General features: G+C 40.6%; 1 protein-coding gene across 10 annotated transcripts; it reads right to left on the bottom strand.

Annotated features, from left to right (window-relative positions):
- Nucleotides 1-159,753: 159,753 nt before the first annotated feature.
- Nucleotides 159,754-283,081, bottom strand: FGFR2 (fibroblast growth factor receptor 2). Of its 10 annotated transcripts, none has more exons than XM_075131047.1 (18): nucleotides 283,054-283,081; nucleotides 251,637-251,894; nucleotides 232,310-232,570; nucleotides 231,508-231,582; nucleotides 224,132-224,301; nucleotides 214,913-215,036; nucleotides 195,260-195,450; nucleotides 194,262-194,400; nucleotides 190,024-190,226; nucleotides 176,395-176,546; nucleotides 172,507-172,628; nucleotides 171,748-171,858; nucleotides 170,510-170,700; nucleotides 170,168-170,290; nucleotides 168,503-168,573; nucleotides 166,086-166,223; nucleotides 164,166-164,271; nucleotides 159,754-161,533 (listed from the first exon to the last, which is right to left on the bottom strand). In XM_075131047.1, exons 1-18 carry the CDS (start codon nucleotides 283,064-283,066, stop codon nucleotides 161,369-161,371), a joined length of 2,613 nt encoding a protein of 870 aa, XP_074987148.1. In that variant the 5' UTR covers nucleotides 283,067-283,081; the 3' UTR covers nucleotides 159,754-161,368. The 10 variants fall into 10 exon arrangements, with proteins under 10 accessions (XP_074987148.1, XP_074987149.1, XP_074987146.1 ...); XM_075131048.1 differs by having other exon boundaries at nucleotides 190,030-190,226; XM_075131045.1 differs by lacking the exon at nucleotides 194,262-194,400 and adding an exon at nucleotides 192,551-192,695.
- Nucleotides 283,082-288,358: the final 5,277 nt, after the last annotated feature.

Below are 288,358 nucleotides of genomic sequence, written 5' to 3'. Positions count from 1 at the left end.
CTTTCTCAGATTTCCACTAGGAAACCTCAGTAATCATATATTTTTGTAAAGGGTTTTTTGGGGGGGGCAAAGGGGGAATCTATTTGTTCGTGGAATAATGAGACCAAAATTTGGCATAGACCACTGTTGGGGGAAAGCATGCCTATGACTAACAAGAGATGTGCTCCATTGTACAGCAAAGCACTAGTGAATATAAAATGTACTCTTTATGTGGTAACATGAAATCTTTCCCTGGTATGTAGCGCACTGATTAGCTGAAATACAGATAGCCTCAATATGAGTCATCAAATCTGAATAAACTACTTCTGCTTTATTTGTATATTGGCCCCAATTTTCATGTAGTTGGGTCAGGAATGGAAGGTGCAGCAGAAGTGACTTTGACCTACCTTTTCTCCCCATTTTCTGGGACAGCTGAAGGCCTCCCTAGGAAGGTTAGAGCAGCCTCAGGGCTACACAGACATAAGGCTTTGGTTCCCACTTTCCTGAGGGCCTTGGGAAGCATAGAATAGCTCTAGAGTAGTAAACATCAGATTTGCTCCCTTATTCCTACACTCTGCCCTAGCGTTCTCCTTACATCAAGAGCTGGGAGCAGGACAGGTGTTAGAGGTCTTACATCAGTTCTAAGCCCAGCCAAGATAGGCCTTGTCCAATGAATATTCTTAGGGCATTTTACACTTCCCAAACAATTTAAAGGGTCCTTTGTGTAACAGAGAATCAGGCCCGTTGTGTAGGACTACTAAAAGTAGTCAGTGTTTCCCTTTTACCATCTTCTTAATATTCAATGCAGTTATCTACTACTTGCTTAAACATCAACTGGGCAGGCCTGTGGGAGTTTTTCCTTGGCTCTGGCAGACTTTTCCTTTCACACTCTGATCAACAGTGTTTAAGAGGACAGTGGAACAGATCTGGGGAGAGTGTTTCTGGGTCCTTTGGCTCAAAAGACCCTTTTCCTCAGATGAATGGACTCCCAGTTCAGGGCTGCAGCTGAGGTCAGCTGCTGCATGCCTCAGCAGCAGCCTAGAACTGGTGCTTGGCCAGCCTTAAATGGAATGTTACCCTCAGAAGTTCTGAGCCCCTATTTTATGTCAAGCAAATGTTCCTAATTTTCTTTCGATGTTCAAATTTAGGCAAAATCCCTTTTGACCATCTGTAAGTATTGCCACAAGAGAAGCCATGTGGCAAACTGTAGGTGTAGAAAGGAAGTGGAGTTTTGTAGGCACGTTTCCCCTTCAGCACCTTTTAATGTGGGAGAGGGAACGCCAGGGTCACAGCAATTATTGGGTGGTGTCTTTAGGAATCTCCATTGTTCACAAAGAGGAATAAAAAGCAGTTTTATGTGCATAAATTGATGTGGGATATTGTTCTTTGTATTAACCATCCGGCAGAATGATTGCTTTAGGAGAGTTTACAGGACATATCCCAGTTCGTGTTGACAGTTTGTACAATATACATGACAAGAGACCAGAGCAGAACAAAAGATAATAAATGAAACAATCTACACTTTGTCCATAACAAATGATGCTTTCATTACAAAGAATGCACAGGTTTTTCTATTTGGATTAACATTATTATGACTTATTATGAATTACTTCCTATAGTTCTGTGCTGAAAATCCGGTTCCATAATGTTAAAAAGTTACACATTTCACCTATTATTCTTTCCTGTCTGTGTATTTTTAAGAGTTTCCCATAATTCAATCTAAAATCTCCAATTGTTTGAAATATATCAAGACAGTATATGTAAAGATTTTCTTGACTATTTGGGAGACTTATGGTGTAAAAAGAATGAATTACACAGGATCAGAATCAAATTACTGTGATAAATAATATTAACTGCTTACTCTTATCTGGCATGATCATTTACTCCCAGTATTGGAACATCCTATTATGGACTCGGCGATGATATTTCATAACTAGTCTAATGCTCCTTTGAACTGTAGGTTGTCTAACAAATGTGATTTAGCAATTCCTGTTTCTGGAACTTTACATTATTACTTAGAAGCTGACTTGACAGCAGGAGAATATTTCCAGTGCATTTGCAAGAGCAGAAAACAAACAGAGAAATTGAAGGACTATTTTTACAGGCGGGTCTCGCTGAAGTTGATTTGGTGACCAGATTAAGAATTAGTCTATAATTACAGTAGTACTGAAAGAAGAATTTCTTTTGAGAAATCCTTAACGGATTCTAATACAAATTATAGAAAAATGTGCTCTTTTATATAGGCCCCTGATTATTACTGTGATGGGTATATTATAATTGCATTTGATTAAATTATATTTGATTAGATAAATAGTGCATTCCTATTTAAGATTTTGTCCTAGAATTAGATTGTTTTCTTCCCTTGTGTAAAACAATTACAGAACGGTCCCTTGTTCCCACAGTATGGGTGCAATTCTCACAAGCATTACTGGTGCTCGCACCTGGATAACAAAGGAAAATAGCCAAATAGTGGCAGTCATTAAAGGGTTAATTGTTTTATTGCGATATACACTGCTTCTATTGATAGGGTTAATAAAAGTTATGCACAAATATTTATGGTTGAACAGACCTTTTAGTTAATAATCCAGACTCGTACATGTTGTCATGTTGTCATGTTGAAGAAAGCAAAAGGAGTCCATTTAAAAATCTTTAAGATACAAGTGTATTACAAGTTTCTAAGGTGACTATGAAAGGAACTACTGTAGATTTCCACATTTCAGTGAACTGAAAGCTCTGCTTCACTGATCTCACTTTAAGAACAATTTAAGTTCAGGGTTTCCCCAAGAACTGACTTCAGAGTCAATTTGAGCTCACTTGAAGAACCAGGTATCACATCACGTTTTTCCACAGAGCGAGAAAACTTTCAGATAAGATTAATAGTCCACCATAGTTTTCAATTTCCTGCTTCCTCTGAACCTATGTCTTAAAGTTTCATTGAGATTCTTTGGAACTAATTAGATTTCAGTATAACACCACCAAACACACAGACTCCAACTAACACAAGTTCTCAGCAGAGTAGCTATATTATACTGTAGCAAGCTTGCTGAGCAACCATATCATATTGAGCTCATTTTAGCTTCAGTTAAAGTTAATTCAATGGATCACTTTTGAGAAAAACAAAAAGCCCCTCACTAAAATATGATGAATCATTAAAAGTTTTTAAGACACATTAAGGCAATGTCTAACTTAAACCCACACATTCTAGGATTCCCTGTGTGTCTGCTCTACGATAATAAAGTCATCATCAGAAGCTACTGGATTTATGTCACCCCATTACCTTTGCTCAAGAAAAAATTAAATCTTAACCGTCCGTTTCCTTCTATCTCCTTACTTAATTCAGGTCCTTCATGATTCAGTACCATATACAATAATGGCCTCCAGTTCAGCAAAGTACCCAAGCACATGCCTAAGGTGAGCAACTGAGTAGTCCCATCATGTCACATGCTTAAAGTTAGCCTCATGCTTAAGTACCTTGTTAAATGGGAGACATGCTTGGAAAAGGAGAGAAACAGAGGGACAGAATATAAGGCGGTGCCCCTGTAAGATACTATGGTATCCTGTGACCCCAGCACTGCTACTTTGTTAATAAAACAATACGAAACCTGTAGGTGCAGGCCCACCGATAGGGGGTGGGGGGGGGAGGGGACAATTGCCATGGGGCCCGGGAGATTGAAAACGGACCGGGGGCCCCCAGCTTCCGCTGCCTCAGAGCCCCAGGCCCTGGTGGGCCGCAGGGTTCCTATGGGCGTGTGCGACCACTGGGGGTAGTAACGGCATCCGGTCAGTCCCGGAAGTGACAGCATTCGGAAGTGACGAATCGTCATTTCCTCCCCAGACCCCGCCCACTCAGGATGGCCCTGGGTTTCAGAATTACTCTCGGTGGGCCTGTGTAGGTGTGTGTGGGGGTATGCACGCCTGGAATTGTCTTTTACAAGACAACACAGAGAGAAAGAGAAGACTGTAAAATGACTGAAGAGATGGTTCAGAAGAATGATAGTATTCAGCCTTGATTTCTTAAAGAGGCTTCATTGAACATTAGCTATTCCAGATAATGTGATTTTATCATCATATGGTCAATGTTAGAATATTCCACTCAAATTCTCTCTCAGAGACTGGACAGAAGCCAGTAGATTACTGTTTAGAGAGAGATAGAGAGATACAGGGCCAGCCTTAGGAAAAATGGCACCCTGGGCGAACATGTATTTTGGCCCCCCGCCCCATCACTCTGGCTCCCACGGGCTCCTTGGGCTTCCCCCCATCACCACTAGGCCCCACTGCCTCCCCCAGTGTTTAATTTGTATTGAAAGAGATGCCAGATGCTAGAGCTCAGCACTGGCAGGGTGGTCTGATACCGGCGGGTGCCAGCCAGGCACCCAGCTCTGAAGGCAATGCCACCGCCAACAGCAGAGCAGAAGTAAGGGTGGTATGGTATATGGTGTATTGCCACCTTTCTGCACGGCTGCTGTGGTTTGTGGTGCATGATGCTCAGCATGTGGCTCAAGGCTTCACACTGTCACATGGGGGCTGCATCTTGCCAGAGCCCATGGCCCTCTTGCAGCCCTCTGGCCACTACCTGGCTCACCCAGGGCGCCATTTCAGATTTAGCGGGAGGGAGAAACTTTAACCATGATTCCAGGGATTACTTAGCACCCGAAAATTCTAAGGGTTTTGCAAATAATAACTTAGGAATTAGCTGACAGGAGCACTGTATCTAATTGTTATATAAAGAAAGAAAAAATATATACAAACTCCAGTTAAAGCCACATTTAAAGTTCATATATACATTTAGAATAATTAGGACATAATACAGCAAGATATTCCTAATCCCAAGCCTTGAGGTATCAGTTCTGTAGCTTTAACACAGATATCAGAAACACACATTTGATATGTTGTACACTATCTTTAGTGGAGATAAATAAAAACAAACAAAATCTGCTTAAAATCTGCTTACTTTCTCTAACAGACACAGTGTGTTAATTCCATTATCTACTCTATTTTAGTCAATGGTTTTTCACTAAAAACAGAATTTTAACATATGTGATTAAGGTTTTTTTCTCTTTTATTAAGTAAGGGAATTTATTTTTCTAATTATTTTGGCATTTATGTTTACCGATCACAATCATGTACGTTTCAGAGTAGCAGCCGTGTTAGTTTGTATTCGCAAAAAGAAAAGGAGTACTTGTGGCACCTTAGAGACTAACACATTTATTTGAGCATAAGCTTTCGTGAGCTACAGCTCACTTCATCGGATGAAGTGAGCTGTAGCTCACGAAAGCTTATGCTCAAATAAATTTGTGAATCATGTACGTGACTCACTAACATTTGACCCCATCATTGCTATTGGTATCATAGTTGGAACTGCATCTATATTCATGCAAATTTTAAGTTATTTTACAGATATAACTGAAAATACAATTTGAAAATAAGTGACCTGCATCTGCCCAGTGTCTAAACTTACATGTTAGCTTATGTTTTTAAACTGGCACTGCTAAGGTTAGTACAAGCTAATGTTACAGTCTAGAAGGATACTATTATTTGATTGTACCATAATAATGAATGACAAAGCACCATATGATAATAAAAATAATAATGATAATTAATCCAGCCAGGACAGGTTAGGTATTTTAGAACTCACTACTCAAAGAATTAAATGTAAGCATAAGAGAGAAATAAAATCATGAAATGCATAGACGAGTCAAAAAATTAAAATAACAGCATTTTAAAAGAATAAAATTACAGAGAATATATGTGCATTGCAGGAAATACCAACAAGTAACAAACAACAACCACAATATAAGCATATGTTGGGGGGCTGAGTGCGAAAGAGACAGTGTGTGAGCTCAGGGAGTTTTGAGTTGCGGGAGTGGGTGAGAGACCGGCACTGCCCCTTGGCACTCACCACCAATCTGAAGGAAAGCTCCTTCAAACAGAGCAGCAGCTGCCAGCAGCTCCGTTCCCCTCTTGGTCATCCCTGTCCCCCCCCCCCCCCCACACACACACACACCCCGCTCTGTGGAGATGGGGTACATGAGCGGGGAGGGGCACAGGGGACATCCTGACATCAGCAGCACCCCTCCTCCCATTCCTTCCCTTCCCCCCCCCCCCCCCACAGCAGTCTGGAAGCTCCCCAGAGCAGCTGCAGAGGTGGATCCAAGGCAGCGGGCAGGAGCCACGGGGCTGCAGACCCCAGCAGAACAGGAAGGGAGCGGGGCACCCCTGCTCTGGAGGCGCCCCATTTATAACGGCGCACCCAGCCTTCGCCTAGTTTGCCCCTATGTAAGGCCAGACCTGGATGGATGGATAGATTAGATAGATTCCATCTCAGACTATCCACGACCCTTCTTCTCCCCAGTTTTGTTGTGAAGTTGGGGGCGGCTCAGAAAAATAGTAAAATATAAGCTTTTGTCCAGTCTCTGGAAGGTCATTTGACCAGTATGTTCAATAATAGTAACGAGATCTTATAGTAATCCAGGCACACACACACACACAAAGCTAATGCAGAGCATACCTATGTATGGTGTACCTATTCTAGCCTTTTGTGTTCATAAACGGAGATTTTGTTTTGAATAAACTGCAAGCATGTTTTCATTTTTTTGCTCTGAAAAGTTCGAATAAAAAATGTTCTAAAAATGTGCTGGCACACCCAGGCTCCTATGGCCTCTCCCAGTGCTTGTTCGGTCTTATGCCACTTCATTCCTATGCCTGCTCTGCAGCTTTTTATGGAAGGTGAAAAAGCAAGACGTACAAACTTGACATACCACTGCTATTTCATGAGAGGAGGTATGTGTGAAATTCCCAGGCTCTGTGCAGGGTCAACTGTGTTGACAACTATTCCACTTCTGGACAATTGTAGCTTGAAGCAGCTGCCGAATGGGGTTTACACATGGTTACAGAAGTCAGATAGAAAGACTGTTTTCCTTCACTCTGCTTAAACAGTGGCACAGTGTTCAAGCCTATAAATGGAGTCAGAAGAGAATATTTTTGTCTAATTATCTGTTTTAGAATGCCTGCCTCATCAATGTGCTTGTACCGAGGTTTTAAGGAAAAGCTGGAATATGACACAATCAATTACTTTTTAAACAAACCACACGTTATGGAAAAGATATTAGCAAACCCTGAAGCACATGCTTTCCTTTTCAAGCCTAAGAATAGGCATGCTTAGGAAAGTATATTCAGGATCTTATTTTGCCTGAATCTGATAAAGCTATAAATTGAGCTGATGTTTAGGATAGCCAGCTGGGTTTATGTAATCCAAATGTGTCTCACTTCAAGCTCTAAGGGATGCCATAAACATATTAAGTAGATAATTATTAAGGAGGCTAATTAAGTTTTGCTGAAGAACACTTCTGAAAGTATACCTGCATTGGCGGCTTCTAAATCATAATTTGGTAGTACTGCAAGAAGTAGAAAGGGACAGTTGCAGGGGAAATCATGTAGCTACTTCAAGAAGAAAATATTTATGTATTATTAAAGGCCTGATTTTTCATGGGCATGACATTAATTTAATTGAAGATGGAAATCACAGAGTTTTGCTGTATTCACCCTTCATTGTGATGGAGATCTCGCTGAATATTTTAGTAAGGAGAGAAGGGTCTTCAAATACATTGAGTTACCCAAATGAAAGCAGACACTGCAGAAGATGATAGTAACATACTTACCCAAAAAAAAAAAAAAAAAGTGCCACTTTTGCCATAAATTCAAATCACTTGAAAAACAATAAAATGCAGGTTAGCTGCTGCAGGACCCAGACTAAGGTGGTTTGATTTAGTGGTTTGGGGCTTTGTTCACAGTCTCATTTCTGCCACTGAACTTCTGGATGACCTTGAGCAAGTTACTTCACCTTTGTGTCTAAAGTTACCCATCAATAATTTGGGTTGGGGGGCGGGAATAAACGTCTGTCACAATGGTTAATTCACAGAGGCATTGTAAAAGCATATATATTAAAAGTGTTGTGAGATTCTCGGCTCGCAGCCCTGTGCAGGGTGTTATTTCCATAGTCATCTTTTCTATGGGGATAACGTCTCATGAATCCTACATCCTTCTTATGTAACTACAACCCTGCCTCCGTGAAGGCCCACATTGTTCATCCTGCAGTGTAGCAGGCGCATGTTGCACCTTTCAAACAGCGCCATAGCCACCCACTATGTTCCTGGGGCTAGTGTATCTCCCAAAGCGTAGTCTGGGGTGATGGTGGTCTGCACCCCTCCGAACAAGAGAGCCTACCTTTCACTTAAGGGTGATCACTGCTAGAATTAACTTGCATTCTTCCATATAGGACATTGTGCTAAAGGATACAGTCAAGATTTGAAAAATCATTCAAGGACTATGTAAAAAGGGAATTAACTGCATTTGGCTGGTTAGAAAGTACCACTTACTGGAAAGCCTCCATGAAATACACACACACACACACATTTACAAACTAAAATATTTTTAAAGTAAATTTTAATCAATGTAAAGAAAAGATACATTTGGTATTAAAACAGCAATATTCAGGCTAAAATACTCCCTCTGTCATTTTCTACAGAGAAGCATTACCAAATCCAAGCACTATATATTGTAGCTTGCATAGCAGAGTATGCAACTTAGTAGGAAGTTACACCACGGCAAGATGAGAATTGGTTTCTCCTTGATTCTCCTCCTCTCCTTTCTTCCATCAGGCCAGTAATGGAGTGGGGAGAAAGTGGTTCACATTAGATTATGAGAGTGACACTCCATCGTGAGAGTTAGCGTCAAGATTTTGAAAAATAGGAGCTTAAATGGAAGCTCCTAAATCCTGACTTAGCCTTCAACGTAAGTGCGTTGATTTTTAAAAGTGTAGAATGTTGATGTCAATGGAAGTTACTTAGGCGCTTTGCACTTTTGAAAATCAGCCAAGCTCGTTAGGACCCTAAGGATAGGATTTTCAAAAGAGCTTAAGTGATTTAGGAGCACAAGTCCCATTGAAAACCACGGGACTCATGCCCTTAACACACTTAGGCCCTTTTGAAAATCCCACTGAAAATCAAGATCCCAACTTTAGACTTCTTGGCCTACATCAGCCTAGTGGCAAGTTGCCATCGAATGAGCAATTACTAATGACTGTGACTGACCCAAGTGTCTCTAATACTTCTTCTCCAGGGCTGACAGTTTCAAACATAGCAATAACTTTACCTGATGTGACAAAAAGCAGAAATTGTTGCTGCTATAGGTATAAATCCAGAAAACTCTTTAAATATTTTAAAAGCAAGTAAAATGAATCAGATTGTTTATTTTAACCATTCTCATTTTACACATGCAGTGCTGAATAGATCTGAAACATGCAGGCTGAAAATAAACCATGCCAGACTTTGGCAGTGCTCAGCCTAGTATTTTACAGACTTCTAAAGTTAAGCACACTGCATTAAATGTGCTAACTGAAGAGAAGAAATTGCAGTTTTTAGTTGTTGTTGAGTTGGTTTGGTTTGTTTTCAATTTTCAGATGTCAAGGGGTAGAAAAAATAACAAGACCCGCTTACATTACAACTCACCTTGCAACTCAGAGGGTTTTAAAGACTGCACTTAAGGGGATGACCTCACTCACTACTGCTACTCATTAATCCATGGGGTGCTTGCACAGTAGTTACTAACTGAAGCAACCACACCACAGTGTTTTTAGAGAGGAAATACGGAATAACTCATCCAGCTGAAAAAAGAAAAGGAGTACTTGTGGCACCTTAGAGACTAACCAATTTATTTGAGCATAAGCTTTCGTGAGCTACAGCTCACTTGATCGGATGAATTCAGTGGAAAATACAGTGAGGAGATTTATATACACACAGAACATGAAACAATAGGTGTTATCATACACACATATCATATTCACTCTCCTTACAGTGTGTATGATAACACCCATTTTTTCATGTTCTGTGTGTATATAAATCTCCTCACTGTATTTTCCACTGAATGCATCCGATCAAGTGAGCTGTAGTTCACGAAAGCTTATGCTCAAATAAATTGGTTAGTCTCTAAGCTGCCACAAGTCCTCCTTTTCTTTTTGCGTATACAGACTAACACGGCTACTACTCTGAAACTGTCATCCAGTTGAAAATGTAATGGGAATGTAAGTAGATGCACTAGGGGATGTAGCCTGAACATTCAATCTAACACTCTTACTCTTGAAAAATGTGTCTGTGGGACCTTTTAATGAACACAAGCAGTTAGCAGAACTGGGTTTTAGGTTTCCGCACACCCAGAAACACAGTGCCCTCCAGCTATTACTTGAGTACTGGCATATTCACTGAGTACTGACTCAGAGAGAACACTGAGTTACAAGAGAGAACTGTGCGGCCAACACCATTGCACCTGGACCTTTAGTAGTATGGGAACATTTTGAGCAGTTCGGTCTCCATGATTTCTTTGTTGAGACTGCCAACAAAACTGAAAAATTAGTACCAATTAAAATGGCCAGGTACAATTAATCAAACAAAAGGGACAGGGTTGGAGGAGATCTTCCAGACTTGATGGTGGTTGAAGTGAAAGCAGTGGTATGTCTAGGTGAGTAACATACCTAACACACATAGATGACCTAGTTTTGGTTAATTCCATTTCTTTCTTCCACTCTTGCTCATTTTTGTTCCAAACTTGTGGCTCAGACAGAGAGCACCTACTAAAACCTAGCCCTTTTCAAGTCAGGTTTGTTTGCAGGAAAGGGACCCTGCCAGCTGGCATAATTTGCAACAAGACTTTAAACTCAGCACATTTTTGCAAAACAGTTTTCCAAAATGAAACACTAAGAAATATGAAAAATGTAGTTGGGCTTGGCAGCAGCTGGCACTACTTTGCAGTGCCACAGAGATAGGTCTTTCCCGTTCCAGCCAGCACAGTCAGTCCTTTGTGCCAAATCTCTCCTCATCTGAGCCTGAAACAACCACCCCACCCCACGAGCCAAGGGGCAAGGAGCATCCAGGTATAAGCACCCAACTCAGGGCCAGCAGCCTAGCCAGAACAGACCCAGCTGTGTAACCTGATTCTTTAGTGCTTAATAATTGTTTTGGTTGCCAATTATTACTCTAAACTGGCTCTATAGGACACAGTTGATAGCAGGAGTCAGTCTGATCCACCAGCTCAGGGCAAGCAGCAGCCAGCACCAGGAGCAAGCAACTTGACCCCAGCCCTCAACCCAGTCCAAGACAAGGAGTAAGCAAGGGCAGAGCCTCGGAGAGCTGAAAGTTACTTGGGCACCAGCCCACTCATATATCAGAGCCAGCCAGGAGCACAGCAATTCCTATGCTCTCAATATTCATGCCATGCTACAGCCTGATCAGTCTTAAGTTTTAGTAATCAGGATATTTGCTGTCATATATGTAAATAAGGCAAGGCATATTCATAAAATACACAGACTGGGTCATTATATAGTTTGCATACAATGTCCAGGTTCCCGATGCTTTAGTCTTAATGGGGGAGGGAGGAGGTAGTCTAAGAGGACACACACTATTTGCCAGAACCTGAAGAAAGGTTAGTATAGGCTGACACTAAATTACATTTTCTACAACTCCCCACCTATGCTGTAAAACCCCTTAATGGATACATGGAAGGAACAGGAAAGGAATGAGATCCAAGAACTGGTGTAGACACAAAGGGACTGTGTGCAGGTGGCCTTGGCCTCCTGCAGATCCCTTGTGATCAGCCCAGATATCAGCAAAGGGCCAGCCCTAGGTGTTTTGTCACCCAGGGCGGAAAATGTTTTTGGCATCCTCCCTCCTGCTACCAGGTCAAAAGTCAAAAGGAAAAAAACAGCAAACATGGATTTGGTACCTCCAAATGGTGGCATCCAGGATGTCCGCCCTGATTTCCCACCCTTAAGGCCAGCCAGAACATGTGGATTCTAGGTTCACAACTTCTTGTTCATTCCATGGTGGGTGCCCTCTTCCCCTCTTGGATAACAAATCTGCAGATGGCATCTCCTCCAACTCCTTCCTGTGGGTTTTACCTTTTACATGGGAAGAAACAATTGGGCTCCAGGTAAATTGCACACTAAAGACCAGTTTGTCCTTTGACTTGTATCCTATGCAGCTCCATGGACTCAATGGAATTGCATAGGACAACAGCCAGAACAGAACTTGGAGCTAGAAACATTGAGACAGGCAAATTGCTCATAGTTAGATGGAAGTTGAGGCAGCCAATTCTGGATTCAGCTTTAGGTCTTAATCACTGTAAAACTCTGATTATTGCATCTGTGACTCCCCCTGTTCCTACAGCCCTTATGGAATTGATAACTGTAATTGCATAACTCTAGAGGCCATTATAGTCTGCCAAAATTTTAAATGAAAATAACTAATAAATATTCTAGATATGGACATTCCTATTTCTCCGACCCTGGTACTGTGTTCCTGACATCAAGTAGGCTAGGTTGCCTATTAACACTACATTAGCAGTGAAAAAGAGTTGAAAATCCCCTTCTCTCCCCCTGGATTTTAGTCCTCATTTTAACGGTGTTATTTTAGCATGAAATATGGTTGCATTTAAAGTGGATGATCCTGCAAGGTGCTAAGGACATCAACTCCCTCTGAAAAATCAGTGAGAGTTGAGAGTGTTTGGAACCTTGCAGAAAGTGTTTAGCATTTTATAGATCAGGACCATAGAAAGAAATAGGATTGCATGTGACCATAGCTGCAAACAGCTGTTAGATTATAGTAGTATCAAGTAAACCTAACACAGTGAGCCAGTACTATTTATGCTTTCAGGAAGCTTGCTTTGTCTCTTTTAATTTTTGCCCGCTCTTTTCTCCTGCCCACTATATGATCTTTAGCTTCACTGCTTCTCAGTCTGAATGAGCATTTTGAGCTGAAACACTTGGTGTCAGCTCTTGGTGAACATTGCTGGAAAGTTTGAGAAAATGCCATTCAACCATTTTTGTGTTATAAGGTTCTTGACCTTTAAATGTGACACTTCGCAGGCAGGTTTCAGAGTAGCAGCCATGTTAGTCTATATCCACAAAAGGAAAAGGAGTACTTGTGGCACTTTAGAGACTAACAAATTAATTTTGTTAGTCTCTAAGGTGCCAAAAGTACTCCTTTTCTTTTCTCAGGCAGGAAATTCCCACTGGAGAGATGTCTTTTAAAAGATTTATTTGTAGCTTTTGAAATCTAATTTCTGCACATGCCAAGTAGAACTTTTTAATGAGATCCAAAACTATGGTAATATGCCCTATTAAGATGACATCATAACTCATGTCTATATTGCGAGACTTTATTCGCTCAATAAGAGTGAAATTCACCTCTGTGCACCAGACCAGAAGCAGACCTATGCATCACTTAAGTGCCACTCAGACTCTGACTCTTACAGCTAACACACTCTTCTGGTATGCAGGATGCAGTCAATCTCTTTGTAGTGCAGCAGATGAAATGCAAGCCATAATCCATCCCCAGCATGTGGTCAACAGAGAATCATTAGGAGATTCCAATCCACTGATGAGATGCAACCACATGAAAGAGACTGAAGGTTGTCTTTGTCCCATATTAGTACAAGAATAATGTCAGGAGTGTAAAAAGCTTGTTGGCAAAGAGTGGCCACCCAGCACTTTCTAAAGACCAGGGAGAGATCAATGGCTACCAGGCACAAGAAGGGGTGGAGAGTAGATATAAAAAAATGTAAGGTGGGGAAAGGGTTTGTTGAGGGAAAGAAAGTAGCTTTGATGGATGTGTGAGGAAGGAGAAGGGTGGAAGCAGGGAGATGGACTGGAGGGGTAGGAAGAACACAACCTTCATGAACTTTTGCCAGACTAGGCTGAAGTCTAGTGAATATTGCAGTGAACATTGAACCCAAGCTAAGTTTCAGTGGGTTCAGAGTTCACTGTGAACGTTTCACACAGTTCTACAAATGACTGATACAGGCATAATCTTGGATCCAGTTTAAAAAGTCCAGGTATTCCAAGAAAAACAACCTACACGTCACCAAGAGTATCCTAAATAGAACGAACGTTGCTGAAGTTTGAAATTATTTTCTTCCCCCAATCATATAATTATGCAACACAAGAGTTTCAAATACACTGATGGCAGAGAGGTTAAGAACAACAACAGTTACAAAACCCACTGAGGGAATCTGAATCACCAGCTAACAATACTGGGTTTGTGACCCTTTGCCTTTTAATAAAAGCTGAATATTCAGTAGTGTTCCAGGGTTTTAAAATAAGTTTGGGATACACTTCATTATCCTCTTACAAGTGTCCCAAGTTGTCAGAAATAGATGACTGTTTACTTCTGACTGTTTTTGTTTTTTTGTCAAACTGTCAAAACAATGACCTAATTGGAAGCCACTTCTTGGCATAGACACGATGGAATCAAGAGTGCTTCTACTTTGTGGGCTACAAAACAATCCATTCAAGCTGGCTACTCTTGGGGAGCAGCTTGCGCCAAGACAACGTGGGAGATGAATGATTGCACCACCTCTTTCTCATGTTACAAAACACTAGTGCTTGTGTAGGCTCCAGCAGCATCTCTGTGCCAAAGCGACAGAAGGAAGCTTGTAACCTCTGCAAGCTGTCAGTGACCCAAGACATGTATATTTCTTCTGAGGATCAGATTTCCGCCCACTATCACAATGGTGGCCTTGAAATAGAGGAAAATGAATATTAACATGCATGACAGAAGGTACATGATCTTATCTGAGGAACGTGTTATCTTTGGAGGCACTAGGTGTGAGTATAAGTTCACTTCTGCTAGCAACAGTGTGAACAAGGTATCAGCAACTGCCTTATCCGATGAAAAGAGCCCTCAGCCATGTGCCTTCCTTTCACATTACTGCGGATTTTTTTTTACACTGAGTGAAAGCCCTGCACAAGAGAGTCAGTGATGGATTAACCCTTTCTGCTGGCCCCACCGTCCTTCCCAATCTACTTACAGTAAGAAATAAAAAGATTAGTCTCCATCCTGCATTCCCCCCTCTGCCACCTACTCATTCACTGCAAAATTGGCAAACAGGTAAAACTTCAAGCTCATGTAAGAATAATATTGGCCCAATCCCGCAGTGCTGACTCAGGCAAAACTTCCATGACTTTTGCCTGAGTTAGGAGTGCAGCGGGCCATAGCTAAACACCCAAGCTATATCAAAATGGAAACATTGACGAAAACTTCCACTGAAATGGACCTCTGTGTTCCCACTGAGGAAAGCAGCTGTACAGCATGTTTATTCAAGGCCAAATTCTGTCCCTGCCCACTTTCGCCCTTGACACGAGAGGCACCACGTTACTGCTGTGGGAGAACCCAGGCTATGGGGAGGAGAGCTTGGACAGGGCAACTCAGCAACATGAAGGGAGGCACGGCATGAAAGGAGCAGATTACAAATTATTATTTGTGGCCTGGAAATGATTTAAAAGCGGCATTAGGTCAAACAATTTGTATATGGATTTTTAAATGATTGCATGGTAAGAGAGTCATCCGGAGCCCACTGAAGTCAACAGGAACCTTTGTATTCACCTCAATGGGTGTGGATCAGGCACTAGGTGCACCTGGACACTAAGCTGAGTACGTATTAGAAAAACAAAAATTCATGCCCACAGTTTTCAGCTTGGGAGCTACAGTTATTCGTAATCCATAATGAGGGACCTACTATAAATGTGTCCTGATCTTCAGAGGTGCTGAGCCCCCAAAATTCCCAGTGAGGCCAGTGTGAGCTCCAGCGTTTAAAAATATTGACCTCAATAATTTACATCGATCACATTTCCCAGCATGAGTGTCTGCTCAAACCATTCACTTGCAATATAATTAGCCAGTCTTCATAAAGAGACCATGGAATAGAAAAGTGAATGGTCATTTTCTCCAGTGATTAAAATGCCTCATTTCTATCTGTCCTCAGCAAATCCATCTTTTCCATTCCTTTTAACAACTGCCCAGAGAAAGTGACATTAATGGTGTTTTGTATCATTTGAGCTGTAAAGCTGTCTTTTAATTGGATGACATAACCATGGATTTTGCTTCAGAAAACTGCATCGTTAGTACTGTTTACCACTACATTTTATTTCAGTGGCACCCTGAGAAAAGGTTGAATGCCAGACAGGAATGCCTGTCACTTGTAATGTTTGTCTTGGATTTGTCCTGTTTAAGGCCAAATACCATTCTGGGGCATGTGGGGGAGATGGAAGTCAATAGCAACTGCATGTATACACCTAAGAACAGAGTTTGGCCCTCATTATGTCTGCTTTGTGACTCTCTGATTACAGAAAAAAGACTAACTGGCTAGTGGAGTGTTCCTCTGGCATAGGTGAATTCCCCAGTGGCATAGGGCTGTATACACTGGCAAAAGGTGGCAGCAGGGCCATGTTCAGGGAACGAGGGTATGGGCAGAAAATTGCTGTGTTCTGACAATCCCCAGTTGCCAAAACAGTTCCTCGCGGCTGCTATTAGTCAGGTGTAACTTAGAGAAGACCCAGGATAGGAGAGGGCACACAACCGAGGGAGAGCTCAGCCAGGCTCAAGGATTGGGCACCTAGCGAATCATTCCACTGATTTCTGGCTCTGCCATGGAAATACTGTGAAACTTTGGTCAAGTCACTCCACTTCTGTTTCTAACTTCACCCCTTGTCCGTTTTGTCTATTGAGACTGTAAGCTCTTCAGGGTAGGGATTATCTTTCAGTATGTGTTTGCACAAGGGGGCCTGTTCTTAGTTTAGACCTCTAGCTAATAAAAATAAAAATAATAATGATGGAGTGGAGGTGAGAATGAGAATTTATTTCAAAAATGGGAAGTTACACTCTCCTTCCCTCATCTTTCCAAATGGCCTGAACAACAGGTAAATCTGTTTGGAATCATTTAAGTAAAATAAAACCTCTTTTCAAAGGAAGCCTGTTTTAAATGATCGAGTTATTAGTCTTTATCTACAAAAGTTTATATTTATCCTTTAGGTTTTACATTACTGTATTTCCATAAGTTAGTAAGATACTCTATTATAGCAGTTCATAGTTACTATCTCATTTCAAATACCAATTGTTTACTCATAAATATGCCGTTTTAAATGTGTATGGTTATATATAATAAATCAGCTCTGATAGATGTGTGAAATGACAGTCAGCAGTGCCAGGATTCAGGGTGACCTTAATATTCTACAACTGGAGCAGACACAGGATACCAATTGATCATTTTTAACCCTGTGCACAGGGCTGATCAATTCAGGGCACCCTTTAAATTAAGCACCAGTAATTATTCTGAATGCTATAGAATATCGATCCCTCCAGATAGACGCACAACCACTGTATTTTAATTGGAAAAATGAAAGGCCTTGCGGTGCAAGCCATCTTGATTAAATGTAGCATCTGGAAAACAAGATATTCACATAGACGTCATTTCACAATAAAATATTCCTCCTCATTTATATCACATTTACTATAATTCTTTGTGCCCCGCTTCAAATGTAAAAAGACCCTTCTTTGTCACACCACATACCATCAGCCTTTGCGTCTGGCCTCCAATACCGTACCAGGTTATTCTTTGCCATGGAATTTCAACGTTCATTGTAAGGAGAGGATTTGATCATTTTGCTTGACTTTTTTCTTTTCTGTAGAGATAGACTCTAATTAGATTCAACCCATCCCTCCTAGAACCTTAGAGAAGTTTGGCTGCGGGTCCAGACTTTGTATCTTGGGCACATCTTCATTTGAATGCCTAATATTCAATTCCAAAGAGTTTTAATAGACAGAAAAATACAGAAGAATATGTAAATTACCATTTTGCATTAGGCCCAGAGCATCAGAGAGATGCAGATCCCGCTAACCCTTTTCATAAAGACAGCTCAAAGACTAGATAAGCAGTTGCACAACCTCAGGCTATGATCTCAGCAGCTCTCACAGGCTTAGCAGGGTTCAGTACTTGGATGATCAGTGCTGGTCAGTAAATGGCTGACAGACCTGGAACATCTAGATGCTGAAGGAAGTTGTATCAGTAACTCAGTAGGTGGCACTCTTAACTCAAACAGTTTTGTACCAGTGACCCAGCAGTACATTGTATTGTAGTGTACTGTTGGAAATGCCATCCTTTGGCTGAGATGGAAAACCTTATGACCACTTGTGGTCATTAATGGAAAAGGAATGGAAAAATTTAAGATCTTATTCCACTTTTCACAAGAGTAGGGTTGTTAATCTTAGTTTTGTGGCCAAATTCCAGTATGGGTAACTATATTCAGCCTGCCTAAATATTCCTAAAAGTTATAACTGTATATATTGTATTCTCTCTTACTTCCTGCCCTAAACTGTTATTTAGCATTTCTGTGTGCTGCTATACAGCTGCCTCATTGTACCTTAGACATTCTGTAACTACACTGTATTGGTAGGTGAGTGATTTCAGTGTATTTAAAAAAAGAAAAGGAGTACTTGTGACACCTTAGAGACTAACCTATTTATTTATTTATTTAAATTGGTTAGTCTCTAAGGTGCCACAAGTACTCCTTTTCTTTTTGCGAATACAGACTAACACAGCTGTTACTCTGAAACCAGTGTATTTAAAGTGCTTTGAGATCCCTGAAGATGAAAGGCTGTGTATAGAAGAAGCAAGCTATTATTAAACACTAAATAAGATGGGTAAGAGTGGACCACACCTATGGAGAATTAAATACATAGAAAGTATTAATTGTATGATAGCCATAGCTAAACACAACAGAAAAATATCCTCAACACTTTCTTCTTATGATTTTTTTGTTAAACAATAGCAAAAAGGTTTTAAATAGAAATTGCTCTGAATTAACAAATGCTTGTAAATAAAAGTGCAATATCCATCCGAGGGAAATGTATCTGTACTGGAACGTATGTTTTAATTTTAATATGTTTCAAACTATGCACTGCTATTTCCTGGCAAATGCTATATGGAGCTGATTCAACATCCATGAAATCATTTTGGAGCCCATGAAAAGAGTCCCACTGACTTCCTTGGGGATTTGGATTGTACCCTGAATCACTGGTGCACTGAAGAATGCTTGTTCTGTGATGCATTTGGTAGTTCTAGAAGATCAAGTGAGGATATGAAGGTGTGGTCTTTAAATTAGATTTGGGGCCTGAGCTACCAAGTTCAGATCCAGATTTTGAATCAGTTCGGTCTTCCCCAAAGTTCAGGTGTGTTTGGATGTGGTGATTCAGTTTGGGACAGGCTTGAGCCATGAATTTTGCATCCATACGCATTTTCCAAAGTTCAGGATAGGCTCGGGAGTGTCATGATTTGGGCCAATCTCCATTTCAAAACTACACATAATGTAAAAGGTGATGTTATAAAAGGATAGGATGAAATGTTTGCATAATCTGTGAGGACATAAGATTCAATCAGTTAAATAAGAAGCAGAAACTGTATGGGCTCAGTGTGAAGGAAAACTATGGGCAAATGGCCTAAGCTACCCAAACCAAACTCTGGCACAGAAGAATCCCTAGGTGGTATGAAGCTGGGCATAGTCATCCTTACACCTGCCTTCCTGGCCCTTCTGCACAGAGTGCATGCCAGAGGCCTGACTGCTGCTACTGACTGGCAAGCCTCAGCTCATGTAATAGCCCCTTAGGAGCCATTATCATTGGGCTGAATCCCTGAGACTGCTCTAACTGAACTGGCCCCAGCAGCCCCTTGGACTGGGGAACTTCAAAGATGACACACAGCCATTTTTGTTTGGGCTCAAGATCAAACCCTTTGTATCTCTAAAAACAGAGAAGAAATAGATCTAACTGCCAAGGCTAGTAGTTGAGTCACTGGAAGTATTCAAGACTGAGAGTGGAAACCCATCTATTAGGGATCGTTTGGGACTAATTAAATCTATCCTGACAAGATGCAGAGGGGTGAACTAGATGACCCACTAGAAATCCCCACCATTCCAAATGATGCTATGAACCTAAAATATGTATTTTAATTGAACATCTGTGTAAATTACATTGAGCCCATGTAAACTCAGGTTTCAGAGTAACAGCCGTGTTAGTCTGTATTCGCAAAAAGAAAAGGAGTACTTGTGGCACCTTAGAGACTAACCAATTTATTTGAGCATAAGCTTTCATGAGCTACAGTTCACTTCATCGGATGCATACTGTGGAAAGTGTTCTACACTTTATTGGTTAGTCTCTAAGGTGCCACAAGTACTCCTTTTCTTCATGTAAACTCATAAACTCATGCTGCCTCTGGTATTGGAAAGGCATAGAAATAAGCTGGATGATTTATATTATTCATTGTGCTCTTGGGCTGCCTCCCTACCATTCAGAACATCAACATAAGAGCTCTTCAGAAGAATTATAGCTTTGTACTCACTCACTGACTATGTATTATGTATTTGCTAATATGCCTGTGAAAAGGCAGGAGGCCTAAGTTTTGAGACTCCCTTCTTGCTGTTAGCACTGTACGGTGAGCTTCCAGCAATGATTTTTAATTGCTTTCTTACCAGATCACAGTAAGGAGTAAAGTCATCTACCTGTATGGAACTGGCTCTGTGAGACGTGCAAATTGCAAATAACTGAATTTGATTTCTCTACAACAAAATCCAATATTAGTGGGGGGACGGGAGAGTTAGCATAGGTCAAGCCAAAAACAAACATGAAACACATGTACATCAAATTAGCCAGAATAAATAAATATATAGAAAGCTATATTTATCTGGCAGGTCTTCAGTGAGGGCAGGTTGAATTAAACAAAATATTGAGGCATCCAGCCTGCTCTGAACACTCTTATTTTAGGCACCTACTTTAGAAACACTGATGTGTTCAAAGCAGGACCGATTCCCATGAATAATTCACTTCACTCTTCTGTATGTAACACTACTCAGGAAAGCTGCCAAACCAAAAGCATTTTTTTGTCTGTTTCCCATTTCGGAGTGATTCAGTACATGGGTCTGTTGCTTCCATATAAGAGATACGCCTGTTTATTTGCTTTTACCTGGGAGGTAACACTAAAGGTCTGTCAAAACTAGAGATGAGACCAAGCAAACATTTAATCCAAGTCACTCCTCCCCCATCACCACACACTGTATCACATGAACTTGGGTGATATGGAGAAAATGGCACCTAGATTCAAAACACCTGTTTTTAGATTTGCAAAACCTGACCTACGAGGTACTGCAGAAACTAAAACCAAAATCAAATTACAACCGTGTTGGTCAAAAATGCCATTGTTGTTCTTTCTTCCTGTCATTAGAACTCTTCTCGGGAAAATTTTCTCTCCTCTCCTCCCTCTTTACTGCTCCTTCATCTCAGACCCTCTCCCCCAATATCTACAGATACTTCATCCCTTACCTTACTAAAATGCAGGATAAAAACCACCATACTAAAATGGACTTCTGGCCACTGCATTTTGAGAAAAAGCCTTCTTCAAGGGCCATATCCCAAGAGCGAGGTCATCCTGATGGATTTGGGACATCAGCATCTTCCCTAACCTAAGACCTCTCCATGTCATTCTCTGGAACAATCACCATCAGAATATTTGAATCACGTTATTTCCTGTCTCTTTGTAGGACAGGAATATTGAATAATAATCTCCAAACACTGATGGCTCCTGCCACACTTGTTATGGCATTCTTTAGATTATCTGTTTTATTGCTATTTTCATCTCCCCACTGTTAATTTCTTTCAAGAGATACAGGGGAAGGTCTTTTTAATTCTTCTGTCCCGAGCTCAAATGGCTATGTATAAATTCCTAAGGTCTTCACTCATTTTTAACTACTATTTTTTAAATCCATACTTGGTCAAATGAGCAGAGTTGCTAGGCTATACTAATGCTTCTTTTAAAATGGCATAAATATTTGCATTTTAGAAAAAGACAATGTTTGGCTTTAAACACAGCTATTGCCACTTCCGTTTATTGTTTGCAGTCCCTAAAGCAGAATGTTCTATTAAATGGTGATTTTTTTTTCCCCTGTTCTGAATTTGCCACACTTAACCGTCATGGGTGCGACATCTTTTTCCATTAGAGACAAGCAGAACAGAGAGGAATCAAATAACAATGATTAGAAGGTGACAGGAGGTGAGGGTGCTTCATTGCTTCAGTCTGGCTGATTCTTTATCTGCCTGCTTCTCTGTGTAAGTATTTGTAAAATGTCTTTTCTCCTGGGTATCTTCATGGTGAGGCGACATCACAGAGACTCAGCATGGCTTTCTCTGCTGAGATATGCTCTCCATTCATATGCGGCAACTGAGAATGTTTTTAACTACTCCAAAATGGGAACACCTGTCCACACTGGGGTCCATTATCAAGAACACAAGGATGCCAAGAGAGACTGTTGCGCCTCTTCTGAAATATAGCTGGGCGCTACGTAGCACTTGTACAGAAATATGGATGATGTTGACTGAAAAGACAGAGGTCAAACCCTTCCGTCATTCTTTAAACTGCCCTTGCTGTGAGCCACAATATCTAGTGAAGCCAAAAACACTATCTGACAAAGACTTATGAATACAAGCAAGGTTTTTTGCCAGTCAAATTCAACAATCTTCATATATTTACCTGCTTCCTGAATATGTATTTACTGACCATTGTATTTAATCTCCTGTTCGTGGTTGCTTTCACAAGAATTAAAAACACACAAGATACACTGTCGACATATTAATAGATTCAGACTGTTTGGGTAAAAATTATTTGTACATACTAATTACATCCATAACTTATACTGCACCATGTGGCAGTAGCCCAATCCAGTTTTAAACAGCGGAAATCTGAAACCCTAACTCTCGTTATATTTCAGTGAAATATCTGGCACAACCTTTACTGTGGCTCTGTTCTTGGAGTTGCTTACTACATTTGCTGATATCAGTACCACCAAGCATGGCAGCTAAGGAAACAGTGAGTATTCACTATAGCTAACTGTCCAAAAGATATCAAGTTCATTCCCACTGTACAATATTCTTTTCATTTACTTAATGATTTCATTGTGTTTTAATTTGCAGTATTTATATATATATATATTCTGTCTACCATACTCTTGTTTTGTTTTTCCATAATGTTTTTATCATAAACTCCTGGAAACTGAAAGGATATAGTCACTCTGAAACTGGGTAATGAAATTAAACTTTTTTCGTGATGCTTCGCTCATTCCACACTAGAGAGAGATTTATACCTTTCATGAAAATAATGAAACCCCCTCAACTAGCTAGGTTCAAAATGCCCGTGCTCCCGAGGTTTCCATGTTATGACATTTTGCAATCGAACTATTCACCTTTTAATTAAACTGTGTTCAGTCTGATAGAGAGAAATGAAAGGACTCCTATTTGTCACAGGAAATTTTACAAAGCTAACAAAAGGATTCCTGGTGGCAGGCAGCCAACAAGGAAACTTGATCTTGGTCAGTTTTATTAAAGTAACTTTACACTGTTGACATTTGGCTTTTCCCTATAAAACGCCTTGAATGCTTGCAAGGATAAGGAATTTAATATTGCTGAGCACAGAGGCGGATGGGCAGAAGCTTTGCTTTTGAGTTAAATATCAGCCTTGAGTCAAAATATACCAAATCCTGCATAAGTTGTTCCAGGCTAGTAATAAATTATAACTAACTTGAAGTTCACAGCCAGAGAAGCCTGGACTTGAGACCCTAACTTCCAATGACATAGCCTGACAAATCAAGTCTCATGTTACAATATGAAAACCTGACCTTCAACATAATATTGTGATTGCTCTAATAGCTAAGCATGTTCGGAGACTACCTCCTAGAGTTTTATGACTTATTTAGATGTACAAAAAGCTGACAGATAGGACATAAAATTTCACTCACTAAACCTTTTTCCTTAGCAGAAACAAGAAGAATTTTCAGTATAATGATTGTAGCCCAAATTTGCTCCGGTCTTTTCAGAGTTTCCTAGAAAACATATGCATGATATTGCATGCTGTGTTTTTCCATTTCTTAAAACATATGTCATGCAGTGGAACTAATTCTGGAATCTTGTATAACTTTAACATAATTCTGTTTAGCTTAGCAGTAGAATAATTCACTCTCAGCATAAAAATACAGAATCAATGAAACCCAATGAAGCAACATAGTTCAGATGTTCAGAATATGACTTCATGCAACATTTGGAGTCACGTTAATAAAAACCTGAGACCTTTAGTATTCAATTAAAAAGTACTAAGTGGCTTTCAATTTAAAGCTAGATTCCCACAGTTTGTGATGAAAAACAAGTGTTAAAATGCCAGGTAATTTCCAATACAGTTACCTTTCACAAATGTTTAGGACTTTCATTGACTTTGTTTATCTTTGGAACATTATGGAGTGGTCAATGCTGATTGTGTTTTTCTTGAATAATATATTTTATTTTTCTTCACATGATGATATTGAAAGAATAGGGCTCTGGTTCATGACTGGAGTTCCTAGACACTATTATGATACAAAAATAAAATAAAATAAAATGCATTGGGTGGAATGTGTATATAACAGTAAATTCTGCTTCACATTATAAAAAACAAAGTAACCCAAATAGATTGGAAAGGAGGATTTCTTTTTCTGAGTTTTCAGAATTGTTTTGTTGTTTATTTCATGAAGATATTTGAAGCCCTGATATTAAAAATGAAAGACAGCAGTAAAGAGACTCTTTTTTTATACCAAGAAATATGGAGACTACTTATAGAGAGACTATGGAACTACATACAGGAGCTGTCAAATCAAAGGCTGGATTCTAAACTAAGTTCTTCCACCCTGATTATTTGTGGATATCCACTGATATTTTCAAGTTATACACATGGATCTTCAAACGGCCAGACTGGCTCTGTATCAGTTAATGGGATTAATGTTTTCCTTCCATCAGTTTTCACTTATCTCGCTCTCTATTAGGATCATCATAATTCAAAAAAAGGTCAGCCTTGCTAATCTTCATTCATCTTATAAATCCAGCTGATGCTCTGTTCAGGGAGTTCAAGGTATTTATCTATCTTCTATCCAGAGATTTTTTTGTGCGTGCCTTTTTTTCTTTAAGAAGACTGTCTGCCAGCAAGCAGGTGAAACTTGGGCTACTGTAACTTAATTAAGGCCTGATGAGGCAGAAGAAATGGCTGATCATTTCATATTTCAACTCAGAGGTCAGCTCTTCCATGCTAATGCAGTCCAACTTTTTGGCCTATGACAGAAATACCAGGTTTCAGAGTAGCAGCCATGTTAGTCTGTATCCACAAAAAGAACAGGAGTACTTGTGGCACCTTAGAGACTAGCAAATTTATTTGAGCATAAGCTTCCGTGGGCTACAGCTACTGGTTTTTGAATGTTATGATTTTTGATGTCAGATTTGTGTCCATTTATTCTTTTGCATAGAGACTGTCCGGTTTGGCCAATATACATGGCAGAGGGGCATTGCTGGCACATGATGGCATATATCACATTGGTAGATGTGCAGGTGAATGAGCCCCTGATGGCGTGGCTAATGTGATTAGGTCCTATGATGGTGTCACTTGAATAAATATGTAGACAGAGTTGGCATCGGGCTTTGTTGCAAGGATAGATTCCTGGGTTAGTGTTTTTGTTGTGTGGATGCTGGAGACTATTTGCTTCAGGTTGCGGGGCTGTCTGTAAGCAAGGACTGGTCTGTCTCCCAAGATCTATGAGAGTGAGGGATCATTTTTCAGGATAAGTTGTAGATCTTTGATGATGTTCTGGAGAGGTTTTAGTTGGGGGCTGAAGGTGACAGCTAGTGGATTTCTGTTATTTTCGTTGTTGGGCCTGTCCTGTAGTAGGTGACTTCTGGGTACTCTTCTGGCTCTGTCAATCTGTTTTTTCACTTCAGCAGGTGGGTACTGTAGTTTTAAGAATGCTTGATAGAGATCTTGTAGGTGTTTGTCTCTGTCTGAGGGGTTGGAGCAAATGTGGTTGTATCGTAGAGCTTGGCTGTAGACAATGGATTGTGTGGTGTGTCCTGGATGGAAGCTGGAGGCATGTAGGTAAGTAAGCAGTCAGTAGGTTTCTGGTATAGGGTGGTGTTTATGTGACCATCGCTTATGAGCACAGTAGTGTCCAGGAAATGGACCGCTTGTGTGGATTGTTCTAGGCTGAGGTTGATGGTGGGATGGAAATTGTTGACATCATGATGGAATTCCTCAAGGGCTTCTTTTCCATGGGTCCAGATGATGATGATGTCATCAATGTAGCGCAAGTAGAGTAGGAGCGTTAGGGGATGAGAGCTGAGGAAGCGTTGTTCTAAGTCAGCCATAAAAATGTTGGCATACTGTGGGGCCATGTGGGTACCCATAGCAGTGCCGCTGACTTGAAGGTATATATTGTCCCCAAATGTGAAATAGTTGTGGGTGAGGACAGAAATACCGTCTCCACGTCTTGCAGCTTAAGGATACGATAGGGAGGAAAATGAAGCCTGTTGGCAAGTCAGTAGCATTCTGGCTATTATCAAGCACCTCAATAGCTTTTAGGTAGGAAAAGAAGACAAAGTAACTCAAGATTTTTAATTGATCTTACACTTGCTCTAAGCAGTAAAACGTTTGCTTTGCCTGGTTTCTAAACATCTCCCCTTACTGGCATTATCCACACCATCACAAGAGAAAAAAGGTGAGCACAAAAAATCCCTTGAAGAGAGGCCAGTGCAATCTGCCAATTCTAGATCATTCTTTCAGGAAAAGAACATGTTGCTAAGGCTTGAATGTCATCATATCTTAACACCAAGAAAAAGAAAGGAAATCATAGCTGCTACCTTATAGGGATGAATTTTAAAAATGGAAAATAGTTTGGTGAACCATTTTTGAAGTTATTTTCATTGCACAGGGCTTTAAAAGGACCAATGGGTGGGCAGAAATTGTGATGTTTTAAATATATATATTTCATTTCTCATTTTTTGTTTTTTCCTCTTTCCTTTCCACTCCGTACTCCCCCATTCTTTTTTTCTCTAATCATTTTAAAAAGAAGTTAAAGCATATAGGAAAAAAATCACAATAATATTTGTGAATTCATTGCAAATATTTTTGGAGAAAATTTTCTATTTCAAAAAGTGGCCATTTTTTTAATGAAAAAAACCTTTTCATTCAAAAAATTTGGACTAGCTCTGAAAACAACTAATAACGGAGTTGATATACTTGCAAGACAGTAGAATGGGGCAAATTAAATGGCTTTACATTTTAGCCCTGCAGCGTTAGAACATAGCATTTTGCAAATGTTAGTGATATGCCAAATTCTGGGTTTAGATTACATCTATCGTGTATTTTTGCAAAATTTACTATGGGCCACTTATGCCCTCAGTTGTCCCTTGTTCACTTAAATGGAAGCTGGACAAATAGAATCAGACTCATAGGACAGGAAGGGACCTCAAAATGTCTTCTAGTCCAGTCCCCTGTTTTCAAGGCAGGACTAAGTATTATCTAGACCATTCCTGACACGTCTTTGTCTAACCTGCTCTTAAAAATCTCCAATGACAGAGATAACTGAGGGAAGAATTGGTCCCAGGGTTAGTAATATCAGTTGCTACCAGGAACGAGTTCCTAAAGCTCTAAATATTGTTATTTTTTCCATGTCTTCAGTAGTAACTTTCGACAATAAAAGGATTGAAAAATGAGGAATACAAACCTAAAAAATGCAGAGCCAGGAAAAACTTGGATTTGTTTCTACTAAATTTCTACAGTACATGGTTTAAAAAAAATCACTTCTCCAGCTCAGTGTTGCAGTTGGACAAAAATGTAATTGTATAAAATTATATCAGCCCCTTTTCCTCCCAACTCCTCGCACCAAAGTCTCCCACCTCTCCTTTTACATTTCCTAAAGATCTTTGGTTTTATTTTCACTAACTCCATTTCGCACCCTATGAAAAAAAATCTCTTTTGCTTTCTGTGAAATTTATTTCCCACTTGCTGTAGAGCTATTTTGGGTGGCTTTCAAATTAAAGGAATGAAGCTTGATCAGTGTTAAAAGCAGAAACTATGACAGTTTCTGAACCAGCTGTATATCACACAGGCAGCAGAAACCTGCAGTAGATTGTCTTTGAACTCTGGGAGCGGGGGGGGACCCAAAATCCACTACGCAGAAAGAAAGCAAAGGGAAATCTGTCAAAAGCGTAAAAATCACCATGAAGTCACGGAATTACAACTGCTAATTTCTGAACATCTGAAGAATAGAACTTAAATGAATGTAGAAGTGACTCCAAAATTCACAACTTTCACACTACCAAAAATGGAAGCACAACTCTGTCATTTCAGCAGTTAATTTAGAAAAGAATGAGAAATACTGAACTACACAGGTGAAATCCTAGCCCAATTGAAGTCAATGGCAACACTCCTCTTGACTTGAATGAGGCCAGGATTCCACATGTACACTTTTGGTCTTAGCTATTTTAGGGCTCAGTTGTGAACCACCTTACTCCCCTTCTCATGCTGTGGGTTCTGACCCCAGACCAGCCCCGCAACTACATACTGGCTAACACAGTTGAGATGGCGTGATGGAGGAAATAAATTTTGCTAGCTACACGGATAGTGCAGATTATGTCTCTCCCAGACCAACAGGTGGGAACCAAGATTGTGACTTTTACCATCACATTCTGATTCTTGGTCTATTCTTGGAGATGGGCAACTATATGCTGCGTCTTCTTCAGGGCTTGTGACAAACTTTAATTGAGCCCTTAGAAGCTGCCAGTCCCCTAGGTGCTATCTCAGCAGTTGAGATCAGCTGGGATACTTTCTGCCAACAGTGCCCAGCTGTGATCACACCACACAATGGAGCAACAGAAAGAACAATCTCCCTTCTTCCATTGTTTCTACCAAGAGTAAGTCTGACTTCCACCAGCTTTGGCCTAAAGGGGAATTTCCTTTGGGGTTGATTGTTGGCAAGTATCTATTTTGTACACAGAGCTCTCCCTGATTACATTTATTCTCCATGAATTTCCTCCCCACTTTGCCCATGCTCTTCTATCTGCTATCTACTCAAGTATCTTATACCCTCTATGGCAAAATCCTATCCCTTTTCCTCCAACTCCTCTTCTCCATTTCCTACCTATTAACCAGTTTTTTTCCTGCATAAAGCCTCAGTTGCCCTCCCTTTCAGAACACATAGGGCTAAGTCTTAAATGGTACTGAGGTCACACTTATTGTAGCTTGGGGAAAAGGTAAAGCTACTGTAACCCTTCTACAGTCAGAGTTGGCAGCATCAAGGGCCGGGTTCAATATCTAGGGGTTCCTTTTCAACAATACAACACAAAACCGGCTCGAAGCCCCACTCAGTGACCTGGGACAATTACACACCACCCCCTGGGTGCTTCTAAGAGGCAATACTTCCCCTCTTGCAAGCACAGAGTCTGAGTGTAGCAAAAAAACTTTTAATTAAAGGAGGGAAGTAACTCGGCATTAATTTGGGAAACACCACAAACAGGGTTCATCAACATTAACCATGAGAAAAAGACCCACCCCCAAGTAAGTTGGGTGGTGTCCTTTTCCCTCAGGTTCTTAAATCCAACAACCCAAAAGTCCCTTTAACATGCTCCACAAAGAAGGGACTTCTCTGCACCCCACTCACAGTTGTTGTCCTTGGTCAGTGCAGACTCACAGTTCAGAGGTGCACCTGCAGATTTCACCTCCCACTGTGGACCAAGGAGGGAGTAAGAAGGCAACTTACTCGCCCTGCTGCCTGGGCACTTGCTCGCCACTCCTCTTCACCAGGCTCTGCTCCAATCTTCTCCACCAGCCGCCCTGCTGGTTGAATACCATACCTCTCTGTAGAGCTCTACTCCAGTCCTCTCCACCAACTGCCTTGCTGGCCGATTGCCACACCTCTCCACTGGCCAGCCAATAGCCAGTCCACCAGGATGTTTTCAGGTCCCAATACTTAACACAGTTTTCAGTGACTTCAGCTGTTAGTGGGGGGGAAGCATCACCGCTGGTACACCCTGGGCAGTCTCTTGCATCAGAGACACTGTTCCAAAGCAAGTCTAATGCCTAGACTAAGGTATCAGTGATTTCAGCTCTGTGGTGGGCAACAAGACTCTCAATTAACTCTGTATTAGCTTTTTTTTTAATTATACAGTAGAAAGAAAGGGTCAAATTATGTCAAAAACCCTTGGGACAGGAACCTAACCACACCCTTTCTTAACTCACTTGGCTTTGGAACCTATGTCCCCTGCCTAGCAAATGCCATTTACTTGAGGGTGAGTCACTCAATCAGGGTATGCCAAGTTCTGCTGTCCTTGATTCACACAAGGATAACAACCTTTTATTACTCCTGCCCCAATAACAAGAAGACTGAGGATCCAAAACCAGCCAAAAGTAATCATTTGGGCAAGCAATCTCATCATGCTGAGCACCTAGGCAGGGTAAGTGTGCCCATGCAAACGAGATCAGCTCCTGAAGTCCTTCCATAGCTTATCACTAGATGCCAGGGGAGAGCTCATTCAGACTCTGCTTAGACTACCTTTACACCGGTCCTCAATTTTTCCCTCCGACAAGGGACTAAAGTTGCTCCCAGTGTAACCTGCTGTAAGGGCTGCCCTGATACTTCTACTCCAAACTTGTTTTCCCTTCTCCTTCCCACCACCAAAAAGTGGATTTGGATAGCTGGTGCAATGTTGCTTATGCTAGTAACCTGTTTTCCTCAGAATGCTCCAGGTTGTCTGGTAGAAATTTGTGGGGGGTTTTATGCTACTTATTCCACCTGTAGCTTCAGCCCCTCCCTGCATCCTATCTTTGGGAAGGACCAACTGCAACTTGACTCCAAAGTGAGCTCTCTTGCCAAGGACATGAGGAAGTTCACACTGTAATACAGAGAGATACGCTTTCCATGGCATATGATGGAGGATGCCAGGGGAGCAGATTTCCCCAAAGACCCTTGGCTCACTGGAGTTTCAAGGCTTGCAGAATCTCCTGCCTCTCCATCCAGGGAGAATTCACCAGTGACCCCCCCACAAAGTGAACCCTGTAGAGAATTTTGAGAACTTTCCCCTTCCTGGGTGCTTTTCTGTAGGAGGCGACCGTTTAGCCCTCAGTTTTAAAATAAATGACAGGTATGCACCAAAGCCATGTTGCTTTTCTGATATATTTGTGACATACAACTTCTCTTACTGGATCATTTCTACAGCCACTCTTCAGCATTGTGTCTTCATTCTTTTTAATTATCCACTGCCATTTTAAAGCACACATTATACCTCTCCTATATAGTCTATAACAACAAGCTCAAAATACGGCTCATTACTATTGTTAGCAACAACTGTGTGTCTTTAAGTGTTAACTACCCTTAGCTTCCCCTCCTAATGGTTAACAGACTAACAGGTCATTAACTACTGGAAATGATCAATTTTACAGGGATTATGTTTTAAACCCTTTGAGTTCATGCAGTTCTCACACAACACTGTTTCTGATGAGCATTTTTATACACATGAACATTTTGGTTTTGCACTGCTGATCACTCTTGCTCATTTCTTAAGATATTATATATATATATATATATATACATCAAAACAAAGACTTCATTGTTACCTTTTTAGCTATGGGGTTTATTACACTGGTGTGATGTGCATGTGGGTATCACAAACCAAAGAAAAAGAAACATTAAGTGAATTTTCAATTGCATTTCTAAAAAAAAAATGTTAATGTTGCCCTCTGGACATTTTTTTTTTTTGAGTCCAGGCTCTCAATGTTTAGTGACAGCCCTATGTGTGAGGAGTTATGGAAAGTAGTTTTATTTTTCAGTGTTTATAGGGGAGAGAGAATCACAACCTGGTTCCCAGTTCACCCCTTGCTCCAGAGGGAAGTAATCCATCTCAGCCCTTGACCTAGAGGAGATTGCTTCCCCCTCCAGGATTGCTCTGCTGCACAAAGATGGGGACTAACTCAAATCTCCAACCAGTCCCTGCCTCTTTCCATCCACTCCCCTACCACTGGAGTGGGAAGAAGCATAGCAGCTGATATTCCACCACATGCAATTACCCTCAATATGGATAGCTAGCACGAGGGAGAAATGAGGCACCTTGCACATCCAAGAGACTAGAGTTACAGTCGCATCTTTAAACAGTCTGTTGGCTTCTCTGGATCCTTTCTAAATTGCCATTCTTTTCTTAATTCAGTCCAACTAATGCTATACCCTGAGGAAGTATTATTTCCCTGCTCTGTGACATTAACACCTGCTCAGAAGTCAGAAGGCAAAGCAAAATAACCTAATCTGTATTATTTTTTAAAAAAATCTTATGATTTTTGAACCAATCTCAAGATTTTTTGGGTTCTGACTCCTGATTTTTGAATGCTTGAGGTTTTCTAATACTACATTACACATTGGCTTATTTTCAGGGATCGGCATCACCATGCTGCACCACGGACACTTGACAAAATTACTATACTTAGTGACGGACATTGGGGCGTGGTTATTCAGTCATTCCATTTTTTGAGAAATGACCATGGAGCTCAACATTTTTATCACAGACACTTTTTATTACGGATACATTGCTGCTTCTTTCAGCACCATATTGAATTGTCATACCATGGCCGGTGCACTATCCATAATCACACTTGATGCCTCTTTCTTTTCAGCTTATTTTCTACTGACAGCAGCTGTGTTTGATGGCCTGGAACAGAAGGAGGCCAATAAAATGGATATGCACATCAGTAGCAGAGAATGTACTGTGACATCTAATGGATATATGTGAGCTTAGCAATTTCAAAAGTTTTATGCTATACATGAGCTAAAACTATTTAGTTCAGCAGTGAGAAGTTGAATTTCCAGAGCAGGAGCCCCTGAAGATTCTTTGTAACCTTGCAGGGAATCACAAGAAAATCTGTATGAATTGTTGTTACTTATTTAATCTGATTTTGAAGCATCAGTCTCAGGAACTTCCATAAAGGTGTTGAGCTGATATAATTGAAGATTAAGTCCTTTATTTATCCATAAGCAAAAGTACAATAGCAAACTCTCTTACTACCACTATTGTGTCTCAGTTTCCACCTGCAGGAAACATGTCTCCAGGTGAGAAGATATTTCAGATTCTCTGCCTACACAGTTCTTTGCCTCTCTTCTGAGACAATGGTACCAATTGGGGTGGGTTTTGTGATGTAGACATTGATATGCTGTGACCTGGACTGAAACCAAGAAACGTTCTATACAGGCCATAAGAAACCAGTGGGAATACGGCCAAACAAGCATCAGATGGAAACAATCTACAGGAGAAGATTTGAACTGGCCACCTACCCGTGAAAGGTTCTATATCTCACTACCTATGCCCTGAGCCTTCCAAGGCGATTCAAGATTTCAGCCCAAGATATAGAAAATAATGAGTAGTACTTTGAACTTTTCTAGTGCCTTTCATTTGAGTATCCCCAGTCACTTCTCAGTTATAATGAAATTAACATCACAAAAACCCTGTGAAATAGGTAGTTTATTATTCCCGTTTTACAGATCAGGAAACAGAGGCACAGAAAAATTAAGTGATATGCTCAACATCACACAGAATCAGGGACAGACCCCAAGGTTCCTTGCTTGTACCTTAATTACAAGGACATCCTACAAACCACCCACTCATAGGCTATCAGAGGCTCTTTCATCTGCACATCTACCATTGTGATATATGCCATCATGTGACAGCAATGACCCTCTGCCATGTACATTGGCCAAACTGGACAGTCTCTATGTAAAAGAATAAATGAACACAAATCAGACATCAAGAATTATAACTTTCAAAAACCAGTCGGAGAACACTTCAATCTCTTTGGTCACTCGATTACAGACCTAAAAGTGGCAATTCTTCAACAACAAAAACTTCAAAAACAGACTCCAATGAGAGACTGCTGAATTGGAATTAATTTGGAAACTGGATACAATTAACTTAGGCTTGAATAAAGACTGGGGGTGGATGGGTCATTACATAAAGTAAAACTATTTCCCTGTGTTTATTCCAGCCCCTCCCCCTCGCCCCCCCCCCCCTCCCCGCCACTGTTCCTCACACATTCTTGTCAACTGCCGGAAATGACCCACTTTGATTATCACTACAAAAGGTTTCCCCCACCCCGTCCTGCTGATAATAGCTGACTTTACCTGATCACTCTTGTTACAGTCTGTATGGTAACACCCATTGTTTCATGTTCTCTGTGTGTATACAATCTCCCCATTGTATTTTCCACTACATGCATACAATAAAGTGAGCTGTAGCTCACAAAAGCTTATGCTCAAATAAATTTGTTTGTCTCTAAGGTGCCACAAGTACTCCTTTTCTTTTTTATAAAGATCAGTGAAATTTTCTATGAATTTGTGATGAGATTCAGATTCATAACACGCCCCCCAAACAGATGAGTTTCATGTCACTTTGCATTTAATTGAAACCTCTTTTCACAGTTCTAATCCGGACCCTTGGCAGAGCTATTCACGAGATCCCTACACAAAAATATGAAAGGGAAGGGTCTCAATACCAGACGCAACCTAAAATACCCCCACCTATGTCATTTTGTACTTATGTGAACCTTTCAAAAGATCTGAATCAATTTGGACAGCTTCCAGAACCACAGTTTAGGCAGGTTTGAGATTTTTTCTGATCCAATACACCCATGTAAGTACATTCTTGTGACATTAGAATGTTTAGCTACTGCTTGTTCATTAGCTTTGAGCTACTGCTTTGCTCCACACTGCTTCATATTTTATTCTGAGTGCAGAGCTGTTGAAAGATTTGTAGAGCAATATCTCCTTGTTATTACAAGCTTGTTAGGACAAAAACCTTGTGTGTGTATGTGTGCCTTATGTGTTCTGAAGAATTCGGTAAGATAGGCTGAAAAACAAAGTGAAAAACTTGCATATCTGACATACACAGAATAGGGCAGCATAATCTTATTAGCTTTGCTATACAATCTCTGATGAAGTCACGAAAGCTCATGCTCAAATAAATTGGTTAGTCTCTAAGGTGCCACAAGTACTCCTTTTCTTTTTGCGAATACAGACTAACACGGCTGTTCCTCTGAAATTTCTCCTAAGTTGGCAGAAAAAATACTTAGTATAGCTTTAAGAATGTTATTGATGTGAAGCTTTCTTAATTAATTATAATTACAGTATGTTGGGTTGATTTTATCGCTTTTCTGTTTGAGTATTTGACTTTAGTTTTGGGGCCATCTATACTCCTTTCTCTCAGTGAAGCATCTTCTCTCCAGTGCAGGGATAGTATGGAATTCTTAAGGTTATAAAGTGTTGGACAATTAATTCAGCCAACAAAGAATGGTTTGAAAATGATACTTTCAGAAACCAAATCTATACCACCCCTTCTCCCAGGATCCAGCTGAATCAAAGCATCACAGTTGGCCCAGGAATGAAATATATAACATATAACACATGAAAAAGAGGTACATTGGAAACAAGAGAAAGATGAAGGGAAATGTAAGTCCTCTACTTAGTGGAGAAGGAGAGCTAATAATTGATGACATCAAGAAGGCATAGGTATTTAATACCTATTTTGCTTCAGTATTCACTAAAAAAAAGGTTAATGGTGATCAGATACTCAACATAATTAATATTAACAACAAGAGGAAACAAACACAAGCCAAAATAGAGAAAGAACAGGTTAAATAATATTTAGATAAAATAGAAGTATTCAAGTTGGCATGGCCTGATGAAATTCATCCTAGGATACTTAAGAAACTAGCTGAGGCAATCACGGAACTATTAGCAATTATCTTTGAGAACTTATGGAGGATGGGTGAGGTCCAGACGACTGGAGAAGGGCAAACATAGTACTTGTCTTCAAAAAGGGGAACAAAGAGGACCCGGGGAATTATAGACCAGTCAGCCTAACTTTAATACCTGGAAAGATACTGGAACAAATTATTAATCAATTTGTAAGCACCTAGAGGATAATAGGGTTATAAGGAAGAGCCAAAGTGCATTTGTCAAGAACAAATCATGCCAAAGCAACCTTTGATCAGGTTACTGGCCTAGTGGATAGAGGGAAAGCAGTAGACATGATATATCTTCATTTTAGTAAGTCTTTTGACACAGTCCCACATAATATTCTCATAAGCAAACGTGGTCTAGATGAAGTTACTATAAGGTAGGTGCAAAATTAGTTGAAAGACCATACTCAAAGAGTAATTATCAATGGTTCACTGTCAAAGTGGGAGGACATATCTAATGGAGTCATGTAGGGCTGAGTCCTGAGTCTGGTCCTGTTCAGTGTTTACATTAATGACTTGGATAATGGGGTAAAGATGACACGACACTGGGAAGGTTCAAAACATTTTGCAGGACAGAATAGAATTCTGACAAGCTGGAATTGGTCTGAAGTCAACAAGATAAAATTCAATAAGGACAAATGCAAAGTACTTCACATAGGGAGGAAAAATAAAATGCACGACTACAAAATAGGGAATAATTGGCTAAGTGGTAGTACTGCTGAGAAGGATCTGGGTATTATAGTGGATCACAAACTGAATGAGAGTCAACAATGTGATGCAGTTGTAAAACAGGCTAACATCATTCTGGGGTGCATTAACAGGAGTGCCGTATGTAAAACATGGGAGGTAACTGTCCCAGTCTACTCTCCCTGGTGAGCCCTCAGCTGGAGTCCAATTCTGAGCATCATTCTTCAGGAAAAAAAGCATACATTGGAGAGATGCCAGAGAAGAGCAACAAAAAATGATAAAAGGTTTAGAAAACCTGACCTATGAGGAAAGGTTAAAAAAAACTGGACATGTTTTGTCCTGAGAAAAGAAGACTAGCAGTGAGGGAAACCTGATAGTCTTCAAATACTTTAAGGGTTGTTAGAAAGAGAACAGCAATCAATTCTTCTGCTTGTCCACTGAAGGTAGGACAAAAAGTAATCAGCTTAATCTGTAGCAAGGGAGATTCAAGTAAGTTATTAGAAAAACATTCTAACTATAAGGGTAGTTAAGTTCTGGAATAGGCTTCCAAGGGAGGTTGTGGAATCTTCATCATTGGAGACTTTTAAGAACAGGTTGGACAAACACCTCTCAGGGATAGTCTAGGTCTACTTGGTCCTGCCTCTGCTCAGAGGACTGGTCTTGATGGCTTCTGAAGGTCACTTCCAGCCATATATTTCTATGATCTGGTACCCCAAGGGACCAAGGTGTCCCCCAAGGTGTGGCTCACGCCTCTTCCCTTTTCTCTCCCAGGCGCTTGGTATCACCAGCACTTGGAACAGCTTCTTCCCACTCCTCAAGTGGAGTGGGTCCCGGGTTTTACTGTTTCTTGGCACGTAGTGCCTCCATTCAAAGTGATACCCCAATGTATATACAGATACTACACCAAAAATAACCCTATAATGGGAGGTGGGATGGGGAGAAGACAAACTTTATAGTGAACAGAAAATAGGATTTGGGGAAGGAAAGGGTTAAGGTTAACTTACTAATAATTAACCAACATTTACAATTAAGATGATTTCCGATCTCACAAAATCCTCCAAACCCAGCTCCCTCCCTGGCATCTCCCACAGCAGATGGTATGGCCAAAGTTGTACATCCTGAGATGGAATATTGCAACAGTTTGACCAAAAAAAACCCCTCACTTCTCTAGTAGAGATTGTATCAGTCATACAAAGTGGTGATCTTTTGTCATATTGTATATTTTAGTGAAGAGCCTTCAATGATTCATTGTGTCATGCTGCTGCTAGGTCAACCAACACTGTTCCTATTACCACTCCCTTTTCAAAGTCATCTTCTGTGTACTGTGTGGGTGTTCAGCACTTGACAGGTGCATGCCTTTCCTGGATTAGGTGCTTTTCAGTGCTTGGTAATAGGTGGTTTAAGATGAGACGCTCATACAGTTTGTAGAGGTGATTTAGTAGTGATATAGGCCTGAAGTTCTGTGGCTCCACCGGGGCTATAGCAGAAGAGTTCCCATTGTGGCCCCTGTTAGATTCTCTGAATCTGAGAATCCAGCTCAACACCTACCATTACAGTATAAACAAAGTATATGTCTATGCCTGCAGACTGACACAGTCATCAGCATAACTGACCAACTGTTCCTGAAGGTCAATGCAGCCATCATTGTCATTCAAAAGGGTCCTCATCAGGGCTGGCACTGACAATAATTTCAGAAAATGTCAAGAGCTCTTGCTTGTCAAACAAGACCTAATAGCCAAAATGTATGCTGACTACAACTGCCAGGTGTTATGCCTCTAGAAGATATTTGGGATGAACTTGACCATTGAAAGACCACACAAGCAATAATATGGTATTGCCATTTTCATCAAATCTGATCTTGTCATCCACCCACATCTATGACCAATAATAATGACACTGAAATTCTGACTGTAGACATTAGTGGCATTTCCATCACATCAGTCTACAAACTGCTGTGCAAACAATTCAAGTTCACTAGCTCATATAACCTCAAACACGATAAAACATGGGTGATCATTGGTGACTAACAATCAGAGCATCAAATGGGGCCACAGTGTAACTGGTGAAAATGGTGAACTAGTAGAATCAGGTGGCAGATGCATACCACTTAAGCTTAATTCATGACCCCAAGCTCCCCAGTTCTTTCAATACAGCTGATGGAGATGGGGCTACAACCGTGATCTGGCATTTGTTAGCAACAGCATAGCTGGTTTGTGTAACAAACTTAGTTTGGGTCTGATTCCACATTATCAGCACTGTCCCATCACATCCAGATCAATGCAGCCATAACGTTTTGGTGACCTCAATGCCATTGTAAGAGAGATGAAGTCAATACCAGAAAATTATGATCAGTTTGTCCATGTGGAGTCCATTATCTAAATTAAGAATATTTCAGAAGGCTGTCGAACAAATTATGGCCTAACATCTGAGTTATTAGATCAGAACACAAAATACAAGGAGAAGTCTGAAGCAGACCCATTTGATGAGGATACCATCGCAGCCAGCAAAGAACTGGTCTCTGCCATAAAAGAGTAAAAACAGAAGTCATGACAGAAACTCACTGAGAGTGTGGACATGACCCACCGCAGCAAGAAAGCATGGATAACCATCTGGAAGCTTACCAACAACCCAAAGAAGACAGAGGACCACTACAACAGATCAGGTTACATACCATCTCCTAGAAAATGGTAGTCACCAAACAAACAAGCCAAGACATGGCATAAGTGGCAAGAATACAAGGAGAGTTATAATTCTGGGGCACAGTACACAATGACCAAATTAGCCTATGGAATTAACACCTTCAAGAATGGCAAAGCCAACTACATAGACAACTGTCATACTGAACAAATCACACACTTCAGACCAGGAACAAAGAACTGATTAATCAAGTTGTATAACACGTGCTCAACCACATGCAAAAATTAAAGTGGTTATGTGGCACTAGAAACTGATATAGTCCAAGTACATGGTGACATATAGCAGAGAACACTACATGTTCAGATTAAGTTTGCATTTCTCAAGGCTCTGCATCATTCAAATCCATAAAATATATTTTCCATTTAACTCTTATATCTAAATGCTGTTAAAATGGCAAAAACAAATAGTCACCAGTGCTGTTTTAACAGAAACCTGCAATCTTGAGATTAGAATGTAATTTCCCTAGGACTGTAATTTATATATGCAGCTTTAGCACTTTTGAGCTGTCCCATTGTCTGGGCACAGCAATACTGGAAAGTGTCATTCACAACAATATAAATCATCCTAGGATAACTGGTCTCCCAATCTAGCTAAGAAAACTGTTTGTTTTCTAGGGAATGCTATGACACTTACTGTCAATAAATCAAAGGAAATTTTCGTCATTCAATTCAGTGTTATCATTTTAAAAATAATCTGTTTAGAGTAAAAGCTACAAATTGGTGACTGCATGTCAGGAAGTTTATGTTCACACTTGCTCCCCTAGTTAGAGCACTTGAAAAAACAACTTCAAGATAACAGAGACAGCTGAATCATACCATCACATCCAAGCCAACATTAAGAACTGCTTGGCTTTGTTTGAGAGTCTGAAGGTTTAGGATTTTTCCACCAGTTTTCCATATTTGCTGAACATAGGTGGTTATGGTACTAGGAAGTGTTACCTTAGGTGGTTATGGTTGCATTAAAGACTTTTTTAAAGGAATATTTTAGTAAATAAAATTTAAAGTGTACATACTAGTTACTTGCAGACTGGAATAAGATCACATCACTTACTAACATGTTATTTACTAACGTCTGAAAACAATTCAGATCCCTACACACTGTATAGCCCCCAATTCAGCAAACAATTCTGTTTCAGAAAAACACTTAAGCATGTACTTTATTCTAAGCATGAGTTTCAATCCCATTAAAGTCAATAGGACTAAAAGCTTTAAGCCTGTTAAAGTTAAGCATTTGCGTAAGTGTTTTGCTGAATTAGTGTCTATAAATGGATTCAGTACCTTGTGAAACATTAGTCAATTTTCCTCACAGACAATGGCACCAAATTCTGTTCTCAATTACACTATCTTGTGACCCAGTAGAGTAAAAGGGCTAAATCCAGCTCTCAGTTACAGAGAACTGAACCTGTGTGAATGAGAGCAGATTTTGACACGCTGAAATCAGTGGGTTGGCAAGAGGGTGGCTATAAATTAAGAAAGAGTTTGGCTCTTGTATTATTGGCTCATATTTGGCTCATACATTATTGTTATTACTCCCAGTGGGACAACTTTGTGGTGGGCTTTGCACCATATTATGCCCAAACCTAAATCCACTGATGTCAAAAGGCTCTTATTAGGGTAAATGAGGATAAAATTTGTTTACCTTTACCAAACAACCTGTCTTGCTGTTGTTGTTATTATTAATAATCATTTTTGTTATGGTCATGTCTATGGCCCAGCCAAGATCAGGGTCTTTCTGTGATGGCACTAGGCACTGTAAAAACACAGAGTAGTAGACAGTCCCTGCCCTAACGCACTTACAATCTAAATGGACAAGAGAAAGAAGGAGTAGGGGTTTTGTCTACAAGATGGATCAGACTATATCCCTGGGCGTTTTGGTGGTATAGCAATTTACACCTATGCAAAGTGAATGCAAAGAACTAAAAATATTGCAAGGCAGTGGAGAATTGGACCAAATCTTCCTACACAGTGCCACTAGCAAAGTGTTGGTACTACATGTCCCTTTAAGATACTTTCCTTGGAAAATATAACAGCCATTTTGCTATGGTGAGCTCATGGCAGCCACACAGGAATGAATTTCATGCAGCCCAATACCATACTTGTCCCAGGAAGCGGGCAATTAGTTGGAAGAAAGAGTAAGTCCAATAATCAATGGGTGTCCTTTCAGAGCAGGAAAGACAGATTTCACAGATCAGGTCAACTTCAGATCTGGTATGAGCAGTTGTAACTGAATTTGGCCCACTGACATACCCTGATTGTGCTGAACATATTTAAAGTAAGAGCTCAAGAGAAATCCTCTCTCTGAAGGCCTGGTTGCCCCACGTGCAATAGTTAGTTGTGCTCATCATGATCCAGAGATTTCCTATTACAGTCCAAAGGCACCATTGAAAAAGGACTCTAAAAATTAGGTCTTCCTTTTTCTGAGGATATGTTTATGTGGGAGAAGTTAGTGTGCAGCAAGTTAGGGTGTGAATTTACAACACACTGGCTATTCCGCACTAATTCCCCAATTGAAGGCTCCTACTGAACATTAAGAGTACCCTTGGGTGGCTTAACTTAATGCACTTCCAGAGTGAATTAAGCTACTGTGCACAAAGGCATTCTTAGGGTGCAGGAGGAATGTCCACACAAGGAGTTAATGTGGAGTAGCTAGCTACTGCAGGCTTTTCCCCTGTATAAACAAGAGTTCTCCCCAAGTCGCAATACTGTTCTCTGTGGGTATGTTCAGTCATGTCACTATAACATATGTACATGGAGGAAAGCTGAACATATTGCTCTGTGTTAGGAATAATGCAAATAAAATGAAGGAATGGCGCAGATATGTATGTGTCTGCCAAACCAAGCTCCTTATTCCCTGCATTGTGCCGTCTACCTAAAATCCCAGCATTGAACTGTTTGTCATACAACATTACATACTTTCATTTCAGAACAAATCATTTCATATCTTCCATTGCCACTGAAGGCAGTAAAAGTCTGATTTTCACACTTTCGTAAATGCCCACAGAGACTCTGGAGCCAAAAGACCAGACTTTTTGCTGCCTTTAGGAATTAGAAAATGTAAGCAATTTTCTTCAGATGGAGATAATAGCTATGGTGGCATATAAGTAGTTCAGTGCTGAGGCTTTAGCAAAATGGAGCACAGTCCTTGATTCCTTCAACACCTTATACATATGACTAAACTTAGAATGACAAAAGAATGACACATACCAGGGTATCAAGGAAATCACACACAAAAAAACCCTGCTTTGCATTTACAAAGAGAAGCTGTTTTCAGCAGGGGATCTCAGAGCTCTTTTTCATATTTACTCCGGGTGAAATTCTGTGCTGTCTCTCTAAGGGTATGTCTACACTACGGAATAAGGTCGAATTTATAGAAGTCGGTTTTTTAGAAATCGGTTTTATATATTCGAGTGTGTGTGTCCCCACAGAAAATGCTCTAAGTGCATTAAGTGCATTAACTCGGCGGAGCGCTTCCACAGTACCGAGGCTAGAGTCGACTTCCGGAGCGTTGCACTGTGGGTAGCTATCCCACAGTTCCCGCAGTCTCCGCTGCCCATTGGAATTCTGGGTTGAGATCCCAATGCCTGATGGGGCTAAAACATTGTCGCGGGTGGTTCTGGGTACATATCGTCAGGCCCCCGTTCCCTCCCTCCCTCCGTGAAAGCAAGGGCAGACAATCATTTCGCGCCTTTTTTCCTGAGTTACCTGTGCAGACGCCATACCACGGCAAGCATGGAGCCCGCTCAGGTAATCGTCACCCTATGTCTCCTGGGTGCTGGCAGACGCGGTACGGCATTGCTACACAGTAGCAGCAACCCCTTGCCTTGTGGCAGCAGACGGTACAGTACGACTGGTAGCCGTCATCGTCCTGTCCGAGGTGCTCCTGGCCACGTCGGCTGGGAGCGCCTGGGCAGACATGGGTGCAGGGACTAAATTTGGAGTGACTTGACCAGGTCATTCTCTTTAGTCCTGCCTGCAGTCAGTCCTATTGAACCGTCTTATGGTGAGCGGGCAGGCGATACGGACTGCTAGCAGTCGTACTGTACCATCTTCTGCCGAGCAGCCATGAGATGTGGATGGCATGCAGTCCTTCTGCACCGTCTGCTGCCAGCCAAAGATGTAAAAGATAGATGGAGTGGGTCAAAACAAGAAATAGACCAGATTTGTTTTGTACTCATTTGCCTCCTCCCCTGTCTAGGGGACTCATTCCTCTAGGTCACACTGCAGTCACTCACAGAGAAGGTACAGCGAGGTAAATCTAGGCATGTATCAGTCAGAGGCCAGGCTAACCTCCTTGTTCCAATAAGAACGATAACTTAGGTGCACCATTTCTTATTGGAACCCTCCGTGAAGTCCTGCCTGAAATACTCCTTGATGTACAGGCACCCCCTTTGTTGATTTTAGCTCCCTGAAGCCAACCCTGTAAGCCGTGTCGTCAGTCGCCCCTCCCTCCGTCAGAGCAACGGCAGACAATCGTTCCGCGCCTTTTTTCTGTGCGGACGCCATACCAAGGCAAGCATGGAGGCCGCTCAGCTCACTTTGGCAATTAGGAGCACATTAAACACCACACGCATTATCCAGCAGTATATGCATCACCAGAACCTGGCAAAGCAATACCGGGCGAGGAGGCGACGTCAGCGCGGTCACGTGAGTGATCAGGACATGGACACAGATTTCTCTGAAAGCATGGGCCCTGCCAATGCATGCATCATGGTGCTAATGGGGCAGGTTCATGTGGTGGAACGCCGATTCTGGGCTTGGGAAACAAGTACAGACTGGTGGGACCGCATAGTGTTGCAGGTCTGGGACGATTCCCAGTGGCTGCGAAACTTTCGCATGCGTAAGGGCACTTTCATGGAACTTTGTGACTTGCTTTCCCCTGCCCTGAGGCGCATGAATACTAAGATGAGAGCAGCCCTCACAGTTGAGAAGCGAGTGGCGCTAGCCCTGTGGAAGCTTGCAACGCCAGACAGCTACCGGTCAGTTGGGAATCAATTTGGAGTGGGCAAATCTACTGTGGGGGCTGCTGTGATGCAAGTAGCCCACGCAATCAAAGATCTGCTGATATCAAGGGTAGTGACCCTGGGAAATGTGCAGGTCATAGTGGATGGCTTTGCTGCAATGGGATTCCCTAACTGTGGTGGGGCCATAGACGGAACCCATATCCCTATCTTGGCACCGGAGCACCAAGCCGCCGAGTACATAAACCGCAAGGGGTACTTTTCGATAGTGCTGCAAGCTCTGGTGGATCACAAGGGACGTTTCACCAACATCAACGTGGGATGGCCGGGAAAGGTGCATGATGCTCGCATCTTCAGGAACTCTGGTCTGTTTCAAAAGCTGCAGGAAGGGACTTTATTCCCAGACCAGAAAATAACTGTTGGGGATGTTGAAATGCCTACAGTTATCCTTGGGGACCCAGCCTACCCCTTAATGCCATGGCTCATGAAGCCGTACACAGGCAGCCTGGACAGTAGTCAGGAGCTGTTCAACTACAGGCTGAGCAAGTGCAGAATGGTGGTGGAATGTGCATTTGGACGTTTAAAGGCGCACTGGCGCAGTTTACTGACTCGCTTAGACCTCAGCGAAACCAATATTCCCACTGTTATTACTGCTTGCTGTGTGCTTCACAATATCTGTGAGAGTAAGGGGGAGATGTTTATGGCGGGGTGGGAGGTTGAGGCAAATCGCCTGGCTGCTGGTTACGCGCAGCCAGACACCAGGGCGGTTAGAAGAGCACAGGAGGGCGCGGTACGCATCAGAGAAGCTTTGAAAACCAGTTTCATGACTGGCCAGGCTACGGTGTGAAAGTTCTGTTTGTTTCTCCTTGATGAAACCCCCTGCTCCTTGGTTCACTCTACTTCCCTGTAAGCTAACCACCCGCCCCTCCTCCCTTCAATCACCGCTTGCAGAGGCAATAAAGTCATTGTTGCTTCACATTCATGCATTCTTTATTCATTCATCACACAAACAGGGGGATGACTACCAAGGTAGCCCAGGAGGGGTGGTGGAGGAGGGAAGGAAAATGCCACACAGCACTTTAAGCACAGCACTTTAAAAGTTTACAACTTTAAAATTTATTGAATGACAGCCTTCTTTTTTTTGGGCAATCCTCTGTGGTGGAGTGGCTGGTTGGCCGGAGGCCCCCCCACCGCGTTCTTGGGCGTCTGGGTGTGGAGGCTATGGAACTTGGGGAGGAGGGCGGTTGGTTACAGAGGGGCAGCAGTGGCAGTCTGTGCTCCAGCTGCCTTTGCTGCAGCTCAACCATACACTGGAGCATACTGGTTTGGTCCTGCAGCAGCCTCAGCATTGAATCCTGCCTCCTCTCATCACGCTGCCGCCACATTTGAGCTTCAGCCCGCCACTTACTCTCTTCAGCCCGCCACCTCTCCTCCCGGTCATTTTGTGCTTTCCTGCACTCTGACATTATTTGCCTCCACGCATTCGTCTGTGCTCTGTCAGTGTGGGAGGACAGCATGAGCTCGGAGAACATTTCATCGCGAGTGCGTTTTTTTTTCTCTCTAATCTTCACTAGCCTCTGGGAAGGAGAAGATCCTGTGATCATTGAAACACATGCAGCTGGTGGAGAAAAAAAAAGGGACAGCGGTATTTAAAAAGACACATTTTATAAAACAGTAGCTACACTCTTTCAGGGTAAACCTTGCTGTTAACATTACATACATAGCACATGTGCTTTCGTTACAAGGTCGCATTTTGCCTCCTCCCACCGCGTGACTACCCCCTCAACCTTCCCCCCTCCCTGTGGCTAACAGCGGGGAACATTTCTGTTTAGCCACAGGCAAACAGCCCAGCAGGAATGGGCTCCTCTGAGTGTCCTCTGAAGAAAAGCACTCTATTTCAACCAGGTGACCATGAATTATATCTCACTCTCCTGAGGATAACACAGAGAGATAAAGAACGGATGTTGTTTGAATGCCAGCAAACATACACTGCAATGCTTTGTTCTACAATGATTCCCGAGTACGTGTTACTGGCCTGGAGTGGTAAAGTGTCCTACCATGAAGGACGCAATAAGGCTGCCCTCCCCAGAAACCTTTTGCAAAGGCTTTAGGACTACATCTAGGAGAACCGCAAATGCCAGGGCAAAGTAATCCTTTCACATGCTTGCTTTTAAACCATGTATAGTATTTTAAAAGGTACACTCACCAGAGGTCCCTTCTCCGCCTGCTGGGTCCAGGAGGCAGCCTTGGGTGGGTTCGGGGGGTACTGGCTCCAGGTCTAGGGTGAGAAACAGTTCCTGGCTGTCGGGAAAACCGGTTTCTCCGCTTGCTTGCTGTGAGCTATCTACAACCTCCTCCTCATCATCATCTTCTTCGTCCCCAAAACCTGCTTCCGTATTGCCTCCATCTCCATTGAAGGAGTCAAACAACACGGCTGGGGTAGTGGTGGCTGAACCCCCTAAAATGGCATGCAGCTCATCATAGAAGCGGCATGTTTGGGGCTCTGACCCAGAGCGGCTGTTCGCCTCTCTAGTTTTCTGGTTGGCTTGCCTCAGCTCCTTCAGTTTCACGCGGCACTGCTTCGGGTCCCTGTTATGGCCTCTGTCCTTCATGCCCTGGGAGATTTTCACAAAGGTTTTGGCATTTCGAAAACTGGAAGGGAGTTCTGATAGCACGGATTCCTCTCCCCAAACAGCGATCAGATCCCGTACCTCCCGTTCGGTCCATGCTGGAGCTCTTTTGCGATTCTGGGACTCCATCATGGTCACCTGTGCTGATGAGCTCTGCATGGTCACCTGCAGCTTGCCACGCTGGCCAAACAGGAAATGAGATTCAAAAGTTTGCGGTTCTTTTCCTGTCTACCTGGCCAGTGCATCTGAGTTGAGAGTGCTGTCCAGAGCGGTCACAATGGAGCACTCTGGGATAGCTCCCGGAGGCCAATACCATTGAATTGTGTCCACAGTACCCCAAATTCGAGCCGGCAACATCGATTTAAGTGCTAATCCACTTGTCAGGGGTGGAGTAAGGAAATCGATTTTAAGAGCCCTTTAAGTCGAAATAAAGGGCTTCATTGTGTGGACGGGTGCAGGTTTACATCGATTTAACGCTGCTAAATTCGACCTAAAGTCCTAGTGTAGACCAGGGCTAAGAGGCGAAGCACAGAATTTGCTGTCCAAGGGGAAAGAGGGGACTAAATTGGCTTTTAGCCATCTTTGCATGCTTCCAATCCTGAGCTGTCCTCTGGGCAACTTAGACAGGCCTGGGGGCCTGTCTAGGTTACGACAGCCTCCCTGAGCTGACCCATGAGCCACAGTCCCACCCCAAATCTCTGCAATGCTGCCCACTGCCTCCCACTGCACTCGGGCTTGCAAGGGTCTCCTTGGAGCGCAAACTTATGGCTAGCTCCTATAGTACCTGGACCAAGGGAATCTTCCCCAGGCTTGATACAAGGCTTTCTAGGGCCCCTGTACGCTGCTCTGGTCCTTTTAACCATCATAAGGGGTCTGGAACAGGGTCTCACCCAGAATAACCAAGTCTCATAGCTCTTCTGTGAGGAGTTATTATTCCCATTTTAAAGACGTGGAAACTGATCTCAGAGATAAAGTTTCTTGTCCAAGATCACACAGTGAGTCCGTAGACGAGGCTGGAATAGACCCCAGAAGGCCTAGACTCACAGTCCTTTGCTGACTCGCATTCCTTTTCTTCAACCACTAGATACTCTCCCACCGAGAGCAGCATTTCTTTGTGTACAATGTGCCAAAACTCATTCTTGATTCCTAAGGAAAATATGATAAAAAACAGGTTGCTTAGTAAAACTAGTTTTAACCCAATGCCCTTCCACCACATTCTAATGACTCTCTGGGGAGCCACAAATTGGAGCTGTCTGATTATGAGAAAGGGAGCAGCGGCAGCACGTTATAACTCTGATGTATTACAAAAATGGTAGAAAAGTCCTCGGGGAGGGAAAATGTCTGATGGAATCAAACATGACTCTTTCAGATCAGAAGCCCTTGCAGCACTCCAGCCAATTTACTGCATGCTGCAGTGTCAGTGTCCTCATGGCAATTTCTGAAGAGAGCAAAAGAAACACATTCTGTTCAGCTAACTATTTGACTGAGAAAAAAAGAAATTCTGAAGGTCAAATTCAGCTTTATGCTTTTTTAAATCCTTCCTTTAAACCCACCTCTGTTGCGACACCTACTCCTGTTTGGCTTTGATTAGGGAAGTGGTAAGCTAAGACTTCCAATTTTCTACTAAACTCTGTTATATTGTTAGTTCATCTTCCAGTTCTCTCCCCATCGTTTGTCTATTTCATCCACCTGTTTCACCTTCTCCAACACCTAGACTGTGAGATCTCAGAGGCAGAGATTGTTTTTTTTTTTTTAAATACCTGTACACTGTGCCTAGCACAGTGAAGCCCTAATTCTTTATTAGGATTCCGAGACAATACCATAAAATAATAGTAAAATTCTGCACAGACTTGGTGTATGTCTACACTTTGAGTTGGGGGTGTAATTCTCAGCTCAAGAAGACATATCCAGGCTAACTCACTAAAAACAGAGTGAAGCCATGACTGCAGAGGCTATGGGAGGAGGCATGTACCCAGAACACCTAGCTCCTCCCACCACTTGTGTTGCTGTGGTAACACACTGTTTTTAGCATGTCAGCTCGAGCAGAGCTAGCGCAGGTATGCCTCTTTGAGCAGGGAATTACACCTCCAGTCTGAAGTGTAGACATAGTCTAAATCTCTATGCTATTCAAAATCTGGCCTAACACATGTAAAAAGACATGAGGTCAAATTCTACTGCCATTTACACTATATATAACAGAGCAAAATTTAGCCTCCTGTCTATCAGGAAACAACTTCTACTATATTATTCTTATTTCACTGTAAAAAACAATCGGTAACTCTCCCCTCCCAGTAAAACATCTAACTCAGTTTAATGTGAAAAAAAATGAGTCACTATCTTGCTCTAATGCCTCCAATTGCTGAAGAAAAAAATATATATCTATTCCACTGGAGCTCTGAATAATTGAATAGGTTATTTACTGGCACCCGGTAATGTGTGGATAATTGCATTCTAGTAGGTATTTAAGGTTAAAGTCCAAAACTGCAGAACCAAAAGCTGTTTTCTATTCACATTTGGCTTGAGATACTCTAAATGAAAGGGACCACCCACAATCTAACACTTAGGGAAGCTGCAGTGCGTTGAATCTGCTGAGAGTCGGTTATAAAAATGGATTGAATGAAAAGCTGTTAAACACTAGGGGAAAAAATGACACAGTACATTTAAAAAAAATTGAACCAACAAAATAAATTTATACTCTAGAACAGAACCTTCTTATAGTGAACTCATTTATAGTGGAAGGAGAATAAAGTCCAATATTGTTTCAATATGCTGCAGTGTGCAAATTTCTGTTCCTATTAGTTGAAGTCGTACTGTGAAGAAATTTGCTTTAAGGCAGACCGAATCTTTAGAGGAACTGAATTCCCACTGACTATTTTACCCAGCACGGGACTCAGGATTTGGCCCTATAGGAGTGTTCCACTGAAGTACAGTTATAATAAATATTAATGCTTGAAGAGGTTAGCTTAATATATTTACACAGATTGTTTCTCTCTTGAGTTCAGACAAGGAAAGGTAGCTAAGCAAAAACCAATCTGATAGGAAACAATAAAGGAAATGTGATTTTTCATCATGATACACAGTCCCTTTGAAACAATTCAGAGCTTTCATTTCTAGGAGCTTTGTCAGAAATCAAGCAATATATTAACAGACTGGGTCACTGGGTCAGACAAGCTGGATTGTACAAGGTAGTGGACAACTGACCATTGTTGCTCTAAAAATGTTAAAAATACTTTGCCCCTCCATGCACTGAGGTCTTAATCTAGCAAGGGGCTGAACAATCTGGTTCCAAACCAGAAAAGCATTTAAATACATGCTTAACGGTGTCAATGGATTTACTCATTGCTTAAAATTAAGCATGTACTTTAGTTCTTTGCTGGACTGGGGCCAACGTACTCAACACCTTGCAGAATCATGCCCTCTGTACAGGCAGCTGGTCATTATTCTCATTTGCTCAAAAAAATATATACTAGGCACACTGGAATTTTTAACACTAATCTTGCAAAAGTCCCTTAGTGTAAAATGTGTTTCTTGTACCAGATTTGCAATGACAAGGTTGTTGAATGATGAAATTCACCTCAATTCAGGGAACCTGCAAAGGGACCTATGTACCACATAAATTCCATGTTAAAGGCTTAAATGGTGTGTAGAGCCTTTCATCATATATGATTTTATATTGATACATTACAGCACTTAGTTGGCTTTTGGTGATTGTTAGCCTTATTGCCTAGGGAGGTTGTAGAATCTCCATCATTGGAGGTTTTTAAGAACAGGTTAGACAAACACCTGTTGGGAATGACCTAGTTATTATTTAGTCCTGCCTCGTGTGCAGAGGACTGGACAACATGACCCATTGAGCTCCATTCCAGTCCTACACTTCCATGATTCTATGAGTTATTCCTCCTTTCTACCAAGGATGAAAGGTTGGTCAGAGCCAGAAGCAGGACTCTAGACTAGATGGATCAATAGTTCCCTAGAACCAGTAGGGTAAATCCAAATATTTATGAAATCCTGCTAGGGCCATCCCATTTTTACAATCCCTCAAACTATTTTCTGCTCCAGAAACAGATCTAAATCCTTTTCAGTTTTCTCCTAATCTTGTGCAGTTTTTTGCTATGAATATTTATTCCTGTTTTATGGTGAATATTTTGTCCCCTTATATTCATTTCAACAGACTGAATTATAAAAATAACCCACCAGTTTCAAGATCTTTCAAACCATGTTGAATTATGTTGCCTTCTCTTATGCATTATTACTCATATTACCAGGTTCGGGCACACACTTCCTTCTACAACACTGACAAATAGAGCAAACAAAATGAAATCAAAATACATCTGAATATTGATTCTGCATCTGTTATGGGAACTATTACTGTGCACTTCTCTTGAACCTTAATCCAGTTAAGTAAATTACCCCCTAACTGATCATCTTATTGATTAGACTTTTTATGGTGTTCCATTTTCAATCTAATTCCTATAGCTCAGGTAAATTATAGTATGTGCAAAGCCTTCTCTTTATCTTTCCTGATAGTTGATTCCCTTACATTACCATGGCAAGGCAAATTCATTTAAATTGCTTTAGTGGTATCCCTTGTTCCACTTCCTTCAGAATTCTGGGGGAAGAGACTTTCACACTAAGCAAAGCTCTCAAGCACAGACTTAATGGGAGTGGGATTCTGAAGACTCTAGTTCTAGTCCCAGCTCTGCCACTGGCCAGCTGGGTGACCTTGAACAAATCACTTCACTGCTCTGTGCCTCAGTTTCTCTATCTGTAAAATGGGAATAATTATACTACTATGTAAAGTGCTTTGAAATCTACTGATAAAAGGCGCTATATCAGAACTACATATGATTATTATAAAGTTAATTCTATGCATAACTCAAAGTTTTACTTAATAGGGATGGACTAAAGCATATGCTCATAATCAAGCCTGTGCTTATGTGCTTTGCTGAATAAGGACCTAAAGGTTGTCAGTCTCCAGACATTCTATGTTTTAAATTACTAACAGTATTCTGTTGTGATCTTGATTTTCTTCAGTATTTCTTCTTCGTGCCCTGGAAAATGTATGGCTGTTTACAGCATCTGTCGCCATATCCTTCTTTGTAAACAGCCTGGCAAAGACTTCGTTTAATGAGACATGCAGGCCGGGGTAAATTCTTTCTTAAAGAATGGATACAAGCTCTTGTGAGTGTCTGCTGCTTCTGGTCAGATTTTAGCAGATGTTTGTGGGATGCCATTTTTAGTTGTTCTCCCTTTATGGAAAAAATCCTATAGAATTTAATGTAAAAGTATAACTTTTCTGTAGTTTTTTTGGACAATCCTATAGAATTAATAAACAATAATAGCCATGTTACAGAATTCTAGCATATGGTTCAAAAAACCTGTAGTAAGGATATCATTCACAGTTAAATTCTGTAGGTTTTAAGAGTCATTTACATAGCACCCTATTAAATTGAAATAAGACTCTTGTTTTCATCTATTCTATATTTAATAGGATTTTACTATAAGGGTTCAGACTGAAAATATGCAGTGTGCTACATAGGTTGCTACAAGCATCATGTTATCCCAGGCCATCCTCTCCTCCTCCTCACGTTTTTTATTTTTTCAATATTAAATACTGTTGCATCATTTTTGCAGCTGCAAAAGTTTTGATATAGTCTTAGTGTAAACACAATATGATGGTGAAGAGTATAACTGTAGTATTATTGTGAGCTAGATATTTTTAAGAGTTATGAGTGCAAAGGCCTTGTGTACCGGACTGCTTTATTGTGACTCTGGATGGCTTCTCTGTCTGGGAGAAGTAATAATACTACTTAAGTACATAGATTGTAAGCTCTTTGGGGCAGGGACTATATTTTGGTTATGTAGCTGTACAGCACCTTGCACAAAGGGGTTGGGGCCCTAGGCACCAACACAATACAAATAATAAATAAATAAAAATAAACAATAAATACTACCACCACTTTCCATTCAGAGATTTTAATGCTCTTTAAGATGGTGGATGAGCATCATTACTGGAGCTGAAATTTCAGGTTTGGAGTAATTTTCTGACCTCTAATCATTATCCCATTTTACAGCTGGGGAAACTGAGCCACAAGAAAAAGTTAAGTCACTGACCTGTGGTTCCCCAGAAAATCAGGACAAAGATGAGAATAGAATCCAGGACTCTAAGCTCCCACTCTAGTGTTCTCTATGCTGGACCATGCTGCCTAGTCCTGCTATTCTCAGGTGTGTAATAAGATGAGGGATAGGGACAGATATCACCAAGGAGCTTTCCTATAGAAAGGCACCATGGTCTAGGATACTTAGAGCCAGAGCAGAGTGAATAATGTGTATGCTAGGATTTTCCAAAAAGCCTAAGGCGGTTTTGCACCCAAATCCCATTCGAGATGCAGTGGGAGCTGGGTGTCTAGCTCCCTTAGAGACTTTGAAAATCCACATTGTAATGAATAATTTATCTGATGATTGTGCTGCTGCGAATCATCTGAGAAATTCTCAAATTTATTCACTGTTCAACATTATTGCAATTTTTTTCTTGGTCTGCAGGTCATTTGAGAACAGTTCACTGCAAGTATTCATGAAATCCAGTCGGTGTGAAAGTTAAATCAACACTGTGGGACTATTTAAATTAATCAGTTGGTATTGTTTCTGTTCCCTTTTGGATGATTTACACAACAAACCAACACCAGCATGAATTTTTAATTGTAAATTCAAATATAAATATCACAATTTGAAATTTCCAACACTGCTTGTTAGTTCAAAGTATAAACTGTGGCCCTCAATACATCTGCTGACAGCATACAAAAAGAACAGAAGTATATTTAGCACATTACGGACATGCATCACAAAGATAATGTACATCATATGAAAAGCATAACAAAAGGGGATTCTTGATTGCATTCTGTAGATGATCTCCTCAAATATTCAAGGAGCAAAAAAAGCTTTGTTATTTTCTCCAGACTCTCTATATTAATTAGCAACACATTTGCCCCGAGACATATACTGAAAATAGAAAGCCTAATGCTCCAGAATTCATTTTATAAAGCAATTTCCAAAAAAGTTTTAGTCCAAAATGAAATAATGTGTTTGGGAAATTAATGATCCACCTGATTAATTTTTCTGTACTCCATAATACTGCTGTGTCTTCACTACACTTCCAGTTGCTGGATTGTAAGTGGGTTATAATTCTCTAAAAATAACGACTTGCTTCAGCAAACTAGTTCTGAGTAAAGTTTGCAAAAAGGTTGGGTGGCAGCTATAGACTAATACGAAGAAACTCCTTGAACTTTTGTAACATGATTGATTCCTGGTGGCCTTTAACTGATACAATACACAAGATATAACACTTTATGGTGTATTATGTGATATATATGGCACTCATTTTTTTGAGAGGACACATTTCCCTAACACTGTAAAAGACAAAATCCAAAGTGACAGGGAAGTTGGTGCTCTCATAGTGAAACAATACCATATGTATGTAATATTCACTGGATTGCAATAAATCACAAAAAGTTTTAAATAAACGTACTGTCTTCAACTTTACACTTCCATACAGTGTTTGCACAGTCCACCTTGCACAAACTATAGTTCTAGCAAAAAGGAAAGGAGTACTTGTGGCACATTAGAATTTGTTAGTCTCTAAGGTGCCACAAGTCCTCCTTTTCTTTTTGTGGATACAGACTAACACGGTTGCTACTCTGAAACCTGTGGTTCTAGCATAATCTCTAGGGGAAATATCCCACAAAGGCCTGTTTGTCAAGGTTCCACCAAATTTCTCAAAGCTGTTTTTGCGTGCATACCTTCAGTTTCCATCCACAGTTACTTTATCATTGGTCTTATGTGGGCCAAGACTAGGAGCCAAATTCTGCCCTCTTTTGCTCATGCTGAATAGTAGCTGACTACTCCTGTGAGGATTTCCACTGAATCCACAATCAAAAAGTGCTTGTTTTGCAGCATCAGGTGCCTGAGCTACCCCAAAACATATAAGAACAGCCATTCTTGTGAGACTTCTGCCCAAGTTTTCTGCTACTTGAAAACAACTTGTGAGATTTTTTGGTAAGAGTCAATCCAAACCGGAACCTCAGTCCCTTTCAGCCCAGAAACCCAAGTCTGAGTCTAAATCTAATATGGATTCCCTGCTCAGAACTCCACATTGCAGAGGAGAGATCCACCGCACAGTATGCTTCCAGGACATAATTGTTCCTGAGTCTTTCAAAGAGCAGGACACCTTTTATTTTTAACCCACAAAGCAACTGTTTCCTTATGTCTCTCTTAAAAATGCCAAGCACAGTACATCAGTGCCACAGTAAAAAGAATATACATGTTTTCAGCAAGAAGCAATTATTCAAAACTCAGTGAGCATGTCAAATCGCGTCAGTTACAACACCTAATATCAGAATTCTTCATGTATAGACAGCAAGATGGGAGAGTTTGTTTTCCCTAGGGCTCAGCTTTGATGATTTCCATTGTTTCTAATAGACATTATGCTGTCTAAAACCTGTAGACATGAGGGCTCCTCTTCTTATCATTCAACAAGAATACAGATTAAGAAGGTGTGTGTTTCCTATCAAGGATTTTCTTTTTCTTTTTTCTTTTCTTTGGGGGGGGGGAGTAAGGGAAGGTGCAGGGGAGAGAATAGAAAAAATAAATAAAAGCCAGGATTAAATTTCTGCAGCAAATTCTCTTCCCAATGTACAAACAGAGATCATGGATTAAAAAAATTCTCAAAAAGAAAAGGAGTACTTGTGGCACCTTAGAGACTAACCAATTTATTTGAGCATGAGCTTTCGTGAGCTACAGCTCATGCTCAAATAAATTGGTTAGTCTCTAAGGTGCCACAAGTACTCCTTTTCTTTTTGCGAATACAGACTAACACGGCTGTTACTCTGAAACCTAAAAAAATTCTATCAACCATCTAACTTTCAACAAACTGAGAATTGTTGTGCAAGTGATATCTAGGAATCCTCCAGCCAGCAGACAGAACCCTTACAGAGCAATGATTTTCTTTATCAGACCAACCACCGAGCCGAACAACCGTAACACAACTCAGAGGAAATAGCAAGGGCCAAATTCTGGTCCTCGGGTCCTGGCCATATTTTGGTGGGACAGCACAGGTATTGCAAGCTTAATTCTTCGCCCATTAAAGTAATTGTGAGTCTTGTTATTGACTTTAATGGGTGCAGGATTAGACCCTATGCCAGCCTCCCCAAGGCAGAGAGGAAGGGCAGCATGACTCCGCCCTTCCGTCTGCAGCAGCTGGCTGAACACAGTGGGGAGCACAAGCTGCACCCTTTCAAAGGCTGGCAGAGCTAACACATCAGCATGTGCTTCCCTAGGGCCCCTGAAGGAATTCTGTCTGAATTAGCCATTATTTCTCCAGAAAGTTTCTGCTGCAGCATGGTTCCTTCCTCACCAGGGCTGCATCTTAAAGGCACAGTATATCCAAAAGCCTATTTTTCCTTTCCCATTGAAGTCAATGGTAGTTTTACTGTTGATTTCAGTGGAAGAATTATCGGTCATATCTGGACAGAGTTTTATAATTATATGCCCACAATTGCACATGAATTTATACATGCAAACACCCTGATGTCTGTACACAAATCAGGGGCTAGGGATTACTGGATATTGCTTCAATATCTTTTCCAAGCTGAAAAGTCCTAGCTTCTTTAATCCTATATGAGGAGAGATTAAAGAGGCTAGGACTTTTCAGCTTGGAAAAGAGGAGACTAAGTGGGGATATGGTAGAGGTATATAAATCATGAGTGGTGTGGAGAAAGTGTATAAGGAAAAAAGAAAAGGTACTAGTGGCACCTTAGAGACTAACCAATTTATTTGAGCATAAGCTTTCGTGAGCTACAGCTCACTTCATCCTTTTCGCGAATACAGACTAACACGTCTGCTACTCTGAAACCTGAATAAGGAAAAGTTATTTACTTGTTCCCATAATATAAGAATTAGGAGGTACCAAATGAAATTAATGGGTAGCAGGTTTAAAACAAATAAAAGGAAGTTCTTCTTCACTCAGCACCCAGTCAACCTGTGGAACTCCTTGCCTGAGGAGGTTGTGAAGGCTAGGACTATAACAGGGTTTAAAAGAGAACTGGATAAATTCATAGAGGTTAAGTCCATTAATGGCTTTTAGCCAGGATGCGTAAGGAATGGTGTCCTTAGCCTCTGTTTGTCAGAAGGTGGAGAGAGATCACTAGATCATTACCTGTTAAATTCTCTCCCTCTGGGGCACCTGGCATTGCCACTATCGGTAGACAGGATACTGGGCTCAATGGGCCCCTTTGGTCTGACCCAGTAAGGCCATTCTTATGTTCTTAATAATTCCATAAAAACTGAAGGATTTACTTCTAGGTTTCCAGATATATTCAACTTTGGATGAAGACAAAGTTATGGGTAGCTTTGAAAGAGCAATTGAAAACTGGACACCATAGTGAAAGACAGTTTTCAAGTGCAGCATTTACCAACAGTAAAATAACCCAATTATAATGTGAGACCAAGATTTTTAAGCAAGGATGCCTAAGATTTGATTTCTAAATCCATTGACATCAATGTAAGACTGGTTGAAAAATTTCAAAGAAACATTTTTCTATCAGAAAACAGGATTTTGACAAATAAATTCCCATGAGACACTGTGACAGCTCAGCTACAAGGAAAGACCATTAGTGCATTATGGGGAATGTAGTTTGTTTGGGGAGAAAGGCCAATAAGAAAGAATGGGGCATGAAGAACCCACATGGCTTAGAGGGATGTAGAGATTAACGTCTATTGACCCAAAACTAAACTTTTCATTTCAGATGGACAAACTAAAATGTAGCAGTTCAATTTAGGAAAGTCAAAACATTTTGATTTGGTAAAAAATGTTGAAACAAAACATTCTGATATTTCCTAATTGAAATTTTTCAGAACTTCTTGCTCCAAAAATTGTTTTCTATTTTGACTTTTCATTCAGATTTGGGACTTAAATTTTGCAATACCAGAATTTCCCAATCGGAACTGATTTATTTATTTATAACTTTCAGCTCCACCTCAAATGAGACCTGTTGGATGCTCAGCACTTTGAAACTCTGGCCACTTGGTGACTAAACATAGATTTTACAGTTGAACCTCAGGATCCCATTCTTTAAAATCTTGAATATTTAATATCAGATAAATTCTAAATAGCAAGAGGATCTGACTAAACCAAACACAGCAACATGGTTTTATTCTGTACTCACTCTTTTTACTGATGGAATTGTTCTCTGTCTTGTAAACTACATGACAATTGAAGCCAGACTTTCCCTTTTATTTTCTCCTTTACTTGATGGTTTGTCTTATGATTTTAAAAACAAAAATGATCTGCTGATAGAGAAAGAAGTTCCATTTTAAATCACCTGAGAAAAGAATTGCAAATGTTTCTACGGACCACGCAGATTCAAACAAATCATAATGCATTCATAATGCATCCATTGTTCCTCTAAGTATAGGACTCATAACTGTTTTCTGACAGATACAATTCTTCTGTTTTTTAACCCTTTATTTAATGTTTACACTTCATATTCTGACACCATCAGACAGTATTCTTGTGTTAGTCCTTGTGATGCTATAGTTGAAGGATGACAGATGTGCTGAGAGAGAGATTGTGCAGGTAGCCCTAGTGCTCCCATGCAGGAAGCAGCCAGAATAATGCAGTCAGTGATCCCAGAGTGCATTGGTGAGGAGAATTAGTGGAGCTGGGCTGAGCTGAACACCTGAGGGCTTATTAGTGGGTAGATAGGTACCATCCGACACTGCCCTCACCCAGCCAGTGTGGTTCTGGTCCAGTCCACTTAACTGAAGCCTAAATGTGAGTTACCTTTCCAATAAGAGACCTGTGATCCTAGTGGCCCCTTCTGGCCTTCAGATCTCTGGATCTATGAATAGGGCTCATCAAAAAAAATTTAATCAAACTTGTTTTCAGTTGGATATTTTATAACACTTAATTTATTGTGGAAAGTGTCTGCTTTCCTCAAAAAAAAATGCTATTTGTTTGTTAGAAAACACTAGATAACTCAAGATTTTCAGCAACAAGCTGAAAAAAATATCTGATTTTTGCTGAATTTTCAGTTTGGGGACCAAAATATTTGGGTTTTGATTTTTCTACAAAAAGTCAGCATTTTCCACTGAAAATCTGGACAAAAACAGAACACTTTTTCATTTTTGTCCAAATTTTCAGTGGGGAAATGAAAAACATTTTCTGGCTACCTCAGTCTTGGTAACATTGGTTCAAATTCTATGATGATGTAGCATATTGCTGGAATTGTATAGGATACGAGAGAAACAAAAATCTGGCTTGTTTTCCCTCTGGAGGGAGAGGGAAACCTCACTTTCAGAGGGTTATCAGTCATGTTTTTAATGGTAAGTTCAGACATGGTTAAATCAGATGCAAAACATATATAAACAAACAGCAATTGACTGATATTTGGCTAACTGATTTACAGGTATTTTTTATGCTAGCAACACTCCAGAAACAACTGTGATTTGAAAACAATTAATCATGATAATCTGTGCACGTTAGTCTTTATTGAAACCATATCACATCATATTTCAATGTGGGGGGAGGAGTGGAAACCTGATTTAAAACAGGCAGAACAGAACTCTTTCAACAGTGGCCACAGTTATTAAGCACACTAACTATCTTCTCAGCAAGTATCTCAGACAGATATTTATTATTTGCCTCAATAAATTTTCATATAACAAACTACATTTCATTATAAAGCCTAGAAAAGGAGAGACCTTTTAGGCCACAGGAACCAAGATTGTTCCCTTGCAATGTATTTTCCAGGGAAGGGTTAAAATAATTAGGACCAAATTCTGCCCTGAGGTACAAAAGCACATCTCTAGTGATGTTCATGGGAATTGGATATACATATCCGAGGACAAAATTCAGCCCTAAGGATGGACAGAGGGACACTTTCTCACTGTATCTCAGCCCTCATTATATCTTCAGCGGTACTGAATTCTCATGTGGGGTGATCTGAGGGGGAGGTGCAAGATCTATCACAGTGAAATCTTCCATCCCTCCAGCCCAAAGTGAGAGCAGGTAAGGGGTATGGAGAACTACTTGTGCCAGCAGATTGAAGTAGCCTCCAGAGTGACTCTGCAGCTTCTCCACAGCCTGGGGGAAGGATTCTTTCCCCCTGCCACTCATCATATCCCCCTACTATCCAATTTATCTATTAGGGCTGACTGGGCACCGACATGGGCCTTTTGATTTTAGAGCTCAGTCCTAGAGTGCCTGCACACCCTTCAAGTTCAATGGGAGTTCTGCCTATGTGAGGACTGCCTAACGGCTGGACCAAATGTTTCACAGTTCAAAAAGGGATTGAACCCCAACGTATCTTAGGTACTTTGACTCTTATACGTCTTTCTGTGCTTTTTCAGAATGACTGGTTTGCAAGAATTTTCTATGGTTTTTGTGTGTTCTGCATAAAGCTACTTTTTCTGAAATCACATTTGTCCTTTTGTTCTCTGGTCTCACTTGGCACTAAATACCCAGTTCCTGAGCCGATCTGATTAGCTCGAATTACATGCTTTTACTACTCCTACAAGCTAATGCAGCAGACCTACAATTAAGTGTGGGATGGTTTAAGCCCTAAATGGAACTAAAGTCTGGCCTTAGCAAATGCCTTAGGTCCTTTTTTTTTTTCCTCTTTAAATTGGTATTTTTTTAGGCTGTTTTCCAACAGTTGGGCCCCTGAAACAAGTCAGAACAGGGAACCTACTCACTCTATTCACAATTATTGTTGCTCCCAAGCCATTTTTAGTATCTCTGACAGTTTGCTGAATGTACAATATTGCCTTGTAAGGGAAGAATGAATTGGAAGCAGTGATGTGATGTCATTCAAAGTTATATCAAATCAGTATTACGTGTTGTTGGCTTTTTTTCCAGTGTGGACTGGGACATGGGCTAAATAATGCTGCCTTCCCCCCATCCCCGAGTATCAAATACAAATAGCAACCAAGTTGCAAATGAATGAAGGGGGAAAAAATGTTTGGCAGGAGAGCTAAAAATACCATAGGTGTTAGAAGCCCTCTGGCACCAGGAGTCCTGAAATGATGACAGACTCTTCAAATTTATTCTGGCCAGTTAATCTGAAAACTTCACACAGGGAAACAGAAAAATGGATAATAAACATGATTATTGCCTATAGACCCCAATGGAAAAGGACTATAATTTCAGTATACTGATAGGATTATCTTTAATTGCCCACTGTGAGTTGCAACAGATCATCTGGTGAAGGGGACAATCAGATAACTCTCAGAACAGTGCTTGTAGAATGTGCAGCTCTTGACTTCAGGACTAAAATTACCTAAATCTCGTTTCACTAAATATCTTAGTCCCCAAAACCAATATTAAAAAAAAAACAGTGATCCAGAGAACTGATAAAGATGGAAACCAAAGATGCATTAGGTTGTTTATTCCTTGATAAGGCATGCATTATCTCAACCATATATTCTATAGTACTACCTTCAATTTTAAGTGACTCAAGTGAGGGGGCTTTCACCACTTCCCTTGGGTGTCTAATATTTGGAAAGGAATTGTCCTTCTTTTTTGAGGTAAGGGGGTGACTGGCCTTCATGTTTTTTAGAATGTGCTGCAGAGTAAACTAGTTCATACTGTGGTTTCTTCCTTTTGGCTTGATCCAGATGTTCCAGTCATTGTAAAAGAGTTGGTCAATACTCTAAAGATGTGCTCAAGTTTGTGACTGTTCTATCTTCTGGAGCGACACAACCTTTGCTTTTCCTAAAGCACCAGTTCCCAGTTTCCTTTGTCACCCACTATACAGTTCTATATCCTATATAGCATTAAAGGAAACAAAAAGGTGCATCATTTATTATACATAATACTTTTCTGTTTCAAAAATGTTTTACAGACATCAAGCAGTTCATTAAGACTCACTCAAGCAGTTGTAATAATAAAGGGTTAAATTAAGCTTCTTTTTTTATTCTGGAGACCTGTCAGTATGTTGTTATTTTCCACACTGATGACTCTGAATTGCTGGATCTTTTCCAGCTATGTTCAACTTCAAACTACATTCTCCTCTTCTCCTTATTCATTTGTGACAGGTGGTCCCCCCGCAGGGTAACTGGCCAGCCCAGTCTTTTCCAGTCTTGCCTTTTGCTAACTCCACCTTCAATAAGAATTGTAGCCCCCAGCTACTATATTTGAATAGAAGACATTTTCATTGTGTAACAAATACAGCTTCTTGTGTAGTGCAAAGCACTCATTGCTTTCTTAAGGCCTGATCCGGAGATGTCTAATTCCTGCATGTGGAGTTTGAGCCTATGCTTCTTCAAGCCAATGGGGGGGAAAATATTAACTTCAGTGTTGCTGGAGCAGGCTTATAATCCCATTATTTTCAACACAGGATGTTCAGATATAAAGGTCTGAAGAATCAGGGCCATTCATTATCTATTTTTTTAGCAAACTTTTAAAAGAGAGTGCCCCCAAGTACATATACCATTATGATTATTTTAATACGTGTCACTTTTCTAGACATGCAGAATGCTGCCAAACATACTGAGCGAGGGAAATCAGACGTGGTCTGGAACAAAGTTATTTTTGTTCCTGTATTTATGTTTTGCCTTCCTTCATTCATTGCATATGCCATTCCACTTCCACTTCCAGACCATACAGATTCTAAAGAGCCTTAGACACAGAAATGTTGTATTGTGGTGGGGAACATTTCAAATTCTATGTGGTTGCCTTTCCCAGAAAGAAATTATGATGGCAACTCACAGTAGCAACTGAACTGCATGAAAGACCAGATATAACTTAGTATATGTACACATAGCTCTCTTTCCCTCCTTACTTTGCCATAATTATTGTTACAGGCTGTGTGGTAGTGAAGGCATGTCCACATCTTTGACACCTCAGCACTATTATAAGACATGTTTCTTCCTATATGCTGGTAAAATTTCGATACCTGCATGCTTTTTGAATAAAGTAACCTCCCAAAGTGCTTTGCTTAGAGCAATTTTTCAGTATACTGTGAATTTGTGTTTCATAAATTTGGGGGATTCTCACTCTTTTTAAATTGGGATCTGCACACCCTATTCATCTCATCTCCTTTCCTTCATCCCACACAATATGGCACTCATGCTATAGGGCAAATATCAGTGCTATCCATGTTCAAATAAGTGAATATTGCAAAGATAAAGCAGAACTATAAACACATGGGTTGCTGGGTAGAAGTATTCAGGTGGGAGCTAAAGGACAGCTGGTAAAATCTGAGCTCTTTTGTTTAATTGAGAAACTTACCTCCATGATTGTGAATTCACAGGTATTCAAGGTATTAGAAGATGCACTACAGGTTTATGAAGAGATGGGACATAGTACTGGTGAAAGTTTGTGGTAGTCTCCTGCACACCCTTTGAATTTGTGCTCAAAACTGTATCAGCTCCCTTTGAGATCCTTCAGTAGTTACTGGGGGCAGCTGCAGATGATCTAACCCATGTCAGCAGAACTCCAAGAGCTAAATTACTAGGTAAGAAAAGGACCAATGACGATGCACTGAGCAGGGGCATGTAAAATGTTCCTGCTTCTGTGGATCTAGGATGACCCTTCCCAATGGATCCTGAGCATCCTCTAGATGGGGCTCCACTAGATTGGGAAGCCCTTCCTCCTAAAATGCCACAGTCCAACCTTGAATAGGAGGTGTTACAGAAAAGTCCAAGTGAAACTGGGGGATCTGGACCCTTGGGGAAAATAAAACTAACAACACTTATCAGGAAATTGGTGGTAGAGCAATGCAACCATCAGCTGGCAGCTACTGCTAGCACTCTTTCAACCACAGCGTGGCCTGGCTCTGCTGGAATCCTGAACCTATTGCACAAGTGAATATATTCTTGTCACATAGTCTTGTCTCATGCATTCCAGATCAGTGAGAGGTTGTGTCCCTGACTGTGCTGTAACCCTGAGTGCCTTAATATGCTCTGCTGCTGTAGCTCCCTGTCTGGAGGCTCGTAGCCAGCATACAAGTGTGCACTGAGTGTTTGTATCTTGAGCAGCCCTAGTTCAAGAGCTCTGGATCCACCAGCCCACTGGTTACACTGCAACCACACTCTGGTCTCCACCAGCCTTGGTTACCACTAGCTAAGTGACCCCAATACACCCCACATCCCGAATTTTCCCCAAACCGCCTGCCCTGAAATGTCTAGCCCTCTTCTGGAACACTGAGATGAATAATAAGGTCCATTGCTTCTTTAAAGAGGACCAGTTTCTCCCTCTGTTTGGTCACAGACTTTAAAGCATAATATAACAGAGTATCCATACTGCTCATATAGTGTTAAGATATACATTTACAATGATATTAATTACCAGGGTGTCATTAGCTTTCAAAAGGCTTTCTCCTCTCCCAGCATACCTATTGTATGTACTCTGTTAAAGTCGGATTTAGGGTACACGTATTGTGTGTGGACACACTTAAGTATTACACTGATATCTAATATTTACAATATTATTCGTATAATCTAATAGTATTAGTATCTCTAGTTTCAATGCTTTTACGAAAGAAGCTTGAGATATTGAAATGACCTTATATTTTAAAAGTATGTATGTGGATTTGTCAATGGTGTGACTTTTGTTATCCCTTGTCGTAGCACTTATAAAACTCCAATAATATATAAGGAAAATAATGGATGTGTACAACTCACATAAGATTTGCTTCCTACCACAGCAACAGCAGCCGCCCTACAAGCTAGCATTGTGGGAAACTGTTTTCTCCTAAATGACAGGAGTGGGAGATAATAGAGTATCAGTGGGAAACACCCTACCGAAACTGAAGCTACAGAAACTGACATTTACAGATTTCAGAGTAACAGCCGTGTTAGTCTGTCTTTGCAAAAAGAAAAGGAGTACTTGTGGCACCTTAGAGACTAACCAATTTATTTGAGCATGAGCTTTCGTGAGCTACAGCTCACTTCATCGGATGCATACCGTGGAAACTGCACTAGACATTATATACACACAGAGACCATGAAACAATACCCCCTCCCACTGAGAGTTACCAAAAGCAACTACAGCATTTGCTCAAGAAACTTCCTGAAAAAGCACAAGATCAAATCCACACAGAGACACCCCTGGAACTCCGACCTGGGATATTCTATCTACTACCCAAGACCCATAAACCTGGAAATCCTGGGCGCCCCATCATCTCAGGCATTGGCACCCTGACAGCAGGATTGTCTGGCTATGTAGACTCCCTCCTCAGGCCCTACGCTACCAGCACTCCCAGCTACCTTCGAGACACCACTGACTTCCTGAGGAAACTTCAATCCATCGGCGATCTTCCTGATAACACCATCCTGGCCACTATGGATGTAGAAGCCCTCTACACCAACATTCCACACAAAGATGGACTACAAGCCGTCAAGAACACTATCCCCGATAATGTCACGGCTAACCTTGTGGCTGAACTTTGTGACTTTGTCCTTACCCATAACTATTTTACATTTGGGGACAATGTATACCTTCAGATCAGCGGCACTGCTATGGGTACCCGCATGGCCCCACAGTATGCCAACATTTTTATGGCTGATTTAGAACAACGCTTCCTCAGCTCTCGTCCCCTAAAGCCCCTACTCTACTTGCGCTATATTGATGACATCTTCATCATCTGGACCCATGGAAAAGAAACCCTTGAGGAATTCCACCATGATTTCAACAATTTCCATCCCAACATCAACCTCAGCCTGGTCCAGTCCACACAAGAGATCCACTTCCTGGACACTACAGTGCTAATAAACAATGGTCACATAAACACCACCCTATACCGGAAACCTACTGACCGCTATTCCTACCTACATGCCTCCAGCTTTCACCCTGAGCACACCACACGATCCATCGTCTACAGCCAAGCTCTGCGATACAACCGCATTTGCTCCAACCCCTCAGACAGAGACAAACACCTACAAGATCTCTATCAAGCATTCTTACAACTACAATACCCACCTGCGGAAGTGAAAAAACAGATTGATAGAGCCAGAAGAGTTCCCAGAAGTCACCTACTACAGGACAGGCCTAACAAAGAAAATAACAGAACGCCACTAGCCGTCACCTTCAGCCCCCAACTAAAACCCCTCCAACGCATTATTAAGGATCTACAACCTATCCTGAAGGATGACCCAACACTCTCACAAATCTTGGGAGACAGGCCAGTCCTTGCCTACAGACAGCCCCGCAACCTGAAGCAAATACTCACCAACAACCACATACCACACAACAGAACCACTAACCCAGGAACCTATCCTTGCAACAAAGCCCGTTGCCAACTGTGCCCACATATCTATTCAGGGGACACCAATCCCAGGGCCTAATAACATCAGCCACACTATCAGAGGCTCGTTCACCTGCACATCCACCAATGTGATATATGCCATCATGTGCCAGCAATGCCCCTCTGCCATTTACATTGGTCAAACTGGACAGTCTCTACGTAAAAGAATAAATGAACACAAATCAGATGTCAAGAATTATAACATTCATAAACCAGTCAGAGAACACTTCAATCTCTCTGGTCACGCAATCACCGACATGAAGGTCAATATCTTACAACAAAAAAACTTCAAATCCAGACTCCAGCGAGAAACTGCTGAATTGGAATTCATTTGCAAATTGGATACAATTAACTTAGGCTTGAATAGAGACTGGAAGTGGCTAAGTCATTATGCAAGGTAGCCTATTTCCCCTTGCTTTTTCCTACCCCCCCCCCCGACATTCTGGTTAAACTTGGATTTAAACTTGGAGAGTGGTCAGTTTGGATGAGCTATTGCCAGCAGGAGAGTGAGTTTATGTGTGTGTGTGTGTGTGTGTTCCCGGGGGACCGGGGGGGGGGGGTGAGAAAGCCTGGATCTGTGCTGGAAATGACCCACCTTGATTACCATGCACATTGTAGGGAGAGTGGTCACTTTGGATAGGCTATTACTAGCAGGAGATTGAGTTTGTGTGTGTGGTTTTTAGAGGGGGGTGAGGGGGTGAGAGAACCTGGATTTGTGCAGGAAATGGCCCACCTTGATTATCATACACATTGTGAAGAGAGTGGTCACTTTGGATGGGCTATTACCAGCAGGAGAGTGAGTTTGGGGGGGGGGGGGCGGAGGGTGAGAAAACCTGGATTTGTGCTGGAAATGGCTCAACTTGATGATCACTTTAGATAAGCTATTACCAGCACGACAGTGGGGTGGGAGGAGGTATTGTTTCATGATCTCTGTGTGTATATAATGTCTACTGCAGTTTCCACGGTATGCATCCGATGAAGTGAGCTGTAGCTCACGAAAGCTCATGCTCAAATAAATTGGTTAGTCTCTAAGGTGCCACAAGTCCTCCTTTTCTTTTGACATTTACAGAAAGCATTAATGGTGCAGTATGGAGGGACACATGAAACTGTGAGTAATAGTGTCTCAGATTGCTCAGAATAGCTTCAAAATGCAAGAAGAAATTGCAAGCATGTCAATTTATTTCAGTCATTCTAACTCATAGCAGATCAGGTTCAGATTGTAAATATGCAATCAAATGGCCATACTGTAACTTCAGGGTGCCTACTCGTGTGATTAACAGCTCACCAGTGTGAAAAGGGAGTGTACAATGTGGTCAAAAGGGAGGGGGAAGGAAAGAAAGGCACTAGCGCATCATTGTACTACAGTGCCTCAATCAAGCACAAAAAACTAGTGAAATCACAAGTCACTGATCCCTAGTACAGAAGGAGAGGGAAGGAGGAAGGAAGGGGATCATAGTAACAGATACTTTGAGGCAATTATACTTAATGTACATTGAAAAGAAAGAGCCAGAATTTCCCTTCCCCAAGGCCAGGTATAATATGGACAGATCTCTAGGGAAAGATCTCTATCTGCTCTATTTCAATTCATAAAGCAGACAAAGAATTCTGGAAACCCATATTGTTTTGTGCAGCTGGTAACGTCATGTGTCAAGGGTGTTGCGGTATGAAAGCTTGTTTTTATTCTCTCTCTGACATATTTCTTTATTTACCATTGTACAGTTAGTGATCTGATTTGGTTCCTGCAATTTCAAATCCTCTGGCTTAAAATCAGATGTTATATCAGAAGGCTCCTCCACCCCTAACGTAAATAAAGCTAACCTTCCTTGTTCCTCAGCATAAATATAAAATATTCCATAATTTCAGAGAAAGATGGCTTCAGCTTTTTGATGTGGGTGGGTGGCACCAGTGTGTCTATTTAATTTTACGTCTTCTTGCCAGATTTGAGAAACTTGAGTGATAACATCGACATGATGGGAGATAGAGTACAGAGAGTAGAGTAATTAGTGAGAGTAATTATCACATTTTTGTATGGCGCAAAAAAGAGCCTTGTTGAACTGAGGAAGAATATTACTGTAAAGGAATAACTGTAAGCAGCTGAGAAACTACTGTGATGACCTAGACAAAATACATATTCTGGTTGTAGAGCTTTTCCATTACTGCTTACTATAAATGTCAGCCAGTTAAGCAGGCTGTTTATGCAGCACTATTGCTCATCTCAGCTCTGTGTTCCACATGTTCCTAAGTGTGTACTGTAAGAACAGAGGTGTGCTGAAGACAAGTTTCTATTTCTAGACTGGATAACTGAGAATGAGAGCTAGTCAGGAATTTCTGTCAAAATTATTTTTTGACAAAAAATGCAGTTTCTGCACAATTGAAATTTCCCAGAGGAAGATTTTGATGGTGCCAAACTTTTTCAATGTTCTCAATAGAAAACTGAAATTAAATATTTCTGTTTGACCCAAATCAAAATATTTCAGTTTGTTGAAATGAACTGAAATCTTTTGTTTTGAGTTTAGCTACATAGTGCCACGGATCCTCTTGGGAGCTGAAGTTTGCTCCCTTTATCTCCTGTGGGGTGGACTTCCTGGCTGGACTACATCCTGAATTTGTACATATCAGAAGCTTCAAACATGGTCTGACTGATTTAGCTGAATGCCTGCATTCTGCCTGCTAGAATACTGAAGTGACCAATTTGGAAGCTTGAATTCGGAACCCTCAAAATGGATACTCTGTGAATAATCTATAGACTACCACTGGTTTGTTTGTGATTTATACTACCTACCCACCAAAAAAAAAAAGGCCACAATTCACCAGAATTTGTATTTGGGCAATATTGTTTGACCACACTTACTCAAAAATAACTAGAGACAAAGGTGAAGTTGACTACACTGGATCTGGTGTCGAAATTGGGTAAAGTATGGGCATGCACACACACAAAATGTAACCAGTAAAAAGTAATAAAAAATAAAATCAGGTTTTTTTAAAAAAAAGTTCAGATTTAATAATTTCAGGTGTTGTATGTAACACTGAACAGAAGGGTCACTGATGTAAATTCTGATGGAGGTACCAAATCCAGTGGGTAAGGCACTGGGAGTCAGGAGGCACGGCTTATATTCCCAGTTCTGACACTGAACTGCTGTATGATGTTGAACCGGTAACTTTACCGCATCTCTTTTTTCCTTAGTTTTCCCATTTGAAATATGAGGATAGTGATAATTGCATTATGTTAAGTGTTTTGAGATATAGGGAAGAAAACTTGTGTTAGAAGTAAGACCCCAATCCTGCAAATACTTACACATGAGTAACCTTTTGTATGTGAGAAGTTCCTTTATATGTGTAAGTGTTTGCCTGATCAGGGTCTAAGTATTCATATTACTCACCTGAATCATTCTTAGTCAAGTTGATTCCAACAGAAGTCTGTGCATGGATAAGAATTCCTTATGTGAATAGGGTTTGTAAGAGCTGGCTGCCTTCTTTTTTTTTTTAATTCTTTTTTTTAAATGTGACTTTTAACCCTGACAGTGTCCCTTTAAAAGCAATCTCATGTCAATGGTAAAAGAATTCTGGTAACACCTTTTAATAATGGCAAATCCTGATTATTACTTTTGATATTCATTTTAACAACATTAATGATGATGAACGCACTTGGCACGTTGCGTGACTGCTGTGTGTAATTCCTTAGGAATTCCATTTTCATTTAACATTAATTATAAAGCATTCATTATAAAGTGTTACCAAAATTAATTCCCAGTCTTCAGCCCTGTCTGCCAAGTTTCAACCTTCAGCAAATTATTATGGGTGAATTATAGACCCTGGGAAAATGAGATCTATAATGGAATCTTAACTACAGTGATACTTTCAACACAGCAATATTAAAATAAGGACAATATACAGTTGGAGGATTGCAATAATTTGCAATAACATATTCTATGATTCTCTTTCTCTCTGTCCCTTGACATCTTCTCTTTGAGCCCACAAAAATTAAGATATTTAGCAAACTTGTTTAGTCCAATGTGACTCACAAGACACTATATTCTTCTTGTTTAGAGACTGCTTGATTATGATATAATGATCAGACTCAGGATATTACCTCTTTGGCAATTCAGCTTCCTGTTGCTGAGGCTGTACAGACACCATGGCAATACTTTTGATACAGCCCAGCAGAGCCAAATGTGGTTCATTAAAAGAAGATTTATTCTCATGCATCTGTCTTGAGTCTGTCATATTCTCCCAAATGGGACTCAAGGCATTTGACAGTCTTATTTTTCTTCCAGCTCTGACATTCACCATGGAGTATATAATTTTATTTCTCTCATATTTCCAGCATCAGAAGTAGCAGTTTTGTATATTTAAAAGGCTTTTGCTGTATCCTGTTTTAACAAGAAATCCTAACTAGACCTTCAATTATATAGCAGATCCTACGGCAGAGGAAAAGGAAGGATGGCATTCGTTTCTCTTGCTTTATGCAAGTTCACACACTGTTATTTGGTCTCTAGTTTTGGTATCTGGCCTTTAACATAATGAGCAGATCCAGGTCCATTCGGAAAAACCCACCCGCTGGAAAAGAAACCCCAAAGATTGAATTTGCCAAGATCAGGAGCTTATTAAAGTGAATGGAGAAAGGAAAAATTAGAGCAGGAATGTTGTGTAAAGATTGAACAGGGAGACAGGATTCCTGGGTTCTCTTTCTTTCTCAGTTATTTATTCGCTGTCTGACATTAGGGAAGTTACTGAATATTTCTGTGTTTTGGTATTTATAATAGTAAAATATTTATTCGGCCTTTATATATGACTTTCCATATTATAGAAGCACTGCACAGTGTTTCCTTGGTGAAGGAGATGCACTTGTGCCTAAAGCACTAGACTGATATTTATTTCTTTTGATTTATAATAAATAAATCAAAGAGCATACACCCCAAGCTCTGGGCACCTTGAATAAACTCTTAGAAGTACAATTAATCATAAACACACTCTGGCAATGCCTTCACCAGCCCCACCCATAAATTAAAGCTTGTTGTTATTCTCTTGTTTAAAAGCTTTGCCATCCTCTCATGGAACACACACAGTATCTGGAATAGAGAAAATACAATGTGACGCAAGTGACCAACATCAATAACAGGGAGTGAATGTTCGTGCCGGTCAGAGATTTTAAGGCTAGAAAGGGCCATTAAATCATCTAGTCAACCTCTCGTATATCACAGATCATAAAATTGCATCCAGTTTCTCCTGTATTGAGCCCAATAACTTATTTAACTAAAGCATATCTTCCAGAAAGCCATCCAGTCTTGAAAAAAAATCCACAGGCTGGAAATTTACTGAAACAATTCAGTAAATACTTATAAATCAAAAGAAATCAAGAGTGGTTTCTAAACTATTTCTGATACAAAAGAAGATACATGTGTGCCATAGATTGTTCAAAATAACCAATTCTATCGTTATGCAAAGAATTTATACCAGTGAGTAATTAAAATATGCGCTTGTGGATATCAAATTGAATTTAATAAAATCTCATTTATTTAACTTAGTGTCAGCCACCTTCTGAAACACTGGTTTTATTTTTTTTTTCAGTTTTAAAAATTAAAGAAGGGAGACACAGGGTTGTGCAAGACACATGAAAAAATATTTCCTTAATAAAAGTACAAGCTTTTCTTGAGGTCTAATCCAGATATTTGAGTCCTGCGTCATGCTGGTGATATCACTGACCATGCTGCCAGGATCTACTCAGAATGAAATACGTTACGGTTTTATTGTTTGTTTTTCTTTTTAGGTGACATACACCTCATCCAAGCGTCGACTTGCAACAACTTGTTTTTAAAAACTCATTTTTTGAATGGTTCTTACAATAAGTCCTGAGGATAAAGATCAAAACAATAGTCAGTATGATAGCAGTCAATGCACAGACACATACATGAGAGCTGGCAGAGTCACAATATAAGATTTTCAGGTTTTCATTTTTATGCGCTTTCCACATACCATGCCAACACATATCTGCAGCATGAATAGAAGTACCCAAAAAATGTACCTATCACTACCAGGAAACGTACCACCAGCAGGTGATTCATTCAAAGAATATTTTAAACTACTGCGTGGGTTTCAGCTAATTGATTACAATAATTTTGTCAACGTGTTTCGCTCTATTATTCAGTGCTAAGCGTTTTCATCGCCTGAGTAGCTGTGCAAAAATTAACACTGGCACCTCTTTCCAAGCGGCTGTTTGGTTGCTGCTAGTACCATAAAAAAAATCTGTTCACAAGGACTGCATTTAAGCCAGAAGATAGAAGTAGACGTAGTATATTGTGTCATTAAAATACATAAATCCTACAGATTTATCAAAGGTTTATAAAAGTTATGACAACGGAAAAGATCTTTAGGTCAGTAATCAGGAGTGACACAGCATAGTCCTGCCAAATTCCAACCCTATCTCTGGTCACAGCCTGACCCTTTCTTGCCCCAGTGCAAACTCACTCATTATTATTTAATTATTTGAATTGCAGTCAGGGCCCTACCATACTTGGTGATAAATAAGCACAATGAAAAAAAATCCCAGTTCCTGCCCCAAGAAGCTTACAGTCTAAGTATAGGATGGCCAAGAGACAATAGGTGGACATCTCCTGTCCTCTTATTGAACACCCTTGGAAAATTCTGCTCACACAAGGTGAATAATTGTATTTCAGAGGCAATTTTACCCAGTTTTTTAGTTCATTATTTTCTTTCACATCAGCTATCCTAGGAGAAGACAAACAAGTAAATTTTGTACCCAAACTGGTATATTTTCACAATTTTGCAAGTCTCGCTTGGTCACCAAACCCAATTTTTGGGACTTGGCAGGCAGGCAGTCCCTTCAAACCCAGCCTAAGCCTACAACCTTATGCTGACCTCCCAGAAGCCAACTTTTAAAGAAAAACCAACACAGCTTCTCAATTCTCTCTCTTTTCTCAGCCCCATAGTAAAATGAGCCCCGTCTGGCATCAATGAGATCCTTTTCTTTGACTTCGGTGGACTTTGGATCACATTCACAGCCAAACTGTACACTGTGTGTTACAGGGCTTTCAATAAATGTCTATTCTTCCTGCAGTAATTCCAAGATCATTACTGAAACAAATGTGGTATTGAAGAATGTGAGTGGGTGATACTGAGTTTATAATGCATTCATCTTAAACTGCACCTGTGCATCCACTGAGGTATATATTTCAACATTTAGCTTCAGAGATATTTAAGCAGTTGAATAACTTCATCTGGTGGGGTCCACAAAGACAGAAGAAGATAGAAAGGGTGTATAAAGTGGCATAAGAAGGGGAAATGTGTGCAGAAAGTAAAACAGTATATATATGCAAAGTCATTTCCTATCTTTCTAGCTTGTAATACTAAAAAATGAAGGGCCAGATGATGTCTCCTTCAGCAGCATATAAAGGATACCCTCTGTGCACAGTTCTTCCCATTTACTTGTGGAAATGGGAGGGATCAGACATCTCTATGATACCACTCCCCTGCTTGTGGGCCTCACTGAGGCCCTTCGTGGGGCATGGGATAATATGGGTGGGAAGGGGTATGTATGGAGGATGCATTACCATCCCCCACCAACCCAACAATGAAACTGCAGAAGGGGCAGGGAAGTGGTAACACAGGGATGTTTATAGGTGGGGGAATCCTTATTGGGGCTTTTTCACTGCCGCTGCTCTGCTAGGGAGGCCGAAGAGATGGGACCTGGGTGAGGTTGCTTAAGTCTTTCTGTATTCTGCGAAGTTCTCTTTAAAAGCTTACATTGCCTTCCAAATACAGTGCTGTTCTCAAATGGATAATTGAAGTTTATGAAATGCAGGGACTAACCATTAAAATGTCACTCTAGGTTGAGGTTGTACTGAGAAACCTCAATTGTCCTGTTGTTCAATTTTATAACAAACACACAAAACCAAAGGTTTTCAGTTGCAAGGGAACTGTGTCATTTTATAGGATTTTACATCCTTGAATATAGCAGTGAAGTTGGTAGGTGTATTTTAAAATGGATCCACTGAACAACAACTGTTTAATAAGTTAAATACACATTGGAATTACAAAATAAAGTAAAACATAACCAAATAAAACCACAAATTGTTGTAAATTATGCAGGGCCAGATGCTATTGTCAGATCTCCACTATAGAACCATGGCATTTGGCTTTATTTATTCTTTAAAGCTGAAACTGTCAAAGGAGCCTAAGGGCGTTAAGTGTTCAATTTCCACTGAATTTTAATGTGAGTTGGACATTTCAATAGGAGTTCGGCACCGGACTCCTTTAGTTTCTTTTGAAAACCACATTTTAAAAGTCTTTACAACATAAGAGTCCATATCCTTGATTGGGGATCAGCTGTAACATTCCAAGTGGAGCAGATCCCCATAGTCACACATCTCTTTCTAAAAGATATGCTCCAGCTAAATGTTTCTCCACAATAGGTCCGTGGACCAGCACTGGTCCCTGAGATCTCCCTGACACAGTTTAGGAAGACAGCAAGCCGGTCCCTGATATCAAAAGGGTTGAGAAACACTATCACCCAACGCAAGGTATGGGCTGGATCCAGGAATGTAGACAACTGGCAAAAATATATTAATTCATTATCAGAGAGAGGCTCAAACAAAAATCACATATCTGAACAATCTCAAAGTTTGGATTGTTTGAAATTCAGATCCTCATTATATTGTTTATCATGAAAGTTGAACTTACAAATGTAGAAGTATGTACAAAAAAACTGCATTCAAAAATAAAATAATGTAAAAGGTTAGAGCCTGCAAGTCCACTTAGTCCTACTTCTTGTTCAGCCACTCACTCAGACAAACAAGTTTGTTTACATTTGCAGGAGATAATGCTGCCCACTTCTTGTTTACAATGTCACCTGAAAGTGAGAATAGGTGTTCTCATGTTACTGTTGTAGCCAGCGTCACAAGATATTTACGTGCCAGATGCACTAAAGATTCATATGTCCCTTCATGCTTCAACCACCATTCCAGAGGACATGCATCCATGCTGATGAGGGGTTCTGGTTGATATCCAAAAGCAGTGTGGACCGACAATGTTCATTTTCATTATCTGAGTCAGCAGAAGTCTGATTTTCTTTTTTGGTGGTTCGGGTTCTGTAGTTGCCACATCAGAGTGTTGCTCTATTAAGACTTCTGAAAGAATGCGCCACACCTCATCCCTCTCAGATTTTGAAGGCACTTCAGACTCTTAAACCTTGGGTCGAGTGCTGTAGCTATCTTTAGAAATCTCACGTTGGTACCTTCTTTGCCGTTTTGTCAAATATGCAGTGCAAGTGTTCTTAAAATGAACAATATGTACTGGGTCATCATCTGAGACTGCTATAACATTAAATATATGGCAGAATGCAGGTAAAACAAAGCAGGGACATACAATTCTTTCCCAAGGAGTTCAGTCACAAATTTAATTAATGCATTATTTTTTAACAGCATCATCAGCATGGAAAAATGTCCTCTGAAATGGTGGCCAAAGCATGAAGGGGCATACGAATGTTTAGCATATCTGGCATATAAATACCTTGCAATGCTGGCTATGAAAGTTTCATGCAAATGCCTGTTCTCACTTTCTGGTGACATTGTAAATAAGAAGAGGGTAACATTATCTCCTCTAAATATAAACAAACTTGTTTGCCTTGGCAATTGGCTGAATAAGAAGTAGGACTGAGTGGACTTGAGACTCTGAAGTTTTACATTGTTTTGTTTTTGAGTGCAGTTATGTAACAAAACAAATCTACATTTGTAAGTTGCACTTTCAGGACAAAGATTTCACTACAGTACTTGTATGGGTGAATTGAAAATAACTATTTATTTTGTTTATCATTTTTACAGTGAAAATATTTGTAATAAAAAATAATATACACTTTGATTTCAGTTACAACACAGAATACAATATATATGAAAATGCAGAAGAACATCCAGAATATTTAATACATTTCAATTGGTATTCTATTGTTTAACAGTGCAATTAAAACTGCAATTAATCGCGATTAATTTTTAAATCATGATTAATTTTTTTTGAGTTAATCATGAGTTAATTGTGATTAATCGACAGCCCTAGTCATAAGCAAATGCCCAGATGTGTTACTGCCTTTTTGTTTCTCTGACATGCAGCCAACATGTTCCTTCTCTTTCTGCATAATTTTCAATAAATACTGGTCAGGCATATTGTAGTGCTAGGCTGTATGATTCAGTGCTCAAAAGTAACTTAATTATTTGATGTTGAAAATAATGTAGGATCACTATACTAGCGTAAGGGAAAAATCTGTTCAAGTCTCGTGCAGTACTAGTTACCCTGTAAGACCCCTAATATTACACAGCCATCTCCAGTTTTCCAGTTACCTACCATGGGCTATGTGCTCTGTGTGGAAATATTATCCAGGATGTTCCATAGCAGATTGATCAACTTATTTTTTAAATTTTAAAAATAGGCTTAAAGTCAGACTCAGCAGACTCCCAGTAATATATTTTAATTATATCTTAATTAAGTGAGCATATTCATATATGATAAATGGCATTCAATTGTTAACAAGTTAGAATGTACGTATTCTTTGGCTTCCCCAGAAAGATACAGCATTGAGGGAAGAGAGAGTATTATGTCACTCAACAACACCTTAGCATCTGTCCTGGAAGCTTACAGCCAAACAGTTGTAACAAAACTGATGGGCTTCAAAGGAAGCCAATCCTGTCCAATCCTTGCCAGCTGGAGAGATGGTAGGATGATGACCATGACTGGGTATCGAATAGGGACTGTGGGGAAAAGTATCACAGTGAAGTTCAAAACTGTCGTGGGTTACTAAGTCTGGCCACATCACAGGTCCCCGATAGATAACACAGCAAGTTAGAGATTTTTCTCTCACACACAACTGACCCTAAGACACCATCACCACTAATCTTAACTTTTATATCAGTCTGCATTTTATGAATTGCCTACATTCTGTCAGCTTCCACATCACTAGAGCACAGTTAAAATATTTTACAGAAGTAATTAACCACCATTTTTGCAGGAGATCAGCACTGAATTTTACAGAAATATAGAAGAGATGGTAAAGTAGGTAAAAAGGAGTGGTACCTCCCTTTAAGTTTGCCAGCTATTCCATTCAGGACAGAGCAATAGGGAGAGGAAGAGACAATTCCCATTTCTTCAGCACATGTCTCTCCTGGCCCAGAAATGGAAAGCCCTGAAATTCAGCAGTAGCTGGTACGGAATGCTTTCAGGAAGGAACTCTGAGAATCTCGGGCTTTCCAAAGTTTATCCCCTGGTATAATACAATGCAGACTAAAAACAAGAGAAGAGAGTCACTTTCTGCAACTAATGAATGAGGAACTACATAAGAATAAGGGAAATTGTATTCTTCCCAAAGTTATTTTGTCTCCCTCCACTTCATTGTATAGCTACTGCCTAGAACTAGTACTGAATGAAATTTGGATTTTCCAACCCATGCGAAATTCCAACATTTCAACCTCCCCTTCCCCCGCCATCTTAAATCAGGATGAAAATTTGATTTTTTTAAAAGAAATTCTGAAAAAAAATTCAATTCAGGAATGTTGAAACTTTTTTCAACATTTTCAATAGAAATAATATTTTGACACACTGAAAACAAAATGTTTCATTTTGGATTATTGTACTGTACAAAATGCTTAATTTATGATCAGTTCAATATTAAACTACATTTTCCTAAAAGGGCACTTTGTCTGATGGGAGTTGTGTTTCAAGATCCTCATGTCTCCACTTTCTCAGGATTCCTGGCCAGACTAAATATCTCAGAAGTCACCCAATCATGTAACTCCCATGATGCATCACGCAGCTGAAACCTGTATTGCATTATGGGAGATGTAGTCCTTTAAGTAGCCTGGTTGGTTAGAGAGAATGATGGCCTGAACTAAAACTCCCATAAGGTAATGTGCCACAAAGGAAATGCAGTTTAATGTTTTGCTGAACTGATTATAAAGAACTTACCCTGGTCTCCTCAGCTGTAGCCAGGGCTGGCTATTTTCTTTCTTTACCAGCAGTAGGTGGGAGAGTTACCTACATCAGAGTATAATAGCTTAAGTTTCCTAGGTAAGAATAGTAAAATGATTAAATGTTTGCTATGGGTAAACTGTAGCTGGCATAGATTGAGTTTCCAAGGACAAATGTGATTGGCTTTAAAACATTTGCTAAGAAATCAGTTCTGGAAACACTCAATGTCTAGGACAAGTTTGGCCAAGTTTTGTCAAGTGGCAGAAATCCTACCTCCTTCCCATTTTATCCCTCTTCCACAGTAGCTGCCTCTCTCCTACAAATATATCCAAACTGAAATACTTTTTCATACTTTGAAATACCTGTATCCAGATATGTTTCCTCTACCTGCCCTGGCATTCCATGCTGTGACTCTCATCTTCTCTCACACGGGCCCCTTAATGAAATGTATCTTTCTTGTTGTGGTGGAAAAGAGGCAGTCTGAGAACTGTGGTCAACTGAACAATTAATTGTCAGTCTCAACCATTCCACTCCCTGAACCGACACAGTGTTGGACAGGGGAAACTGATTTCATCCCCTTCATCATTTCTTAACTTCCTCTTTGGTTTCCATTTCCCATTAATATACACAATATGTTGCCATAAATGATGAAAATGGAGAGCTCACTTCCACAACAAATTTTTAAAAGTACAACACTGTGAAATAAGTGTCATTCATCTGAAAGGCTGCAAAAATTTATACAGAAATGACTACTTTTTCCTCACATTTCACATGAGTGTGTTCAGCATATATCAAAAAGTGTCTATATACAATATTAACATCCCTTTAAGATTTGGCATCTGTGGTGTGGGTATTTTTCTTTTTCTTTCTTTTCTTTTTTTCTTTTTTTTACCATTTCAGGTAATGATGCCTGACTTGCTCTGTAGTGTACAGGGAAGTCTGGTGAATGTTACACTTGTTTGGCAGACAGGAAGTGACTGCATCATTAACACTATCCAGAAGTGAGTGGTGATAAACCCTGGCACAGCAACAAAAAGAATAGCCAGGCAGAGTGACACGAGAACTTGTGGAAAACATCTGCAGTTCACAGAAGAAACCCACATGACAGAACAAAATAGAATCAGTTCAAATAAACCTTGTCCTGTGCAGGCTATAAACAGAATAAGTTTGAAGATGAATATATTGGCCATGGCATGGCCATGAAGTGAGATAAGATGTATTCTTCTGTTTCTTATTTTAATATAAATGTCAAATGTGTTTTAGTCTCTTTCTAAATATGCTTCAGAATGTGATATAATTTTAATCAGTCCAATGAAGCCCAGTTGTAGCTACCATATTGAATTTATCTTTTGAGAATTTCCTGCTTTTATTATTTTAAGACTCTGGCAGTTTAACTGAGACTGAATGGCAGCTAACTCCATAAAAAAAATCTGAGACCAGACTTACAGTAAGGAATGAGAGAAAAATGCATAAGGGTTTCTTTGGAGCCTGATGCGCCACTCATGATTTACCCTGAAACTCAATAAGTTACATGAGTTTCTACATGGTGTTCATGCCCCTACATGCTCTGTATGCTGAATTATTGCCATCGCTCCCTTTTAGCATGAAATATGAGCTAGTTAATGGATTTACCTTATTTTCATATAAGGTATCAGAGTGAAAGTCCAAACTTGGAAAGCACTTCATTGAGAAGAAAAGTTTCTCCCCATAGGTGGTGGAATTTGAATAAAATATTTGTAAGTCTATAATGTTTTCCTATAAGAAACAGCTTTTGACATTTTTTTAAAGGAACTCTTTAAAGTTCCGATAATTATTGACATGTCTAATGTATTTGTACTGCCATGTCTTTCTCGTATAATAACCTGAATGCTCTCAAATTTAAAACAAACTTCTTTTAATGAGTTCAGGAGAATCAGAATATTTGCCTTGGCATGCTTGATATTTTTAGTTCACAGACGTAGCCCATTCAGACATAATCAGCAGCAGGAGAAAGCATTAAGCTTTCCTCAGTATTCCTAACTCAGCAAGTTTGATAGCCAGGCACAAAGTCAGGTAGCCCAGATAATTATTTAGAAAAACAAGAATCACAGACCAGTGAGAACAATGAGATTCTAATTTAAGAGGGGAGGTGGGAGGGAAAAGTTAAATATGAATAATATTTGAATTAGAAACATATTCAACTAGATTTAATTATTTCAAATATTTTGGGTCAGGTTCAACAGATGCCTTAGCTTTTACTCTACCACTTTAAAGTGTAAAAACAGAATGGAATGTTTGTAAACTTAATCAATGGCAAGTATGTGACCAAGGGATTGGAGGCAGGTATACAGCATACACCCACACTTTTTATTCTGATTTTAGCTTCTTATATTAGAAGCTCAAATATACCCAATTTTAACAGCTATGGACCAGTGAATAGGAGGAAAAGAGTTAAATGATAGGTTGTAGTCTCCTAGGGTAACCTTTTCAAAAGCACCTAATGTCTTAGGAGCCTAAGTCCCATGAAAGTTCCTAAATCAATTCAGCCCTTTTGAAAATAGTATTTAGGCTGCCAGAGATACAAAGATAATTAGGGGCTTTTGTAAATCCTATGAGGGACATATCTGCACCTTTAGGCACCTAACTGGGTAAGATCTAGTGCTGTGAAATAACTGAATTTTTGATCCTGTGGCAGTTCTGGGGGGAAGAAAGGACAACCTGAAACCAACTTTTTCCAAAAAATTTTGGCAAAGCAAAAGGTTTTAAAAAGTGTTTTTAAAAAAAATCCATTTCAGAGCAAAGAAGTTTGACCTGAAATGAAGCATTTTGTTTCAGTGTCATGGCTTTTCTGTGTTTTTAAAGATAAAATTGAAGAAAATTGTGAAACAAAACATCATTTTTAATTTTTAAAAATTGAAACATTTCATTTAGAAAATGTCAAAGGAAAACATTTTGGATTTTTTCAGAATTTTTCCATTTTATGCTTTTTTTGGTTTTGTTTTAGTTTTTTACCAAAACAATTTGGCAAAATCAACAGAAATCTGCAAAATTTTTGGTCAATCCAAATCTGTATTTTTGGTGAAATTTAGCCCAGCTTTCATAAGATGTTCACCTGTCCCTTTTCTCCAGCTCCATGTTATCTTTTTTGGATACCTTGAGATTGGCCAAGAAAAGCTGGAAGCTTTTTAATAGGACTTGGACTCCTAAGTGACCTAAGCTCTTTTCAGACTTTTACCCCTAGTTCTCAGAATAGTAACTACAGATGTTGAATATAAAACAACAGTTAGCAGAGAAGAATTGATTCACAAAGTATTAATGTACTGTGTATATCATCCTTATTTCTAAAGTGATCACCACAACACTGGAAACTACCCCTATTTCTGGATCAGAACCATGGTGGTGAAATAAGTGGAAAGACAGAATTTACCAAATTTCACTTTTCTCTCCATACGTCAAGCCAAATATGACTGAACTCTCAAAACACAACCCACTACATTCTGCGCTAGCTTCAGGTGCTGAAAGCTGTAGTCATGTTAGGGTATTGCCACACTTACAGCATATTGCAGTAATTCAGTCTTGAGGTGCTAAAGATATAACTAACTGTAGTGAGCTCTGTTTCTGAAAGATGTTTGAAACCATCCAGCCACAGACAAATGGAAAAAATTGCTCTTACCACTGCTCCCAGCAGGCCATCCAGAAGCAGCTGGGGACTCAGCAGAACCCATGGGGTGTGAACCTGTGTAACAAACAGCAGGCAAATTCTCCCACTCACAAGAGCTAAAACCATCACCAATCTTGGCTGGGTTTCCCAACACACACACAGTCTTACCCAGCCAGTGAGGCATAATCCAAATCTCACAAAGAAGTGAGCAGAGACACTCAAAAGCAATTCCATTTTCCCCAGAGAGGGCCCACCATTGTGTCGTCAAACCCTCATGCTCAATGGTGTCAAAGGCAGCTGACAGATCTAAGAGAGTCAGAAAGAACACCTGGTCTTCATCACAAAGAATATTATACTAACACAACCATTGTATATTCCATGTCATGCACATACCTTTAAAATAAATTGTCTGGGGTCCAGGAGACCCAAGGATTCCAAATGTTGCCAGATTGCTTAGCCACAACCTTAATCCTCCCTGAATAAGAGGGATTCACTACAAGGAATAGTTGGAGAGTTTGTCAGCCTCAATATCTTGTTTCTTGAGCAAATGTCTACAAATTGCTTATTTCTTGCCCTTCCTAGGTAAGTACTGACAATCATTTTCAATAATGGATCCAATACAATGCTGCAGGTCTCACTAACCAGAAGAGAAATAGGCCAAGCTCACTGGTTATTAATTTAAATTCCCTCAACACTGCCATAATCTCAGCAAATTACACTGACTGACATTCAAGGGGGCAAAATCCTGCTTTTGGCTCCCTAGACATGGCTCTTTTTCAGCACACAGGCTAAACGTTCAGTCCAAATCTGAGTGCCTTGGGAAGCTGGGGACTTGGAAACTATAGCATTTTTCCCCAGTGTTTTTCACTGCAGGGAGGCCGGGACTTTGGTGAACATTATAAGGTTCTTGAATGTGAAAAACTGATAACACTGGTGATAGAACTTCCCCAAAATAATTTCTAGGACATATCTTTTAGAAAAACATCCAATCTTGATTTAAAAATTGCTAGTGATGGCCATGACCCCTTGGTAAATTACCCTCACTGTTCAAAATGTACACCTTATTTCCATTCTGAATTTGTTTAGTTTCAACTTCCAGCCATTGGATCATGTTTCTCTGCTAGGTTGAAGAGCCCATTACACAATATGTGTTTCCCATGTTGGAACTTACAGACTGTAATCAAGTCACCCCTTAACCTTCTCTTTGTTAAAATAAATAGATGGAGCTCCTTGAGTCTGTCACCATAAGGCATGTTTTCTAATCCTTTAATCATTCTCATGGCTCTTCTCTGAACCCTCTCCAATTTATCAACATCCTTCTTGAATTGTGGATACCACACCTGGACACAGTATTCCAGCAGCAGTTGCCTCAGTGCCAAATACAGAGCTAAAATAATCTCTTTACTCCTACTCAAGATACCCGTTTATGCATTCAAGGATTGTATTAGATCTTTTGGCCACAGCGTTGCACTGGGAGATCATATTCATGTGATTATCCACCATGAGCCCCAAATCTTTTTCAGAGTCATAGTTTCCCGGGACAGAGTCCCCTATCTTGAAAGTATGGCCTGCATTCTTTGTTCCTAGATATATCAATTTACTTTTAGCCATATTAAAATGCATATTGTTTGCGTATGCCCAACATACCTGTATCACTCTGTATCAGTCATCAGTCCTCTTCTTATTTACCACTTCCCAATTTTTGTGTCATTAGTGATGAATGTATGTTTTCTCCAGGTCATTGATAAATAGATAGTGTAGGGCCAAGAACTGATCATGATGAAACCCCACTAGAAACATACTTGCTCTGCGATGATTCCTCATTTATAATTACATTTTAAGACCTAACCGTTAGCCAGCTTTTAATCCATTTAATGTGTGCCAGGTTAATTTTATATCATTCTAGTTTTTAATCAAAATGCCATACAGTAGCAGGTCAAACGCCTTACAGAAGTCTAAATATATTATGTTAATGCTATACTTTTATCAACCAAATTTGTAATCTCATCACACAAAGTTATCAAGTTAGGGTAACAGGATCAATTTTCAAAAAAACCACCATGTTGATTGGCATTAAATACATTATCCCTCTTTTAATTCTTTATTAACTGAGTCCTGCTAAGCTGCTCATTTATCTTGTGCTGAAATGATATGAGACTGACAGACCTATAACTACCTGAGTCATCCCATTTACCTTTTTAAAATAATGGCACAACATTAACTTTCTTCCAGTCTTCTGCAACTTCCTTCCTATTCCAAGACTTATTGAAAATCATCATTAATGGTCCAGTGAGCTCCTCAGCCTGCTCTTTTAAAATTCTTAGATGCAACTTATCCAGACCTCTGAATTTAAAAATGTGTAAATTTAGTAGCTGCTGTTTAGCATCCTCCTGGGATATAACTACATCATCTGTTTTTCCCCCAGAATACTTCTAGAATATGTGCAAAATCCAAAAATAATTTGCATTTGAGTCTCTGATTTAACTTGAAAAATGTATGAGGTCGACTAAGCCTTAAATCTGTCTTCAGATGTTCCTTTATGCAATACCATTCGATGAATTAAGTGTTGTGTTTTTGTTTTTTAATTCGTTTCACCATTTGAGAGTCAAATCACATCCTTTTGAGGACATTGCAAATATAAATCTATAAAACCATGTGAGTTTGGAAATATCTTTCTAGAAAGTTAGAGCACATAATGGATCTTCACATTAGAGGTTACTGTTTGCTCTTTAAACACATATATAAAGCCAAACTCTAGCTTTTGCTTTGTTTTTTTGGTCAGACCTGAGAGTGTCATTTGCTCATGAGAATTTGTACCTGAAAGCCATCTGACATTTGTTGAAGAGGCTGTGCTGGTAACTGTAAAATATTAATATTGAAGATCTGAGTAGTCGCTTCCTGAATTGTGTGCTTTTGACAGGGGAGACGGGGAAATATAGCTCCAAATGCCATATTTTAAAGGTTTGCTACACGAGTAAACACAAAGCTTACCTCACCTGGGAAATCCTATATAATAGATTTAAAGATGAACAAATCCCAATGTTTATTCAGCCTAATGGATACAATGGATTAAGTTGGTAACTTATCTCAATGATGAATGGTATAAGAAGCTGTAATAGGCCTCTTCTGACAGCCAGGGAAAAATAACATTTGTGCCCATAAAAAATACAATAAACTCATGTCGTATTTCATCTTGAAAAGCCAACAGGAGTTCCCAGCCAAGCATTTTTATCACTGGACTACCTTGATTTATACTTTGAAGTTCTCAAAATGAAATATTCAGTCTATCATTTGCTACAAATAAACTTGCCTTCACTTTATCTGGGTAGGAAGCAGTTGACATGGGCAGAGTTTGAGCATTCAGTGGTTATGAAAAAAAAAGCAATTCAGGAACTTCTTCATAACTCCTTAGAGATAACGCTTGAGGAATAAGTAACAGCTTCTATAGTATAAAGGATTCAAACCTGAAAGCCCCTACTTGCGTGAGAAATCCAACAGAAGTGGGTTTGTGGGATCAGCCCCCTCTAGAAGACTTTGCAAGACAAATACACCTTGCCTACTCAGTATAAGGCTCCTTGCCAGCTACCAGACAGCTAACATCTCCTGACTGACACCCAGCAGCATCTATAGCTAGCTTTCTCTCCACTTCCCATGACCAGCTGTGGACACAGACCAGGGGAAGTTCCACCTCAAGGGTTTGACAGATAACAGCCTCATGGCTCCTGATTGGCTCCATCCCTATATAAATCCAAGGGGCTTTCCAGGAAGTGTCCAAGCAGCAGTGTGGATCTCCTGTAGCTGGCATGACCGTTCTTGCCCCTTGGTCCTGAATTCCTGGCTTGAACCTTGGCTTGATCTGGACTTCGCCTCCTGACTCAGACCCTGAAACCTGACTTGGATTCTGACCCTTGGTATCAGCGGTGATCTGGAACCCAACTATGAGCTCCTCTGCTACTCCAAGCCTCAGTTTTGCCCCTGCTCTGACCCTGGGCCCTGACTGCCCTTGTCAACACTCACACTTCTACGCTTTCTACTTACTAATTAATACTTAACGTGCCGATGATGGACATTTTATTGCCCTTTTTAAAAACAAGTTTTCAATTTACCATAGAGTTTTTTCTTTTGACTTAAATTTACAAAATTGTAAATTAAGTTTAAGTTTATCAAAAAAGCTCCAAGAAACATTCAGTAAAAATTTGTCTTCAGTGCACAGTTAACTTGGGCTCTTATTCAGTTGTTGCTCCAACCCAGCTCCTATCCACACACAAAACCGTCTGGCTCCAGTGGAGTACTTTACACCTGAGCTAGCTGGCTTGTCCTGAGGAATATACCATCGCCCAAACGCTACTTGAACTCAGGCTAGTAACCTTCTCACTTTGTAGTATGAATGCAGGCTAACCCACTCAAGTGCCTCTAGTCTTCCAAAGCCTTCCCACAATTCCCACTGTGCACCCAGAAGGGCAGACAAGTTATACCATAATTCACTAGGAAAGAATCATAGAATGGCTCTGTTTATAATCACAGAAGCCTAGAAGTTCACATGGGTCAATATAGCAAATAGAGAACCAGTAACTACAGTGTGGCTTTGTAGTGTGTAGCCACTCAAACCCAAACTAAGTCAACCTGGGTACAGATCACCTGAATTAACTCTGCAATGAAGACATACCCTAACAAGTGATGGACATATCCATACAAAACACATTCATTCCACACATGTTTACAAAATAAATGAGAGAGAGAGAGACCACCTAGGTAAATAAATGAATGTGCTTTGTAATGTCAGCAGACCAGGAGGACAGGAGCTGGTTCAAAATTGAAGAGCCGTCACAAGGAATGCTCAACTGCCAGTCCCCTCTTGGTTAAATCAGCATCATTCCAGATAAGGTGCCTCCACCTGTCTCTTTATTCCAGAGATTAAGTTAGTGGTCTCTCAGATTGGAAGGTCCCGAACTATTTAGGACTTTATAGATCAAAACCAACTAGTTATCATACTTTGCAAATGCTCCCTCACTCCCCTCCCTCCCAATCACCACCACCACACACACACACTTTTACTTTCCTATCAATCACATTTTTTTCTGTCATAATTCTCATGGCAAACAAGAGAAATATAAGGAAAGTGACTGTAGTAGTCCCTTATGGTCAGGCTCAGAGGGAAGCCACTCTGCCTGACTGTGTCAGACAGCAAACAACAGCCAATCAGCAATCTAGAGGCCCTGGCTCTCTGGGCGGGGCTGATCAAGGAGCAGTATTTAGCCCAAAGCTTCCTGCTTGGGGCAGACAGCAAGTAACAGTCTGGGGCTCTGACCCTCTAGGTGGGGCAGAGCAGCAAGCAGTCTTTAGGTTCAGCTTTCAGGCTGGAGCAGACAATATTTACAGAGTAGGGCCCACAACCTCCTGGCTGGGACAGGCCACAAACAAGGCATAGGCCTTCTGGCTTAGGGTGAGTAAGGGTGACAGGAGGTAAGGGGACACAAGCCCACCCTATTCAATCAGGTCCCAGCTCAGGGCCCTAACAGTGGCATGTGGTCTGAAACAAGCTGACTCACTTCCTGGCAGCCCAGCCGTACTAATGTCTGGTTCCCCTCAGCTACTTCCTACCATAGTCTGTTGCCATGGCTCTGTTGGCCACACATCCTCAGCAGCTTCTAGGTAGACAGCCAACAGTACCAGTAACTCCTCTCTGTCCTTGGTCCCCTCCAGTGGCAGGGCATGGGGCATCTTGGCACCTGGTCCAGAGTCTTGCTGAGGACTTGAGATGTCTGCCTTCTTCCCTGACTCGGCCCCAGCTGAGTGGAGGGCCCTCTCTTTATAATTACTGTCCCATCCTTGCACTTCCATCAGGGGGACTGGCTGGTTTTGCTCCACCCACCAGAGGGAGTGTAGTAGGCCCTCACTGTCAGGCTCAGAATGAGGCCACTCTCCCTCACTACAGATATTATAACTTTGCAGAAACCACTTGCTAGTTTCTTTAGATTTGTCTATTTTGACTTCACAGTTGTGTTGTAATGTAATGTAATGTAACTTAAAACTTGCCAACCTAATTAGAGCTGGCAAATCATTAGCAGCAAATAATTTATTCAGTTAATTTCTCCTTTTTGTCCTGCTCACAAATTGCCCGTGAGTGACTTATCATTTTCTTTACTTTAATTATCATGCACCCAGTAATGCTACAGCATCATGTCTGTCATGACTGGGTGGTCAAAGCAGGGGCTGGAAGTCAGGCTGGATCAGAAGCAGGCGGTCAGAATCCAAGACAGGCCAGAGGGCAAACTGGGAGTCAGCTGTCAACAGGCAGGCAGGTTGAGGTTACCACGAGATCAGCAGCAGGCAATAAGACCAGGTATTGCAAGGGAAGCAGTCCTGAACAGGAAGAACCTAGTTGTAGGGACAACTTCCTGGGCTTGGGTTACATAGAGGCTAGGGACTAATCAGGACCTGCAGATGCCACCATTCAGATGCCAGGAGTAAAGTCCTCTTTTAGAGTTCAGCTGCTATTCTAGCAGCTCTTAGCAGGTCATTGGGTGCCAGTTTGGGATGGCCTAGCTCCTAAGATCCCTGTGGATCAGAAGTCAAGACCCATCATCCCTGCTGCTATCTTATCCTAGCAGACATCAAAAGATCAGTACCCCGACGCCCCCAAAAGAACTTAGGAGAGTTCAAGTTTAAAGGCCCAATATTTGGGGTCTCTGTATAGCAGCTGGACTTATTTTAATTGGACGAATAGCACTGCTTTGTACCAGGCATAGTACAGAGAAACACTGTGAAATGCTGCACATGCCTTTGTACTACTGTAGCTAGGGTGACCAGATGTCCCGATTTTATAGGACAGTCCCGATTTTGGGGTCTCTTTCTTATATAAGCTCCTATTACCCCCCACCCAGTCCTGATTTTTCACATTTGCTGTCTGGTCACCCTAACTGTAGCTCAGTCTCAACCTGTTACAACTTATCCTATTTCAGATCTGGGTTTCTCTTGTGCAGCAACTACTAATCATTCAAACTTCACTCTAGGCAAGGCCATTACATTCATTTTGTACTTGTGCTTATAAGAGAATTTTCATTCAAGTCTTCAAAGATGAAGTCAGTGCTGTGTCAGGGTTGGGCCAGATGGCTACAGGAGAGTAATAGAAGGCAGATATATTAGCCCCAGGTTAAGTAGGTCCCTTTTCCCTGGGTAAGGTAACAGGGAAGTTTCCAGAACAATCAGGAACCTTCTGGAGACAATTAAGGCAGGCTAATCAGGGCACCTGGGTTTAAAAAGGAGCTCATTTCAGTTTGTGGTGTGCATGTGAGGAGCGGGGAACTAGAGGCATTAGGAGCTGAGAGTGAGAACGCGGACTGTTGGAGTACTGAGGAATACAGGCATTATCAGACACCAGGAGGAAGGTCCTATGGTGAGGATAAAGAAGGTGTTGGGAGGAGGCCATGGGGAAGTAGCCCAGAGAGTCGTAGCTGTTGCACAGCTGTTCCAGGAGGCACTCTAGACAGCTGCATTCCACAGGGCCCTGGGCTGGAACCCGGAGTAGAGGGTGGGCCCGGGTTCCCCCCAAACCTCCCAACTCCTGGTCGGACACAGGAGGAGTTGACCTGGACTGTGGGTTCAGAAAAACGGCCAAGCTGAGGGCTGCCATGAAGCTCCAAGGTGAGCAAATCCACCAATAAGCGTAAGACCCACCAAGGTAGAGGAGGAACTTTGTCACAGTGCACTGAGAGACTTTGGGCCAGATTTTCAAAAGAGCTCAATATGTTAGGTGCTGAGCCCTTTTGAAAGTCTGGCCCCCAACTCGGAGCGCTGAGTCGAGTTGTCTGAAACTCAGAATTTTTGCTCCCCTCAAAATTCTGACATTTTGAAAGAGTTTTTGGTCTGATTTGAAATGGAAACATTTCCTTTGGAAAGGAAATTCAGATAATTTTCATTCTGGAAAAACTGAACTGCTTTGGTTGGATTTTTTCAAAATGAAGCAGCCAGCTGTTGGCTCTGTGGCAGGGAGCCTGGGTCCCCAACCTCAAGGCAGTATGCTTGGCAGGGCGGTCCTGGACCCACAGATGCTGGAAGCTCAAACTCTTCAGCAGCCCACCAAGTGAGCTAGCAGGAAACTAGGCAGGCTTCCATTGGAACCCTGCCTGTGGTTCACTCTAAGTTTATTAAACCAGATAAGTCTCTGCAAAACATTTTGAGTCTGGTGAATCGGCATAATATGACAAAATCCCTGTTATTTATATTTATATATACATATATATATATATATATATATTTCTGAGATAGCAAGTTACTGGCAAGAGTTCCAGAATGAACTCTGAGTCCAAAAAGTGTCCTCAATGCAACTTTTCGCACAAATGTAAACTGTTAATCAATAGTTGGATATTCAACAATCACCTACTGCTACAGCATATTAAATATTGTAATTAGTAGACACAGGGTCCAGTTTTCAAACACGATTTAAAATTGGGTACCTACCATAGTCTAGATACTACAGGGAAGAGTTCCTTAGGAATATAAATAAATACTACTAATAAATATCCAGTGTAAGCTCATAAACACAGGTTTATGCACCTAACTTTAAATATGAGGTTAACGTTTTGAGCCACTGGAATCCAAGTCATGGATTCTCAGCTATGCATTTGACTGTAGTATATCACTTACATCATATGTCCGGTTCTCTTTGTTTAGCCCTGTGACCTCATTCCCATTCGTGTTATATCTTTAGTTGTCCCCCGCAATCATTTGGAATCCCAGACCTGTGGATCCTCCCCTTAGGCTGGGGGAAGGTCCTTTAGCAGTAGGCGGTCTTCTGCCCGCCCACTTCCTGGATCCCAACAGGATCATATGATTAGTGTAGCCTTTTATCCTATTTAATGTTAATCATACTTCAGTGGGTTCGGCTCTGGCGGCTACAGTCTCAAGTTCAACAGGGTTATCTCTGTTCTGGATTTAGAGCCCATAGGAACACATGAAACCTTAGGCAAATAACACATACAGTTACAAGATTTAGCAATTTCCGCTAAACTTTAGCAATTTCACTAAAGTTACCAACAAAGTTATAAATGTCACTGCATATATAATTCCTAAAGGTAAGTACCACGTGCCAGTTATACCTACAGACATACGCACATCCTCCTAGATGGTGTTAGAGTCTGTTGGCCCTCTCATGGATTGATCATCAATACGGGAGAGGTTCCTGCTGGAGTTTCCCACAGGAAGATCAATTTTCCTACTCTGGGCACCCTTCTTTTATACTCTGATTCTGTCTATACCTACTTTCTGCGCATGTACATGAAAGTGTTAACCCTTTCTTTCTTATTGGTCTGTGTCCCCTAGAAACACAAGGGACCCTGAATTCTACAGGGTGTGTAGGTTCTCATTAACATTGATGTACCACCTTTATCTTGCAATTAAGGCACATGCTGGAGACAGTATTTGTTGTTACAGCATTTTATAATTTAAATTTAATCTTCCCAGTTATACGTTCACAATATTACCAGCTGATACCTCTTTTCCCATAATTTTCGGGTTATTTCTCAGTCACTGACTTACGCCATCATTTCTTTTCTCCAAGGCCTAAACTAGCTAAGCTCAAGTCTTGCAGGCCTCAGCCGACAGGTTCTTGTGTTTTAGCTCGTCTTACTCATGTCTCCTACTTGGTTCCTCTAAATACTGATCAATCTTACACTTTTATAATCCTAAAAATCAACTCTAATTTACATACAATTAATATATGTAATATAACATATTGATTAATCATATCATCACACAATAAATCGATAATAAACTAAAATCATTGGTTACATTAACCAGATTATAAATCAGAATGCATTTTCTTCTTATCAAATACTTGCTGCTGATTCTGTAAGTATCATGCTTGGATTGTTAGTAAATCAAAGATTTGCAAAGGAAGCCTCCAGATTACTTTCAAACTTCCCCTAACGTATTTGTTAATGAAGAGAACAGAAATAGACCTCACTCTCTGTCTCTCTCACACACAAATATTGAATTTCCTTATTAAATTAGATCCTTTTCCCAGGGGGGTTATATTCTCCAGCAGAAACAGAGCAAAAGCACTCTTCATCAGAAATGCTGCAAATCAATAAGTGTAACTCCAATAGTTACTATAAAATATTTTCTAACTAGAAGTAAAATACTGCCCTAGGACATGCTCTCTCAGCTGCCTCTACAGTGGGACCTGAGAACAGAATTTAGTCCTTAATTTTACCCTGTTCTGCTAAGATATGCATTTAGAGATATCCAGCAGTAGATTAAGGGTATATCTCAGCAGTTGGGCCTCATGTGCCACAAGGACTGATTGTAGGTGAAATACTGGTGTTCTCACTTATAGCCACATCATGACCCATCAATCCACATACAGAGAATTCCCTTTGGGCATGGATCTCACCCCACTTTTCCCATACAGAAAGATGGCTCAGCCTCTTCCCTGTCACAGTCTTCTCTTTGTAGGATCTACTGGGGACTGGGATATGTGCAGGGGGGAGATTTAGTAGGGCTGAGGCCAGGGAAAGCATCTTTTCTCTTCCTCCAGCCTCATGGAGATTTCTTGGGAAAGGTAATAGAATCTGGGATTGTATTTCCTGCTCTGCTGATCACTTTCCATGGAGGGGATGAGCCCCAGTGGCATCCACAACCAAGTGACTCTTGGGTGGTACAACTCTGTTGGAGCTGCACTGCCAGGAAGTGGGTGAGTGGAGGGGAGATGATGCAGGCATTATTCAGGGCAGGTGGTACTGGGACACAGAGCTTCAGTATGGATGATTTAGGCCCCCCTGTGGATCCCTAAACACCTCCAGGTTTGCAGGTCAGCCCTGAAACTCATTCCACAGGGAGTAGAGGATCCCATTTCAGGGGTAAGGTTCAGGTTCAGATTGGCAGTGCCACAATCTTGAGAGCTCTTCTTGCAAGAATTCACCTCCAAAATGTGGGAAATCTTATTAAGTCTGCTATTTTCAAAAATATTCTACTGCCTTGGGCTGAAATTTCATGGGAATGCCTGTTTTGAGATATTTTGGCCCAGTATGAACTGGAAAAAAGGGCCCTTGAGAGTTTAGGCTCCCTCACAGATCCAAATCATTGAGGAGGGTTTGGATGCAGAAATCTGAATCTAATTCCACCCCCAAAACTGGATGTGGTTCAGATGTGAAGTGCTGATTTTGGCCCATCCATTACTGGAACTTCTGGCTGATAACTTTTATAAGCCATATGAGCTTGGTGGCCGAAAAGTTTCAATTTACTTCCATATAGATCAACCAACATATACATAATGTATAGAAATCATTGCCGACTCCTTGCTGAGCTAGCACTGGAGAACTGACTTGTTAAATGTGAGGTGGCTTTGTAATACAGCCTATTAAGGGCTAGGAGGCGAAATGGGGTGCAACAAGGAAACATTGTTAACGTTACTGAAAGTTTCTGAGTTTCGTTGCAGCCAGCGTTTCAGAGAAGGTGGCAGTTGTCTTCCTGTACACATACTAAATTTAAAAACATAAGGCAGCCATTGTGTCCCAGCATCCTGTAGAGTGTAGAACACAGTACGTTATACAGTATATGGTTCAAAAATTCAAACTTACGGAGTTTCAGACTTTAAAATAACAAATCTAAACTTGTACAGAGGTTATACCACATGGGGGTGTTCATTTCCCTTTGTTTTAGTTGCATAAGCTAAAATCCAACCCCGTACAGTAAACGATGTCTGCTCTATTGTCCTACATAAACACTGTGTTGTTATTCCTCAGTGAAAGGCTGTTTAAAGAAAGCTCTGCATGAATTCCAATAAAGAAACTAGTGTAAGAAAACTGGATTCGTAAAATGAATTAGAACCATTCTACTGTTACATCTACTGGTGCTAGAAAGCCAAGTCAGATAATATTTTATTTGGAGCTGAAGTGAACTGTTGTGAACTCTGACAAACCAGCACTTCAGAGCTTTGTGAATATATTGCCACGAGCATGAGTAAATGTATCCTAGAGCGAGAGCCTGAAGAGGCCTGTTTCTGATCTCTTTACATCCGCTTTACACTGGACTAGCTCTGTTGACTTCAGCTGAACTCCTCCTGTTTTGCATCAGTGTAAGATCAGAATTAAGTCATTTGGGCCTGACTCTCTGCTCAGTTATTACAATGGTGTCGATGAGAAGAGAATAAGGCCCTTTGTATCCATTCCACTCACAGCAGAGTGCAACATTTAAAGCAAATAGGCAAAACCTAGCACAGTATTCAGACGTCTGAATGTGTGGCCCATGCAAGAACCAAGAGAGTTGCTAAAAATTAAAAAAAAATATGTTGTGTAGACTGCCATTGCTGAATCTTCAGGATCTCATTCTTACTAGGAAATGCTATACAGCACAGTATTAGACAATCCACAAGGTTATAGTGCTGTGACTAATTTTTAGAAATGCCTAACTATAGCTAACATAAGATAGTTTCTAAAGTACTTGATTTACAAATATTATAAATAAAAATACATATTTTACCAGCTGTAGCATATCACAGATGTCAATCAGGCTATTATTTGTTTAGTGCAGTAGCCCCCAAAGGCTCCCAAATCCAGACCAGAGCACCACTCTGCTAGGCACTGTACAAACACATAGGATGGCATGGCCAACCTCTGCATACATCGACAGAATAGTTCAACAGTTGCACGAGCACAAAAAATCAGAACATAGGAGGATCCTTCCAGAGCTGTGTGGAAACTGTATTGTGAGGAGTCCCAGAGGGTTCATTTTTTGAACCTTTACTAATTTTTAATCTATCCTGTATGTACATGGCCTCAGACACAGAAAACATCTCAAAACGAGCGAAATCCCTTGATGATACACATTTGGGTTAGTAGTAAATATGGCATGGCCAACAAAATGCATTCAAAGCTTTGGATCTGCTGTATAACTTAGCTGACACATGGCATGTGAAACTTAATATAGAGTAATGCAAATTGGTTACAGAAATGCAGTTCAGAAGTATAAAGCGAAAGCATGGGAGGGAAACAGGAAGGCTTAATAACAGTGGACACCCAATAAAACAATCATACAAACTGGCATATTGCCAGTGTAGTGCGTGTGTGTGTGTGTGTATATATATATACACACACACACACACACACACACACCATATATCAGACGGAGCAAAAATCCCACCATCAGCCAGAGGCGGAAAGGTTTAGTCTTAGCCCATAGCTGTGATGTCATCAGAACAAGGCGATATTTCGTTACTTATTCAGATATAAGCACACGCAAGACAAATTGCACAGCTTTTTAAGCAATATGATCACTTTAGGCACACCAGCTAAAGTCAGTGATGTGATGACTAGAAGTGCAGGGATATAAGAAAGTAAAACCATTAAAAAAATGATCCATGTTTTTGGGCCCTCTAAAATAGTATGCATTTGGGGTCATTTATCAAGGGTGGGTTCACCAACTTTAAATTGTGATATGACATATCTGAAAGGCATAACTGTATGTTTTGAGGGTGAAATCCACTCCTGTGCAGGGGACCAGCACAAGGCATACATATCACTTAACTCCCACTTAAGTCCTATTTTGAGGGCCCTCTGCACAGGGGTGAATTTCATCTCTGATGTATTTATTAAAGCTACACAGTTTTACCCACCTCAATCCATGAACTAGAGGGATTACAGAAATATGTGAAATTTCATCTGTCTTCATCTAGTAAATTGCTGGCACTAGGCATTCTGTTAAAATGCCTTTTTAAAAGTCCCTTGAGCTTAGTTATCACTTCGGAGTCTCTTTAAATTCTACCAGATAGCGTGTCTTTAATGGTATTTCATAAATACTATCATCTGCCCACCATTTTTGACTTCCTCAGACAAAACACTTTTTCATTTGTCGTTGTCCCATTATCTTTAAACATTCAGAAATACTGATTTTCATGCATACCTTTTGCCAAAACCAGCAGCGAATCTTACATTTATACATGCAGAATGAGATAAGTGCTTAACCCTGTTACCATGCAATTAGAGCCTTTCAATATCACATTTGCTTGACAGTCAAAAGTTCCCTTCATTGACATGCCTGTATATTGTACTTCTGAAAACCCTCCAGTGAATCCCAGGTTAGCTGAATTGCTCAATTATAGCCTTATCCTAATCCCACTAGTTGAGCATTAACACTGACATACTCCCACATCCTAATCCTGTCCCACTTTGCATTAACTTGCTCTCAGTCCCGCCCCAGAACTGCAAGTTAAAGAACGTGTGTGTGTTAACACAACACAAACACAGAAGTTTTAATCATGAATGTAACAACAAAGTAACAAGTACAAAAAAATATTATACTCCCAGAACATTGGGTAGACACCTATAGAGACTTTAATAAATGTAAGGAAATAAAATAAATTCGTACATAAATGGGTTGAATTGTTACAAATCATGTAACTAATTTATTAGGAGGTGACTTGAGTATGATTTAAAACAAGAGGGAAATCCAGCTTGAGGACAGATTGAAGCTATTAGAACTAGAAACAGACTCAGAAAATTGAAAGACTTTTATGGGTGATAGACTCCTGTCCTCTATAATTCTCTGCACCGTGGGTAAATAATTCCTTCAGATCTGCTGTTGACAGCTATGATACTGTTGTCAGGTGATAACACAGAGCCAGCCTATAAGTTCTGATCTGAAGGGAAAGTGCATCGATTGCAATCTTGGAGAGAGGTTGCCTTTGGGGGAAAAAATATCCACCAAGCTGGAAAATTAGCTGAAGAGCGTTCCAGTGTGGCCAAAATAGAAGCACAATAGCCTAAAGAAGGTTCAAATTGCTTGCAATGAATAAGGCCAGATTCATGATTGGAGCGTCCCCCAGTAAAAATTACTGATGTGGCCAAAATCATACAAGAACAATTCAAAAGAACCTTGAACCCTGCTTTTAAAATGGATATCATTGTTAAAGACTCTCATATTTCAGGGATATGAATATGTAGCTCATAAAAACCATGGTCTAAATGTCTCTCAGTATTTGTCTTTAACTAACCACAATACCAGTGAAATTCCTCTAGGTTTCTACGTTCAATATAGTTAAATATGCTTTCAATTATTTTCTTGGCATGGTTAAAGAAGGGTTTTGATAGTCTAAAGCCTTTATGTCAGGCTAGTACAAATGTGGCTTCTTGAAAGATATTGATACTGCTCTGTTACTGAATGGCTGATACAGTAATTTCAACAATAAAATGCCAGCTTATCTTTGTGGGTGTTTCAGGGAAGGGGAGGGCACAAACACTATTCCACGCCATGCACAAAAGTTAGGGACAATCACTCCCAGTGTAGGTGCATATCATCCAAAAGGGGACAGGGAAAGGTGAGAAGACACAGGATCATGAGCTTTCTCTCCAGCTGTATCCACATATGGAGCTGGTGAGGTACAATTCCCAGGGAAGATGCATCCCGTGCAACCCCTCCATGTTCTGGGGATCTCTGACTGGGTGGTACAACTTTACCGTGCACTCAAGCCCAGCCTGTTTTTGTGTTTGGAGTTTTTCCCCAATTATTCGTGTTTTCAGGGCAATGTGCATGTACACAAAATCTAGCCAGATAGTTAAATCTATTTAAACAATATTGTATATCTTGGTTACCCTTCTACATTATGCTGAATGAGGAAACGGCAGCACCTGAGTAGATGGATAATGGGGTATTCAAAAGGTTAATAAAAAGCACAGGCTGGAGAGTGAACCCAAATCAAATTATCTAACTGTATGGGATTATTATGCTCTAGATGCCAGTAAGTAACTTCAAAATTGTTTTCTGGTATTGTGTTTACTAAAATTGCTTTCCTGTGTTCAGGTTTACTGAAATACAGAGTTATGATCACCTAATAAAGGAAACTGGAGATCTACTGTAGTGTTTTTAATTTAAGAGTTATTGATTGGACAGTGATTTAACTAAGGACCTCCATGTAATATTCTGGGTTCGTGTGTGCACGTACATGTGTGTGGGTGTTTAATGTGAGAGAGCACATGTGCTCCATCAAACTGTGTGCACACTGCACATTTTAATTGCAAAGTTAGGTTAATACTGCACTTAATGTGGGGGTTTGGGAACAGCCAGCAGAATGGGGCTTAAGGACAGCAAAGGAATCAGAAGAGCAACAGTTCAAGAATTTCCTAGTATGTCCTCTTTTAGTCAGATGACTTTTAAGTGCACTTAACAGTGGAAAGAGCAGTGCGGTCAGCCTTAGCAAAGTAGTGTGCAATAACTAGTTCCTCTTCTGAATCACATTCGACTGCTTCTACTGAGCACAATAATACATTTGCAACAGACAAACCTGAACAGTAGAAGGAACAGCAAGACTTCAGTCATTTCCGTTATCAAGATCGGTCTTTGTTTGGCAGTATAATAGAAGTGACATGCAATGCTAGAGGAACCATTTCTCACAGCTGTTTCTCATTGGATAGTACATTCCTAATTTTAACCCTAATACATTGAGGTGATGTTCCATATTGGAAAATCTGGAGTTGAAAGAAAACATATTTCCTAAGAAATGAGGTATCATTCATAGCATGCCTTTACTAGAGCAAAGCACCAATTTGCAGTCTTCCAAGTATCTGGGGCAAAATCCCAACCCCACTGAAAGTAAATCCTGGGCCATGTCTAGGTGAGTTTAAGAACCAAAGGGCCAGTATCTTGGCTACAATTTAGAATATGTTTTTAATTTTTTGATCGAACATAGCACTCATGAATGATATCTAATCCTGGAGTTCACAATACTTCATTTATCCAGAGAGCAAGTATAACACAAGCAGTAAAAGTTCAAGCTTTCCTCAAATTCCTTGTCAAAGAGCCTCGACTCCACGCTCTGGAGGACCATTCTTTGATTTGAAAAGGTAAGTCAATCCCCTGCCATTCAGTCCTTTGGCTCCCTGCTGAAGTTGCCATTGAGATTACTAACTAGCTGTCAAATGCAATGGCAGTGTTTATAATCTGGAATCTTGTCAACTACAAAAACGCTGCGCCAGATTATACCTGATGAGTGGTCTAGAAGTGGATGACAACATCCAATCACCAGCCCTTCTTTGATGAACATTATATAAAAGACCTGTAGGTAAAGCCATCTATTCTTCACCTTCCTGACTAACACAGGTAGAGTTATTTAGAAACCTATTAAATAAGGGTGTACAATACACTAGAAAAAGAATACATAAATTCTCCATCACTGACCATTTTAAAATCAATATTGGATGCTTTTCTAAAGGATGTGTTCTAGTTCAGGGAAGTCCTATGGCCACAATGGTCCCTTCTGACTTTATAATCGATGTAAAAACTATGTCTTGCATAGATGTTACACTCTGCAAGCAGTTCTGGATCACATAGCCATGTTATTCCACTATTCTCTGTAGTGAACTAGATTTGTTAATCTTTTACATCAAAACTGCTGTTCATCTGAATTCATTTTAAAACATAACAGGATAAGTGCCATCCTCAGATTCATAAGCAAAACCACCCTTGATTTAAATGGGAGTTGAACATGCCTACACCAAGGGCAGAATTTGGCCCAAACGATCCATATTGAATGTACTATAACAAATGAAATGTGCTGTTATATTTTTAATACTACTGCTCCGTGTGAAACTGTTTAACCACAAGCAGTGTAAATGAGCTAGGGAACTTTTTAAACAGACTTTCCCATAAATTCAGCCAGCATCTTTTGGATTGAAAGCAAATGTCTTCGGGTGAAATTCACTGGTGTGCAGGGACCCTGCACAAGGGTTGTGCCATATTTACTACAGAAAAGACCGTGCAGTCTCTAGAGCAGGGTGGGAAAGGGTTTTAAACACCATGAGAATTTCTGAGATTTCGAAAATCTTTCCCATCCTAAATCAGTCGAAAAGTCGAAATCTCGAAAGCTTTTGCGAACTGATAATCTGAAAAAAAAACCTCAGATCAGTTTAAGAGAAATATTGAGTTTTCATAATTTCAACATGTTTCATTTCAGTGTTGACCTTTCTTCTTCTTTTATTTTTTTAATATGAACTAATTAAAATTTCAAAACAAGGATTTGTCTGAAACCAAACCAAACAAACAAAACCCTTCATTTTGAAAATATTGAAACAGGAAAAAAGAATTCAATTTTTTTTCAATTGGGAGATTTGTCAAAACTGACACTTTTCTGCAAGCAATTTCAGTTTTGATGCGTCAGAATTTTCCAATGAAAAACCATTTCGCTTGAAAATTCCCAATTACCTATAAAACACCAACAACAGAGAATGAATGGATCCTCACTATTTGATATTCCTGACTAGATACAGACTGATGTTGAACCTGCTAAACACATACCAAAGATTACTTAGCAACAGGAACTCCATTGGGAAAAAAAAATCATATGAAGAGTATCCTAAGTATAAATGGCCTGTGTGCAGCGGGCCAGAACAAGGTCGATACATCTCTAAAGTCTCACTTAAGTCTTATTTAGAGACTTAAGTGGGACTTACATTGCGCATAGGTCTTGTACTGGCTCTCTGCATTGGGGTAAATTTCTTCTCTAATAACTAACTTCTAGATTTTTTCTACCAAAACCAAAAAACCCTTAAAAACAGATTTGTGAAGAAAATAATAAACTGCAATAATAAAAAAATCATTTGAGCCCCATGCAATTAATTATTATAATGGCTTGATAATGGCTTGATTTAAAAATCACTCTTACTTCAGAAGCAAAAAAATTAAAAATGTGTATGTTACCTAAATGAATAACATATGTTAAAATAGAAATCATATATCTATATCCATATTCTCTCAAATGGTTCTAAAATACTAAAAATTGTAAAATGAATTATTTGGTTACATCTCTGTGTGTATATGATAAATGGGAAATGATATGTTAAATTATACAAAAAATATATATCCATACTAGTTTTGTTTCTTTTGTTGGAGCTTGCAACTTAGTTTGAATTTTGTTTAGTTCTTTTAATTGGCATAATATTTTATATAATGCTATACTGACCCCAAAAAATCAACTATTGTTATGCCGAAGGTTTGTACCACTGAGACTTCGGATGAAAATATGTAATTTTACATCTTGTCGGTAATTTTATATATATATATATATAAAACACATGATGCACATGAAACTAAATAAACTTTTGAAGAATTATCATTCTGACTGCAAACAACCCAAACTACTACTTGGATGGGATTTAGAAAAAGGGGCAGAAATTCTGAGGAGAAGCATTATTGCTTTTGAACCCACATTAATACAATTCTGCCATCTCTCCCAATCACTCTTTCATTCCCCCTTCAAACTTCAGAACTGGCCACTATCCTCCATTCCCCATCATAACCCTCAGTAGCTGATGTGGGCAGTTTACACTTTTCCTACGGCTACCAAACTCTGGTCACAACTTCTCCATGGGTGGAAATTCCTGCAGAAAGATAGCCAAGCAGAGTAAACTCTGTTTCTCCTCCTCTGTGATGTTTATGCTTCTCTTGACCTAATCAGTGTGTGGTTCCTGGCCAGAGAAGCATTTTGTCCTGTGTCTCATCTCATGGAGCACTCTCAGTCTGCTGCTGTCATAACATCAGTAATGTTTTAACATTCTGTATTTTTAAAAAACAAAACAACAACCCAGCAATAGAAAACTATGCCCTCCAATGAATGCATTGAGGGGAAAATCCAGCCCCTTCCACTTCAGCTGCCATATTATAGAAACAACCTTCTCATTACAAGCACAGCTATTTGGAATTATTTCTAGGATACTGCAAGTGAACAAAATGGAGATGCAATGCATATCAATGGCTTTGCTTAGTGGTACATTGGTATGTCGGGGCTGCTTTTTGCAACTGCCATGGCACAAAGCAGCTCCAAACCCAGCCTACCTGGCTACTAAAGGATTCCCCTGGGGAATTCTCCGGTGGTATGGACGTAAGTGCAGAAGCGGAAGGTATGGCCAGAGAGAAGTGGGTTCAGATAAATGGAGTTGGCCTGGGACAAAGGGAAATGTACACCACATCCTGTAAAAGGGTGGCAAATCATTGTGGTAGGGAAGCACCACAGGGAGCTTAAATGATCAATGCATTTGAGGAGCTCAGCTATTTCAGTTATGGGGCATTCAAGGGGCTGATCCAATGTTCATTGTTGTGAAAGAAACCTTTCCATTGACTTTAATGAGTGTTGTATTGTATGTACCTAGATAGAAAGTGCATAGTGAACTTTATCCTAGTTCTTCTAATATTAATTTTAAAAATCCACCTTGATAGGAAGAATGTGTGGAAATATTTAAGGTCGGACATTTATTGGATTTTAGTCTTTAAAATAGGAACATCAGAGAGCGTGCTGGTATAAAAACAGTAAATGTAAGTATAGTTCTAGTTTTTTCTAGGAATGGTAGTTTTATACAGGAGAACAATTTGTATTAGTCAGCAAAGAAAGGATTTGAAGTTAGAATACAATAGAAAGCTACTCCCCTGTCTAAAGTAGCAAATATTGTGCATACAGTACAGTACTCAGAAAAGAGGAGACAACTACAAAAGGGAACGTAAACCCATCAGATATTAAAGAGAATCAAGAGTGACTCACTTTGGCTATTGCAGTGGGATAAGGTTGATATTTTTTCATTCCACTCAGAACAGTAGGATTTGAAAGTGCTTTTATACTGAAAAATATACAAAATGACAGCAGTGGAGGCCAGTTTTCAAGTCTACATATAAACATCATTGCTTGGTTTTGAGTTTTGGAACTCGTGTTCCTTAAAACCATATATTTGATTTTCAAATAGTAAACCCCCTGCCAAGAAGTTACATTTTCCCCCTCTTTAAATAAGCAGCAAGGTTAATGGCATGAAGAACAAATTTCATTTCTCCTGTTCAGTTTTTTCCATCTTTAATAAAGCCTCCAGCAGGCCAGATGGCACCAGTGCAATTGCTAGCAAGTCAATACATCTGGCTACATTCCTGAAATGACAAATCTGATGGATAGAACTCCAGCTCCTATACAAAGCTCCTTTTCAGAACGCTCTCCCTGGTGCTTGTCTGCTTTAAGCAAAACCTAATGTGCGAAAACAAAATAAAATTGAGCTCTTTCACCACTCCATGCTAACGTTTCATTTTCAGTGTTTTTATTAACACTGCTCTCTCACTGCCCTGCTTCTGCACTTCAACCTGAAACTGATGAGAGCTTTCCTTTTGGCACTGCAGAGAAAGGCTGTGTTCTACAGCCTCCATTCTATGATTGTATTGGAACTGCTAACAGTTCAAAGCAGGTTACAACAAAGCATCAGAGGAGTGAAGTTCTGGAACAACCTTCCAAGGGAAGCAGTGTGGGCAAAAGACATGTCTGGCTTCAAGACAAAGCTTGATAAGTTTATGGAGGAGATGATATGATGGGATAGCCTAATTCTGGCAATTAATTGATCTTCGACTACTAGCGGTAGATATGTCCAATGGCCTGTGATGGAATGTTAGATGGGATGGGATCTGAGTTACTACAGAGAATTCTTTCCTGGGTGTCTGACTGGTGAGTCTTGCCCACATGCTCAGGGTTTAGCTGATCGCCATAGTTGGGGTTGGGAAGGAATTTTCCCCCAGGGCAGATTGGCAGAGGGGGGGTTTTGCCTTCCTCTGAAGCGTGGGGTAGGGTCACTTGCTGGAGGATTCTCTGCACCTTGAAGTCTTTAAACCACAATTTGAGGACTTCAATAGCTCAGACATAAGTTAGAGGTTTGTTACAGGAGTTGGTGGGTGAGATTCCGTGGCCTGCGTTGTGCAGGAGGTCAGACTAGATGATCATAATGGTCCCTTCTGACCTTAAAGTCTATGATTCTCTAACTTTGGACTTTTTTCACAAAAAGCAGCAAGACCATTCAGGAAATTATCCTGAAAAAAAAGCCTAACTGAAAAACCTAAAAATTAAGAAGACGCATTGCTCCTTTCAGCCACAATGATCATTCAGCAGATGAGTTATAAGTGAGAAGTCACACGCGACCTTTTACCCTCATCTGAGTATCAATCTGTCAGTAAGTCACTGGCATTACTTATAGATACAGTGTGGTACCATACAGGTAAGGTATGAGGGAGTCCATGGGTTTGTAAACCATGAAGGGTTGTTGTTTTTTTCACATACACAAGCAAATCAGATGCTGGGGAAATGGCTAATCTGAGCTACTGAAATGTACTGAGTACAGCACTTCAGGTGTTAACCATGCCATCTCTTTGATCAGGTTATTTTTTATAATTGTTTATATAAACCAGGAAAATGCCATGCACCAGATAAAGTGTAAATGTGCTCATTGAGTAAGAATGTCCCTCCCCCAAAGAAGGTCTGAGTCACTATAATGCATAGCAACACTGCAAAATAAACAGAGGGGGTGGGATGTTTCAACCCTGTGTGGGCCATGTTTATTGATCATTAACAGAGTCAACACACAGCAAGGGACACAGAGTTACATCTGAGTTCATCTGTTTTATGGAGCCAGTGTCAAGATGATTATTGGACACTTGACAACCTAACACGGAGAAATTCTAGAGGCTGCATCTCTGCTCTAAGGGCCAGATTATGTCACCTTTACCTAAATCAAGTAGTTCCTTGAAATCGATGAAACTACTCAAGAATCAAGTTCTACTCACCATGAGTAATGGAGGCCTTTAGACGTCAAAATATATAATAAAAACTAATATATAAATAGGAATCATGATAATTCATTAGGAACCAATGGAGATTCCCTATTGCTGCATGAATCCAAATGGAGTATCTTCTGTGATCTTTCCCTCACAAATGCACATCATGCCTGTGCTTGTTGGAGCCCCACACATCTCCAGCTGACATCTGAACTGAATATTAACTTGTTCCAAAAATCTGTTAAGAATGGAAAAGACAAAAGATTCAGTTTCAGGTTTTTTAAACAAACAAATGACAAAAATTGAGCTTTTCCAATTTTACTGTCATGCACTTCTCTCTGGATTATTTTCTCTTTTTAAGTGGGCAAACAACATTAGGCAGGGATTTTCAAAGAGACCTAAGTGAGTTAGACACCCAATTCTCAATGAAAGTCACCAGGTGTTCAGTGCTCAATTCCCTTAAAGTTCCTGCCCTATTCAATATGTTGGATTTGAAGTGTGCGATAGTAAAATGGGAAGAGTTTCATTTTTATCATTTGTTTATCTAAAAAAACCTAAAACTGAATCAAACAAACCACAAATTTGATCTTTTCCATTCTTAACAGCTTTTTGCAACAAGTTTATGTTCAACTCAGATGGCACCTGGAAATGTGGGGGGCTCTCTAGAGTTGCCAAGGAGCATGAGCATGACTTGGCTTATTCAAACATAACTATATTCTACTCCTAGATTCCCTTATTACTGCTATTCACCATTGGAATATGCTCACTTTTTTCTGGATAGTTCAAATTCATATTTCAAAAATGAATGCCCTGCTTAGATTGAAACATTTGTTTCATGTGTGTCCAGGAAATGTTATTATTATTGTTATTATTATTATTATTATTTGTATTGCATAGCACTTAGGAACCCAGTGAGAATCTGGGTCACATTGTACTAGCTGCTTCTCAGGCACATGGTCAGCAACAGATCCAAGGATCTCACAATCTAAATGGAGCTAAAACACATGTAACTGTAACAAAGGATCAATCCTGCAAAAAGTTACATACTCACTTAATAAAGACTTTCTGCTGCAGAAGAGCTAGTTCTAATGAATGGATAACTATTATATATAAAAATAATTCCTTAGAGCTGGAGAAGAGAAAAAGAGGTTTATGGCTCCCTGATTCTTAGGCCTGAACCAGCCCCAACAATGCCAGGCAGTCCTAAATTGCACACCATTGGTGTAGGGTCCTTAATGGAGCTATAGGGACTTGCACCATCTGGGAATCTGGCTCTATGATTCCAGTAATTTGTTGTCCACTCATAAATCTGCATTATGGAAAACAGCCAGAATGGCAAAATATATTGGAGAGCACTCCCTGCATCTCCCATGGAGGGGGAGCGGGAAGGGGTGGTCCCCCTACCAGCGGATTTAGGAAGTTTAAATAGTTAGATTAAAAGTCAAATTATTCAACTATTTCATTGAATCTGTGAAAATGAAATCCTTATCCTTATCAGTAATTTATCTGTAAACCATATAAACATTGGAGTAAATACAGTTTAAAGTTCTGGAGACAAAACATACTTCAAATTCCTTAAATATCAGAAAAAAGAAAAGGAGTACTTGTGGCACCTTAGAGACGAACCAATTTATTTGAGCATAAGCTTTCGTGAGCTACAGCTCACTTCATCAGATGTTGCATCCGATGAAGTGAGCTGTAGCTCACGAAAGCTTATGCTCAAATAAATTGGTTCGTCTCTAAGGTGCCACAAGTACTCCTTTTCTTTTTGCGAATACAGACTAACACGGCTGCTACTTTGAAACCTTAAATATCAGAGAAGAGCAACAAAAAGAATCAAATACTTTACATCAACAACTGAAAAAAATACTAAACCATATAAAGCATCCAATATATGTAGCATTGTATTTGTTTCCTTTTTTCTGTTATTAGGCGGCTAGAACTATATCTTTGGCTCATGTTGCAGTACAATGCCTATTCCATTAAGTGAAGTCTCTTAGCTAATTGTTTTCTGTCATCAAGACTCTGAGAGATCTGAGTCTTTATCTTTTTAGGAACCCTCCCTGCATTTGGTCTAATGAGAGCTGGCCTTTCCCATTATCCTCCTTTACCATGCAGCATTGAAGCTTCCAATTTTCAGCCAAGGAGGACTAGATGAAAGAGGCCACAGGGAACCTATTTGGGCTACTCCTAAAATATGCAGCATGGGTCACTAAGTCATGCAAGCCCAACTTTTTCCTGCTGTGATCAATAGATATGCTGCCTGCCTTCTTAATGTGAATCTTCACCAAAACATGTATACAGCCACATTTCGGGTCCGTCTATGCTGTACACTCCTTACTGTGGTGTGTAGAGTAAGTACACTGCATGCCCCTTAGCAAAGGTATAAATAGCAGTGTAGACAGTGAGGCACTTCTTAAGTAAAGACACGCCTGAACTCATAAGGGATGTACCCTACATGGCTCTCCATGAGCCCAAGCAGTGTCTCTGCTGTTCACAATGATATTTTTAGCAGTGTAGCATCCCAGTGCCTCCCTGCTCCTTGAGTCTTTCCTGCCTCAGTGAAAGGCTCCGGCAGGGAAAGGCTTTGACAGCTCCCTGCGGCAGAGAAACGTTCCAGCAGTGTGGAGCTGCTGGAGCCCAGTGAGGAAAATCTCCAGTGAGGAAAGGCTATAGCAGCTTCCCTCTGCCAGAGCCTTTCCCCACTGCCTCCACCCTGCCAGGGCCTTTCACTGCCACATGTAGTTACACACCACAGTGTGATGCAGCCTGCTTTTTGCTGCAGCATGTAGCTACACATACCCTACACACCACTGCCAGTGGTATGCAATGCAGACATAGTTTTTAATGATTCAGTGTGTCCAAATCTTTGACACCAGCAAGCACCAGCCCATAACCAATAATGTGAATGGATCCATTTGGCCCAGAAAACATTGATTCCTTTACCATCTGAGCCTAAAAGTATTGGAGCAGATAACAGATCAGCATGAGAAGTGCTTATGGAAGAAGGAAGAGTTGGTAGACAATAGATGAGATACTACGTCAAACACAAAAGGCACCAAGAATGGAAACATGAAGCTCATAATGGAAGAAGGATAATTATTTATACTGTTGGGCCTGATTCTTCATGTCTTGCACCATGTGTCTCTCACCTCTCATCTGTCAGTTATCTATTTCTTCCATTAATTCTTCCTACTGCTGACTCTCTATGATCTCTCAAGGCTCTTTTGCCTGCCCTGTTATCCTGTGTTTTGTCTTATCTGCATTAGACTGAAAACTCCTTACGAAAGGATGTCTTATTCTATGGACTTTGTATGTAGGGATACATCTTTACTATTAATCAGTTAAGTCATCCCTTTCAAAGACTATGTATTAAATTATGCAGGTGGTTCTCTTCCTTCAATGCTATTTTTTACCGCAAAGCTCATAAATGTGTAGATAAATAATGAAATGAGAATATATTAAAATAATATATGACAATCAGAATCCCACCTACCCTAATTTGCATTTTTTCTAAGTAATTGATCCATCAGAAAAATATGCTAAAGAAGAAAGTCATATAATTATATTTTAATGCTTTTTAAAACCAAAATCTTTATATTTTATGTGCTAGCTACACACCACTTCCATCTTTTCCACATTTTTGGCATCAAAACTACACTTGCCCTGTCATTATGCTTAATTTCCTTATGTGAAAAGAACTCTGAGGAATGATTTTGCTTTTGAATATTCATCTGTTGAGTTATGTGTTCAAGATTAAAACACACTGATGCAGAATTAATCTCCTAGTAGATTAAGACATCTTTCAGGATAGAGATGCAGGTCTGCCATATAAGAATAACACTCTGCTTACAGTTTTAAAGGGAGAAAGAAATCTGATGAAAAGACATTTCAAACTAAAGTGGTTTAAAAATCTAAGCAATCACTTAAAAAATGTTAATAGTAAGACAAGCACTTAGAAACTATGGTGATGGGTACTATAGAAAACAGATGGGTTGATAGAAGTGCATGCATTTGGCCTTGAGGGGTCTAATTACAGCTGTGGGGAATTTTTCATTGAAACATTTTCTGTATGACAAAACTGATTTGTCAAAACTGAAATTTTTCACAGGAAAGGGTTGCTTTTGATGAATTTCCTTTTTTGAAAAAAAATTTTAAAAAAGTTTTGCCAAAATGACCCCTTTTAACATTTTCAAAATAAAAGGTTCTTTTTTTTTTTTGCTCAGAACTTTTTGTTCAGAAAGTTAAAATGATTGATAGTTTTTTAAACGTTTAAAAAATGGTCAAATACAAAATGAAACATGACACAACTAATTATTTTTCTCGGATTTCACTTCACAATTTTTTTTTTTTACATATCTACTTTTTGCCCCATCAGGATAGGGAAAATCATTTCCTGCCTATTTCTAGTTCTAATTAATGGATAACTATTATATATAAAAATAATTATACATGCAGTGTGACAGGGTTGGGCCAGATGGCTACAGGAGAATAATAGAAGGCAGATATATTAGCCCCAGGCTAAGTAGGTCCCTTTTCCCTGGTAAGGTAACAGGGAAGGTTCCAGAACAATCAGGAACCTTCTGGAGACAATTAAGACAGACAGGCTGATTAGAACACCTGCAGCCAGTCAAGAAGCTGCTAGAATCAATTAAGATAGGCTAATCAAGCACCTGGGTTTAAAAAGGAGCTCACTTCAGTTTGTGGTGTGCGTGTGAGGAGCAGGGAGCAAGAGGCACTAGGAGCTGAGAGTGAGAACACATACTGTTGGAGGACTGAGGAGTACAAGCATTATCAGACACCAGGAGGAAGGTCCTATGGTGAGGATATAGAAGGTGTTGGGAGGAGGCCATGGGAAAGTAGCCCAGAGAGTCGTAGCTGTTGCACAGCTGTTCCAGGAGCCACTCTAGACAGCTGCATTCCACAGGGCCCTGGGCTGGAACCTGGAGTAGAGGGCGGGCCTGGGTTCCCCCCAAACCTCCCAACTCCTGGTCGGACACAGGAGGAGTTGACCTGGACTGTGGGTTCATGAAAACGGCCAAACTGAGGGCTGCTGTGAAGCTCCAAGGCGAGCAAATCCGCCAATAAGCGCAAGACCCACCAAGGTAGAGGAGGAACTTTGTCACAGCAGTTACTGTAAATTAAAATCCAAGGATGGATTTTTTTATATAAAAATAGCATATGAAGAAAGGATGATCTTGTGGTTAAGACAGTGAACTAGAGTAGGTTTCAGAGTAACAGCCGTGTTAGTCTGTATTCGCAAAAAGAAAAGGAGTACTTGTGGCACCTTAGAGACTAACCAATTTATTTGAGCATAAGCTTTCGTGAGCTACAGCTCACTTCATCAGATGCATACTGTGGAAAGTGTAGAAGATCTTTTTATATACACACAAAGCATGAAAAAATACCTCCTCCCACCCCACTCTCCTGCTGGTAATAGCTTATCTAAAGTGACCACTCTCCTTACAATGTGTATGATAATCAAGGTGGGCCATTTCCAGCACAAATCCAGGGTTTAACAAGAACGTCTGGGGGAGGTGGGTAGGAAAAAACAAGGGGAAATAGGTTACCTTGCATAATGACTTAGCCACTCCCAGTCTCTATTCAAGCCTAAGTTAATTGTATCCAATTTGCAAATGAATTCCAATTCAGCAGTTTCTCGCTGGAGTCTGGATTTGAAGTTTTTTTGTTGTAATATCACAACTTTCATGTCTGTAATCGCGTGACCAGAGAGATTGAAGTGTTCTCCGACTGGTTTATGAATGTTATAATTCTTGACATCTGATTTGTGTTCATTTATTCTTTTACGTAGAGACTGTCCAGTTTGACCAATGTACATGGCAGAGGGGCATTGCTGGCACATGATGGCATATATCACATTGGTGGATGTGCAGGTGAACGAGCCTCTGATAGTGTGACTGATGTTATTAGGCCCTGTGATGGTGTCTCCTGAATAAATATGTGGGCACAGTTGGCAACGGGCTTTGTTGCAAGGATAGGTTCCTGGGTTAGTGGTTCTGTTGTGTGGTATGTGGTTGCTGGTGAGTATTTGCTTCAGGTTGGGGGGCTGTCTGTAGGCAAGGACTGGCCTGTCTCCCAAGATTTGTGAGAGTGTTGGGTCATCCTTCAGGATAGATTGTAGATCCTTAATAATGCGTTGGAGGGGTTTTAGTTGGGGGCTGAAGGTGACGGCGAGTGGTGTTCTGTTATTTCCTTTGTTAGGTCTGTCCTGTAGTAGGAGACTTCTGGGAACTCTTCTGGCTCTATCAATCTGTTTCTTCACTTCCGCAGATGGGTATTGTAGTTGTAAGAATGTTTGATAGAGATCTTGTAGGTGTTTGTCTCTGTCTGAGGGGTTGGAGCAAATGCGGTTGTATCGCAGAGCTTGGCTGTAGACGATGGATCGTGTGGAGTGGTCAGGGTGAAAGCTGGAGGCATGTAGGTAGGAATAGCGGTCAGTAAGTTTCCGGTTTAGGGTGGTGTTTATGTGACCATCGTTTATTAGTACTGTAGTGTCCAGGAAGTGGATCTCTTGTGTAGACTGGACCAGGCTGAGGTTGATGGTGGGATGGAAATTGTTGAAATCATGGTGAATTCCTCAAGGGCTTCTTTTCCATGGGTCCAGATGATGAAGCGCAAGTAGAGTAGGGGCGTTAGGGGACGAGAGCTGAGGAAGCATTGTTCTAAGTCAGCCATAAAAATGTTGGCATACTGTGGGGCCATGCGGGTACCCATAGCAGTGCCGCTGATCTGAAGGTATACATTGTCCCCAAATGTAAAATAGTTATGGGTAAGGACAAAGTCACAAAGTTCAGCCACCAGGTTAGCCGTGACATTATCGGGGATAGTGTTCTTGACGGCTTGTAGTCCATCTTTGTGTGGAATGTTGGTGTAGAGGGCTTCTACATCCATAGTGGCCAGGATGGTGTTATCAGGAAGATCGCCGATGGATTGTAGTTTCCTCAGGAAGTCAGTGGTGTCTCGAAGGTAGCTGGGAGTGCTGGTAGCGTAGGGCCTGAGGAGGGAGTCTACATAGCCAGACAATCCTGCTGTCAGGGTGTCAATGCCTGAGATGATGGGGCGCCCAGAATTTCCAGGTTTATGGATCTTGGGTAGTAGATAGAATATCGCAGGTCGGGGTTCCAGGGGTGTGTCTGTGCGGATTTGATCTTGTGCTTTTTCAGGGAGTTTCTTGAGCAAATGCTGTAGTTTCTTTTGGTAACTCTCAATGGGATCAGAGGGTAATGGCTTGTAGAAAGTGGTGTTGGGGAGCTGCCGAGCAGCCTCTTGTTCATATTCCGACCTATTCATGATGACAACAGCACCTCCTTTGTCAGCCTTTTTGATTAATATAAAAATAGAAAATAGAAATGGGCCCAAAGAATAATACCAAGTCTGGATATCCCCAGACTTTGGGGAATGTTAGATTCAGATCTGATTGCAGGGGGTGAGGGTGACAGAAGCAGCTGCCCTCTGGAATCTATTCCTGAGGAGCATGAATGGCAGCTTAATGCAACTCTGCTCAACCCTGCCTGATCTCATAAGGAATCAGAAGCACTCCTGATTTAGTATGCCAAAAGATAACTATGGATTCAACAGATTAGCAGGGATGCTTGTCTTCTGGCTATAGCCATAAGATCACCTACCCGTTCCACAAGCTTCATGTCTGTATCACATCCTGAGTTGAACCCTGACTGGGAATTGTCAAGAATATTGGCAGAGGTCATGTAATGTTGCAATCAATTCATCATCAGGTTTCTGTTATCTGACCCAAACAATTAGAAACAAACTAGTATCTGATGTGATCATTTCTGTGTAAGGTCTGATCCACACCAACTTGATTTCAATGGAAAGACTGCAGTTGCCTTCCAGGAATTTTGGATCAAGCCTCTAGTAGTGATTTTTTACATGACACTAGCACTTACCTTAGTATAACTTGTGTCGCTCAGGGATGTGGAAAAGCCACCTCCCTGAGTAACGTAAATTACACCAACCTAAGAGCCGGTTTGGACAGTGCTATGTTAATGGGAGAAGTTCTTGTGCCAACATAGCTACCTCCATTCGGGGCGGTGGAGTAATTATGCTGATGGGAGAGCTCTCTCCCATCGGAAGAATGTCTGCACTAGCAGCTCTACAGGGGCATAGCTACACCACTATAGCGATTCCAGTGTAGACTAGCCCTAAGACAGTCTTAAAAAGAAAATGAGCTAGAGTAGGGGTAGTCAAGAGGCGGCCTGGGGTTCAAATCCGGACCGCAAGAGGCTTTTCAGAGGACCGTGGGAAGCATGCCAGGAGTTGGGGTTTCAGCCCTGCCTGGAGAGGGGGTGCTTCCGTTCCAGCACACCTCAGGCAGGGCCGAAGCCCCGGGTCCCGGCACAACTCAGGCAGAGCCAAAGTCCCAGGTCCCGGCGCTCCTCAGGCAGGGCCAAAGCCCCGGGTCCTGGCATGAGCAGGAGGCGTGCCAGCCGGGACTTGGAATTTTATCCCCACTGGGACTCGGGGCTTCAGCACTGCCTGGAATCAAGGCTTTAGCCCTGCAGGAGGTATGCTGAACTGAAGCTTCCCCCAGCGGGGCTGAAGCCACAAGTCCCAGCATGCCTCGGGCGAGGCTGAAACCCTGTGTCCCAGCATGAGCAGGAGCCCCACCAGGACTCAGAGTTTCAGCCCCATGGGAGGTGCGCCAGGGCTCCTGCTGTCAGCCCCGCAGGGGTAGAGCTCCACTTAGGGAGGCTGGGGGGGCACCTCCCTCCCCCCGAGTTACATATCAGCCCAGGCACCAGCTCCCGCAAGCACGCAGCCAGTCACTCCTCTGCCCACACTAAGCCCACTAATTGCCCATGGCCCCCCAAAGTTTCATGGTCTGGTCAAAAGCCTCTGGCAGTCTGGATTTGGCCAGCGGTCCTCTTATTGACTACCCCGCAATAGGCCCTGGGTACATACATTGTATGTGCTCATTTAACAGGTGCACTTGTCATGTGAAAAATGTTTCTCTGGAGTTCGGACCTTGACCATACCTTGACCAAGAAATCTGGACCTTCACAAAAAATAATTGACCACCCATTATCTAGAGGCTACTCACTGACTTTAACCAGCTGCAGATAGGAAGAATCCATTTCACCTAGCAGTGACACAGAATTCCCACTGTATTTTGAGAACATCTGGCTGCAAAACAATCTCATGTTCACTGCTACCCCTTGATGTGATTTCACCTTCTTGGACCCAGAGCAGTTGTCCCATATTCAGATGTTCTCTTCCATGAAGAGTACTTGATACTTGGGTCTTGTCTATGTAACAGATATGGTGTTATCAGGAGTGACTTGAATAAAGAAGTACATTGTTTCCAGTGTCAAAGAAATATACAACATCATTCTCCAAAGAAGGTGATTTCTGAAAGAAAATATAGCATATAGGTACATAATTATACGTGCCCCATTACTATGGATATCGTTTCAAGACGAAACAGAAAACTGGAGATTGGTATCTAGACAACAGCAACCTGTGGCAGTTATAAATAAAGGCACTTTTCAAGGTCCATTAATTACTAATCATACCTAGATTAAGGTTGAAGACCACAGGTTTCAGACTGTTGGAAAGGCAGTCTTTTATACTGTTAAGAAATCCAAGTCAGAGACAGGTCAGCTCAAGTTCTATTTAATTTAAAAGATACTCATCTATTATACATTTGTTAGAGGACTGGAAGAATACTGTGTATCTTTCTTATAACGTAGCACACGGGGAAAAGAGTAGGAAAAAAAATAATCCAAAAGAAGAAAGGCAATGTAATCCTGGCAAAGCACCAGCTTCCGCCTGTTCCCAAAAAACCCCACCAATTAAAAAGACATTGCCACAACATTCTCCTGGAAAGCCAAAGAGCCACAGCTCGACTTCATGAAAGCACCTCATGCATGTTTGCAAGGAGCTAGTCATACCAAATATATTTAACAGTTAATTGACCTTGCCAGTGAGCACAGATTTGTGTCACCAGGGAATAACCTCCATGTGATGGCCTAATGAGATACACATCACCTCTTCATGACAGGAAGAGCAGTCATGCAGTCTTATATCAGTATACTGTGCTGCTCTTCTACAAAAATAATAAAATATGGAACATGCCAAGCTCTTTTTTCAGAACCAGGGGCCTTAGGCCCGAGCTCAAATCTGTGCTCCATCCAGAAACAAACCCCAAGTATAGTGTGGAACCCTATCCTGGGTGGCATGCACCTGTCTCTGACCACCACAAAGGAGTTTGTCTTTTTCTTATACTTTGGAAACATTTGTGTAGCTTGTCATGCCAATCAAGTCCCATTGAATAGAATCGTGTATGAAATGACACCATTATGTTAGCATGCACAGTTACCATGATCCTGTGCACAAAAGGTGACTTAGTCACCAAATGCACAACTGCTTTTGGTGCAGGAAAATTGTGTCTCTTTCTGAAAATGTGGCTTGCTAGGTGAAGTGCACAGCACAGAGTAGTAACAATTTCAAATGTTGTACGGTACGCTGACAACAGAGTTTCTTACAATAAGCAATCAAAATGTATCGGGAGCATAACTGAGAAAACGTAAGTGAAATTATAGATAGATATATATATATAAACATAAAATGTTGGTGACCTTTTCAGTGCCTTTTAATAGCCATCAGCCATTCAAGCCTATTGGCATTGTTATCACACTCTAAAGTGAATCTTAATGCAAAGTGGCAATCAGTCCATATATCTAGCTAATTGTCCATTCCACTTCTCTTAGCAAAATATCCAAGGGACTGATCCAAAGCCCACTGTAGTCAACCGGAGTCTTTCCTCTTGACTCGGATTAGCTCTGGATCAGGCCCCAAGTTAACTACAGCAGCCCTGATATCACCACTGCATCAGTAATTATCAAATATATATTTCCTTAAAAGAATTAACCTTTACCAACACACATCAAAACAATTACAAATTACTGCTCTGTTGCCAGTGTGAGGTCATCAGATGCCAAATAGGGTGAGAGAAGGAAATATTGCCTTTGAAGTTTTCTGATACACTATTGTTCTTGGTCAGCATTTTTCTTCTCCTCTGGGAAGGACAATAGAAAAAGAAATATATGCAGTTTAAAGGGGAATCTGAGGATTCTGCCACTCTCATGCAATATTCAGTGGAGATGGAATAAAGTCTTTCCAATGGAAAGGTTGTTCCTGGGAAGGAAAGTACAGTAAGTGTGACTGAAGTCAGCTGGAATTGCAGAGCTGAATATAAATGATCATGGAGATAATGACAAACAATTTATTTAAAATAACTTGATGTGTATATCAAGATGTTTCACAGGGACAATGACTACACCATAGAGATGGTGAAAGTTTGCAGCTGTATTATAAACTTTTTTCCATCTCCATTGTTTGGAAATAAGTCACCCAAGCAAGTCCTAGCAGCTTTGACTCTTCAAGCTGTGCAAAGGATTTATTGCTGGGTACTTTTCCCTCTTCCCTCCTCCCGCAATCTTGCACTGGGCTAGAAATTCACAATTGTTTCATGGAGGCTATTGTACTGTATTTTTTTTCCTCATGAGAAAACTTGTTTTATTGTTCCCATGAAAGAATTTGTGATGTCTGATTACAACAAGCAGCTATAAATTCAATTTTTTTAAAAAAACTGACGTGTTATTTTGTTCCTTGCGCTTAGTAATTGCACGCGTTTTTATGAACCAGTCATCTAGCTCAGTGGCTTTCAACCTTTCCAGACTACTGTACCCCTTTCAGAAGTCTGATTTGTCTTGCATACCCCCAAGTTTCACCTCACTTAAAAACTATTTGCTTATAAAATCAGACATAAAATATACAAAAGTGTCACAGCACATATTACTGGAAAATTGCGTACTTTCTCATGTTTATCATATAATTATAAAATAAATCAATTGAAATATAAATATTGTACTTACATTTCAGTGTATAGCATATAGAGCAGTATAAACAAGTCATTGTCTGTATGACATTTTAGTTTGTACTGACTTCACTAGTGTTTTTTATGTAGCCTGTCGTAAAACTAGGCAAATATCTAGATAAGTTGATGTACCTCCTGGAAGACCTCTGTGTACCCCGGATGAGAACCAATAATCTAGACATGCAAACACATGACTGCTTAGGAAATGAAGCTAAGATGAACCACCCCTTTCCATCTGCCGTCAGTGCCATGACAGACAGTGCTCTGAAGAAGCATACTGCTGATTCTCAAAACTGTTTATATACTCTAGGCCTACTGAATTCTCACCATGACCTGGAAATTGAAGCCAACTTAGTATCTGCTTCTGCAAGGTACATGTTGGAAGTTACACACCTGAGTAGCATATCTTGTTGGATTGGGGCTTTAATCATTGAAACTGTACTAGAATCTCATTCACTTAAGCATTCATTTATGCTATGAACACATACAATAAAAATAATAATTAAATTATGGGCCCTTTTTTTTTTTTAAAGCCATCCACCCCATCAGAAATGCTCATATTATGAATCCCTTTTCTATTCCCAAACTTCTACTGAGCAGAGTTTTAACCACAAGAAGGGAGACATGCCAGAAATTCCATGAAGTCTGCTAAGGGCTTCGCTATTGCTAGTGATTTTATGTGGAAGGCGCTCAAATACTATGATGATGAACAGCAGTATAAAACCCTAAGAGCAAGAGAGAGAGAGAGAGATTTTATACTGTCTTTTCATCTTGAGAATCTCAAAGCAATTTGTAGACATATTAATTAATTAATTAATTAAGACCCACTACACTTATGGATTAAGTAAGTGTTGTCAATTAGAGCTGGCCCCAAAATGGAAACATTTTATGAACATACACTGGAAAAATGTGTCCCCTTTTTGCACTGGATAATTTTAAAATTCCAAATTTTTTGAGCCGCTCTCATTGCCATAGATCTCCATTTTAAAGAGAGTCACTGAGAACTAAAATGTAGCAAAGACTCAAATTCAGGTACTGATCCTGTGATCAGATTTCTACAGGCAGATCCCTCTGCTGGACTCACCAAGGTTTGATACAGGCACAGGAGTTCACCCTCACAGATCTGATCATAGGACTGGGGCCAAAATGGGAGCATTTAGAACACCATCTAAAATGCTGCTGGTGTCAGATTTCCTTTCCTAAATCAAAATGGCTGTTGCTAAATATCTTTCTCCTGTGCGGTTTAGTGAAGATTTTCCAGGCACTGATACACAGAAATTCAGTGAAGGCCAGAAAACCTCACAAGAGCAAAAAATGTTTGTAGTTTTTTAAATAAGAATAACCATGTTGTCAACAGTTGGAATCTACATGAGCCGCTAATTAAGACAACAGTGGTAGTCACCATTCTGCACACCTACCGGTCAGAAACCTGTGTAGGAAAACATCTCAAGCAGGCTGACATCATTTGGTTAATTAAAACATTTTTTAAAACACCCATTAAGGAGAGAAAAAAGAACAGCATATGTTTGACATTATTTTTCCTTGAAACATATGCTAGATTACTTTTCTGTTGCTTGTAAAATATTTTTTAAAATGTATATTAAAGACATGTTTGGGTGTGTTTCTTTAAAACCAGTTCTGTGTTTTCTCTCAGAAAGCACATGCAACCACTGAAGAATCACTCTCTGGAACAGTGAATAACTTGTAATCAGTGTACATTTTTGGAACTGGGACCATTAAGTACTGTACTCTTCCTCATTGTAATATTTCCATTTTTAATTGAATATGCATGTCATGCCTAATATTTTAAAATACTCTTTCCCCTCTAATTAGATCATTCCTTTGAAACTGTACAACCCAAAGGGGATATACGAGGTCTCCCCTTATATCTAGGAGAAATAAGATGCAATGAATCACAAAATCATATTTTATGCAGTAAAATGATTTTCCTGCACTGATTTTGCACGAGTGTAATTTCTGCAGACAAAACTCCTGAAGCACGAGCCTCTATCAGAAGAGAACTGGATGTTTTTCAGATAGAAAAAGAAGAAAAATCTATGAAACAAAAACAAAGAAAAGAAAAATAAGTAAATGGCCAAAAGCAGCAAAGACTCTGCAAAAGGAAAGAGTTGGCTAGAACCTGCCACTTTGATTTTTTTTTTTTAATTTTGTATTTAATAGAACGCTTTGAAAAGAGTTTAACTTTCTTTGCTCGGTATTTATTATTGTTTCACCTGCCTTGCAATGAGACTTTCAAGCCCTTTGACAAATGGATTGAAATATAAGATTATACAGTTTGAACATAGCTTAAACAGCTCAACACCTTATTGAAATGCTGGATTTTAACTTCTTACAGTATTAATCAGCACTGAATGCAGCTGGTTCCAAATTTTTGAGTGAAAAATTTTCCTATCAAATCAAAATGTTTTGTGGGAAATCAGCAATTTCAAAACACATTTTTTCAGTTTTCTTACTGGAAAATTCCCAATTACAAATTTTGTTTCATTTTGATTTAAAATGTTTTGTTTGGAGAACAAAAAATATGTCACTTTCCATTTTCTGTTCCCCATTTGCTTCCTTTTTTCTCCTCCTCCCCACATACGTTTTTTCCCTAAAAGAGACATAGGGATGGGAAGGTGGAAAAGGGGTGGGGGGGAACCCGCTTTTCAGACGTATTTTCTGTTTTCAAAATGGAAAACAATGAGAGTGTGAAAGTAGAGGGGGAAAAAAACATTTTTTTCACAATTAACCTGAAAGTTAAAATATTTGAGTTAAAATACAAATCAGGATTAGGTTTTTCTGCTCGCAAAGGGCCAAAATCTCACAAGCTATTTTCACAAGATTTTTACTCTAAAAAGCAGAGATCTCAAAAGATCAGCCATGCATCTGAGTTTGCAGCTGCATCTGAACTGGACCCAAGGGCCATTTGATTATGACCTGAAACCAAAATAATATGGGCAGGCTTGGATTTGGGGATTCAACCCTGTACCTTTGTAAAATTGGAATGGATTCCAGTTTGCAGTTCCAGATTTGGTCCATCTATAGTTTTTATGTGTAGCCCTTCTGCCCGTCAGAGTTGGCAGCAACAAGGACTAGGTTCAGTATCTAGGGGTTCCATTTCAATAACACAAGGCAAAAGCAGCTTGAGCTCCCACCCAATGACCTGGGACAATTACATACCACCCCCCGGTCGCCTCTGAGAGGCAATACTTCCCCTCTCGCAAGCACAGAGTCTGAGTGCAGTGAAAGCCTTTTAATAGAAGAGGGAAACAATGTGGCATTATGTTGGGGAAACACAGCAAACAGGATTCATAACACAAACCACAAGCAAAAGACCCACCCCCAAAGTAAGTTTGACAGTGTCCTTTTCCCCTCAGGGTTTTAAGTCCAACAACCCACCAGTCACCCCACCCACAGTTTCTGACCTTGATCAGTGCAGCCCTCAGAGTTCAGAAGTTCATCTGCAGAGTTTACCTCCCAGCCTCGGTGGAAGTGGAGAGAGGTATGTGGAGGCATCTTACAGCTGCTCGGGTCAACAGCCGAGTGCCACGCCTCTCCATGGGGTTCTGCTGCAGTCTTCACCGCCAGCTCTGCCTCTCCGCTAGCCACCCTGCTATCCACTCCATGCCACTCTGCACATCTCTCAACTAGCCATCCGCTCCTCTCTGCCAGCCACCCTGCTATCCACTCCACTCTCCGCACTAGCCATCCTGTTGTCCACTCACCAACTTGTCTTCAACCCGCCCCAGCTCTTACTGACTTCAGCTCTCAGTGATTTTAGCTGGTAGCAGGGGAGCCTCAGTGCTGGTGCACCACTAGCCCAAAGTAGGTCTAATGTTTAGATCTAGGTGTCAGTGATTTCAGCTCTGTAGCATGTAACAAGACTCTTAATGGAGCCAAAATTAGCTCTGTTATCACACAGTGGAAAGAGGAGGGGGTCAAAGTAGTGTTTATGGCCCTTAGAAGGTACACATACCTGTCCGCAGCCTCTTGCTATTCACTGGATTTTGGAACCCATGTCCCTTGCCTAGCAAGTGCTACTTAGTTGAGGGCAAGTCCCTCCATCATAAAATGCCAAGTACAGTTCTACTGTCCTTGATTCACATAACCAGGATAACAACACTTTATTATTCCTGCCCCAAAAACAAAGAGACTGGGTATCCCACAGAAGCCAAAGTGACCATTTGGGCAAGCAGTCCATCATGTTAGGCAGGGTGGGTGTGCCCATGCAAACGAGATCAGCCCCTGAAGTCCTTTCCCACAGCTCACCACCAGATGTCAGGGTAGAGCTCATTCTGACTCTTTTTACATAGGTAAAGTTCAGTATCAACTAAAACAACTGGGGCAGGGCAGGTTTAAGTGAAAGTGTTTTTTATTATTTTGGCCTTGGTCCTGCAAGTCATTATGCAATGTGCAACAATAAGTGAAAAGTCATCATGCTCCAGTGCAAGTGAAAGAGGAGGCCAGTAAGTAAGTAAGGTTAATCCCATAGGGGTTGGAACCTGGGAGTGGCACCTCTGAAGCACAGAATTCCACCTTTGGAGCTAAAGGAGTAGCTATGTTAACTTATAGCAGTGGCAGGCTGTTATCCTCTTGTGGAGCAGCCGCAGAGGGGAACATGACACACATCTATGCTAATGTGGGTTACATGTTCAAATGAGTCTCTTAGCTCCTTAGTATCACTTCTGCTGCTATACAAGAATAACTTGGTGAGCATGCAACAGAGTTCTCATTAGCGCTGGATCAGTTTTCCCTAAATAGTCTGTTCTGCTCATCCCTTTGTACCTTGCACATATACAGGCAACATACTTTACCTGCACTGTGCAGGATCAACCCTTCTAGTCAAATGGAGTTAACAATTGCTCAAATAAGCTCTGGTGTTCTCTAGAGACCTTAGTACTTGACAAATCAGCATGCAGGGGAAAACAAGATTAAATATTTAAGCAAACAGAGAAAATATCACTATTACAGATTATATAAATAAGGGGGAAACTGGTAGCAAACCGAGAAAAAAGAGCAGGTCTGTTATAAAAAGCAAGCGAGATGCACTCATTGCGTAACTATTTGAGGAATAAATAGTGTAGCTGCTGAAGTTCTAAAGTGTTCCATTTATTTGCAGAACAAGGTGTAGCAGTCTTAAAAAGAAATCCATCAAATAATGTGAACTCACAACTTTCCCATTAGCGAGGTGTGGTCTGTGGCTAGTTCTGTTCATTTTAGAAAAACAAAGAGTTATAATTCAGTTTGCAAGCTGGCTCCTACATCCAATAAAGTTCAGTATAAATATAATTTCCTCTGCCACTACCACAGCATGCCCCATACCCCAGCCTTCATAATATACACCCAACTTTTACATGGAAATTGATAAATACTCTACAGCACATGTTTCTGGCTCCCAAGAAAAACATTTAAGAATTGGTGTGCTGCCTTAAGACTGTATTGTGCTTAAAGATAAGGCAAACAGAAAACAAAGAGTACTTTGTAACCAACTGGCATAGTGGCCTCTGAGTTTTCCAGCATCTAAGTGTAAGTTTAAAATAGGTCAGATATTATTGACAACCAAACCAACCTCTTTCTTGATTAACATTTGTGCCATACTCTACAGTAGAAAATGTGGTCAGAGGACAGAGTTAACCAGGTAGTGATTGAACTGGCAAAAGCTAACACTAACAACACAGATCTGAGAGCACCAATGTGAAGTGAAAGCTAGAAATGTTATAGGGAAATATTTTAACACATATCCCCCCAATATTTAGGTTGCCTGTTATATTAGAAAGGATTTTTACATGTTTTCCTTTGAGAAGCTTTCCCACCTCTATCGTTTACAGCTGCCTTTGACACTCAGCAGTAGAAACACCCTCAAGTTAGATAAGTGCCTTTTCTTTGTGCCATCAAATTCTGTAAAGTTTATGTTGAGACTGTTAAAAATCACCAATTCCCTTCTCTTTCTTGCATTTCTCAGGAAAATTTTCGCAGCCTGCCAAAATAGCAATTAAATGCAAAGAGACCTGAATTAGGTTGCATGGGCAATTGTAAATCTGGCATTTTGTAACTTTCAAGTGCTTGACTCTACAGCCTAAATACCATTCTTTTAATGCTTCCAAGGAGGTGGCAATGCATAGAAAGGGGGCGTGTGCATATATCAATAGCATTGAGAGGAAGAGGATTCTGTACTTAAAAAGACGACATTCAGCTGCATTATCGAGACAAAGAAAGGAGGAAGAAGTAAAGTGTTAACATAGCACTTCTTAGGTTTGCCCGAGCTCCTCACATGCAGTTTTGCACAGGGGATGTGTAGAGCAAGATGCTATGGAGACTGATGATGCTTTATTCAGATAAAGCAGCTGGAAAGTATGAAAACTGAAGAGATGGAATTGTTTGAGGATGGACAGAAAAATTGTAGCTGAACAGAAGTAGGGTGATATCATTAAATCATATTTTTCTAATGGGATAAGAAGGTACATAAAAAAGAAAAGAGGCCAGCAAGTATTGGGTGGAGAGCATATGTCAAGAGACAGAAAAAAACATGGTAGAGGAAGATAGCTAATGCCAAAAAGATAAGTGAGATTATTTTCTTTAGTCAATCCAGTTCCTGTTCCCATCCATTCTTTCCAACAAAAAACAATATTTCTATTGACATTCAAGAACAAACAAAACAAGGCTAAAGAATTGCTAGGTTGATTATGCATGAGAAAATGATATCTTCCGGGTAAGGCAGACATAGAGTAGGGTTTTCAAAGAAGCTTAAGGGAACTAGGTGCCCACGGGAGAGGAGCATCTAACTCCCTTAAGCACTTTTGGAAATCCCAGCCATAGGAGGCACCTTTAAATAGTCAGCATGTGCAAATAGTCACCACACAGTTATTTCCTATTCTGAATATAAGGGAAAACCTGTGATATCTCAGATTGCAAAGGAAGGTGATTGTCAGCAAATGCTGGGTTATAAGGGCAACCATTCTACTTACCAATTTCCTCCTTATACCAAGAGAAAAGAACAGGGAGAAAGAAATGATGTGGCAATGAGAGAGAAAGAAATTTTAAACTTTAAGTTCAATAAGCAAGCAATGTGTTTGGTTTATCCCTTGTAAACTGTTTAATAAATGAATGAAGGGTTGTTATAGCCATGTTGGCCCCAGGATATTAGAGAGACTAGGTGGGTGAGGTAATATCTTTTATTAGATCAACTTCTACTGATGAGAGAGACAAGATTTCGAGATTGCACAGACCTGAAGAAGAGCACTATATAAGCTCAAAATCTTGTCTCTCCCTCACCAACAGAAGTTAGTCCGATAAAAGCTGTTACCTCACCCACCTTGTCTCTGTTTTAAAATGTTCACCTATGGACAGAAGAAAGCAGTAGACTGTTTACCACAAAGCTATCGTGTACACCGATTGTTGTAGATGAAATGCTCTGAATGACATTTAGAACCTGAATCACAAAGCTAAGAAACGTAAAAGGAAATCTGATTCAGTCAAAGATCAATGTGAAAAAAATGTTTATGTAATAATCTTCCACTCTATAGCATCAGCAGGGACAGAACCCTGAGATCTTTACTACAGGCTTCTACCACTGAGCTATATGAAAACTCCATCAGCTGGTGGCATTAGTAGGTCTTATGTTGACTAGGTCCTGCTGCAGACAAGGCACTTGCAATTGAACAATTACATCATCTAGACTTGCTCTGAGCAGGGTCAAACAAAATTATGATTAAAGCATGGGTAGCCATTCTACATTAGCTGGGAAATTTTAGGTAAAAAGGTCAGTGGAGACATAGCCACATAAGCTTAATCTAGAGTGGCTGGCTACTGGAATTCCTGTTCCATGGGGAATTCTAAACTAAACTTAAAAAAAAAGATTAGTTCCAAAATGGAACAAAAGAAGCAGAATTTCAAAAATTGGAATTCCAAAATTTTGTTTAAAAAAAGTTGAGCTGACATTTGGTATTGATCTTTTCTAAATGTTTCTGAGGCTCCTCAAGCTGATGCTCCAGCAGTCTGCCATAAGTGGAGGTGGGCAGATCACAGACCCTGGGAACTGGGGATCCCAGGACTTCTGGGCTGTCATTAAGCCCAGGAGCCCTGGCTCCAGGATAGTCATTGGGGATCCTGATAGACCTTGCTCCAAGGCATCCTGCCTAGTGAACTGCTGAGAAGTACAGGAGACATGGAGCCTGGAATTATTTTCTGGTGAAGAATCAAAGTTTTCCTGCAAAATTGAAATTTTCCCATTGAAAATTTTGATTTAGCAGAAAGTGAATTTTCTATAAGAAAATCCTACCAATGGAAAACTCCCAACCAGCTCTACTTTTTCCTTTCCAGGAAAACTTTACAGTGAACCTCAATGTAAGCCCCATAAACGAAAAGGAACAATGCTTGAAGTCTATAAGAGCCAGTTAACCCACAAAGTGGACAGTGAAATCTCATAAGATGAGTAGTACCTGAGTGGCTCTATTTAAACTACAAAGGTAGGAGGACTGAATTTAGGAAATTGTAGAAAAAAGGCTCAATAATTAAGATAAACAAATGCAACACAAAGACTACTACTATAAAAACACCACACAAAGAGTCTTTTCCCCCAACCCACCTTCTCCACTGAATTCCTGACACAAAAAATTAACTAAAAATGCAGAGTATTTATTGAAAAAGCTTCAATCTTAACAGCTCAAAGCCTGGTTCCCTTGCAAGTGACAGGACCAGTTGCCAAAGACAAAGGGCTCCATTGATGGGGTAAGAAATAGGGGCACCAAACAATAATAGGGTCAGGATCCCTCGGGAACCACTGAGTTTCTCTGTGCAGGCAAGGCTATGAAGCCTGCTCTATAACCTATGTCAGTTGTTCCCCAAGTCACTCATTATTTATTTGCTCCTGGCTAGGGTAAAGAATCCATGTGTTTCTGAGAAACACAAGATCAGGCAGAGCCTTGGTCCTGGAATACCCTCTGAGGTCTGGATAGTACCGGAGCTTGCAGAGGATGGGTTTTGAAGCTCTGTGTGAGATTTCTGTTCTCCTTTGGTTCCCAAACTGGATCCCAACTCAGGGAAGACATTTTTCCCTCCCCCACCCCTCCAGGGGAATGTAGCTAATTTTAAAGGTTCAAAAGATGTCTGGTGATCTTGCACAGACTGTATTAGCTACTTTCTGACAAGGTAGGTGTGAAGGGTTGGTCCTCTCTTCCGGGGTGCCGCCTGATGTGCTGGGGTACCACAGAGCCCACCTGTTTCACCAGCCTTGGCTCCCTCACCCTGTCTTGCTGCACACACATACACACGCAGGTAGGGACGCACCCAGCTGTAGAATCGCACAGTCTGCAATCAGCTCTGAGTGGGAAGATTCAGTTTGGGGAATTGCCCAACATTCTGGTGCACACACCATCTGGAGTGTAAATCCAAAATTATATTGTCTTCCACTATATAGAGATCTATACAGCATAAGCTCATGAAATTCACCCCCTCCCTCAACATGGAGGAAGATATGCACAGTTTCTCTCCCCCCCCCCCCCCCCCCCCCGGCATTAATTGCACAAACTGGGTTTTGGAGTAAACAAAAAAAACAAGTTTATTAATTACAAAAGATAATTTTAAGTGATTATAAGGAATAGCAAACAGATCAAAGCAGATTACTGAGCAAATAAAACAAAACATGCAAACTAAGCTTAATACACTAAGAAATACTGGTTACAAATAGTAATTTCTCACCCTAAATTTTGTTTCAAGCAGGTTGCAGAGTTTCTTGAAGGTAAACTGCACCACTTGCAGCTTAAATCTCCAGGGATTCCTTTTTACAGGCTGACCTTTCTCACCTGAACTCAACTTCTGCCTCCCCCAGCTTAGTTCCTTTGTTCCTTCAGGTGTTTTCAGCAGTCTTCCTTCTTGAGCGGGCACGCAGTGGAGAGGAGCCCAGATTAACTCATTCCCCAGCCTTAAATAGATTCTGCATATGGCGCAAATCCTTTGTTTCCCACTTTGACCCCCCCTACTCCCTTCCTTTGGAAAAGTAGCAGCATTTCAAGATGGTATCCTGTACCAGGTGACATGATCACATGACCCTGCAGTGTCAAAGAAGCATCCCAGAAAACTTCTCAGAAAGGAGGGAGATTAGTATCTTCAACATCCTATTGTCCTTCCTAATGGCCCATGCAGGCTGATTGTATACTGTCTGGTGGGCGTGCCCCAAGTACACACAGTTGTAATTGTTACATAGTCAATACTCCTAACTTCAAATACAGAAACAATACATGCATACACATTGGATAATCACATTCAGTAAATCATAATCTTTCCAATGATACCTCACATGACCCATCTTGCATAAACCATCTTAGTTATGCCATATTCATATCATAATATTTCTATGAAGAATATGGGGCATAATGTCACAGTAGGTTTTCATGACTATGCCAATTACAGAAAATACCCAGAGACCTGATTAGAAGACTTTATGTGGCAGCCACTGTTACAACTGGGATTTTTTTTTACATGACTTATCCCGTGGCTCTATGTAGGCAATCCATCAGAGATCTCACCCCAAAGCCACAGAGGTTACATTTATTGCATCAGTTGCGGGGTAGGGTACCATGTAAAATTTACATTTACCTGAACTGGAATAATAACAATGGCAGAGTAAGCAAGAACAAGTGTTGGGGTTTCTAGAATTACCACAGAGTAGTTTCCTTGTATAAACAAGACCAAGCCATGTTCTGAACAAGACCTGATTAGAAATGGGCCTACCCTTCAAAGTATGAGATTTGGAAATAACATACATGGAATTCAAGTCCCATGTCTGAGTTTGGCTCATTATGGAAATAAGCACTGTCTACACCACTGTTTTTTAGAGTACTAGCGTGAGCCTTCTCATCCCAAGGTATCAACCCAGACTAGGAGGCTCGTTCCAAAATGCTGTGAAGACAAACCCAAATGGCCCACACCACAGATAACGTCCTTCATGTAAGCAATAAGAAGACATGAGAAAATCCATAGAGCCAGACCAACTTGGTGGCAATGGTAGCCCATAGGTGACTCTAATGTGTATGTTATGCACTATTTTAATCCACGCTGGCATGGAGGCATGACATCCCTGTTTCATTTTTAGCAGCTGGCAACTTCCAAACAGTAGAGAATGAGGATATGGGAAAGAATTCAACAACAGCAATAAAGCATGAATGGCAGCCTTCTTAAAAATGCCTGAATGACTTGGGTGTCCATCTTAAAGTTGCCCAAGGTATATTTAAATTATGTAATATTGGCAATTAAGCAACAGATAATCCCTGTAGACTCTTCTTTGGCCATATTACAGAGATAATATTGTCACAAGGACAGTTATGGCTAGAACAATGGGTGCAGTGTAATATATGTACTTTTCAGCATGCCAAGACCCAAATGTGAGGAAAAGACCCAAAAATGCACATTGAAACTAATAACATAGGAAATGTAAATTAATGTGGATTTAACTGCATTAGTAGAAACATTTGCTATCACCCATGATTCTGCCCTTCTGAGGTCCATAATTCTGATGTCCAAAATAAACATGTGTGGGGGATTAAGACAATATGGCTTTGAAAGGAGAGATGTCCCTGATAATGATGGGAGTTAAGTGCCAGGATTAGAGGCAAACAGGTTTTCCCCCTTAACTGTTGGAAAACAGGTTTGTATTCTCTGCCTAGATGTCTTTCTTAAACAAACATTTATCATGGGCTATGCAGGAAAAAACACCCCTTTCCACCATATTAGAGTTCCCCATAAAGTAGTCATTATTATTAAAAATGTAACACAAGCTTTTGTTCCAGACCTGTCACTTTATGCAGTAATTACTTAAAAACAAACAACCCTAAAAAGCATGATGGGATGTAGCTGCCTTTTGTAGTTTTACATTCCCCAGCATGTGTAGTTTGGAGTTCTTGCAGGTGTGAGAACCTACATGCAGTTTCATAGATATTAAGGTCAGAAGGGACCATTATGATCATCTAGTCTGACCTCCTGCACAATCTCACCCACCCCCCACTCCTGCGATAAACCTCTCACCTATGCTGAGCTATTGAAGTCCTCAAATCATGGTTTAAAGACTTCAACGTGCAGAGACTCCTCCAGCAAGTGACCTGTGCCCCATGCTACAGAGGAAGGTGAAAAATCCCCAGGGCCTCTTCCAATCTGCCCTGGAGGAAAATTCCTTCCTGACCCCAAATATGGCAATCAGCTGAACCCTGAGCATATGGTCAAGATTCATCAGCCAGATACCCAGGAAAGAATTTTCTGTAGTAACTCAGATCCCACCCCATCTAACATCCCATCACAGGCCATTGGGCCTATTTACCATGAATATTTAAAGATCAATTAATTGCCAAAATCATGTTATCCCATCATCCCTTTAGATGACCATGTGTGTTTTCCCTAAAGCGTCAGCTTCTAGAATCAGGTGATATGTGAGTATCTCAGCTTTCATTAAAAAAGAAAAGGAGGTTTTTAGCCCTTATTGTTACAGAGAAAGCTTGAAAAAGTGAACCTTAAAGGCTGAAAACCCAGAAGGTAAATAAAAAGAATTATTTTTTTTTAAATCACATAACTGGCACTATTGGACCACATCCTTCCATCCTCCATTTTCACTACCAGACTGGATCAGATTTGTTGGTCTGACTGTGTCACAATCTATTTTAGACTTTCATGACCATGTTGTGATGATGTTTAAAAATTCTCATTTACAAATGAATTAGTCTCCTGAATAGATAGATAGATAAAGATTAACTTCTGAAGTTAATTATAATTTATAATTTAATTATAAAAAATTAAATTATTTAAATGAGAGCTCAGACCATGGAAGAATTATAATGAAAGTTTGGAAAGTACTTGGTGTAGCACTAGTAAACATTTCATGCAGTAATAAGAGGCCATTCAGTAATGAGGAGACTGCTGAAGACTGGAAAATGAGTTCATCTCAAAAGGGCCTGAGACACATCTAGGAAATTAAGGCTACTTGGTTTTACCTCAGTTACGGGAGAAAGTTGGAGGGCCTCTTTTAAGGGATGAAATGAGAGAACATATTTAGAAGAGAAAAACTAGATTAGAGAAAACCATCGTGATTTCATAAATAGAAGAGTCATGCTTCACTAGCCTACTGGAATTCATAAAGGGTTTTCTAACAGCAATGAGAGAGATGCTGTGGACATCATCAGTAAGGAATGTTAATTACTAGGTTATAGAATGAATTGATTAGAACTAGGTGGAGAAAAATAATTCTGTTTTGTGAAGGATTTTGATGTTTTAAAATTCGGGTTCATTCTGATTCAGAATGAAATTTCAAAATTCTCCACAAATGGGAAGGGAAGCCTGGCTTGTGGACAGTCCACCTGGCAGGCTGTCCCAAAGATAGGGAATCCCTGAGACCCTGGGCTGCCCAGAGGTGGGCTGGCATGCTGACTGGAAAACAGGCAAAGTTCCATCTGATCTGCATTGAAAGCTAATTGTCTCTCCAGAATGTTTTGAGTTTGACAAACCAGCAAATTCTAACCAAAAAATGTTTTGTCTGAATTGAGACAAATTTAGAGTGAAATTTGGTAATAAATTTCAGAGTTTCAAGAGGAGACAAGCATAAGAAATGAAGGAAGTGAACTGAGTACAGCTCTTGACACAGCGAGGGGGACTGTTCTAAAGCCCACTGAGACCTTTGCATCAGAGCCTCTATGAAGAGAAGGAGGGGGAAACGGAAAGTTGCAGTGGAAAACCTGGAGAAATTCTGTCTGACTTAAGCTCTGGGGTAGCTCGCTCTGGAGCAACAACTCTACTGCCTTTTGAAAGGATTCAGGCTGCCCCAGGTGACTTAGTTCAAATGGCCAGTGAAGAGCTGCCTATGGAGAGGCTAGCACAGTGGCAATTCTTGATTGTAGACTGAGTGCCTTCCTTCTACATCCTCTGTGTATACACTCCTAGACTGTGGGTGGCTTATCTGCAGACTCCTTGAACACACCTACCCACCCCATGCATGACCAGCCTCAATCTGATCCCAAAACCCATTGCTTTGGATAATATGTCTGCTAAATTTCCCCCTTTAATGATTGTGTGGGTCTATTTTTCCCACACAATGAGATCCATGGAGGAGCACGGCTCTGTATCTCAAATAAGCCAGCAGCAGATTTGGCAGCATTTGAAGTGATGCATGGCATGTGCATATACCTTATGGAAGAGTAGACCCCTTTGTTCAGAGCATGCTGCTGCTTCTTAATCTCTTCAGATATCCTTTCAATTTCCTAATATTATACTGTGTTCTTTTTGCATATTATCTGTGCTTCAAACAACTTTCATGGGCATAAATGTATAAGTCAAGTTTTAAGCTAATAACGAGACCAGTATTAAAAGCAGAAGTTTGGCAACCAATATAATTAGTTAGCATTGTAATGTAATTATCAGTTCAACTTCTGCTCCACAGGAGAAATGAAGTTCCAAAGCTGGACAATGAGCATTTTGAGGAATACAGGAATCACACACACACACAATCACAGATCATATTTATCCAAGTGATAAACCTTAATGTCTACAACCTTGTGATGTTCAACAGGACCATATGATATGCTACATAGTTTACAACTTTGTCCTATTTTAGTGAGGGATACAGAATGTACCTTTATTCTTAGGGCACAGAATCGGGGACCTTGATCTAACAGTTCTATTCTATGGGACATTCTACAGCCCAGAAGAGGTAAGATCTATGAAGAATGAATTTCACAGTACAGAATGGATATGTAGGGCATTGACATCAGAGTAGCATTTAGGAAGCCAGGAAATTGTTTGGGAGTTGAAGGAATCAATTATCAAAGTATGCAACTTAATAATTACCTTGTTTGTTATTATTGTCATGGCACAGTGAACATTAGGATGAAAATAAAAATTGTTCCTTAAATAATGGAACAAGAGACCACCCTTCATCTAAAAAGATTCTTAATTCAAACACTGTGTCTAGGCAAGATGATCAGAACTGTTTCTGCTTCATAGTTCACCATAGTTTCTATACTGCACACACACCAGATGGAAAATCACATTTGTTAAAAACCACAAAGGCTATAAAAATGGCACAAAAAGCCTTCTATAGTGGCTATATTTTAAAGCCATATATTTGTAGAACAGCTCTAGCCTTCTACTACATTATTTCACCCTTCACATGCTGTTGGTCATGTTTGTTGTTGTTCTTGTCTGAATTTATGGAAGCTCAAGCTTACAATGCCCTTCAAGAAGCAGCAGGACCCCCAAAGGAGTAGGAAGAATTTGTAAGTAAACTTATTCTGATGGGAACTAAGAATCTTGGAGAACTTAGATATTTTCTGTGATTGTCCTAACTTTAATTCTGCAAAGAACCTCATGTTCCTAGCCAAAATTTAATCAGCATATAAATTCTACCCCCACGAAAACTTGGCCCTTTCCTCCTATGCTAACATTTCTATACAGACACAAGAGAGTAGGTGATGTAAAATTGCCTGGTTAGTAACACAGAATTTTTCATTAAAAGGTTTACACTACAGCAACCATGCAGCTATTTAGAAATATCTAGTCTCCTGAAGAATCAAGAAATAGCCCTCCAAGTGGCACGGGGGAGAAGGAGTAGAGCTCACAAGGGATGTCTACCTGTTTGGCTACAGTGTGACACAGACCACAAGGAGATGATGAAACCTTGCTATTTTACCTTACCCATTGATCCAACTGAGGCAAAAATTCTCTCTCAAGGTGAATAAATTTGAGCCACAAAGTAAAACTCCTGCTTAAATATTGACACAGGACAGCGTATATGCTGCCACATACTGTTTTGTTAGCAATTAAAGTATTAGATAACAGGGCACATGTACACAGCTGAATGCAGAAACTCAGAATTTCTGAACAGTGTCCCAGTTTCAGGAGTGGGCATGGAGTCAAAATGACCTTTATCTTGCCAGTGTTAACAAATTTAGATTAAATACACAGATCACTGAATTCCTTGCATGATTTGTTGACTATGTAATGTCAATTTTTTCATCCACACAATTTGAACTGTCTCATTTTACTAGGCACTGTGTGAAGCAACAAGTCAAGTATTTGACAATACAGAGGTTGAAAAGAGATTACATTTACACCCCTATGAATGACTTGACAGTTGGAAAAGCTTATGTTCCAGCTAGGTAAGAGGGGCTGAGCTGTCTCAGTGCACAGTTGAAAAGAGGGTGTAAAAGAGAGTGATTTAAGCTCCTAGGCACCGATCCTGCAATGAGCTCTGTGTGAGCATTGACTTCAGTGGAGTTCTCCCCAGGAACAAGGACCTGGTTGGCCATGTAGAATTCATTGCAGGTTCTAGCCTGAGTTACTGGACAGCATTAAGGGAAGAGAAAACCTATATTGAAAAAGATCCACCTTATTAATCATAAGGAACTAAAATTTTGACACAGAAAATGTACAGATTGGGCCTGGATTATTTAAAGCAGGATTTGGGGAAAAGCTACATGTATTGAGATGCAACTCAGGTCAGACTAAAGGCTTGTTTACACAGAAACTCAGCATGCGGCAAGCCAGAGTGTCAATGTACAGCGCTAAGACTGATGTGCACCAAGTAATGACATGATATCGTGTACTAACAGTTCGATAATGCGTGTTCACGTACTGCTGTTTCAAATCCATTAGGGAACTTTTAGCACATGGTAGCAGGGTCCAAACAACAGGCTAGTACACTGTAGATTTACACCCTGCAAGCCCTAAGATTTGTAGGTGGCCAAGAAAAAGGAATCTGTAAGAGATTTGTGACATCCAGGGTACAGTCGATTCTCAAGGGCTGTGTCACCCCTGTCCTGCTACCTTGGATGCCTTACAATGCCTTGCTGAACTAGGTCCCATTTGGGCCACTCACAAACAGAATTACTGAATGCAAGTCACACCCTTAGGATCTGTGTATAACTGTAGCCTGCCAGCCATGCTGGGTTTTGCACTGGCTCTCACCAGCCTTGGTTATATTGCAGGGTGACCCCCAACACACCCCCAGCCTCCCATTTCCCTTCAGAAATGTATGTTCTGCCCCACCCTCTCCTAGACAGTACAAATATTTATGTCCATTATTCTTTTAAGGGAATAATATGCCATCTTCTTATCTCAAATAGTTATTCAGACACTTCCGTTTAACCACACTGGATAATATAAAACAGTAAAACAAGTTATTAACTACAATGAGATAGATTTTAAATGAGTACAAAAAATGAGGCATAAAAGTCAGAAATGGTTATAAGATAAAATGTTTACTACTGCCTAACTTAGACTATATCAGATTCAAGCAAAGTTTCTCATCACATGCTTTCAGCAGTCTTACTGACAAAACTGTGTGTCAGGACCCCTCCCCCAGAGTCCAACGATTGCTTTATTTGTCTCTTCAGGTATAATGAATGTGATGGGCCGGGGGAGGGGGCGGCCTTGGGGTGTTTGTCTCCTAGTACCCGGCTGGAAATGTTTTTCTAGTAAGGATCTGAAACTAAAAAGGAGGGACAAAGAGTCTAAGTGGAAGGATGTTCCCTGATGGCCTTTTCTCACCTGTTTGAGCTTTCTTTGTTTCCCTCCCAGCTTGGAGACTCTGTTTACTGCTTAAATAAAAGTTAAGCAGAGCACACAGTCCTTTGTTTAGGATAGACCTATTTGCCAACTTCTGTTTGGGCAGGACTGTGGGGTTTGGAACATATGTTAATAACACCCTACAGGGGAATCCTAAAACTTCATATACAATGTTGCCACACATTTTACCAGAACAATACTGACCCGCAAATTATGAGTTTTCAGATGACATTTTACAAGGCATACTTTGCACAAATGTTATTACAATAGCATGAACGGTGTGAATACAGGTGCGTATTCTGTCACAAGAGTATTAATGTGATTTCCTGTCTCTAGCCTCCTTGCTTTTAGGGCATACCATACCATCAATCTGAAAAAAAATACAGGCAAGCATTTATTGTAGTATTTTATATTGGAATCACATTCAGTTTGGTGGATTTGAAACAATACCATGAAAATCAGAGATATTCAGGATTTATACCGGTGTCAATGAGATCAGACTCTAACCCGCTATCTTTGTAGGCTGGGGTTTTCAAAGGAGTGTCCATGGAATTCGGTGACCATATTCCAGTGTACTTGTGTATTAATTGTAAAATATGACGAGACACTGAATTTATATGCTGTGGAATAGTAATCTCAATCAACAGCCAAGCTATACCTAAAATGTCTCATTTACTCATTCTCAGGGATGAGAGGATTTATTGTTATAAATGTAACTGTTCTGCCAGGTGCTGATGGCAGCAAAAAAGGCCAGGTTCAATTTTCTAAGGGTTTCCTTATAGATTTAGCTTACACCCTCCACCCAGAAACCTAGGAAACTATATCTACCACCCTGGGCGCCCCAATGAGCAATATTTCCCCACTTGCAAGAAATGAATCCACGGGCTTAAAACTGTTGGAACTTTATGGGGGCAGGCAAATTCTATGAGGTAAGTCTCCCACCCCAGGGTGCTTTAACCACAGTCCCAACCTCAGTCCACCTGACAATTTAGAGTAACTGGTACGTTCTAGTTCACCCTCCTCCCCAGCACCCCATTTAGCTAGCCATCTTAGGTTGGAGATGTCCAAACATACTGGCAGGCCAGTACTGCCTCCTGGGCTGTTCTAACGCCTGACCCAACTGGGGCGATTTTAACTGCTTGGTAGAGAAGCCTGCATTGGAGTCCCTTTGGCAGGCTGCTTCTTTCTCTGAGGCTTCAACCCAAGCTGCCTCAGCTCTGCTTTGGCCACCACTGCTCTGCGCCACCCATCATCTTGAAGCTCCTGCCACTCTGTGCCATCCTCTGTTTTCCAGCAGTCTCAGCTCAGGTTTTAGGGAGGGATCAGTAACATTTACGGCACTTAGAGTCTCCATCAGCAAATGGTAGAAGTCTCTTTCCCCTCTCTCTTCCTTCTTTAGCTCTGTCCAGGCTCCCTTGCCCACCTGTGCCAGGCAGAAATCTCATACATCAGGACCCTAAGCACATTTGATGTTGGTGTTTTGTCCTTGCATTTCCCAACAATGTCAATAGCATTCTATTGCCCCCCGAACAAAAAATGTAACTATATTTTAACCAAAATACCCCAAATTGTCACATACCTAAAGTGCGAAGGAGGCCTGGCCCATTCAGTGAATGACTCTTGCTCTCCAATAGATGTTGGTACAGAGCACCTTCCCCAATGGAGTCACTCTTTTCCCATTTCACCAACAGGTGACCATTGAGAGTTCTAAGGCTTCAGGCCACAGAGATTACAGAAACAATGTTTATGTTTTAATAAAAATAATATAACTGTCTTTGAGATAAGATGCATTCGCTCCGACTGGAACAGTTCCTCAAGTGCCAGCACTCTCTCTGAACATTCAGCGTAACTGATTCTCATTCTGCAAACACCCAGACTAAAGTAAAAACAAAAAATTAACTGAATGCAGATTTGTATAAAAGAAATCATTGAAGGATACAATTCCGAATGCAGATGTGAGGACAGAAGGTCACACACATGCTCTTTGCCACATCCCCAGTTACATACTGCAGTGTAGCTAGCCAATTACACAGTGAAAAGAACTTATTCATAGGATTGGTTTATTATGGTCAATTGCACATTTCACCAAAGCTGGTAGGTTTGCTCAAACTAAAGATATGACTTTAGAGAAACTGGAAGACTTGGCCAGGGCCTCTGTTTAGAACACATGTTGTTGAAACATGGGATGGAATCTAGATAACATAGTGAGTTCATGCATCAGCCTTACCCACTGCAGTCCATAGCGGATATTTTTGCTTAATTCTTGAGTGAAAATAAATTTGTCATTTCCATTTTGGTTCCCCATTTGTCACAACAATGAATACCCAGTACTCTAATCAGCATAATTAGAAGCCCGAAGAAGTTCAGATTTGAATCAGAGGGGGTTTTCCAGGTTATGATTCAGATATATTAGGCTGGCTGTAGCAAGTCCAATTTCTCGATCTCTACATTCAGTTAAAAATGTCAAAGAAAATACAATTTGTGACAAAGATCCACTACAAAGCAATATGTTACAAGTTACGAACCTCTTTAATGTTACTAATCTGCATTTCATAATGCAGCCCTTCAGATGGGAGTAACAAAAGGCAGGATCAAAACCAGATTTGGGACAGAGCTAAATGTGGGTTTGTAATGAGGACAGCCCTTGCAGTCAGCTGCGGCTGAATGGAACATTTGAAGAGGATGGCTGGGGTACTCAAAAAGCTTTTTGCATAATGGGTTATAATATTAAAGACACATTTTGGCTCTGCTTCAGTTGGAATCTTGGAGACCAGAGTCAGATTTTGTAGGGTTTGCTTACCCTTAATCTTCATTTCAGCAGGTTCAGTGATACTCAGCCCTAATTATATTTAACATAGAAATACAGGGGTAGGTATAAAAGACCTTGAATGACCACACGTGAGCTTTCTGTTGGCAGGTTTCCCCTCTGATGTTCTGAATCAAGGGGGCGAATCTTGCTTTCAAAAGTGTCAAACTCTGTTGGCTGCACTTTCTCTGTTCTTGTCTAGTCTGATTAGGTTCTTATATGGCTCCCATCATCACAGACATCAACCTGTCTGCTAAACCTGTGCTTTCACCTCTCTGACTTCTCAGAGGATGCTGGTTTTGAAAATATTGTTACCCCTTTTTGACTTAAGTGCCTAGTCAAATGCTGAGGTCCTGGAGATGTTCCATTTGGCACTAGCAATTGCTAATAGAGTGTGGTATTTTCTTTGGTGCGGTCTGTGCATTGCTTGCAAGTAAACAAGAGTCATGCTTCTACAAATGCAGGAGAAACCAAAAACAAAGGAGTAGTTTCTTAACTTACTGGCCCAAGCTGCTTTCAGCCAGAACTTGCAACCCACCACCTTTCTCTAGGCTTCTCTCAAGGTTACACCATAGTTACAAGGCTGCTACGGGGCTTTCTTGCCCCCTCTGAGTGTCTCTCAGTTCTTGTCCTCCCTCCCAAACACCCCCAAAGCTTATCTTTTACACACACACACAGAGTCTCCTGTGCAGAACAATACCTAATTCCTGGAGAGACACTGTTAGGCCTTGTTTTGGGTGTGGCCCCTTAACAGTCTCTTACAGCAATCTTAAAGGAAGGGTAAATTCACACATCAGTCTCACTGATGTTTTAACTCAACCCATAACAATGTTTAACCCAGCTCACAACAGTATCTTCAGAATGTCAGAAGCTCATTTGGGTCCTTTATCCATCAGATAGTATTACCCATTAAGCGGTAGAAGTGACTGCTTTGAGCACTGGAACATGTGGGCAGTGCATGTCTCTGTCGTCACCTAATATGGAGCCCAGGGCAGGTTTGTGAAAAGCCTTAATTGTAATGATTATGTAGTCACTCTTCTCAAGCAGCAGAGTATGGCATTGTACATGGCATGGAGGGAATGAGAGTTCATTTGAATTCCCTCTGCTCAGGAATACTCTCTCACTCTCAGTACTTCTATTGCCATTTTAGAGAGAAGGCTGCAGCCACCTCAAGCAGGAGGGAGAGAGTATACGGAAGGCCGGGGACAGGAAAGAGAGGAGGGTGGAAAGCAATGATGGGTAAAAGGAATCTTTTTCAAGCTAGGACACCCCACAACCTCATCCCCATTAAGGAGGCTCTGCCAAGGTTGAGGTGAAAGTGACCCACCTTCTGCCCTTATTGAGATAGGGAGCCAAAAGGGTCATACAGGTTTGCCCTTCCTTATGGCAGTAAAGATGTATGGACTGGACCAAACTGTCCCGGCGGTAGCAGTTCAGGATGCAAGTCTTGCCAATGATTGCCTGTTTGGCTACCTTTCCTTTGATTACTATATTTTCTCATAAAGCTCAGCCCTCTCAGCTTCACTTTACTTTACATTGGCCATTGCATTATTTCACTTTGCTCCTTTTGTTGGTTGGGAAAAAAGTTAAAATTCTGATCTATCCAGATTTATTCTTCTGGCTCAGCACCACGATGAGCCAGTGAGAACTAGTGAACCCAGCAGGGAGACAACGTCACTGGGCACTCCATAAAAGCTCAGCCAATGGAGGTGGAAGCATACATGCACTGACTCAGTGTATCCCCCAAACCATCTTAGTCCCCATAGTTTTAGGTGGGTTTTATTTTATTTTTTAAAAGCCTTTGGCTATCAACTGCAGTCTGATTTATACCTTTGGCCACTTTGAGCTACCAAAAGTGAACAGCTACCTTTCTTGCCCAGAAAGCAAGGGCACAGTGTCAGGCATAAACTTGTAAAAACCTCCAGCCATAATGAAAAGAAAAGATGGTTTAAAGTTGAGACAACAAGGCAGGGCATCCAAGTGAATTCTGTTTAATAATGAATTGGTGTTTATTCAACATTTAATAGCTATTTTAATGAAATCTAAATTAAATCCATACTTGGAAAACCCTAACATTTACAACCTTGTCCTTTAGAAATGGAACAAATAAACTAGTCTGAAATACTCATTGTTGTCCATGTATTCTTTGCTGATATTACTTATTCTAGGACCAAACTGCAGCTATGTTTGCTGGAGAGTTATATTGCTTGGTTACAAAACTACAGAAGCCTCTGCTTGTGACTGCAGTTGGCTACCAGAGTTTAAATAAATAAATAATTTTCATTTGCCATCAGTGGATATGTATAGGTGTAAACTGTCAAACCTAATAAACAAATTTGTTGATGCACAAGAAGAAGGTTCCTAAGATATATTTGTTCTGCCCTTTTCTTTTCTCTTCTCCCCTTTTTAGGGGGGGGAGGGGGTGGGTTAATTCATCAGATACAAATAGATACAACTAGCAGATCATTTCAGACAGGTGTTTACATACTCATTTTTCAAAGTATTCCTTTTCCAGTATCCAACCTCTTGAAAGTGGCCAGACCTTATGCATCATGGTAAGGGAACTCCCTCACCTAATGCACCTAGTCATTTCTGTAATGCTAAACATGAAAGTGTGTTTGGAGAGACACATTCTTGCTTGATACTTGTTGCCATCAGATTACATTCTGGAGCATGAGCTCTAACTACCCTCATTTTACCATATATATCTAGAAAAGTTATTAGTCACTAAATTACCAGTCCTGTTATCTATTTTCTAAATAAAATGGAAGACCATGTATTTGATTGTCCACTAGTATGGTGAATTGTGTGTGTGTGTGTGTGTGTGTGTAAGCTCTGCAGAATAAACCCTTGGAAAAGAATTAGGTTTGAATGTGCAGTTGGCCAGGACTGAAACTGAAAATGGTATAAACTTAACAGCACTCCTAAAAGTTTGTATCAGAAGTCCCTGCCACAGTATTTAGGGCTGAGATCATCAAAATGTGAGGGACATAGTGAGAAATAAAGCATGGAGCACATAAAAATTATGCTTAAAAGGGACCTGCATGGGGTTGTTCCCTAAGCTTAGAATATATGACAATGTTCTCGCTATGCCCCCTTCTCTCAAGCCATGTTCCTAGATGGCCCCTATGCCAGAAGCCATCAGGTGGTGAGGTAGAGCATCCACACCTCCTCTATGGCATTCAAGGAATATTCCTCGTTGGCCAGATCTGCTGACCTTACAGCTGTTAAGCACTAGAATGGCATAAAGAGGCCATATGTAGCAGAGAATCTGGCCCAGCTTATATGAATCCTTCTGTTTTGGAGAGACTGGAAGGTTAAAAAGTCTCAAAAGAACCACAATTGACACATCACTACTACTGCTGTGCTACTATCTGGCCTGAATGATTCTTGTTTCAGCAGGATCCGACAGCACAGGAGCAGAGAGCTCCTCCTTCCATTTGGTTCCCAAACCCCATTGTCCCTGATCCCAAGATAAACAATGTGAAGGTCAATGTTCCTCCCCAGCCCAACAAGGAGTGCTAGTAGCTTCCCCCCACCGACACACACACTCCTGAAATCTGAACCTACAGTGCCCTGCTTTCAGCAAATGCTTTTGGGATTTGCATTTCTTTATGGAGCGGCATGCAGTACAGTACAGGTGTTTCTCATTTGCTACAAGAGTCATTAAGGTAGCAATCGCTTTTGTGAGGAAAAGATGTTCAAATGGGAAAAAAATCTAATAATGAGAGGAAATAAAAGGGTGTGGCAAGCAGTTCACAAAGTCACTTTTAACAGTGTTGTAAAACTCATATGGGGAACATTATTAAACATCACAACATGGCAACTTCAACTCCTGTGTCTATAGTTTTCTTCTGAGGTCATCTGTCCCATATTGACATATGGTCTAGAGAGCTCTGAATCCATCACCTGAAAGACATCAGTTTGCTGACAGTTTCTTCCAATGAACCAATTCCAACCATGGTGTCTCAGGACATTACACTGTTCACAGAATCATAGATGCAAAGAGGCTTATTAGGTAAGTCTGGTCCTATACCCTACTGATGCAGAATTTTTCCCCAAAGTCTATGCTTGTCAAAGCTTTGTTCATGACCCTTATAAAATGATTCGAGCAATGATGAACTCAGCGCTTCCTCAGTGGTGACAGTCTAATAGACCTCCCAGTTAAGAAATGTTTCGTTAACAGAATGTGAACCCAATAAATCAAATTTTAAAACCCACAATGCTCAACTGGTTAAATATGCCATAAAACGTAATACTATCTAGGGATGGACAAATATTATAAAAACTTTTCCCCCGCATGGAAATCCTGAACTGAGTATCCCATTTTGCGTTAGGAAACAATCTGTCCAGAATATAATTAATTTTAATCGAATAGCCACAAATAATGGCCATAATAATAGCCTAATCCTGGTCCTCCTTTACAGCACTTGGACAGCCCTATCTCATATGTCTAAAGTAGAGGAATTATGGGTCAGATGCTCAGCTAGTGTAAAATTTCCATGGAGCTACACTGATTTACACCAGCAGAGAATTTGGTCCATTTTATTATTCAGAAATTATGTTTAAAAAATGTCCTGTGCACAATCTCAGAGCGCAATCTGACAGACTCCCAAATGATTGTTAACTGCCACATTTGTCTCTTTAAATCAGTACCTAAAAAAGTTCTATTTTTATCTCAACATTGTAAATGAGTACAAGTAAGGGTTACAACATTACCAATTAAACAGGTCAGCTAAAATTTAAAAAAGAACTCAGAGAAGTTCCAGAGCAGTGCTTTAGGATGCTAGCTTCACTAAAAGAGGAAAAAAGATTCAAAAAACAGTAATTGCTGTCTCAGCTTTCAGCCATACAACAGTTTCTCCAAAATAATGTTTTATCTGTTGGTTCATATGCTTAATTAGAAATATAATCATTTCCCCTCTTTCTAAGGGGAGACCTGGTCAACTGATGCCTTTGTATCTCTATTTGAGCTGAGTGAATAATACATTATTTTACAAATTTAGCCTTTTTACTGGTCCTGGAACATCTATGAACAGATTTCAAGCTCCTTGAACATACTCTTTATTAGAAATCATTCCATGATTTGATTTGTGACATTGTTTTGTTTACATATTTGCAAGTGTTCGTTTTTTGCTGTTCGAGCTGTAGCTGTGATCAGTCAGATATGTCACATGGTACTGTTTCTGTTCCCTTCTTGTAGAGGCACACAAGCACTTCAGATGAGAACACTTGCGGTCTGTAATATAAAACTTGGTTTCTGCATATATTGTGGTGCAGGACTGTAAATTTGCTTTCCTCAGCCATATGTGCCTGTGAAACTTGATAACTTGAATGTTCTTAGAGAGTGAACTCAAAAGTGGTGGGTACAAGGCCTAAGTGAATTCATTTCCAAATACAAATAAAAACCAGTAGAACCTTTTGGGAATTATTCAGCCAGATCGAATCTATAGTACATTTCTAATCTGTGACCGTGTCACCCTGAAAAACCGGTGAGACACTCCTGGTGTGTACAATGCTATACAAAAGTCACGTATATAATACATAAGCTCTTGAGAGTTAGAAGTCTACCCAGGTAAAAGTGTTCCATACAGCTACTCCTAGGAACTAGCAAACATGATTTGTTTCCACTGGAATAGTCTTCATCAGGAGAACTTCAGTGTCAGCGGTATTTTGTCAACATGAGGGCAAGGCCAGATTAAAGCAATCCAGGACTTCTGGCACACCCCATTTATGGAATCCCCGAGCACCAAGCCCTGCACTGTGACACATGTCCATGCTCTCTCCACATGCAGAGGCCCCAGTTCAGGAAAGCACTTAAGCACATGCTTTAAATTCAGTTGGACTTCAATGGTAATTAAGGATGTGTATACTTAAAGCATGTGTTCAGGTGCTTTCCTGAATCAGGACCAGAGTCCTCTGGAGGGGTGGTGTCCGTAGTATCCTAAGAGGAGTGGGTTTCAGAGTTAACCCATTAAGATGAAGGGAGCAGTTCACACCTCGAAAAGCCATTATTTCAGGCTGGGTGCAGATTCATATGGACATTGATTTACATTTCTGAACTTTTCTTTGCAACTGAGAGGCTCTGAAACATTTTTTTAAATGAAAGCTAAGATTCTGTCCTGATAACTCGAGTCCAGAAGACAGGGCCGTAGGCCTGTTCACAGTGCCTATGCACTAACCTATGAGGAGTCTAAAGAGCAACTAACAAATGGCTGAGATGTGTCTTAAAAATCAACTCACTTCATCAGAATCACTGAAAATACTGCTTACAACCAGTGAAAGCATCACTACCTCATAAAGAGCAAACTAAAAACACATATGGTACATGCTACATTCTCTGATATTTTACAGATTGATCAGGGTGGGGTGAATTACCATGAGACAATCTTCTCCCTTGTGCATTAAAACTGGCTCTGCCTCCTATTTCATCATCATCCTAAAAAAGATTGTGTGATAATCAGCTGGATGTACTTTAGTAATTAAAACAATTAAAGTGAAAACCAGTTGAACCTGAATTATACCATTAAAACTTCAGTTTATGCTACTTTAGTCAGCTGAAATGAGTCTCTCATTTATTTTAATTGTTAATGCGCTCAGATTTTAATTTCCTTCCTTGAAGCATTTTTTTAAAAAGTGCCAACATTTTTAATGGACTGAAATCATAACTAAATCACTTTGGATGCCTTTTTAAACTTCAAAGGTTGCACTAGAGTTATTGCACGGTTGCCAGCATAATTAGTAATATTCTTCTCACAGAAAAGAAGTCTTGTTAATGCCATGAACATGTTGTAGTAACCCAAAGCTGCTATGTCTTTAATTGATACAATTACCAAGAGCGCTAGCATAGATAGGTCAAGATGGTACATGACACTTTGTCTTGGACCAATATAACAACATGCTCACACCTTTTAGACCCACAAGAGGACTAAGATTGCTGGTGATATTTCCATTGCATCTTGATTCATTTTGATACTAAAATTTCTGCAATGCTGACTTCAAATTTATGACATAGACATCCTGATACCATGTTGACCAGATCCATAATTCAAACTAACAGTCCAAGGGCCACATTTATCCCTTGGTGTAATGCCTTTGAATTCCATTAATCTCCTCTTTGGTATAGCCCTACTCTTGAAATTAATGTCTTTTAAAAAGTTAACGCCTGTCTTTTTATTTGAAGCAAAAGGTGAAAGGTTGACCAAGCGGGAGACTGAAGCCCAGTTTATTTTGGATACAGCACAGGAAGCTGCTGTGCATAGTGCCAGCTACTAGAGCTAGGAGAATAATCATAAAATCATAGAATATCAGGGTTGGAACCTCAGGAGGGACCTCAGGAGGTCATCTAGTCCAACCCCCTGCTCAAAGCAGGACCAATCCCCAACTAAATCATCCCAGCCAGGGCTTTGTCAAGCCTGACCTTAAAAAATTCTAAGGAAGGAGATTCCACCACCTCCCTAGGTAATGCATTCCAGTGTTTCACCACCCTCCTAGTGAAAAAGTTTTTCCTAATATCCAACCTAAACCTCCCCCACTGCAACTTGAGACCATTACTCCTTGTTCTGTCATCGTCTACCACTGAGAACAGTCTAGAGCCATTCTCTTTGGAACCCCCTTTCAGGTAGTTGAAAGCAGCTATCAAATCCCCCCTCATTCTTCTCTTCCGCAGACTAAACAATCTCAGTTCCCTCAGCCTCTCCTCATACGTCATGTGTTCCAATCCCCTAATCATTTTTGTTGCCCTCCGCTGGACATTTTTCAATTTTCCCACATCCTTCTTGTAGTGTGGGGCCCAAAACTGGATACAGTACTCCAGATGAGGCCTCATCAATGTCGAATAGAGGGGAATGATCACGTCCCTCGATCTGCTGGCAATGCCCCTACTTATACATCCCAAAATGCCATTGGCCTTCTTGGCAACAACGGCACACTGTTGACTCATATCCAGCTTTTCGTCCACTGTAACTCCTAGGTCCTTTTCTGCAGAACTGCTGCCTAGCCATTCAGTCTCTAATAATGGATTTTTCGGTTCGGTGGCAGTTCTGAACTAAAACGAGGAAAAATCGTTTTTTTTCTGAGTGGTTATTAAGGGATGGGGGAAGGGGGAGGTGACAGCAGCACCATAACTGTCACCTCTTCCTAGGGCCATTTTGTGAAGGTTGAAAATATTCATGTTAAATTCACTAACGCTTTTGTGTTGACCCAAACTGCATTTTTCATTTTTTATTTGTTGGAAAAATTTCACTCAGCTCTACCGGCTACTCTGACACACGGTGACTACTTCTAGAATGAGAGGATAATTTCTTCTCCATACAGATTCCATCTCTGGTCTCTCTGTTGAGACTGCCAACAAGGATACCAATTAATTTCTATTGTGATGAAGGATACTCTGATGTTAGCATTCATCTACGAGGAACTTGACTGAGAACTTTATCACATTTCACATAGCCAATGACCTACCAGTCATCACATGGTAATTTGTTCCATACTAGTGACATGGCAGTAAAAATCTCCACACTCCACCTGACCAATCTCTCAAACCATTCAAGCCTCCTTAATATCATCTCCAACCAAATCTAAATAAAACTTCCATGAGATTAGTAGATGGATCATTATTATTGTTATTTTATTTGATCCCTGGCTGAGAATAGAGATTAAGGGTCAAATTCAGCCCTGGTGAAGGAGCAGGTGCAACTCCTTGTGACCAGTGCAGCTACTCTACACATTTTGTTCCATCAGATAGTTTTGTAAAAATCATTACAAAAAGGAAAGTGAATGTAGTTTCTTTTTTGAACCGGGTCCTTTGTTCAGAGAAGAGATGAATGGAACACTTTATGCAGTACATTGTGTTTCATCAGAACCACTGATAAGACTTTTAACAGAAGTGTTCACACAAACTTTGGAGGACTGCAAATCTCAGTGAGAAATATAGCAGCAGTATGTGAATAGGTCAGACAAAGCTAACATCAAATGGGTCCTTCCCATGCCCACTTTGTTTGCCAAAATATAGAAGCCTGGAAACCTTCCAGCATTGTCAATAACAATAATCATTTTAAGACTGGATTATTACTTGCACTAGGCAAAGGGACTAAATTCCTTAACTCCCCTAACGGACGACACGGACCGTGGGCCCTGGTGCACAGAAGTAAGAGGAACTATTCACCCACTTCCTCTCTACAAAGAAGAGAAGGAGTTGCAAGAATGGGCAGTGGAACAGGCTGAGTGTTGGTTCCATCCACACTTCTTGATGGACAGTAGCTAAGCCAATGGTATAGGCCCGCAGTAAATTATTACCTCCATAAGCAAGGATGAAGCAGAGGAGGCACTGACAGTTGTGTGTCTAAATCACTATGTCTCCGAACACTACGCCTAGTGTCACACACCATCCATTACTCAGGCCTGTGCCTCAAATCACAATCCACCACTCAGTATTTCTTTTTCCCAAATATCTTTTAGAAAATAATGTGCAATTATTAAGTGATTTCATCGTGATTTGGTGTGATCCAACAATGGTTGGTGGATTAATGAAACTGGTTAAAAAGGAAGAGAGAAATATATGTATAAAGATTACAAAAAGCTCGCACTATTTAACATGGAAAGCAGAAGTTTCAGTGGGAACTTTGACTCAGATATTTCAAGGTAATGAAAGCTATTGTGAGCACTAATCCATTCCTCCTTTGTATGCTGTCCCTTAATAAGTAACCTGAGGGTCACTTAACAAACTTAATGGTTAGTAAATGTGAACAAGTCCAAGAAAATAATTCTTTTACACAGCAGGTGGAATTCACTGCTGTAGGAGGTCAGAAAGTCAAACACTGTAGCTGGATTTAGGAAAAAGGTGGATAATTTCATGATTATAATAGCATTTGTAGTTGTGCATTCTGAGATAAAATTATTAAAAGCTCAAGCTTTGGAAGTAAAATGATTGCCACTGGTCAGGAAGAAACCCTCCCCACCATCCAAGGTACAGCACTGCACACTTGGTCAGGTGTGCACTAGGGAGTTTTAAGGCCTTCCTCTGAAGTGAAGTGTTGACCACTGCTAGAAACAAGATGCTGGAATTGATGGAGCAATGATCTGATTGACTATGACACTTATTAAGAAGTTTCCTTGGACTCTAACATTAAGACACATTGCATGTGTACTAGTTGCCCCAAGGATCCCAAACAGGTATGGACCAAATTCTACTGTGTGTAATGAAAGAAATACAAACTATCAGAAGGTTTCACTCCTCATTGTCCCCTGTTCCTTGTGTGCTAGGCACAGGTGGAAAATGGCATGTCTGCCTATCATGTAACAATCAGCCAGGTAGCTGCTTTGTTATCGTATGAGTGGGTGAATAATTAAGTTTCAAAACATGGCTTTTGTCTGAAATTCAGCCAAAACTAGTTTATATATCCATATGGTCTCATACATGAGAGGTAAATACGTCATAATAAAGTCCCTGCAGATTAATGATTTTGGCATTTGAGAGGCTTCTTGTGTTATCTAAATACATTCAGGAGGAGAGTCTGCATTCTAACTTCTTGAGCTAATTTTGTGCTTTAGAATGTAGACAGTGTAGAAACTTTTCTCCGTTACACGTTCACAGAAACGTTATATGTAACGTTACTAGTGCACATGATACACATTTTAAAATTTATTTACTAAAAGAATGAAATTCATATTTAAAATGTTGTCTGCCTTTCAACAGGAAAAAAAACCATAGAAAACATAGTGATAGATAGTCATTAAAAATGGACTTTATGGTCCTGCAATGTATACCATTACTGTGCTTTTTATGGTCCTAACTGTCATGCAGTCTGGAGTAGCTCACAGTTGAGAGTGCCTATGTCAGGCAGGACTGTCAGAAAACAGGGCAGACAGCCCAAGCTGGTGGTGTGTTCTGTAATTAAATTTCACCAAACAAGTAACAAATGTGAGCTCCCCAGATCAACTAGTACTCCAGATCCTACACCAAAGACAACGCAGGCAGCCAATTCTATAGTAAACTAACTATAGGTTTATTTGCTAAGAAAGGGAAATGAGAGTTATTGAGAAGTTAAATCACCTAAATTATATGCACAGGTGATTCACAATTTATAATTCTAAATGGTGGCAGTGATGTAATAAATTTCCAGCTTCCCAAAAGTCTTTCAGGATACCCAGATTGTGTCTCAGGATCTCCGCTTTGCATCTTGTACAGTCCCTTGTAAGTGTCCAAACAGTTTAGAGACAAAGGATCTTTCTTTGAATCCGTATTTATAGTTTGTTGACAAAGAAAACAAGCTGACAGCATCTCTACCCGTCTGGGCTTTTCCTTTGATGACAGTGAGGGAGGAATACACTTAAGTCTCTTGTCCTCCAACCAGCATACATATTGGCCACTTGCTTTGAAATTAGCTTGTTCTGTTAAAAGAAAAGGAGTACTTGTGGCACCTTAGCAACTAACCAATTTATTGAGAGACTAACTCTAAGGTGCCACAAGTACTCCTTTTTTTTTTTTTGCATTATAACAGGAACAGATAAGTGAAAACAATACAAGTAACATTCCGCTAGTGTTCATGAAGTTTAAATGTATGAATACACACGAATACACGTATTTTGATCTGTACTAATACACAAGTGAATGGGCCTGTGGCCCGAATTGACCTTGTCTGCTAGTATCACATTGCGTATACTTAGAATGGGAACCATAACAAATGCTATGGTAAATTTAACTACAGCAAGTGGTAAATATTTTGTTTTTAATGTGGTCCCCTATATACACACCCTTTTGGGCCCATCCAGGCCCATACATCTGTGGCCTTCTGAGTTGGGCAGCTCCAAAACAGCAAAGGTTTCATATCCATGCTGACTCCATCACTATTCAACATCTATATTAGTGATGTACCCTGATACCATTTTGTGCAAGTTCATTTATGCTGATGACACTCTTGTAGCACAAGGCAAAGCCTGCACCACCGTCAGCAACACCCTCTCCATTAATCACAAGATAATGGCAGAATACTTCCAATATTGGAAGCTCTGCCCTACTACTTCCAAAATCTTGGTAATATCCTTTCACCTAAACAACAAAGCCTCCAAGGAACTATGCAATGTCACCTTCTATGGTTAACTGGTCCAAAATGAGCCCTATCGGTCCAAGGTTACACCCAAGTACTTTGGATAGGGCTCATTTCAGACCAATGCTTGACTTTTAAAACTCATCTGGAAAAGACACTTGGAAAGGTAAAAGCAAGGACTAGCCTGGTCCAAAAACTTATGGGCACAACATGCGGTGTTAATGTGCACACGCACTTCAAACAGTGACTCTGGCATTAAAATACTTGACTGCTTACTACAGTGTACCACTCTGGGTGGGCTGCTCACAGACAAGATCTCTGGACAAGCAGCTTAATGCTATGATGAGAATCACAGCTGGAACATTAACAGCAACACCTATCCAATGGTTGCACCACCAGAGACATACACACACAGCATAAGAATACAATTGAAGAATGGCCAGCTTAAATTTACCAATTCATGAGGACCTCCAGAACCTTCTGAAGACACACCTGAAATCTCACATGCCTTTTTGGGTCCAGTCTAAGGCTCTTAAAGAATCCTCATCCAATCCTGAGGCACACTGCACTGGAAAGAATTCTGGAGCAATGATAATATCCCAAACAAACACTTAATTGCCGACCCCACAAAAGAACTTCCAGGTGTTAAACTACTCTGGAAACAATGGTCCACCTTGAACCGTTTCAGAACATCACATGGCACATGCTGTCATCTCTTACTTCTCTGGAAGATGAGAGACAACACACAGTGTTGCGGTGGGCATCACTTACAAATGAGGGACCACACTGCAAATCAAAGCCTGCTGGGATTTTTTGCCATTGCCATTTCAGACTTGCATTACTTCCAAAGCCAATTACTGCTCACTAAGCTGGACTTGGTTATTTGAACATGAATAATCACTTCTGTTTCTGTACTTGATATGTAGGAATATCTAGGATGGGAGGCGAGCTGTTTGAGCAAACTTTATGGAAATAAGTTTTCCATTTATTCTCAAGCTCTCAGGGCTGTCTTCCCTTGCACTTGAACACAGAATCAGGATTCATGGAGAGTTGCCACTGACCTAACCCAGGGAGGGTGAGCTCCACCTTCTCTCATCAATATTGGTAGAGTAGCCAGGAGCTTTCCATTGTGTTATCAAGGATCTGGGGCATCCTCAGTCCTAATCTGTATAGGAATGCTTCCTTGATCTCCCCTTAGTTACTTCAATAGGTAAAGATTGCCTAAGGAACACAGGATTTCTCTTGAGTAACTTCAATTTTTCCCTAACTTGTTCCATGAAGTAAAGACTCTGAATATTTTCAGTAGATATAACAGTGATAATATTAGGTTTCAGAGTAGCAGCCGTGTTAGTCTGTATTCGCAAAAAGAAAAGGAGGACTTGTGGCACCTTAGAGACTAACAAATTTATTTGAGCATAAGTTTTCATGAGCTACAGCTAAGTGAGCTAAGCTTATGCGCAAATAAATTTGTTAGTGTCTAAGGTGCCACAAGTCCTTCTTTTCTTTCAGTGATAATATTGACACTGCTTTCATTATACTGTGTCACCTCAAAGAATAAATGTGCAAGAAGGGTGGAAAATGTAGGATTTTATTCTATTATTCTAATCCTTTAAGAAATAACATAGCATTCAATGGCAAAAAAGCCAAGCTACTTCTGATCCTTGGGTAAGTTTTCTGGAAGTTGTATATATTTCAGGATGGGGGGCAGGAGAAACTATGAAAATCAAAAGAACTAAAGGTGTTTAAAAAGACAAAATTGTTTACAAATTTAGCATGTGGCTGTACAGGGTTTACATATGTATTCCTCAAAGGAACCAACTATTCATGATTGCAGTCCCACTTAAAAGAGAAGGGGCAGCCATTATGCCCACACAAACCACTAAAGCCCTGGGGATTTATTCCTTTGTTAATTTCAAGTCTCCCCACCTCCCCTGAGTTGAAACAAAGTAATATACTTGAAACAGCAAAGAGATTCTTGTCCTTTTCCTGAAGTTGTCATATTTTTTTAGATATCCTAGTGATTGAAAACAGCATTTAAAGTTAAAGTCTTTTTTCTTTGTTTCCCTCACTCTTTCTCAAAGCCCCACTCTAACCAAACCATAGTGATGTTTGAAACTGATTCAGTGAGCAGTATCTGGAAACTTCAGTTGAGTTGATTGATTGTGTTTAATTGCATTCTGTGTTTCATAAATGCAGTATTGTAAATCTACCAATTGTCAAACAGAACAAGGTGATTAATGGAGCAACAGCCGTCTGTCAGTAGCCTTACAAACAAATCTCAAAAAATATGAAGGTCTTTAACGGTGCATGTTTCTGAACTACTGATACGTTGTGTGCTCTGTTGGCAGATCGGGGAGGGGGAGGAGGAGGAGAAGGGCCCCAGACAGAAAGACAGCAAATACAGTACAATCAAAAGCAACTAACCACGTTGCCTCTTCACTCTTTGTCTATCTGCAACAAGCCAGCCAGAGCATGAGGGAAACCACAGCAGATTTTGCCTTTATGTATACTGCAACATTAAAAATTAAGACAGTTCAGTACATATTCACAATTTGACTTCAAACATATGCAGTATATATGACAAATAAAGTTTATTGACTTTTAGAAGGTCCAGGAATTGGATGATTTCACTACGGCTTGATTTGGATCTGAGTGACATCCTTCACATTTAAAGCAAACACTCAAAAGGAGGTTGGATATGATATTCTGGGGTGATTTTAAGACTTATTAGAACTAGTCCAGGCTATCTGCTGATCATTAAACCAGCCAAGGATAAACACGGTATCTGGGAACACTGGAGCACAGAGTCAAACAAGAACAAACAAAATGTTGTCAAATGTGAGGGAAAAACCTTTTAATTCCACAAATGAAAACAATTCTACTTTTTTTTTCTCCAACCAGCTAAATATATTTCAAAACTTAAAAAAAAATTGTGCAGTATGTCTATTGAGAAGTCATGTCTATTGTATGTCTATCAAGTATTTAGACACGTGGTTAGCAATCATCAGAAGGGAAAGGAGCCAAGTTTAAATTTGCTTTCCTTCTGAAAGCTACTCAGAATGCATCGTTGTGCACTTAAAAAAACTGGAATCTGCTTTATGGGGAAAATCCAGAACTAGAGTAAAGCAGCAGAGCTCCATTCAAGACAATGAAACCATGCTGATTTACACCAGCTAGGACACTAGCCCTAACAAATGTCATAAAATAAGCACCTGAAAATTTTCACTAAAAGTAAAGTCAATTTTTACAAATAGGCAAGCAAGATTTCAATAATTAGCAAACATAAATTTGAAGTCTCCTCCATGTCTATATTTTTAAAATTGAAATAAATTCATTTTTAATTACTTCCAATATTTAAAAATAAAAAATGAAAGATGGATAAGAAGGCTGGCATGAACAATAAAGAGAAAACCCTTGGAAAAGTTGCCTATAGGCAATTTTCATACTTACCGACACTTTCACAACAGACAATCCAGACATTCACGTTGGCATCTTCACAGGGCTGGTGAGGGGAGAATGAGAACCAACCTTTCTTTGAGAGCTCACACCAGTTGTGCAGGTTTTCTTCTATCACCTCTTTTTTCTAAAGATGTCCATTTTTGTGGTCAAAACATATTCTTTAAGATGATGTCCTTGGGTCTCTCTTCTTGCAGAATACCCAGGTGTGATGGATCTTCTTCCTCACTTTTATATTCCTCAGTTTCCTCTTATAGATTCTAGTGCCAAAGCTAATAGCGGTGCTGACTCATGTTCTAGTATAGGGGCTTTGTCATGTGTTCTCTGAAACTATTCTTGTCTTTTTGCCATGTTCCAGTCAAAAGAAACACAGGCAGTATGTGACCATTGAGGCTGTAAGTGTCAACCAGAGTAGATTGCACTTGGGATGTTTTCCATCTCTGACCGAGTATTTACAGAGCCAAGAGCAATGTGCTATGAACTTCATCCTATTGCCATTGAGCTCAAAGGTAAAACTCCTTCTAACTTTGGTGGGAGAAGGAGCAGGCTGTATTTTGCTCTTTGTGGATAAATCCATTGTAAAGTACAATACATATTGTACCAAATTCATGTGTGTTGGAACTTCATAGATTAAGTTACACCAGGGAGTCATTACTCATCACAAAGGATGAGATTCTACCATTAAGACTCATACAACCCATCTACGTAGACAACATACATACCACTGAGTGTGACATTTGTGGCACAGTACAAGTGTTATCTTGTATAACAAATGGGTAGATGAAAGGATGGGAGAGAGGATATTCCCAATTCTGCCATTAACTCATTGTGTCACATTTCCTTTTACCTTCAGCATTACTACCACCAGAAACTCACAAATACAGTTCATGACAAAAATAATGGGTAAAAATCTCGGCTTTGTTGAAGTCAATTACCAGGCTCCCATTGACTTCAGTGAGGCCAAGACTCAACTAATGTCACAGAAAGCAGAGAGATGCAATTTATAATCCTGCTGCATAGATCAGAAAAGAAAGGCATCCTTCTTCCATTGCAGTTTGATTCTTTTCCCAGTAAAGATGATCACACGCAAACCTCAAGCATGAATGGTTAGAGCTTTCTTCAGAACCATTGGCACTAACTCATTTTTCCAGGTCCTCAAATGTTATGGTTGTCTTACGGTTTACAAGACAATGTGCCAAATTCAGCTGTGGTGCAAGAAGGTACATTCTTTTCAATGGCGTTGGTCCCTCTTATTCCAGGATTGGATTTAACCCAGTATTGTGAACTGCCAAACAATAATTAAGATGTCAGATCCCTTACTGTCTTCAATTCAGCAGTTAGCATTATTTAGTTTTGTTTGTACCACTCTGTGGCAACATAATTTTGGAAGAGAAAGTACTGCATACTGCTAAATAGACCTAAAAAATTATAGTCATGCCAGGGAAACATGTCTAGACAAAATAGTGCACCTTGGCTACCTTCTTCTCTCAAATGTCTTGAAAAACAGTGTCTTTGGCACTTCAGATTTTTCCATAAATTTTCAGTCTCTCTTGCTCAGATGTAATATGCCATGGACTTCTCCAAATGGCAGGGGCATCGGAAGCAGACTTTGGTCTCCCTTCCTATTCCTCCATCCACTCCCTAGTGCTTCAGAACAGCTTCAAGGCACTGTACCACTTTAGAAGCAGCACAGAGTCTCTTCTCCAAGAAAAGCACTAGACCTCTTCCCAGACTTCCTCAGAGTACAGGAGAGCCTGTTCAATAATTACACCCTTTCAGAGGACACAGCATACTCTTTTGACACACTCTGCTGGCTGATGAGAAGGGGGCATGGCCCTGCCTCCTCTCCACTGACTCACATTTGAAGTGTTTCAGAGGTTGTGTCCCTGGAAATGCATGGAGGAATTGCATTTACACCTTCCCTTCACACACAGACCTTCAGGCAGCATCTGTCCTGTGTTCCTTAATGACTGGTGCATTATCACAGATGTCACACATCAGAAATGCCCTTTTTTTTCTTCTTTTTTAAAGGAGCTCTGTGAAATATAAAAATTATTGGAGCTGGTCGAATCTCAGAATCTCTATTCTGCAGGAATTTCCAACATTTTGAAATTTGTTTCAATTCCCAAATGGAAATTTTTAAAAAAATTTCCCACACAATGAGATCAAAAAAACAAAAAACACCTTATTGGGCCGAAGCATACAGTTTCAATAAAATCAAAAGGTGTTTTGTTTTAATTTTTACTTTTTAAAATGTTATATATAAATTATAAAATAAAATAAATTTTAAAAGGAAAAGTCATTTTGAAACAAGAATTAAAAACGCTCCATTATGATAAGGTTGAGAATCTTCATTTTAAAAAAAATAATTCTAAACAAAATTTCATCTAAATCAACTGTCCAAAGTTTCAATTTTGACTGTTTTGTTTTTCCAACTGTAAGTGCTGTCAGAAAATTGCCAGCCACCTCTAAACATTAGAAATGAAGCCAAACCCAAATCTTGAACTTGGAACTCCTTAGATGTTTAGGGGGCTGGGAATAAGATGTGGTGGGAAAGAATCAGATTCAAATCCCCCCACATTCAACCATGTCCCTTATGTTCTATGTCAGGTCCAGTGGCCTATTTCCTGGCTCTGGTTCAGATGCATCCAAAACACCCTGAGAACAGCTCACAACATTCTGATATCATCACATTCAAGATCTGATTCAACCTGAACTCCTAACTTGTACAGTTAATCAAGTCTAACTTTTATCCATCAACCACCTGTTTTGCCAATTGCAATAAAAATATGTTCTGGCGGATTTCAATATTTAAATTTCATATTATGTTTGCATTTGTTGTTTTACTTTCTCCGTTTCCTTACTAGTAGCACTAGCAGGAAATTAATTTTCAGTTATTCATTTCTGTGATCAGACCTTTTGAATACAAGAAGGAAAAGAGTAGCTTTCCAGACTTCCTCTCCAAAACTGAGGTCATATTATACAAAGACCATGCGAGGAGTTCTGTGGAAAACACAGTTAAGCAAGGATTTTGCAACTGTAAACAAGAGGAAAGAAAGTTTTCTCCACAAACAAAACCAATTGACTTCTTAACCTGCATTTCATTTCTAGATATGACTATTATGAAAACTCAGAACCAATGCTCTGTATCCATATTTATAGGTGAGGCAGGGTCAACAACAAACCTTCTTAACATGAATTGTTAGTTGTAACTGCATGTGATATTTTTAGGAGAACAAATTTATTTCAGAAGGAATTACATTTTCCAGGTAAAAATAATTATTCATAGCAATCAGCTCATTAGAGTTATATAATTTCCATTTTATAAGAAGTTTCTTTATATTAAAAAATCTTGGTTACTATTTTCTCTTCTGATACTAGTAACCTAATCAGCTTTACATTTGAGTCTAGATTTTTTTTTTTAAATTGCCACACACACTTCATAAAACAAAGCAAAAACAAAACAAAACAAAAAACAAAACAAAAAACAGAGAAACCAACACCAAGAAAGTTCCTGGAACTTCTCCCCCCGAGATTTGTGTCTCACTACATTTTTTCAACAGTTTCAATCTGCAATATACAAAATTTTGCAATAAAGCTGTCCATTTGATGAGATGCTTGATATTCACTTGCAATTAGTTGAGCAACTGAAAAACATTTAGCTTTGCAATTCAGTTTCTTCATGACAGGGATTTTTTCCTTTCATAGAAAGAACAATTGTGATCATCTAGTCTGACCTCCTACATAACATAAGCCTTAGAACCTCACCCAATAGCTTATGCACCAAGCTCATAACTTTTGTTTCAGCTATGGCATATCCTTTAGCAATCTATACAGTCCTGATTTAAAGACTTCAAGTGATGGCAAATCCACCACATCCCAAAGAAAAGCATTTCAAAGATTAGTGACCCTCATTGTTAAAAAGGTGTGCATTCTGTCTCATCTGAATTTGTCTAGCTTCAGCTTCCAGTCATTTGATCTTGTTATGTCCTTTTCTGTTAGGTTAAAGAACGCTTTATTCTCAGAAATTTCTTCCCTGTGTAGGTAATAGAAGAACACAATCAAGTCATCTCTTAACCTTCTCTTGTATAAACTAACTATATTGAGGTTCTATAGTCTCTTCCACTCAGGGGTGAAAGTAAGTTAGAGGACTTACCGGTACGCTGGGGTCCTGAGTAGGGGGCATGGCCTCAAGCGGAAGAGGCAGGGCCTTAAATCCCCGGGCCCTTTAAAACTTGATTTAAAGGGCCAGGGCTCCAGCTGCGGTAGTGGTGGCTGGGAGCCCAGGGCCCTTTAAATCGCCCCCCGAGCTACCAGCTGCAGAGGCGGCTGGGAGCCCCGGGGCTCACGGGCGATTTAAAGGGTCCAGGGCTCCAGCTGCCGCTACCGCAGCAGAGCCCCGGGCCCTTTAAATCACTGAGGAGCCCTGGGGGCTCCCGGCTGCCACCGCTACCCCGGGGCTCTGGGCTCTGGCAAAGCTTTAAAGGGCCTGGGGCTCCGCTGTGGTAGCAGCTGCTGGAGCCCCAAACCCTTTAAATCCCCGCCTGAGCCCTGCTGCCCGAGCCCTGGGGTAGCGGTGGCCGGGCTCCATCAGGTATTTAAAGGGCTCCGGGGCTCCAGCCGCCGCTACTGACCCGGCCCTTTAAATGCCCGCCGGAGCCCCACCACTGCTACCCCAGGGCTTTGGCAGCAGGGCTTCGGCGGGGATTTAAAGGGCCGGGGCAGTAGCGGTGGCTGCAGCTCTGGGGCTCTTTAAATCCCCACCAGAGCCCCCCCACCCCTACCCCAGAGCTCGGGCAGCAGGGCTCAGGCAGGGATTTAAAGGGCTTGGGGCTCCAGCCGCTGCTACCGCCCCAGCCCTTTAAATCCCCTCCGGACCTCCGCCGCCACTGCCCCAGGACTTCGGCAGCAGGGCTCAGGCAGGGATTTAAAGGGCCCTGGGAGGGTAGCGGGGGCTGGAGCTCTGGGGCCCTTTAAATCCCTGCCAGAGCCACTACGCTGGGGCTTGGGCAGCAGGGCTCAGGCCGGAATTTAAAGAGCCCGGGGGGGGGGGGGGGGGGAGCAGTGGCTGGAGCTCCAGGGCCCTTTAAATCCCCGCCGCAGCCCCGCCGCCGCTACCCCAGGGCTTTAAATTGCCCTCTCGGAAAGCCAGTCCTGGTACGGCGCACCGGCTCTTACCGGTACGCTGTACCGGGGCGTACCAGCTTACTTTCACCTCTGCTTCCACTATAAACCATGTTCTCCAGTACTTTAATCATTTCTGTGGCTCCTTTCTGAAATATTTCCTAATTTTTCAAATCTCTTTCTGAAGTATGGATGCTAGAACCCATAAGATCTCCAGAACAATTGCTCATATTATTTTAAAGAACAAGAAGACAAACTTTTCCCCATCTTTGACCTTCATTCATAATTTTGAGTATTCAGTGTCACAAATTAGATTTTGACAGTATGAAGTGTAACATCCTAACAAAGGACATGAGGTAAAAACAAGACAAGAGGTAAATATGAAAACAAGTGAAGGAAACCTCCTTATAGACTGCAACTATCCCATCTTGTGCCATAATCCTGTCTTCTCACATGCTAAGCAGGGTTGGGCTAAATCAATATTTGGATGGGAGACAACCCAAAAACAATTAGGTGCTACAGCAAGTGGTGATGGATATTCAGTACATGAAACTTCTTGAGTCATGCTCTAGTCTATTGTGAGGGCACATTGTAGTGGTGGTGGACCCATGTTTCAGGCGAGATGTAAAACCAAATTTCTGACCTGCTCATGAAAGAGCCGTGGCAATTTTTTCAAGATTACAAGGTGCTTGCCCTTGTGTCCTGACCAAATTCTAACTTGAATATTTATATTCTACCTGTCTAAACTGCCCCCACAATTCCGACTAGATATGCTATTCTTCACCTCTTGTGTAGGAGTTGCACATTGTTTCTGTGCTGCTGCATTCTGCTTCAGAAATGACTGCCTCCAAGGGCAGTACTTACCTCCAAGAGATGGAAAAAAAATAGGGTAGCACAAAGGAATTAAATAGAACTCATGCCATGAAATTAGGTAAAGGGGAAAAGTATTCTGTAAATTGGTAAAAGTCCCGACAGTGAGATTTATGAAACTGTAGAAAATTTTGCACAGTAAGAGGTGAAAGCCTAAATCCTTGGGACATTTAAAGCAAGAATGAACAAAGCAGCAGCAAATATGCCATAGGGAACAATCCTGTACTGACAGGCACTAGTTTAGATGACCTAATAGAGACAGACCAGTCCTCGCTTACAGACAGCCCCCCAACCTGAAGCAAATACTCACCAGCAGCCACACACCAAAAACACTAACCCAGGAACCTACCCTCGCAACAAAGCCCAATGCCAACTCTGTCCACATATCTATTCAAGTGACACCATCATAGGACCTAATCACATTAGCCACGCCACCAGGGGCTCGTTCACCTGCACATCCACCAATGTGATATATGCCATCATGTGCCAGCAATGCCCCTCTGCCATGTACATTGGCCAAACCAGATAGTCTCTACGCAAAAGAATATATGGACACAAATCTGACATCAGGAATCATAACATTCAAAAACCAGTAGGAGAACACTTCAACCTCTCTGATCACTCGGTAACAGACTTAAAGGAGGCAAGTTTGCAATAGAAAAGCTTCAAAAACAGACTCCAACAAGAAATTGCTGAACTGGAATTAATTTGCAAACTAGATACCATTAACTTGAGCTTGAATAGAGACTGGGAGTGGCTGGGTCATTACACAAATTGAATCTATTTCCCCATGTTAAGTATTCTCACACCGTCTTGTCAACTGTCTGAAATTATTATCACTTGATTATCACTACAAAAGTTTTTTTTTCTCCTGCTGATAATAGCTCATCTTAATTAATTAGCCTCTTAGAGTTAGTATGGCAACTTCCACCTTTTCATGTTCTCTGTATGTATATATATATCTTCTTACTATATGTTCCATTCTGTGCATCTGATGAAGTGGGTTGTAGCCCATGAAAGCTTATGATCAAATAAATTTGTTAGCCTCTAAGGTGCCAAAAGTACTCCTGTTCTTTTTTTTTTTAAAAAACAGATTCTTCTCATAGCCCCATAGAAGAGCCTTTTTAAAACAGAACTGCCACAACTGGATATTTACTGGACATTTTATGAATTCTTTGGGACCGGAGCAAGCATAGCAGTGGATGGCAATGGATGCCTCCTGGATCTAAATAGCTCTTTAGAACACTGAACATCTATTGGTTATACCTCGTACCTAGCACAATAAGATTGAGGCATCTAGGTGCTAGTGCAATACTAAACAAATGTAAGGAACCTGAAATAAAGTTTGAAGGTTTATACATACATACACCACAAAACAAGTTAATGTTTAAGAGGCTATGAAAAAACAGCATCTATGGCAAACTCCCACCCTAGCGCACAAAAACCTCTCTTATTAAATTGAAGCATCAGAACTGGTTTAGCTCTTATGCTTTGTATATGAATCTAGGGTTGATAGATAACATTTAAAAGTCTAACTAATAAAGGGGGGGGGGAATCATTTGCCATGGAAATAATTCAAAATTCTAATTTAGACAGACCTTCTTTCCATATGCTACATTTGTTAGAAAGAAGCTCTGATTATTCCTAAAATTTTCCATAAGGTATCAAAGCAGGAATGTAGGGCAAAAATGAAAGATTTATGGCAATTTCTTTCCTTTTGCAACAACCTTTGACACAAAGGATAGTACCATTCAAATATTAATATAAATGCTTACTGGCAATGGATACAAACTGGCTGAAGCAAACAGAGAAAGATATTTTGAGAAACCAAATTTTTCTTGGCATCAATTTGTTATCTGGGCAAATCACACAAAACATTTTCAGCTCAAACTAATATTCTGCAAACACCAAAACTTATATATATTTTACTCAGGTGAGTAAAGTGACTTGTGCTTACATGTGTGAAAGATGGTGTACAAACCCCTGTACTAAAAGAATGTTTTGCTAGTATGTGATCCTAATGTAAAGCCAATAAGAAGAATTACTTGATATGCCCCATCATTTTAAGTACAGGAAACCATTTTGTAAGACACACAGGATTAAAAAAATAAGCTGCATGACATTTATTTTGTAATGTTAACATTAGTATCTGTAGAAACATTTTATTGTCAGTACAAAAGTTAACAGATGTTAATACTTTTTTCCCAAATTTTTAATAAGTAAATCAATGTAATTCGCATTTGTATTGCATGGCTATATCAGTGTGAATGGGTGTTTTGAAAGTAAAAACACAATTTTAAAAAAAAAAATACAAATGAAAGAAATGCAGTAATATTTTGTCTGACCCCAGCAAACTATGCCTGATATCAAGGAATAGTTTGGAAAAATATACTGGAGCCAGTATGAACTAATCCCTTAAAAAGATGATAGTATTCCTATGGCAAATTGTCATGATAAATTGTCTCTCTCTTTTTAACTTATGTTACAATATAGGAACAGCTGAAAGGCTACTATCGGGCCAGAAGATCTGGAACCCATTATCAAGTCAATGAAGACAATACTAGTTAATTTGATGCATGAGCAAAGCAGAGTGGAAGCTCAGCTCTTTTTAGAGCAGTACATTCTGCTATGGTTATAGACAAGTTAATATCTTTCCTTACTTTAGGAACCCATTAAAGACTCTCCTTTTTTTCCCCCTCCATAGAACGATTGTGTTATTTAGGCCTTAGAAAATATTGTTCAAGTGTCACGTATGCTTTAGTGATAGTTACAAAACCAGACACACAGAAAACAGAAGACCTTCTTATTAAAGGATTTTTTTAAAATATGGGAATTTTGATATTGATAAGAACAATCATCTGGCACTGAAGTTTAAAACACAAATAAATCAAAAGCATAATTCTCCCCAAATTAGTTATATACTGTAAATATTTCTTTTTTTAAAGATCTGACAACTACGAAAGTCTGAGCAATATATCTACTAGATCTCTGGGCTGCCTGCTTAGAAATGCCATTTAAATTACAAAAAACAACCCTATAAACGATTAATTGTTTTGTACATTACCAATTAGTTAATAAATTAATGATATACCATTTTCCCTGAAAGCAAAGTATTTTCCACCTTTGAATGGTGAAAATTAAGAAATTCTGTGTAAGAACAGCATTTAGCAAATAGCTGTTAAAAAAAAGAACTAATTTGCTAGGTGGATTGGAACATCCATTTTTAAATCAATACCAAAAATAATTCATTGTAAATATATAATATATATTTATACATATTTTGAATATATTTACATACATCCAGCACCTATATACTGCATTTGTGCTCTGTAAGTGTGTGCCAACATATATTTTCTCCAAATATTACAAAATAAACAAAAAAGGCAGACCCAGAGTTTGCCTTAAGTCCAACTGGTCCATGGTACAAACAAAGTCCATTGCAGCTTGCAGTGAGCCAGAAAATTGACATGGTGAGGTACATCCATACATGGCCCATAAACATTCTCCTTCTTTTGGAATTGCTTAAGAGTTCCAAACTATATAATTCTTTACACATGTTCTGACCATCTTCCTCCAAAATATTTTTTCTTCTTCTTATATTTCATATGTACAAACAGAAACATTAGGGTCCTGGAGAAAAGAGCTCTTTACTTGTGGTAGGTAGGTTGGCATTCTTGTTTCTTTATTCCTCTGAGGAATAAGAATGCTTTCCTTTCATGTTTTAACACTACCATTTATGTGCTGGTACTTGGGAAGACAGGGTTCATAAGGCATTGGATCAGGAGAAAAAACAGAGTCATCACCTGAAGAACACGAACTCCTAGTGTCGGGATAACTGGGTGAATACTGTTCAAGAGGTCCACTGAGGTCCAGATATTCCTGGAATGGAAGAGAGAAATAATTTTATTTATAAATGACAGAAGCACATTGCCACATGATTTGGCTTTGTCATGCAGTATGTATATTTCACAGACAAAAAATGTTCAGGCAATTCTATACTAAGAAAGATCAGCTACATTCAAAATTGACTGTCACCTATATATCAGAGAGAGAAAGTGAGAGAGAAAGAAAGAAAGAAAGAGTCAGTCAGTCTAAGGCAGATGTGTCATTTCCAACAACATGAGCATTAACCGCATCAGTGGAAATAAACACGCTCACCACATCAAAAGAGGACTTTTTGTTTATAATGATAAAAATGAAATTTTCATCCTAAATAGAACCATTTTTCTCTAGCATATGGTAATGATTTGGAGAAAAAGATACTTCCATTTTTATATTCCTTTGGTCAGTTTGACTATCTGGTTTTAAATTTAGATTTAGACATGTACTACACTTGCATGCTTATGAGAACTGAAATGAAAAATAACAAAACCATATTCACTGGATTTGGGTTCTCTACACTAAATATTCTGCGATTTTCTTTCTTTGTTGTTGCCTCCTAGAGCCGTGGTTCTGTGTACTGTTGGGGGTATGCAGAAGTCTTCCAGGGGTACATCAACTCATCTAGATATTTGCCTAGTTTTACAACAGGCTACATAAAAAGCACGAGTGAAGTCAGTACAAACTAAAATTTCATACAGACAAAACAAGAAAGCCAGCAATTTTTCAGTAATAGTGTGCTGTGACATTTTTGTATTTTTATGTCTGATTTTGTAAGCAAGTAGTTTTTAAGTGAGGTGAAACTTGGGGGTACGCAAGACAAATCACGCTCCTGAAAGGGGTACAGTAGTCTGGAAAGATTCACAACTACTGACCTAGAGTAGCCATGACCAGACCAGTATAACAAAAAGGAAATAATTTCAGTTTAATCCAAGGTTCGAGTTAAGCAACTTTTGTTAGAAACGGCAATTTTGGCAGGAGAATAAAGTTATTTTTTCCCTTGAAATGTTCCTTCTCTTTCAACTTCTGAAGGGCAGCTGTATTCATTTAATGCTATCTCTTCATTTGCTAAACCACAAGTTATGATCATGCTGACGAGACAAATCTTATCAGTCAGTATTTTATATTCCATTTAATTATTTGATTTAAATGATTCTTCAAAATCATGTCTGAAAGTGTCAGGACTTTATGGTCATAGCTTTAAAATGAGGGCAATAATGGAGGTTTTAAAACAAACACCCACATAGCAGGCAACAAAATGGTTCCTAGACTGCAGTTTTGATCTAACATAACTTCATATTTCACAAGCAATTTTTTTAAAGCTGGCCTTTGTAACTGTTTGAAGACAGGATACACATGTAGGTTAGGGAAACAGCTCCAGGGCACCAGAATGGTCTGGAAATTTCTGACACAAATGGAAGCAGGAAGTACCAGAATATGAGAGAGGGAGAGAGAGCATTCTCAGGAGATTTCTAACCCAGTTTCGCAGATTCAAGAGTTTCACATAATTCAGTTAATCATCTGGCTGAGATCCTCACCCCCACTCCAGCCCCTTTATATCACATGGAAGAGCCAAAGTGGTGTAATGGGGCCTAAAAGCCTCATATCAAGCTTGAGGCGGATTACTGGAGCTGGCCTTGTGGAATACAGTGATAAGATTGCTCCCAAAGACCCCTTGGCAAGCCCCAGTGCAGGTGGTGTGCAGGGGAGGGTGGGAAGAGGGACATGGCCACAGCATTGTGGAGATTATGGGCAGCACGGCTGCCCATAGGTTAGCTAGGCAGTCTGCAGTAACAAATAGGCCGCTGTAAGCTCCGGGCCCCTAGAGCAGCATAGAATCAGGAGTGTGCAAAGACAGTTTTAAGCCCTCTCTCTTCCTCTTAGGGATGCAGCATTTATCCAAACCAAAGCACCGAACTTTCAGGTAGCTGTGAGTTAGTGGTAAGAGAACTGAAATGATCCCTATCTGTATATCTTAATGCATTGCTTGCTACAACTAATAGATTTTCAGACCTCTGAAAATAAGGTTTTAAGAATAAAATAGCGTCATGTATATTTCCAGCTGGAATGGTACTAGATGTTGCCCTTGTAGAATTGCATGGTTTCTCCATATTCCCCTCTGGGTTCTTGTACCCCCAGCAGAGCTATTTCAATAAAGCAAATTAACGCCTAGACAGATCAATTGAAATCTGCCATTTACTTTGGCTGCTTATTCTGACTTAATTACTATAAGTGAGAATCAAACTAAGTTGATAAATTCAGAATATAAAACTCTAGGTCTGTCCCTCACACCAAATTGTAATGTTGAAACATAAATCTCCCCCCCCATACACACATTTTTCCTGGATGATATGCTGAAACTATTATGAAATATGCAGAGGGACAAGGGAAAACGCTTTATTGTGTGTGTGCGCGTGCATACGTGTGTTTGTTTTGTTACATAAATCAAAACCTCTAGAAGAAAAAACATGATTCATTAAGCCATATAGTTTATCTATGTGAGATCCCAGTGGAAAACTGATAAATAGAATTATAATAGAAATAGAGCAGTTTCATATTTTAATAAATTACATTTATCTTGTAAACTTTATGTTCTGATCTGCTGATTAAAAAGTGAATATACTTTACTTACCTCATTAGTTGTGAGAGTGAGAATTCGATCCAAGTCTTCTACCAACTGCTTAAAAGTTGGTCTCTGGGAAGGCACTGCATGCCAGCAATCTCTCATCATCATATAGCTGTATAAATATGCATTTCACTGGGTTAATTAACCATATTTATCCTTGTTGCCTGTCCATTTAATTCACAATTATTATTATTGGTATTACTGCAGCGCCTAGGAGCCCATGGACCCTAATGTGGTCATTGTACAATACTTCACTTCTGTTAAATTAGGGCTTAGCAATGAGCTTGCATTTCTAGTTTTATACCACTGCAAATAACTGTGAAAACCCAGCATCTAGATCGCAGCATTTAGGCCCAGATTCAGGGAAGCACTTAAGATCCATCAGTTTCAATGGAACTAAATCACATGCTTAAAGCTGAGCGCATGGTTAAGTACTATGCTGAATTAGGGAATTTAGCCTCTGTGAATTGGAATTATTGCTCTCCTCTATTAGAAGTATAATTTAATGCAGTGGTCCCCCAACTTTTTACCTTGCGCCCCCCCCTTACCCCGTCCATGCCCTCCCCCCTCCTGAGCTGGGGCCAGGAGTGAGGCCACGGTTCTGGGGGTGGGGGAGACTCGGACACGGTAAGGGGGCTGGGAGCAGAGTTCCAGGCGCAGGGTCAGCAGCTGGGGTCAGCAGGCGGGGGGCCCTGGGCCAGCAGCCAGTGCCAGGAGCGGAGCCAGGTGGTGCTTCCCTTCCTGTGGGGGTTGGCCCGGGCCCCAGCCACTCCCCCCGCATGTTCCTCCATGTCCCCCTGGGGGGACGCCCCACAGTTTGAGGACCTCTGATTTAATGCCTTTTATGTCCTAACTTTGGGCATTACCCGGGATATAGCTTGAGGTCAAATCAACTGGTTTCAACAAAACGGCATGCAAGCAGGGCATGACATTTGCCATGACAAGTATGGATTTTGGCTATAAGCATGACAATTCATTTGACATATACGGCCCCACTTTCACAGGTGAGGAGCACCCACATCGCCAGTTGAAGCCAATGAAATTGCAGGTACTCAGCCCTTCTGAAAATCTGGTCTATTTCATATCCAGACTGGACCAATCATGTTAAATTATTATAGAACTTTATACTTTACAAACGGCTCTGCACTTTGTACTGCACCCTAACAGATATAGGGCATTTGTACAGCATTCTGCAGATACTCAAAAACACAACCAGAACTAGTTAATTTTATGCTTGGCTTTGCCTATGACTCAGGAACTAAAGTGCTATGTGCAGGGATGTACCATTAACTTGCATTCTGATATCTTTCAGAATTTCAGAATATTTTGAGGGGCCACGGGGTGACCTTGTGTCTGTGCTGTGGACTCCCACAAGCCTCTGGCTTCCTAGGTGTACCTCCTAGTGGCCCACTGAGCTCTTGACAACAGGAAAAGTGGCTTGTAGCGTTCTATCCTGCTGGGTGATTAATAAGTGGTACAAACAGACTCTTGCACCTCCTCCTCTTTGGCGGGAGGAATGATGGATACTATAAAGGACCTTGAGGGTGGAGAGAACAAAACAGGGGGAAATGTGTAGCAAAGACAGTCAGGGGTCATATTCATACCTGTTACCAAAAGCAGATAATGATTTGCCAATAGATTTTAATACGCTAGGACTGAGTGTAATAACAAATATACCAAAGATTGACTTGTTGAGATTTTTTTTTTTAATTGTTTTTCAACAGTACCAAAGTTAAGTGAGCAAATGTCTATCCTGTATCACACATTTCCTGGAAACATGTTTCAACCATTTCTTTTTTATACGCAATGCTCCCGTTTATAGAGTCAAGCAGCTTAGAAAATGCTGGATTCTGCATGGGATTCAAATCAGCATTAGCTGTGTGACCATGCTAGTGTTGTATTACTTCAGTAAATAATGGTCCTTACAGTTCATTGGTGCAGTTGGCAGGCTTATCCATTCTGTGCCCTTCTTTAAGCAGCTTAAAAAGTTCCTCCACTGGAATTCCTGGATAGGGTGATCCTCCCAAAGTGAAGATCTCCCACATCAACACACCAAATGACCAACTACAGAATAAAAGGGAACAGTGCATAATTAAATTAATCTTACCTATAAAAGCAAAGGCATATCCCTAAAAGAGACAGAGAACAGTGATTCCTTGTTATTTTCTGCAGCAGTTCTGTGTTTAAGGGTCAGATTCTACCAGCCTTATTATGTAGAATCTGACTCCTTGAATACTTCCCATTTCACTGAGATGATTAATCAAATAAGGAACTACTCAGTATGAGAAACAATGGCAGAATCTGGTCCTAAATTTGGCCACAACTCAGCAGTCCATCCTTATTCAGAAAAATAGCTAAGCATGAAATTAACTTTATGCATTTGCCACTTTATGCATCTGCTGATTTCAATGGGATGTAAGCACATGTTTAGAGTTAATCGGGTGCATAAGGACTTTGCTGAATAGGGATGGTCTTAAACACATTCTTAAATGTTTCCCTGAATTGAGGCCTCCGTTCGATGTTCTCCAAACTCCCAAGTTGTCAGTTTCCAGGGCTATTGTAAATAAAACTGAAATTGTAATTAACAGTATAATTATTTATAGAATACCTATATGGTAGAGCGGGCTGGAAATGTTATGATAGAACGTTTCTCTTTCAGAAAATGCCAATTCATTAAAAACAAAATGTTCCACAGGAATGTGTCACTTTTGGCCAATCTTTGTAGGAAACCAGGCAGGAAACCCTGAGGAGCTATGGAGCTGGGCTTTTAGGGTCCCAGAACCTTGGCAAACTTGAAGACTACTAAAAATATAGACAGATAAATATATTTGTCAAGGCAAGGACTATATGTAGACATATGGCAACTTTTATTGCAAGTTTGCTCAAAAAAGTTGCTAAAATTTAATTCTATTTTAAATATAAAGTCTCTCTCAAACAAATTAAATCAGCTACCACTAACTTTTGTTAACGGCGTTGTCTACAAATAATGAAAACATTGCATGAAAACCAAATGTACATCATACATTATTAACATTTTTTAAAAGACTACACATTGACTAGGATATTCAAAACTGACTAGCGATTTTGGGAGCCCAGCCTGACACCCCTTAAAGGTGGCCCAATTTTCACAGGGTGGATACTCAGCACTTTCTGCGGATCAGATGCCACAAAAGTTAAAGCACCCAAAAATCACCAGCTATGTTTGCAAATCTTGGTCTTAATCCTTCAGTTCCTCATATGGTGCATACGGATGTTACACTTCTGTGTAAATGCAAGTAGAGGTTTTACACAGATGCAAGTGCTCTGATTAGTGCAGGATCAAACTCCTCCCCTCCTGTCGTCTTCTTCTTTTTTTTTTTTTAAACTTTGTGTTTATACGTTCAATTTCTCATGTCTGTGCTGTGCAGCATCAAGCCCTTTGGGGTTAATAGCTCTTCATATAAAAATAAAGAAATGTGCAATTTCCATCAGCACTGTATAAAGACTATGCAACAAAAGCAATGTTTAAATTGTTATGAGTAGTGTCAATTAGCGCTGTGATTCTGAGACCCAAAGTGAGAGAAAAAGAGAGTTCTTCTGCTTAAATCAAACCAAAGTATAGGAAACAAAGACACTGGAAAACAGTAAATATTTACACCATAAAAGAGTTTATTTTGTTTCAAATTGTAATCCCAGAATATAAGGAGTGCTAAGATTATCCTAGAAAACTTTCCTAGAAAGTAGAGCAAACCCCATAAGGTTATGTCAGCTAGATACAGTGGGGAAACTTAAAAAGTCTGTTCCAGTTTTAGAGGTATTATTGATTCCAATTATTCCCCCTACTTAAAATAGGGAATGCTTCTGGAAGCAGTAATAACTCTAAAAGCAGAATGAACTTTTCAAGTAAGCCCACTGTATGTTTTACCTAAATCCAAACCATTTTTATCACAAATTTCAACAAGTGAAAATTTCAGGATTATTTCCTTTTAAAAAAAAAAATAGAAGGAAGTTCAGAATATTACCAAAGCCAAGCAAATTAGATACATGCTTTGTAGCTGCACATCCGTAAGTAAGTTCAAGGGGGGAAAACTTCCGCACTGACAGAAGGAGGTTAGCATTCTCCACCTTTCATGTGCTTTGAAGCCAGGCAGATTAGTAACAGAGCATTGGTTAGCAGTCTACCATAAAATCCTCACTTTCTAAGGGTGATGCCTGCTCCTTCTATTAATGTGTGAAACAGAGAAAGCAAGCAGTTAAGATTTAAGGAAAACAGGAAAAGATATAAAGATTCCCCAAACTGTAACTAAAATAAAATACAATAAAATAAAATAAAATAAAAGGCTAAAAAAAATAAAGTTACTTACACATCACTTTGATGTGTGTACACTCTGTCAAACAGGGCTTCTGGAGCCATCCACTTTACCGGCAGCCGGCCCTGGAAACATGAGGGGGAGGTGGGTGAGAAATAAGTAACACTGAATTAAAATTGTAGTTATTCACAAGGCAAATTCAGCAATAGGATTTCTAAAATATTCGATACTGTAATATAAAAAAGCAAGGATTAATGACATGGTGTTCTCAGAGATAACAAAGACTGATATTCTCCAGACCCCGGGCTCAAATAAATAGATGTAAACTTTTCAGACAAAATTAGCTAAGACAAAATGATCTAAGGATCCACAGAAAGAACCCTTACATGCCACGTATCCCCCACATTGCCTATCAGTGGGAGGAAGAGATGGAGAGAGTCAGTAGCCTCATATGGGAGGGCCTGACGCCTAGGACACTCTGCAAACAGATGAATTTCAGCAACTCTTTAACCAGTAGACCAGCACAGAGGGACTAGTTGGCGGGTGAGGTTAGGGCTACTGGATTCACATTTATCCTGCTCCCGTGGGCCAAACCCAAGCATGGTGGGCACAGGAGAGCTGCAGAGCACTAGAAACGGGAGGGATAGCTCAGTGGTTTGAGCATTGGCCTGCTAAACCCAGGGTTGTGAGTTCAATCCTTGAGGGGGCCATTTAGGGATCGGGGCAAAAATTGGGGATTGGCCCTGCTTTGAATAGGGGGTTGGACTAGATGACCTCCTGAGGTCCCTTCCAACCCTGATATTCTATGACTCTATGACATTTCCAATGACGAGTCTGCAGAGGGGCTATGTCTTGCCCCAAGATTGATGGTGGATTCTATTCCCTCCATGACAAAGACCATGGAGTTGCCCACACAAAGCCCAGTTTCACCCTTAAAAGTGCAATGGATGGTGGCTTAGAAACTTATTTTTATGAATTAACCATTTAATGTAATATATTCTATTAATATTTTGCACTAATATAGCAGCTTGAATCAGTGGATCTCAAAGCACTTTGCATAGCTTCCATTGACTTCAAATGGAATTGGGGTTGCTCAGGGCCTCTGAAAACTAGGCAAAAGGTACCTCAAATAGGTATCCCAAATCAGTGACCACTTTTTTGACCTAACTGCCTCGCTCAAGATCATATCGCAGATCTGTAGTAGAGTGGTCAATGAAACCCATTCTCCTGACTCCAATCCCACTTACCACCACAGTAAAGTGTTTACAAACCTGAATACAATACAAGTATAACCAGAAATATCTACAATAATGTACATTATTTGGGTACCATAAAAGGAAACATTTTACTGTTTACTAAATGTTTTCAAAGACCCTGGGATCTGATCTAAAGCCCATTGAGGACAATGGGAATCTTTCCATTGATTCCGTGGACTTTGGATCAGGCCCTATGAAAAGCAATACTGAATGTTATCATTCATAATTAATAATTAATCATAATTAATCATGTAATATATATTCTCTCAGGTTGTGTAAACAGATAACATTCATCGCTTAGTAAAAGTGATTAGAGATGCTTATGCCTTTGATTACTATTTTATTTTCAGTGATTAAAAGTTAGGCTGGTGTACAAGAAGTCCATTAGTATTATAATCACACTAATTTAAATGACCCACTGAAAGAAATACTGGTTCCAGAGATAAGACTGCAATCCACTTACATTAGTAGTCTTTTTATAATAATCTATATTATTGATGTCTCTGGCCAAACCAAAGTCTGCTATTTTCATCACATTATTTTCAGTTACCAAAACATTTCTTGCTGCTAAATCTCGATGAATGCACTGAAAAAGAAAAAAAGAAAAATAATTGCTGAATGTGTGAGACATTAAAATGAAATCATGTGAACCTCCTGGAACAAGGCCTCCATTAACATTTCTGCTGGTAAATACATTCTCTAGTTAACACAAAAGGGGTCAGACTAAAACTGAAGTGAATTAGTTTAAAGCATCAGACAAATATTCCCAGAAAGATTTGTGCAGCATTTGCCAATCTCTACCTACTTTCTGTGAAGCCAAGTACTCCATGCCCCTTGCCAGTTGGTATGTGCATGATACTAAGTCTTTGAATGTCATCTGCTCTTCTGGTACCCTGTTGATATCAAATGAATATTCCATTCCAGGGGGTCGCCGGGCTCGCAGATACTCCCGCAGATTCCCTTTAGAAGCATATTCAACTATCACATACAACGGCCCTTTAGATAAACAGAATAGACAGCATGAGAGTTGAAACAGGGACAAAGGGTAAAATGATTTTTAACAGAAACTTATATAGTGCTTTCCATCTTCACAGCACTGTACACACATACATTCACTAACTAAGCTTCACAGCACCCCTGCAAAATTGGCAAGTACCATTTTAAAGATAGGGAAAAAGAGGCAGAAACATTGTGAGGTGATTTGCCCACGGCCACACCACAAGTCAGTGGCAGAGACAGCATTAGCGCTCCAGAGTTCCTAAATCCCAACCTTGAGTTTATTCCTTTCAGACCATGCTCTCTCCTGCACTTTATACATTTGCAGAACAAACATTGCATGAAACCCCCAAAAGATTACACCGCTTTAAAAAAAAAAAGTTAGTTTTCCTGTCACCTTTACACAGTTCTGGACTCCTTATACCTCTTAATTAGCTTGTAATAACAAAGTGGTAAAACATTTACAAAGTAAAGTGATCCCTTCCAAATGACACACTAAAAGTTTCACTAAAACAGGACTGAAAGTGTCAGAATAAAGTGTAAAAAGAAAAGGAGAACTTGTGGCACCTTAGAGACTAACAAATTTATTTGAGCAGAAGCTTTCGTGAGCTACAGCTAGATCAGAATGCATCCGATGAAGTGAGCTGTAGTTCACGAAAGCTTATTCTCAAATACATTTGTTAGTCTCTAAGGTGCCACAAGTCCTCCTTTTCTTTTTGCAGATACAGACTAACACGGCTGCTACTCTGAAACCTAGAATAAAGTGTGTAAAACTGCTGTAAAAAAAACAAAAAACACTTTTCCCTATAGCAGAGATAAGTTACAGAGGTTTCACACTATACGGTATCCCCTCTTAACATTACAGCTGCAAAGCCTGTTTATAATCAGATATGGAAGTTAAAATATTGCTGCTAAGCTAAAGAAATATCTGCAAATCCCATCACAGTATGACTGTTTCCTTTAAAACTATTGAAAAATTATGATAAATGAGACACTTCAAGACCTGTTTGAATGAAAGCACTGGCTAGCTTTCTGCTTTGTACTCACCATCCTGTGTACAGGCTCCAAGAAGATTGATGATATTTTTGTGCTTCCCAATCATTTTCATCATCTCCATCTCCGACACCAGGTCAGATAAGTCTTTTTCCGTAGCATCATCTGCACAAGAGAAAACAAGTTCATCTAACGTTTTCTGGTGTGCCAGCTTAACTTGGGTTGTTAGCCATTTGTCAGATCACGTGACATCATCTAAAGGACACTGCTTTAGGAATAAATGTGAGCTTCTAGGACAAAGTCATGTGACCTGATAAGCAGTGGTCTCAGTCTCTTGAAACAGGCTGGACAGCTGCCCCCTTCCCTGTCCCCTTCAATAACATTCTGTTTAGAGGAAAAAGCAAAAAATACGGGGAGATTGCCAAGACGCTGCAAAACCTGCACTGGACTCTCAAGCAATTAATTGTTGCATCTTTTCTGAGAGCTAATCTTATAGCTAAGTTTATAACAAACATGTACCTGTCTACCTGGAAATGGAAAATCATGGGTATATCTAAATATATTTTGTCTCTCCTGTGAATGAAACCAACAGACAAGAAAACTGAACAGTTCTAACAAGACTTCGATTTGCTTGTAAATACACATTGCTGAAGATAAATAGGCTGTCAAAGGCACTGATTTATACTGAAAGCTGCTGAAGGCTGAGGTCAACTATGTGAACTCTGATCCCATATAATGATAGAGTTCAGATGCCACAAAAGAACTTTCTTGATAAAAATTACCATCTCATCTCCCCCCCCCCCACCCCTTTACCTTTCAGCATCTTCACTGCCACAGTAACTGCCTCTTTTGGTTTGTCTTTGTCGATTCCCACTGCTTCTGCCATGACAACTTGCCCAAAGCAACCTTCTCCAAGGGGTTTACCCAATGTCAGCCTAGAGGTGTAAATAGAGGATTAGCACACAGCATCTGGTGAAGGGATATAGCCAGTGAAATTCCAGAGCAAGATATAAAAAGCTTGCAACAACTTGCTATAGCATGAATCATTTATCATAAAGAACAAATGAGACTCCTGGTGCATACCAGGTTTCATGCACACTGTAGCATGTTTTTTTTTAGTGACACCACAGTGAGCATCCAATACTGCCAGAACAGTTACTAAACCAGTTTTTGAAATCTCCCTTTATGTAGAATAACAAACACTATATATGATGGCTAGCTGGTCAGATTTGCAGGGCTCGCAAGCTGTAGTCCTTAAAAATTGCTCAACTAAAATGCAGTGTTTCAGATTGGCCAACAGCGGCTAAACTTTTCACATCACTGTAATATGGTCATTTTCTTCTTTTCCAGCCAGAGTGCAGGGTGATGAGAAAAGAGTTTATTTGTGTGTGTGGCTCTGTGTTTGGTTTCAACTCTACTTGTTAGCTTGGAGTTGGAATGATTCTTGTGTTAAAGGGTGGTATCAACACCTTTGGGACCTTTTAAATATCAGTGGCTCAACTGGTATAAACCCACAGTCTGGAGGCAATAGAGACATTAAAATGACTTCTAAACAGTTTAATTTTAGATCAGTTTTCTCTTTCCACTTCCTGTTTCAAGGTAGGGGCAGCGAGTTTCTCTCTCATGACATCTTGAGCTGAACGGAGTAGGCAGCACAGAGACAGGCATACTGGGTCCCAACCCCCATTTCTCCCACTAAAGGGTCCAAGGTTGGGGGCAATGAGGTGGCCAGACAACTTTCTGCTTATGGGAAAAGGGAAGGAAGACACAGGCAAGAGGGTATGGAAAGGGGAAACTGCCAGTGACGACCAAGCAGCTAGTCCATAGGGAGTGGGGGTTGGGAGGAGCTGCTTCTGTAAAGCAGCTGTGAGAGCATACAGAAAGCTTTTCTCCAAATGCCTCCAAGCCTTGGACAACTGCCAGGAGCTGCCAGTGCTGATGGCTCTCCCTGGCTCTGCTCTTCCCTTGTGAGCGCTGGTACCACTTACACAGAGGCAGCCTCTGTCCTTGGCTGGCCAGTTACTGGTGTAAGTGCTCTCAGGAGCAGCACCTCCTCTTCCCAAAGTGCTCCCCTTCTCCATCCTCAGCAGTAGGATGCCTGTTCCCATTCCTTCAGCCCCTCTCACTAGGGGCTGTGTCCCAGTATGGTCTCTGTGGGGACAATTTCCATGCTGTATGCTCTCTCCTGCCCCAGATGTCATATGAGAGAGAGGCTCCCAACCCCTGTCTCCAGCCAGGGGGTTGGGGCAGGGGCTGGGGAAAGTAAAGTTTGATCATAATACTTTCACCATAAAAGATTTTAACAAGAACATTCAGTACCCAGGCCACCAGCATGTGTAAAATGCAATGTGGGTAGGACACCCGGGAGGCGGTACTCACTAAACTGTAACAGAGAAATGTCATTCTCAAATTTTTTTGGGGGGGAAGGAATAAATAAATACATAAATAAATAAAAACAAAGATTGCAAAACTATGAGATTTGAGAGAGTTCGGTGCCAATATCAGTGTTTACCCAAAGTTACAGAACTACAAAATCAATACTTCAGGGCCATGTTCTGCTCCCTTTACTCACATGGAGCAGTATTTTATTCCACAAGTAGCCCCACTGGCATCAATGAAACGACTTGTGGCATTTGCTGCTGCTATTCAGTGTGAATAATGGGATCCAAATCACAGTTGCCAACTTTCACGTGGTAAATAAGCACCCCGACTTTCACAATAAGCCAAAAGTCAAGCTAATCCCTTTTCAAAACAAGGCCAAAACAAACCAATCCCTAAGAACTCCAACACTCTATGTGACTAGATCCCCCCGGCGTGCAGTCTGGGACTGTGGTGGGACCGCTGTGCACCCTGACTCTCTTCCCCCCTTGCCACTGCTTGCCCCTCCACCCCCTTGCTGGGAGCCAATCAAAAAAAAAAAAGAAGAAGAAGCAACAAACTACAACAAGCAACAAGCCAAAAACTAGCCAACAAGCAACTTACAAGCCAATTAAGCCAAAAACAAGCCGAATTTCTGCATTTTTCTCACGGGTTTGGCATGTCTGATCCAAATATGGCCCTCGACATACAGGGCTATAAAAACTGTTATTCAAGTTGTGTGGGTCCACTTTTGGAAGTAACATCTTTTTCATAAGAATAGGTATACAGGATGGGATGTTCAGAAAAAAGCACCCAGCATTGCTTTCTATCTGTTACCACTGAAGTAAAAGGGGGGGTTAGCACAGGGGTGAACAGGAATAGATTAGTGCTAAATGATTTAAAAATCTCATCTATTTCCTTGGATATAACAGGGAAAACAATAGAAAGATATTTCCAGCTGGGACAATTTGATGGACTTTCTTTAAATATTGTTCTTTAATTGAACCGTAATACTAGTGAAAATGTATCAACATGCTTTGGATCTGTTTTTAGTGTGCACACTAGCTTGAAAAGGTACAAAGACTGAAGGGCAGGGTATGCTATGCTGAGGTCATTCTGCGTTTTATCCAGAACTATAATTGAATTTAGGGTCTTGGCAGAGAACAAACATTTGCATTGGAAAATGGTTAATTTATGTGTTATTGCACGGCTAGCACCAGCATAACAATCCTGTCATTGTGTGCCGGCTGCCCCACAACCTCATAAAATGCCTCTAAATAGCCTCCTTTCATTGCAAACCAGCTCCACCTATATTTGTGCTGAAAACGGTTTTTAAATGTTTAGCACTCTAAAATGTTCCGCATTCAGGGAATCCCCCCAGGGTGAGGGCTGACAAAATTATTCATACAGACCCCTACTGTTGACCAGAACATTGCAGGTGGCAATTACAGTGTATTGCACCAGGTTTCGACTACATAATTCAAATAATTTCCATAACTGTTCTCAAAACATACATGATTACAACTCCTCTAGCCAACAGTTATTAGTCTGATCTTACAAAGGAAACTGTTCATGGTAAAAACAAGTTTTCTCAAACCAACCTAATGATTTTTTTTAATTAATACTAAATTTACTCTACGTTTTTGGTTTTACCTGTGTTAATATTTCATAGCTCTCATCCATACAGATTAAACCCTGGATGATATTTATGGTAAAGACTATGCTCTAGCTGATCTTGCAGATACTCAGCTTTATTACTTTGCTAAGAATAGATTTTCCAGAATAGCTTTATTCAAAAAAAGAAAAAGTTCCAAATAGGCCAAAACTGATTATCATCTCCATTAGCGTTGTACTACATTTTCTATTTATTAATTACCCACATTGATTAAGAGACATGGTTTAATGGAAAGGAATCCCAGGGGTCTGATTGCCCATTAGCTTTAACAACTGCTAACGAGATATTATCTATTACTGATCCAGATTGTATAAACTCTTGGCTCATTGCTAACTCACAATTAAGATTTACTCCTTTGCTACTAACAAGTCAGTTATATGGATCTGTGAAAGTTTTCTACAGAGTGGACTACCGTTACCTAAATGTCTCTGAGGGACATCTGAAAACTTCAGAATAAATCAGAACTATAAATATTGGATTCATAAAACAGAAGTGAATCTGACATTTAGCAAGGGTTCAGATATTTGGGATTTTCATTTAACCATATTAGGGAAAATATATACAGCTAAAGTAATCCTTGAAGAGATTTGGAAAGAAAACCTCTTCAAAGTATCATGTTGTGATTTTCAGATGTCTGTAAGTGGTGTTAATGGAAATAGTCTACTTACTTATCTCTGGAGAACTCCCATTTTGGATCCTCTGGCAGTTCATACTCTGAGACACCTGCCAGCATTGGGGCATCAGCATTTGATGAGAGACGAGTGGTTATCCTCACCAGAGGTGTGTTGGAGTTCATGGAGGAGCTAGAATCTGCAGACACCTGTTATTGGAATACAAGATGCAAAAGGAGGAGATGTAATATTGGCCCAACTATTAGACAATGGCAATACATTATAACCAAAGAAAATGAAGAGTGGATGAAACCACACACTTCATTTGGACATGTTTATCTTCCCTTCTAAATAAAGCACTGACTCTAATTCAATTGCCAATAAGAATGAGTCAGTTGTACAAGCAGAAAACTGGACAGTGCTAAGTGTTTAAACACATTCACTATTAATTTAGTTGGCATCATTTTTCCTCTTCCATTTCTAAGATGATGAATTATTGAAACATTGACATTCATTTTAGTTGTCCTTTTTATTATTTTTACCCTATATACACCTGAATATATTTTTATTTTCTAAGAATTTCTATTTACTTTGTGCTCAACTGGGATCACTAAGCAAGTGTAGTTTGGGAGCTCAATGGTATACAGAGAAATCCTATTGTGAGGACAGATTCAGAGCCATACCCCAACCGATTAAAGTAATAATTATATTTATAACACTTCCCACATAAGATAGCGTAGGGCTGCATGCAACAACATAAAAAATAAATAAAAAATGTGAAGTTAAAAAATACCAATCCCCTTCCAAACAAACAAAACCAAAAGAGGGGTGAATTTCTGACCTCACTGAAGTCAACGGAATTACTGCCATTGATTTCAGTGGGCCTTTTTACAAAAACCAACTTGTCAGCGTCGTTTAAATGTTTCATTTGGGAGGGGACAAGGGACAATGTAATGTCTTTTATTGTTAGGGCTTTTTTTTGTTTGTTTGTTTTTTCCCTAAATTACCATCAAAAATATCAAAAAGGATATCAACATTTTTGGTTTACTAAAAACAAGTTTTTGGACAATGAAAAATGTCAATAAGCATATTGATAACATTTTTGATTAAAAAATATTGAAAATAATTCATTACAATTTTGCAGGGGGGGGAATGAAAAATGACTCAATGTCAAACACTGCAAAATTAAAGGAACTTTGGCATTTTGACTTTTTTTCCCCCATGAAAACAGGTTTTAGTTCTCCCCTCTCCCCAGCTGTACGGCTAGATTCACAGCTCCTCAGTTTGTGCATAGACACCCAGAACAGACATTCAGGAATTCACAGTATAATGTTAGAGGCCCTTAGTGCTAACCGCTAAGCAAAAATGACACCAGCAATGTTACAAATTACATTTGTGGGATAAAAATAGTTTCTGCAAAAAATAAAGAGAAGATGCCACCTTACATATGGCATTTCCCTTGCATGCATCCCACTGTTATTCAATCTCATTGTTGCAAGATAATTTAAAAACAAAATAGTGTTTTTTCTCCCCCAGACCTCCTCATGTCTCAGGCATCTCTAGTGTCGTTGCCACCCTGTCTCTGTCTTTAGTTTTGAGTCCACCTTTTTTCTCCAGGTATTGGCGTTCTTTCTGGAAACCCAGTATCTTGTTGGTAGGGTTGGATGGAGGTTCTCTTTCAATGCTGCCATCAATACCAATCCTCACAATCAGCTGGCAGGAGGTCCTCGAAGGGTGGCATGACTTGCTCCCATCCCAAGCCAGAGATTGAACACATCAGTATGACTAACACACCTGATCTTTATCACAGTAGGGACCAGGAGTCTTGTGATCAATCGTTAGCCCACGGCCCACATGCGGCTGAATGACATGTGGCAGGTGTACAGTATTAGCAGGCCACATATTTCACATTTGTTCCAGATATTCAGCAAACACAATTAAATGAAAAATAATTATAAATAAAGCAGCTCCCAACCATTCTGATTCATCCAGAGAGAGAAAAACATTCTCCTGCGAATGCCAATGAAAAACACATAACATCCTTGCTGCCTCTGTGACACCAGGCTACTGCACTTTGGTTCCCACCTATATTAAACCCCAATATAGTTACAGTGCCAAAGCTCGCTAAATTGCTTAGTGCCCAGGAATAGAGTTCTAAGGTGGGTGGAGGATATGGCGGAGGTAATGATGTTCTCAACATGGGAAGATCCCCAAGATGATGCTCTCAACATGGAAAGATCCCCAAGACTATGATGTGACATCAGGTGGATTTGGCCTCTTGATGTAGCTCCCTGGGGACTGCCTATGTCTAGAAATGGGGAGAAAGGTGCTGTGGTTTGCTTTCAACAAATTAACATATTAGGAAACCATTCCATTTTACAGCTGATTGAAAAACTTGCCTTCAAAAGAAATCTGGTTGCCATAGATCAACTCCAACTTCTGCATCTGTGGTATGTGGATATGAGTATAGGTGACTCTGACAACTCAAATTAAAGTCTTCTTTTTACACACAAATGAGTCTCTCTTCCTCAACATCAATAAGTCACTATCCATTTATAGAAGATATAAATGCATGGCACAGAGGACTCTGTGCACTAAGGAATAATAAATACCTTGCCCACTTGGTATATGAATAGGCCATTATTAATACTGCTTACACGGCTATACTAAGCAGAGAACGCACTTTAACCAAAGAGTCTCCGCAAACTGCAGTGAGCTAAGAATAATTATCCCCATTTTGCAGACAGAAACAAGCACAGTGAGGTTAAAGGACTTGCCCAGAGCTACAGAGCAAGTCAGTAGAAGACCCAAGATTAGAATTTGAGTTCTACTTTTACTTATCTATTTCCCTTCACAAGTGCCTTTTAAAAAATATACTTCATAAAATGAACTGATAGCATAACCAGAAATATACAGAGCAATATGAGCAAAATGGCAACTCCACTATCCCGTATGTCCTTCAGGCTCACAACTTCAGTGTTATCCTTAATTTCCCTCTTTCCTTCTTCTCTCACACTGATGCTATCACTAGATTCTGTCAGTGTTTCCATATATCTCCAGAATCCACCCATGTCTCTACATCCCCACTGCCAAGACCCTGGCCCAGGCAATTATTATTTTCCACTTCATCCCTCCCTGTTGTGCTTTCCATACTCTCAGCTCAGGCTTCTTCAATCTGCCCAAAATGTTCTCTCTCAAGGCATCTACCTTGCCTGCCACTCTGACGACATCCAGTCCCTCTTCAAATCACTTTTACAGGCTTCCCACGGTCTTCCACATCAAATGCAAACTCCTTGTGCTCACCTTCAATAATCTGCACAATCTAGCTCCTGCCTGCCTCTCTGTTCTCATCTCCTTTCATTCGTCCCTCACCTAGCCCTTTAATTTCCTTCATTCTGGCTTCCAGACCTCCTTTCATGCCTGAAAATTCCTCCCTGATCCAATCTATCATTCTCTATGCCTTTCCTTCTTTAAAGCACACTTCTTCCTAGGGCCTATAAATCCTAGTCCTTTCAGCAGAAGTGCTAATGTGCCTGATTCACAGAGGATACAATTCTGTATACAACTCCCAGATCGGAAAATTAGACCTTTAGCTCAAGTTGTAGAGGCTGATACTTTTAGCTCTAGAAGTCTCCAGTTCAATCCCCGGTCATGACCAAAATGCCAGGTCATCAAGCTAACTAATGATAAACACCAAACATAAATTGAAAGAAATTGTGAAACTCACAAGACGCTAGTCCCACTTCATCATGCAGTCACACTGCTCTTTGTTCCCCTTACTTTGTTTATACGTTGTTTATTTTAGACTGAAAGATCTTTGGGGCAGGTATTCTGTCTTTATACTTGTCTGTCAAGAGTCTAGCACTCTATCAGTGCAACATAATTTTTTTTTTTTTTATACTTCCACAACAAGGAGTAGATGCCTAGGGTGAGATCCTTGCCCCACTGAAGTCTATGGCAAAACTCTCATTGATTTTAATGGTGTCAGAATTTCACCCTTTATGTCCATACCCTATATTATTTACAAATGCCTGTCTGTCCTTCTGTGTTAGCTGAGAAGCTCTTAAGTGATACAAAGCAATGAAATGACATGTAAGTGAACAGCATACTTCACAAAATCAGACACATGTCCAGGAATTTTCCACAACCACAAATAGGTAGAACTCATGGTGGCAAGAAGTTCCTGAGAGAAGTAGTTTAAAAGCAAAGATGGAATTTGGAATATTCCATCCAAATTTGCTTGGGCACCATTTAAGTTTTGGTAAATGCAGCAAGAGTTACTCTTTTGATGCTTGGCAGGTAGAATTATTCATAGGTGATGATCATATTCACATTTAGTAGCAACTTAACAATAGAAAACAGTTCACATTAAAAACACCAATTTGCAGAACTCTGAGTAAAGATTATAGTGATCTGACAGATATTTTACTTCATCATCATAGCCACTGCTGTTTTCAATGGACACTGAACCATGAAGGTGTGAATAAAATGGTGTGTTACTTAGTTAATATCTCATGCACATCAAAGAATGATCTGAAATGGGTTTTCAGAACTTTATTTCATTGATAGGATGTCATTAGTACAAATGACAGGTTTCAGAGTAACAGCCGTGTTAGTCTGTATTCGCAAAAAGAAAAGGAGTACTTGTGGCACCTTAGAGACTAACCAATTTATCTGAGCATGAGCTTTCGTGAGCTACAGCTCACTTCATCGGATGCATACCGTGGAAACTGCAGCAGACTTTATATATACACAGAGAATATGAAACAATACCTCCTCCCACCCCACTGTCCTGCTGGTAATAGCTTATCTAAAGTGATCATCAGGTGGGCCATTTCCAGCACAAATCCAGGTTTTCTCACCCTCCACCCCCCCACACAAATTCACTCTCCTGCTGGTGCTAGCTCATCCAAAGTGACAACTCTTTACATAATCATAATTTGGATTTGTGCAGGAAATAGCCCGACTTGATTATGTAAAGAGTTGTCACTTTGGATGGGCTAGCACCAGCAGGAGAGTGAATTTGTGTGGGGGGGGTGGAGGGTGAGAAAACCTGGATTTGTGCTGGAAATGGCCCACCTGATGATCACTTTAGATAAGCTATTACCAGCAGGACAGTGGGGTGGGAGGAGGTATTGTTTCATATTCTCTGTGTATATATAAAGTCTGCTGCAGTTTCCACGGTATGCATCCGATGAAGTGAGCTGTAGCTCACGAAAGCTCATGCTCAAATAAATTGGTTAGTCTCTAAGGTGCCACAAGTACTCCTTTTCTTATTAGTACAAATAACTGTCTCTTCATCTTTGATCATTTGCTTGCTCTTAACTTAAAAGAGGATTGTAGTCAGCGGTTTTACAGGTTAAAAACAGGTTTACATTTAAACTTGGAAGAAAATGTAAACCTGTAAGTATATTTTGAACACAGAAAATTGCAAAAATGTTAAAGAAAAACAGCTGGAATTTTTTGCCAATTTCCATTTCAATATAACTGAACCTGTTTACTTCATACAATAACTATGTAATTGACTAACTGCTGTATGAAATAAAAGCGCATTAGCCTGGTATGACGGACGAACGACAACCAGAAGGATCCCCCAGTATTAGTCATAAGGAAAGGAATAGACCATGCTCACAGGTAACATAATTTTGATTGATTAATTGGAACAACGCAAGAAAGTTATGGAAGCTGAAGGGCTATAAAAGTCCTGCTTGAGAAAAGAGGAAGGCAGACTGAGTTGGCCCTTGGTCAGAGAAGGCCCTCTGAGGTTAGACAATATTTAAAAATGGCCTTTTCCCCCTTCTGTACTAGCAAAAATAAGCCTTTGAAATCTACATCAAGCGTTTTTGTTTACCCAGTATCGGACCACACTATATAACAGTGAAGAACATTCCACCTAAGTGAAGCTCAATGACATATTACAGCAGTTTTAACCTACTTGAATATTTTTCAGGAGTCGTATGTAGGAAACTCACATTTTCTTGCATATTATATATCCCTTTTTAAGTAGATCACTGCTGCCCCATGCTTCTGGGGACATGGGCAACCTCATCCCAGAGCTTGCTGCTTTGCTAAGATATGCCCCAAAGTTCAGAATGGAGAATTCATTTCAGCAGTGTGGGACAGCAGGTTTTGGTTTCAATCGTGTAATGATCTGAGAGACTTATGGTGTAAATATAAAGGCTAGACTGTGCCTTTGAGGCAAAGCCCAGTGTTAAGGAGATGGAGAGAAACCACACTGTAGTGAAAACCCTAGGCAGAATTTTGGCTGACTCAGTCACAATTCCTTCTGGAGCATGCATGATGCAACAGATCCTCTGCGCCAGCCTTTAAACGGGCTAGTGTGGTACACATTCTCCTCACTCCTTCTTAAGCAAGTTCACTGAATGCTACACAGGGAATTGCAGTTATAGACCCTGCTCTTATTCCATCTCTCCTCTTTGCAGGATCATTCTAGAACCAACTTCACTACCAAACTTGTACAGTCCCTTAACTCCCTAGACTCTGTGGCTAGCCCGCCCGACCAAGCTTAAAATGGGAAGCAAGGAGTCTCCCACTCACTCTACCCTTATGCATCTACGTCAGTGAGTCTTTATAATGAAGTAATTGTCCTTGGGTTGAATGCACTGAATTTAACCAGTTCAGAAAAAAATAAATAATTTATATACTGTATGTGGTACCAAAATATAAATAAATCTTGGATGGTAATTCAAGTTTAATGTGACAAAATTAGCTGTGGAAGAGCATGTAATTTTGAGTAGTTGATTATGAAGGCATGTTTTCCTGCATTTATGATTTATGCAGATCTAAAGCCTAGATCTGTCAGTTCTGCAATATAGACTGTGAAAATACAGGGTTTAGCAGTGAATGTCTATTTTCTGTCTCTTTGAAGGCTTCAGTCTAAAAGCTAATCTGAAGTCACATGCATAGTTAGTAAGTGAGCAATGTAATCAGCTATTGACAGAAATCCTGATAACACGTCCCATCTGAATGACTGTACCTAAGAAAATACAAAGCAAATTCATTAAGTGAGGAGACTTACTATAGTTATAAGCATTCAAGCCATTTACAAAAACTGAACCGTCATACAACTTTCAGAAAGAGTTTCTGCTCAATGAAGTAAGAAAGAAGAACCTGAACAGCACTACTAGGCAAGGCAACTTTAATTGCAGAGAGCCAATGATATAAAAGAAAGAAACCAAAATAATATATACTTTTAAGATAAAAGTATATATTAAGACTACCCTGTGGGTCCGGGGCCAGAATAGACCCACTGCTCCTCCTGCATGTTGTAAGAGGCTACTAAAAGGGGGCTGTGTGGAGAGGGATGCGCTCCGCCAGGTTAGAAATTTGCCCAAGACACACCATATGATGAGCAAGTCAACAATGTCCATACTGGCTTGATCGCAGCCTGGGTTAATAATGACCAACAAAAAGGACCCATGGAAGAGATAACATCACCGTAGCCACATGGAATATAAGGATATTGAGACAAATAGGGAGATTGAAAGAACTCATGTACGAACTGGAACAATATACCTGGCACCTCCTAGGAATATCTAAGGTCAGATAGGGGAACTTTGGAGAGGCACTAACGGAAGAAGGCCATGTACTCTATTACAGTGGAGAGGACAAACATGTCAACTGGGTAGCATTTCTTGTGCATAAAGATATCAAGAATTCAATAGTAGGATGCCACCAACTGTCCAGCAGGCTTATTTCCATCCATCTATAGGCAGTACAATTTAATATCACAGTGGTACAAGTCTACGCCCCTACAACAGACTATGATTATGAGCAAATTGAAGATTTTTACAATCAGCTCCAAGACATCATCGATAAGGTACACAAGAAAGATATCCTGATTGTACAAGGAGATTGGAATGCTAATGTGGGTACTGACGCACAGGCAGATTGGTGAGATTATTGTGGCCCTTTCTGTAATGTCAGCTATAACAATCTGGTTCTTGAAAACACATTAGGAGCACATAAAGCATCCAGACTATCAACATGGCACACACCTAATGGTCCATATCGGAGCTGTGAAATCACTCAAGAACGGAAAGGCTACACGTATTGACAACTTCGCAGCCGAAATGATGAAATTCAGAGGAGGAATAGTAATAGATGTACAAGATCTGCAACAAGATCTGGCAGACCGATGAGTGGCCCTCCATGTGGACACAGTCACTAATCATCACTCTGCCAAAGAAAGGCAACCTGCAATTGTGTCAAAATTACCAGACCATAAGCTTAATTAGCCATCCCAGCAAAATGATGCTGAAAGTCATATTGAACAGGTGGAAGCCACAAGTGGAGAATATCATAGCTGAAGAACAGGCTAGCTTTCGTGCTGGAAGAAGTACCACAGAACAGATTTTCAACCTTTGTGTTCTATGTGAGAAGTTCTTAAAATACCAGCAGGACATCTACCACATCTTTGTTGACTTCAAGAAGGTGTTTGACAGAGTATGGCACAAAGCTCTCTGGGCAACCATAAAGATTACAATGTTGGTTGTAAGCTTATTCTTACCATTGTATGCCAAGGCCAGCCAGTGCAGTTCTCACCAATGGCACAACAGGAGAGTGGTTTCGCACCACTGTTGGGAGTCCAGCAAAGCTGCCTTCTTTCACTCACATTGTTCAACATCTACTTGGAGTGTATAATGACTGAAGCCCTAGAAGATCACATATGCACAGTCAGCATTGGCAGGTGAACAATCTCAAATCTTCAGTTAGCTGATGACATTGATGGCCTGGCAGGCAGTGAAGATGAACTTGCCAACCTGGTAAAATGATTTGATGAAACCTGTGCAAAATATGGCATGGAAATCAGTGCAGAGAAAACCAAGATGATGACAAATAAACATGATGGGATCAGCTCACACATCACTCTCGGTGGACAAGAGCTGGAGACAGTGAAACTGTTCAACTATTTGGGGGCAGTCATCACTGATGAAGGATCCAAGACTGAAATTCGGGCAAGAACTGCGCAAACAGCAGCAGCAGTGGCAAAGATAAAGCCAATTTGGAGGAATAAGAACATCCCCCTGGAATCCAAACTGAAACTGCTGCTCGCATTAGTCATCTCCATTTTTCTGTATGCATGTGAGACATGGACCCTTATGGCAGAACTTGAACAGAAAATATAGGTAGTAGAGATGAGATACTTCCGTAAAATCCTGGGCATTTCCTACTTTGACCACATCACTAATGAAGAGGTCCGCATCATCATCACCCAATGCGCTGGGTCATATGAAGACCTCCGAATGACCACGAAGAAGCACAAGCTGAAGTGGTATGGCCATGTAACAAGATCATCTGGCCTATCCAAGATCATCCTTCAAGGGACAGTACAGGGGAAGAGAAGAAGAGGTAGACAGAAGAAGAGATGGACAGGAATGGACTTTGCGGAGACTCAAGCACTGACACACAATCGTCAGGGGTGGAGACAATTGGTTGATTGCTCATCAATGATGGTGCCCCAATGACCCATGTGGTTATGGGAGTGATGATGATGATGATTGATGATATAGTAAGACAAGCATTTTGGGCCATATCCAATACTAGATCAATACTACATGAAATATTATAGAATCATAGAAATGTAGAGCTGGAAGAGACCTTGAGGGGTCAAGCACAGGCCCCTGTGCTGAGACAGGACCAAGTCAACCTACACCATCTCTGACAGATATTTGTCCAACCTGGTCTTAAAAACCTCCAGGGATGTGGGGATTCCACAACCTCCCTTGGAAGCCCATTCCAGATCTTAACTAACCTTAGTGTTAGAAAGTTTTTTCTTAATATCTAACCTAAACCTTCCCTGCTGCAGATTAAGCCCATTACTTCTTGTACTACCTTCAGTGGACATGGAGAAGAATTGATCACCACCCTCTTTATAACAGCCTTTCACATATTTGAAAATTTTTGTGAGGTCCCCCCAGAGTCTTCTTTTCTCAGGTCTAAACATGCCCAGTTTTTTTAACCTTTCCTCATAGGTGAGGTTTTCTAAACCTTTTATCATTTTGATTGCTTGCCTCTGGACTCTCTTCAATTTATCCTTATCTTTCCTAAAGGGTAGTGCCCCAAATTGGACACAGTACTCCTGCTGAGGCTTCACCAGTGTCAAGCAGAATGGGACAAATACCTCCATGTCTTACATATGACACTCCTGTTAATATACCCCAGAATGATATTCACCTTTTTTGCAATTCCATCACATTGCTGACTCATATTCACTTTGCGATCCACTATAACTCCCAGATCCTTTTCAGCAGTACCACCACCTAGCTAGTTATTCCCCATTTTGTAGTCATGCCTTTGATCTTTCCTCCCTAAATGCAGTACTTTGCACTTTTCTTTATTGAATTTCATCTTGTTGATTTCAGACCAAATTCCGCAATTTGTCAAGTTCATTTTGAATTCTAATCCTGTCCTATGAAGTGCTTGTTCTAGTGACTTTCCAGGTATTGCAGTTAGGCTGACTGGTCTATAATTCTCTAGGTTTTCTTTGTTACCCTTTTCAAAGACAGCTACTATGTTTGACCTTCTCTACTCCCCAGCTATCCTCCATTATGCTTAATCTTAACTTCCTAAATCTGAACTATTTCTTTCTCTCTCTTCATTTTTAATCCTATCAAATACCATTGTTCTGAATGATGTTATTCCATTTGGTGAACTCAGTCTTCCCACAGATCAATTAACCTATTTATCCTTTTTATCATTACAAATACATTTGCTATATCTCCATAGTTTTAGACTCAACAGCCTACTTCTAGACCAGCTGATAGGCTCATCAAATTAATTTACATGTATTTCAAATATGTCTCTCTGTAAAATGCCTTCCCTTCTCACAACACACAAAGGAGAACGGATTGAAAATATTTCCTTCTGATCCATTACTGTGATCAATACTTGGAAAATTTCTAGGCATGAGAGCATTCCTACTTATCCAGAGTATGTTTGTAACCCTGGCAAGTCACAAGCTATGGGACCCTACCATCCGGAACACTAAAGTAGTGTCATCTATTTTATTAAAGGCATAAAATTGTTCTACAAAACAAGTGAAAGTTCTTACTGATGTTCAACTTTTCACTTTGGTTCCTCTGCCCCATGACGTGACTATTTGAGATCTCTTCTCTGACTGGTGTCATAATACCCAATCCCATAAGCAGTTCACCTCCCAACCCTGTGAATAGTTACTCCCACACAGAATGCCATAGACACACACCAGTGTAGGTCCGATTTTCTGTAACTAAGTAACAGCACTGGGCTCATAGGCAGTTCCTGTTCAAAAAGAAGGTAACAGGACACAGTGAGGTCAGGGCAAAGGGTGGGGAAAATATTTTTTTCTGATTAACTTCATTGTGACCCCAGAGCTTCTCTGGAATGTGGAAATAACTGAATTTTGGTAGGAAAAAATCTTACATGTGTAGAAGGATAAAATATAGTGGATATTCACTAAATAATAGTTATAAGACTCCCAACCCGAGCCATACGGTACGCAGCAGTAAACCTCTTCCTACCTAGAGAAGATGCCATTCACAGTCAAACAAATTCCTCATCTTTGCCAGTTTCATGCTCAAATCAGCCCCTTGGGAATTTGACCCATCAGCAGAGAATGTATAACACATGAAGAATTCACTACTGATGACAAATGATTAAACTGAGGGCAATTATTGGCACAGGACGTCACACACATACCAAAAGGACACCTAACAAACCACCAGTCCAAAAGTATTTTCCATCAGAAAAAGATGAGTTTACAATGAGCCTTAAGCCTGGCTGGTGACAGTGAAGGCACGCAGAGGATTCCTATGGCATTTTCTCTGTCAACAACATTTTAGTACAATTCTTGTCATTCAGGCCACAGTCCAATAAATGTCTTTTATCATAGGAGCTGATACACATCTCCTTCTCTGGATAAGGGGGCTACATTTAAAAGGCCCTCTTTGTGAAGAACAATTGGCATAGAATTTTTAATATCTATCTATCTGGTGAAGAGAGACATGTTGTGGCTATTTCTGATCAATCAATCAAGTTCCACAGGCTTAATTGGCAGTGCTTTGGGGGGAAGAGGGGGTCACACGAAACTTTCTCTCTCCTCATTCGCAATCAAATGCAAATGCAAGCAAGTTTAGAAACAGAATTACAATGATTATGATGAGCAAAGAGATTCAAATAAAATAAGAACTGACACAAATCTTTGACCATAAGAGGAAACCAAACATATTTAAGGTTTGAAAGAGTTGGCGCATTTTTCCTCCCTATTCAAATTCTATGAACCTCTGCACTTGCTGTATTCAAGATCAGACTAAAATATTGCAATAAAGGTTCCTCTCACAGTGTTTCTAACCCAGAAGAACTAGAAATCCAGCAAAAACAAAACAAAACAAAAAAAGCACAGCTTATTAAATTAAGGCTCATTCCCACAATAAGAATCTAAACTTCTATCTGCTCTTATCCACACTGAGAAACCAAACTTTCTGAGGAACACACATTATTACAAATTACATAATATTCTGAACAGGCTGCAAAAACAATGGGAATTTTGTACAAATTACTAATTTCACAGATGGCCGGATCCAAACACCGTTGAACATTAGAAAGCAGAATCTGAATCTAAATTTTGCTGATGGCAAATTATATTTTTTATAACGAAGCAAACCCCCAAATCCAGACACCTCTGAATCCTAAGGCATTGGAAATCTGGGAGTGAATTTTTGTGGCTTAGGCCCATTTCTTCTGAAGACTTATAGCAAGAAAATCAAAACATATTACACTACAACCTCAAAAGAAACAAGTCTTTTAAAAGAGGATAGTATGTGGGAATCTTGCTGGTTTGGCAAGTGATGGGCCTCTGACAAAGCCAAAAAGCCTATCACTTGCTCAACTGGTTTGTAGTTCCTGGTATTGCCCTCTCCAGAGACTTTTACTGCCAATGATGAGTCAAAGTATGCTTTAATAGATTCAGTGAATGTTTCACGTGACTTTTTATTGTGATGTATACTTCAAATTTGGTATTAGTTTTTCCCTATGGCCAGGTTCCAAATGCATCTGCAGCTTAATCAAATTGCCTTTGGGAATTTGTTTAATCTCTCCCCTACTATTTGATTATGCTCTTGTGTATTTCTGAAGCTGTTTCTATGTGTTTGGTTAGCGTTATGATGTACTGAAATTCCTTCCTGCTCAGTCTCCGGAAATGCTTCCTAAAAATTTCCTCTTTCTCTCTGGTACCCACTTACTATGATGATAGGTACCTTAGAAACAAAATTATAAATAAAATTAAATAAGGATCGCTTGTGATGCCCATTTCTGAAGCCAGCTGAAAATTTTCCACTGACTTCAACGAGCATTGGATCAGGCCATAATTGCATCAAGTGCATTTTCCCCTGTGGATTGCTAATATAGAACATGCTTCATTTTTAATGTTCCTTCCCCTACCACCCACCCTGCTTTCTTCTCCCCTTTGGGCATATACTCTACATTTAGGATGAGGCTCTCCATATTCTGGCTTCCTAGGGTTTTAGGCACTGAAACCAACTCTTCTATGGCAATTTTGTGTACAACTGATTTGAATCTACATCAGAACTCTGATCTTACAAATCAATTTCATGGCGCTCTTGCTCTCTTTTTTGGGGGGGAGGTGGGGGTTGGGAAAAAAGTTTTTTAAACTCTTTATCTACTTTCTGTTACCTGTCTACGCAGAGGAATGCGCTTAGTCAGCTTGTGCACGGCAGGCTGGCTGCTGAAGTCCGGCTTCTTGGTGGTATTCTTCATGCGACACAGGATGACTGTCAGCACCATACAGGCAATTAAGAAGACCCCTATGCAGTAAATGGCTATCTCCAGGTAGTCTGGGGATGTCTGATACTCTTTTTTTTCATCAGGAGCTAGGTTGGAAGTTTGGAGGAGGAATAATCATGCCACAGAGTTAGCACACACCAAAAACATGTATCAGTACAGTAACTGGAACAACATTAAATTACATGGGGACTTCATGCAGTGACTTCATGAAATACAGAATACTGTTGATCTCCAAAGAATTTGTTTAGAACATCTCATAACCAGTACACTGGTCTCCTTCTCCAGCTGGTTCAAGACAATTTTGAACTGTGTGTGTGTGTGTCTACATATATATATAGTTGTTGGGATAACTCATTTTGCTTCACTGTGAATTCAGTTCTAAAAATTAAAACTACACCTAGGTTTGTTTTCCAGTTCTGACTTTTAAGCCAGGCTCTTGAGGAGGAGAAAATGGGCACATAATTCACTCCAGATGAATAAATAGTTAAGCCAATTTTTTGATAGCAACAAATGACAGATTTAAGTCAAAATAATTCACAAAACCATTGTATTTAACTTTGCTAACCGGCTGAACACACATTTACAGACAAACACTTATTCATTTAGCTGGGCTAAAAGAAATGCTTATAAACTCCTAAACAGAACGTACTTTGGGCATGAGCCTGTGTTGCTTGCGTATCCAAGATTTCCGCTGGGAAATAAGTGCACAAGGAATTCAGGATCCATGAGCCCCTTATAAGAAGTTTGCTTCTTAACTCAGGCTGTTAAATGAGTTGAAGGGAATTAGCTGCCCAACTCCTACTTAATTTCTATTTTAGTTGGGTGCCTAATTCCCTTAGGCTCTTTTGAAGAGTCCAGCCTCAGACTAAAAAAGAATAAATAAACAAACATGATGACTGAATTGCTTTCAATACACTTTAATGATTCTCCTTCAGTCAGACCTACATAATAGTTTTCATACTTTTTTTTTTAACCTCATTAGTGGTAACAGGTCAATAAGATTAGTCCTTATTTGGGGAGGGGCGGGGTGTGTGTGTGTCTTTTTGTAAGTAGCTGCTATTCTTATTGAAACCATTTTGAAGTTATCCTCAAGACGGTTACATATGCGAATACTCTAAATTCATGTTTACCTAGCCTTTATCTGGAATATGCCTCCAAAAAGGCAGCATTCCACAGCAATCAGGGGTCACTCTGCAAGCAGTGCACATCCAAGTTTTCATTTTCTTGTACCTCGTCTTCAGTTAACGTCATATTTCATTCAAGCAAATTGGTTAAAAGATGCTAAACAGTCACTTGCAAAATGCAAACACTGCTAGCAGAAGCAAGCTCAGCATAAGCATTGTCTGACTGCTTAGTGATGAATGAACCATGCAGATGTCAGCTCACTGGGCAAGAGGCGAGTGAGATATAATGGAACTGTTTTGTCCAGTGCATTTTAAAAATAAAGACATAATGGCCAGTAGATATTAAGAACATTTCACTTGTGTCGCACAAACCATAACTACACAATTATGCAAGACACACATGCAGGTAACTGCATCTTTTTCTTAGGATTAAGAATTAATTAATGCTCAAGTACATAATGGCCCAGCACACCTCAGATGACCTAAATTATCTCAAAGGTAACATCAAGGCAGTTACATTATAGCTAACAGTTATACATAAGAAAGTTTGACTAGCATAAAAGTAAACTAAAAGGTTACATTTTCGGACAGCTAAAAATTGTCAGGCAACAAAGCGCATTGATGTTTGTTTCTCCTAAGAAAAAACATCAATCCCCGCATTCTAGGACATGCTTTGCAGTAAAAGCAAATTAACTATTCATTCTCTTAAAACATGCAATGTTGAAAGATGCACAGAACCGATTCCCAAGGTATATCATACACTGCTTCTGTATACATTCTGCTGGCTTTAAAATTAGACCCAATGATTCTCACAAGAGACTTAGGTTATAGGTAAAAGTGAACCCAATCATATTAAATGGCTTAGAGATTTTGATGAAACATACTTTATAATGGCCAAATTAGTTTCAAAATTACCAAGGTAATTTTGAATTTCCTCTTATGGGAAAAGTTTGTGATGATCCGTGTGTTGATTCTCAGTATCTCATTAAGCGCTAAGAAAATATATTTCCTTCAAATTTCTGATGAATGTTTGACGAACGTAAAGATGTTTAAATTAAGCCTGATAGTAGTTCAATTTGTCCTTTACATTTTTTATAGCTGCAGACTAAGTGCAGTTCTGTAAGACATTCACAGACTTATCAAGGTGACTTTCTTTAAAAATAATAATAATTAAGAATTTTGAGGATAATAAAAGCCCCATTTCCGAGACAGAAGCTGTGCTAATTCTGCAGCAATCAACAAAGAAAATAAAAGAGGAAAAACCACTGAAAGAGAGCAGTGTATACCTGGCAGAACTGTCAACCATGCAGTGTGAAAGGATATCCCAATAGAATTACCCGCCAAGCATGTATACTCCCCAGCATCCTCAAAAGTTACATTCCGTATATAGAGAACCTCAATCTCTTTGTCCGTGGTGTTAACACCGGCGGCCTAGAAAAAAAAAGGGAAGCAATAGAAAAGCTAGACATTGTGGGAATTCTTGTGGACAGGGCTATGGAACCACAGGGCTTTGCACTTTGTGAAGTCAGTGGTGTGCAGATCCAAAGTTCCTTCCCCATCCACAAATCCCTCATCCAAAAGGCGTTTACCAACAGGTCCCAGCTCACCTCAGAGAGCAATAAACACCCTTCACCAGACCTAAACTCACCACCTAAACATGCATGCAATCAAATGACATGGAAAAATTAACCCACAACACTTCGTTTTCTTTCTTCTTTTTTTAAGAATAAAAGTAGATTGAAAGAAAAACAGAGAGAAAACAAAGTAGGACAGTATCTGGTACCACTCAGCTACCAGAAAGAATCATGCCATACAAAAATATACACTGAAGAGATGAAACCTAAGAGGCAAATTCTAGCCTCAGCTACACAAACAACTTGTTTGCTGTCTTGAGCAGAATATGGCCCTAAGAAATCTTTATCCATGGCACTGTTTTTAAATATGGCATGTTACATAGTGCTGCCAAGTCTCACCATTTTCAATTATCTAGTCTCATGATGTGCTTTTCTTAAAACCCCATCTCCTAGAATCATTCTATTATGTAAGAATCTCAGCTTCTTCTTTTCCCCTCAGGTTATGTTACTAGCCCAGGATTGTGGAGAAAAGCTAGAAAGCTCTAAAGGTTAATAAAATCAGGAGGCAAACAAAATAGAACCCCAGTAGATATATAAAAATCTCAGCACACATGAACAAATCTCATGATTTTTGATGCCTGAACCATGATATTTGAAAGTTTCTTGTTGACAACACTGATCACGTCACAAGTCATCTGTTGTATAATCGATTATCCAAACTTTGACAAACAGAATTAACTCAGAGAGACTTTTAGCCCTTGGATCCTACAAACTGTTCAATGGGGCAAAGCACTGCACTGACTCTTAGGAGGAAGTAGGTCAGACATATAGAGAACACAATTTTAAAACAAAAATAGAAACTAAATTAAAGTAAATGAAGGAGAGACTGAGCAAAACTTATCCATCATTTCAGGTATAAATTGTCAATATGATGCTGCTTTGTGTTTTATAGTTATTTTGTAAACATGGGGAAAAATCAATCACATGCAATTTATGTGCATGTAATGTAGAAGGTCACAAATGACTAAATATTGTGATAACTTATGTCTTGAGATGTACGTATGTAAATTTTATACATTTGCTGCAGCAAAAATTAGACCTTAATATTATATAATACCACTCTGTATTTTTTATGATGAAATATACGGAATTAACAACAAACCTAAACACAGAGACAGACATCAAATACAAGAGAGAATGAAATTGGTTAAGACAGATCAACTTCAGAAAACACAGAGCACAGACAGAGACTATTGTGAGAATTTTTCCATGGCTGCTGGCGTAACACCAGTTGCATCACCAAAGGAGGATTATAAATATACCAAGGCCAAAGAGTTATCCTACACGCTGCCTGCAGTCTCCCAAAGCACCATTTTTTTTTTCAGCTTCCACACATCCAGCTTTCTTTAAAAAACATTGTTACCTTTTGTAACAGTGAGCCAGGCAGACTGGTTGGCCTCCCCTATATAATTGGAGACCTTACAAATATATTCTCCAGCGTCCGCCTCTGTCACATTGTACAGCGTCAGCACTTCAGCATTGGAACTATTTATCCCCGAATGCTAGAATAGACCAATAACATAGGAGAACAATGTAACTGCTGCCCAATATGGACATTACTCTGTTTATGGTCCCACCACCAACACTGCATGAGAACATACCTTCCATTTAGTGTAAACACCAGTGTCAAAACATTGTTTTCGTTGTTTGGGTTTTTTAATTAGAAGTAACTAAGAGGAGTTGTTAACAGAAGTGGGGGGGGGGAGGAAGAGCACCAGGGCTGGTATACTAGTTCAATGGAATAACATGGCATATAGTTGACCAGCCTGGATGCCAACTGGTTGGATTCTTGGCATCGCCAACCAGTTTGGAAAACTTCATAACAGAGAATTTCCTTAAACGAACTTCCTTAGAACGCCTGCCCAGAAGAATAACCTTGTGCCATTCATATGCCCCATCAAGTTGGTGAAAAATTGACATCTCTGCAGGCTCCACATCCAGAGAACCCAGCACTGCCAACAGTCATTGGCAGCAGATCTCATCATTACTAAGGGCCTTTGAAATGAAGAGGCTCAAGAAATGTGAGAGACAGAGTAGATTCTCTTTGGTTTGCTTTGGATGCTCTCTACAAATAAATAGCATTGATGTTCTTTTAGTGGCTTTTCACTTCTTTGAATAAAACATGCATAAATTATTTTAGAGATGGATTTAAGAAACCATGGAAGAACAACAGACTTTCCTTAAGCTAGCGCAATTAGCATTTAGACTAGCAAATTTCAACATACCATTGCATTTGTAAGATATGTTCTTTTTGTTAAGCTAATCAGTTTGAAAACAGAAGAACTGATCTCAAAACTCTTGGGTTCACACAACATATAGTCCATTCTCCAAAGAGCTGCTTAATGTGCTGAAAAGCCTCACCTTTAGAACTTGAAGATACGGTAATCCATCTGGCCCGTATTTACTGCCATTCTTCTCTATATGTTTTATCCACTGAATATGAGGCTGAGCATCACTGTACACTTTACAGACAAACTCCACGTCACCCCCGACCACTGCGGAGGCATTTGCTGGAAGGCCAGCTTGGAGAATAGGCCTGTGTGGTGATCGTTCTGTGGGGATGGGGAGTGGGAGTGAGAGAGAGAAAAAATAAAGATGCATAAATAAATAAGCAGTGCTGCCAAGAACACTGTTATGAACTCAAGCCAAAAAGCCCTATAAGCCTGTTGGCTGACTCCTCTGAAATAACACTGCAGCCAAAATGTATAACAAAAACTACACTTCAAAGGAGATCACTTGAGTACTACACTTGTAGTTCAAAGAATACCCATTTAGAAGGCGCGCGGGGGGGGGGAGAGAAGCCACATGACAAACTTTTCATTTTTTTCAAGGTTGGGCCACCACCGAATAAGGAAAATACATTTAACTTTACAGTTCAGCATAACAAATGCTTTTGAGTTTTTATTTATTCTACTTAATATAAAACCAGAAAAACACAAAGTTTCATCACTTTATAAAATTAAATAATTATTGCTCTAAAATGAATGAAGTTATTACAGGCATAATAAAAAAGCTTCATAGGCATCAAACTCTTGGTACAAGATGAACAAAAATTAAGTAGGCTTTTGAAACACAGGGAACAAAAGTCAACTTGTATCAACTACAGCATCAGAAAAACCAAAGTTGCTTCCTATTCTAAGTATAGCTTAGGGGAATATGGAATTATCTTCAGTAGCACCATGGGTTATTACTGTCAGTTAACTATTACTTCTACAGTCTGTGAACCTACAAGAGGAGTCAGCAATATGCTACTGTCACTAGCAGAAAGTTGTTGTCAAAATATGTAAAGATTTGGGATGAAATCCTGGTTCCACTGATGTCAGTAGGTGTTTTGCCATTGAGTGCCGCAAAGACAGGATTTCACTCTTGGAGCCTGCTTCTGCATTCTTTTTGTGCACAAAGCCTGATCTTGCACCCACTGGAGTCAATGGTAAAGTTCTCATTGACTTCTGTGACAGGATCAGCCTCCCAAACCTTCCATTGGCTACACTGGGTGGACAAGGAACTCTAGCAAAGCTTAAAACCATTCCACCTGACTATGGTGTCAATTAAAGCTGTTTTAACGACAGCCTTGTCTTAACAACAGCCCTGCACATTGAAATCTCCTAATTATCCATACATCATAATTGACAGGACCAATACATCATTCAACTTCCTCAACTTTGAGCAGTCTAGAAGTGAATTTAGTACACTCTCCATACCCATCCACCCCTTGTCCTTTCTACTGAGATGAACAGGGGTTCCAATTGTGAGGGACATTTCTTGTAACCTGGATACCTATTAGAAATGAGACTAAGACCAGCAACTCACTTCATATAAGTCACTAAATAGCGGTTGGGTGGTAAATATTTACAGTTAATACTGACCTAGATCAAATTTGAACCCATGAATTAGAAGTGAAAGTCACATTGCCAAATCTCCTGAGCCATCCATACCCCCTTCAAAACATTTTATTTAAAAGATAAGAAAAGGATAATGGACTTAAATATTTATAGAGGCAATGTATTATAAGAGCTTAAATGTAATACGCCAAATCAACTGAATTTCAAATCAAGTGTTCTTTCTTAAACATACTAGTTTCCAATAAATTGTTTCACAAGCAAACATTGTGAGTGTAATAGCAAATAATGATGCCCACTGAACAATGGAATCTTTCATACAGTCCAATATATTTGGCATGTTGCAAGCATCTACTGGGAATTTATTCACTGACGCAACACTGGCAGTGTATTACAAAGCAGCAGTCTTGTTTTACTCTTGGAAAAAGTGCATTTGTGTTGCAGTTATTAAATTATTCCATGGCTATCTGTGTTATTTTCTAAGGCCTAGGAACAGCTTACTATTTAATTTGTAAATTGCAGTAGAATGTATAAATTACTATTTTATAGTCCAGGAGAGAATTTATAAAGTTTCTCACCTTATACTAAATAGGGTCTAATTCCACGTTCCCCTGCTCCTTCTTCTAGGTACACAAACAGCAAGCATGATCTCCCTTTAATAGAAACCTTACACCATCTTCCAAAACTTATTACAGCTGCCTTCAGTATAAAATGAAACCTTAGAGAATGTTATTTAAAATGTTTTTTAAAAGTCAGTAGGCCTCATGTTTCATTTCTCCACATCAGGGTTTGATTTCCTTTGTGACCTTACTCTCTGCCCTTAAACAAACCAGAGAATGAGGCCTGAAACATCTTGGAAAAGTTCCTACTATGCCAGCATCAACACACAAAACACGTTTGGTTTATCTCAATAGCCATCAACAATTTAATTTTTTATTGATGACTGTCAACCCCCCTCCCCTCAAAAAAAAAAAAAGGCCAAGTAAAGAAGTAAAAGCAATGTTTATACTCCTGCTCCTAAATTCCTAAAAGAGTCAGGTCAAACAGGGGTAAGGACTTGTGAAATTTCCTCTTGCTATGTCCTGAAATGCATTTCAGTTAAATGCATTAGAAGCAAATTAAAGTTTGCACACTGGGATATAAACTGCTGATCAGTATTTGTTCAACTCCTGTTCATTTGCTTCCACTGGACAGGCAGACTGCACAGGTTTAGAACTGATCTCTATGATTCAGACCTTTCGCAGTTTACTCTTAATCCCTGATCCTGCCACTTGTTTCACACTATGCCTGGAGCCTTGCTGAAGTCAGGCTACATCATATGAAGTCACTGGGGCTCTGTATAAATCCTGGAGTCTGTGTTCATTAAATAAGGTGCAAGATCAGGGCATTAGATAATTACTTGATGTGAAACAGAGTATTTATTAACACAGGGAAAAGAAAAACTATGGAAAAATTAGTAAAATTGAAAAACTGTGACCATGTTGCTGACTATATTTCTGTGTAAGATATTTTTGGTCTCCATTAGAGTGCTAACATTTCATATGCTGTTTCTATGCAATGTGCAAAAACTAATCAAAGAGACTGTGGATCTTTATATGCTATCTCAGATCTTGTATATGAATTCCAGGTCAATATGTACATTTAAAACCTAAGCCTTACATTAGTATGCAGCTATCCCCTTGTTGACAGTTGGCTGCTCTAATATCATGAGGCTATGAAATCTGCTCAATAAAGATAGACAAAAGAGTTGAAAGTTCTCTCTTAAAAATATCCCTCAAAGTTAACAGAAACTAATTCTGAAATAAAGAGCTTGTCTTATGGATACTTAAGAAAGTAGATTTATTTTGTATCATCTAACAATTGTAGCTAAGCATTGTAGATAAACTAAATTATGGAGGATATATACATTTTTGATAATTTCACTCAAAATACTAAATATTTTGATAAAAACAACTTGGTCCCAACTGTCCTCTCAGTTATACTAGCTTTAGACTGCTGTCATTCCATTGATTTCAGTATACTTCCTCCTTTTACACCAGTGTGATAGAAAGGTGAATCAGGCCTTTGGGAAATAAATCTTTGCTAATTGACCATTTAAATTTTATTGCTTTCCATTTCCAGTGCTAACATATATGTTTGCCCAAAAACAGGTCAACATCATCGGCTATAACATGGGGGGAAGCCCTAGAGAGTAGAAAGATGTCCAAGTGTTTTCAGGCATACTGAACACTGTATTTCTAACACCATAAAAGTTACTAGGCATTTGTTTTATTCCAACACATTAACTCAAACCCTCAGATATTTAATTACTGAACAAAATTCAGGTCTACGAGGTATTTCAAAGATCAATTCTGCTTTCTTAACTTTTTTTTTAGTAACTCACATTACATGGCTTTGAAATAATAAAATATATTTTTCTCTAAAATGAGCTGGAACTAGCAAAGTCCAATGCTATAAAAATATAAATTTGAGCAAGAGCATGTTAAATTTTACTTTCCTTCTAATTCCTCTTGAAGTCAACCACTGTAATATTTTACAAACAGAAAGCATGGCTCATTGTCAGTAACTCAAGGAAATGTGGAGATAAGTAACTCAGAGTTAAAAACAACAACAAAAGAACAGCCTATTCCCCTTCCAGAGAAGTAGGTTTCTGGTCAATATCTAAAGAGTCAATCATTCACTAGAGTTCAATCACTTCCTTTACAAGAGGCAGAGCCACAGTGATCATCAGTGTAGGTAATGCCTTATTTCAAATTTAAGATATCTAAATTACATACCAATATACAAATATGTTCAGGATTTGTTTGCCCAATTTTTGGATTGCCTAAATAGAAGGGAATAACAGAATCGACATCTGAAATAGAGATTGTAAACAATTTGCAAACAAAGAAAAATCCCCACCAATTTATAAGAAATGGACATATTTTAATGGATGCATTATTGAAACTATTAACATTAAAGCATCAGGCCAGATTGCCTTCCTCCAGCAGAAAAATCTGCAGAAGGGAGCCAGGAAGTTCAGAAAAGTCCATGAGATTGACCTCATGGAGTTTCCTGCAGAGCATCACTTTAGAAGACAGTTGGTTGAGAAATGAGACCTCCCAGACTCTGCAGAACCTGAGGCTCTAGGCGAACAGGGTGGGGAAGAAAGCACGCGGGAATTCTTCTCTCCACAGAGAAACAGATACAGGATCTGCCCCTTCAGATGACTGTGCTGGACCCTCTTCCTTTCCTGGACATGCAATCAAGAGAGTGCCTCTGCAGCTTCTCAGCAGCAGCTATTGAGATGATTCTGCAAGAGTGAGTGACACTCAAGGCTCCCGCCATTATCAGCACTATTATGTAAGCACCTTTATTTTCAGTAAGATCAGTCACCCATTAAATGTGTCTTGCTAATTACAAGTTGCAGAAGAGCATTAGTTCACTGCCTTTTCAAGGATCTCCCTAAACTCATGTTTGGTCTTGCATTCATTAGTCTTCTTTCATTTTCCAACCTTGTAACAAACATGCTATTTATTGCCAACTTAGATGGGGTTTTTGTCATGTGGACACTTGTTTCCTCTGATCATTTTAATTCTCTATTGCTATAGTTTATAATATTAATTCTGATTAACAGTTCATTTTCCGAAGCTAGTTGCCTACCTTCTGCACTCAAAGCTGACATTAGAAAGCTTCATTTAAAGAGTCCCTAAGATATATGACTACAATTGACTCAGTCTGGTGAATTTTCAGAAAAGTTTCTAAAGGCCAGGAGGAAGATTGGGGATCCATCAGGGACAGATTTGCTGGTTGGTGCACATGAAGTGTGCTATCTTCATCCCAATTTCCACACCTCTACGCCCATCACTCTGGATGCTGTAGAGGGCCCCAGGGACCAGTGTGAAGGAAAGGGATGAAAAAAGAAAGGCCAAGGGAGACGTCCATTGTCCATCACCAAACACCTCAGCTACCAATGGTAAATCTGTCCAAAAATTAATTAAGCCTCAGGCTGCATTAATTGTTGCTGGAGCCTTCTCTGCACTGGAGAATCTTCTTTCAAGATTCTGAGGAAAGCTATGGCCATGGGAGCTTCAGCCAGAGTGGAGAGTTCAGCTGGCCCTGTGTCCCCAGCTGCACTCAAGTTGATCTGCGGGATCTCAGGCTGTACATTCCTAGGTAGAGTGACACAGGAGGGATCAAACTGGCAAGATGATTAGGGGAAACTCCAGAGCGTCCACAGAGATTTCCCACCTCAGTGTATGCTCATATGGTGGCAACCCATGCCTAAATTTCCTTACTCCAGAACTAAGCAATGGTTTATGGGGGCCTGCGTCATTGAAATGCTAGAAGGAAAACACTATTAATTCCATTGCACTTGCTCAGTGATGTTCAGAAGTAAAGCTGAGGGATGGCTGCTGCTTCAGGAGACTAGGAACAACTAAGCAGGTATAGGCAAGTACCTCTACTAATTAATGTCATATATTATATATATATACTGAGCCAGGGATTGAGTAGCTTTGACCAGCTGTGTGTCAGTTTGATTCCTCTTGTTTCACAAAGCATTGCATTCTGTTCATACCCAATTCAGAAGCTCTGCTGAACGGCGATGCTCTATTTTTGTATATAAAATAATCATTCACTCTGTAATTTAAACTGGAGATAGCCACATGGTAAAGCAGAGAAAATATTCCTTTCCAACACTGGAAAGACTATCCCAGCCATAGAGCTGTTTACTAACAGGTAACTCATAAGCAGAATGGACTATGGATTTTGCAGTTTGGACCAATTTTGTTCATCAGAGCTGGTCATATAATTTGTTACCAATGGTGGCATCTTTGATAAAATAATTGTTCCTCAATAAATTTTTGCTAATTATTCAAATAGCTTTACTGTTCAGCAACAGGTTTCTTATGAGTTAAAATAAGTATGGACTTGTTAGAAGATTTTTTATTATGTAATGATTGTTCTGCTAAGTTTTTAGGGAAACAAGGGTCTTCTATCTTTTGATCATATTCTTCTCTTTTCTCTGTATACAATATTCCGATCAGCTCAAGACTCCTTAAAGAGGTAACACCTAAGACCCCAGTCCCACAACTGTTTCCGTGTGGGTGGACCCCAGTGCTTCGAGAAGCCCTAAGGAAGTCAGTAGGGCTCCATGCAGGCACAGAGGTCTGCCATGTAGGTACTGACAGGGACTAAAGTCTTCATCCTACTTTTTCTTCACCATCTTCTTTGTTCCTCTGACCTAGTGAAAGTTTAGTGGCTCCAGTTTTGTAAGACTGGATTATTTCTTTCTGCTGCTGTTTCACATACTTTGACATTGTTAATTACGGGGCCTAACTGTCCACTGGCATAAGACTGGAGTACCACGCTGGAAGGTCAGGGGCAATATTGTTTCCCTAAAGTTGATTATTGAATAAGAGTTCTTAGGTAAGGTTATGAGGCTCACAACTTTAAGAAAAGCTTGAATGGCTTCACTGGGGCTATCTGTGATTTTTAAACAATTATAGTTTTAAAATATATAGTGTCATTACGGAAACTTGGAGCAGTTGATACACTGCCTTCAGTAAAGCATTTATCACTGTGCTTCTTTGTGCCATCTGAAAACTGCCTTCCTGGTTTGAAAGTAATCACATCGAGGTCAGGTTAGAAAATTACAATACCTTTCAACCCTTCACAGAAATGACTCACGTGTTCAACTCTTTTGCTCTTCCTTTTACTTTTCGCCTCAGACTTGAAATACTGATCCCTCTTCAGCACTCCCTCCATGGACAAAACTTCCACTGATGTCACCCTGTCTGTTTATATTTTCTCTTAGATCAAGCACAGAACAATGTACCTGTAGTGGCTCAATGTAAATAGCAACAGCTACCATGGACCTTTTAGCACCTTGCTGGGTTTTTTTAAGCAGGCAGTGAAGCATTATTTTTTCTAAACATAAGACTCTGGTCAGTGCTTACAACTCTCAAGATTTATTCCAGGTGGGAGTACTGACATGTAAGGGCATGAAGGGGAATTAACACTAAGGCCTCACTTGTGCAAACCCTTATGCATGTGCTGAGCTGTATGCACCTGCGTACTCTCATTGACTCCTAAAGGCCCGCTCAGGTGCATAAAATTAACCATGTGCATAAACTTTTTCAGGATTAAGGACTAAAACTTCACTAGCTCCTTGCAGGGTGGGGATAAGACAGCTGTAGCAAAATAAAGTGGAACATGACACTACAAGGAAAAAGGCTGCTTTTATAAGGGCTGAGTGAAGTCAGTGGAAAGATTCTCACTGATTTCAACAGGCTTTGGATCAGGGCCTGATAAAAGTCATATCAAAATTAAATAAAATCTGTTCTTTAAAATCATGACTGCATGAGAGGGTTTAAAAAAAAAAAAAAGACAAGTCAAGACATACTCAAGAACTGAAGCATGCAACATGAACGTTCTTGTTTTAAAATGCTAAGTTGTCAACACAAGGTAATACTTAATACTAGACTATCCTTAGTGCAACACCCTATTGTTAGTCTGCCACAGTATGCATTTCATCAGTCTTGCCAGAGTGAAAAAGTGTCTTAGCTGAAAAAAGACTAATGTCTGCCCTACTAAGCCTAGGAGTTCACTTGTGGTATCCCTGAAACACTACATGTATAAGCAACAGTGTTAGGCACATCTGAGCAAAGGAGAAATGCCTCATTTTGGTGCGAAAAAACATGAGAAGCAGAACAATGAAAAGCTTTCCACTGAAATTACTTCTGATTTGCTTCTTCTAAAACTTCAAGAGAATGTGAAAAGCGGCATGTAACTTCTCACGGACAAGGCTGGAAAGTGGGGAAAATGTCACTGTCCAGGCCATTTCCAGATGTTTCATTAAGCTTCTTGGGGGAAGGAACTGTGTGTTCTGTGTTGCAGTGAGCACCCAGTCAGCATGCAACCACTTAATAATGGCAATGATGGTGGTGATGAAGGGAGTGTCTTGTGGAGAAAGCACAGGGCTGGGCTCTATATCTGGTTCTGCCAAAGGTTTGCTGTAGGACTCTGGCAAATCACAACCTTTCTGTGACTCCATTTCCTCATCAGTAAAATGATGATAACAGTGTTTTCCTAACTCCCACAGGTATTGTGAGATTTAATTAGTTAGTTAGATGCTATAAAATGTGAAGTATTCATTATTATTAGTGTGGCTCCACCACATATTTTCTATCTCCACACTCTCCCTTCCCTGAAAAGTGTCTGCCTTCAAAGTAGACAGGAAAATACCATTGAAACCCGTTTGAGTTCTTTTACATTTCCCCAATTCTCCCTCTTCTTAATGTACTGCAGCAGTATGGAATCTAGAGCAGAGGTGGGCAAACTATGGCCCGCAGGCCACATCCAGCCTGTGGGACCGTCCTGCCCGGCCCCTCCCCTACTGTCCCCCCTCTCACACAACCACGCCACCATGCAGCACAATGCTCTGGGCAGCGGGGCTGCAGAGCCTGGCCTGACCTGGTGCTCTGTGCTGCGCAGCGCAGCGGCTTCTCCTGGTGCACCCATGCCACCAGCCACCGGTGCTCCAGGCAGTGCTCTAAGGGACCAGGGAGAGTTGGATAGAGGGGGTGGTCAGGGGCGTGGACAGGGGTCAGAGGGCAGGGAACACTGGGGTTGAATGGGGGCAAGGGTCCCGGGGGGGCAGTCAGGAAGGAGAGGAGGGGTTGAATGGGGTTGTGGGGGGAAGTTAGGGGCAAGAGGTTCGGGGGCAGTCAGGGAGAAGGGGTGGTTAGATGGGGCAGGGGTCCCGTGGGGGGCAGTCAGGAAGAGGAGGGGGGTTGGATGGAGCGGCGGGGGCAGTTAGAGGCGGGGAGTCCGGGGGCAGTCAGGGGATCGAGAGCAGGGGTGGGTGGATGGGGTAGGGGTCCCTGGGGGGCCATCAGGGAACTGTGGGGGTTGGATGGGGAGGAGTCCCGGGGGGGGCTGTCAGGGGTCAAGAAATGGGGGGGTCTGATAGAGGGCAGGGGATGGGCTATGCCTGGCTGTTTGGGATGGCACAGCCTCCCCGAACCGGCCATTCATACAATTTCAGAAACCCAATGCAGCCCTCAGTCCAAAAAGTTTGCCCGTCCCTGATCTGGAGTCTGTTCTAAATATTGGATTGGATCTGAAAAGATGTCGTACAACTCCAGAAAAGTGCTAAATGTCCCTGGTTCCTAGTGGCTTATCAGGGAGGGCACAGCAGCTTCTAGATGGGCCAACTGCAACCGTATATTTGTTCATCACCATTAACTTAACTCCACTGCTTCAACAAATAAAAGTGAAGCAACTTTAATAGAAAACATTTAAGCTGGCCACGCCTGGGCACAAACATACTATAGATGTGTCAAAGACAAAGCAATGTCTCTCATGTCATTTTCTTCAGCTATTAATCTCCCTTCTGTACCTAGGTTTGTCTGACTTTTAACATAAGCATTCGAATGGGAAGGACAGCATAACTTTCACATGTAACCAGATGCATGGAGAAACAGCAGAGCTATTTTCAGTCATCTGAACGTCGATCAATTGTTTATGGGTTTACTAAAAACAAACAAACAAAAAACTATATTCCTCATGCTAGAAGTGCTCATTAATTGACAGATTTACACGTTCCTCTCTTCAGGTTCAGAAGCATCATCTCCATCCTCCTGGCCAAGTGTATTTGATGGAAATGCCATCTCACTAGAGCTGAGTGAAGAGCGGGAAAAAAGTTGTCTGTCTGAATTTGAAAGTGAATGCTGACTGCGGACATGGGAGCATTCTGCAAATATTCAAACCCTAGTACCGGTATTAGCACAAATACCCACTCAAAAAAAAGTTAAGATCAAATGCTCAAATAGTCACCAAAAACAAATTTATACTTGAAACCACCACTTGAAATACAAGTTGTGTTGGTTACTAATGTGTCTCATCCAACCAGAGAAGAGAAACAATATCAGCTAGCTCACAGCACTAACCAACAGTGTGAATTTTAAAATTTAAATAGAGACTATTTGTTCATGAGCTATTGTTATGACAGAATAATTTGTGAAGGTGAGAAATAATTTCCAACAACTAATACATCTGAGAACTTCACAATCTGCTTGCCAAAAGAAGCAAAAAAGATTTTTTTTGCAAAAAAGAAAAAGATAAAAGTAGGTCGTCATGATGAGTTTTCCATTCAGCTCTACTTCTAACACTATCAATGTTGTTCTTTAGTCGACCTGAATGGATGAAATATTTCAAAGGGCAGGGGTGGTCAGCCTGAGCCTGAGAAGGAGCCAGAATTTACCAATGTACATTGCCAAAGAGCCACAGCAATACGTCAGGACCCCCCATCAGCTCCCGCCCTCCAGCCCGCTGGAAGCCCCACCAGTAAGCACCTCCCACCTGCAGCAATCAGCTGTTTCTCATGCGCAGGAAGCTCTGGTGGGAAGTGGGGAGGAGTGAGGGCATGACGGGCTCGGGGGGGAGGGGCAGGGTCATTGGGAAAAGGGATGGAGTGGGGGCAGGGTCTGGGGCAGAGCAGGGGGTTGAGCAGTGAGCACCCCCCAGCACATTGGAAAGTTAGCATCTGTAGCTCCAGCCCTGGAGTCAGTGCCTATGCAAGGAGCCACATATTAACCTCTGAAGAGCCACATGCGGCTCCGGAGCCACAGGTTAGCCACCCCTGTCAAAGAGCAATCTGAAAAAAAATAATCAATTTTTATTTATAGAGCCTTTTTCCTCCTAAAATATCCCAAAATTCTTCACGAAGTATGGTTTTTAATAGGGCTTTTAAAGTGTAAGTAAACTAGCTTTAACTGTACTTTCATGCTTAAAATGCAACAACTGCTACGAAAGCACCTTGGGAATGGTAGCAATCCAATGATGGTCTAATGACTTAAAATCCTCAACACCTATGAAATGCAGCCACATCTGGAGTAAAGGGCACACAGCACTCTGCACAAGAGGGAGTAGAGTGGACATTTGCATGAAGGCTGTCAGGGAAAACCTCTTTTTTTATATCTTTAGTGTCTCTGCAGTGCCCACAGAATTCCACATTCTCATCCAATAGACCTCACCCATTAAGCTGCATGGTACTTAATTTATGTGCCTTAGAAAGATGAAACACCAACTCTTTTCCTGATAGCTTTAATTATTAAGGCACTGGTAAACTGCAATATAACAATGTACTCATGTAAACAAATGCACATGGGTCAAAAGCAGAGGTTGAACCCTGGGACCTTCAGAGCTAAAAGGGTGAGTGCCCCATGATTTGAGTTGAAGCACCAATAGCAGACTCATTGCTGGACACAGTAGCAAACTCATAAACCTCTTTTGCGGATAAGTCTGTGGAGTGGAGGGTCACAAAGACACAGATTACACAAGTGCCATTCAGCAAGTGCCAAATGCACATCTAGTAATACAACATGCTCATTGGTATTTTCAGACAACTCTTGCAAACTTCTACTTGAAGTTCAGTGAGTGTGAAGCTGGATGAATTAAAAGACAAGATTAAAGAGAATAATCTGCACAAGAGCGGCAGTAATGTCCCTCAAACCAAAAAGAAATACCTGTCTTGAGATTGTAAGAAAACAGAAAGTGGGACAGGGAGGCTAGTCCTCTCACAAAAGATTAGTCAGCAAGCATTTCAAATGTGACAAATTCAGCATTCACCCAATGGATAAAGTATTGATGCTAGTATATGTTCATAAAATATATTTTAGCCAGACTACTCAAATGAAATCAGAAGCTTCAATGCTATAAAACTACAGGTTTGGAATATTTTGACTTTATTAACAGGAGCTGAGGGGGGAAGGAGGGAGATCAATTCACTTTCCCTTTGCTGAACCATCACACACCATTCTTTATTCTCAACAGTGAAGCACACAGCCTCAAGCACTAAACAATCTGTAAAAAGAACGAGGAGTACTTGTGGCACCTTAGAGACTATCAAATTTATTTGAGCATAAGCTTTCGTGGGCTAAAACCCACTTCATCGGATGCATGCAGTGGAAAATACAGTAGGAAGATAGATATATATATATATATATACACACACACAGAGAACATGAAAAAATGGGTGTTGCCATTCACGCTATAATGAGAGTGATCACCTTAATTGATCCCTCTCGTTATAGTGTGTATGGCAACACCCATTTTTTCATGGTGTGTGTGTGTGTGTGTGTGTGTACATATATCTTCCTACTGTATTTTCCACTGCATGCATCCAATGAAGTGGGTTTTAGCCCACAAAAGCTCATGCTCAAATAAATTTGTTAGTCTCTAAGGCGCCACAAGTACTCCTCGTTCTTTTTGCTGATACAGACTAACACGGCTACCACTCTGAAACCTAAACAATCTGTGTAATTTCCTCTCAGAGTTGTAGATGTGTTGCCAAAAGCCCAATGCTGGATGTAAAGTCCACAGTCAGGCTTATTAGTACTTTGAATAAAACCTTTTTCCTGCTCAATTTAACCAAATACCTGAGGGTAGTATGTATTCCTTCATTCTTTCAGTCTCTGTCCCATCATGTCCCAGGCTGCATGCACTCAGGTGAATATGTCATGCTAAAGCATGTTCATGTAAAGATCTAGTCAACAACTTCCATTCACCTCTGCCAGAAATGCAAGTTTGGGCTTGGTTGTAATACCTACATTTAACTCCAACCAGACATGGATGATACACAGGGCAAACTATAAATTTAGACAATGTAAGTCATTATTGCTCCTACATATAAATTGAATACTCTATTTTTAAAAAAAATAAAAAATTGAAGGGACACAGGCCAAACCTTAGATTTTGAAAAGTAAGTGTTTACAAAATCTAAGATCAATGGATAGGTTTCCTTGAATTTAGAAACAACAAAATGTAGGCATGCCTCTTTAAAAACGAACAAACAAAAAAACGCTTGCAGTATTTTTTGCAACATTACAGCACACTAGAACCTGTAAGTGAATCTGACGAGAAACAAAAGAAGTTCATTCTCATTCCCAAAGAGAAATACAAAAAAGAAATCAATCAATCATCAACAGCAAAAAGTAGATTGGCTGTTTCGAATCTTTGATGGTCTAATAATGTAACATAGTTAAGAAAATTTGCTTCAAAAAATAAGAGGTCTAATCCTGCAAAGACTTCAGTATGTAACTTTACACACATCAGTCAATGGGACTACTCACATGCATAAATCTTTGCAGGATCAGGACAAAGGATTTTCAACAGAACAGTATTTAACAGAAGCCTTTAAATGGCTCCTCATGGAGAAGTTATTCTGCCACCATTTTCATCTGAAAATAGTAATTACGGTAATATAGTAGAGCTAAAGGTACTCAGCTGCATTTATAGTTATATTCCATTAAAAAAAACCCATAAGTATGAGCCAACTGGACAATTTAGAAACTGATTAATAACCAGCTAAACAGGTTGCAATAGTACCTTTAAAAAAAGACAAGTGTTTCTGACAAATTCTATTAATTTTACAATTAATGGCATAGTCTTTCTATACATTCTTTGAGGATGTTGAGCAATTGTTAGCTGCTTATAACACCCTGTAGATGAGGTAATGTGAAGCACTTAAACTGAAACCTAACCAATTTTTTGTTTCCCCAGATGATTACATTAAATAGGACAAATTGCAACCTACAGCCTGAATGTTCAGTGAATATCTCTTTTTTTCTGTTACAATATAAATTCAATTAGTTGTAAAATGATTTCCATGCTTATAGAGAGCAACTGCTACCCAAGCTGTACTCTGGTGATAATGGCAATCTAATTATATAAAAACTCCAGTACTTCTGTGTTCCCATGTTGCTTTCTATAGTCTGAATTTGCTACATACATACATAACTGTAATTTCCAATCATTTCCCCTTAAGACTGAATGACTTTATACATGGACGGCATCTGTTTTGTGAGCTTCCTATAAATAAAAGTTTCTACCTGCAATTAAGTACAGCAGAATAAAAAGGTACTTCACCTGAACTCTAGTAACAGCTGATAAGCTTTCAGAGTAGCAGCCATGTTAGTCTGTATTCGCAAAAAGAAAAGGAGGACTTGTGGCACCTTAGAGACTATCAAATTTATTTGAGCATAAGCTTTCGTGAGCTACAGCTCACTTCATCAGATGCATTCAGTGGAAAATACAGTTGGGAGATTTATATACATAGAGAACATAAAACAATGGGTGTTACCATACACACTGTAAGGAGAGTGATCACTAAAGGTGAGCTATTACCAGCAGGAGAGCGGCGGGTGGGAAAAAACCTTTTGTAGTGATAATCAAGGTGGGCCATTTCCAGCAGTTGACAAGAACGTCAAAATTTACAAGAGGAAGGATGGTCTTATAATTGAAGTCACTGGACTAGGAGACTTGGAACTGGATTCAATTCCTGGATCTCCAGAGGCTTCCTTTGAGACCTAGGCTAAGTTAATTTCTCTCTCTATGCCTCAGTTCTTAATCTATAAAACAGGGATTGATAATACTTCCTTTCTTCCATCCTTTATGTATTTCGAGTGTCAATCTTGCTCTTTGTACATTCAATGCCTAGAACAAAGAGTCTTTGATCTTGTTTGGAGCTCTAGGCACTACCGTAATAAATAAGATTATAATTATTCTCCTCTGGACAGGTTTCCAAGTAGCAGCCGTGTTAGTCTGTATTCGCAAAAAGAAAAGGAGTACTTGTGGCACCTTAGAGACTAACAAATTTATTTGAGCATAAGCTTTCGTGAGCTACAGCTCACTTCATCGGATTCATTCACAAAGTGATTTATACAGGGAGTTCTGCAAGATCTCTGGGAGCATGGAATCCTTCCCACAGGCCAGGGAGCCCCAGAGACACAGCTCTGTGTCCACTATCAAACCTCAGGACTCATCTTTTTGTTGCCATCAACAAAAATAAGCACAGTCACTTATTACATGATGTTAATGCCTTCTCCCACCTCTGTGGTAAGATTAAGTACTGTGTCAGGTTTTATTTAATGCTTGAAGATCATAAAAGATGATAGCCCTTTAACAAAAAGAAAAGGAGTACTTGTGGCACCTTAGAGACTAACCAATTTATTTGAGCATGAGCTTTCGTGAGCTACATGCTCAAATAAATTGGTTAGTCTCTAAGGTGCCACAAGTACTCCTTTTCTTTTTGCGAATACAGACTAACACGGCTGTTCCTCTGAAACCAGCCCTTTAACAATACAACTAACTCTTTCACGGATGTTTTCCTGGTGCTCTGGTGAAGAGAAAAGAGTGGGAGACACAGAGATGAGAGAAAAAGTATTGGTTTCCAGAAAACACACTTCCTGGTTTACAGGGTGAATAGGTGTGTGTGTGTGTGTAATACAATTGAGCTTTACTAGGACTTTTAAAAAATGTGTCAGACCTATAATAAATCCTCATCATCTGCTGCTACTGCAAACTAATTGTCTCAGGGTGAAATTCATCCATTGGCAAGAGACCAACCCAAAGTCCAGGTACCACTTAAGTCCCATTGTGAAAGCTAATGTGGTGTCTATTCCGTTTGCTCGACCCTCTGCAGTGATGTGAATTTCATACTCATTAGAGCCAGTCAAAAAAATTTTGGAGGTGGGGGGGCATCACAAAACATTTCAAGAATCACACTGTCCATCAAAGATTCCTGACCAGCTCTACTCTACAGTTAGAAGTTATCATTGTAAATATGGCCAAGTCTTTTGTGATATACATATGGATGGCTAATAATTTGCTACTTTTATTTCTATTCCCACTTGCTCTAAGAAATTCAGTCTGACTGTGTGCCAGGTTTGTAAATTTGAATGAGAATGTCTGAGCCAATGGAGTCCTTATTTTATAAAGTTCTTCCAAGTAATTACAAGTAAAAATGACTATACTTCACACGTACATTTTGACTGAAAACCTCTCGTGCTCTGCTGGCTCTGGGCTTCTACGTGTCAAAAGGGTTCAGGGTTTGGAAAGTTATTTGAGTCGAGTAATAATGGATATTCCCAATTAGGATTGTGTCATTATTTGGCATGAATTTTGCTGGGATACCTCCCAAAACTGTGACATAATCAGAAGTTTCTCTACATTACACCGTACAGTCAGCTGCTCATTTTATTATAATAGATTGCCATGTTTAATACTATTCCTTATGACTTACACTAAAAATCAACTCTGGAACCAGTTAAACCATTTAGGAAAATCTATTTCAAAGAATTTCAGCTAACAGTTTTCAAACATTCTCAGTATACAACTTGGCCTAAAATTATAGCCTGAAGTTTGTGAGAGGTGATCACCAATGGCTAAACATACCAAGGAATATGACTGACTAGCAAAACACATCCACAACCCTCTTTAACCCGATGGGAGCTGAAAATGTATAGAGCAGAATAGAACAAACCAAACTTCTGTAGAAATACACCAATACAATAGGGAAGGGCTGACAGAGGTCTCCATCCATGCCTGGTTTAATTCAGTCCTCCGCTCTGCCTCCTTCCTAACCACCACACTCAGCAGTGGCTTTCAGTATCTTAGCAGCCACAGAAATCTGCCTGACCCCCTTCCAACAATCCCATCCACATGCATTCAACCAAGGGTCCTAATCCAGTGCCCACTGAAATCAATACAAAGACTCATAGTGGCTTCAGCAGACACTGAATCAAACGTCTGTCTGTACATGCACATATAGGACTTCAAGTCAAACTAGAAATGTGGCAGTTACATACATCCCCCAAAAAACATTTTACACACTCACACTGGGTTATTGGGGACAAACATGGTTATGTTCACTGTAAATGCTAAAATGGCTAGCTTCCAAAAACCATGAACTGCCACTTTCAAAAGTAGTGAATGATTTTGGGTGCCCAATTTGAGTCACGTGAAAGGGGGCTGGTGCTCAGAAAGTGCTGAGCACCCACCATCTGAAATGAGGGGGTCTCAAGTGAATACCTAAACACAGAGGCACCAAAAAATCACGAATCACTTTTTGAAATCTTGGCTTCATTATTTACTTTTCTGCTTCTCTATAGGAAAGGAATAGACATTTATATAAATGACATAATCCTTGTTACCATTCCATTCATTCATGCAGGCCACTGTGATTTACTGCCAGGAAAAATAAACTTCTGCATAATATTCCTGAATGCATGACATTCAGAAAAGGCTTAAAAGGGGAGAGGAGGTAAGGGGTTTCTGGCAAATATTTACTCAAGTGACAGCATTATCCATGGTGAACACATTTGCTAGAGAACTGGGTGAAAGGGTTCACAGTCAATGTGAAATTGGCCAGTTTTGGCGCCTTTTAATCAGTTTCACTTCAGCTAAGAAAATTCCAGGCATTTTAAAAGGGTCTTTTTTTCCCCCTTAACCTGCTACAAATACTTTGTAACCTCAAGCAAAGTGGAACAAAGCCAGGACTTGAAGGGAAAAGAAAATCACTGCAGAACTCTGTACCACTCTGTTCTTACTTTGCTAGCATTCCCTGGTGAGCTAATGTGGTTTGACTGCACCCTTCCACCAGCTGGTCTGCAAAGGATGGAGCCGTGTGTAATACAATTTACTACAATTCCTGGCAGCTGTTGGTGCTGCACCCTCAATAAACTTTGTTTAAACAAGTGTTCAAACAAAAATGGCTTTGTGTCTTAGTTAGTTCACCTCAACTGTATGAATATGCTCTCTATGCAGGCTACGGAGCGTTGTTAGTGCTGTAAAAGGCCCTGCAGTTGTCTGGGTCTTAGCTTCATAACAAACTGCATCTCCTCTTCATGAACCAAAGCTACAGCAACCATCTGCTAAACAGCTCCGATGAACTAATTTTTAAAATGTAAATGTCGGCGTGGAGGACATCTTCATTCGAGGGCATTCTCTGTCTCTACTGGTCAGATAGGACCAAGTTTGCTGAAGAGGTGTGAAGCTCCTCTATTCTGTCAGGGTGGGAATTTCAAAAGTCCCTAAGTCAACCCCTGGGGTGCTTTAGAAAATCTCACCCTCAAAAGTTTTCTTGGGAAGCATTTGTATTCACAACTGAATGCAGGGTTGAATTTTTTGCAGATTTGGACAGTTGTGATCTGAATGCAGCATTGCTTTTTATTAATTCACTTCCAGGTATCCAGAGACAATGTGATGGGTGCACTATTATTTGTATAAATACAATGAATTAAAATAGAAATGACAAAAATGGGTCACTGTTGGTCTGATCCCTATCCAAAGTCAATGATAAGACTCTGATTGATTTAATAGGAGATGGAATGCACCTTCTGTCTCTAGTTGGAACTGATCTGCAATTGCCAAGTTACTTTTCAGTGCTGAATGATCAGTGGTTTTATTCACTAAGCTTCAGATGCCCACATCATTTTAACCATCTGGTGTGAGCATGAGCTATATTCACATATGTTAGAAACTAAGGACCCAGTTCTATCACCATAGTCATGTTGAGTACCACTACTCACTTAAGTATGTACTACTCAGAATGGGTATGTGCGGTGGAATTGGGTCCTGAGATTCTAGGCCCTAATTAAACAAAGCACTTAAAGCATGTGCTTCAATCCTATTGAAGTCAGTAAGCCGTAAGCGCATGATTAAAGTTAAGCATGTGCTTAAGTGCTCTCCTAAATCAAGGCCTTGCTACTGATAAGAATTTTTTTAAAAAAAGATTCTCCATCAGCCAAATGATTTCACAACATTTATCCTTTATGTTTCAATAAATGATATCAGCACTTCACAGACCAAATTCTGATCTCTGTTACACCAGTGTAAATCCAGATTAACTGTACTGACTTCAAGGCCAACACTCCAGAGTTACACAGGTGTAACTGAGATTAGGATTTGACCCTTTATAGGATGATTTTTTTCCAGCTATAATTACAGTAGTTCAGAGAACCATGTGACAATTCGGACAACTGCAGTAAGATTTGAATTATTTACACTTCACAATGCACTTGTAAGTGTACTGTATCATATTGTATAACAATAATGAATTCATAATATGAGACTTCATACACTTAGGTACCACATCTTTGCTGAGACACAAGGAAACTGGTGTGTGTGAGAGAGAGAGAATATATGTATAAGGTGTGTGAATCAATGAGGTTTTGCTGTAGTTGCAAGGCAGTAGAAATAGCCTCAAAGAACAGAAGTTATTCTTTTATCCAACCCTGAAATCATCCTAAAAATTAATTTTAAAATATCCATTAAATTTAGTTTTAAACAAAGAAATAAAATTAAGCCATTCATTTAAAACATTTCTTGTAGTTGATAGAATTTTACTCACCCACAACATCTAGGTGGTATGTGTGATTGATGGATCCATATTCATTTTCCACTATACAAGTATAATTTCCTTTGTCAGATGGGACTACACTCTCCATAATGAGACTCCAGTGCTGGTTTCGTACCTGATAGGATTTCAATAAGAGTGTTTTAAAAGTTGATAGCACAATTTTGTACTTGTCTTTCCCACATAAAAGGAAGATATTTTTTTCCGTTACACTAATGTTTTAAAAGCCACGGCAGCGCTGGATTGACAGGTCTGGAGACCAAAATCCTTTATTTATGCACAGAGCAGCTACAGCATAGGCAGTAGCAGTGAATGCTGCCACACCCTCCTTTACCAAAGTACTTCACCCTTAAGTTGGAAAAATAGTCTTCAATGCACTTCAGTCCTCAGCCATTCTGTTTCAACTGACAACAAGGGTGCCACAATTAGTCCCAGTTCGGATTATGGTTTTACGACGTAGACACCAGTCCACTAGAAACTGAATTTAGATTGCCAAGACATTTCACATCTGCCTCCAACAGTTATCTGATGGTATTGGCTGTATCACTCTAGCAACCAGGGCTGGATTTTTCCCATGATATCAAAGGCCCTATAGCCAACTAACAATCCAGAAACAGAGTTGTTATAGAGCAAAAAAACCAAAAGTGCAACATTAATACCCAAGTAGATCTTCTATTATTCTAGGAATCTAATTTGTATCAACAGAGGATCTTTTCAAGAAAACGGTTCTAAAAATTCCTGTCTGATATAAAATATAAGGCCATCTGAATGTTGCAATGAAAAAGGAAATTACGCTGGAATTAAACAAAACCCTCAAAGTGGTATTGTGAAATTAACACATAGTTAGATAAACTGAAAAACCTTCTGTCTTTTAGGTCGAGTGATTAAATTTCTGTTCAATTCTATGAACTATAAATATATCATGAAAATTAGATCCAAGGTCTGCCCTTCACTACCCAGGACCCCCTACACCTGCCTCATCAATGAACTGCCATGCTTACAAAAGTCAAATGCTGTAAACACAAATTTGAGTGATTTTAATCATGCAAAATGGAAAACAGTGAATTCTCCCTTCCACAATTTTGTGTTCTATAATAACTTTTAGGGGTTACATCAATACTGTCAGATACTATACATCAAAAAAGAAGCTTAGTAAGGACTCAAGTGAAAATCTGGGAAAATCTATGAAATCCTATTTTCCTTTTGGTTATTATACTGGTCTTTATCTGTCAGGAAGAGACTAGTGTTGTCAATAATGTACCCATGGTTTAGCCACACAGTTTAGCTTTGCACTTTAAAGCACATGAAAAGGTATTTTGTTTTCTTTATATCTTTCTGCTCTTTGATGTTGGTGACAGCACCAATGGCCTCCAGAGTTCAGGCATTTTATATAAGTGAACTATCAGCTCAGTCAAGGACTCTTGGCCTTGCCCTTGTGCCTTCACAGCTAGTTATTACCTACCAGGAAATAGTCACTTTGGTTATGTGCTTTAAAAAGGCCAAATCCTGGAAGAAAGTCCAAGCCTATGTGAATGGCCTGGACACTAACCATACCACTCAGAAACGCTACAGAATACAGGACCAGCATCTTCAGCCCTCGCTTATGATGACCGGCATGCATCCAGGCAGCTGTTGCTGTTCCCAAACAGGTAGGGGTTGAGGTCTCTGGATTCGTAAAACGTATAGACATAGTGACCACATGCTGGGCCTGCCCAGATTTCCCCCTACAACCTGTGCTATGCACGGAACTACCTTGGAGCTCTGCTCCGCAGGGTTCAGGGAACATGGAGTGCCCATGCACTGGTTCTCTGCTGGCTTATTCTGCCAGTGCAGTGGAAAAGTTCTTGGTGCGTACTACCATGGAAAATGAAGCCTGCTCAGTATTTGTCCTTACAGGTGAATTTCAAACCTTTGCAGACATGCAGCTACACCTACACACCAGTTACTATGCTATAAGTGGTTTAGAGGCTCTGTGCTGGCTCTATGCAAAATTGTTAATTTTTTCTATATTTATAAAATTATCCTAAGTATTTACAAATTTTTCATAGTATCAAGAGTTTATAATAAATAACTATTGTATTCTGTTTTTATGCTGCTAAGCAGTTTGCACGTTACGTGTTTGGGGTCGGAAGATTATTATTGTCATATTGCCAATAAATAATGGTGGCAATTGCCATGTATTTTGGATGCTTTACTGCTTCATGGCCTCTTTTGGGAAGAAGAAACATAAAAAGTTTTCTATGCTTTTTGCCTTTCCAAGTTAGAAGATTTAGGATTATAGACCAAGAATTTTTAGCCTAGATTATATCAAAACAGGACAAACAGAGTGTGGGTCCACAAAACAAACAGCTACTCAAATAATTAATCTGGGAAGAAAATAAAATCAATTATGTAACTTTTGATAGGAAAATAAGGCTTATAGCTAAAATGTGAATGTAACCGATGTCAGTATAAAAAAGCAACAGTGGAAATATCTTCTCATATCCCAGAGGGGAAGAGCTATTGTATCTCCAGATTAGACACACAATTTAAGCTTCTTTAAATTAAACTAATCAGTTGCTGTAGATGCCCAAAGCATTTAGGACATCTTGTCACGAAATCAGATTTTTGGCTGCTAACTTGATTTATCTTGTTGGCTCACTGCCTCCATGTTGTAAATGGAATGGTGAAAGCTATTTTCCTGCACTGACGGAAGTTTCTCCTGATGAAGATTACTGACCTGAATGGTTAACTATAATCATCCCTAGAATGTAGCCATGATTCTGAAGTGGTACCATTTGTCACTGAGTGTTGTACACTGTTACAGGAGAATGTGAAAAATTTTGACACACTCTTAGGTAACCTGATTTAACCTGTGAGCTAAGGGGACCAGGTAATGAAACTGGCCCCTGTGGAGGAGGCCAGGTCAAGATCTAAACAGCACGTAACTTCCACTTAAAATGTCAAAATCAGGCCAATGTGGGTCTTATGTAGGACATAGGCCTTGTGCTGGCCTTCACAGGCGTGAATTGTACCACTGAATATGAATAACTCCAGTGACAACGATTCAGTAACTCTCTTTGGAAGAACATTCCATACACCCTTCATTAATCTTTAGCTAGGGAAACCCTTTTTCTTTTTCTTTTTTTTTTATTAACTGTCCGCCCTCAATATTTCCTTGTCCATTATCGCCCTACTATTTCTAGTGATACCAACCTAAAGCTCTCTTTCAGGTTGAGTCCCTTCAAGTTATTTCAGCATATGCACACCTCACCAAGACTAACCAGCTTTACTGTCCTTCACTCTGTCCAGTTTGTCAAGGCCTTTTCTTGACCCGGGGCTCCCCAAAGGGCATGCAATATTCCAAACACTCTGGAATTGCAGCTGTATACAGAAGGATTATCACAGCCTGGCCTGTAATGTTTTGCCACCAGACCTTATTGCGAGCTGATCTCTATAATTTACAATCCACCACTCAGTTTAGTTTTATCTTGGTATTTTTGCTTTCCAAGCATCATCTATTCATTTTATAGCCATGCTTTGCAGTATTTTCCCTCCAAATATACCACCTTGCATTTTTCCAGGTTGCATTTATTTTCTTTCTATGCTCAGGTGTTTACAGCTCCCCTTACCTTAACAACAGCTGCCATTTTTTTCTATTGTCTCTGCAATACCGTTAATGAAACTAGGATCCAACACTGACCCTTGCATGTCCCCCAGTAGCAGTCTATTCAGTGAAGTGCTATTTTTGCTTAGTCTGTCAGCAAGTTTTTGATTCATGTCCTAGTAACCCTATTACAACCGCTTCAATTTTTTAAAATAGAATCTCACAAGGCACCATATCAAAACCATACAAATTCACCTTTACGCTAATAGGAAATATAAACTGCTTCAATGCTGATAGAACCAAAAGTAATATTAAGTAGAGCTGGTTAGAAAATCGGATTCCCCCACAGAGAGAGAGAGAGAGAAAACATTGACTTTTCAGCAAAAAAATTAAAATAAAAAACTTCAATTCAGCCGTGCTGCTAAGGTGCCTCATGGGAGGTCCTGGTCATGATGCATCATAAGAGATGTAGTCTGGCTGACGAATCCAGCCCATAAAGGAGAATAGGAGGCATGAGCCAGCTGAACTACAACTTCCATGAGGCACTGCAGCACCCTTTCTGAATCAAAAGCATTTCAGTTTGGGGGTGTTTAGTTTATTGAACAAAAGTCAAAATCTTCTGCAGAAAGCAGTTATTTTTCAGAAAAAAAACTGGTTAATCAAAAATCCAATTTTCCACTGAAAAACAAAACAGAGAGAAAATGTTTGACCAGTCCTAACATTAAGAGGATGTTTGCTGTAACTAGGTGAAAATGAAAGCAGACTGCTGTGCATCAGAGTGAAACAGAGGGGTGGAAAAATGAGCACTGAGCCCTAAAACAATGAAAGCATCATTTAAGTTGCTTATCTTCCCCTGAAAGTATTGGGCAGAGAAACTAAACAGAGGAGAGAAAAGACAACAGTTGTGACTACACAATTTAAATTGTTCACAAAGACAAGCCCTATATTTTTCATTACACTTGCACTATGCTTGCCAGACTGAGAAAACAGGCAAATGTTCTGTTTTAATTTTTTTTTTAAGAAAGTAAACTTGCTCCCGCAATAGGTTTTTGCCAAGTTCTAATAACAACCCCTTCCATGACTAGCGGTAACATATAACTGAGATGATTCATTAGCATAAATTTTTTTTAGCCCCTCAAAGAGTTCCAGGTATCAGCTAAATTGCTGAAACATATTGTGTCTCTTTACCTCCACATACAGGATGTGAATTCAGACTAGTACCAAAGCCACAAAATTCAGATCCAGATTTCAAAGCACTTTACCCCTCCCCAGTGTTCAGATCTGGGGATTTGGTTTGCCCCCATTATAAAGACGACGTCCAGTCAGCAACTTAGGTTTTGGACTGGGATTCTAAACCCTTCCAAAATTGATGGGGTTTCAGATACACAGATTAAAAACATAATACAATGTAAATATTAAATGGGAGTCTGAACCAAAACCCTGAAATTTACTAGCATGGCTCTATCAGAAATAGATCGACTAGTCATGCATCAAGTAGTACAGACTGAAAGTATTTTACAATTTCCCTGCTGCGGATACTCAGTTCCACAGAGCTAGGGCAAAAAGGTACATGCAAAAAGTATATATTCTTACAGTTCTTATAGATTCAAAACTATTTGTTAATCCTATATTTACCCAAGCTGAATTTAAATGTGTGAAAAGGGCTGTGGTGATGGAGTTTATCAAAACGCAGATGTGGAAACAAACACCTGTTAATACTTAAACAGTAACAACAGATAGAAGTAAATTTGCTTTCTGGGTGGCGTACAGAAAAGTAAAGGGTCCTGTGATCTCACAGAGAGTATATTTTCTTTTTAAAGTACACACTGAGAAATTACAAAATCTCTTCAAATGACCTAGCAAATACCATAGTCATGTTAGAGGGGACACGGGGGATCAAAAAGGCTTGGAAAGGTAAGTAAGGGGCCATTTTACTTTGATATATGAACTCTGAGTATATCACAAAAACCATAAAAGGTTATATTTCCAGGGGTTAAAAAGCAAAGTTACTCACTGTGGAGGAATTCCCTTCTGGAGCCTACCTCCCTTCACAGATACCCATTCTGCTATCATACCTGAGTGAAAACTGACTCACCACACACCTCAAATGAACAAAGTACTGGGTACTGCTATCTGATTGTGATAACGAGAACAAAAAGAAAAAAGAATAGATTCCTTAGCTCAAGAGGGGAGGAAAAAGAAGCATGTGGGGAGGAATGGAGTATCAGTAAACAATTTTACATTTTCCTTCCTCTTGTTTGCTCTTTATATCTGTGTAGATTATTGGCTCTGTCAGAAGAAAAAAGCACAGACTGTCATGTCAAGTAGCAATGGTGGATGCAGACGTTCTCTTCTAACCATTCTAGATCAGTTAAGTCTTTCTGAATACCTTGAGTATGAAATTCTACAGCAGGAAGCTTTTTCATACTTTAGCCCCAGAAAGACTTCACATACAATCCAATTTATAAAAGTCAGCACAAGATGCTGCCATGCCTGGTTGAATATAGTGCAATAGAAAAAAAATTAGTCATTTCTAAAATGTCTTCCTTCCCTACTTAACTGAGGTTGCAAAATGCATACCACGCCTTATTGGTTAGTAGACGCAAAGTTTTTCTGACCCGAGGAATTATTTTGAATAAACGTGAAACACCTCCCAAAAATCAACTTGGGCTTCATTCTGTAACACGCTCTCTGAGCACAATTTACTCTGCTTACTAGGACCACTGTCATAATCTAGGCCAGGGATCGGCAACCTTTGGCATGTGTCCCACCAGGGTAAGTCCCCTGGGGGGCTGGGCAAGGGCTGAGGGATGTGCTGGCCGCCACTTCCCGCAGCCACCATTGGCCTGGAGCAGCGAACCGCAGCCAGTGGGAACTGAGATCGGCCGAACCTGCGGACGCGGCAGGTAAACAAACTGGCCAGGCCTGCCAGAGGGCTTATCCTGGTGGGCCATGTGCCAAAGGTTGCCGATCCCTGATCTAGGCTAAAGGTAATTATGGCAAGTAGGAAGACTGCTTACTGAAGGACAATGATAAATATGAAATGTTCTAGAGGCATTTATTTGATATATGCTTGCTATGAGAAATCATAATACCACACGCTTTTTTCATCTGTTAATCTTAAAATGTGTAGGATATTTTATGATTTAGGGTTATAGGAATATACTTAATTTTGTCTTACATCAGCTTCAGGAATATGTGTTTGTGATTTGTGTGGGTGGGTGGCATATATGCATTTTTTACATATATTTTTACACACATGATCAAAATTTAATTAACCCCACTTAATATTTTTCAGCTAGATATCTGTGTTTCCCCCCCTCAGACGGTGCAAAGTGTTCAAACAAAGGCAACGTTAGTGCTAAAAAACAGCTACTGTTATGCTCCGAGACAGGATTAATGGTTTCTCAGTTGGCTTCATTTTTCTAACAACTCTACGAAACCACCGAATTGTAGCCAATTCATTAACACACTACAGTACTATAAAAGACAGACGGTGTTGCCAAGTGTACACTAATAAGGAACAGTAATTTATGGAGCAAGCAAATCAGATTGAAAACCCTTGAAGAAATAATGTTTGTTTAGGGAAATTTGCTGGGAGTTAGCTCTGTAGAAATGCAAATATTGGAAAAACTGACACCTTCTACAGTAAATCTGGGTAGAAAAGACAAAGGGGAGCCTAGAATCTGGCTTCCTTAGCCCCGGGAAACAAATTTTTGCAATAGGGATGATCTGACTCAACAGCAGGAAAGGCAATATGCGTGCTTGCTACAGCAGGGCATTTCAAGACAAGGCACCTTAATTTTTTAGCCTGTAAAGCAGTAATAAGATTACATCAATCTGAGTAGGGAAGCAGTGCAGCAGCAGGCTTAGAGCAGAGAGCTGGGCATTGGGGCTCTTGTAGTCTAGTCTGGGCTCTGCCTCTAACTCAGTGTGTCACCTTGAGCACGTAACTTAATTTCTCTCAGTTATTTCAGGTGTGTGAAAGCACTTTGGGATCTTCAAATAAAAAGTGCTACAGTGTCCGGCACAAAGTGGGAGAAAGATGAAATGCCAGGACAAAAGGCTAAGGGAAAAATATCTTAAATGATGAATTCAGAGGAAAAAACTTGAGGAAGTGAAACAAGTATTTGCCACATTCCTTGGCATTATTATATATGTATGCTTATTTACACTACATTTCATAAATGAAACTGAATTTAGAAGTTTTACGACTCAAAATCAATATATTCACTTCTCAATGCGAGAAATATGAAGCAATCTAATTAGATGCTCAAGAAAGTCTTTGCATCCATGAAGACATTTCCTTACCAAAGCCATTTTCAGGAGCTTTTCTGGAGATGCTGACACGAGTTGGATACAGACTGTGCTAAGGATGAGTGAACTCCTTACAGAAGTCTACCTGTCAATACACCCATAATGAAGGCTTCCTCTATGCTCCCATTTGCTTATATGTGCAGATCACAACTTTTTTTTTTTTTTTTTTTTGGTCTTGTCTTCCACTGTAATAAGTCAATAGGAGCTTTACCACTAACTTCTGCATGCTCACGGCCACAAAAAAGTTGGGGGTTTTTTTGTGGGAGAAAAGAGAAAAGCTAAAGGCATATGCCATGATCCGCCCTATTCCTTAGAGAGACCCTATTGTGTGGTCCCAGTATGGAGAATCAGTGGGAGTGGAAGGAGACAGGGATTCTACCATAATTTATACTACTGCCTCCTGCACATGTCTGAAAACTCTTCTCCCTTGGTGGGATTTCTAGAAGTGTCTGAGGAAGTCAGTGGCCGCATGGCTGTGGCAGATGCCAGGCTGGATTAGAGCTGGCCTGGAGCTGTGGGGCAAGGTGGAAATTATGATTCTTGTGCAGACACTTACCATCAAACACGTTCAATCCGGTGTATGAACAAATTCATGTTCAACAAAGGCTAGGGTACAGTGACCAAATTCTGACTTCTGATCTGACCTACTCCAGAGGTTAAAGGTTAGTGCACTATACCAGTAAACTAGCTGGTCCCCTAAACCTCCCTTTTAATCAGTAACTACGAGTTGAGACTGAAGCTTCTGATCTTGAACTATTTAAAATTCAAACAAAGCCTTGTAAGTAAGTCAGTAATTGCTGTTACTTTCCCTCAAACTCTGCTTCCCATTTCAGTTTCACAGACCATAAACTCCATAGAAAATAATAACTTTTGACTTCCGACCCTTCGTTCATTAAACCTCTGTAATCACCAATGTAGATTGTTGTATTTAACAATGCAACTGAATATTCCAGGATACTAGAGCTGAAAGCTTGGGCTGCTAAGATCTGATCTGTAAAAAACATGTTTTGTAAAGTTATTTTTCTCTTAGTTTTTCAAATTAGCCCTCAAAAGTATCTTCAAATATATTTATATTCTCTGAGACTGAATCTGTTTAAAAAAAAAAAAAAGGTATAAAACTCAGCTTGCAAGCTCAATAATGGCCAAAATAGACAGAAGAAAGGCAAGATGAACTTATTTTCTTTAGAAGCCTTTTTGTGATTCTAAGCCTGATCCAAAGTCCTTTGAGAGCCTTTCGATTGACTTTAATAGGCTTGGATCAGACCCATACTGCAGATGAGAAATAGAAATATAATAAAAAGTAATCTTACCTTGTATCCACCAATGCGATGCTCTTGTTTAAATTCTTTTCCATTCTTTAACCATCGCATGGTTGGTGTTGGGTTTCCCATAGCCGGGCAACGAAATTTGACTGTGTTAGCTGCTGGGACTGCATGTAATCTTTTCTCCATTTTGTCAGTGTGTGTCCAGTAGGGCGCTCCTGTTTCCAAAAAATAAATATTCAAAAATAAGTATCTACTGTTCTGAGCTCCCTTCCCACTTCTAGAAAGTTTCACTCTTGGTTTTGCATGAATTGTCTGTGGGAGACAGACAATGTAGTTTAGAGTTAGCACAAAACTAGGGTCACATGCTTCTGCGTTCTAATCACAGTTCTGCTGCTGACTCTCTATGGTTAAGCGAACTATACCCTTAATTTATTTCACCGAGTCTCAGAAGTTACAAGGATCTAAAAAGTGGGAGATATTACATGCCAAGGGGCAAATTTGGACTCAGTTCATTTTTGCATAGGCATTTTGACTGGGCACAGCTCAGTGAACAGTACATCCCATGTTGGAAATATGAATTATCTGAGAAGATGCGGGTGGCCAAATGAGTCAAGTACACCAACAGCAAGAGGCAGACCCTGCCCAAGAACACTCCGTCATATACGATTTGCAGAGTGGTGGTCTCAACATAGATTTGGAGGAGAGCCAAACTCAAGTCAGCAAAATTGTATTTCGTGCTTTCTCATCAGGACATGGGGGGTTTTTTTGGTGGGGGGGGAAGGGGCGGAGAATTTGGCAGCATCTGTGTTAAAGGTTATCTGATTAAAAAAAAATTGATGATACAAGGGCAAAGTTGCAACCTTTGGATTTCTTCGCTGTTATGTGTTCGTCAAGATCCTTCAAACCAAAACTTCAGTGGATAGAAAAGCCCAAGGTGGTTGTACAAAAATGATCACATATCTGTGAGCCTACACTTACATGGATGATTATCATTACTGCACTCAAATGGATGTTTAGACCTCCAGATACCCATTTCCATCTGTAGTTATGGTCAGTGCTCACACACGTAGATTAATGTGATGTGTGTGCGTGCGCGCACGTGTGCTTCTGGTGTCTAAAAACTGGGCCCTTAATATGTCATGTATGAAAATCATAAACTGTGATAAAAAGAATTGAAACCAGTCTGTTTTTACCCAGTGAATGCCGAGTTTGGAAAAAAAAATTACATATATTCACACACACACGTACACGTTAGAATGACCAGACAGCAAATTTGAAAAATCAGGACGGGGGGGTGGGGGGTAATAGGAGCTTATATAAGAAAAAGACCCAAAAATCGGGACTGTCCCTATAAAATCGGGACATCTGGTCACCCTAACACACGTGTAGATAAATAGAGATAGATAATAGCTGATGCCCATGACTCATGGGGGTCTATTAGCACTAACTATATGAGCCATACACAGTACCAGTTTCCCCGCACACTTTGTCAGTTCAACTCAATTTTGGACTGCCCTAACATACCTACTATACGAGATCTAGTCCTCTCAAGCAGAGTGTACACTACTTGGGCTAAACTGCATGGTGATTTCATAACAGTTTTAATTAAGCCACCTTACCTGCTTTAAAAAAATCAAGATCTCTTTAAGAGTAAGAAATATTACTTTATTTTACAATGGCTTCTTCCTGAAATCAATCAGATTAGCATGGAATTTTTAGGACTAAAGGGGTCTAGAAAAATAACTGCACTTCTCCCAGCCATGTTTCATTTCCTTCATTAGCAGTCTAGCACTCCACTATAAATAAACTCTTCCGTTCTTCAAATATTTATAGCACTTCTTACAATTGGTAAAAACTCAGAAATCCTGTGACCTCTCCCCCCTCAAAATAAAAATACAGCTGGACAGAAATACAGGAATAAGTTCTTTAACAACCTCTCCTCCATAAAGAAAAACATTCCAAAAGCAAGTCTTAAATGATGCTGGATACGATAAGTGGGGGTTTTTAGCCTGAAGAAGCAATTAGTGTTAAAATTAATGAACTAGAAAAGCAAAGTAAATTTGCACATGAAGTTGAAACATAAAATTAGGTAACTTGTAAGTATTTGGAATTAAACTGCAGGACCAAGAAATTGCTAAATGATCCGAAGTGAACAAAGATGCAGAGGAAAACACCATTAAAATTATCAGCTAAAAACAGTATTTATTGAAGGAACCTTTGGTGTGTAAGGGAAATTAAAGTAGTAAGACCAAAGGAATTTACTTCATTTAGCAAAAAGTGAATTACATTAAAACTACATCAAGCAAAGGGAGAATTACATTAAAGTACTAATGCATAAGAATATTTTCTCTGCACCATTAAACATATTCAATAAGGTAGTACAATGTGATCAAACAGATATGCTCACTGGGCCAAATCCATGATTCCTGAAGTCAGATTAAACTTGATTTTTACAAGCAATCTACTTACCCACTTGGCCATTTATTTATTCAGGGCTCCTCACTGAGATATCGGAGTACCTACAAAGAGCTGAGTGTACGCAATCCTTCCTACCATGTGTGTAGCACCCACCCAGCAAATACCTTAAGTAGACTTGGAAGGATTCAATTCTTATTGGTAAATGGCAGGAAGCATTGATTTCACACACACAAACCTATGAAAAAGGTATTTCCATCAAAAATAATCAACTTTTAAAAATAAGCAAGGTAAGAAAAATGCTGCCGGAGAGTTTATTAGAGTTTGTTTTAAGGATATTTACTTTGTATTTTTTGATGTTCAAAATTTGTGTTTTAACAATTGTAAAGCTTTGAGTGTTTGAACTACAGTGTCTATTGTCATTAAATAATTATTGTGTGACACTCCACCCTACCCCATAATTTCTGCAACTGTGAACATTTTAAAATCTATAAAAAAGAAAAAGCTTCAAAATAAACATTACTATGGTCCATCAAAATTATCAAAAAGAAAAATCAAATTCTGCCAAGCCTAACGATAACACATGGGCTGTAGTCATGTCCACTGCATGCACTGACTCAAGCATACACTGTGAGAGTGTGTGTGTTTTTGTGTGTGCACGAAGTTTGCAGCTACCCAATGGAACCCCATAATTGCAGACCCCCACCCCATTCCACATTGTCTTGAAGGAAACTGCTCCACAATTTACAGGACTGGACTGAGTCCTCCTGGGAGGCTTGTCTGCAGAATATTCCTCCCAGCACAGTGGAACCAAGACAATCAGGATCCAGACCTTAGTTGGAAGAAGGATCCCCAAAACAATGCCGGTTTGTGCAATTAGATTTCTAGTTAACTAGTATATTTCTACTGGGCTAAAACATATAATTTTGTGTTAATAATCAGTCCTTCAAAGGGCCTTATGGTATTTCCTTAGACAATCATTGAGAGATATTTTAGCAACATACCATTTGTTTTTTAAACAGAAATAAAAAGAAAAACAGCAGCACAGACCTGTAATACCCATCTTCATATTATTTTGGTTTATTAAGGAGAAGAAAGTATCAAAGAAAAACAAGGAAGGTTTTCTTCCTTTCTAGATGAACTTCTGACCAATAGTGCTTTTTATTGGCTTACGGAAAAATAACTTTTACCAGATCTACTAAAACCAAGAATCAATACATGTTAATACTTCTGCAGGATCTTTTTATGAGCGATACTGATCACATACTATCTTTGCTAACTAACTAGACACTTAAATGTATACAGATAGTACATCAGTTTAACGTTCACAGTACAGTAACAGCATAAGTACTAGATAAACTGGTGAGAATTACTGATTACTTTTAGAATTCACGTTAGCTAAGAAAATATTCTGCTGACCTCCTCTGCCCTTGACTACAGACAAATTAAAACTAATCAGGAAAATCCCGAACATGCAAACTTGAAATTAGACAATGCAGAGGACCATTTTGCTTCAGGATTTACAAAGTCCTACAAAAAGTATTCAATAAACACAAATGTAAAAGATGTCAACTGCACTGAAGCTTGACTGAGAACCACCTCCAGCAGGCAACACCCTGCTTTAAGTGACCACATCAAAGTATCCCGAAGGTTTCCAGTACAACTGAATTTGACCTTTACTTAAAGACCACTTCTACTTGACATCCAGTTTTGGCTGCTCCCTTGAGAGGGTTTCCGTTCTCTGCAGTTTGATTCGTTTGCACCTTTTTATCACTTATCACCCTATAGACAGACATAGCTTATAACTATATAGCTTATGCTTCTGGATAGTCTTCGAGTTTCAAAAGGAAGACTTAGGGTTCAAATACAGGTTGTTTTAAAACAAACACTCCTAATGCCAATATACATTTATTTAACTGAAAAGAAATGGTTTAAAAGGAGATGGAGAGAGCGAGGAACTGGATGGTCACAGGACTAAGTTTGGATATGCTGCCTTTCATATATTAGAATTCAGTCCAAGTTAGAAGTGACCTGCCTGATGGTCATTCAGTGGCCCATGTGAAATTACAGTTGGTGGCCTCAGTCCAGTTATTCGTGAACAAGCGTCCATATCACACAAATCATCACAACGGATACTCATGTCAGAATTCTCAGCAATGAGCACAAACAGCTAAAACAATCCTTCAAGTTGCTGACCACCCATCAACTCCCATTGATGTCAGTGGTATATTAATTATGGTGTGACCAATCAGCAAATGGTGGCAATGCACTCCCGTTGAGGCCAAGAGAAGCTGAGGATGCTCAGCACCATGTAGGAGGCATTCTGTGACTTGCAAGATTGAGCCCTGAATCAGCATTCGTGACCAATAGCCTTGTAGCCCCTAGAGGTGGCCCTCAAAACCAGGATGGAGGCAGATTGTCAGGTCCGTGATGGGGAAGCTTGAACTGCCACCAAAGCTATTCCGTGGAGAGAGGATTTTATTTTCTAGTACATTCAGCCCAGCACCACTAATCCCTTAAACAAAAGCTGGAAGCAATAGAAACCCATTCAGGATACTGTTTTCTGACCGTTCAAATATCTGGCAACATGTAAGGAAACCAAATACAGAATGATATATGCTGTGTATGCCCGTCACTTAAAAAATGCACATAGGCCAAAATGATCAAACTTAGTTGCTTAGATTTAGGCTCCTAAATTCATATTTAGTCACCTAAATAAAAGCAGCCTGGTTTCAAAGCTGCTGAGCACTTACGGCACCCATGAACTTCCCGGGGAGTTGTGTGTTCTTGGCACTTTTGAAAGAAGACTGCATTTACCTACAGACTGAGGTGCCTTCATCTGAAAACTTTGGCCACAAAAAATATATTTGTAACCAAAGAAATGTCTAAATAGTATTTTAAAAGACATTTTTAAAAAGTAGTGAATAAAACCACACAAAATGTTTGCTTTATTTCTAAACATCCAGGATTGAGCATGCCAAGGTTTGGTTTTCTGAGAAAGCTCTGCAGCCATTTCCTTCCCCACCCTTGCAAGAACCAGGAAGACAATCTAGGAAAAAAGTGTCTTTCTCGGGCTTCCATTTGCAGGCAGGCAGAGCAGTTCGTGAAAGCCTTATTAAAGAGAACTCTTACAGTTGTCTTTCTTATCAGAGATTCTGGTTTTTTGTGTTTACACCAAAAAATTTAACAAACTTTTATTTTGCTACATAAAATGAGTTTTGAATATGCAAAGTCTAAGGTTACATCATCAGTGTCATTTTGAGCAGCAAGAATGCAAATGAACCTTGCTAATCTGGACACACTCAGATCATCCATCTTTCACCCTCTTCTCAGCAAAGAGTTAGCAGTGGCCTACAATGAAGACTCATATTACAAGAATGTCATTTACTGTGGCAAAATACACTACAGGACATATAAATAAATAGTAGTAAATTCAACTTGTTAAATAAGCAAACAAAGCTCTTTTGTGAGGCAGCAATCTGGACTTTTCCTCTTTGCTCACTTTAGTCACTCACAAAATTCATTCCATCACAGCGTCTCATGCACAGTTATTAGTGTGGTTCAGAAGCTCCACCATATTGACTAACTTCTTAAAAAATGCCACAAAATCATTTCAGCAAGTGTAAAACAAACTTGAAAATGGGAATTTAAATATGGATGTTCCCTAAAACATGCAACACGGAATTATGCCCTCATGTGCATTTGCTATATTCACCAGCTTTGACTATGAAACTCTGTTTTTAAAGGAAATATCTCTTTTCCAAACTTGTCAATTATCCTTGCCACCACATTCCTTTATCAATGCAGCCTAGAGCTGCTTAATCTAAGCCACTTTAAGATGCACCTGTGAATCAGACTGTGTTAATCTCACTAACAGATGGCAGGGGCCAGTCAACTAAGAACTTATGTAATTTAAATAGCATCTAACATTTCACATTGTCAGAACAGAGGCAGTTATATACAGCAGTATCTCTAGTACAGTTGAACAACACTGGTACTTAAATCATTTGAACGTATGTTTCAGCTACGTATTATATGCCAAACAAGAGCTAATTACAAAGCAGCCTGAAGAATGAATGTACTACTTGACTGCTACATACTGTAACACTGTGACCTCTCTAATGCATGATGTCTAAGTAAGCTAATGTGAAATGTAGTAGTCTATGTTCCTTAAGTCAGTGATACTACAAAAGTGTGCACAATGGCACACCACTAGTAATCCACAGGGGTTTAATAATAATTTCATTGAGCCACCTAAGAAATCAATATGAATACACTTTTCTTCCTAGTGATTGATCCATTCAGGCCATATTAATAACTCTATAAATAACCAAAAGGGAAGGAATTTTAATGTCCACATAGGTTTCAGATTCTTTTAATCCACTTTCACATTAACTGAGTATCATAAATGTTCATGTTTAGTTGGACTACTAATTAGAGAAAGTGCTTTCCATGGGATCAAATCCTGCAGCTTTCACTCCAGGAATAAATCCCATTGTCTCTAAATCCATTAATTGTCTCCAGTAGAATTTCTGCCTGCGTAAAGGCTGCAGATTTGGTCCAATAAGGTTCAGTTAAAAATAGTTCCAAACCACCTTTTAATTAACTCATTCTCAAACAGATTATTTTTCTTTAGTTAAACTTCAAATCAGACACAAAAGCAGAAAGTGAAAGGGGATGATCGTTTATAAATTGGACTCCATAACACAACAATGGTTAACTTTAATTTAAGAAGAAGGAAAACTACTAAAAAGTTAAAGATAAACTAAGATAGAAAGAACAGACCAGTAAAACAAACTGGGTATGCAACAATGTTAGTTTATTTTCATGTTCCAGAGTCATGAAATAAATTACACAGAGAAAACAGTTGGGAAAAGTTATTGCTATTTGATATCACATGCATTTAAGAGCCAAGAAGCCAAGGAGTTGACAGTGCGAAAGGTTAGAAAGCAACTACTTTCCACATGGATCCCGCCAGTCACCTCTAGCAGTCGGCTGTTACTTACTCATATGGTTGTTGTCATTCACAAAATCCTCTGAGCCGTCATTGTCATCTTCATCATCTCCAGATGAAAGAGCATCTGCATATTAAAGATGATCATATCTTTTATACAATGCATTTTGTAGCACATGCAATTTCCTACACTTTAGAACACCTAAACAAGGTACATCTGGATTAGATTTCTTTAAATGTGCCAAAGTTAAATGAGTAGCAAACCCAATCATAAAATGTGTACGAGTCTTACAAAACCTACTAAAACTGGGTAATAATCCTGAAATTGCTATAGAGATTTCAAAGCAATGTTGCTAACTACGGAAAATCTATTTCTTTCCAGTTATGATTCTTTTCTTCTTAAGAGCTCTAATTGTCTCAGGAATGATTTGTCACTAGCAGACTGTAGCATGCAGGTAATACAGCAACATGCAGAACTGTGTGGTTGGTTCTAGGATATGCTTATATTTCTCATATGAAAATCATATCATTTAAATACATTACACAGCCTGTTTTATCATTGTGGTCACTTGTATAATCCAGTAATTTACACATAAAGCAAAGGGTCACATCTTCAGCTGGTGTAAATCAGCATAGGTCCATTGAAGTAAATGAAGTGTTATGCCAATTTACACCTGTTCAGGATCTGGCTCAAGGGGAAAATATTAGAAACTTCACGATATGAAAGGCTATTCTGTGTATCCTACTTTACGTCTCACTGGACTTCTTCAAATTAGAACAGAATGTAGTTTTATATCACACTTCTAACACTGAAAATTGCTACTACGTGCAAGATCTGTGTTCAGCTCACTCACCTGTAATATTTACAATGAAGTATAGAGTATCACTTTCTGTAGTCCTAACAGCAGTGCAAGCATAGAGGCCCGAATCTCTGGGTGCAGCATCTTTAATTTGCAAGTATTCCCCACTAATCACTGTTCTATTATTGGGCCCCAACTGGACCCCATCTTTAGTCCAAATGATGGCATCTTTCAACTGACAACGCAACTTAAGTGGATCTCCTGGAAGTGCTGAGTACACATCTGGTTGAGAGATTTGGTATTTGGTTGGTGGCTCTGCAAAGTGGAAGGAAGGAGGAAAAATAAAAAGGGAAAGGAGAGAATTGCCAACAAAAGTTAGTAAAGGCCCCTTTCATCCACAGAAATTAAGTTATGTTAAGAAAATGTTTCATGATCAAATTCTCCCAGCCTTTATAAAATTGAAAGGCATGCAGTTATGGAGCACATTTTACTTGTAAAAAGTAAACCACAAAGAAAGTCCCTGCCAAAGCAGCAGTGGTCCTTCCTTTCTTCATTGGGATAGTTTTGCATATGATTATGAAGAGGCACATCACACATAACTGCTTATTATTGTATATTAACCCTGTAACATTCTTATTGTATGTTAACCAAAAGCTGCCTACAAAATATTCTAATTCTGGTCAGGGGAATGTCACTGAGTCTGAGATTCTGAGGATCTCAAAGCAATTTTGGGGAGGGGGGATGACTCACAAAACTCATTCAAAATTTAGAACATTTATTTCATCCCTGTACTTAAATGAATGGATATTTTTCACCAAGAGAAATTCATTTTAGAAATAGAAAACAAAACATTTTTCTCCCTGAGAGGTTAAGGGGATACAAGAACAAATCTAAGCTGGCATAAATCCATTGCTTATACACAGTATATACGACTAATTTATCCCCTCTCTCTGGCACCTCTCTGCTCCTTTTTCAAACTTTCTATATTTGTTTTCCATACTGCCCACTCTCTGCTCCAACTTACAGTCTTTTTTTCCATTGAATTGGTTCTCTCCCTTTCTTATTTCACACTCTCTCCTGAGTAGAATGTAAACACCTACTGACATGTGAGTGAAACTTTCAAACTCAAGATGAGACAGTTCACCCTTCTGTTCCCTTACTGTATCAGGATATTCACAAGAACTTCAGCAGCTGTTTTCTCAAACAAATTTGGTATTCAAATTAAGTTTTTCTATATTTATATGACCGAAATCATCCTCTCCCAAAATAAAACCCAAAAGAACACTGGAAATTCACTTCACAGTTACCTCAAGTGGGACAGATTCCTGTCCTTGTGAGACATGGAGCATGAAAGTTAGAAACCCCACAAAGCCCTAGGCTTCATTGTATGAAGGAATTTGGTCCCTCTGTACTCATGGGTTCCTCTCAGAAGCAGTTATGTAGCCACAGTCTACTCTCCTCCACACTTGTACTCCTCCTCCCTTTCTCCAGAGTGGAACAGGGAGCAAAGAAGGGGAGAATCATGGGTACTGAGGAGGGTGTGTCATGTGGAGCAGCTGCTCTCCAGCTCCTAAGAACCCCAACAAATATCCTTCAACATGGAGACACCAACTATGCCTATGTGTATATGTATAAATAAAATATACATATTGTGTTGTTGGGAGCCAAGCATCATCTTAAAATAGGCGATGTCAACTCTTACTTCTGGGAACAACATTCTCTAGCCAAAGTCTTCAAAGAGCTATAATACAACTTGACACTTTTTACAAACTCATTTTACCTCATCCACCTTAGTCTTGCTGGCATGTTAAGAATTCCATTGATCCATTATACAAGTTAAACATAGTGCACCAAATAGTGCTATTTCAAAAGTGATCTCCAGATGGAGGACAAGTGGTTTCTACATATATTTCATATCAGTAAAGAGTAAACCCAAGAAAACTCATATCCTGCTGCCAAAGATTTTTTTTAAGTTACCTGAAATTGCAAAACAAACAAGATGACAAATTTACTTTGCAGTACAAGAGTTGACAGACTTCTCTGTAGCTTCTGTAGTGGGCTCTATCTTCAGAGTAAATTTGTTTTACAGAATTACTCTATGCCAACAATTTACAGATGTCTTTAAAAATGACTTTGTTTAAATTTTTAAAATGCCAATATAGGTGTTGATAACTTTATTCAGCCCTCCCATTCACTGTTATAAGGGGCTTTATACTGAACAGTTCAAGAAAGCAAACAGACAGGGCCCTCTGGATCCCATTGCAATGTCTCCACATACAGATTACTCCAACTGTGATTACATGCCGTGAAAGATAAACCATATTCAAACTCCATCCCTAAATGAATTCTTTTTAAATGGCTATCCTACTTAATCTTTCAGCACAAGTCAAAAGTCATATTTAACCACAGCTCTAAAAGAAAAATTACTAGTAAGCCAACAAAGAATGGACAACTCATATACTGATCTGTACAAATTAGTAATCCTTGACCTAGTACATTATTCTCTATTAATATCATCTGCAGGAAGGTATAGCACCAAGAGTTGTCAGGAAATAACCAATGTTTGGAAGGAGTGAGCTATTTCAGTTAAGGCTTTGTGTTTCTAGCAGCACTTAAGACCACCACTTTTTATAATGAAGTGAGCTGTAGTTCACGAAAGCTTATGCTCAAATAAATTTGTTAGTCTCTAAGGTGCCACAAGTACTCCTTTTCTTTTTGCGAATACAGACTAACATGGCTGCTACTCTGGAACCACTTTTTATAATGTTTGCCAATAAAACTTTTCCAGTCTGGGTGTTGAATTGGTGCCCAAACGCGAACAGGTGGGACACTGAAGCACTATCCTGTCCAATAGTTTCATAGTCAAAGGTCAACAGGTTTCAACTGATCCCGCCAACTACAGTACTCTACAAAATTACCCTCCTCTCCAAGTACTCTGCGCCCAGTTAATAAATATTTTTACACTCAGATGAGATTTACAGCAAGGAATACAGGGCCAATTTCTGCACACACACACACTGTGTAACCCAGTTAATGCTGGACCTTAGGCCCACACTGGGGCTGTTTCTGCAACCCAACCTCAGATGGATGTCCAAGGATCTCTGGCTTCTCTTGTGCCTGCATCCTGGGGTTTGCCTCAGATGCAACCTTTGTGGTTCCCCCAAGCACAAGGGCTGCTCAGTACTACCAGACATTTGGCACCCCAAAAGGGGTGAGGAAAAGGCAAGGCTATGACTCCTCACCATCAAGGAGATTTTTACAATTGCAGAGGGTGGCACCTCCCTTCAACAAAGCTCCACAGGTTGGGAGTCCAATTTGGCCCCTAAGGCTGAGTTTGTAAGTTGACAATTTACTCAATCGGGGGTGGAAGACAATGCAGCCAAACACTCTTTGTATCTTTTAGTACTCGGGTTCTTATATCGCCCCATCACCGTGGTATCTGAGCGCCTCCAGTGGTGCATTAAGCAATGTAACTATCATCTGTCCTTCCACCCTCAAAAAAAAATTTTTTTTAAAGGATTTCAAACTTCAGTTCCATTCTTAATTCTTAAAAAAAAGACTCCCTTTCTTTTACATTCATGTCAATCATCTGCTGACAGTGACATCATTATTTTAATGTCAGATGGGAAAAGAAGTGCCCGTGCGTGAACACATCAATGACAACATAGGAGGAGAAAAAGCAAGGGGGAGTCCCTTGCAAAACTGGGCACCTCTGGGATAAATGTTTGACAAACAGGCTTGGGTGTCTTCCCACCTCCCCCATGTCTCTCAGCATGGTTTATGCCAGCTGACCATCCTGAACAAATGGTGTAAATGCTGTTTGTTTAAGAGCCAAGTGGCCAGAAGAGAGGACTGTGGAAATTCCTATAGCTCATTTTCATATTACTATGAATTCAATTATATTCCAAACAGCGTTTCCATTTAGGGCATGACCAATCTAAACAAGAGGTTTATATATGTATTTTATTATGTTTTCTAAATTTATTAAAATATTAACAAAAAGCTAAGAATGTGGATATCGTAGTTACAAACAAACTAACTATCAGCTAACATATCCCACCCCCAAAAATAAATAAATAAATAAGACCCAGCAAAGATTCCCAAAAAGCTCTCCACCTTCACAAAAGCCATATCCCCCTCCCCCCAGTCAAGTCTCTTCCACTTCAAAAGCCTTAGTAAATACCCAAACACCCTCTGCAGCACAAAGACCCAGGCTGTATTGACTCAGAGAGGCTGGTTGCAAAGTTGACAGCCCCTCACAGAGAAGACTCTGCTGCCAGCTCCCTCTCTTTTAAACTGAGGGGGACTGTATCAGTATGGGATGGGAAGAGTAGCTATCCTAAGGCTAATCTAACAGAGAAAGGTATAACATGAGCCAACTTGGCTGGAAGTTGAAGCTAGGCGAGTTCAGACTGGAAATAACGTGCACATTTTTAACAAAAGTAAGTAACCATTGGAAGAACTTACCAAGGGTCATGGTGGATTCGCCATGGTGGATTTTAAAATCAAGATTGGATGTTTTTCTAAAAGATATGGTCTCGGAATTGTCTCGGCCAGTGGTTCTCAAAGCCAGTCTGCCGCTTGTTCAGGGAAAGCCCCTGGCGCGCCGGACTGGTTTGTTTACCTGCCGCGTCCCCAGGTTCGGCAGATTGCGGCTCCCACTGGCCGCGGTTCACTGCTCCAGGCCCATGGGGGCTGCGGGAAGGCGCACCGGGGCTTTCCCTGAACAAGCGGCGAAGCAGCGGATCGGCTTTGAGAACCAATGGTCTAGGCTCTATGGAGGTCGGTCTAGATGACCACAGTGATCCCTTCTGGCCCTGGAATCTATGTCTCTCATAAGGCATTGAAAGTCTCAAACCACTTGGGCTTTGTAGGTCAAAAACAAAAGCTTTAGTACTATCCAGAAACCAACAGGCAGCAGGTAAAGACCAAGGAGCACAGTTCACAGAGGGTGGGCACCCCCAATTTAGTAGTGTGGAGATCATTCTTGCCCCATCTTCCACTTCCCTCCCCCAACCTACCAGAATCCCTTCAGTCTTGTCTGGATTGAGCTTCAGCCAACTAGCTCTCATCCATGTCCCAATCTTTTTTCAAAAACCCTAGGCCAGGCATAGCTATGACTTCTCCAGCTGTTCTGTTGCCATACGTTATCTCCCAAATACACTGCAGTCCATTATAAATATCTTCTCACAACACACACACACAAATCTTCTGCGGTCAAGAATAGCCCTACAAGAGCAGAGACTAATTTTTTCCTCTAAAAAGAAATTAAAAAATGTCAGTACAATCAGAAGCAAAAGTCTTTATAAAATAAATGGCATTAAAGAATGGGAACTGAACTTCATTCTGATAGTTACAGACAGAAGAAAAGTGTGACAAATTCTAGTTCTGTTTCAAAGAAGCTACTGAACAAAATTACTTGAACTACTGTATTTCCAATCACAGCCTCATTTACAAAATATGTTAAGAGACAGATTCCCAAATAAACTGAGGGATTTTTTTTCTGGCATCCTTTAACCCTTGGATCTTTATTCTATAAAGAAGTAGGCTTCTCAACTAGTCACCTGAGGTGTGCAGGGCTGTACCACCAATGAGATAAGATGAAAAAAAGGTGTAGCTCTGAGATGAAAACCATACATCAGAAAGCCATTTCAAAAGGTCAAGTTACTCTGCTCTGGCAGAGGAAACTTGCAAAACAAGTTAAGTTATGATGTCATGTTCTGTATACCTCATACTCCAATGAGTGTATACTTTACAGCAATCAGTAATTACAGTATGAGCCTACAGGACCATAATAACTTCTCTCACATGCTACACACACTAGGACAGGGAGAAAAAAAAAATGAATCTCCTCCAATAGAAATATTTCCCAACATCATCATGGGAAGGGGAAAATATTACCCGGCGCTGACTTGTTTTCCTAAGCACTGAGGACTTTAAAAAATAATAATAATGATGATGATGGGAAAATAGCAATGGGTTCCAACATTTGAAGATCCTATTAGCAAAGAGGAAAGCCTCAGAAACACACCTAAAATGAATCCCTGTGTGAGGACTTCGATTTCAAGTAATACTGGTTGGAAACTGGTTGGTTATCAATATGAGAGAAGTAATGCTGCATACTCCTGCAGAGAACTCCTTTCAGCTCTATTTAGTCTTGGCCGTGAATACCAGGATGTAGATCGTGCATGGCAGAAGAGAGCATTTAGAATAAATAACTGCAATTTCTTTAAAAGACCTGATTACCACGGAGTCTTATACACCATACGTGAAAGTCACATTTCCCCTGACATGGCTAAGTATGGGACAGAATACAACAGAAATGACACCATTCTACTGCTTGGGACAACATGAAGTGTATTGCAAAGGAACTCCAGAGCACTCTGCAGGTGATGGCATTACGGTCCAGGGTGGCCCATTGCACAGGATGCCCCAGCAGGCTCTTGGGGAGGCAACGAAGAAATGAAGTGTGGCCAGCAGATCCTCAAACTACACAGATTGTCTAGCTACAAACCCTACTGGTGGGGGAGGGAAGGCATAGTGGAACACAGAAACTATTTCAGGCACTGTACTGGTGGTGGCAAAGTGGCTGCTTCAGTGTCACATGTCCTGCCTCCAGGTTGGAGAGCGATGGTTGCATCTCACAGAACCTCTGCGTTGGTCTCCTGTGAGAAAGCTTATTTGTTCGAGCTTTGCACAGGAAGTGAGAATTTCACCCAGCATTCACAGTCCACCTTACTGCGGTAGAAAGAACCTTACTACAGAAGTGACCCTGGAGTTATGGCTGCAAGAGTACACAATACACATGGGAAGTGCCAAGTCTGACATGCTGCTGGGTTTAGCTATGCACCACATGCTCTTGGGAGTCACCCCAGTTACATTATTAAGTATCCTTTAATTATACTGCAGTTATGGTGACCAAACCACATGTCATCGGCAGGACTTGAACCCACGACCTTCAGCTCCAAAGTACAGACCCCTATCATTGGAGCTAAAGTAATACCTCCATTGGTTGGACACAGTAGTAGATTGTTATCCTCTATGCAAACTAGATGCTATTGGGGAATGTGATGTGTACTTCACACAGTTATTCAATCTCATAAAAACTAAAGCAAATATTGAAGCTAATTACAGTGGGATCTTTTGTGTAACATGTAAAACGATAAAAAGGGACATCAACCTTTTCTAGAACCTTGAATGCAGCATTTTGTGAAACAACCTTTACTACTGCTAAAAGGCACACTTTGAGGGATGGGCAGAGAGACAAATATCATGTGTCTCCTCATTGTTTTTCCTTCCAACAACAGCACATCATCAGATCTTTTCTGCTCCTGCACAGAGCACTTACTTCATGACACAGCAGTAGAGGGGTTGAGCTGGTTTCATTTTGCTACCTGGCGCTATCTGCTTGACTGGGAAACACTATGTATAGGAGACATGATCCTGGGAAAAGGGATGGGTCTATTTGATTCAGGATCCAGAATAAACAAAAAAGCATCTTAAACCAACCACCAGACTCATCCCAAACTATAGCTTTTTATCCAGTCCCCTATTTCCATTTATAAGAGTGATGAAGGGGAAGTGCTTTCCACTCCCCATCACATAAAAATGGAACTAAGCCTCTGTCTTCAAGGCTCACACCATCCTCTGGTGGTGTTATCACTGTAAACATACCATGGGAACATAGTACAATTTTAACATTAGAAGTTGCATAACTTCTGGACAGAGAGGGGACATACTCAGGTTCTCTGTGAGCAAAGCAACGGTTGATTCTTAAGTAGAAACTAGACCACACACACGACCATATCAATACTCTTGACTAAAACAGCTCAGGAAAAACAGGTTGCTTGTTTGTTAGTGTGTTTTTGTCAGAAAAAGAGAGAAAGACCCAGAGTCCATTTCTCGGTGATTAGGGCACTCACATGGGAAATGGGAAAGTTCAAGTCCCTGCTTCCAATCGGGAAGAGCCCTAACCACCACAGACAATTGAGAGGTGGGTCTCCCTCGGTCTCACCAGCTGGAGCTTTTCCACTTTACAGAAATAATTCAATATTCCTTGGGACAGAGATACTAACTTTATAGCCCAAGAGTTGGGGGGGCTCACCTGGGATGTGGGAATTGCAGGGGCTTAAACCTTGGAATCTCTAATTTTTTGCAGGACAGGAAAATAATTTCCCACCCAGCTCTCCTTTTGACCTCATCTGGACGTCTATTCTGCGAATTCACTATTCTCCTTGTAAAATAAAACCTCCTTTGATGGCTAGGATGGGACTTTTAGACATCAGTGGAATTGGATGCCTATAATTCCCTTAAGCATTCTTGAAACTCCTATTGTTAATACATTACTCTTAACTTAAAACCATGGCGTATCATCTGACTTTGGTCTGTCCCAACTACTATCAAGATTCAAAATCTAGTTGGTTCCATTTAAATGCTAATGCTATTTGCCCTGCACAGCCCCAAGATCAGGAGCTGAGGCATGGACCAAATTCTGACCTTTGTGTAATCTGTCAGCTCCAAGGGAGTTTCTCCAGATACAAGCTTTAAGTCAGAGATTCTCAAACTGTGGTCTGTGCACCACCAGTGGTCCGTGAGCTCCATTCAGGTGGTCTGTGGATAGTTCCCTCTAAGGTGCGCTCCTGGGCGGCCGCACATGAGAGAGTGAAGGGCCACCCACCTAATTAGTGGAGCCGTGCAGGCGTGGCTTCACTAATTAGGTGCCTGGACCCTGGAGAAGATGCACATGTAAGGTGAGGTGGTGGCCTTGTGGGGAATAGAGGGTAGGTGGGAGGAGGAAGTGGGGTGAGAAGAGGGGGTGAGGGGAATCTGGGCTGCGGCGGCCAGAGAAAGAGGCAACTTTCCCCAGCTCCAAGGCTGCAACTGCCAGGGAGAGACAACCCTCCTTCCCTGCCCCAGCTTGGGGGCTGCTGTGGCAGGGGAGAGAGGGCACATCCATCGCATTAGAAAGGTAAGACTACTGATATTAAAATATGAGTTGTGCGCTTTTATTTGTAGAACAAAAAAAGTTAACTATTAATTTTTTTTTATATAGCACTTTTATCCAAAGCGCTTTACAATAGTTAGCTAATGGTACAAAAAACATTTGGAAAGATCATTAAGTGGTCCGCCGAGACCCTCAGCAATTTTCAAGTGGTCCTCAAAAAAAAAAGTTTGAGAACCACTGCTTTAAGTATTTTAAACTGCAGAATCTGTAGACTAGTCTTTTCTACCTCCCACTTTACTCCCAGGTGGGCTGTTTTTTCAGAGCATTCCCTTTCCTGACATGCTACCTAAGGCTGTCAACACAGGCCTTTTAATCAAATATAGTCACTTTGGTTAACCAGCATTAAAGCCTGGTATCATATATCAGTATTCATATTGCTGTAGCAACCAGAGGTCCCAGTCAGGATCAGGGTCCCAATATGCTAGAGCTGTATTAGCACACAGGAAGACACAGTTCCTTTTCCAGAGAACTTACAGTCCACCATTCTGATCCTGCAATGTACTGCATGGATCAGACACCTGCACCTGTGCAAGGCCCCACTGGCTTCAATGGGGCTCTGAGCATAGGGCTGTGTCTTTGCAGCTCTCAAAGCAGGGTCAGGGCCTAATTTAAAACAAGATGCAACCAGTGAGAGTAACAAAGAATAACACCTGGGGAAAGGGAGGACACTGTTACAGGATGAGGCAGTTACACAGGCTAGATATCTTCACAGCTTGATGGTCCCAGAGTCATTTTAAAAGGTATGGGTATTTTTAATACAGTATAAATAAATATCAAAGTGATTCCCTGTCCCAGAACTCTCTCCTTGGCAGTAGGTAATATTAGTGAAAGATGGTCCATTGGGTCAATTTTTTTTTTGAACTGCTAACTTAAGATGCTGTATCTACCACCTAGCAGTGGTGTGCTGTAGATTTATAACAAGGCCTGCATGTTAATCCTGAATGTATTACAGAAGTATCTGCATTTCAGTGGTGAGTGAAGACTTGCAGATGCATTTGAAAAAGCCTAGAGAATTAAGGGAGCTAGGCAGGAGCTATGGGCACAGCAGGAGAATTGCTGAGAATTGATTCTGCCTGCCTGGTTTAAGGGTCCTGAGCTGCAGACAGTGCAGTGGATGGGCCTGGATTCCCTTAACTCCCCTTTAACAGAAAGTTAGATTCAAAGGGGGCCTCCAAGAGCCTTGAAGATAAGGACCAGCCAGCGTTCCCCCCGACTATATATAAGGGGAGGCCCTTGCACAGAGGGATAGAAGTTAAGGTCCTTACCCCAAGGATGTGCTACTATATAGATTCAAACCAGCTGGGCTGAGTGGACACAGTGTAAGACCCAGCGTGATCAGAAGGGATGCTGATGCACTAAGACACTAGAGTACAGTTAAGTATTTTTTTATATTTCCATCTGTTTCCAAACTAAACATTTATTTTAAGCAAATATTAATCTTTGTATAAAAGGAAGGGGATTCAACTATTTCTACTGAAGTTGGAAAGCTAGTGTAGAAAACATTCATTACGAATTATGCCACATTTATTACTGCAGTGCCATAATAGCCCATTGTCTCGTATATATTACAACCTCACATAGTTGCAGTTATGTCAGGATTTTTATTGTAAACTCTGTTTTAATGAGTTTGTATCTTGCCTGTAAAAATTTACTATGGGCTAAAATGTAGTTATAAGTTCTCTACTCAGGAGTAACTATTTTAAAATTAAAAAAATACACACCCATTTAATTGTTTTAGGTTTTTAGTCACAAGTTAAAGAAAAAAAAGAACTCAACCAGTCTGAAATGTTTTTGGCCCAGAAAAAAATAAAAACCAAAAAAAAAAAAAAACCCCAACCCCGCCCCCACAAGATTATAAAAAAGGGACTGGGTTTAAAATGTATCAAATTAGCCTACCATGCGCAATTGTTTCTGATACTTTGAAAAAAATTCAAATATAGCTGATGTGCTGAAGTTTTAACACGTTAGGGTATGATCAGTACAGCAGTATAATATGCACATGCCTGCAGATTTAGGCCTTGTCCATGCTAAAGGTTCATAGATTTAAGTTCAAAATGTATGTTCATGATCATCTAGTGTGACTTCTTGTACAACATAGGCCATAGAACTTCACTCAACAATTCTTGCTTCAAAACTTGCTATTGAACCGGAGCATGTCTAAATCTTGCTGTAAAGAATTCTTCTGATAGAGAATTTACCACATCTCCTGATAAATCTTTTCCTGTGGTTCATTACCATAGTTAAAAATTTGAATCTTAATTTCAGTTCAAATTTTTCTGAGCTCAGCTTCCAGACATTGGATTTTCTTGGCGCCATACAAAAAAGAACCAGGGTTTGTTACTACCACTGTTTAATCCTTTAATGGGGACAAAGCCTTGCTGTCCATGACTTTCACTATAAATGGCTCAAAGTTTTATCAAGTCAAAATTATTTTTGTTCATATATCTACAGTCCCTTGCCTTTTACAAAGCATGCAGACCAAACTGAAGTATTTTGTATTGTCCTATCACCTACTGACCACCTATCTGAATTTGCTGGCAGAGGAGAAAATCTTTGTATCCATGCTGGTGTACTTTTAACTATGCTGCTTTGAGCTCAGAAATGCAGATTAAAACTAAAACTAATTCTGTCTTTTTAAAGGTCCAAAGGTTGCAGTGAAAGAAGATAACCTTTAGTGAAGATGCTAGGCTGTCCCATAATCCCTAGCACAGGGACCTAAAGGAATCCCCCAGTATTATTGCTTAGCTACTTCACAAACAGGACACATCTCTGTGCATCATGTGGCTGGTCTTCTTACTCTGTTTTGGGGAGGAGTAGGAAGAAGGATTCTGATGCTTCATGCCATTCCCCAATGCCTTTAGATTCGGAGCAGGAACCATCTAACCACAACCAACCAAAAAATACAATACTTTAGGAGTGGCAACCTGGCACACATGCAGATGGAGTCTGAGGAACAGCTTACTAGATTCCAGGGTATGAATCAAGACTCAAGGTGCCCGGGGTTCCCAGAGCAATAGAACCCACGGTGATTAGAGAATGTGTGTGAGACTTTCATACACTTTGAGTGTAGGAGCCCAGTGGAAGTGGCCATCAGACCATTTTCTAAACTGCTTTAGTATTGTGTTAACAGAAGTCAGAGCTAATGGCTTATATTTAAAAATTAAACGTGTTCTTTAAATATTGGAGCTCTTTTTTATGACTGTAAGGCCATGTCTACACTAAGAAAGTACTCTGATTTTACAGAAGTCGATTTTTGGGAAGAGATTGTATAAAGTTGAGTGCATGCGTCCACACTAAGCACATTAGTTCGGCAGGGTGCGTCCACAGTACCATGGCAAGCGTCGACATTCAGAGCGGTGCACTGTGGGTAGCTATCCCACAGTTCCTGCAGTCTTGGCCCCATCAGGCATTGGGAGCTCAGCCCATTGGGATTCCCAATGCCTGATGGGGCCAAAAATTTGTCGCGGGTGGTTATGGGTAAATGTTGTCAGTCAACCCTCCATGAAAGCAACGGCAGACAATCATTTCTGGCCCTTTTCCCTGGATTGCCTGAGCGGGCAATAGCACAGCAAGCATGGAGCCCATTCAGCTCACCGCAGCAGTTATGACCATTGTAAACACCTCGCGCATTATCGTGCAGTTTATGTAGAACCAGCACCTGAAAAACCAGGCGAGGAGGTGACGGCAGTGCAGTGATGAGGACATGAACACACTTTTCTCTAAAACCGCATTCCCCCGCAATTTGGAGATCAAGGGGCAAATGGGGCAGGCTCATGCCGTGGAACACAGATTCTGGGCACGGGAAACAAGCACAGAGTGGTGGGATCGCATAGTGTTGCAGGTTTGGGATGATTCCCAGTGGCTCCGAAACTTTCGCATGCATAAGGGCACTTTCATGGAACTTTGTGACTTGCTTTCCCCTGCCGTGAAATGCAAGAATACCAAGATGAGAGCAGCCCTCACAGTTCACAAGCAAATGGCAATAGCCCCGTGGAAGCTTGCAATGCCAGAGAGCTACCGGTCAGTCAGTAATCAATTTGGAGTGGGCAAATCTACTGTGGGGGTTGCTGTGATGCAAGTAGCCAACGCATTGAGCTGCTGCTATCAAAGGTAGAGACTCTGGGAAATGTGTGGGTCATACTAGATGGCTTTGCTGCAGTGGGATTCCCTAACTTGGGGAGGAGGGAGGTCGGTTAAACAGGGGCTGCAGCGGCAGTCTGTGATCCTGCTGCCGTTCATGAACCTCCACCAGATGCCGGACCATGTCTGTTTGATCCCGCAGTAACCCCAGCGTTGCCTCATGCCTCCTCTGATCTTCCTGCCACCACCTCTCCTCACGTTCATCGGCCACTGTCCTGTACTCTGCTGTTGTGTCCCTCCACACATTCTGCTGAGCTCTGTCAGTGCCGGACGACTGCATGAGCTCAGAGAACATTTCATCGCGCGTCCATTTTTTTCACAGCCTTATCTGAGATAGCCGTTGGGATGGAGGAGGGAGGCTTGAAACATTTGCAGCTGCTGGAGGAAAAAAAGGGAGTGATGTATTTTAAAAGATACATTTTACAGAACAATGGCTATACTCTTTCACGGTGAACAACACTATTCACATTACATAGCACATGTGATTTTGGTCGCATTTTGCGTCTTATATTGCATGCCTGCGGCTTTGGTGTTAGAGATAACACACGCAGTGCCGGGCAACAGAATTCGGCTTGCAGGCGGCCATGGTAAGCCATAGTCTTTTGGCTTCGGCAACCTTCATAACAGCAGTGCCCTCCTCTCCCATACCAAGCAAAGACGTTGAGTTGGCCATTTAGTGCTGCAGTTTTCCTGTTAACGTGCAGCAACAGAAACCAAACTAACCGCACCGCCTGCCCCGTATTCAATTCTCCAGGATGATCACTTTACCCCTCACCCCACCGCGTGGCTGGTATCAGGGAAGATTCCTGCTAGCCAAACGCGAACAGCCCAGCGCCAATGCCCCCGCCCCTGCCCCCACCCCACCCCTGACCGCGTGGCTAACTGAGGGGAGGATTTCTTTTCAGCCACAGGCAAACAGTCCAGTAGGAATGGCCACCTCTGAATGTCTCCTTAATTAAATTCCCCTATTTCAACCAAGTTACCATGAATGATATCACTCTCCTAAGGATAAAACCGAGAGATAAAGAACAGATGTCGCTTGAATGCCAGCAAACATCGGGACCATACGCTGCCTGGCTTTGTCATGCAGTGATACCAGATTACTTGCTACTAGCATGGTGTGGTAAAGTGTCCTACCATGGAGGACGGAATAAGGCTGCTCTCCCCAGAAACCTTCTGCAAAGGCTTTTAGAGTACCTCCAGGAAAGCTTCATGGAGATGTCCCTGGAGGATTTCCGCTCCATCCCCAGACACGTTAACAGACTTTTCCAGTAGCTATACTGGCCAAGAATGCATCCAAAGTCCTCAGGGCTACCTAATCATTAAAAAATGCTTGCTTTTATAACATTTATTATATTTTAAAAGGTACACTCACCAGAGGTCCCTTCTCCAGCTTCGTTGGGTTGGGAGGATATTTCAGTCAGGGTGATAAAAAGATCCGGGCTGTTGAGGAGAACGGTGTGCTGTGTGCTCTCCTCAAGCTCGCCCTTCTCCTCCTCCTCATCTTTCCCATCTGCAAAATCCTCAGGCATGGTGGAGAGTATCCCACCATCGGAGTCCACGGACGGGGGGGGTAAGGGGGTAGTGGTGGCGGTCCCCCCTAGAATTGCATGCAGCTCAGTGTAGAAGTGGCATGTCTGGGGCTCTGTCCTGGAGCGTCCGTTTGATTCTTTGGTTTTCTGGTACGCTTGTCTGAGCTCCTTAAGTTTCACGCAGCTCTGTGTTGCGTCCCTGCTGTAGCCTCTGTCCCTCATGGCCTTGGAGATTTTTTGAAATGTTTTGGCATTGTGTCTTTTAGAACATAGTTCTTATAGCACGAATTCCTCTCCCCATACAGCGATCAGATCCAGTACCTCCTGTTTAGTCCATGCTGGAGCTCTTTTTCGATTCTGGGACTGCATGGTCACCTTTGCTGATGAGCTCTGCATGGTCACCTGTGCTGATGAGCCCGCCTGGCCAAACAGGAAATGAGATTCAAAAGTTCCCGGGGCTTTTCCTGTACACCTGGCCAGTGCATCTGAGTTCAGAGTGCTGTCCAGAGCAGTCACAATGGTGCACTGTGGGATAGCTCCCAGAGGCCAATACCTTCGAATTCCGTCCACACTAACCCTAATTCGAAACGGCGATGTCGATTTCAGCGCTAATCCCCTCATTGGGAAGGAGTACAGAAATCAGTTTTAAGAGCCCTTTATGTCGAAAAAATGGCTTTGTTGGGTGGACAGTTGCAGGGTTAATTCGATTTAACGCTGCTAAATCCGACATAAACTCGTAGTGTAGACCAGGCCTGAGTGTTTCAAAAGGTGCCACTTAAACACAACATGGCCACTTCCACACTAGTCTCAGAAATACCAGTTGCCTTTTTGTCTCTTAATTATAGTTTATTCTTGCTGACAAGTGTTTCTTACCCAGTTTGCTGCCGTACCACTGGGCTGAGCAAAATGGATGCAGTTTTTCTCTAGTATGCTATAGTTACACCATGCACGACTCAAGTGAAAATTGAGTTTAAAACAGACATTTCGTTGCCCTTATCAGGCATATAATTTAAAAGGGCAAATTGGAACTTATTTTCTTCCCTCTAAAATTCTATTATTTCCTTAGATAAGAAGGCATCCCAGAATGCATCATTCTGTGACTTGACTCATACCAAAAATGTCATTGCTACCAATAGTATTTGTAGTATCACAAAATTATGCATTCTGGAATACCTCCTGCAGTCCTGAGCATAATAAGAGGATTTTACAAAGGGGAAAAAATAAAAGCTATGTTAAAATATGTTCTTCTGCCGGATGCCCCTCACAACCTGCATAATAGGGGACTTTAACTCATTTTTTTATTTTTGTTTGATCTTCTTTTCATTTCCGATGTCTGTCCCAGCACAGGCAAATCAAGTCTGGGTAGCAATGATGAAAAAATTCTGACTTAGATTGGATTGTGTTACTTGATTTAATTGTGATTGGACTGTATTAATCAAGTGACATTAACATTAATCACAGTTCTTTGCCAGTGGATTATGAAACACTTTACAGATATTAATGAACTGCTTTAGGTATTTAATTACACCAGCTGGTATTTATGTTCATTTACTATCAGTGAATACTTGTTACTGAGTTAAATATCAAATGACAAATTATTAGCCACTTGTGTGTCTAACATAAGCATACATCACCCAGGGGGATACCCATCTGAAGAGATTGTATACCCTGCTACTCCTACATTTTAAGACTAATTTTAAACTATTGTGTTTTTCACAGGGCTTGAAATTAGGCTGTGCTTTATGGAGAGTTTAAATTAGGACTTTAAAAACAGTGCTAAATTAAAAACAATTGTTCCTGAAATTGTGGGGAAAAGGTGGAAATAGTGAGTCTGGGTATACAGAGCGCAGTGTCAAAGTCCTGCATGGAGGGGACTAAATTAGCTAGCTGGCAGGCTTCATAACAGACAACTTGGGTGAGGGGAAGGTCAAGGGTTAGCTTGCCCTTTATCAAATGTGTGTCTAAACTAATTATTCAGTTCACAAAGTAACCCTATGTGTGCGGTCAACTCCCCCCACCCCACCCCAGCATTTTAAGTGCTGGCTGCAATCAAAAGACTGCATAATGTGAGTGTGCTATAACAGAAGAACTCCATTATATGCTGTCGAATATGCTTATTTCTAAACATCACAATAATTTGAAAGTGGAGATTGTGTTACTCCCCCTGCTCAGAACTACTCTTCCCGCCCCATAACATTTAGTGCTAGGTATAATTCTACAGACACACAAGCAGGCTTAAAACTGAGTCCTTAACATTCTGCTGCTGCAAACACTGCTAATGTTAGTTCTTACTAGGACATGCGGTAGGACCCACTCCAATCAGCAATAAGTGTTGGCAGGCATAGGTGCTGGAACTAGGGCTGCTGGCAGTGCGGCCGCACCCCCTAGCCTGAAGTGGCTTCCGTCATATACAGCGTTTACAGTTTGGTTCAATAGCTCTCAGCACCCCCACTGTACAAATTGTTCCAGCACTCCTGCTGGCAGGATCGGGCCCTTAGTGAGTATACATGACACTGCAAGATAAAATGGCTTGTTTTTGATAGATGTAGTCTACTGTGTAAATATTATTTATTACGGTACTGCCTAGAGGCCACAGTCAGAATCGAGCTCCACTGAGCTAGTTGCTCTATAAACAGACCGAGATGAGCTCTCACTCAAAGATATACTGGAAATAAGCAAAAAAGAGTTTTTATTTCCCAAATCTCCAATATAATCCCACACGGTTCCCTCTATTCTGCAACATGAAAGCTATTATGCCATTAATTCAAAAGCCTATTTTCGCTTTGCTGGTAGTAATTCACTGTTCTCACATCTGAAATTGTTTTATGTAAGTGACATTCCTGCCCAGGGAAAAATTTTTAACTTCTTTTCAATAATTTACACTCTGATAAGATCCAGATTTCATCCAGTGGATACTCATTTTGTAGGCATCATATTTTAGAATTGGAAGTTTAAAATAAAAATGATGGTTATTTCTTCCCTATAAAACTGAAAAATGATGATGACCGTAAGATGAAAACATTTATCTTTTACTATACTGCCCTGCAATGAAATCACATTTCTTCTGCATTAACCCTTAAACCATAAGCCCTTGCCATAAACAGCAGCCCTGAAATCAGAATCATTCATGATTTTGTCATGCTCCCAAGAAGTCAAGAAAGCACCTGGTGGGCTATTAAACAAACAGGTCCCTTAAGCAGTGATGAGAGTTTGGCCCTTTTTTTGTTTGTTTGTTTGTTTTAATTCTCATATTACCATGAGCAAAATTACTTTGCTACCAATAATCTCTATTGATGACAGACTTCAGTATTACAATACTTTGTTAATATTTTTATGAACGTACACTAGGGGAGAGCACTCATATCTAAATAATCCAACCTCACTCATCTATAAGAATGTATTAGGAATTTATTTTTAAAATTCACTAATTGGTAACCCTATTTTTAGACATAATGGGTTGAAACAAAGAAGTTCAGCGTTAAAATACATTGAAGAAAACCAAAGCGGTATTCCTGTATGTGAACAATATAACAGAGAGAGGCGAAATTATTTAAACAATGCTTGCGGGATAGGAAGGGGCCAATACACAATTATTTTGAGAAGACTGTTTCGACAGCCCAGTTATTAGAAATGTATCCGTGCGCTGTATTACAAGATAACTTTATTAAGAAACAACCATCCCCATTGAGGTGCCTAGGGGGCCAGTGAGGGTGCTGTACGGCATAACAAAAAATATACTTAAATACAATAAACATGTTATAATAAAAACACCTTCTTAAAAGTCAACAAATAAATCAGTTTGGCACAAAGATATCCCTAAAGAAACAGTTTCTGGCACATTTAGGCTCAAAATATTAGATTTTATAAGAACTTGTTTATATAAAGCATACTATAAATAGAAATGTTCCCACTATTCTTTGTTTTCACTGGAATTAATATATTAATTTTAAATATATAAGCACAAACTCTGGAGTGTGTGGTTTGCAAATCCTTACAGGGGAATGCTTAAATCCAGACTATATATAATTGTATAACACTATAACCCAAACTAAATATATTAGCACAAACTCTGGAGTGTATGGTTTGCAAATCCTACATTATATCTATCTAGTGTGGATTTAAGCATTCCCCCTTAGGATTTGCAAACCAGACACTCCAGAGTTTGTGCTGGGGCATTAGAAACAATAACAGAAATTGACCATAAACAAAAATAAAACTGAGTAACCCATTTTCATTCTCCTAGCAGAGTTAACTGCAAAATTACATAATCAGCACAAATGATGAAAAATAAATGGGATTTTTTAAAGACATTTATGCTTCTTATATATATATATATAAGCTCAGAATGTGTAACAGATGTGTACAAACACAGTGGCTCCATTCAGCTAGGAGATGAATTCTCTTAAAGGAAACCACAGACCCATTCCTGCAATCATATACTCACAAGCTTAACACTACACACGAGCGAAGGTCCGAATGAAGTCACTGACACAATTCACCTGCATAAAATTAAGTACATGCACATTTGCCGGATCGGAACCCATATTTGGAAGGGAGAGAATTAGAATACATGAAACTATTTCTGGACTAACCTGACACTTTCTCTATGTTTATCTGGGCAAATAAACTAATTTAGTTATATTTCAGGCACCATTTCAAATGAACTTATTTTGACGCTGAAGTATTCTAATCTAGAGAGCCTTACCTTCAGGTTCCAAAGTGGTGTCTTGAACAACTGAATTGTATGATGGCCGAGCCAGGGAAAGTCCAGCCATGGCGACCACCACCAAGCATATAAGGCAACCCGAATTGCAGCTGACCATCTTTTTAGTGCCAGTTCCTGGTCCTTTTCCATATATCCATGTGGACTTTAATCCCATCTGAACACTTCTACACAAGCATGGACTGAAAGCAGTGCCTTCAGCCTTGATAAAAAGCTTCTCACTTGGAACTGTTGCTGCCACTGTAGGGAAGAGAGATTTAGTAGTGTCAGTGAAATCATCTTGAATGCCAGTTGAAAATCTTCACAAAAACCCAAGGGGGGGAGAAATAGTTTTACAGCTTTGAAAGCACGAGAAAAGTGAGTGATTTTTCATTTTCTGTTAACAGTTTCCATCATCACCTTGGGCATAACCAAGCCCTTCTTGATTTCACAAAATTGTTCCTCAGCACATATTTAAAGAACTATTTTAATCACAGAAAAATATACAGCTTGCTAAGAAATACAAAGGCACACATGTGCAGACACGTAACCCTTAAGGCTACAAAAGTACCACAATTATACAAATTCTATTCTTGCTATTGTTTGAACATATGTTTGAGTTTGCATGGCCTTTCGGTCCCTCACCTATATAGCTGTAGAGTCAGCTAAGTTTTAAAGCAAACCAATAATGTTCCACATAGAAATATAGTATTTTTCAACTTTTTGCCACTTAGATCTTCCTTGATATTTTATTTTATACTTGGGATTCCAACTGTCATGTATATTTACATTCTTCTGCATTAACTTCACTGTCAATGCAAATGTCTGCATGACTGGGACAATTAAAATGGTCCAGTTTTTGCAGCTGCACTTGCTCACTTCACTGTGTTTTGGAAAATGAAAATCTGAATAATGTTTGCCACAAAAATACATTTCTGCTAGAGATCACACAAGATCTACCATTTCTATTTGTTTACACACAAAGTATACATATAAACACACATATATACACAGGTATCTAGAGAGACATCCTTGAGACAGAATATAGACGTGTATCAGTAGACGTTATACAGGCAAGAAAAAAAGTTTATTTCAATCTTTTTAAAACAAGCCACTTAAAAGGATGAAGAGCACCCTTTATGAAACACCAATGTACTGGAAAAAATTTAGTGCCAAAGAAACTTGCAGCTCCCACAATGGACCTGGTAATCACCACAATGGTGTGTCATGGATCAAAATGCCAGCACCAACACAGAATGGCTTAACAACTAGACCAGACACAAACTTCTCTCTCTTCCCCTCCATCCCCCGCCCCGAAACACACACAGAAAACAAAAGACTACTGCTCAGGGAATGAATAAATCAAGTGACTGCATCATTAATTCTGATCTGTGTGACCTGGCTAATGACTAATCTTAGTTGTATTAAGTCCTAACTGAAATTTCAGAGGTGCTAGTTGTGAAGAAAAACAAAAAAAATCAAAAATTTCTTTTTCATTGTCCCTCTCTCTCTTCTCCCCATTCCCATCCTCCAATTATTTTTTTTTAACTGGAACTTTCTCCAAAACATCTATCCGTAACATACACCACACCCTGGTTCCTCAGCATTTAAATGGTTTGACACATGAATTCATCCTTTAATAAGTATTGCTGGGTTCATTCAGAATCTGTCAGCCTTCAGATATTCGATGAAGTGAGCTGTAGCTCACAAAAGCTTATGCGCAAATAAATTGGTTAGTCTCTAAGGTGCCACAAGTACTCCTTTTCTTTTGTTTAAGCTATATAATGCATAAAACTAACCTGTCCTGTGCCTTAAATAGGGAAAATGTTGATGTCATATTTTCTGCCCCCTCAGATACTACACAGTGTAACTCAGGTTTCAGATACAGAAACGTATTAAACATTATAAAAATGTAATTGCAAGATACTTTTTGCTAATTAATACATGATGTTTCAAGCCACTGCTTTTTTTTCTCCTTATCTCATGCAGATCCATACTCTGTGAAATGAAATTTAAACATTGCATGAGCTTTCATAATGTATATTGTAACAGCTATCATTAAACCTTCAATGAAGCAAACACTAGATCACTGCAAGGAATGATTTTAAAGACAGGTTAAAGCTGTAGCTCACGAAAGCTCATGCTCAAATAAATTTGTTAGTCTCTAAGGTGCCACAAGTCCTCCTTTGATTTTAAAGAGGATCTGAAAAAAAATGTTTAAATAAGGACTAAGCAGGAGTGAATTTGCTACCAGTTTAAGTAACTTTTGTCTCTGACTGTCTAGCAATTAGAGCAGTGGAACCAGAAGTCTGTACCTGAGCTCTCTTCCTAACTGCCATTTGATTCACTTCTTTGTGAGTTTACCCATGTGTAAAATAGGTACAATACTTAATGACTTAACAGGATGGTTGTGAGGCTAATTTAATACATTTCTATAAAGCCTTCTTTGAACTTGATTAAAGGGTATATTTAAATGTAAACTGACAGGTTTCAGAGTAACAGCCGTGTTAGTCTGTATTCGCAAAAAGAAAAGGAGTACTTGTGGCACCTTAGAGACTAACCAATTTATTTGAGCATGAGCTTTCGTGAGCTACAGCTCACTTCATCGGATGCATACTGTGGAAACTGCAGAAGACATTATATACACAGAGACCATGAAAATGTAAACTGTAATCACAGGCAAGGAAACTATCATTGCAAGAAAGAAAACTGTATTTAAAACAGGGCTGGAATATTATTTAACTCTAGTCACATTTTAATCACTAAAGAATTTTAGGCTACATTAAACCCCTGAAAAGGTTTTAAAGTATATAAATTATTCCTGCCCTCATCATAAACATTCTTCAGTACAGTAACACTAGGCTTCTGTCAAGACTCCTTCACACCTGAGTATTAGCATGGTTTCTGCATCTGAACATTTGCCAGGAGAGAATAGGTTCTCTTAATCCATGGCGCAAAGGCAGGTTTGAAATGCAGCAGATCTCTCTTACAATTTAACAGCAAAGCTGAAATCCGATATTTGCATCCAGGCATTAAGCAATTTGCATTGCTATATGTCAGCAACCCAAAAATGTTAAAGCAGTTCAAGTATCAGGGGGTAGCCGTGTTAGTCTGTGTCCACAAAAACAACAAGGAGTCCAATGGCACTCTGAAGACCAACAGATTTATTTGAGCATAAGCTTTCGTAGGTAAAAACCCCACTTCTTCAGATGCATGGAGTGAAAATTACAGAAGCAGACATAAATATACTGACACATGAAGAGAAGGGATTTCCCCCACAAGACTTTTTACCCACAAAAGCTTATACTCAAATAAATCTTTTAGTCTTTAAGGTGCCCCCAAAGTAGTTCAAGAATCCCACATCTCAAAGCAGTTCCTCCCCCCACCCCACCCCACCCCAAAAAAGAAATGAAACCAAATTCTTTTCATATTTTAATTGCCACTGTGGCTGGTGGACAATTCTTTGGAATTTGGAAAGACCTCCTACTCTGGATAATTATGTACCTCTATCTCAATGTTTGGAACACAGCCCCAGCATGCTTTTGGCCTCCACAATTCTGGCTTCCTGACTACAATACCATAATCCCTCCTGGAGTCTCAGACTCAGTGAAAGCCACACGTAGTGTTTATTTTTCCCCTTGAAAGGGAACTCTGTCTCTCTTCTCAGCCTACACTTTGGGGAGGAGTTGTCAGCCTCCAATGATTGATCGTTCTCCTTGCCACCCGCTCATCAAGTCAATTTTCACCTCGTCACATACCTGCCCAAATTTATTTGCCAAACTGACAAGCATGGGAAAACAACCTGGGTTGGGAGCGCAACCAAATTCCTCCAAGCTGTAGTTCAACTTTAAACACACACACAGTACTTATTCAGCAGTGGCTTTAATTAAATTCAATCATCGGAGCTCTTTTTAATCTCGTCCCATTGTTGTGTATATTATGTTTATCACTCCCCAGAGAGGTTGCAATTTGTAGAGAGCATGTTATCCAAATCAATACATTGCACACTGTAGAACACTTAGGCATCAGGGGATACCAAAATATGAATCAAGTATGGATCTCTCCTTCTAAAAATCATATGACTATCAGCTGCTGCTAAGGGAATGAGCTGTACAGCAGTTAAAAAGTGACAGTATAATTGAGCTAATGTCATATACATTATATAAAACTAAAACTCATCTCAATTCAATCTCTAAGTAGATCTGAGTATCACAGCTATTAAACATGAATTCTAGAGGACTAATGGGAACTGGCTAGCAGTTTCGGTGAGACTTCATTGTTTGGACTTTTCATTTACTTTCCTGAACTATCCTGTTTTTTCTCGAGTCTTTTGCCACCAAGAGATCGGGGGGGTGGGGGGGAGAATCTGCATTTTAATTGACATTCCAGAGAGGGAGAGAGGTACAGAGGCTACTGATTGCTGTCTATTCAGCTCAAACAGGCTTTTCAGATGAAAATGAGTAAAAGCTAGTGGAAGATTTACAGGGATTTGGTACAAAGGAGACAATGAGGTTTTAAATGTTGATAGCGTTTCACACCAAACACATAATAGGTCACTGTTTGAAAGGGCAGTTTTACATTTAAATATATATTTCATTAGAAAGGGGAAATTATGTATCGCTTTAAAAAAAAAAACCCCGAAAAAGTACCTAAATCATGCATGGCTAGATGAGGAACCTCTTGTACTTTTGATTTTAACAACTTTTGCTCCACGTTTTCACTAAGCTCCATGTAAAAGTCCTCTCTCCATTGACACAGATTGTTGCAACTATTGCTAAAAGATTCCATGTGTTGAGTTTATACTGTGGCCTTCCACAGCCACATAGGTTTAAAAAATTACCACACAAGCTTTACTTGTTAGGCGTTTGAAAGACTTAGCCCCACTTTTACTGCAAGTGAGTACTCTAGATCTATTCTTGCCCCCCAAAGGTTAGCTCCCTTTTAATTAAGAGCATGATAATGGTTTACTGATAGGCCAGGCAATTTAGATCGTGTTGTAACCACTGAATATTAATAAGTGGATTTCTATGAATTGGGTAAGAAAGATGGCATTCAATTGTTAGGAATAAACCATGTATAGAAAAAATAAAGAAGGTTTAAGGTTTGTCAGGCTTCACTGTAATTAACAGCAAAGATGACCAAGTCCACATGCAATAAAGACAAAAAATGCAGTCTTGTAGTGGATGAGGTAATCTTTTATTGTACTTGTAGTAGCAGAAATGATACATGAGGGATGAGCATTTTCATTGCCGCTCTACCGGGCGCTCATAGCCAAAGGCCACTGTACAAAAATGATCATGCATTCAAAATCAACCCTCTTCTTTGGGGGAGGAGGGAAGTTCCCCGATTGGATTTTTTTCCCTGCGTGCTTGGCCTCAGTTCCCTCAATCCAAAACAAAAGACATCCTCGTTAAATAAACCTGTAGGGCTGAGATCAGGCTGGCTAAGCTGACAGGGGGTCTGCAGATCCCCACTGAACAACTCCACGTTCCTGCGAGTCTAGGGCAGAGCCCGATTCGCCGCTGCCTGGCTTGTCACCAGCGCAAAGCTATTGTCAGTGGGAACGGCGCAGCGTTTTGCACGGGTGTGGACAGGTCTGCACAAGGTGCAAGGCAGGAGTGGATGGGGCTCACAGAACCGTTTGTAAGTTAAAAAAAAGGGTGGGGGAGGGAGGCCCACGCTAGAGATGGGAAAGGGATCCAGAGCCACCGAGTCCTTCCTTGCTGCGTTTCGGGTCCTTGCGACCCCAGTCCCGCTCCGCTAAGGCTCTGTTTCCTCCACCCACCACTGGTGCAATTACCTTGAATGAAAAGGCTCCGAGTAAGCGATCTGCTTTCCCCCTGCAGCAGGCGTGTGCGCAGGATGAATCAAAGTGACGAAGACAGGCTCCCTTGGGGGGGAAACTTCTCCAAAGAAAAACAATCGTGCCTCGGTTATTCCACATTCAGGCGCTCGGCCCCTCGGTGGCAAACCCAGGCTGCGGAACAGGAGCGCCTGAGCCGCGCAATTCGCACGCAAATTGCCGGGAGAATAGAGATTAAAAAAATTAAAACGAAATAAGCCTCGATTTAATCATCAGCCAAACTTTTCTTCCCTCCACTTCTCCAGTTAGGGGCTCAGAGAGGAGATCCAGCCTTGGGGAAAGGGAAGAATAACTTCCAGCCAACACAACGGCATATCTGGGATTTTTAAAAACAAGTCCTAGGTCCAGGTCCACTCCATTCAGAATTCCGGTTGTAATCTCAAAAGCTTTGTCAAGTCTACAAACCCTTTTTTTTTCCCTCCCCCTACACACTCCTCTCTTTCTCTCTCCCCTTCCTCCCTCCCCTGGTCACTCCCCGCTCGTTGAAACTCGAGCCATTTCCTGGACAGTTCTTCTTCCCTCTGCCAATCACAGCCGTCCCAGGCAATGTTTAACTCCGCAGGCTCTTCCCCCTTAGATGCACCGGGACTCGGAGCGGGGATTTCTCTGCCTCCCTCTCTCTTTTAGAGCATTCGCTCTGAAAACGCCTCCAAGTGGCACAACCAAATGAGCAGGGAGAAAATCCCCCTTTAAAATCTGCACTGAAAGAAATGTACAGGCTCCTGTGTGCCAGGCGAATCGCCCCCCCCCCTCTCATGTTGGAAACCGATCGCATTTAAAATATCCCGATATTTTTAAAAACTACCCTAACCTCTTCTAATTGTTTCATAAAGGGACTGATCCTGACCCACTGAAGTCCACAGAAAGTTGGAAATTAGATCAAGCTCTAAATAGTAAAAAGAAAAGGAGGACTTGTGGCACCTGAGAGACTAACCAATTTATTTGAGCATGAGCTTTCCTGAGCTCCAGCTCACTTCATCGGATGCAAGTCCTCCTTTTCGCGAATACAGACTAACGCGGCTGTTACTCTGAAACGTCTCTAAATAGTAGTGAATTGTCCTGGCGCTAGCCTTCATAATGTATAATATTCCCCGGGAGATTTCAGAGTAGCAGCCGTGTTAGTCTGTATGAGCAGAAAAGAGAAGGAGGACTTGTGGCACCTTAGAGACTAACCAATTTATTTGAGCTACAGCGGAAAATACCTGAATTTCCACTGAACGCATCCGATGAAGTGAGCTGTAGCTCAGGAAAGCTTACGCCCAAATAAATGTGTTCGTCTCTAAGGTGCCACAAGTACTTCATTCCTGGGAAGGAAGAAGAGTGAAAAAGACACAGGTGAAAGCTTAGGGGTAAAAGCTGATTTTAAAAAAAAATTATCCAGCTCGGTCCCGATTCAGCAACGCACGCACTTAATCACGTGCTCAGCCTCTCTCATTGAAGGCGATGGGCAGTGACATCGGTTTAAAGCTAAGCATGTACTGAAGGGCTTTGCTGAACTCGGACCCTAATTTTTAGCGGGAAAACAATCTTGCACAACATCATCCATATTAAATGTCAAGGATTCGAGCTTGAGGTGTATTATAAAGAAGCAGTAAAACAGGCAGCTTGCATATGACCGTCAACCCTCACAATTTCAGCACCACCCATTAAAACAACACTGACAAAAAAATCTTTACTTATGTTTTTAAGAACACTTCCAATGGTTAAACCTGAAAACTGTAAAAATCTATTTTTCCACCATTTGTGCTGTTTGTTTATGAACTTCATTCACTCAGCCTGGACAAGGAAAACAGGCTGGTTAATTTCATTCCTACTTTTTGTCACTTTCACTGTCTGGCTGTCCTGCACTAGCACAAGGTGAACAGTCTGGGTTGCTAACACAGCAGAGGAACCTTTAAAGTCAAACAAAAAACGAATTAGGAAAATAAATGGGAAACTTTATATTGAGTAAATTTTGGGGGCAGGAACTGCATTTACCTGTGTGTTTCTATAGTCCCTCCCATAATGGGCCCCGAAATCCTGACTGGCATCGGATGAAGTGAGCTGTAGCTCATGAAAGCTTATGCTCAAATAAATTGGTTAGTCTCTAAGGTGCCACAAGTCCTCCTTTTCTTTTTGCGAATACAGACTAACACGGCTGTTACTCTGAAATCCTGACTGGGGCTGTTGGGGGCTACCACAGTAAAATAAATAAATAATCAACCTTAGGTTTGGCAAAACCTTGTTGTATGAAACATAAAATTAGCATCTGATTTTCAGGGACAGTGCCTCTTTAAGAAATGTATTCCTGATTTCTAAAAAGAAGAGTCTGATCAAATAGTCCAGCAGAAGTTATTTGCCTGGACACACAGATTTAAAAACAATGCATAATTCAAACATCTTAAACTGCTACTAAAATAAACACTAATAACAAAAAGGTTATTTATATAGATTCTATTTAATGCTTGTTCTGTGGAATCAGCTTGACAACAAGATCAATATGCAGTACTTGCCTCAAATTAAATTAGAGTGTTGATCAATTTAATATTAGCTTATTTAAGCACAGGGCCACTGCACATTTTCTAATCTGTGTGCAATGTTGACAAATGGGCATCCGATGAAGTGAGCTGTAGCTCACGAAAGCTTATGCTCAGATAAATTGGTTAGTCTCTAAGGTGCCACAAGTACTCCTTTTCTTTTTGCGAATACAGACTAACACGGCTGCTACTCTGAAACCCACAACACAGTATATCTCTGTTCACATGCTTTGAGACATCAGAAACTCATTTTCAAATGTTCACAACTATATGTACGTCTCCCAGGAAGTACTTTTACCTTGTCACCATCATTAAGACAAGCTATGGAAGGGATGGGGACAAGTTTGTCATTGACTGGAATTCTTAATTTTCTCCCTAAAGTAATGGACATTGGAATGATCTAACTGAGAAGCCGAGATGTCACAGTCAAGATCCAATTTCCCCAGCTCCAAGCATGTCCATTGAAAACACTCAACACATTCTCACATAAATTATTGGCCAACACAGGAAACAGCAGTTTCGCCATTCATCAATATCTTTGCATACTCTGAAAGAATGAAAAGGAAGCATTCCACTGAAAATGACAGATAAGGACATCTATTTTTATATCTGGAAACAGTTCTCTGAATTTATTTTTCAGAGGGATGAAAAGACGGCAGCTATCTATCAACAGCACCCTATTCTCTTTAATGAGTCAATTTGCAAGCTAACCCACAATAGCAAAACTTCTCAACCTGAGAAAAGCAAAAGCCTGTTTAAAATTTAAAAAAAAATAAATTCTGTCATCATATTTAGGCTTCAAGTGATTTCAGTGGGCCCAGGGAGGCTTTCACACCAGTTAGGCTGCTGAATGGAAGCATAATCTCCTTAGAATTCCCTCTCCGCTGCCCTTCTCTCTCTCTCAAAGTGGCTGGAATCTTTTTTGTCAACCCTGCAGCAAGAGAATGATGTGGCTAATAAGCATATTAACGAGGTTCCTCAGTGGAGTGTGAATAGGTAAATAAGCCCCAATCTGTTGAGGTTCAGGAGCAAGGGCAGTAAAGCCATCAACAACTAGGACAGTTTGAGCTGAAATAGGAACAGCAGCTCCAGATTCTCAGCAAAAGAAAAGTCAGAAGAGGCACACATTCAGAATCTTTCTACCCCCTGCCAAGTTCTATTTTCTTTCCTTTTCTTCCCCCTTTATAAAGTGTCTTGAGTAGTCACCCGTTTTTTCAAAAGCTCTCACATCCTTTTTCATTCTGGTAATGATACCTCAATAGGGAAGGAGGAAAATGAGGACATCAATACTCCTTTGCACCATAAGTTTCAAAAGCACGAACTGTACTGTCTCTTAGCATATGGACTGAAGGAAGTTGTGGGGTGGGGGAGAGGGAGGAAGGAAGGAGGGAGGGGGAGAAAGTTAAATTGAATCTTTCAGTGCTCTGAAATCTTTGTCACTTCAGTCATCTGGCCTCCCTGTTTCTCTACTCCATAAATAGACATTGATCTAATTAACATTCAGCATCAGCTATGGCACAAAGTATAAGACTCAAATTCCAGATGAAAGCACAACTGTAATTAGAGATGAGTTCAGTCCAATCTCTAGATCTGAACAACACTCAGATTTGGGGTAAACTAGGATCTGAACTTAAACTTGTACCTGGTCCTGGTTTCCACCCTTTATAACAGGATGAGCCAAAACTCAGGTTCCATACACCTTCACATTCAAAGGCCAAAAGGCACTTAGGTGCCCAACTTCCATTGAAGGGCAGTGTGAATTGGGCACCTAACTCTCTTAGGCCCTTTGAAAGTCTCACCCTAACTTTTAAATGTAATGCCGTTACACTCTACAAGCTATCTATCATCAAATGTGGTCTAACTACAGCCCTGAGGACCTAAAAATGGACCACTTCTACTCCTAAAAGTTCTGATGGCATTTTTCAAATGAGTAGGAATGTTAGTTCCAATTACATCAGCGTCCTGGGCCAGCTCCAGCTATCTGCCCACGTACCATTTTCCCCATTTTGGGTAAGTTGCTCATGTCTTGTCTTAAAATGTTGTCTAATAATGCTGTGCAATATTAGACATTTGGGCCAATATTTGTTTTAAATATAACCTAAAATTAAGCTTCTAAATCCATATTTAAACACCTAAATAATATGCCTGATTTTCAAAGCACCTGCAGCTTCCATCAACTTCAGTGGGAGCTGCATCTTCTGCTGGTATCAATGCATATTTTGGATGCTCAGCACCTTTGCAGATATAGCAACTTCTTTAGATGCCTAAATGTGGATTTAAGAACGCAACCGCAGGCATCCATTACTGAACATCTTGGCCTCAGCATTTTTTACCCCTCTTCTTCCAATGGTAAGTGAAGTGGTTGCTATATACATTTTCTAAGATACTTTGGGATGGAAGTCACTTCAAACTATATAAATGATTATTATTAAAGCTGTTCTTTAAATGAGAGTGCCCATCATAAGGCTTAAATTATTAGACTGCAACATCAATAAAGATGCTGCACAACTGAAAAATTGTGGTAAGAATTTATTTATTTTAATGCCAGGAGAATCAGTCATTACACATCAAAGCATGAAACTGACTGAGTACCAAATTATTGTGCAGCAGCAGGATATGTCAAGAGCATCATCAGAGTTTTCCAGTTTGCCATCCACAAGAAGATAAAGCTATACTAAGCATCCAGCAACTGTAAGACCCTTTTTTCTTTAAACTACAGTTTGTTGCAATGTAATTGCTTATACCTTTCAATTTTTGGTCTACGCCATTTTCATTATGCCACAGCAGAGTCTACTAAGAGAAATACAATTATTTTAGCTAATGCATTAAGACAGTTCGGACAAAAACAAATGATCATTTCTCATCTGCATTCACTATAGTGCCAGCTGACCTCAGCCAAGGATCAGAGCTCCATTGTGCTAGGCACTGTCCAGCTATAGGTTCTTTAGATTGTTAGATAGTAAATCATGTAACCTTCCTTGACAACTGCTGAATATTGTATATTTATTTTACCTATAGGATTCCAGAATTTTTTTAAAAAATTATTTGTATAACTTTGTTGCATGACAGATTTAAAGAACAAGGATGGTGTGGTGACTTACACTTAAAACTTAGGCAATATAGCTGTGCTCCTGGGTATGAAAGTGCTGTAGCTATGCCAGCCTAACTCCTGATAGAGACGCCGCTAGGCTGATGAAAGAATTCTTCCATTAATCTAGCTACTGTCATTTGGGAATGTGGATTACCTACACTTATGAAAAAGCCCCTTCTGTTGCTGTAGTCTAGATCTACATTAAGGGGCTAGAGGCCTCAGGTGTTCTGTGTGATCCTGGACTACAATTAAAAATTAGCTTGACCGACCTATGTGGCTCAGGGCTGTGAAAAATTCTATGCCCTGAGCATAGACACAGCTAGGTCAGTGGAAGAATTCTTCCATTGACCTAGCTGCTGCCTCTTGAAATTACCTACATCAGTGGAAAAGCCCCTTCCGTCAACATAGGGAGCGTCTACACTCTGGCGCCACTTTAGCCGTGGCCTGAATCTCTCCATGACTCAGCTCCTCACCTGGATAGTGGGGATAATAGAGAATAGAGCCTTCTTTTCTCCCATCCTTGGTCTGTTTAGTCTGTTTAGATTGTAAACTCATGAACTTTTACTAGGTCACTGTACACTGCCTAGCACAACAGGGCCCCGGTCTCAGTTGGAGCTTCTAGGCACTACCCACAGTACAAATATTAAACAAAAGAAAATCCTCACTTTATTATGCAATCTTGTGTAAACAAATATACACAGTCTCCTCTCATAGGGCACATGCACCGCTTTCTTTCAGGGCTAATGACAAGGTCATTGGAGTTTATATTTTCAAGTTGCACCAAAGCTCCGTGTAAACAACAATAAATATTACGTTACTGATGCAATACCCTGAGGAGACCCCTTATGAGACAGCAGGTAACTTTAGGACCGAACCATCTTCTCAATCTTTTAATGACTAATAATGGTACGTTCCGTGATTATGGAGGGTTAAAATTTAATAACAGTTATGAGGTACTAAAACTCTGCTTATGAGGGTCAGATAAGACAGACAGACAGTTCAACAGATTCCATGACTGAAAAGTAAAATAGACCTGGAAATGTTTCACATAGTAGATACAAGTAAGCAGGCTAGAAGCTTGATTTCAGGGGAATGTAATTAGATATTTAGTTATGACAGTTATGCGAAAAAAAATTAGAGGAGTATGTGTTGCTGCAGGAAGGGCAGGATTCTTTTACCACGGCTTCTGTAGTAAAAGGTATGGATGTTGGTAGGTGTGTAACACTGCCCTCTAGTGGAAGGAATGTGTCAGACTGGTTCACATATACAGACATTCCTTTGAGATACAGCCACTTTTTTTTTTTTAGCTCACCAAGTTCAGGCCTGTGTTTTTGGAGCCAAAGATTCTACATCCAGCACTGCAAGTATGTAGTTATCTGATGACCACAGTTACGCAACACTAGATTAACAAGGGCAGGGCTGTCAGAGTGTACTTTAAGCTTAATGCTCAATTAAGGGAATTTTATAAATTCAGTTCAATATGGCAAGCCTTTCCTTCCCTAGGGACTGCACTTTGTCACGGCAGGAAGGCTTGTATGTTCTAATGACCCTGAGACCTACACTGGTGGGAGTTTTAACTCCTGGAAGTGCCACCCAGGCAGGACAGGTCAAAGAGTAGGGACCAGATGCAAGTGGTCCACTGGTCCTCCAGATCAGAGGGGGGCAGTGATCAGCCAACCACCTATCCTCCTAAAAAGTAAAGTTAGAGAAACAGATCAAGGTATGCATTCCAGCAACAAGCATGATAGACAGGGATGGCAGAGCCTTGTGTGTGCTCATGCCTTCCATCCTGTGCCTGGGAAGGATTCAGATGGCAAGCCTTAGACCTGGCAATCATTAGATCTGAAATAATCATCAATGCTAAGAGCAACAGTAAGTAGCACACAAGCTGTTGACTTTGAGAAAGCTATTAAGAGTATGTGGAAACCCTAAGGAATTCTGACTGGAATCCTATAACAGAAGTTTTTTCAGAAGGATCCAGTCAGTGCAAACTTTAGCATGAAGTTGTGGAACATAGCAATGGCTTATCCCAACTTGCGCTCCTCTCTTTCCCATTCAGAACTGAAGGCAAAATACTCAATTGCATACACCAAAAGTTAACAGATAAAATCAATCTAATTAAGATGAAGAACAAGATGCTGATACATGTAAGGTGGACCTAGACAAATTAAAGACACTCAACACAGAGTGCTTCTCAGACTAGACCCAAGTACAGCCCTCAGACTCTTGGTAACTTGCAGCGTGGCACTCAGTTGAGAGTTCAGCAGTATCGTGTGTCAAGAGTTCTCCAGTTGTTTCAGTCATTGGACCACTTTGTAAGAGGGAAATCATCTCGTGAACCAGCTCACTTCCCAACATCCCAGTCCCCTCACTCTATGATTCTCAAAATATTTTATGCTGCAGACCAGTAGTCTGAAGAGCCCATCCAACTGCTAGCCCACAGACAGATAGTAAATCTAATGAAGAAAATAAATGTTTTAAATTATCCTGCCAATATTTAATGGGATATTTATCCCAATTAAATCCAAATAAGGGACACAAAAAAAATAGAGTGGTTAATTTGTGTTTTTAGCCATCCAGGAAAGTGAAGGACTAGAGATCCATAAAAATAAACAGATGTTAAGTCAAGAACTAGAGAAGCAGAGAGAAATAACAAATTTTGGACTGCAGAGAATATTTCAGCTAATCAGAGTTCTTCACGGTGCACAGAGGGTGAAAACATGATGGTCCCACTAAGCATTTATACAGTAGTAGGAACTGAAGCAAGGAAAAGGGCCTGTAAATTATATTCCCTGAAGCCTTACATGCAGTAATCTATTCCCTAAAAAATCAGCTGTCCCACCCATTCAGTATGCAGAAACCCGTTACGAATTAAATTCTGGAGAACAGAGAAGCTGACACCTCTTCAACAAAAACTGCTGCAATCTCCAGAGGGACAAACTCCCTGTACAACAGAAGAGAAAACTGAGGGGGGGGGGAAGGGGAAGGGGAGGAAAGAATTGTAGAAGAAAATACAGATTAAAGCAGGGTAGCTGTAGTTGTGATTCTAAGCCTCTGGAGGAAAAAATATATATATATAATTTACTAGTAAGAAGTGACACTGTCCTAGCCTATGTCCCCAAATCAAATAGAGAATAGTAACTGCAAGCAACAGTCAGCAACAACCAATTCATTTGCACTACGAAATTGTATTTACATAGACATAAAGCCCTGATGTCAGTCACTGTGGTGGTGGTGTCCCTTTCCTTTGCAAGTTAGCTGTCATTGTATACAAATTGCCTTGAGATCTCAGAAGTGAGATTCTCCGGGTGGGAGAGAAGGAGGGGTGGGCAGGAAGGAATGACAGGTTTGGATCCTCTTGTTTAGAGGCTACAAGGACAGCATGAACTGGAAGTATCTGACCCCTCACATCAAGGATCAGATAAAATGCCTGCAAGGGGATTCATTGTAAAATGGAGAAATGCTTCCTTCAACTCCAGGACAGGACAGCTCTTCTATTATTCTTTATTATTCTGAAACAGGAAAAATAGTAACACAGGGTCCAAAACCCACACAGAGAGAGGACCCTCAACATGTGGAACTTCACACCCCGAGGCAGGAAGGAGTCTCAGCAACCACACACTTCCCAAGCCGGGGGCTGTGTGCTGGTCTGGGCATGGGTCACGGAAAAAGTGGGCAGTCTGGGAAGGAGCAGGTGGGTTGGGGTGAATGTTAAAGAATAACAAAAGGACACACCTGGAGGTGCTCACCCCAAAGCTGTAATGAAGCCTGCATCTTGCATTGAAACATGGGCCTCTACAACAATAATTCAAGTCTCCTGAGGGCCTCCTGGGGGATCCATTGGGTTTGGAGCCAGGCCAGCCCAGCAGCTTGTTCTGCAGGGGGAGCGAGGGAACGGGGCAAACCTCATCTTCCCAATGAAGCAATTAGGGAAAATTCCCAAAGGAAAATCTTGCCATGACTTCCTTCTCTTTTGAGCTCTCTGACAGGTTTTCCTGGAGGACGAGAAAATAGGGCCTGATATTTCACACCCAGGATGTAGGCAAAAAAACTTCTCCATTTCTCGGCTACCAAGAACAGAGATAATTCCAGAGAAAAATCCCCACAATCTTTCACATCTAAAAAACTGACAGATCCACTACCTGTCTGAGATCCTCCTTTAAGAGAAGCGGGGTTGGGATGGGAACAAAACTGCCAAAGGAAAACATTTGTAGATCTCTTCCAAAATCCAGGTGTCCAGTCACAAGTAATACCATTGCTAATTCATTCATTGAGAAATCTTTTCAGTACATTGAATGGTAGCTACCACCACTATGTTTTATTGAGTGCAGCACATGACCTGATTTTCTACTACTGCTTAGCTATTACTGTGACAGGTGCTGCAGAAAAGCCTGATGGCTGGATCCTCAGCTGGTGTAAATCAACATAGCTCCATTGATTTGTTCACCAATTCACAGCAGCTGAGCATCTGGTCTCAGTCAGTCATTCTTTGGAAGCTTCTTACTACTGACTGGCTACAAGTACTTACTTCCCCTGTTGCTTTATAGAACGAATAAGCATAGCGATAGGATTCTTGCTAGAGAGCTGTCAGTACAAAAAGCCATTATAACTGGTTTCATCTTCTCAATACAAACCAATAAACAAACCTGCAAAGAGACTCCACTACCTCTTAGCCACAGATAGGGTGGTCTCTTGAGGTCAAAATCGTACACATTAGCAGAGTGGTGAGGGGAAGCCATTTGCAGCTGTTTGTATGATACATATCTTGTGAATAAACAAACTTAATTTTCCAGTACTGCCAGTCTCTAAACATCCAGAGACACACATTTTACAAATAAACACAAAGAGTGCTGCTTGACTGAATCCTACTCCTAGAACTCACTTCAGTGTCACAAGCTTTTCAGCAGATTACAAATTCTTGCTCCCCCCCCCCACCCCCGACATTTCAGTTCCTGAAGAACAATTGTGACTGACTGTCTCATTTTTGGATTAAGAGAGATCTAGAGAAAAAGCAGATTAAGGTTTCTAACACTGACACTGATTTTTACAAATTTAGTTGGGGTGGAAGAGTTAAGTGCAGCAAATCTTAAAATTAGCTTAAAATTCCAACTTAGATATAAACTTCAGTAACTTCAAGAATGGAACAAGAGTAGTCTTAAATCTGTACAAAGTCCCCTTTTCAAAAGAATAGACTGAGGTCAGATTTTCTCTCTGTCTCTTTCTCTCTCGCTCTTTTTTTTTTTTTTTTTTTAATTTTAAACCGTTACAGATCCTCTTCCAGTTTGTTAAAAAGCACCTCTGATTTCCAGTAAATAGGGACTCTCTGCATCATGGTGGCTGTGACATGGGGACTTGAGGGTAGAAGGGGGAAAGCAACATATTTATCCTCCCAAGACCCCTGTGACGTACGACCCGGAACCCAATAGGATCCCTGTGAGGTAGGGAAGCATTATTATGCCCATTTTACAGTTTGGGAACTGAAGCAGAAAGAGGCTAGGTGATTTGCCCAGGGAAAGACACTCTGGCTGGTCTACACTACAGATGTAGGTTAACATAAGGCAGCTGATGTCGACCTGTTTATGTCCATGTACACACTACAGCCTTGCTCCCGCTGATGCTGGAGCCGTGACATTGACAAGAAAGACTGGGGCTTTCTGTCACTGGGGCAGGTCGGGGGCTCCAGCTAGAGCCCTGCTGCCCCTGGGCTCCCCTTTCCCAGCCGGGCTGAGCCTGCCCTCCTCCCCACTCAGAGCCTGGCTGCCCCCCAGCTTCCCAGTCCTGGCTCCCAGCCCAGCTGCTGCCCAGGCTCCCCACTGCCAGCCAAGCTGCTTCCCAGGAGGCTCCTGACTCCGTGCTGCAGCTGGCTCCTGGCAGAAAGCTCCATGCCCAGATTCCAGGCAGCTCCTGGGCTCCCATCAGGGAACGTCAGTGCAGCCACCAGGCTCCCTGCAGTGAGTGAGCGCCTTGGTGCAGCCAGTGAGCTCCCCATGGGGAGTGGGGAGCCCAGGGCACAGCCCGGCTCGGAGCTGGGCATGGGAAGCTGAACAGGTACAGTCTGGCGGCTGCCCAGAGGCTCCCAGATTCCAGGCATAGAGCTCACAGCCGGGAGCCCAGCTGCGGCAGGGAGCAGGGCGTTGACAGCTCAGGGCACAGCTGGGCTCCTGGCAGCAGGGAGCTGAGATTCTGGGGGGCAACCAGGCTCCTGGTGGGGAGTTGTGTGTGGAGCTCAGAGCCCAGGCTCTCAGCCCCCCACACTACCCCTCTTAAGTCAGTGGAAGAGCTCCAGGTGAGGGTAGTGTGGACATGAACCACTGCAGTAATTACTAACATAGGTCGATTTACGTTTCTAGTGTAGACATGCCCTCTGACATCTTCAATGGGGATGGAGAGGGTTCGTGTGGAGGGAGGTTTTCTGTTGTGAGGGTGTCTTCAGAGAGTTCTCCCCCCCCATCATCCATTCTCGGACGATAGCCTGTTGACTGGCCTGCAAAGTGCTTGCTGATGCTGTGTGGAGAACTGGCTGGCCACATGGTGCTGCCTCTCCTTGTTTCCAGCCGCTAAATTGCATTTGAAGACAGCTACAGATACATTCAGTACTTTCCTAGTGTCCTTTGTCTATGTAAGCCATTGCTGTATCATTGCCAGTGCTGGGGTTATAGAAGGGAACAGCACTGGAACAGCAGAAATTCTGGGAGTAATTCTGAGACCCAAACACTCCAGAACTCCACTGGGTTGTGCTGGCAACCAAGGTTATCCCACCTTCTCTCTACAGCTAGATTCCCACGCTCCCCTATTAAATGAGGTACACAAGATGCCCCAATGTGGGTGAGTCAACAAGAGCTGGCTCCCCTCTGTGATGCTCATGAGTGGGAGTGGAGGCAGGTCCACAAGACACACTACACTAAGATGTGTTCCATGTGATGAAAAACCTTGAGAACCCCTATTTTAAAGATTTGGGTCCAGATTATGCCACCTTGCTGACACTGAGTAGTGCCTTAATCCTCAAGGACAAAAAAGGCAAAATACAAGCAAAAGCTCCAGAATCTTGCCCTTCATTTGCAGGCTTTTGCAATGATATTCTGGAGATCTCTCTAGCGTTAAGATTTCGCAGTCTTCAGACCGAACAGTGAAGCACTTGCGGCCTCTCTGATAAATTCCTACCTACCTATGCTCTGCTGTCACAAGCAGTTTGCCGAGGACACACCCTGCTTGCTAGAGTGAACACAGATAGAAATCCCTTTGAAGTCCCAGGGAGGTTAAAACCATCTGAAATGAATTTCTACAGAAAAGTAATGTACAGCATGTTTGGGTGCGGGTAGCGGCAGGGCAGAGAGTGGGGAGGGAAGATGCTGGTGGTTTAAATTAGATATGAGAGACGCACTTGCCTTTTTGGGGCCCAAGACAGTCCAAGGTCGTCAAGTATAATTAACTGCCGTGCAAATCGTAACATTTGACTGGTTCACCCACAGATCTCAAGGGCCGAGTTGTGTAGTAAATAATGGCAGTCACTTATGTGTTCGAAGGGGGAGGGGTCATAGTAGAGTTGTGTGAGAGAAAAACTAGGCCAGCTGTACCAAAAATCTAGATAATTTAATTCTAACTCTTTCTAGAAATGGTATTTTTTATTGCCTCATCACTGTAGTATCTGAGCAACCAACAATCTTTAAAACTCTCCCTGTTAGGTAGGGAAGTGCGGTTACCTCAGTGTACAGGTGGGGAACTGAAGCACTCAGGGTATGTCCACACAGGGATAAAAGACCTGTGGCTAATCAAAGTCAGCTGACTCAGGCTAACAGGGCTCAGGCTGAAAAATTGCTGTGTACAGTTCAGGCTCAGGCTCAGGCTCAAGCCTGAGCTCTGAGACCCTTCAAGGACTGTAGCGTACCTACCCCTGCACAGATTCTCCAATGAGCTAAGGGTCTAATCCTACCAATATTTAAGCATGTGACTAAGGTTATTCCTGTGTGTTTTTCTTTGCAGGATCCAGACTTTAGTTAGTTCTTCCCTGCTGAATCCTCCCTCCCCCCCCCAATAAACATTAAGAAGGGAACAGGAAAAAATACTTTAAAGAATTTCCTTTTTAAAAAATTCAGGACATACCACTATTTATAGAGCACTCCCATAGATGTTGTTGGTTTGGTTTGGTTTTTAATTAGTCAATTTCAAAGCATTCAAATCGGTATTGTTCCTGTAAGGGAAGATTTATGCTTGTAAGGCAAAGTCAGCTATCAATATATGACACAGAACTGTCATTTTTTATATGTAAAAAGTTACAGTGCTGACCTACAAGAAAAAGTAATGAGGAAACTGCAGTGCTCAAGAATGGTTGTACGGTTTGTGAACAGAAATGGAAGAGACGACTCACTTTGCAAACTCCTTTTGCAGTGAGTACAAGCTTGAAAAATGGAGGAGGGAAAGCAGGTATAAGAACAACAAAATAAAGGCTTGTTTTATTAAATAATTTAGTGGGTATACTCAGTGAAGCACGTTAGCAAAAAGTAACTTTGAAAATGGCCTATACTTGTATAAGACAAATATAATAATATCTGCTCGAGAAAAAAAATTGCTGTACATTCCTAAATGTACATTTTGAGATTCCTCATGTTCCTCAGTGCCCATCTGCTCCAATCGCTATCCTCCAAGGATTCCCTGCTCAATATGTAGCTCTTTCCTGAGACCTGACTAACAATGCCATCCTGGGCATCCATATCAAATGTGCTTTGCTGACAAAGTAAAAAGATGCCTTGTTCCAGTTGCCAACTTGGTACGTCAACCTGTGATCAGCGTCAAGGCTTTCTGGCTTGCACATCCTCAAGAAAGATTCTTCTCTCACACCTGTGCAACTCATTCCTTTGGGAGGTAGAGGTAAAGCTGGACAAAAAAATTTCCCTCAAAAATTTTTCAGCAGAAAATGGCCTCTCTTTCCCAAAATGATTATTTTTTTGTAGAAAATTTTAATTTATTTCAAACTTTGTCAGTTTTTGAAAGCCTGTTGAATTCTTCAGTTATTATGATGACTTCATAATATATGGTGCATTTCTGAGGTTCTTCTGTATGCAGTGAAGAACAATCCAGCATTGGCAGGGTGTGGGATTAGATGACCTTTTAAGACCTTGGCTTTAAGCCTGATTCTAAGTCAGAGAATCATTTTCATATATTCACTACCAGTGTACTAGTTTATCATCTATGAGAACTTGCTTTTGACTTGAACAAACTGACCCTCCCACTCTCCCTCCCCCAAGTTTAAGTCAAAATACTGAAGACAAAATACTTGTTTGACATTTACAGTTAACAAATACCAATGTATCCCTAGAATATGTTCAATAATATGTCTTAAGCATAGCAAGAGTAAGTCTGACTAGTCTAGTTAAAGGAGGAAAGTGTTTAAGGATTACTCAGTCCCAGCTGGGAGAAGAAATAAATTTAAGAGTCTGCATCCTGGGAAATGCAAGAACCACCATATAGATTTCCAGAAAGCAATTTCTTATCTGCCAGCTATTTCCAGAGTATTAAAACATGGATCAGTCATTTACAACCCAATTATGTGGGACAATTCACAACTCATGTATACATTCACTCACTGCTGTCATTAATAACAGAGAAAAGGAACCCATTTTAAATAGCATTTTCTTTTTTCATGTTTTTCCTATAGGAAAACCAAAAATATAGACCAAGGCTCATTAAGGTGGCAATCACCACTAGAAGAGGAAAACCAACAGAAGTAAGAGTGATTATATCAAAAGTTAATATAATAGCTAGATTTCTATAATGCCAAAGAGTGAGTCACGATTTTCAGTCAACAATCTATAGAATGATGCTTTTAGACATTTTCAATCCTGCTCAGAGCTACCCTAACCCATCTTTAAGCTGTTTGCACCTCCAGTAGGCCATTCTGGTAGCTAGTGATTACCAGAGAATGGGGCGGTAAGCGGTGGAGGAGCTCCTGAGCCACCTGCGGAATTCCCCCATGCTAAGGGAAATCTGTAGGGGCCAGTGAAGCATACATTATAGCAGCCATGGTGGAGGCCAAGATCTAGCCTTAAAAAGAATTGTATATGACACGGCACTACATAGACAGTTGTGGAAATAAAACACTTGTCCCCTAAAGAACCTGCAGTAGCGATCATTAAATCATTTTGCTTTCGTCAAATACTTAAACACATGGACAATTTTTGTCATTTTCACAATAAAACTCCACCTTCCGTAACTGCAAATACTATTTTAAGTGAGCAGAAAGTAAGTGGAATGAAGTTCTGGAATATATTGCACTATACAATTTCATCTATGGTATTCCCTGGCAAACTACCACCTGGCATGATACCATAAAGACACCCAACCTGACATGTAAAAGATGAAACCAAAGGATTGCAAAAAAACTCTGGAAAAACTTGTATTTAATGCCTTCTAAATTGACACAATTTAATTTCACAGCAAGTTTGTTGCGGGAAATGGGTAGGGAAGGAAGATCATCAGAGACAACAATTTGGAAAGTTTATTTTATTTTTCACCCTAAACACTGATTTACACATTTACTACATGTAGGGGGATTTAATTAAACCAAACAATAAGTAAATAAATAAATAAATAAATAAAAATCAAACCACTATGGTAGATGGTATTTCAGTATAATATCTAAAACATACTATTTCATAGGTTTTCATAGGACTAGAAGGGACCTGCACTCAAGGCAGGACTAAGTATTATCTAGACCATCCCTGACAGGTGTTTGTCCAACCTGCTCTTAAAAATCTCCAGCGATGGAGATTCCACAACCTCCCTAGGTAATTTATTGCAATTCTTAACCACCCTGACAGTTAGGAAGTTTTTCCCAATATATAACCTAAACTGCCCTTCCTACAATTTAAGTCCATTGCTTCTTGTCCTATCCTCAGAGGTTAAGGAGAACAATTTTTCTCCCTCCTCCTTGTAACAACCTTTTATGTACTGTTATTATGTCTCCTCTCAGTCTTCTCTTCTCCAGACTAAACAAACCCAATTTTTTCAATCTTCCCTCATAGGTCATGTTTTCTAAACCTTTTATCATTTTTGTTGCTCTTCTCTGGACCCTCTCCAATTTATCCATATCTTTCCTGAAATGTGGCACCAAGAACTGGACACAATACTCCAGCTGAGACCTAATCAGTGCAGAGTAGAGCAGAAGAAAAACTTCTCATGTCTTGCTTACAATACTCCTTCTAATACATCCCAGAATGATATTTGCTTTTTTTGCAACAGTGTTACGCTGTTCACTCATATTTAGCTTGTGATCCACTATGACCCCCAGTTCCCTTTCTGCAGTACTCCTTCCTAGGCAGTCATTTCCCATTTTGTATGGGTGCAACTGATTGTTCCTTCCCTAAGTGTAGTACTTCGCATTTGTCCTTATTGAATTTCATCCTATTTACTTCAGACCATTTCTCCAGTTTATCCAGATCATTTTGAATTTTCATCTTATCCTCCAAAGCACTCGCAATCCCTCCCAGCTTGGTATCATCCACAAACTTTATAAGTGTACTCTCTATGCCATTATCTAAACCGTTGAAGTCAGAAGGGCCATTTTAATCATCTAATGCGTCCTCCAGCATAACCCGAGCCATAGATTTTCACATTAACTACTTTAGTCAGCCCATAACTTCTGGGTGAGCTAGGAGAGATCTTTTAGAAAGACATCTAGTCTCAATTTAAACTCTTCAAGTGATGGAGAATCCATAACATGGCTAGGAAAATTGTCTCACTGGTTAATTACCCTTACTGTTTAAAATGTGCACCTTATTTTTAGTCTGTACCACAGTTGCCAACTTTCATGCAGTATATAAGCACCCCAACTTTCACAATTAGCCAAAAATCAAGCTAATCCCATTTCAAAACAAGGCCAAAACAAGCCAATCCCTAAGAACTCCAACACTCTGTGTGACTAGATCCCGCCAGAGTGCAGTCTGGGACTGTGGTGGGCCCGCTGTGCACCCCGACTCTCTCCTGCCCTTGCCCCTGCTTGCCGGGAGCTGATTAAAAAAAAAAAAAAGCAGCAACAAGCTACAAGCCAAACAAGCAACAAGCCAAAAACTAGCCAACAAGCAACTCACAAGCCAATTAAGCCAAAAACAAGCCCAATTTCTGCGTCTTTTTCACGGGTTTGGCATGTCTGGTGTGTACTTGGCCTTTGGATCTTGTTATGCCTTAGTTTGTTTGATTAAAGATCCCATTACAATCAGAAATCTCTTCCCTGTGTAGACTCATAGACCATGATCAAATCAACTTTGTCTCAGATAAGTTAAACATACTGAGCTTCTTTAGTTCTCATTGTAAGGTAGGCTTGCAGACTCCAAATCATCCTTGTAGCTCTTTTATGAATCCTTTCCAATTTCTCAATACTCTTTTAAAATGTGGACACCAGAGTTGGACACAGTATTCTAGTAGTGGTCTCACTAAGACTATATAAAGGAGAAATATCTCCTCTCTACTTCTGATTGATATTCCCCTGCTTATACACCCAAGAACTGCATTAGCTCTCTTACCACATCACAATTGCAGCTCCTATTCAGCTGGTTATCTACCACGACTCTACGTCCCAGTCAGTCATTGCTTTCCAAAATACTCATTGCTCACCCTCTACAGATATATAGCTATAATACTTAGCACTTCTGAAGTACTTTTCTTCTTCCGTTACATCATCCAACATCCTTGTGAGGTAGGCTGGTCTTAGTATGTCTACCCTTAAACTGCTGTAAGTGGCAGAGCTGCTGCTGTGCTGCTTCAACACTTCAGTGTAGACGCGCACTACAGCCATGGAGAGGCAGATTAACAGCAGCAATGGGAGAACTCCTCCCGTGAGATGGTAGCCAGGTCAACAGAAAAATTCTTCCATTGACCTAGCACTGTCTACACTGGAGGTTAGGTTGGGTTTTTCCACTCCTAAGAGACATAGCTATGGCGACGTAAGATTCCAGCATAGACCAGCCCTTATTCCTATTTGACAGAGCAGGAAACGGACACTGGGGTTGTGACTTTTCTGAGGCCATGCAGCAAATTGGTGACAGTGTCAGAATTAGAACTCGGTGGTTCCTGGCTCCCAGTACTGTGCTCAAACCAGCCTTTGTTAAAGATCCTTCCATCCAGAACTTGCATTGAAAACCACTGCCACAGCACTAACAAACCCACATCTTCCTTGCATCTTCCACTGTTCAGCAAATACTACAAAGCATAGTATAAATGAAAAAACATCAAATCAAAACACTTAGGCAAAACACAAATGCTGCAAGAGGCTCAGCATAGCATAGCGAGCAGATCGAGGGACGTGATCGTTCCCCTCTATTCGACATTGGTGAGGCCTCATCTGGAGTACTGTGTCCAGTTTTGGGCCCCACACTACAAGAAGGATGTGGATAAATTGGAGAGAGTCCAGCGAAGGGCAACAAAAATGATTAGGGGTCTGGAATACATGACTTATGAGGAGAGGCTGAGGGAACTGGGATTGTTTAGTCTGCAGAAGAGAAGAATGAGGGGGGATTTGATAGCTGCTTTCAACTACCTGAGAGGTGGTTCCAGACTATTCTCAGTGGTAGAAGAGGACAGGACAAGGAGTAATGGTCTCAAGTTGCAGTGGGGGAGGTTTAGGTTGGATATTAGGAAAAACTTTTTCACTCAGAGGGTGGTGAAACACTGGAATGCGTTACCTAGGGAGGTGGTAGAATCGCCTTCCTTAGAAGTTTTTAAGGTCAGGCTTGACAAAGCCCTGGCTGGGGTGATTTAATTGGGGATTGGTCCTGCTTTGAGCAGGGGGTTGGACTAGATGACCTCCTGAGGTCCCTTCCAACCCTGATATTCTATGATTCTATGATTCTATACATGCAAACAGCTGTTTTCACCAGCGTGCGGAATGATGTATTGTACGCAGTTATGAACCTGCAGGAAAATGTGCTGCAAAGATGCTCTTTCCATGACTGTCCATGCATTGCAATTCACAGAGTGTCTCTGGTGTTTGACAAATAAAATTTGAAAATAAACTATACAATACCTGTTTGCTTTTTTCCATTGAGTAGGCAAAGGCTAAATGAATGCAAAACACTAGATCAGGAAATGCCTTGCTTCAATAGGTGTGTCTAGGTGTCCTATACATGTTGCTGCTTGACTGTTCTCCCTTTTTGTGTGGGTGGTTTTCAAAAAGAGGCAGACTTGTAGCTCAGAAATGATATCACAATGCAAAGTTAACTCACTGAGTGCCTTAAGACTGCACACCACCAAGTAATGCTCAGCAAAACAACCCTTTTCATTTCTTTCCTTTTGTATGCCATAGCAATCAAATTTACAACAAAGTTCATTCAGTCATTAACATATGAAAAGCTCTCATTTTTGGGTGAATGGTGAGAAGTGCAAAATATTATTGGGATGGCTTTTGGAAGGGCCGGACCTCTGGGTTTCTCTGCAGAAAGAGGTAGTGAATTTGGAGAGTTAAGTCTCTACTACAACAAGGCATTTGCTTCAATTCTAGCCATCCATGTAGATGTACTGTGCAAAATCCTAATGCAGACAAGGAAAGATGTGATTTGTACACACAGAGCTAATTTCTTTTTGAAGCCATCATAAGCACAAATTGCATCTTTCCTTGTCTGTATTAGTGGTATATACCAATTACACTAAAATGATGGCAGGCTACTGATTGCTGGAACTGGGAATTAGCCCCAGTGTGGCCAGGGTCTTAGTACCTGCATACTTGTGTTTTAAACAAAGGAAAGGAGGACAAGATTGTAAGCACATCTGTTGCCTGGAAGCTGCCTTTCATTTTTATGCTCTGCTCTTTGTTATCAAACAGTATAACACAAACATGTTTTGGGCCTGCCTAAGGCAGCTACAACGTTAAGATTTCCACATTTTCTGGTCGATGTTACTTTAAATGTTAAAAAAGATGGATTTCTTGCCCTGGTGTCACAGAGAGTAAAGACAGCCATTTGTGGGGGAAATGAGACAGAATTCAAGAGACCAAATGGCTGCAGGGATTGGTAGAGATACTAGGTGAGATTATGTGTTGTACCTCTAAGTGGTGCAGCACAGAAGTCACAGCACCTGGGGTGAGGGGTACAAGTGGCTTTGAGCCATCTTTATGCCCTCCTGTTTGTGGGCTTCTCCAGGGGGAGAAGAGGCCTCTGGCATACTTTAGCAGCCTCACAGGGCTACCCTATGGGCCATAGAGCTGCCCGAAATCTCAACAGCACTGTGTATCACTATTTTTAGGTGCTCTCTCAAGCCGAGCTAGCACGTGTATGTCGTACCCACACAGGGAATTACACCTCCCAGCTACTGCATAGACATGCCCCTTTGAATCCAGTCCAGGTCAATAGTCAAACAATGTTACATTCCAGGTCATGCCTACATCATTCAATAAGTTTGCAGTTTCATTGCAGTTTCTAGTGGACAGATATCAACATCATGGGACAGCAAAATTGGTACAAATTGACACCCTTGATGATCCTTTCTCTGGAGAGGCCAGGGAATGACTAGGTATGGAAACTGAACTGCTGCACTCTCCTATATGATGGATCTCCAGTCCCAGGTGAAACACATTGCCGCAGACGTGCAAGGCAATTTAACCTGCAGCTGCCTGTGCTGTACCTGTTCCACAAATAAACAGAGGCTTTTGATTGTCAGACTGCCAATCCAGCCCTTTATACGATCTCTCTCTTCACTATAAATTTGAACGATATATTTAAAGGATTCCACTTTATTTAATAAGCAACGTCTTCAGCAGTCGTGCTTGATTTCTTTAAAATACTGGAACAGTGTAATTCAAAATGAACTTTGATCCAAAACATATATTCCTTTATGACGGCAAAGAGCTTTTTTAATTCTCAGTAGCTGACTGAAAGCACTTTCTTCTGCTGACACTATAGTGTAACTGCCATCCAAGATGCCACCCTATGGTGAGACCGTCATTCTCTTTCATAAAAGAACCAGTAATGTGGCCGTGCTCTACATTAGGTTACTGGGCATATATCCCCTTTTCCAGCACAGCACTTAATTAAGCACATGTGTAACTTTAAACACAGGAGTATTCCATTGGTTGCCACAGCTCACATGGTTTAAATATAAACACAAAGAATGCAGAAACATTTTCAGCTTGTGAGGAAACAACCTACTAAACTTCAGACACTTCAGGATGAAAAGGCCAGGTAAAGAATGTGTCTAGTTCCATAGAGTTCTATAACACAGTTAAAGAAAAGGAAAAGCACCACTTTGAGGAAAGGAGCATTCAGTGAAAAACAAACCCAGGAACCCAAGAACTTAAGGGCGCAGATAAAGACAGAATCCTGATTTAGAGCTCACTCATTTCTGAGAAAATGAATAAATATTCTTGTCCATTATTTCTCCTTATCTGGTAAGATGTTTCTAACAAAACCTGCATATAGAATAAAGGTGTGTGTGATGTTTTTATTGCCACTGTTGTCCATCCAAGATGATGGGTCTGGTTTGAGAGTCACAAAAACATTCTTGCTAAAAACGCTGCCAAAAAACTAAACGAAAACAGCACACCCATTTTGCAGCACTATCCGCGTCTATTTTGTTTTTTTTTTCCCCAGGAGATGTTTATATGGACTAAGATTCATTTAACAAGGCAAAAATTGGAGCTCTCACGTACTACATTATGTCTCTGCAGGTTCTCCTGACGAGGGTTAAATCTTTACATCACTTCTAAGTGAGGCAGCCAAGAAAAAGAAGAAACAAATGCTGCTGCTGCTACTACTGAGCACAGAGGCCTCCCTTTTCAAGAAATGTGATTTATGGAATGAAGTTCCTGGCATGTCTGCCACAGGGTGTCACAATGTGTGTCTAAAATCCAAGGCTGAAATATGATCCCTGTTCCTTCCAAAGCACATTGTGGCTTCTAGCAAGTTCTTTTTTCAAAATTGTAAGCAATCAGTTTCTCAGGAGGCTGTATTTTTTATGTCTGTTGCATTATGAAGGGCGTATTAATCATCCCTTTTATTTTGTCAGTGCTACTCAATGTTTCTGGGGGATTTGGAGGGGTTTCCTTATAATTTCATGAGAGTTTAGTGCTTGTGAAAGCTGCTTTTTTGAAAGCCCCTAGAAACTGTTGTTTTTTCTTTCTTGTTATCCGGAGATCTGATACGACTTGGACCGCAGCAGAGCAAACCTCTCCACATTGCCATACCAACCTCTCTCAACACAGACCGAGACACCTCTCCTTGTAAGAGGGTAGCTAACCCTCCATGTTCAGTCCGTTCTTAGCCTTTCAGCTGCTCACTGTTGTTTACTAGACACTTGCCTACTGAGAACTGGAGTCAGTTCACAAGTCAGACAAGTCAGTTCACATAAGCTACCAAATGACCATCAGGTAGAAACAAATGCAAAGTCATTTCTGACCTTGGGCTGGATCTGAACCGTTCACAGACAGGGCTTTTGTTCTCCAACATCCAATGCTCAGGCCCTCCATTCTCTTTCATTTGGGGCAAATGTTTCTATAATATTCACCTTTTCCTCAATTACATTTCGTATCCACAACATATTTGATCAGTTACAGAATTCTCTCTCCCTCTGCTATGAGCCGTAAAGCACTGATCCTTTCAGGAACTCAGATCTAAGAACCAGTAAAGTTATTCATCACCATTACTATTTTCTTTGTAGAGCAGTAACACTCAGATATCCTCTTCAGGCTCAGGGCTCTATTATGCTTGATTCTGTACAGGCCACAGGAAGACGGTCCTTGCCCTGAAGTGCTTTCATTATTTGTTGGCTATTTATTGTGGACGACATGGCAGCAGAGTATATAAGACTGAAGGCCAAGAGGGGTAGTCGCCTAATGAATTAGTTCAGGGAGGGTGTTGTGGAAGAAAATACAGAGACATTAGTGGGATGTGAATAAAAGTTTTCCTAGTTGCTATGTGCTTTCAGTATATTAGTAACAAAAAGCAGAATACATGAGAGATGGTGCTAAATTATAGCACCAGTATTGCCCTTGGCTGAAAAAGCATTCTAAGGCCACTAATTAATGAACTGGTATAAAAATTGCTAAAAAATGAAATATATACACAATTTTAGACAAACTCAGAAAAAGCTGAACATGTGCTTTCCATTGACTTTAGTGGGTTTTTGAGCAGGCCCCATTTGAACCACAAAGCGTTTTAAAGACTCATGCTATTCATCATTCAGGTCATTCATTTTTTTACAGAAGACAAATGTCTCCCAGGATGATACAGGACACAGTCCAGCCCCCAAGTGAAGTCAAAGGGAGTTTTGCCACTGATTTCACTATGGGTCTGATCCTGTTTGCATTGTGTTGGTTTTTCCCAAACAGCAACTGAAGAGAGATGATTTTCTATTTCTCATAGTTCCCACAAAGGCGAGGCATTTTCCAGACATAGAAAGAAATCCTATGCCATCTCCCCAAATGCCCTAAAGATACTGGAAAAAATACTAAAAAACTGAACACATTTGAAGGGCAAGGACCCATCACTTCTGCTCTTTATTAAAAACTATCTGCCATGTAACATTTCTGTACTGTTGAAATACTGTGGATGAAATCCTGGCTCTGTTGAAGTCAGTAGGAGTTTTGCAATTGACTTCGACAGGACCAAGATTTCACCCCATGTCTTCACTCTTAACCTCATTGGACACTTATGAAAGAGAGTCCTGGCAGTGAATCAGTGCTGTAGGGAAGGTCAGTCTGGCACCTCCATTCCTAGCATTTATCTTCAGTTGTTTGGAAAATTCTGACTCAAAACCAAGCAGACAAGCCATTCTTAAGGAACAGCTATAGATTAACTGCAATACCTTATACACCAGACCCTTGCTAGAACGCGGGATTTGGGATCCATGCGTGGTACCATGTTAACACGGGGACCACGTTATAGCGGGGACCACATTAAAATTAATTCCAATTAAAGTAATTAAATTTGCGATTCATGGCCATGACCGCGTTATATGCGAATTCGCACTATAGAGACGCGCGTTCAAGCGAGGGTTCGGTGTAGTTAGATTGTAAGCTCTTTAGGGCAAGACCTTCTTTTTTTGTTCTGTATTTGTACAGCTCCTAGCACAATGGGGTACTGGTCCATGACCAGGACTATTAGGCGCTACAGGATTACAAATAATAAATAATATCTCGAGAGAACCAGATGGGCTCTGCAAAGCTTCCTGCACTTGAGGAAAATTGAACACAGACTAAAACTTGCAAATTGGAAATGAGTAGATAGTACTGAAATGGAGACTGAAAGTGACATACAAGCCAAAATTTCTAAGCCCTTAGGTGAAGGATTCAGTCATTTAGAAAACCCAGGAAAAGGAATAAAGAAAAGCAAAGGCAAAACAAAGCCAGGAATTCTCTTGAAGTAGCAACTCTAAACATAATTCTGTTTATGGAAGATTGAATCCCCAAATTACCTGGGATGCATATTCCGGATGGTCTGATTTCTCTCCAGACAGTAAACCAATAAATAAATAGTAAAATATTGGTCATCCGTCTGAAGTTCAGGACCAAGAAAAAGTACTGCTGGCAGCATTCACTAAGAATGAGGTATTACACGAAGACCCAAATACTTCCAGCCTCTCTTGGCACTGAGAGAAGAGTGACAGCAGGTACCTTAAAAATACCAGGCAGACTTAACTGTGTGGCCTTAAGTGAAGGAATGCAATCAGGAATTTACAGTGATTGTGCATGGGAGCATTCAGTCCTTTTATTCCATCAAAATTGTGTGGCTATAGAAAGTAGGAATACTTTTGGGATTCCCCAGTCAACTAGGAAACTTAAACTGATAGTTGCTAAACAACAGGAAAATAATTGAGAGTGCTTAAGAACCCTAATTTACTGGGTGTGCTTCAAAAATTCAGATAAATCTTGCTATTTGTGTTCTGAAGTCAGACCAGTTCACTTAAATGTCATATTCAAAATTCAAACTTTAATACAACACTGCGGCCACTTTATAAATGTTCTCTGCTTACCAACTTCTTCCATTGTCCTATGGAAAAGTGTGTTTCAACTCCTTGTTCTTGAACATATACACAGGTGTGACACCATAGATGCAATGGGCCAGATCCTCTGGCAGAGGGCAGCTGCTTTGTCCCACCAGCAAATTCTGATTGTAAAGGCCACTCATCTGCCCCAGAGAGGAATCACGATCACAGAAATGTAGGGCTGAAAGGGACACCAAGAGGTCATTTAGTCTAGGCTGAGGCAGGACCAAGTAAATCTAGACCAGAGGTAGGCAAACTACGGCCCGGGAGTCACATCCAGCCCTTCAGATGTTTTAATCGGGCCCTTGAACTTCGCCGGGGAGCAGGGTCTGAGGCTTGCCTCGCTCTGCACTCCAGTCGGGTATCAGGACCGGGGGCTTGCCCGGCTCCACGCATGCAGTGGCTCCACACGGCTCCCGGAAGCAGCGACATGTCCCCCCTCCGGCTCCTTCATATAGGGGAAGCCAGGGGACTCCGCATGCTGCCATTGCCCCAAGCGCCACCTCCCCAGCTCCCACTGGCCGCAGTTCCTGGCCAATGGGAGCTGCAGGGGCGGCACCTGAGGATGGGGCCATGCATCCATGTATGAGCCGGAGGGGGGACATGGTGTTGCTTCCAGGAGCTGCTTGAAGTAAGCCTGCACCCCTCACCCCTCCCGTGCCCCAACTTGGATCCCTCTCCCACCCTCTGAATCCTTCGATCCCAGCCTGGAGCACCCTTCTGTACCCCAAACCCTTCATCCCCAGCCCCATCCCAGAGCCTGCACCCCCAGCTGGAGCCCTCACACACCCCCAAATCCCAGGCCCCTGCCCCAGCCCGGAGCCCACTCACGCACCTTGAACTCCTCATTTCTGGCCATACCCCAGAGCCTGCACCCCCAGCCGGAGCCCTCACCCCCTCCCACACCCCAATCCCCAATTTTGTGAGCATTCATGGCCTACCATACAATTTCCATACCCTCGGGCCAAAAAGTTTGCCCACCCCGATCTAGACCATTCCTGACAGGTCTGTCCAACCTGTTCTTAAAAATCTCCAATGATGGAGATTCCACCACCTCCCTTGGAAGCTATTCCAGTGCTTAGTTAAAAGGTTTTCCTGCTACCTACCCAAATCTCCTTTGCTGCAGATTAAGCCCATTATTTTTTGTCCTACCTTCAGTGCTAGGGGATCAATTGAACAGATTTCTCTTTATAACAGCCCTTCACACACCTGGGGACTCTTATCCGGTCCCCTGCCAGTCTTCTTTTCTCAAGGCTAAACATGCCAATGTTTTTTATTAAACATTTTCTCATGTTTATTGCTCTCCTCTGGACTCTCTCTAATTGTCCACATCTGTCCTAACATGGGGTGCCCATTACCTGAATACCCAGATGCAAGTTTGATCTTCCAGCCTGGAGCCCTTGAAGGAGCTCTAATTCCACTCCTGCTGTCAGCACAGCAAGGGAAAAGGGTGTGGACAAGACATCCCCTGCCACACCAATCATTGGCTGAGTTTTCAGTCCCTTGTGGCTGTTTGCAGCCAGCGTAAAGTTAGAGAAGGTTGAGGGCGACTTTAAACACAGAATGCGGGTAGAGCTGTAGCAGGACCAGAAGTTGGCAAAGGTGAGCTAGCTTCAGCCATCTTTTGCCACATCTCTCTGCAATTCAGCCATGCCTTAAGATTCAGCCTAATATCTAGTTTGCTCAGCTCTATGCCCTAAACACCTTGCAGCTCATATCAGTCTAGAAAGGAGGATGGGCAGCCATATAGAAAGAGTCTGAGTAGTACTGATGAATGAGCAATAGATAGAGCCATCGAATCACTAACTTACAGAATAACATCCTAGTCACATATTCATCATTTCAGATATTGGGCTGGGTTCTCTCCTACACAAGCCCTGGCCCATAGGTCACTTAGAGCCACTGCCAGACAGCTGTAGCTTCTGCCAGCAGCTCAGAATCCTTAATGGACCCCCGGTGACGAGGATTGCCATGGTGCATGAGAGTTCCAACACACCCTCTCTCTGCCCCAGACGCTGGCAGGCCCCTGTCATAAATATAAAGGGAAGGGTAAACCCCTTTGAAATCCCTCCTGGCCAGGGGAAAGCTCCTCTCACCTGTAAAGGGTTAAGAAGCTAAAGGTAACCTCGCTGGCACCTGACCAAAATGACCAATGAGGAGACAAGATACTTTCAAAACCTGGGAGGAGGGAGAGGAACAAAGGGTTTGAGTCTGTCTGTGTGCTGCTCTTGCCAGAGACAGAACAGGAATGGAGTCTTAGAACTTTTAGTAAGTAATCTAGCTAGGTATGTGTTAGGTTATGATTCCTTTAAATGGCTGAGAAAAGCATTGTGCTGAATAGAATAACTATTTCTGTCTGTGCATCTTTTTTGTAACTTAAGGTTTTGCCTAGAGGGGTTCTCTATGTTTTTGAATCTAATTACCCTGTAAGATATCTACCATCCTGATTTTACAGGGGGGATTTCTTTATTTCTATTTACTTCTATTTTTTATTAAAAGTCTTCTTGTAAAAACTGAATGTTTTTTCATTGTTCTCAGATCCAAGGGTTTGGGTCTGTGGTCACCTATGCAAATTGGTGAGGCTTTTTATCCAACATTTCCCAGGAAAGGGGGGGTGCAAGTGTTGGGAGGATTGTTCATTGTTCTTAAGATCCAAGGGTCGGGGTCTGTAGTCACCTAGGCAAATTGGTGAGGCTTTTTACCAAACCTTGTCCAGGAAGTGGGGTGCAAGGTTTTGGGAAGTATTTTGGGGGGAAAGACGCGTCCAAACAGCTCTTCCCCAGTAACCAGTATTAGTTTGGTGGTGGTAGCGGCCATTCCAAGGATAACGGGTGTAATATTTTGTACCTTGGGGAAGTTTTGACCTAAGCTGGTAAAGATAAGCTTAGGGGGTTTTTTCATGCAGGTCCCCACATCTGTACCCTAGAGTTCAGAGTGGGGGAGGAACCTTGACATGGTGGCACAGTGGTGGGATTAACCTGAAATCATCTGAGATCCAGTTGAGATTTTTTGAACTAGAAATACAGATTTTAAAAAGGAAATTTTTTTTTCTTTGGAAAGAAAGTCCAGAAAGCAGCTTTGAAACTGAAAGCAGCTTGGTTTCTCTCTGCTTTGTGGCCAAGCAGAGACAAAAGGGGATTATCTTGTGAATTGCAGGTTTTTTTGCCTGGAGGCAGGGTACTTAACTCCTGCAGGGAAATTCACAGTCTTCCATCCCAGAGGTTTTTTTTTTTCTTTTCTTCCTAAAAGTAAATAGGGGGTGTGTGTTCTACCCATTTGCTTTTTCTTTGGGCTGGGTAAGCAGGTTTCCAAGTAGTTGGAGGTTTTTTGCTTTAATTTGGGCCCAGAGCAGAGACAAGGGAATTGTCTTTTTCTGTAGGCTGACAATCACTATCAGAGAATAGGTATTCTATTGCAGCACAGCAAAATTTTACAGCCAAGTTTTGTTTGTTTATTTCTAAACCTCAGGTGTAAAGTTAGTTAAAAACAGAGAGGTTAGAATGACCAAATCCTCAGCTCAACTACAGCTGGAATTAGCCAAATTTCAGGCTGAGGAAAGACAAAGGGAACATGAAAGACAGATAGAACTCATGCGGCTGGAGAAGGAGGTACAGGAGGCTGCCCACAAGAGGGAAATGGAGGCAAGGAAGCATGTGGAGGAGGAGAAGGAAAAAGAGAGGAAGCATGTGGAGGAGGAGAAGGAAAAAGAGAGGAAGCATGTGGAGGAGGAGAAGGAAAAAGAGAGGAAGCATGTGGAGGAGGTGGAGAGGATAAATGCCCAGCAGAATATACCAACAAACCCTAGCAATCCTTCTCCAGGTACCACTTCCCATCCCAGAAAGTTCCCCACCTACAAGGCAGGTGATGATACTGAGGCCTTCTTAGAAAACTTCGAAAGGGCCTGCCTTGGGTACAACATCTCTACTGACCAATACATGGTAGAGCTGAGGCCGCAGCTCAGTGGACCCTTAGCTGAGGTGGCAGCTGAAATGCCTAAAGAACACATGAACAAGTATGAACTGTTTAAATCCAAGGCGAGAGTCAGAATGGGGATAACACCCGAGCAGTCTCGTCGGAGGTTCAGAGCCGTAAGGTGGAAACCAGACATGTCATTTACCCGACATGCCTACCACATTGTGAAACATTGGGATGCCTGGATATCAGGAGCAAGTGTTGAATCTCCAGTAAATTTGCCCTTCCTAATGCAAATGGAACAATTCTTAGAGGGTGTTCCTGAGGAAATAGAAAGATACATCCTAGACGGGAAGCCCAAAACTGTAATCGAGGCAGAAGAGATTGGAGCCAGATGGGTGGAGGTGGCAGAGAAGAAGAAAACTGGTCGCAGTTGGAGTGGAGACCAGAAGGGACCACCCCAGACCACACCCTATTACCGGGGGCCGCCCAAAGCCCCACCTACCTCCCAAAGAACCCTCCAGACCCCTTATCGTCCCACCACCCCGTTCTCCAGCAACCCTCCTCGCCCCAGTGACCCGTCAGCTGGACGATGTTTTAAATGTAACGAGCTGGGGCATGTAAAGGCCAACTGCCCCAAGAACCCCAACAGATTACAGTTCATTGCACCGGAATCACACCAGAGGTCCACAGGCCCAGATACCTCCCAGATACCCTTGGAGCGGAGGGAAACTGTGAGTGTGGGCGGGAAGAAGGTCACCGCGTGGAGGGACACCGGAGCACAAGTGTCAGCTATCCATGCTTCCTTAGTGGACCCCAATTTAATCAACCCAGAGATCCAAGTGACGATTCAACCCTTCAAGTCCAACTCTTTCAATTTGCCTACAGCCAAGTTGCCTGTCCAGTACAAGGGCTGGTCAGGAATGTGGACTTTTGCAGTCTATGATGATTATCCCATCCCCATGCTCTTGGGGGAAGACTTGGCCAATCATGTGAAGCAGGCCAAGAGGGTGGGAATGGTCACCCGCAGCCAGGCTAAACAAGCCGTGAGGCCTAGCTCTGTTCCGGAAACTTCTATCAGGACCCAGTCAGAGGTGATGGACCTGGACCCCAGGCCAATGTCTGCAACAGCAGTAGTGGATCCAGTCCCAGAGACCCAGACGGAACCAGTCCCAGAACCGGAACCAGCCGAACAACCAACACCAGACCCCGTGTCAGCACTGAATCCAGTACTTGCAACCTCAACAACCGAGGGCCCCACCGAACCTGAACTGGCAGCAGCCGATAACCCGACCCAAGAGGCTCAGCCGGAGCCTGAATCCCAACATAGTGCACCAGCGGAGAGCGGTTCACAGTCAACAGAAACAGCTCCATCCCCTAT

The sequence above is a fragment of the Caretta caretta genome, chromosome 7, assembly GCF_965140235.1.
Source record: "Caretta caretta isolate rCarCar2 chromosome 7, rCarCar1.hap1, whole genome shotgun sequence".
In the NCBI taxonomy this organism is placed as follows: domain Eukaryota; kingdom Metazoa; phylum Chordata; order Testudines; family Cheloniidae; genus Caretta; species Caretta caretta.
Note: the sequence above shows the minus strand (reverse complement) of the source record. Positions and strands in the feature narration are given on the sequence as shown.

Coding starts and splice junctions, on each gene's coding strand:
- FGFR2 (XM_075131045.1), bottom strand. Junction 231,583..232,309: donor CTTCATTGTAAATATTACAG/GTGAGTGAGCTG, acceptor TTTAATATGCAG/ATGCTCTTTCATCTGGAGAT. Junction 176,547..190,023: donor CTCTGCGTAGACAGGTAACA/GAAAGTAGATAA, acceptor TTCCAATAACAG/GTGTCTGCAGATTCTAGCTC.